The sequence below is a fragment of the Cheilinus undulatus genome, linkage group 18, assembly GCF_018320785.1.
Source record: "Cheilinus undulatus linkage group 18, ASM1832078v1, whole genome shotgun sequence".
NCBI classification, from domain to species: Eukaryota; Metazoa; Chordata; class Actinopteri; order Labriformes; family Labridae; genus Cheilinus; species Cheilinus undulatus.
In genome coordinates, this window is record NC_054882.1 from 10,628,082 (window position 1) to 10,870,881 (window position 242,800).

Consider the following 242,800-nt stretch of genomic DNA (forward strand, 5'->3'; position numbering starts at 1 on the left):
CTGTGTCAGCATCTCTTTTAAAAATACTTCTCAGGTCTGAATCAAAAATCAAACCAGTTACCACTCACATAACTAGCCAATCACAGTGACTCTGTAAGGCAGTTGGCGTTGACCTAACTGCAAGTTTTTTCTACAGCTGCTCAGAAATTCCATGCTTTTAGTAGTATTCTGAAATGTTGATTTCTTAATGGTGTGAACATATTTTCTAGAGAGGATCTGAGCTTTCAGGACATGCATTTAAAAATGTAGTCACTCATTCAGTTTAATCAAAATAAATCCTTTCAGTGGAACAAGGTGTAAACTTTGATAAAGACAGATGCTGGATTCACATGATCATGAAAGAATACTGACATTTTTAATAGATCAGGACTTTCTTTCAGTCATAGAAGGATTCCCCTTAAGTCACACACAGTTCACTGCCACTCATGTTATTCCACTCTTTGCCATTTGAGAGTCGTAGCTGCTCTCTCAGCATGATCCCGCTGAGCTGGGTGGCTCCGATGACTTTCAGGATGTGGTTCGCTTTCTGGATTCAAAGTGAAAAATAAAAACAACTCAGATCAGTGCATGTTTTGACAAAGGGTTTAACTAATCTTTATTTAAACAGGAAAACACCTGTGAAACTTCAGCTTCATGCCATATTCATACAAATGTACAGTACTTGTTCTTCAAAAACATTTGCAGCAATCTGTGTATTTCAGTTAAGAAACCAACATACTTCAGTTCAAGCTACAGGAAGTTTGCAAGATGTGCAGCAGTGGCCACAAACTGAACTACCAAAGGTATAAACCTTCCAAAAATAAAATATAAATTGAAATATGCAATGTTTTTGTTTCTTTAGATGCCCCTTTGGCTGCTTAAAACTTCCCCCATATACTAATGGCAATTAGTCTACATCTACTTCATCTGAAATTAACTATGTTTTGTCTAATTTCCTGCATAAACTGACATCATAACTCACTCAGAACTTCAAATACTTTTCATGTAACTCCTAGTTGACTGGGTAATAGACTGCATTTAAAAGTTGTGCAAACATTAATAAATAATTGGATAACTTCAAACAATCTTTAAAATGATGGTAAAATGGAGGCTGAAACAGAAGACACTGCACACAGATTACACTCAAAAGCTGGCTTCCAAAAGTAGCCATGATCACCTTCTGCAGGCTCTTCCTACCAAACCTGCATATTGAAGTCCAATCGCAATTAGAGAAAATAACAGATAAAAAGATCACTTATTAGTACTGGCTGTAAAAGCAAAAGGTCAATACTGGGTGTAAAGGTGCAGCCATGCTATCTTTGCATTCAGTGACGTAGGCATTTTGACACAATTTGATCTGAGTAATCTAATTTAATGATTAGTGGTAACAGACAGAATCTCCAGTTAGGAGCCCAAATACACAATAATGGACTAAATAAGGCAGGGGTCATAAACTCCATTTTCACAAGGGCAAGCTTTTTCTTGAGTGATGCTGTAGGGTTGGACATTGAAATAAACTGGAATAAAATTTATAGTTTTTGTCTAATTAAAATGTTCTTGTAAAAATATTATTTCGTTAAAAAAAATAATGGAACTTAAGCCTTTTAACAATGAGAGCAGTCCCTATCACCTTTACAGCAGCCAGCCACAAGGGGGCAATTAAGATATTTTAGTTACATATTTCTGGAGCCCTCTTAATGTCTATCACTGAGTTTGCTGCTCATATGCTGTGTTGTGATTGGCCAAAATCACATGCAGGAAACAGATCTGTGAAGATTCTCAGAGGAGGGAAATTGAGAGCCTTATGTGGAAAATTATTGCAAAAAAAGCAACTTTGATCAAAATAATAATAATGTGTTTAGTGTCAAATTAGAGAAAAACAAGTGTGCATCTTGTCTGATAAGCTGGGTTAAAGGTTTTCTTTATACTTCAAATAAAAAAATGGTAAACTATAACATGCCATATGTTTGCCCTCTCAAATTTTCTGAATTCAAGAATCCTCTAGCGGTGCTTTTTTGGCAGCTTTTCTCTCTCATGTGGTCACAAGTATGTTCTTAGAGGACACGGTGTCATGCTATTTGTGAGTTGTGATGTTAAAAGAACTGATGTTTTTGTGAAATACAGCAGCTAGTTTCAATTTGAGCGATGGTTTCCTTTTTACAATTTTTGTTGAGGTTTTATAGAAATAAAAAGGCAAAATGGAACCAAATGAAGAGCTGTTTGGAAGCCAAGCTCATAATATTATTAATGAAGGTACAGTTGTGTTTGTTTGTAACCGTTGTAAGAATGTAATGTCTGGCTGGTTGTGACACTACTTGGTCTGCTTTCTCTCATTGGTTGTTGTGGAAATACCATCCAGATTCATAAATATTGAATGTGTTTGAGATTTGCAAGTCAAGGTATCTGAGGCTACAAGATATGGGGCAATAAAATAATTGTGTTGACACCACACACTTGGGGATTATTCTGATAAATAATTGTTTGTAATGTGCCTCCTTTCAGGGGACACCCCTGCGATCATTGGGGGAGACAAATCTGGCCTAAAATCAGGCTTACAATCCTGTAGTGTGTGGCCAGGCTAAGCTGAGACGATTAATCTGGATCTTTAAAAAGGGCTTTAATTCCCATCACCAGAAGTAAGGTTGGATGAACATAAATAAAGCCATGCTTTCGTTTACAAGCAGAATACAGAAAGATCATGTCAGCTGACAGGGGGATCTTTGATGTGTGCCATTATTTGTTGTGTCGATGCAAAAATTCAGTATAAACAAAGGCATCCCAGACCACATCAGAATGCAGTCTGAGCTACAATATATTAAATCGTTGTTAGATGCGTGTACACAATGTTTTCAGGTCAATCCCTTGGATTTCAAATCCAATCCCTATCTGTACAGATAGGGTGATCATTGGTGGAAAAGGTCTAAAATTGGGCTTCAGATCGTCTACTGTGTTGTTATTTTAAATTTAACAATAATAATAAAATTTTTTAAATATTGCAATGGTTTATTTTATGACTGTTGCTTGTGTTTTATCCAGTGTGCAGGATCACAAATTGATCACAATGATTTTCTGTTGACAGAGTCGTCAGGATCAGTATTTTGACATTTCATTCATTGTCTTGTCCTGCTGCCTTCTTTTCTCTCTGGTAGCCATGTTTTTTATGTGGCCTGGATTTGAGTTTCAAAGCTGATTCACTCTTCTTTGACTCCCTTTTCCCAGACGGGAGCTCCACCCCTCCTGGCTTCCAGAGCAACAACTGAGCGTCTTCTCCTCCTGTGACCAGAGCCTCCCCTGCAGCGTCCCATAAGAAGCAGCGCACCGTGGAGGCATGGCCGCCCTTAAGGCTCCTGAGCAGACGAAGCCCCCCGTCGTCACACTCCATCAGGTGGAGATCCCCGCTGTTCATTCCTCCGACCACCAGCAACTTCTGAGCATCCTCCAGCCATCTTCCTCCCACCAGGTAATCCACGCCTCCGCCATCAGTGAGGAGAGTCAGACTGCGGGCATCAGAGGTGCTGAAAATAGTGAGAGGCTCCTCTGTGTCCAGCTGACCCAGGTCCCACAGGTGCAGGCCCTCATCATGGCTCAGACACAGCAGCTGGGTGTAGCTGGCCCCGGACCAACATACCGACCCAGCAGAGGAGTCGCTGTTACAGGTGGCCAGCAAAGCCTCCTCTTCTGCTCCCCGGCTCAGGTCGAAAACATTCACAAGGCCATCCGTGGAACCGGATGCAAGCCGGTCCTTGTCTTGAGGGTGAAACCGTACCTGTGTGACATCATCACTATGCGACTCAGAATACACCCCAAGAAGGCCGGCGCCTGGTTTCCTGACATCCCAGAAAACCAGGAAGCTGTCTTCATCATTAATCTGCTCGGTTCCGGCACTCAAGAGAGTGTCGCTGCAGTTCAGGTCAAAGCTGCAGAAGCTGTGTGAGGGGTCACTTTTAAACACCTGGGCAGCTGCTGTCCCGGGGCAGCGGATGTCCCAACCCCGAACTGTCCCATCAGCAGAGCCAGAGTAGAGGAAGTCAGAGGAGTTGTGGGAGAAAACAACCCCACAAAGAGGTTTGCTGTGACCTCGATACTCTCCCAGCAGGTTCAGAGTGTCCTTGTTGTGGAGGTGGACGGTGAAGTTGGAGCAGCAGACGGCAAGCAGGCCAGCCGGTTGCAGGGCAACATCCAGCAGGTAGGTGGGCTCTTCCGGGCAAGATCGCCGGACGATGGAGAGACTTTTGAGCTTCTCCTCCAAACCCTCCATGACGGCTGAGGTTGATGCAATTCAACCACTCTAAAAAGGATGAAAACAATAAGAATCAAACAACTGTAGCTGCATTTCATCGACAGAAAATGTCTGACTTTTCTGAACCTTAACTACATTCAATCCTCCAGCTATCTCACTAAAATAATGAATTACAGCCCATTTTATTTTTGTTCTGTAATATGTGCCTTTGTTTTAAAGTGCTTTTACAGTTTTGTTGTTGTTCCTGAGCATCACTAGGTTTTCATTCTATTTCACAACAAAAGGTGAATGTCCCAACCCTCTCATGAAAATCACAACATAAAGAAAGAAGAAGAACTATGAGAAACTGTTGCTAAATATAATTGCCTCATTTGTAAAAGCAAGACTCAGTTCAAGGTTGTTATTGTTAAATATTTCCTCTCGCTTTGTCCATGACTGTGCACACATCGGGACATATGAAGGTGCATTTAAAAAAATTAGAATTGTCGTGTTGTTTTTAACAAAAAAAAAATTAGATTATCATGACAAAGTTATTTTTTTCCCTGTGATTTAATTCAAGAAAAGAAATTTAAATGTTTTCTAGATTCATCTCATACAAAGGTGAAGTATTTCAAGACTGTTTTTGATCAAATGTTGATGATTATGGCTTTACAGATCGCCATCAACCATCACTGACTGTGAAACCTTCCCTCACCCTTCAAGCACCCTGGATTCTGTGCCTCTCCGATCTTCCTCCAAACTCTGGGAAAGTAGATGGTGTGTTTCCAAATGAAACACACCATCTACTTTAATCTGAAAATAGGACTTTGGACCACTGAGCAACAGTCCAGTTCTCGCCCAGGTGAAACGCTTATGACATCTGTGGTTCAGGAGTGGCTCTATACCAGGAACACGACATTTGAAGTCCATCTACCAGACACATTTGTGTGTGGCGGCTCTTGATCCACTGACTCTAGCTTTAGTCCACATCTCTGAAGCTCCCCTACATTCTTGAATCTTCTTTGTTTGACATTCCTCTGAAGGCTAGGGTCATCCCTGCTGCTTTTGCATTTTTTCTTACCACACTTTCCCCTTCCAGTCAACATCCATGAAAATGCTTCGACACAGCACTCTGAGAACAGCCTGCCATTTCAGCAGTGACCTTCTGTGGCTTACCCTCCTTGTAGAAGGAGTCAATGATTTTCCTTTGGGCATCTGTCAAGTCAGCAGTCTTCCCCATGATTGTTGTCGTTTGAATTGAACCAGAGTGAGAGATTAAAGGCCCAGGAAACCTTTCCAAATTGGACTTTGCCACAATATGCTAATATTTTGAGAATGGAATTTAGATTTTCATGAGCTGTAAGCCATAATCATCAAGGTTAAAACAAGAACAGTCTTGAAATATTTCACTTTGTTTGAGATTAATCCAGAATTTAACTTTCTCAAGTAAACCGCGGGGGGAAATTACCTTTTATATGAATTTCAGAATTTTTGTAGATGCACCTGTAAATATTAATTGTAAATCACATCGACATCATCATGCCTCAAAAATATTTAATATGGATATAAAATAATCATGTTTTCGCCCAGTATTTCCAAATCTTCTTGTATATAAATTCATACGTTGTTGGGTTCTACCACAAGATACGTGCTGAATGTATTGGCCAAACTATGCCCCAGACACTGCATATTAGTCTTTAATATGGTTATTAGTCCTTAATTCTAAAAGGAAATTCTTTTCAATGCAAAAATACAACCCTCTTCTTATAGTCAAATTGTGTAACAGCTACCATGCAAACGTGTTTTTCAGTTATGTGTTGCTAAACCGTGTTATTATGCCTTATTTGTGGTGTATTTCATCCCACCTGCTTGACAAAAACGTCCAGAAATCAACAGAAACCGACCGTTAACCTCGAAACGTCCGCCGCCATGTTGGATAAAACATCACGATACACTCTGACGGAAGAACCGTCTTAACATTACCGATATAATATAAAATTAGCATTGAAACATCTTCAAATTTGTTTTGCTAAATCCAAACACGCATGGAGAAAGTAGTATGCTGTGTGTCACATTATTTACAGCCGTGTAGGAACTCTTATTCGACGAAAGTGTCCGCGTTTTATCCGTTCCGCCTGTTAGGAAAACAATAATTAGGTATATTTATGCAACAAAATAATTTAACGAAAAATTATCGGCATTATTTTGCTTTTTAAAAATGATTTCATCAATCTGCTATTTTACATGTCCGGAGGAAACGCTGAAATACTCTTAACGTTTGCGATATACTCTGTGTTAAACAAATGTAGAGAACACACGAGCGTGCCCCTCCTGCCAAATTTATTTATTTTATCGGCTGTCAAAAAGGTTAAAAAAATATCATTTTATTCCGGTTCTCTCTTTCTGAGAACATTTATGTGTGCTTGAGAGTTGAGTGTGGGTGTAACTCCTCGGCTGTCCAGCAGGGGGAAGCAGCGGCTTTCAATGTTTTGTGTAAATAAGGATTAAAAACTGTCAGGACCGAGGCTTTCCAGTTGACCCAAATCTGAGGTGGCACAGTTCAGTCACACAGATACAAATTAACTAAATCCTCAGCCTTTCATGGCAGCTGGAGTGAGAAAACATCACTCTGGCTTCAAACAAAGAAACTGAAACCGTTACTTGCTACTTTAGAGGGTAATATCTACAAGTTTTGATGTACAGAAGACAACAAATGATTCAAAGACTTAGCCATGCTTTATTGCATTTTCCTGCTTATTTTGTTCTCTCACAGCCGTTTCCTTTGGAATGGTCCCATCAGCAGGTGTTTTCATCTTTACCTGTGACTCAAACATTTACAGAAGTTAAACTTCTGTCTTGTGCTCCTTAACGTCTCCAGACATGCCAACAGGGCAGACAAGAAGAAGAGATGGAAGAAACAACAAAGAAATGTCTGTAATGTTCAGGCCAACAGCTGCAGCATGTCTCCTCTGCTGCAGTCGGGCAGCTCTGGCTGAGCATGTGGAAAACTGTTCATTCTGTGACACACCACATCACCACATCACCATCTGTCCATGAAGAGCAGCTCTGCAGGAGCAGAAACAAAAACACAGAAGAGACATGTAAAATATCCTCATGATTTCATTTGAACAGATAAGCCACAAGAACCGTAACATGTACTCTGCAACACATTATGAGAGGTTAGCCAGGTTTTACTCAGGATCAGCGCCCAGAAGAGACTATTGAAATAAGTTTAATGTCGTCATGAGCTTTTCCAGATTGTTTCTTTGACGTCTGATTTATGTTTTTATAAATATATGCAGCTGCATGTTGGTCACAGATGGTTCAGAGGTCTTTCAGTTCTCCCATTATGCCCTCGTCAAAAAAAAACAAAAAAAAAAAACATAAAGCATGTAGCTACATGACTACTAGCCTGAGCTCATGGCCTTGTCATTTGCTGCTGTTGGTCCACTGTGAGACCAGGATGTTTGGAGCACTCCATGCTTCCATCTACTGAGAAGCTTTATGGAGATTCTGATTTCCTTTTTCCAACAGGATTTGGCACAGGGAAGCCAAAACTACTGGGCACAATGCTGACTCCATCCTGGCCGTGGCACAGTGGACCCACTCTTAATCCTCGCAGGGCTTCTTGGGCGAGCCATGGATGTTGCTAGTTCAGTCTAAATGTTATGGACTTGGGGAAGGCTTACATTCATTTACCTCAGGGGGCTCAAGTGGGCATATGGGGTCCTAGGGTCGTTAGTGACAGGATTTAGGCCTAAGCCCTTGAATGACCAGAGTGAGAGGTGTGGCCGCATTCTCAGCACAGTGACTGGTGTATGTTGGCCTCCACCTGGGAGGGGGGTGGTTTCAGGGTTAGGGACCTCAGAATTACACCTCTGCTTTTTGCAGATGTTGTGGTTGTGTTTGCTATTTCAGCTAGTGATCTCTAGCTGGCTCTGGGGAAGTTTGAAACTGAATGTTAAGTTGTACGGATGAGTGTCAGCGCCTTGAAGTCTGAGGCCATGCTTCTCTGCTGGAAAACAGCGCATTGTCTGTCTAGCTAAAGTAAAGGAGTTTGAGTATCTTGGGATGCCCCCTTGTCACCTCCCTGTGGAGGTCTTCTGGGCAGGTCCAACTGGGAAGAGACCTCAGTGCTAACCCAGAGCTCAGTGGAGGGATTACATATCCCATCTTGCATGGGAATGCCCCAGGATCCCTTGAGAGGTGCTGTAAAATGTTAGTGGGTAGAGGGATGTCGAGGTCAAGCTGCTTAGCCTGCTGGCACCATGACCCGGCCCTGGATGAGTAGAAGAAAATGGATGGAGCTTAGTATGCTATTGCTCATATGTTACTAATGGTATGGTAATGCAGTCAGTTACATCTGCTGTTAAATCCAAAAAAAGAGCAGTCAAACCTTTATTTCATCATCATTTTTAATTCAGTTAATTTCACACAATCAGACAGAAACATTCTCATTTTGAATCAAATCAGACAATCTGTGATCATATACATAAAAAATACTGTGAATATGCATAAAATGTCAACTGATGATCCCATGTATCACACCAGGACATGACTAAGAAGCGTGATGTGTTTTAGTTGAATATGGGGAAATGTGAAGTGATTAATTCCAAAATAACAATCTGAAACAAAAATGGTTACTGTCAGTGACATGAAAATGAAGTGTCCTTGAACGTTTTCTGATCATAACTTCTTAAAATAAAAACTGTAGTGAGAACTTGAACCAGTCAGATGTCAGTGTTTTATTTTGATTCATTCAAAAGTCTGTGAGTCATAAACACACTTTCCCCATGCAGACAGCCAGAAAAGAAAAAAAATCTGACCAAAGGTGAAAATGAAATACTGTTGAATTTAGTGTGAGCAGACATAAATTACAGTGACTCATGTTTGAGTGAAGGCATAAGAAGCAAGCAGCAGTGTGGGAAACTAAAAGCTTGTTTTAAAATCACTCATCATGGAAAAGCTCTTCCAGCTTCCCTCACATAAATGCAGCGAAAAAGTGCAAAAGGCAACACAACAGGAGAAAATAAAGAATAAAAACAAAATGAGGGCCATAGTTCCCACATGAATCATAACATCTTTTTCCTGAATGAGAAAAAAAGGCACTCGAGGGACACGTGGAGCAGCCAACTGAGCTACAGGCTACACATTTAACTTTACATTTGGTGAAAAAAAGAGAGTTTTGAAATATAAAAGTCTCTGAGATGCAGTTTTTTTAAAGACAGAAAATACTTCAAATATGTTCATATTTTTAGGGGCCACAAAAGAGTTGAAACATTACACTTCTAGAAGTTCCTATCTTTATTTTTTACAGTTACAGTTACACATCTATGTAAAAAATTCCCTGATATTCTTGTGAATTAAGAAGACATTTGGGTAAGAGGTGCTACATAAATATTTAAATTTCTTCTTGCATAACTAATAAAAACACAACTCATTAATTTCTTCCATTTCCAGTGTTTTCATAGTGGATATTATTGCAAAATTTTGGTTTAAAAACAAATACATTTAAGGGAAATTACAACACTGTAATTGAAGGATTTAGGATTTCAAGATACAAATATAAGAATTGAAAACAAAATATTCAAACAAAATGTGGAAACTCTTTATATAGAATAGGGATTTGAAGTCCTTTAATTTTTGGGCAGAAAAAGTGTTTTACTTTGAAGTTGTAAATTCAAGATCCTCCAAATGAAAGATCATGTGACTATGAAAGGAAAGGATTTTCAGATAACTGGTGATTCTACACAGATTAGCAAAACAACCAAACTCCCAATTTTCCAACTAACAACCTTTTAAAATTAACACATTTTGTAAGTGTTTCATCAAATTATGAGATAAAATTTTGGAACAGGACTGTACCTTATTTCTGGATAAGAAAATTTGCAATTTTTTTTGGAAATTAAAATCTAATCAGAGGATTCAACACTGCCAAAATTATTTCTTTCAGAGCTTGTAACATCTGCAAATGTAATGACTGCCCACAACTCCAGTACAAATCTGCAGCTTTTAATGTAATAGTCCCACAAACATAATAAATATCCCACAAACAGCAGTTGCCATTTGGGGATTTGTTACGTTTATGGGGAGGTAAAACTACTGTCTCAAAATTGTATTAACCTCCCACAAGTGTAACGTCAACATGAAAAATTTAAGTTGTGACCATTGTTGTTTTTGTAGCCTTTTTACAACTGCCAGTGGGATGAAGTCAGCTTAAGCTCAAGTCACATCAAAAAAGTCGTCAAAGCAATTTTTTGTTCACCATGAAGCAGGAAGTAGATTTTTCCGTCTTAAAACAGTGTTAGAGCCATAAATCTTAGCAAATGAGTCAGAATGGGTCGCCATGAAACAGGAAGTAGTTTTTTTTTTCCCCATCTTAAAACACTGGTAGAGCCATGGATCTTAGCAGAGTGGATTAGATGAGTCAGAACAGCACTTTGAGAAAATTATAAACTAAGTGAGGAAATACTGTTCACATAGCCAGATAGGGCCATTTTGTTGTGTTCGCCATGAAACAGGAAGCAGTTTTTCCAGCTTAAAACACTTGAGCCATAAATCTTAGCAGACTGGATTAAATGAGTCAGAACAGCACTTTGAGAAATTTATAAACAGCGTATGGAAATACTGTTCACCCTGCTAGATATGGATTTTTTGTTTCGCCATGAAACAGGAACCTTTTCCAGAGACTTAAAAACCCTTGCAGAGCCATGAATCTTAGTACCACATTTTTGAATGAGAAGAGGACTGACATCAATTTTGGAAAATTCTGCAAAATCCAGGTGATTCTTGAAGTGAGCCCTAAGAGGGGGTTCATCTAATCCAAATCTAAGTTATTCTACTGTTCATAGAGAGCTGACAAAAACATTAGCAGGCTAAGGCTGCACTGGCTCTCGGTATCAAAGAAAGTTTCTGTGTCTAAAGCCTACAGGGTTCAAACACTGAGACTAAAAACACATTTTAAGTGCAGTGGTGAACAGTATTTCTGTATGTTGTTTGATTTCCTCAGAGCACTGTTTTGACACTCCGCTAAGATTCATGGCTCTAACAAACAATGGCCAACAACACTTAAGTTTTCATGTTCATATCAAATTTGTGGGAAATTAATACAACTTTTACAAGTCCAGAAACGTCCTGAAAATTTACGTTTGTGGGAATCTTATTACATTTTCATTAGGCAACTTCTAAAACATTTGTGGGAAATTTATCACATTTGAGAGATTATTATGATAAAAACTGCAGATTTTTGTTACGTTTGTTGGCAGGTGTTAATGTTTGCAGGCTTTTTGCAGACACATAATTACAGTGGATGGCAAATGTGCCACACCTGAGCATTTAAGCTGATAATTATGTCCCTGTATTATTTGGGAACCATTTAGGTAGACACACACAGGTAAACTTTAATAAACAGGTTGTAATCAGATTCAGGAAGTTTGGTTTGATCTTGTTTACCAAGTTCATTACTCTGATCGTTTTTCCATCTGCAGAGGAAACCTTCTCCTGCTGGAATGTAAGATCCACCACTAACAGATGTTTAAACACTTAAAGCTCCTGCTGTTTCTCACCGATGTACTGATACTATAAGAGTCACTGCAGAACAATATAAGGAAATATTTTATCTTAAAGTATGTGCTGTGTGTTTTTAACAAAGGGGTAAGGTTTTAACAGTGATTCTACACATACTGTTCAAAACCAAATAACCATTCATTTTTCTTTTCCCTTCATACTTTGCAGACATGAAAAAAAATCATTTTCAGCCTGTTTTTAACTGATGAAAAAATGCTTTTCTTCTACTGAAACTTAGTGGAATTTATAGACATTTAGCCTGCACATGACTCCACCACAGATTTCACAAGAGTGAGATTATTTTTTGATGATGTGTCAATAATCAAAAGAGACACAGGACAAACTTCCTGTTTGACTGCTACAGAAAGGAAATCACATTCAGACTCAGACAAAGAACAAAGAAAAACACTACAACAGAAAATATGCTTGTGCTGAAGCAAAGCCATGGGAAGTGAAAGAAGACAGGATGGGGCCAGAATACCCATCCTCTTCTACACAGACAATCCCAGCCTGACAAACACACAGGCTGGTCTTCAGTTTAATTATATATGAGCATAGGTAGATTTAAATCTGTTTAATAAAGTGAAGAGACCCGGGCCCAATGTTCAAAAATATTGTGGCAGGATTAAAGACAGGATTAAATCCTGAAATCAGGTTGTTAAAAAATTCAAGAAGAATGATTTTTGAATAAATTGAGGGAATCCAATTCTGTTCATTAATTTGAATAAAACCTTCATTTTCTGTTCATCCATAAAGGATTTTTCTGATCTTACTGGATTTGATCTGGACTGGGGGGGGGGGGGTAAAATCCCACCTTTGTCAGTTAAAGCAGCCTTTTTATACAGAGGTTGATATTTTAAGATATTCTGATGCTTCCACATCCATAGTTAGTGTCCTTCCATCTGTTTGAGCAATTTATCAAACACAAGGCATGCATGATATGGGATTTTTGCAGATATTTACAAATTAATTTTAGCCAATACTGATATCATTTTAGACCTTAAACTTCAGTCCTTAAAACACAAAACTTAAGGTTTGAGGATAAACAACTGAACGCATTTTAGTCCTTAAAACACATTTTAAAGTGTAAGGAATAGTAATAAATAAGGAGAAAGACTTCAGCTGATGTAGGTCTGTTGGTCTAGCCTATAATTTCATTACATGTTCATAGGCCAACAGCTGATAAAGGCCGATTCTTATAACCAAACTATCTGTTGTAAATATCAGCAGAGATGTTCATATCATATTGTGCCTATTATACCGTGCATCCCTATTCAGCACAATATCTCAAGAGTCAATTCAGGGATTTTTCTAGAAAACTGCACAAATGTCCACTCTGACTCAAGAGTGTACTGATTTGATTTTGGAGGTTGGAATTCCAAGCTCATAGTTTTGGGGTTTCATGTTCATTCCTTGCACATGAACAACGTTTCAAGAACACTTTGAGGCATTTTCTTTCACCTTCATACAAATCAGATCAGATTTTTTGGAGGTACAAGGTCAAGGCTAAATACCACCCCAGCTCTTCTTTTTGAGGCACTTTACTTTTACTGGCCGACATTCATATCCTTCGCTTGGGCATGTAACTGCCGTCAGTACATCTTGTTGAACTTTTTTGTTAATGAGTATTGCAAACTGCTTGAGTGGCAAAACAGATGGGATTAAAATCTGGGTTGTAAACAATGTGGGATTTTGTCCTCATAAAATATTCACCAATAAGCAATGATATCAAGTACATAAAACTGTAAAAGAAACCAAAATGTTCCTTAGGGTTGGGTGGATTTTGGTTCTCCTTGTGGACACAGTATGCCTGTGAAATTCCCTTTAGTCTGGATTTGGTACTCTTTATAAATTTGGATCTGGATCAGGTTGATAAAAGTGATCCTGGGTAGAAAAAAGTGACTAAACAAATCCAGATCATTATCATCTGGACTGAACCTTTTAAACAACCAGGCCCTGTGGGTTTACAGCTTGGTCTGCATGCTGTTGTTGTAACCAATAAAAGACAAGAATTAGGTTAATAAAAATAAACTTATAAAGCAATAATCAAAGGGAATATTAGCTGCTGGGGTGGTTTAAAAGTAAAAGGAGCTTTTCTTCAGTAAAAGTAACATTACAGATTAACTTTTAGGACCAACTTCACCTTTTCTACTCAGCTTAGGGGGGCACAGTGCATTCTGGGAGCAGTGCATTTACATTAGGACACAGTACCATTTACATCAACAACATACAACAGGTAAGCTTTTTACACTCTGTTTACAGCTAAGAAAAATCAAAAAAAGCCTGAAATGTTTGTTTTTGACATTGTTGATCAGTTCAGAGGAGAAAGCTCACCAGCAGAAGGCAGCGCCACCTGAACGCCTCGCCAGCTGGTTAAACAGACAGCCCTCGAGCAAGGCACCTTACCCACAACTGCTGCAGGAATGTGTGATGAAACATCAGGTTGCTGTCCAGATGTTTAGTCATTATTGCCTCGAGGGGCGTAGTCTATGCCTGAGACATGTCATTCACATTTCTGAATAACATTCTGCCGAATGTCCGCTCTTACAGACGAGTGTTGGAGCCAAAAATAATACCACTTGGTCATATTGTCCTTGAGCTTTTACAGGACGTCCTGAACACAACAACCCAGTCATAGAAAATGTTTTCATTCCAGAAAATACAACAATGTGCAGAAATGTTTTTCTTTTCCCCCAAAAAGTTGAATGTTTCAGAGGTGATGTAATACACTTGAAGAGAACCAGAGAAGAAACAATCACCTCTTCATAAAATAGAAGCAGGCACAGTGGGAAACATAAATCAATAAATCTACACTCAAGGTTCAGGTGGTTTTTAGTGGTCTCACCGATTCAGTCACTACTGTGACTCAGTGCAGGAAGACGACAGGAGGAGGGAAGGAGGGAGTCCACAGCCACACTGGGAGGTCTTTTTGTTATTTTAGCCAAAGCCTAGTTTAAATTAAACAAATTATTCGGACAGATCTGCACTGTTTTGTTGAGCTGTTGTAGTATACAAAACATCTGAATTTGATCTTGTTAGTAAAGAAAATGACTCGTGTTTTGTTGTAGAAGGGTAAATCTTGTTCTCAGGTTAAGCGGGTTCACATCAGAAGCTACATTACTATCCCACTTTTTGAGTCTGCTCTGATACTTCAACTTTCAACAGAAGTAAAGCAATATGACATTTGGAAACTGGGTTTTGTAAGTGTATGAATTTGTTCAAATGCGGTGGTGTAGAAGCCATAATCATCACAATCAAGATTCCAACTTTTGAAGCTCAATCTTTAAACTTCTGACTTAGCAGGACTCATAAAAGCAAGGTACATGGCCTCTAATGTTATATGAGTATAACATGAGCATTTAAGATTTTTCAGCACAGTATTCTTTGGGGGGGAAAAGTGATTAAGTCTGGATGGGGAGCTAAATTAATGACACCTATAAACTAGATGTGCCAGTCTGATCTCTGTGTGAGACAATGGTCCGATTCAGACTACGCTAAGTAGTTAATCTGTGATAAGGGGTTGATCCTTGAGGATGATCTTTCTTGCTTGGTTCTATGCAGTTCTTATGCTACGTCACAGCCCTAAGTTCTTTGGCCAGTGCAATTTACCAGGCAGAGCCAATATGGTTAGGGGAAGCTAAAAACAAAGGCTAAGCAGTCTGGATATATGCACATCTAGTGATGGTTTGACGACATGTTTAAGACAACTGACAAAACAAAAATAAAGTCTGCTAACTTGGTCGGCTGCATAACAAAGGCAGGGGAACCACCCAGGTGATCGATTGACAGAAGTGCAGTGTTACAGTTTTTATTATGTAAATATTTCTCTGCCTGAACTCTAAAAGAATGCTTGAGAACATCTATTAGCAAAGCTTCAGCGCAGATACCTGGAGCTGTGCAGTGCTTCAGACTAAAAAAATTCAACAGATCACATACCAGTGACTCTGTTTGCTTTCTTAGCTTACCTAAGTGCATGACATTTGGAAAGAGACTATGCTTGCAATATGAGTCTCACAGCTTCAGCTGCTTTGCACATACAGAGCAGCTCAGCAAAAGGTTCACTGTGACAGCAGAAGGTGAGTGATAATATTAGAGTGGTATGTATTAAAGTTAAGGAGTTACAAAGTAAGGATTCCAATCTGATCATCACAGTGACAAGTATCCACCTTATTCCTGGGTTGGCTACTGTAGCTACGGATGTGGGTGGAACTTCCAGTACAATAATGGTAATAGCAAAAATGCATTTTCCGACCGCTTACTAAAGTGATTTAGCGTCAACGGCAGGTATTTTTGAAAGGAATAAATCTTCAATGTAGTGAGTACTGCTTCTGTTAAATCGCCTAGTACCTGTTGCTCTATTTGTGGTAATAATAATGGGACAAAGTTAAATATGTCTTTAATAGCTGTGTTTTAAACAAGCTGGTCACTGTCTGAATGCATCAAAGATGTGAATCTTGTAAAAAATATTTATTATTTATTTTCAATACAGAACTTGAGATTGACCGAACTGAAGAGTTAACTTAAATCATGGATATTAATATAGTTCACACTTTTCAAGAGGGACTAGTTAGTGACTTAAGAGATGATGTTTACATATTTTAATCCCTAAATTGCTCTAATAATCAGGACTAGCATCTCAGTTGTAGTCAGAGTATCATTCAGAAAAAAAGGACAGGAAGTAGCACCTACAATATTTCACACAAAGTATCATGGGAGCTGGGAATAAGGTGAATAGGTCATCAATTTAGCACTAGTATCCAATCCAGGTATCAGAGCTGCATTAGATTGGTGGCCTTCATCTTTTCACTACATCCTATCAAATCACATTTTCTCCCAATTTTAACGTGCTTTGTGTAGATTTTCAATTGAAAAAAGAGCCATAAAAACATAACTTTTCCATAAATTTAAACTTTTTATATATTTACCATGTCTTTCTTTAATCCCAGGCAAAACTATTTAAGTGTTAAAAATTAGCATTGTTTTTTGTTTCTTTTTTGCCTGAGCTGTGTCATCATCCTCTCCCCCTTATCTTTTTACCTCGCTCTGTCTCTCCATGCGTCTTCCCTCCTGAGAGCAGCGTTATCTCTGCAGCCTCCTGCTGGCACGTGCAGGTGTAACTATCCTCGCAGGACGTGGACAAGTGCCATCAAGATCAGCTCTAACAGGAAGCCAGTTTACAGTGTTTTAAAAAAAAATGCTGCACCAAGAAGACAGACTTCTGTCATCCTGGCAACCTTACAGACATTTAAAAAAAACCTTTTTAAATCCATTCTCTACATTTCCCAAACAAAATGGTTCCTTCCTTGTCTCTGTATCTTAAAGTATGTGCCAAGTCATTGCTTCCTTGCAGGAAAAACAATCAATCTCAGAGCAGGGAACAGACAGACATTTGTCTGAATAAAAGACAGGTAAAGTAAACAGAGCAGACAGAGTGGGAGAGCCCTTTTGGAAATGCATTTGTAATCAGACCCATCAAAATGATCTGATTCCTGAGAGCCGATAACAGAGTTTAGGAGCTGTAAATCACAGGGATTTCTACTCCACAGGGGTTCTAAGCGCAAAAGAAAACTCTCTTACTTCCCATCCATGACCTTTATCACAGGAATACCAAAGTTTAAAACCATAAAAATCGTATTGCTCTGAGATGTGAGAAGAACGGAGATCATAAATTGATATCAAGAAGATTCCTGACAAAGAACCACACAATGTTTTAACACTGAATGTGAGCTTAAATAACAAATTAATCATTCAAGTCAACAATAAAGTGTCAGAAGGAAGAATTCTGGATCCGTTTATGATCATTTTTTGTGCCATGTTAACTCTGCCATAAATACTATCTTTGGATTTTGGACTGTATAGAACATCTGACATTTCCTGATGTAACAAACTCATCAAGTTAATGGATGATGAAAATAATCGCTTAACACAGCTGATCAGATACCTTTAAATACTGCAAATTTCAGTCTTCCAAAAAGAAACTAGCATGGTTCTTTGTCTGAACTCTTACCAACATGAACAAAAACATAAATGCAGAGACACAGGTTTATCAGTAGCGCTCGGTGGCACTTTCAGTCTTTCAGAGGCCACTATTAAAAAAGGTTTTTTTTTGCATTTTATGTGAAGCTGGTAAAGGAGGAGTAGAAGTTTGGCTCTATCAAAGCATGTCCTTGCATAACAAGGTTTCTCCTGATTTCATTTATCAATCCAAAGAGCAAAAAAGAGCCATATAACTCACCACAGGTAGAATGATAACAGGCTAGGCTAATCTAGCATTTATCCTGGTTTTCAGGGCAAAGACAGAAGAAGCAGTCTGCTCCTCCTGGGTAATTTTTCTAATCCCAACCAGAACAAATAGGGAAGCTGAGAAACTGAGACCATGCCAGCATTCAGACAAAAGATAAGGTTTAATTCAAAAGGATCTGGAGGAGAAATCAGATCCAAAACCAGCTGATCAGGAGAGCTGAAGGTAGCTGAAGAGCAACGGGACCAGGAACAACACGTTAAATCCAACTGCCCCATAGACAATGTAGCGGTAGGGTAGCTCCACCTCCATGTGCTGCCTGGCTTTCCTCACATCATCACAGGGTACACTGAACACCCAGCACACCAGCGGGATGGTGACTGCCTTCATCAGCGCCCGTGTTGTCATGAGAACCAGCACACCCAAAAAGAGCCGCAACAAGGCTACACCCACCAGACTGGCGCTGAAGGCAGGCATAGCGAAAGGGAGCTGCTCTGGAGTCGGGTCAGACATTAGACCCAGTAGGTGGTTGACATGAGAGGCCAAAGCGATGCCGGCACCCACACCTAGGATCTGAGCAGTGTCGCTGCGAGATGTGCTCCAGGTGTCCAGGGTGAAGGAGAAGAGGCCGAGGCCCAGGGTGATGGAGATGATGATGAGCGGGGCGTAGCGGCAGTTTAGGTTGAAGCTGTCAATGGTGTCCAACACTGGCAGGGAGAAGAACAGGATCAGGGTGCTGTAGAGGAAGCCGACTATGACGTCCTGCAAGAAAAAAAGAACAGCACTGTTACTAAATCACACACAGATCATGCTGTGTAAAACTACTTACTAGGGAGCATGCATGTTAAGTTGACTGAACAGTTACACACCATATTCCTCATTAGTTGGCACAAGAATTACTAATCAAACAAATGTGTCATTTATGTAACATATATGCTGGCACTCAATGCTGCTCAAAGGCCACTAGACAGGGCTGTGGCCACAGACTGGTTACAGCTCTGGCTAATTCTCCTCTGGCTCTAACACCTGAATGTAAATAAGAACAATGAGCAGACAGCATCTTGATGAAGCAACACATCTGAAACTATTTTGATCTAGAAAATTGGATTAAAATTGTATTTAGGCTTTCAGGTTAAACTGGTACATCAACTCTAGCAATGCATCACCACATCCAGTACAAGGATGTGGATGTTTACCTGTAAGAAAGACCAAGGCTGTTGGTGGTAGTGCTGCTAGCATTAGTTACACTTGGCAATTAAATTACACAATTTATCAGCTGCTGTTTTTCTTGTCATAAGACTTGTTGATCAGCCTGACTTTAAATCTGTTTAACCTACTGGGATAATCATGTAATCTCTTTTGTTGCAAAAAAGGCAAAAGGTCTTGTAGTTTTACCAAATTCAACTGTAAATCCTTTGTAGACTACTAAAACCACACACTGGGCATTAAAAATTGGATTGCCCATTTATCAAAATTTCATGCTTTTCCAGAAAGTGAACAGTGATGTTCTCTGCATTTATTTGTTTATTTTTTGAAAGTTTTCTTTGACCTATTTGTGAAATATTTATACTTTAATCTTTCACTTAAAGTAGCAGACAGAAACATAAACATTACTAGCACATACATGCCAAGAGTAGTCACTGCAAAGTGTCTGCTCTACCTAGACTGAACACCGGCAGCTGATCAATACACATCCATAAAAGCTTAAAACTAGCAGCATAGGTCTGCCTCACAGCTGCTATAGTCTCAGCACCAGCAAGGTGAGGAGAGACGGCGATTGAGAGAGTGGTCAACATGTCATGTAGAAGGCAGCTGAGTTTCTGATTAGCTAGTTGTATGCTAGTTGCAACTATCCTGGGTAGGTGTTTGTTTCAGACTGGGTGATTTTGATATAAAAATAAATACAAAGTGCCAAAGACTCACAGACACAGATTTATCAAAAGAAAATGTTAAATGAAATGAAGTGAAGTGTATTAAGTGCACTTACTACAGACTTACAGTCAGAAACTGTATAGGCTGATCCATTTCAATAATTACCTCCATTCATCAGATAAGGACTTTTGAATGGAGATGCACTGTATTTTTATTGCTTTGTGTTCATAACAATACCCAGCCCTAGTGAACTCTGGACACAAATACAAAGGACATCATGGTCATTTGTTTATTTACCTGAACTGTAAACTGACATGTGGCTTCCTGCAGCAACATCTACTCTATGTGTGGATTCAACCGCCCATATCAGAATTAACTGTAACTATTGGCATAATATCCTAATGAGAACTAGTTTCTGATTGTACACTGAAAAAAAATTTGTTAAACATCTTTAAGATTCTTAGTGTTGCAATTTTTACTGACGTGAATTAACTGAGAAAACACCAAACAGTCAAAAACTTTCTGTTGTTATGCAATGCAATGTGAAACACTACTAATGTATTAGTTTAACTTGATTAAAAGGCTATTGATAGGAATTGATAGAAATCATAATGGTTTAGAAATTGATGGAAAATGGTTGAAAACACTTTGACACACTTTCTACCACTCTGAAAGAAATAAATCTGATTTTCCTAATATCAAGTTGCTTCTCTGTGTGTTAAATATCACAGTAAACTGGTTTCTTTGGCCTCATTACAGAGATTAATTGGCCAGACATTGTTACTCTACACTAAGCTTACTAGAGATCTGTTTGGCTCTGTTCATTGAGACCTGAGCTAATTCTGATGAATAGAACTAAAGCTGGTATAATAAAGCTTCCTGGTTCAGATATGTTCTGTTAAAAATCCCTGTAAAGTGAAATCCAAACTTTGTGTCTTAACACACCGGATATGTTGGAATAAGGTACACATCTGAAAACACTGAGATCTACATGTGGTTGAATTTTTAAATTGCAACCATTAGAAAATTGAAGCTGTATTTGAGCAGGGCAAATATAGGAGCTCATGTCATCACCAGTGTTGATGGGAAATTACCCCGCCCCTCCCTTAACGCTACAATGACATAAAATCACCAAGCTGTTCATCTGTTGTTAGCTGATATTACTGCCTTTATTTAAAGTTAACAGCCAGCTAAATGCTGTGTTTTTGTTCATTATGAGGTAAATACCCCAGATCTATCAGCTACATTAAATGCATCACAACAGAGGGATTTGTACCAGAAAACAGAACATTTAAGCCCCAACTTCTGTCTCTGCTCTGGCACAGAGCCAGGCAGCTGCACTTTGATCAGAAGAGTTTGAGATGATAATATATCTCCTGAGTGGGCGTGGCTTCAGCTAGTTCAACAGACATGCCCACACCATCCAAGAGGAGATTTACTGCCTAATTTTTCATGATTTTAAATCTTAATTTTATAAACTTTAGGATGTTTTATTTGACTGAAAATTAGCATGTTGGTTCATAACACAGTGGCCTGTCATACAAAAAGGCTAAAATATATATATATATATATATATATATATATATATATGGATTTTTAATCACTTTAATATACTGACTAACAGTATAGCCAGTGCAGCCTGGCATATACAGTAGCAGATTGTGCACATATGAAAGTGCACTCCAACACGAAGGGAGTGGAGACAGGGCAATGTGTGGTCGAGCACAGACCAAACAATAGTTCAATTTTTGCGCACTTTGTGCCCTCTACTTCACTGACCCGCTGGACAGGATGCATGACTGAATGACCCTTATACAGGCTGACTGCAAATCCTCCAATTAAATATAAAGTAACAAATGTTTAAGGAAACGTGCACAAATTCAGGTTCAAAAATCTGTGCTAACTGTCTGCAAAGGACTTCTTTATTTATAAGTATATTTAGAGAACTTGAGGTATATTTTAGAGACTGTGGTGTCATTTTGTGTTTTCACAGCAGTAGAGCGTAAATCATCCCTTAATAGTCCCTCATCAGGCTGACCTGGATGTTTTCAGTATTTGTTTTAGTTCTAGATAGCATGTCTTATCAGTGCCCACTTTCTCTGAAAGAGAAATCGATGAAGGTTACTGTAAATTCACCCCACTCCCCCTCTCTGCCAATTGCTGCAAACATTTCAGCGGTGCCTGACAGGTTAGCCTACTTGGAAAGCCACACTGTAATGAAACCAAGGTCCAGTTACAGTTTAAATATCTACTTGGCAGCTTAAATACATGTTTAGGTGAGTTTAGGCCTGATGTCAGTCGGTCATTAACCCTGCTGAACTATGAGAGCTTACGTCACAGACAAAAAGGAAGGACACACTTCACTTTCCCAGCATTTAAAAAGGACTCCGCTGCAGTAAGATAGCCTCTCAGAGTCACCATGATTCATCTCCTTACTGCTGCCACTGCAAACTGTTATCAGACTTCCCTCTCATAATGACACACACTCATAAACACCGTCAGCCGTCTGTAATATCTCCCTCCACAGAGACAAGAAGCAGCTCAGAAACAATGACCAGCCCAGCATTAGAAAGTCCAAAAAGAACAAAGAGGCTGAAAAGATGCACTAAGAGAAGTTTTGGCCAATGCTTTTACCTTAAGTGCTTTCCAATGAAAATAAATGATGGAATATATCGTCAACATGAGTGGCGTCAGTGGAAACTCATAGAACTACTATCCTTGAGAGAAAAGCCTGGCTGAAACTCATGTGGAATTCTTAATGGCTTAATGGGGCCTGCTACCAGCAGCCATTAAATGATTTTAGATAATCTGTTCTTCTCAAAGATGTAAACCACGTCAACATAAAGCAAGAGTGCTTGCTTTTGCAAAGCTATAACACTTGCTTTATGTAGCAGTTAACAGATATCAAACTCAGGAAAAAAAACTGTCTGCTCAGAACAGATGGGGACAGTAATGCTGACATGTCATGCACAAACTTTCCAGTGATCAGGAAGGTAGAAAAGCCACCTCTGACTTAAAATTGATGATCTGTAAATAAAATCAGAAAATGACATAATCATTACTTTAGTTAGGGGGTTAAACTGTCTGGAACCGTCAGCGGCTCCACCCTTCATCCACATGTGTGGAGACGGTCTAGAGCTGTAGTGCATGATAAGGATGAGTGTTGCTTGAACTGTTTGAAATGTCCCTCTTTCATTACAGGAGAAGGCATTGATATAACAGGTGAAAAAGGTATCTACCATGTGTACTACTTAATTTAGATGAAAACATTATTATAATCATAAATAATTATCCTTAACTGAATACAGTGTTTGTGACATGAATTATCATAATTTGTGCTGGTGCAGGCTGTAATGGATGATGGGCACTGAAGGATTGAGCATTAATGGTCAGAAAACCAGCAGGATTGTGCCTTGCACAGGGCTCTAGTGCACAGTGAGCGGTCGGGTGAAAGGTTTGTAGATGTCAACAGCATCAGTAGCAGGGCAGCTATTTGTTTCTAAGCTCTTCCTGCAGAACAAAGAAGCAGGAAGTAGTTTCATTGGGCGTGATGATTTCCAGAACACATTAAGTACCCTGAAGGCCTGGCAGAGCTGACCACTAATGGCTCACTGTGTGTTCATGCTCCACTATCTGAAACACAACAGATCCCACATGGCCTGACTGTGGAGGAGCGATCAGCCTTCAGACTGTGTTATCAGGTGGAATGAGCTGTCTGCATGAAGAGTCATCTCATGTAACCACTCTTCTCAGGTCCCGCCAAATATTTTGTTTCTCTAATCAATCGTGTAAATAAATTCAGTTTTTATGTTGCTTTAAGGAAACATGAAGCTGTTACCTATGGGAATCTACACTCTCCAAGGATACAGGTTTCTCAGGCAATTGCAAAATACATCAGTCATTACAACTATGCTAAGTTTAACTGAAGCATTTTGAGAAGCAGACATGGATTATGTGTAATTCAATGTTTCAGAGCTGACTTAAAGGGGAGATTTGAGTGAAGATCAGACCAGAGGGATTATTAAGATCTTACAGATAAAGTGACATCACTGCTTACTAATGGAAAGTGAACTAAAATGACTAAAATGCAACTGTTCCCTTGGTAACAGACATTATTTACATCCCTTTGAGATACAGTGTGAGGTGAAATAACCATGAAGAAAAGCAGCAGGACTTTTTTGGTTACAGGCAGATGATTTCGTCCAGACGGGACCATGAGTGGTCACAGTCATGCTCTGAGTGTTAGGCGGGAAGAGTAGGAGGAGGAGGAAAAGGACATGTGGTGTAGACACTTTAAAAGGACAGCAGAGTAAAAGTACTTCATTGGAAGGAAACAGGTGGTTAAAGAGGCCCACTGTTGTTGGTAAACAGACAAAGAGCGCACCCGAGGGGGCTTTATTTTTAGACAATGCTACATCCTCTGATAAGACAGGTCCACAAAAATAATCCTGCAGCTGAACCTGTAATTAATGAAGGTGAACAGTAGAGGTTAACAAATTGAAGCATTTGATAGAAGACTAACAAAAAATATATCAAGTGATTCACTGCTCTTGCTACTGAATTTATATAGCAATATTTTAAAAGAAAAATGCAGGTAAAACATGATCAAATACATTTAAAGCTTAAACTATATTAAATGACAACTCAAATTTCAGCAAAATTCCTAAAAATGAGTTTTGTACAGCATTTTGTACTTTAAACAATTGTGTGGAAAGTTTTTTTTTTTATCCTGAAAAAGTAAAGAAGAGATAAAAAAGAACTCTGTGACTTTGGGTCCAGACTAAATAGGAGTTAAATGGTAAAACGGAAAACTGGTGTGGTGTTCTTTCTGGCTTTGAGCCAGGAGCAAATGGGATCCAGAGGAGAGGCAGACAAAACTAACCAAGCTCACAAATGAAAAATACTAATCACAATAATCAAGTCCCTCTTAGATTATATTGTGGCTCATTCAAGAAAGTGAGGATTTCTGATGTCTGATTCTCTCCAATAGTTCCAGTGCGGTCAGTGCTGTGGGGCTCTAGAATCTGGTTAAATGCCAGGACAAATTAGGCGTGCCTGAAGTTGTTGCTCAGTTCACCAGGATGAGTCAAGTGACAATCTGTGTCCTATAATTAACTCACTATGTGTTATAAATCGAATGAACTGCTGAACAAATCAATTATTTTATGTCTTCTACATCAGGCGAGAAACAGGACCAATTTTTCTGTTGCTTACCTGCTGAAGCATGAGAATTTTGCTGTGATACAAAGTGGTGATGTGTCTGTAGACAGACAGATGTGTCTGTGGTAGCTGAGGTGGAGGCCTTAACCATGACACCACCAGCAGGCAGCCACAGAAAGCTTTTAAAGAACGCTTCTGATGTGGAATTAACCTCCTAAAGTTTGTCTGGGAGGGCGGCCAGCGTTCTGTAACGTCTGCTGCTCCCACAGCACCATCCATCTGACACAGCCATGACCGCTGAGACTGTTACCAAGGCAACAGACACTCCAGTCCCAACAGAGCATCAAGGCTGAGATCATTAACCAGTGAATGAAATTACCCCTAATGAGGGTTAATGTGACCCACCCAAGGGCAAAAAAAACCCACACATGTGGTGGAATCTGGTCAGAAAGTTCAGGTCACAAAAACCATATTTGAGCCAAAATAGTCTGGTTGAATAGAAGATCTTTAAGACACCATCAGACCAGCAACTCTTGTTGTATGTGTACAAATGGATTGTAAAAAAAATAAAAAAACAAACAGAGCTCTGTGTTATCAGCATCTATAAGTTTAAAAAAAGTAGTATCATGGAAATACATGGAGAAAAAAAATAAGGCTCCTGGTGTGTCAACTATTCTGTTATATTTGACCGTGAAATAAGATCAGAGTTTGTACAACAAGTCACTTTTTCTGCCCTCTAAAATTTTCTTGTTTGATTCAGAAGCTAGATATACAGGACACCACCATAAAATGGATTGGACATAACAGACATAGCTTCATGACATCAGGCAGAGTTCATTCCATGCCGGAGTATGAGTAATAAGGGAAGGGTTTGAGAAAGGCCCTACATGGGGAGCTCCTCATAAGCACACGTGGAGGCTGTCCAACTCCAATGGTAAAACAGTGGTCAAACAACTTCATCCTGCCATTCCACCTCCATGCTTTACACAAAGTGTATGGCAGTCTGCACACACCACAGGGTGTGTGATTCAGAACAAATAGGTGAGACACAAGGCATATGTGAGATACAGATATATTTAGATCATCCAACAGATGATCTAAATGTATCTGAACAAGCTGGACTGGTCACCAAAACTGAATCTATTCATCCTTGAGTCAAAGTTGGCATTTGTGTCAAATTGCAAAGAATTTTCCTGGAGCATTCTTGCATTATCTTGTGTACAAAAATTGACAGAAAATGTCAAGTGAAGCATTTTTCCAGGACAGTCTGGCCTGATCCCTATCTCCACCCCGAAGCCTAAGGAAAGAACTTCCACAGACTTTCATGGCCTCAGATTTGCAGTGCGTGGGTGCAGAAGTCTAGGAGGGCTCAAGTTGTTTTAAAAGCATAGTAAAGGGGCACACACTGACATCATACAGAGAATGCTACATGTTTGGGTGCTCAAACTACTAGAAAAGCACTATACAATACCACGACAGACTATGGAACAGCATCTTTCCTGAAGCTGTGACACTCATCAACAGAAGATTAAAAAAAAGACCCTTATTGTTCCTAAAATGACTCGTTCTTGAGACAAGGGCTGTAAACTGCACAGCCTGTAAATCCTTTTTGTCCATTTGTTTTTTGTTTTACACAGGTTTTAGTAATTCTTTTTAATAACTTTAATTTCCCTCATGATGGCAACAAGGAACTTTTTCTTTGTATGGCACTTTTTTCTTTATCATTTACTTCCAATGGAGTTGCAGCCTGGGCTTCTGAGAACTAGTGTTACTGCTGTAGGGCATCACAGGTTAACACTCCCTCTGAGAGGTGTAAGATTCTGCTTTTCATGACTCTACCTGTACTGTACAGAAGTGAGCCAAACCCCTGCTGTCAGCAATACTATCGGCTAACATGACATGAGCAGACAAAAAGTGTGAAGCAAGTTTTTGCAGGCTATGAGAACGCCTCAGCAGTTTTCCAGTAGAATGTGTGAGTTGCTGTTTACTTTCCTAACAACGTTAATCTGTAATGAATAGAAACAGGCCTGAGCAGGCTGAGGCCATGATGCACATTTCTGATTAGCCATGCATTACGGATAGTAGCTGGAGAGGCTTGACTGGAGATTAAAGTTCAAAAAATGCAAACATATTTGGCTGTACAGACACTTGATCTACTTAATACAGCAAGAATAGGTAAAGATTTCTTTTAATTCTTATTTGCTCCTCCAGAGAGAGGCACTGTAAACATCACATCTCTTCTTTACGTGAACTACAATCCCCAAAATAGAAAAAGTACTTGGAACACTGTACAGAAACCTACAGCAGTTATTATGCCTCAAATTATAATAACAACCCCAGCTTGTTGTACATGAGAAAACACCTTGTAGTTGTTTGTTAACCTGAGTTTTCCCTCTACATTATAATTCTAAGACAGGAAACCTATTGTTTGGAGGCTTTAGACCAGATTCCACCTTCCACTGAAAATCAATGGGTGGAAAAGGTTTCCTGGTTCACACCCTGCCTGCTAACCACAGCATACAAATACACAACAATTAAGTTTACTATCGCCATAATTTTCTGCTTTTTTCATATTTGTAGACACACAATATGCCATGATTTATTAAGATATTGTTGATGGGGTTTTTTTGTTTCTACAGCTCAACAGGTTGTAGACAAGCTATACAGACCAGGGCGTGATATTAGGCCAGCACTGGGGCTTAGGTGTCAACTAGTCAGATACTGTTCCTCACGTCAGCTATCAAGTTCAAATGATACCAAACGGGTAGCTCAGGTGGTGAACGCTGCTGTGTAAGAGTACGCGTGGGTGTGTTTGTGCAGGCTTACCAGGACAGAGTGCATACCCATGTAGATTCGGCTAACGCAGACCAACAGACACCAGCACAGAGCCAAGCTGAAGCCCAGAGAGAATGGATACTGTGGAGGAAAATGGAGATTATTTTCAGCTAAAGCTCACAAACAAAACTCTGAGATGTTACTAGTTAGGCACTCTTACAGTTTGCAGTATTTCAACAAACACAAAACATCATGAAAAAGAATCAGGTTCATATTATAAACCAGTGTCACTTAAACACTGCAATGTGTGCTTACATTGTCCAATACTGCAATGAGGCTAAGTAAATAAACAGTAAAGAGTGTGCTGGTTATAGAAAGACTTATTACTTGTGTTTGCTGAAAAATACATAAGATGAGGAATTTACTTGAACTCCAGTGGGCTGTTTCAAAACGGTGTGCAAGCAAGGCAAGCAATCATAACAGGCCTCCTTCAAAAAGGTAGTGTACTCATGTTGAGTAGATAATGTACATGGCTCAGAAGCATAACTTTCTTACATACATTTTTTTTTACAAAATGGGGCTGCAGCAAATTCCTTAAATCCCTTTGTTTTTTGAGGGAAAAGGAATTTAACTAGCACTGTCACTTTCCTGCCCTTCAGTTTGTCTCTCTCTCCTTCCCCTCTTTAGTGGGGATGCTGAGCATCCACACAATTGTTTTTCTGTCAAGATCCACTCCCGTGGTAGTCAAGTGGTTAAGGCGCGCACCATGTACATGGGCAGCCTGGGTTCGAATCCGGCCTGAGGCCCTTTGCCGCATGTCTCTCCCCCTCTCTCGTCTCTGTTTCTGAGTCTATCCACTGTCCTCCTCTATCCAATAAAGGCACGAAAAGGCCCTAAAACTTAAGAGAAAAAAAAAAAATCTACTCCCTTAACTCACAGCTTACGTGATGCATAGCAGTGGAAAATGTGTGTTCTCCAGCTTTTATTTCTGTCAGCCCTGTGATTGACCGGTAAGTGGTGACCACTTAGGGTGTACCCTGCCTCTGGCTCCTGGCCACTGCAACCCCAAACAGGATAGGCTCTAAAGATAATGGATAGATGGACAGTTGTGTGATAGATTAATTGGTCTATGTCTATAAAATGTTCAAAGTTTCATTGTTATCAATCTAAATTATATTAAGTTTCTGTATCATAACTATATTATCAACTAGCAGATGCAAAAATTTATTCTTTGACTAAACAGCACTCATTTACATATATACAAAGTTTTTTTTGCTTTGCAGTGTTTGATTTGCCCAGTATGACCTTTCACTTTACATTTTACAATGCCGTATAGCTGTATTTGTCAATAGGTCCCTACATCAATCGATATTTTGCACATTGTTTATTGCTGTGCTATAAAGATAAAAATGATAATAAAGTGATTGTACATAACATTTACTAACACTTGAAAACTCAGTGAACTCTTTATGGTAAGCCTTGATAAATGTTGATGTAAGGCCGTGGACATAATTATCTGTCAGCATGCCTTGGACTCTGAGGACCTGATAAATATTTCAGCAATTCTGCTGCTCTCTTATCAGAAGGACTTGGCCTGTAGCTAGAAGAATAGGGAGGGAAAGAAAGGCTGGGTTCATATGGCAGTTTAAAATGTCTTCAGTCAGATTATTCTCCTTCGTGTGTGTCAGATAGATTGTGTTCTAATAATTTTAAACAAAGCACTGCTCTGAACCTTCAGAATGCATAGTGTTAGATCAGATCCATATGCAACCTGTCTCAGCAGCACAGCAAACAAAGAAAAGAATACCAATGCTTAGCCTACATGTGTTCAAAACATGCATAAATGCTGCTTAGAGGTTTTCAGTAGACTTTAAAACCCCAAGGCTTGTCAATATCAGAAAGAGGAGGCAGAAGTCTAACAAAGCAGTGCACCAGAAGCTGTGGTTACTAAGATATGAGACTGTTTTGCTACAGTCAGTTTTCCTTTGAGTCTCCTTCAGGTGTCCCTCTCATCAGCAGGCTTTGCTCCAAAGTGTCAATTATAACTCTGTCAAAAATGAGGTCAGTGCAGAGGGAGGTTTTGGTTGAGAAACAGGCGTCTTTATGTGAGTGGATTAGCTTTGAAGCTAGGTCACACACAGACTGCCAAACACGCTCAGACTAACACTGTGTTTAGGGAAAGACTGTTTCATGTCTAAGAGACATGAGAGAGAAAGAAGAGGACTAAAGAAACCATCTGTGGACAAGTTGTCCAAACAGTGTCCTCTATCCGTGTCCAAACAGAGCCAGTGTCAGAGGCTCCCACGGCCATGTTTGCATGCTCGCTCTGGCCTCTCGCCCGTGACCGCTGTGGTGCTGCGGCAGTCGCCTCATGCAAAGTTTTACCGACATGGTGTTTTTTGTGTGGCGTGTGGTTCACTACACACTGCTTACTGTCAGCTTCAGTGTGTGGCTTCCTCTGTGCACTCTCACAAAAAATATGCTGTACATGCAAACACACACACATTTACACCACACTGCTCCCACGGTGTGCATGTTAACTGATTGAGCTTGAGGCTACACACAAACCAAAGCTGTGAAATACCAATAATCCTGAGATTTTATACCTAGAAAATACAATGTCATATATTTGCAGATTCATATGCCAACAAATAGGAATAATAAATGCTACAACAACTTCAATACTAAAGACATCCTGGTCTGAAACGTTCATAATAGTCAATATGACTGAGGTATCGTGGGTTAGAAAATGAGGAATGAGATAAAACCCTACAAATAAACCATGTAGTAAAGTTTGGCATGAACAATTCACAGCACATCTTCAGAAATTACATTCTCTAATTGCTGACTATGATTTGTAATAGTAATCTTACACTGAAAAATAGCTAAATAAGGCAGTAAATTATCTGTTGACAGATACAAGTACAATGCCACTGTTGGAAAAACAGTGGATCATGATTCATTAATCATGTATATTAACGTCTATCTAAGGCCTGAGATATAGTTGCTGTTTCACCTAGTGTTTGCATATGATTGCATACGAAGTGTTGCTGTTGTATGTAAATTTGCCTATGCATGATGCATATAATGGATGAAATCTCTAGAGGACATACGAGAGTGCTTAGGTCATATTTAACAATATGTGTGGGATGTAAACTACAAACATGGAGACACTCTAGGGGATTACAGTACTGTTAATTATGAAATCAGAATGATCAAAAAATTAACATCAATTATCAACTGTAACATCAAATCAGCTCAGATGGATGACTGGGAGTCAGAGCCCACGTCTGCTTTTTGTTTCTACAACATTTTCTTACATTTTCTTCATCAAAACAAAATAAACATTTTACGCATAGTGCAACACTCCCAGTGTATTGGTTTAATTAGTGACTGTGTTAAGTGGTATTTTTAAGCAGACTGAGTAATTTAATTTAGTCGTAACAAAAGACGGCCTTGTCCTTGCAAATAACCACTATTTAATTTTCTTATCAGGGATGCGTGTGGTTAAACGTTAAACTCATTCATCAAATTAGCTGGTGCGAGATTTACAAGTTGGTTAAACTAATTACCTTTCAACTTTATTGTCCCCTAAGGGAAATTTGCTTTGCAGGCAGGTAAAAACATAAAACATAGGAAACACAATCACACAAGTTTAGGTACAACACTAAAATGGGTTAGTACACCCATATCTTGAGGGACAGCTAAGGACAGAGCTATTAATACATTGATCACTCAGTAGAATGCATTATGACAATTCACTTTCAAGATTTAAATTCAGTTGTGTAATGGCTTGACTAATAAATGAATTCTTCATTCTGTTGGATTTAGCCTTAAGTAACCTGAATCTCCGGCCAGAGGGTAGGAGCTCAAATTCAGTATGAAGAGGATGATCAGGGCACTGTCTGCTGTCCTGAGCCTTAAAGTTTACCCTCCTATAAAAGGTTGTGGACAGGTCAGGTAATGTGATACCAATAATTTTACTTGCAACTTTAACGACATGTTCCAGCCTCTTTTTGTCTCCCAGTGAGAGGCTGCCAAACCAGGAGATAAGGGCAAATGTCAGGACAAATTCAACCACTGCATGATAAAACATTGATATTAGTTTGCTGCACATACCAAACCGGTTGAGCATCCCGAGGAAGTGCAGCCGCTGCTGTGATTTTTTGTAAACAATGTCCGTGTTTTTGTTAAAAGACAGCTTATTGTCGACAACCACACCAAGGTATTTAAAACTGGTGACACGCTCCACAATCTCTCCCTTGATCACTGTTAAAAGTGGTGGGTTGGAGTTCTTTCTAAAATCTATGCACATGTCCTTGGTTTTTGCCACGTTCAGGTTTAAAAATGAATTATCACACCAATGAATAAAGTCATCCACCACTGTGCCAGGAGCTGTGTCCTCCCCCTGTAGCAGACTCACTATGACTGTGTCATCCGCAAACTTCTGGATATGTCTTTCTGGGTGTAGACTTCTGCAGTCATCAGTGTACAGGATGTATAAAATGGGTGAGAGGACACAGCCCTGTGGAGAACCAGTGGAGGAGAGGAGGACGTCAGACAGAGCACTGTTCACTCTGACGCTCTGGGATCTGTCTGTTAAAAAATCTAAAATCCAGCCAACAATACTAGGACACAGGTTAAAATTTGATAGTAATTTAGAGGCTAAAATATGGGGCTGAACTGTGTTAAAAGCAGAGGTAAAATCTAAAAACAGCAAATGTGCACGGGTGGCCAGGCCTTCAAGGTGTTTAAAAACAAAGTTAAGAAGACCCCCTCTTTTGCTCCTATATGCAAATTGCAAAGGGTCTTAAACGTCATCCACAGCCTCCACCAGCTCTCGCTTGATTATTTTTTCAAAACTTTCATAACCAGTGAGGTTAGGGCTATAGGTCTGTAGTCGTTGATAGACTTAGGGGATTTTACCTTAGCCACAGGCACAACTGTCGACCTTTTACTGTTAAACTTCTGTTCGATTTTGTCTTTATAGTTGAGTTTAGCTTTCTTAATTTCTGCTCTGACTAGTCTTTTTGCCTCTCTGGTCTCCTCAACACTGCCCTTTTTGAACAAATCATGTTTCCTCTTTATCATTTCCTTTAAAGACTTGTTTATCCATGGCTTATTGTTTGGGTAGACTTTAGCCTGCCATGTGGAAATACAAGGCTTCAGCTTATGGCCGCTGCCTTCCTGTCTGAGCTCTCCCCAGGCACTTTGCTGGACATAAATATGAGAAGCTTAGCAGTTAGCGTGTAGTAGGAACAGCGCAGTATGGCAGCTTTTTTAAGTGGTAAATGGAAATAAAGTGGTATGTAGGCTGTCAAGGGTTGAACTCACATATAACTACTCAGTCGAAGTAAAAAAAGGCCATATATGAAAGCATGATATTAATCTGCAAAGAGGCACGTAGGCTGGCGGAGCTAGCTGCACTGTACAGAGTATATCAGGCTCACACCATGAATTTGACTGTTTTCCTCTTTACACTAGTCAGTTAAATGCAGTTTAAATCAGCATTTAGCTGAATGGGGAAACAGACACCTAGGAACATCTTTATTTCTTATTATGCCACAGCATCCTCATTAGATGTAATTGTAATGTAAGTGCAATGCAAAACTAAACTAAGACAAAAAGCCAGTCATTGCTTAGCACAGTCATTTTTTTGAATTGCAACATCAATCTTAGCTTCATTATTTCTTACAGGTTTAAACATCAATTTATGAAACAGAATTACCTGACCCAGCTAGTTTTAAGGATGTTTGACTCTGTTCAGTGAAAGATGTGTAGAATTGTGGACTTGGTAGCATACACCTTGTGAACATCAAGCTAGGAAGGCCAAACTATGTGTAGAAATCTGGGTGATTCAGAGAAATTTGTCCAAAACAAGAGGCCCTTCCCTCCTTGGCCAGGTTTGAAAGACGTATATGAAAACAACAACTGCACACTGATGTGGAAACAGGTGGGCAAGCCAAAATTGTCTAACAGAGGTGGTTTCAGCTTAATTCTAATTGAGCTCTGGAGCAGTTTTTTTGTGAGAACACAATTAACCAAGCAAGTGGAACAAATAACTGGTTGGGAAATCAGAGTCCTGTAACATAAGCAGTAGTAGCACTAGCCTAAGTCAGAAGTAGTGTAAGGCTTGAGACTCAAGTTATCCTGTCATCCTGGGGACAAAACCAAATTAAGTCTTTCCTGGGACGAAAGGGATTTTGGAAAGCACATCAGTGTCTTGCCAAATGTAGGTGTTTAAATTTGCTTGATCAAGCAGCCAAAGTATTAATATAAAGGGTAATTTGTGACAGAAGAGGCCATTTTAACCCTGTTCTATTGCTTGTTCTGCTGTATGAGCAGAGCCAAGCAACAAGTACAGTTACTTCTTGATTTCATCAATCATCTTTGTTTAATGTTCATATTTTTATTCATGTTGCAATGACTGTATTGCACATAAATTCAGTCATAAATAGCATCAACAAGGAACATATTTGAGGACTTCAAACTGCAAAAATACTATGCAAAAAGGAACAAGCAGCAAACATCTCTTTTCACATAGGAGCAGCCTAAAATGCAAACGTTTGCCTCCATCTGATCTGGCAGGGATTAATAGAGACTGACAAACATACTAGGAAAGATCCAGGTTAGTGTGATATTTCAAAAAATGTATTGTGATGAGGTTTGACTATTTAAATCCCTGCATAAGATAAATAATGAGGACTACAACTGCTAAAAGAAGAGGTAGCTTTTCCAGTTCTCTACAAATCGTGTCTTAATTTGATTTATGGCAAATGTATGACTGTAGAAAAACATATCTGCTGCTCTTACAAAAATAAACACTGTTTTCCATCTTTGGAATGCAACAGAAGGCATTTATGCTTGATATTAATCTGTAGCTTGAAAAAAGTGTAATGAAAAAGGCAGGGTTGGAGTGAGGAAATGCTATACTGTTTAACTCACTCAGAGTTGCAGGGAAAGCTGCACAGTTCCCACATGTTGGTCCCACTGGAGGAAGTCTCACACAAAGCCTGTTTGCCAAATGTTATCTGTTCTTCCTCTACTAGAGAACATAATGAAAAGTCATATCATGTGATCACATATCAATGCTTTTTTCTAGCTTGAAATTGTTCCACTCTTGTATCTTTACTCTGCTACCAATTCCTATTTTCTTAAGCTCCTATCTTATCTTCCCCCCAGCCCTCTGAATGCTCTTTAGTCTACTTTCTCCTGTTTTATCCTTCTTCTTTCATCACGTTTATGTATTAATCCCTTCTCTCCTCTGTACATCTTCCATTTCTGACCCTCTAGTCTCATCACATCTAATCTTTTATCTACCATCATCTTTAATCTTTTATCTACCTCTTCCTTTCTTCTTGCCCTTTCTCTTCTTCTTGAAATGCTCTCTTCTGTCTCTCATCCCCTCCCACCACTATCTTCCATACTGAGACATCTGGCTCTGGTTATTGTCTGGGGTGGAGGAGGGCTGGGTGGGCAAGAAGGAGGAGCATTTGAGTCAGGTCCATACAAACCCAAACAACCCTACTGTGCTCAGGAGAGTCAGCAGAGACTGACTTACGGCACGAACACTTGCAGGAAAGCTACGGCAAGCAGCAGGGGATGGATATCAGTATACAGAGTCAATCTCAAATTCATTTGGATGTGTTTTCTGCCTGTAGCTCAGAAAATTTTCCATATAAATTTACAGTCAGCTGATGAAAGGAGGAAGAAAATTCTCTGAGTGGTAGGGGGTGATGATGTTCCTATGCTGCAACTGGCAAACTTAACAGATAGTATCCACACTTCAATTGTCATTGTCCATGCTATAACTAAACAGTTTAAGTTTTCAGTAGGCCAGTCTTTGCTTGGTACTGGTGAATATGTCCAACTAAGTGTAGCATTGAGATAAGGGCAAAAAATTTTATCTAAGTGCTTTGTCCACTGCTTCTCTGTCTATCTTTCAACATAATTTTAGCCAAATTACAGGAACATTGACATCTGTAGTGGTATAACAAGTACTACCAAAACAGTTAGCTACACACTATAAAATGCTGGGTTATTTTTAGAACCCAGATACTAGGTTAAGGCTATTGGGTCACAGGTTGGGTAGGTTTGACCAGATGTTGGATAAGAAATAGTGGCCCAGCAAAAGGGGTTGCTCAATGGGGGGCACGGCCATTTCAAATTTGGTTGTTGAAGTTTTCCCATCATGCTTTGGTGGTGGTAGGTTTTTGGTGAATTGTTGTTTTTTCAATGTTAAACACTTCTGCACCACAAGTTTAGTCCCAGAACTCCCAGAAGGAGTTGGAATGTGTCTGGGTTGACTTTTTCAGCTTGCTACCACCTCGACCCAGCCCCTGATAAGTGGAAGAAGATGGATGGTTCTATTTAAAGAGGTAATGAACACTACAACTTTTTTTTTTTCATCTGTAGTTATCTGACTGAGCTATGATAAAACACATCAATGTTGGTGTTATAGCTAAAATTTGCATCAAACCGATAAAAATATGGATTTTACAGCTTTTAATTAGCTCAAATGGACATCTGGCTTGAAAAATCTTTTCTGAAAAGGTGGGGCTTTTTTGAAGAAGTCACAAACTCTATATAAAAGGTAGAATGTTGCCGCCTCTGAGTGGCTTTCCCATTCAGAAACCACTCCCATCCTGCTCCTGCACCTGCACTCCTTCGGCTCTGAGAGCTCCGGCTATAATAATACTGCCTCTGGAGCCAGTGGACCAAACAGGTAGAGCTCAGAACCACCACGGTCCCCCACCACTCCACAGCCTGCTTCAGGGAACTCCGGAGGGAAAAACTCCTCAGCTGGAAAATCCCATCCTTTTCTGCTCCCTCCTCTCAGTACCAAACTGCCCATTTTCTGTGCATTTTTGGAATTACGGAGGTGGGCGGAGTTAGCTCTGAGCTGGGGGGTTCACTTACACTTTGAGGAACAAAAACATCTGAAATGAAATCCTGCAACCCAGTTTTTGGTAGCGTTTACCCAACTACCTGGTAATCTTTACCCAATTATTTGGGGTCAGTAACATAACCAATCTCACTGGGTTAAGCCCATAACCCAACCTTGCTGAGTTGAAATAATTCAGGGTTGGATCGGTCCCTTTTGGACCTAACGCTGGCCTACCAAAATACCTCAATATCTCATGAACTACTAATAGTTGGTATCAGTGTTGGCCCTAAAAAAAAAATCTATATAGGTCAGTCAATCCCTAGTGCCCAGGCATGATTGCTTCCCTCTCCCTCACTGGCCTACTTTTACATAAGTAACAGTGTTCCATACACAGTCTGGTACAGTAGGTGGCAGTATGCTTGTAGTTGGCTTAAAAAAGTGTAAAAGAAACAACCATGGCAACCACTAAAGTCAACATTTGTTTATGCACTGTGTTGGGAATGGAGTCTATCCTGCAGACTGCTAGGGGTGTAAATCACCTTTTTCATCGCAATATGACGTCGATATTTTGGAAAACAGCATAATATTTTCCAATATCACACAATCTGCGCCAATTTTGATTCCTCTGATCAATATCAGATTATTATATTCACAAATTCAAACAGTAACAGAAAAAGTAGTTTGGGCAGTTTAAAAGTTTCTATATTTAATAAAAATCTTTTCAACAAAAAGAACAAAGAGCTGTGTTTCACCACAGTACCCTTTATTTTATTGCAAATGTTGTTTTTAATTACTAATAACTGAGGACCCAATGATTACCTTCAAATTAGGAACATAACCATGGACATGTTTGAAAAAGCATGTTGATTCTAAAAAACAGCAAACATTTTCAGTACAAAACATTTTTATTTCCTACTCTGATCACTCAAAGCACCAATGTGTACTTTTTTCTGCAACTCTTCAGTACCATGATCAGAATTTTTCTTACAGTGATGATTTTACAATATTTTTGATATACAGCTATCTTGGTTTTGATAAATGGAGGAGCTGGGACAAAGTTTTAGCCAATTTGAAAGGACGATCACTCATTATGAGCAGCCTCAAAACAAGAGAGAAGGGGAGGGGGCTGAGAGAGAGTAGCTGTCCTGCTTTAATCACGTAAAGGTGGACAATTTTTTTATTTTTGTTCTGAATACAAATGTGAGGCACCAGGCTTCAATCCCTGTATCAAAGGGGACATGCAGCAGCTGAGTTTTTCCTCTCCATTTGCAGTAGAGCCTGTATCAGACTCCACTCTGGCTACTTCAGTCATAGGGAGGAGGGAGCGCTTTTTATTCATCAACAATCCCATACGGCACTTGTATACGGGTAAAAATGCAGACGCAGTCCACAAATAAGGCAAGAGGCCCGTATTGCTGTAGTCTCTGACCAAAATATGTCAACACAGCCGAGAGAAGATAGGATACTCTGTTGGTCTCTGCAGCTAACTTTTAGCAACTGCTTAAAGGTGATGGAGTAGATTGATGTTTCGATGTTTCTATTTATCTGACTGGATAACAAATCAACCAATCCATGTATCAATTTACATCGATGGATCATTACACCCCCACAGGCTACTACTGATGTTTTATCTTTTTTAAGACCCCAACAACAAACCTCTTCCTACTTCCACATCTATTATGCTGCCCTGAGGATGAACTGGGCCTGTGCAGAACAGACACAATGTTTTTTAAGAGGCAAGAGATGTTTAGAATTACTTTTGCAATTCTACTTGCTGTCAAATACCCACAACTCAGATCCAGTTGCATTCACACTCCTGTGTACTGAGCCTTGCTCCACATGAATCCTTCCTGAGACCACCTCTAGAAGTAGACTCAGGCCCAGTGTTCAAGTGCTGTCAAATGGATCATGGGGTCAAGTTTACTCTGTTGTGTACCACCCTTCATTTTTGGAAATCAGAACATGCTGATGAACTTGACCAAAGTTCTTGTGTACCCCCAACCAGCAAGTTTTTAAGAAACTCTGGGCATGTTTCATGAGGACAAAATCTTTGCAAACCATGAGTTATTCTGCAGTTTAAGCCAAGCAGTCTTGATTCCAAGTTAAGTTAAACAAGTCACAGTGCACCAAACTTTATTTCATTATCAGTAGCCTTCAACTGTGCAGACCCCTTTCTCCCCTCCTCCTGTAAAGCAACTGGCTGCAGTCAGATTAGCTTGTATGATGTATGCACTGACATGCTCCCACATTGATAACAGCAGAGCATGTCTGAGATAAACAAGCACAAGTGGTTTCTATTTTAAGGCCCCTACTAGAGATTGTTTTGTTCAAAATGTTTGAATAAGTTGTATATTTTTTTTAAATAAATGGAGCATTATCTGAACCTTTGTTAATGAGTAAAGAAAGACTATTTGTGACACAAGAGAACAGAGACAATGAGACTCCTATCTTGGAGTCCCACGTCCCAGTGTAAGGGGGTCTGCTCTCTTATCATCTGCTATGGCAGACAGACAGGGAGGTAGAATGTTGTAAATCAGTTCCACTTCTGATCCTGCCTGCTGTGATTCAAGCAACAAATACAGGAATCCCACACTTTCTCTCTTCAAAGGCCTGTATTTGTTTTGTTCCCCCCACCCAAACTGCTGGGTGTTACGAATCAAACAACCTCTGGAAGAATATGAGAGGTAACTGTGGGGATTATAGCTGCAACAGGAGCATTTTTTCAGTGCAGGCCCCTTGAGCACTAAGCCTTATTCACAAAATCAGAAATAGCAGAGAAGAACTTACTGGCAAACAGAAAACATAATGACGCATGTCATTATTTGCACATATATAGCACTTGTCTTTGGCTAAACAGTAGTTGGGTACCAATGCAGGTTGTATAAACATCATCACTCTGCTCAGGTGATTATTCCTGAATAATTCCTGCTTCCTCTTTACAACTCGCACTTCAGGCTTTCAGGCTTCAAGCGGATAGGAAAAAATCTTGATAAAGTCTGGGTGTAAAATCTAGCTATTGCCATTCTCATATGCAGCTCACCCTGAACATTTCAGGACGTTTCAGGAGTTTTGTGCTCATGAAGAGGACTATAAAGACTTTCATCAGCTGAGAAGCATGTAAAGCATCACTTCATAGGGGTTTTCCAGGTTTTTCAGTTCTTTGAGAATCAAATGGACTTCCTGCAGTTTGTTGATTCCATCCCTCTCTGTGTGAATGCACAGAAAGACAATGGAGGTGGACTACACAGACTTTGTGTTGGTTTTTAAAGACTGGGACACAATGGAGTGTTGTTCCTCCAGACTGAATGGGAGGAGGTGAAGAAAGGAACAACTGAGAACAGCTTGTTAAAACAAAATTCCTGCATGTATGTTATTTCAGTGATTTGGGACACACCAGTAAGTTTTTATGAACTTTGACAATGCAGGAGAACAGAAGGTGAGATGTGAGATGGCATCATGTTACCAAAGTAAGAGAGGAAGTTGTGAGTTTTTTTGTAAACATTCTGAGAAGTTAATACGCTTTTAGGCCCACTGTTACACAACAAATATCAAAATTCACATCAAACACATGCTAGCGTGCTAGTAAGTAAGCATATACCACAGCACAACTGTTGCTGAAAATATCTCTCTGACCTGCTATCTTTCCTTTTAGCTGATCTACTTTTATATACTATCACTCTTATCACCAGTTACCCAAACATGATCAGGTTGCAGAATATTTACAGGTATTAGGAGACTAACACTGAATGTGGATGCTTTGCAGAAAAAGCCACACTTGTTTACTGACTGTTATGATTGTATCTGGATTTCCATTTGTTTTTTGTCCTAGGCTGTTTTATTAAAAACACAGCACAGTGGTAGCACTATATTTAATCCATTGAAGACTTTCAGTCTTGTTGTGCCCACAGTAAGCTTGATTTCACTCCACTACAAGCAGTAAACAAATGTGCTCATACAGCTGTACAGCTGCCATGTCTGCTGTTAGAGTATCCACTTTGTCAACCACACATTCATTGTTAATGACACTGCTTCAGAAGACTGACTTCACAGGGCAAAGTCTCAGTGATCCTGTATCACTAGTTGGCACTTATCAAATGATTGTTTGTGTAAATGTAGCACTGGGGGAAAGAGAAGATAGTAGTGTGTTCTGCAATAATGTGTACATTTACATCTCAATGAAAGCGTTTCAAAACCTTAATTAGCAGGAAGGAATGCAACCCATAGGTTAGTTGTACACGTGTATTTTTTAGTATTAACATGAGGTGTGTGTTCATCAGAGACCGATTTCAAGGACTGAAAAAGAAAGTCAGCATTATTGTGTGGACATATAAGCTGCAATGAAGACAGACCTTTTCTGCTTAAATGCATACTGATTTAGCAACAGTATAGCTATATTTTGTTACTTGGAAGGCTACTTTGTTAAACAAGTTGCTCAATTTAAGGATGTTTCGTAATTATACACTGGAAAACAATTCGAGTGCAGACAGCCCTTTAATCAGCTGAAATGATCCACTACTTGTGCTGCAGACAGAGCTGAGTGTTGCAAACTACAGTCTAGGCAGGATATGCTTGGCAGTTGATGTGATGATATCATATCTTAGTAAGCTGACTGTTTTCTGCATTTACACTTAGGCTTTTGCTACACTTTTTTAGCTATTTTTGAAAATGCAGATGAATGGGGACTTGTTGGTTCAAGCATTAATTCATATACATATCTGCTAAATTTAAATGATCAAAAAATGGGTAATAAAGAGTGGAACTGAAATAATCTACCACCTGATATGCTTCATTTTAAAGTGTAAGTTTTAGTACTTTTATGTTGTTGTATTTTCTTTTAATCTAGTTACAATCTATAGTCTGATTTCCAACATATTTGAGCACACAAGCAGACTTCCCCACACTGTGTTTCTTCCTAATCTCTTACTTCTGTGTTACTGTGCAGCTTCTGTTAAAATTTTTAAAGAGCACTGTGAACTATTGGCAGCTGCAGTTTTGGATGCTGTTGAAACAGACACTGAACGGAGCTGCTCCAGTGACTTCATGACTGAAATTAGCAACCCAGTGCTCCTAAATGCTGATGAAGTTTGTTGAATGTCTCTCAGTCTTTTTAAGCTGATATGTGGAGCGTTACACAGGTAAAGTATCATGTGTGCTCTGTGTCATAACTAGTGGTTGTGAAATAAATATCACATTGGACAACCCTTGTCAAAGGGAAAAGGTCAACAGTAGGTATATGTTTAGCTCTCAGGGATTGATTTCAGCTACTTGCTGCTGTTTCTAAACAGGCAAATGCAGGAACATGATGTAATGTAACAACACAAGGGAACTCTCAGTTTCCGTCAAAATAGGGAGGAAGAGGTATATGCCAACTTCCTCTCTCCTGCGCTGCTATTCAGACATTTTTTACATCATAAGTAAAATATTCACATGTTCTGAAACAATATATCTGTTATCATTGCAGTATTTGTGCAATTTTGAAAGAGTCCAGGCATCTGTCTGCTAGTTTTGGTCATTTAAAGTCCTAAATCAGACAGCACTGGATGTCTTTGACTTTTTTTGTTCAAATTTGTTCCTTTTCAGTTTCACCCACTTTTCCAACTTGTTTGTGCAACTTAGACAAAGTGTTGCAGGTGTTTACCTGTAATTATAGGTAAACAAATAAGACAAAGTAGGTGACACTGGATGTCAAAGGCTGTACAGTTTGTTTCCCTCACCTCTTGTTGGGTTCACCCACCTTCCTAAACGTTGGCAACTGATATGTGCAACAATGTGGAGATGTTTGCCACTCATTTTGGCAGCTTAAACAATCAATCTAGCAATATTGGATGTCTTGGACTTAAAAGTAATAATTAAAGATTATAAATGAAACATGAGATATATAGGAATTCTATTTTTGTTTCCCTCAGTGATTACCACTTTCACACACATTTCTAAAAGTTGCCAACTTTTTGTGCAGTGTAGACAGTGGGCGGGTTTTCATCTCCATTTTTTCAAATTCATTTTTTTCATAAATATAACAGTATGGGTTGTGTAGGCCTCTATTTTTTCTCTCTCGCTCCTTACCACATTCATACATTTTTCTAAATATTGCCAACTTATTTGTGCAACTGCTCTCTTTCTCTCTCTATGGCTTTTAGTTTACAATTAACTGCAGGTCTGCAGTTTTATCAATGCCCCCATTTTTAACAAGGTTTTAACATCTTCACTTCAATAAATGTTGCCAATTTTTATTGTTATTTATATGCGATTTAGACAGTGTGCAGGAGTTTCCCCTCATTTCTTTGTCAATGAGAACAATAAATTACCTAATATCGCGGGTTTTATGGCCTCTTATTGAGTAAATAAGAACTTAAAAGCACATAGGATGGTTATACTGTACCTCCCACATGCCGTAGGTGAGGAAGAAGAGTGAGAAGGGGACGGCAGTGCCCGACATGGCGTGCGTTGAGGGCATGCTGTACTCCGAGTTGTAAAACATCTCCACTTTAACCACAGGAGGTGAAGCAGGCCGGGACCACCCCAACAAATCCTTGGTGCACTGACCCAGGTACATGACCCAGACCCATATCAGGATCAACCTCCTGCCCACAAAGGCGTTCAGGTTCCACGCAATGAAGGGAAAGAATGTGATGTAAAAGAGCTCGTTGCCCAGCTCAGTTCCGAAAGTGAACATGTAGTAAAAGAACCGGTTCTCTATCAGGAACTCCTGCCCTGCTTCGCCCGTTAGAGAGTTTTTGCGCAGGGGCTTCAAAGTACTGCTCCCTGGGTGGGCTGGAACTTTGCTGCCTTTCTCAGTTTTCCCCCCTGACTCAGTTTTCCCTGAGAAGTCCGGATCGCTCCCGGCTAGGCTGCGAGCGTTACCCCCCATAGCAACCGTCTCTCCCGCGGCGGTCGTTGCGGACAAAACTGCCCCGTTCTGGACAGCACTTTCGCCCTCCTCTTCGTGGTTTTTCGCGGCGTTTGTGTCAATTATCCTCTTCCGCACACCCTCTGCTGCTGCTGGCACCGTTTCTCCTTCTCCAGCTCCCATGTCAGTCGTGTTTTCACCCTCGCTCTCCCCGGTGATGTGATGATGGCACGACCCGTTGTTGTGCGAGTGAGTCCGGTCTGCATCGTTGCTGCTGCCGACGGTTCCAGAAAAAGTCCCGCGTACCCCACAAATGTGCTGAAAGCGGGCGACAAGATGGGGGTCTTGGAGGTAGCGGGATAGTTCCACAAAACGGCTACTTTTCTCCATGTTTAACCCAATTCATTCGCCTCCAACACGGCTGAAACAACGAACACAGACTCCGCTATTTTCCCTTCACACAGTGGATGTTGAACGTTAGCACCAACGGCTAACGGCAGCTAGCTACCCCTTGCATCATGGCAGTGTGCTGCTGAAAAGTGAACACCGGACCGTTTTGAAACTTCAACAAGTTATAAAGACAGGTGGAAATGTATGATAACAAGATACAACGTTGTTTCCAGTCAAAAAATAGAGTATAGACCGAGCGGGTAGATCTTATTCGACCGAGTCCAGATGTGTTCAGTGCCCCGCTACATGAGCGCCGCTCTCAACTGACAGATCCAATAGGTAGTCCGGGGAGCGCGCCTTCTCTGCTGCCTTCATGTGTTGTGGGAAATTTCATAATTACTTCCATATCTGCTGGTGAAGTGCAAGAGCATACAACTTTAGCATTAATTATGTGAGCTGTTGTGAAAAAAAGAACCTCAGACATCACACCACCATGAGCAGGACTATCTGCACATTACAATGAAAACTAAAAAAATATTTATTATAGAGTTTCTACATTTTCAACCATAATTGTGCAGTTAAACCCAAATTAAAAACATTTTCTAATACTTATTATTATTATTATTATTATTATTATTATTATTATTATTCATTTTAACATTGCTTTGGCAATGAAACTGATAAAGTTTTCCATGCCAGTAAAGCCTATTGAATTGAAATAAATTGAATGCCCTCTACAGGTTGAAACAGAGCTACTGCAGATTATTTTTTTCTCTGGCTGATCTGGTGCCAAGTGACATCAAATGCTAGCATGTGACATCTCTTAAGAATTAAATCAACCATTTGTTTGAGTTCAACTGTTTACCTGTTTGATTTGAAGGCATTCTAAAGGTTTGAAACATTCCAAAGGTGTTGTAAAGGTATTTTCCAAAATCCAGGGTGGATGTCCTTACACCAAAACCCAGGGATTTATACATCCTCACAAATCCGACCTGGACTCCTCCAAGTATTCTTAACAACCACACCAGTAAAATGAAGACTGAAAGTTAAGACTGGACAGTTGTTGGCATCCAAAGAAAACATACACCAATGTATTGTTTTTATTTAAATTTATCATTTCAACATTTTGATTCATTTATGGTGCTCATTTAAGCTCTGTGTTTAAATCAGGAAATATTTAAGAAATATCACACAAGAGGGAGTGATGTTGGGCTTAATATAATCACTTCTGTGATTCGATATCAGAAGATAATCACAGGATTTTCAGCAGAACAGATAAAAAGACCAAGTTATTTTAAACTCTGTTAAATCAGTTAGGTCCAAAAGTAAAAGCATATTGAAATTTGTTTGATTTTAAACCTCCATCATGTACTTTGTTCCAAGAGGAAACTTTTTTTTTTTTAAACTAAAATCCTCAACTGGCCACTGAAGACAGTTAGGGCACGACTCTCAAAATTTTGACTTAGGAGGAAGCACTTGAAGGCAACAGAAGTTCCGGCGCGCACGAACAATGGGTGAGCACAAAACGTCACGACGTAACGTGACCGCGCTTACTCACAGGCTGATTAGATGATAGATAGATAGATAGATAGATAGATAGATAGATAGATAGATAGATAGATAGATAGATAGATAGATAGATTCGACTAGCATTACTGAACAAAGGCAACCAAACACATGAAAGCATTGTCACCTTACATACTTTATTGATAATCAATCACCCGAGAAAAGTTTGATGGCCCTTTTTCAAAATAGTATTTCTTAAATACGGAATATGCATTTTCATCAAAATATAAATTCTTGGTGTAAAATATCAAGCTTCTCTTTAATAGTTGCCTGTAGTATCTTGTTTTTGTTGGTTGCTTGTTTGTAACATTGTAGTGATTGTTATCAGGATGCAAAAAATATTCAAACCTGCTAAAACTCCTGGACACAGACCAACACGAAAAACACATCAAGAGACACTGAGAAAGGATGACTCATCAATAAACTTGTCATAAAGCAGGTTAGAAAGCTTTATAAGAAATAATTTGTCCCTGTGACAAAACAGCAAATGCTGTTATAAATGAGACTGGTCAAAATATGAAATAAATTATCAGTTCAGAAACAATCTGCGCGCTGAAACTCAGCTTCAAAACAACAGATGGCTTAAAAATATTCTCAAACAAATTATTTGGTTGCAGAAAAGAGTTTTCAGTAACGTGTGAGAGCAGAGAAAAATGACAGTTTTTCTTTTTGTAAACCACACAAAAAAGCAAAACATAATTTCTTTCATTAGTATCCAAAAAGGGAACACAAGAAATAAAGATTTTTACCCTTTTCAGTGAAACTTTATTTTAATCACCACTATTTGGCCTTATAGTAGCAAATAAATATAATTGAAAAAGTCTTAACTATGAGAGCTTTAAGAAAACATGCATCCTTGAATTAAATAAAACTCTGTTTTCCCATGATAATGAGTATATTTTCTTATTTTAAGCAATATTGACTCATTTATCTCATTATATTTGGACAACATTGCAGATGTTCCAATAAAATACCACAATAAATAAGTTTAGATCTTTGAAAATAGTCCAAATTTACTTGGGACATGGGAACATGGAGTCAAATCAAATTCATATGAAGGTCCTCTGATGTGATTCAGACGTATGAAAATCTAAGGACATATTGAATGAGTATCAATGTACAGTTTTTGTCAATCATCCCACTTTCTCCAATAAAAACTTGTTTTATATATATTTATCTCTGTACTGCCATACATTATGCTCTAGTCTCAGTTTTTCTTTTTGCGGGATGAGGCTTAGCTCTGAACAAATTCAGTCACAAACACTTGAAAATCTTGCAACAATTGCTTTAAATTGTGTGATAAACCATCTCTTAACTATTTGTATACAGCCTGTAAATGCTATACAGAGTGAAATAAAATCTTCATTCACCTGCATTGCATGACTATAATCCAAAATGAATTCTTTGACCAGCAGAGGGCAGCAAAGTGATGTAACATGAAATTGACAAACGGCATTTAAAATGAGAACAGGACGTCAAATACAGAGAGAGAAACAGTCTTCCAACAGGCAGTTAATAACCCTTGAGAATGAAAGATTTTGAGATAGATTGACAATTCACACGGTCCAGGGAACATTACACAGAATATTTCATAAATCACGCCATAGCATAAAAAGATAACAGAAGCTTATCAGCAAAAAATTCTCCACACAAGCCAAGGTGCATCAAAAAGTAGCCCGCAATCTGAAAATCCCTGAATATGCTCACATTTTAAATGAGCAACAAAAACAATAAAAATCATTAATACAACATCAACAGCAAAATTCCCTGCCTTCTTCAGGTCTCTAGATTTTTAATATACGGCAGTGATGCTGTGGCTGCAACAACAGTTTGCATTTGACATCAACATTAGAGGCCCTGCTGATCCTGAAGCAGAAGAAGAATCAGGGTTTTAAAGTATGTTGATTCCATCTTTGTCTCTTAGCCAGGTGGAACCGAACAAATCCCACAAGAAAAAACAGGGGAGAATGTCCACGTCTGCATGCCTGTAATGCGCAGACGTTTACTCCCCAACTGTAAAATGAGGCATGATTGTGAAGACAGGACAGTCACCCATTGTCGTCCAGGTTGTACAGAAGGACTTGGTGGTTAGGGGCAAGACCTGGGCATGTACCCAGGCTGTACAGGCATCCGGCCGATGGGTAACAGGGCACCAGCCGGTAATGCTGCAGCTCCTCCAGGCCAAACGCCGGGGAGCAGCAGTCCATCACTAGCACCTTCACCCTCTTCCTGTCCGGGTACAAGACTTGTCTCTGTCCCCTCTCCCCTACAATGTCCTCCTCCTCTTCTTCTTCCTCGTCTTCCATTTCTACGTCATCATCTTCGTCATCTTCTTCCTCCTCTTCGGCCTCCAGCTCCTCCTCCTCATGGTGGATCTTCCTCAGCAGGTTGTTGATGAGGACGGAGCGCCGCAGGTAGGCCTCCGGGTCCTCTAGGAACCTCAGCTTCTCCAGGGACAGCTTCAGGATGCAGCCCCGGTCTTCCTGCAGTATCAGGTGCTGAAACAAACAGACAGGGAATAAGTCTGAGGTTTTGTCTTTTGACACTTAAAAAAATGCAAGTATCCCTTGGGTGTAAAGTTGTGCATCACATACAAAAAGTTATAAGTCTAAGAGTCAAAGCTGTAGCACAATGGAGTGTCTTGTGTTTCACCCTTAAGTGTCACTGTGTTAATCTTTTGAAACCACTAACTGTTTTAGATTTAATTGATGCATGTCTGAATAGGACACAATAGGAAGAGAATATCTTTGACTTTAAGTGAACTCAAAGTTCACCACTCATGCTCTTAATCCTAAGTTTATAGGGGAAAAGTCAGCTTTATCCCAAAGAAGAGAGAGTAGAATAGATAAAGTAGAAACAGAATAGAATAGAATAGAATACCCTTTATTGTCATTGTACAATGTACAATGAAATTTGCGGTGCTACTCTTAAAAACAAAGAACAAAGAGGACATAAAAGAGAAATAATAATAAATAGAGCTATAAACAGATTTTAAAAAAGTTCTCAAAAAGTCCTTGTGCATTCGATGTAGTCTACAATGCAATAAAATATAATAATCTATAGTTAATAATATAAAAACACATTGGGTTAATTAAAGGTCACTTGGTTATTAGTGATCGTATTGCACATGGTAATTAATGATCATATTGCCCAGTACAGATAGTCATACTGCATCTTGTCCCGTGATGATTCCTTGAGAGTTCAGTTCGATAATGGCTATGGGATAAAAACTATTTCTGAACCTTGATGTGAAAGTTTTTAGAGTCTTTAGACAGCTTTTCATTTGAATTTGTCAAAGGCATTTAAAACTTAAAGTCTTACATCAAATAGAGTAAGTTCATTTTTGGCTTATCATCCATCTAATTTTGAAGGGCCTTAGACTGAAATTCCTAGATTTAATTGAGGCAAAAACACATTTTATTAACTACATACCAAAGAAATAAAGTCCGGTCTCGACTGACTTTTCTGAGTTGTAAGCAGGAAAACAGTCCCAGACTGGAGCGAGCTAGCTAGCCATGTTAGCTAAAATTTTGAAAGCTTCAATTTGGTTTCTCTGTGTTGCAATCAAATGTTTCTCATGCTGTTTTTTTATTTTATAAAGAATGTGCATTGACAGAATATTTCTCATATACTAACATGTAGGAGGTTATATTTTTTTGAACAGGGGCAAACTGTAGCTATAGCTGCTAGCATATTAGCCAGGGAGCAAATCGTAGCTAGTATGGCAAAGCTGTTTTTAGTTTTCTTTGTTAGTTTGTTTGTTAGTTTTTTAGTAGCATAACTCAAAAAGTTATGGACGGATTTGGATGAAATTTTCAGGAAATGTCAGAAATGGCATAAGGAAGAACTGATTAGATTTTGGGAGTGATCCGGAACACTGTCTGGATTTGGGAATTTTTTTAAAGGATTCTTTACTATTGGGAGATAGGGCTAATGGTGGAGGTCTGCGCTCTCCGAGGGCTTTTCCAGTTTATAGTGTTGCTTATACTTTATCATGAATTAATTCAGGCTAGCACATGGTATATGGTATATTCACCATTTCTACCACTCTGCTCAATATCAAGAATATAATGCTAGGTCTTGGGTGGCTTTTCTGAGTTTAAAGCAAGAAAACAGTCCCAGACTGGAGCGAGCTAACTAGCCATGTTAGTTAAAGTCTGGTATTTTTTTTTCTCTGTGTAGCGACTCAAATCTCTCATGCTGATTTTGTTATACAGAATATTATACAAAAATTTGTAGGAGGTAATTTATTTTTAATAGGAGCAAACTGTAGCTATAGTCTCTAGTATAGCTAGGGAGCCAATCTCAGCTAACGGGACGAAGCTGTTTTTGTTAATAGTCTTGCTAACAATACATTATGAATAAATTCTGGCTAACAAATTATAAATTCACAAATTTAACCACTCTTCTTAACACTAAGGAATTTAATAAATGTCCCAAATTACTTGTCTGAGTTGTAATCAAGAAAACAGTCTCAGGTTTGAGTGAGCTAACTACCCATGACAGCTAAAATTTGAAAACTTAATTTGTTTTTGTGTGTTGCAATTAAAAGGTTTCTCATGATGTTTTTTTTTTTTTAAATCTGTATTTAAAGAATATCCCCACCAAAACAGTAGGTCTTCTTTTCAAAAGAATCCAATTGTAGCTATAGTTGCTAGCATGTTATCTAAGGTGCAAATCTTACCTAGCATGATAAAGCTGTTTTTGTTAACAGTCTTGATAAAAAGACCTGGCCCTAAGGAAATTAAGCCAGATCCCGTGTGATTTTTCTGAGTCTTAAGGGGAAACAGCCCCCACTGAAGTGAGCTAGCTAGCTTCAGTTTGCCAGTGGTTTTGCTAATACTACATTATGGGCTAATTCAGGCTTACACATGATAAATTCACCAATTTCAGCTCTCTACCCACTTCATTTAAGAAAAAAAAATTTAAATTTGCTTTTTTTGATTCTCAAATGGGGGCAATGTTAAAACTACAATAACATGTTGAATTAGCAAAGTAGAAAACATTTTTAACAGTCATATTCTACCATTATACCATAATTCATACAATTTTAACAAATGGCTGACCTTTGATTTGGTATTTAAATGTGAATGCTGTTGAAAACAGTATGGTATCATCGGCATAAAGGTATACTAAGAATGGCCTGAAAGAAGCTTAAGGACACAAATAATGACAGAGAGAATAAAAAGTAAAAGGGTTTAATTAAGAAACAATCATTGACATAGAAGACAGGTCAAGAGGGACAAAAATGAGGCAGGAGCATGTTTAAGTAAACAAGATAACAACAAGATAAAAGAAAACAAACAATGAAGAATGAATCACAGACATATGTGGGGAATGATGAGAACAGTTTAGATGGACCAGGGGAAAAAAGAAAGGTTCATACTTTTTGAAAATATCCATGTAGGCCTCCGTGTAAATCCTCCTCCTCCGCATATTTCCTCTTGAAGTAAGCAACTTTCGACGTTGTTGAATGGTTTGGTCTCTCTCACAAGGAAGGAGCTACTGAAGAGAACAAAACAGAGGTAGTGTAAACAAAACATGGATTTTTACCCTGCAACACAAAGAACAAATGTGCTTTAAGTTTGTGTTCTACACTCTGAAAGGGCAGAGTTGAATGGTTTTAGTACTTAGTTTGACAGCATTGACTGCTATCATGGTGGTACTAAAAAAAAGTGCATATTATATCAAATCAAATAAATTGGGGGCTGAAACTGCATCAATATTTCTGAAATTAAATCCCTGAAGAACAAACCTTGTGTTTGCCAAGCTTTCACATTGACCTATACATCACATCTCAAAAACTGACCTTAATATAGCCCTCTATATGAATAAATCTACATTTTTAAGCAGGAAAATGAATTCTTGACCCTGGGATCCAGTTTTTTAAGAAGCCAGATTCAAGGTACACTCCCCTGCTTTATATGAAGCTTGAGGGTTAGAGCTAATGTTAATGAGCACCTGCAGTGAAACATGATTAATGAGGGTTTCTGAGGTTACCTATAAAGCCTCTATAATCCATATCAATCTATAATTAATCCATATCAGTCCCTAATTATGTAATCTGGCAGGTGTCAAATCCATAATGAATTACCACTCAGATTTTAAGATCACCTCAAATAGACATTGCATGTTTAGACTCACTGCTTCAGTTTTACAGTGTTGCAAATGTAAATTTTTACTTGGTATGTATTTATTTTCATAGCACCTTTGAATGTAAGGCAGTTTAACTTTCTCTGAATTACACTGAGAGGCAAAGTTTAAAGACAAAATCAGATAAAATAAGACAAATTACATGGGATACAGGGTAAATTTAACAAAAAGCCTAAGACACAAATTAGCCTTATGCCCCATTATGTGAGCCTTCAAAGTAGATTCAAATTTTTCCCTTTTAAATTTGTGAAGCATGGATATTGTAACCTGCATCCTGCCCTTGACTTTGGACTCAATGGAGAACAAGCAGATGTATCCTGGGAGGTCTGAGAGACATTGGTGATTTATAACTGAGCAACCAATCCACTTAAATGACTTATGTATACATACAGCAAATAAAAGCTCTGATTAATCTACATTATACTGCCTAACAATAAAAAACACAAGAACACAGTTGTAGATGCACTGGTGTAGAGGATGACACATTTAGCTTTTTAGCTATGGCATATTTAGCAATCTATTTCACACATTTATCTGCATTTAGCTGCTAAAACGTCAGATATTTTGCTGAGTAGAAGGTTGGCACCAAAACTGAGTTGTAAACAGATGTATACATTCTGAGTATCAGATAGAAGAATATATCTTATTAATCCCTAAAATGAAAATTGTATTTTTACACCATGATGTTGAACATGCAACACTCACACATGCCAAAGCATATGCCACATGCTGCTGTTAACAAAGCAGCCCTTCCTGAGTGCTTGGGGGATGCTCAAAGACATCATTCCAGACTTAACTGAAACTCTAACCTATGTCCTCACACAGGACCTTACAGACTGAGCTACTGCTGCCCCCATTCTCATGTTTCCCTGTGTTTTGGGGATATCTAAAAAGTTGTTTCTGAGTGTGTACACCATATCAGCCTTTTAGCTAATAGTGTGTAAATGTTGGTACTTCGTAGTGTTGACCCAAAGTAGATAAAATCTTATCCAAGCTTCCAATGGTGCCTTGAACTTTCATCCATTTATAAAAAATCCTGGAAAAAAACACTAGAGGGTAACTAGAAACTCCCAGTGTGAAGTCATTGGAGAAAACGATAGTAGTTGTGAATACCTGCTGCTGACAGTCCACAGTCGGCGCTCAGCTCTCTGACTGAAGGTTGAATCAGTGTGTCTGAGCTGATACGAGCCTCCACATCGCCCTCAGGCTCCTGCAGGGAAGACAGAGAGAGAGTGAGAGATGAGTGAGGAGGAGGAGGAGGAGGAGGTGGAGGACCAAAACATCTGAGCGTGAATTCAGAAACCAAACAAATCACTGAGAGAAGATGCGACTGATCTGTCAGAGCTGCAAGGCTCTGAATTGATGTTTTAGTTAGTTCATCTTCTTCTTCTACATGAATCAAAATGTTATCTTTGCAACCTTTATAACGTCATGCTCCTTTTTAATTGCAAAACATCAAATTATCTTCCAGTAGAGGGGAATCAGAAACACAATCTTCACATAAGCATATGGCCTTTGACATGTTGGCATGTTTTTTCGCGAAGCCATCATCAGACAGTTTACATGACAGTAGACAGCAGCTTGCTTTGTAATTAACACAGCAGGTCATCATGCAATCTGCAGGAAAGAAATGCTGTCTGTACACCTGCAAGCACTGTAAATATTAACAAAAAAGGTGATAATGATGGAGTAACTTAAATATTAAAAATAGATTCATAACATGGCATATTTGCAATAAAAATAGGGCTGATGCTTAAGAAAGAAACACTAAATATAGCGTTAATAAAAATAAATAAGACAGAATAAGGTGATGCAAATCATGATGTTTGTATGAAATGTAATTATTAATACATTTGACTTGTTTTGATGTGTGCACATCCATTTTTGTTTATATATATATTAAATCCACATAAAAGTACACACAAGCATGCAATGCTGTGCAATATCCTTATATGACCCTCTGATGCTGTTGCATTAAAGGGCAAGAGTCTCTTATGAATACATGAGGGAGGATGGATGAGAGGGCGGTTTATGTGCGTTTGTATCTTCCTGACCGCTTGCGTAGTTTGGACGTTATCTAAAATGCCATAAATCAATCAATCACTTCATCATAAACACAGAGTGGGAAGGTTTATTGTTGCGCAACATTCGCGCCGGCTCCCCTAAAGCTGCTGCAGTGACTCACACAGTTTTTTAACATCCAACTGCAGCCTGAATATTTCATCTGTGGGAGAATGATGCACGATGATGGATACATGAAGAGAGAGGGAGGCTGCGTGGGAAGAGAGTGAGTGTTTGGATGCAACACTTGCTATAAATGCTTTTCTACTGCAGAGATTTCCACTAAAAGCAAAAGTGTGTCTGGGTAGTAGGTCATGACTGAATAAACCTTAATTTCTTTGCTTATGATAGCATATTACTAAGCTTGGTTAAGGATGTGCATGAACTGGGGGACATTTTAGAAGCAAAACAACTGGGTTTTCACATGGGATAAATATTATCATCTATATTATATCACTATTGGAGTATTTGGCTAAAACGTGGTTTATTGTATCAGCAGATGTGAAAAATTTATTTGACATTTAAAACTGATATTTTGGCTATATCAGCTGTAAATACTGGCCATACAAACAAATAAGCATGTGGAGTTTTAGGCTGGACCAACAGACCTACATCAGCTGGAGTCTTTTCTTTATTTATCATTATTCCTTGCACTTCAAAATGTGTGTTTTAAGGACTGAAATTTTATTTCTAAAGTACTTTAAAATATCTGTATCTATATCAGTATTGATTAACATTATTTTATAAATTTCAGCATATCAGATAGGCCCTATCTGCAAAAATCCAACATTATGCATCCCTAGTTTTAAGTGCTGACATTTTCATGAACCATAGGTCTTTTGCAGTTGACATATGGTCACCAAATTGCCATGTATTTATGAGCTAAAAGTAAACAGCACTGATATTTGCAATGTGATGGCTTATTTTAAGATTGAAATGTTTTTGGGCATATTCATCCTAATCAACACATAAACATTTATCCAAGAATTTCACCTGCCAAAATCTTTAACGCACACTACTTACAGTAAAGATAATGCACGTTTCGCTGTTTCTAGAGCATTTTTTCGTAAATTATAGTTTTGTGTTGTGTCATTTGATTGTGTTTTAGATTTAATGTTTATTTTAACTGTATGTTTTCCTTGCAAATTCTGTCTAAGCATTTCCTCACCTCTTGCTTCCTTGTTTACACGCTTGAAATAAACTTGCTAATGCTAAGCTAAGAAGCAAACAGCTGCTGGTTTTAATGCTTCAAACTGGCACCAATAAATCCGTTAAATGCCTCTTAAAGCGTCTTACCTTTAAATAATTCTGTCCAGCGGCAGCAGCGGGTCAGTAAATCCCAGTTAAAGCCTCTTTTTTCTCCGTGCTTGTCCTCCGCTCCTTGGCGCGACATCTACCGTCCTCTCCCCGACTCAGCGACGCTCCAGCTCGGTGAAGAAGGCAGAGCTTTCCTCGGTTCCCGCAGACACGTACAACCCTCCGAGCTCCTCCTGGGGTGAGCCGCTCTCTGCTCTCCAGCCTCCTAAAATATCTCGTTCACGGCAACAAGACACAACACTCACCGCTCCGCGCGCGCCCTCATTGGTCCTCGCGGAGGCTGATGTTTCCTGTTGCTAGGAGACTGAGTAAGAGCGGCGATGACGCTGCAGCATCAATCCTCGTCTGCTTGCATTCATCTCTGCCTGCTGTGTGATTGTTTTACCTTTAACACACTAGCAGAATGAGAAACAGCTTAAATATTCAAGTGTTTTATCCTATGGTAAGATTCTGAACGCAAAAATATATTCAAACATAAAAACGCTGCAGTTTACCCACACAGGTTTCTACATATATTTGTACAATGTTAAAAAGTACATTCCATTTAAGAGTTTCCCCCTCAATGTACCATTCAACACCAGAAATCACTGCTTATATCATTATTTTTGGGAAATACTTATCTTTAACAGTTTAATTTTAACAATTATATTAGTCAAACATTTATTATTTAATAGATTTACTTAACTTTGCAGCTTTATTAGCCTATTAAGTATTGCTATACTACTATTACTGTGAAATAAGGACGAATGATGGTTTACAGATGGTTTAATGATGGTGTTACAGATGGAGGTAGTCTGTGACCTCCAGCACTCCTAACGAGCCTCTCACTCAGCTCACCTGTCCTCATTGCACTCAGCTGGTGCTCATCAGCCTGGGTAGTCTATAAAAGGAGGTTCTTTCCCTCAGTTTGGGGTGTGACACCAAAGAGCCAACACCTTCGGTTGGTTTCTTTTGGTTTGTGTGATGAGTGTTTTTGAGAGTGTGAGAGTGGTTATGTGTTTTGAGGGAAAGAGGGTAAATTCTAGAGTTTTTGTGAGGGTTGATCTCTAAGGAGATTTCTGCACTTAGTGTTTTCTCCCCAACAAGCGATTCTACCTCTGTTTGAGGCCTTTTTACTTTAGTTTGCCAACTTTTGGCAAAATTAGTGGGTGGCTGTGGAGAAGCATAACTCCACTCCATCTTTTAGACCCCAAAGGCCTTATTTTTGTTTTGTATAAAGGTGCAGATTTTCTTTTTGTTACTTTCCCTGTCCATGACCCCTGTCCTTCACGTCATGCGACTTGCAGAAACGTGACAGATGATTGTGAGGAAAGTAAACAGACACCTTCGGTCCTAGAAAAAGACTGTGATTTAAATGAACATTCAGTTAAATAAAATATGATTTGACGACCTTTCTCAATAATTTCAGGTAATCTATCATCCTGCAATAACCCTAGTATTTGTAGAACTGTCACTGGATTAGTACAGTGCTATTTAGAGCACTGGTTCCCAACCTGGGTTCGAGGCCCCCCTAAAGGTGTGCCAAAAATCTCAGAGGGGGCTTGAGGCCCTGTCTGCTCTGAAGCTGTCAAAATTTAAAAAAAAAAAAAAAAAAACATGATTAGAAAAATTATGTGTGATGTAGTGGTTCTCAACATGGGGGTTGGGACCCTATTGAGGGTCACGAGACACCGAGAGGGGGTCGCCAGATGTCTTCCAAAAAAAAAAAGATAATTTTAAAATGATTTCAAATTGTATATTTTACCCATTTATATATATATATATATATATATATATATATATATATATATGCAATTACTAAAAAGTAGACAAAACTTTTGGTGAGGTTTATGCTGAAGTCAAAGTAATGTTTAGAAAAATCCTTTAAACGTGAATCTGTGCATGACTGTTCTTGAATGTTCATGCCTGTGTTTACTATGCTTCAACCACCCTCAGGTACAGTGGGGGTCCCCAGTCCCAGGCAGCTTCATTTTTGGGGTCATGGGCTGAAATGTTTAAGAACTCCTGCCCTACAGGATTAAAAAAATTGAGGATGATCTGGTACATTTTGAGCAAAAAGTTGACATTGTTGAGAAAATAACTCAAATTTTAGAACTGATAAAGTCATATATTTACGGGAAACAAAACCTAGAATTTCTAAGTTTAAAAAGTCATATATTTTTACATCCTAAACTAAAAAAAGTCATTTTTGAGTAAAAGTTTTACAACAAACCAAACTGAGAAAAGTTGGATAGCCCCAGTTTACAGAAGTGTCTTCTCAGTCCAGGTGATATAAAGTGATGATTCTGGACTAAAATCACCAGTGCTTCTTAATTGCTCAGTCCCAGTAAGAATTCTTTTTTTCTGATTTATAATTTTGTGTATCATTGTAGTATCATTTGATGAGACTCTCAACTGCAGTACTTGTACAAAAAAGTGGATTCACCTAAAATGATTTTCTCCCACACAATCTGCTATTTTTGACTTTATAATCTCAAGTTCTGGTTCACATACATGTACGACTTTTCAAGTCAAGATTTTTTTCTTGTGAATTTCTGACTTTTTCTATATACTTTAAAATTATGTGTGTGTTGGGAGGGGGTATTTCTAAAAAATGAAGAGATATTCCTAATTTTTAAAATTTCTTTAGTGTGGCATGAATACACCATCCTAATAATGGACAGATTTTTGTCAGGAACAAGTGTTTGTGGGTATATTATGTTGGGACTGTGTCAATAAAAACAATTAAAATTGATGTTTAATTTTCCAGGTGTCTGAAGGGGTTTTATTTTTCTTGAAAGTCCTAGGAGGGCTAAGGAGAGGTTGGGAACCACTAATTTGGAGGGACCAGATTAAGAAAATAAGGAATGATACATAGAATATATGAAGGAAAATAAATTTTTTTGAAGGGATATAATGACTATTTTGTGGCTGTAATAGACAGTGGTGTTGTTTAGAGTATACATAGATATATGGACTGTACCCACGTATTTTCCTGTCTTCATAGAGTATATCCAAGGCTAAGTGGAGAAAAGGAGGTTAGCATACACACGGTCCATCTTTAATTTCAGCAACAATAACTTTTATTTCAAACCTTACACCTACTTTTACTTTGAAGCAACAGACATACAGATTCTATTTATTTTGCCTGCTATAAAAATGATGCATGCATTGACATCGTAAGCATTAACATTATTAGTTTTAATATTATCATATTGCATCTTAGGAGGACCTGTTTAATGTGCCTTTCAGGGACCCAGCTTGAGTCTACCCACTTCTAAACTGAGTGGTTGTTAATGCCAGACAGACTGATCTGATTATTTCATAAACTGCTGATCTGCTGGGATTTTCACACACAGCCATCTCTGAGTTTCAAAGAAAAGCGAAAGTATTGTGTGAGCGGCAGTTCTCTGGGTGAAAAAACCTTGGAAGAGGTCAGAGAAGAATGACCAGACTGATTGCTGACAGAAAGGAAATAATAACTCAAATAATTATTCAATTCCAGCAGCAGAAGACCATAACAGGTGCCCGAGTGTCAGCTAAGAACAAGAAAACTGAGGCTACAGTTCACACAGGTCATCAAAACTGGATAAAAGACTAGAAAAAGGTTGCCTGATCTGACAAGTCTTGATTTCTGCAAGGATGCTATAACGGCAGGGTCAGAATTTGGCGTAGAAGACATGAAAGCATGTCGGCACCAACAACCATGGCATGTTCAAAGTCCCTTAAATCACCTTTCAGATGTTCAGTTTGAGCTTCAACACACTGTCTTAACCATGTATTTATTCGTAAATAATTAGGTTGCTGCGATGTTATTAGCTGATTAGAGATTTGCATTAATGAGTAGTTGAATAGGTGTACCTAATATTGTGATCAGCTAGTGTACTGACAAAAATGGCAACACAAACAAGCAGCAGTTCCATGTTTATGGGTTAAAACTTCAACAAACGCCAGAGCATCTGTTACCAAAGACCTGGCTTAGCTCTCCAAAATAATTTCAAAACCCCCCTGAAATACTTCCCCTAATCTTTTATCCACTCTGTGATTTCCTGCTTGAAACTGGAAATCTCTACTACTAATCACAGGGGGATAAACTGTGTTTTTGTTTTTGTTGTTAAATATGGCCTGGTTCTCAGAATGAAGACATCTGAGCAGAGCAAAACTCAAGAAACAGATGGCAGACAGACGTTTCCACAGCAGGGATCTTCTGGGTTTTTATTGGCAACGACAAAAATTGGTACAAAAAGTGCTTTCTGGGTGCCGTTGGGGCTCAGCATGCACGGCCGGGACCAAGGCTGGAGTACAACAGTCTTCACAAGCAGCGAAATATCTGCAGTGTCCATTGGGATGGTGTCCAAAACTGGGCTGTAATGCTCACAAAATTTCCACTGATGAGCATCTCAGAAGATCGAAATGGGATGTTTTGATTTATGTCTTATGCAGTTCAACAAATTAAAGTCCAATGTCCTCTCGATATTTTATATGAAAATATGTGTGTATTTTTTTAAATTAATACCTTAACTAAATTGAAGACCTTGGTTTATAAAAATTAAAGGACTAGTTCCAAATTTGGGAAAATTATCAACACTTGGATATAAAATTAAAAACAGAGAATCCATAATTTCTTGAGGGAAAAAATTACTGGGAAAAGTCAAACATTTACAAAGAAATAAAACTCAGAATTTCTAAATTTGAAAGTCTTGACCTTAGAAACTGTAGAAACTGTGTTAACTTGGTGTAGTTTTATCTGAATGTGCTCTGACTTGGACTCCAGCCCAGGTCCTGGCCTTCACATTAGGAGGCCTGCCCTGTAGTCACCTTTCATGCATGCAGTCCTACAGCAGCATTCACAGGGAACAACAAGAAGGCTTCATGCAAATTTGGATGGTCTCTTTGCCGTGGCGGATATGTTTCATCTCAAAATGTTACAGGCACTTCATCAGAGTATTTACAACAGTATTACATCTGCAGCACAATCTGATTGTCTCACATCTGTAATACAACCAGGAATCTCCAACTGGGCATGCAGACGTGTCCTCTAAATAGAATAATAAAAATCCTGGGAAATACTTAATAACACATTTACTATTTTAAAAAATATAGAATAGATATTATAGATTCTGTACAACAACTCAACATGCATAAAATATATCTGTTTGTGCAGTTAATATAGTTCATGTCACTATTCACACTCACATGGATGAAGCCTGTAGAATAGGAGTGCTGATATTGAATTTTGGCATGGGTCTTTTGACTCATCTGCCAACTGAAAATATTGTGTAATAGCAGTAGGTCAAGACCAGCGCTTTGTGACAAAATAAGGCTTGTGTACTGAGAAAAAGGTGCAACATGCTTTATACGATGAAAGTGTAAGGGTTATACATGATAGTTATCCAACTGAAGGTGCACTTAAAGTAAAACTATGTGTCAGATTGTAATATACTAAAGATGCAACCATGAAATGGTTTTTGCGGCTTACATTAGCCAATTTTTTTTTTGTTGTTGAACTATCCTTGGCAATGTATTTTAATTGAGCTTACATCAGTTCTGCACAGAGCCAAAGAGAAAGGCTGTGTTTGAAACCACATACTTTCACACTTCTCATACTATATGTGATAAGTATGCAATCTGCACTCAGCGTAAAGAACAAGAATCAATTAAATTTTTTTGTCACCTACTACAACTTGCTCAAAAACATTCACCATACATCACTACGTTATAAAGATGTTCCAGTGCAATTTAAGTGTGTTTTCATTAATTTTCCTTGAAAGTTAGACAGTAAATTCATCTAAAAGTTTACCAAGAAAGTCTGGCTGCAGACTGTTCATCTCTAACGACCACTTTCACAGACCGTTCATCTGAGATGCCATATATCTCAGAATTGAAATACACACACAAAAAAATGAGATTACACTTCTGGAGGTTAAGGTAACGATTGGGATGCTGACAGTTAAAAAACCTGATTACAAAACATTTTATAAAGCAGAGTAAACAGTGTGCTTATAAGAAAAATGCTCATCCTCCATGAAAACATTGTAACGCAGCAAGCGTAGCTTATGTTGCGCAGTTAGCTGGTTAAGCTACCTAGGTGACGTAGCTACATAGCTAAAGCTAAGCTCACAAAGCAGCTACATAAGCTACGTATCTACATTGCTAAGCTAGCTTGAGATATGTTAGCTAAAACTCACATTGCTAAAGCTAACATAACTATAAATAACAGAGCTATGTAGTTAAAGTAGCAATGTAGCAAATATATCTAAAGCTAAGTTTACGTAGATATGTTCCATTTAGCAATGTTTGCTAAAGCTCATGTTGCTAAAGCTAATTCAGCAAGCCATTCATGTTGGCTTATGTAGTAGTGTTAATTACTTAGCTAGAAAAGCTATGCTAGCTTTAGCTAAAGCTAATGAAGCTAAAGTGAGCCACCGTTTATGTGTCTAATTCTAAAATGGGTCTATACATAATTTAATCTTAATTAATTTTAGACCTCTGACCTTTTTCTGTTTAATGTGATGTAGTTATTTTAATTGTTATTTCATGAATGAAACGGCCAGACTTTGAAAATTAAATTAATGAGCAAAATTAGCTTTACATATGTAGCTATCAACTAATCAAGCTAGCATTCTTTAGCTAGCTTGTGACAGCTAAAAAAAACATAGCGGTGCCAGTATTTAGTGACAGTTAAAAATATGTTTTATGTCTTGAAACCAAGACAGGGTGCTATGTTTTTAAAAAAAGAAACAAAAAATTGAATGTATACACAGTACTAGTACTTGGCATGCTAGGCGAGAGCAGCTATAGGGGTGAGTGGTTCGACATATGGTTAAATTCTGCTGTATTTTTGGTCAAAGAACCCTTTCACTAGCAAGTACAATATCTAGTTACCCATTAACTCAAGAATACCAATAAAAAACTGCGTATCATATCGGAAAAAAACAAGCTAACGAACAAAAGCTAACCTGTGAAATAAATATGTTTCACTCGCTAACTTGTGGTCTTTGACTCTGTGTAATTACCTTAAACTTGATTCCATTGTTTTGGTTTTTAAGGATTATTATTTACAAAAATAACAGTATAACAATAAAATAGAATATAAATAACTAAACCTTTGGAGGAAATACTAAAGTACTATATATACAAAACATTACGCCAGTTGCAGCACTCCTATTCATAGCTCCGTTTATACCTGAAGTAGTCATCTTTACATATCTGCAATTTAAACATAAAACATCCAGCATTTACAGCATATTTTCTTTTCAAAATAAATATAATAAATTCATTACATTGTGCCCTTCAACATACTGTATCATTCATCTTTGAATTAAAGACCTTGTTTTTGGTCTTCACTGCTGAAAGCTTCCCTGAATCAGTTCATGACATTGCAAATAATTGTGCTCTGAGTGAAAAAGCGAAAGGTGGATTATTTGTGGGTTCTTTACAAGCACTAGAACATGTTGATAATCTGCAATAAGCTGTTTCACAATGTGTATGTTTCTATTGTGAATCACACAGGACTTGGGTTTATCTGCATATGTTTTCATTTGACGGTTCATTTGTTGATTAGGTAGTTAAAATGTCTGCTTTAAGATGGCATGTCACAATAGTTTAAACAGAATGTCACAATTAAACCACAAGTAGGTACATCTCTTGTAAACGTGTCCTTGGTAAACTTTGCTCAAACCCACAGAACTCTATCTAAAAAATCCACACTGAAATCTTAAAGCTTCCATAGATAACAAGTATGACATCAAAAATTTAAGGGAAATAAGCTGAAAAAGCTGCAAGAGACCCTACAACATTCGCATTTGATGGAACAGGACAGCAACGAAAACAATACTTCCTGATAGTGAACATCCCACTCAAAACATCACAGATGCTATTCTCAAAACGGGAGAGAAAATTAGATAATTTACCAATTCCAGCATTTTCTTCCCAGAAAAATTCAGAGTAAAGACTACAGCATTGATCATGCAGGCCTGTAGCCAGCCTTGTCCTAAAAATTGGACTATTGAAAGAATGCAAGACGTAAATCTTGAGGGGGCGGTCTGTGTGGGTCCTGGATGGTTTTGGATAGCTACTCCTTGCAATGCTGGAACAGACAAGTGGTGTGAAAAGGGGGATTAATGTATGTTTTTACAACCTAAACACAGCAAGGCAAGTCTAAAATTCGGGTGAATTTCTTATTTCACAAAGTCGCTGACGACGATGTAGTAATACGTGTAAAAAAAGTTCTGGTATATGACAAACGCATATCTGGCACATCTAAGATGAGATGACACACCAACTCTGTTCCCTCTGATCAAAGTAAGCGCTCCCACAATAAAGCACTTCCTCCTATAAATAGGAAACAACTCACTGTAGAGAGATGTGTCACACTTTGCTGTTGGACATACTTTATGCAGCACTGTGCAAAACATTTAGGCATGTTAGGGCCAAAAAAAAAAAATTGAGGCTGAGGTAAGGCTTAGGCTGGCCACACACTAGATGATTTTTTAATATGAAACGATTTTGAAACCGTGGGAGACCACAGACTTCAGGAAAATTTCCAAAGATTTTTCATCTTTAGCCCTCTGAACGCACACACTAGACATCTCAGCCAGATTGTCAGATCACTGAAGACCACACACCTGCCGACCTGCCTACGTCCTTGCATGATCACATGACTTCAGGAAAAAAAACAAAAAAAAACATGGATGTCTGTCGAAAAGACTCAGGACCAAATCCTGGCTGGAATTATGGTACAGTTGTGTTTATTGTTGTGAGCGGTCAAAGTACATATGATCCGTCTGGTGATGCTACCCGGTGTGCTCGCTCTAATTGGTTGTTGTAGGTACTACATCAGCGGCACTACAACCTAGAGCCGTAAATATCAAACATGTTTGATATTTACGGTTCTGGGTCTGGGAGGCTACAACATGATTTGGAGCAGTAAATTAATTGTGTTGACACCACACACATGCAGACTTCTCAGACAAATAATCGTTTGCGACGAGGCTCCAGTCGGTATACGCTCCCATAACAGTCGGGGGAGGCAAATTTTGGCTAAAAGCGGACTTAAAATCCTGTAGTGTGTGGCTGGCCTTAGATGTGGCAAGTTATCCCCCCACTGCTGGAAGACTGACACAACTCCGGTCGGGTTGTGGATGTCTTTGCATATTACCGGGGGACTGGGGGGAAAAACAGAAGAAACAGAGTTTACATCTTTGAGGTGAAGTAAAGGGTGGATGTGGCGAGAAAGCATGGCCAAAGCCAGGGATCATCGACTAAATTTGTATATGGGTCTGCTTTTTCCGTGCCAGAAACTGTGGGGGGCTGACTTTCAAATAAACTAAACGGAATAAAGATTTTGGCCTGAGTAACATATTTTTGTTTAAATATTTTCCCTCCCCACCCCAACGTTGTGGCATTTCAGGCCTGTGATGAATCTTAAGCGCCCTACATGCCTAAAACTTATGCACTTATGTCTGAGTATGGCTGCGTGTCCATAGCCGGTTATTTTTGAGCTGGCAGCGCTCAGGACCTTAATTCCAGAGTGCTTCTCGCCATTGCTTATTGTTGATACATTACAAAAATGAATCCCAGTTTCCTTGGTAAAATCTGCAACATTGTTTTAAAATAGCTTTATGTGCCTTATGTTAACTTATTTCAGGGAAATGTGACACAGAAGACATGTAGACAAAAGGAATCCTGACAGAAGCAGCAGCTACAGACCTGAAAACTACCCTTGAAAAAAGACGAGTCAGAATGATTTCTCTTCTGCTATTGTCAGAAGTCCCACCCCTTCTTGATTTTGACTGGCGAGTGAGGGAGAAGTGACAATGACGAGCGCAGCCGTGTTCCAAAAGTCGAACTGTTTTCAACTTAGAGTGCTTTGAGTGTGGCAACAAATAGAGCTGATGCTGAGGGTGCTTTTTCCACCCTGGGCGCTGAGCACTCAGAACGCTGGGCTACATTGGTTTTGAATTAAAAACAAGCGCTGCCAGTACTTAAAAAAAACAGCTTTGGACACAGGCCCTTAATTGGCTGTAGGCAGCCAAAGGCAGCAATTTAGGGCCTGTTTCCACGGCGCTTATATTCAATACAAAACCAGCGTAGTCCAGTGTTTTCAGCCCTCAGCATCTCTCTGTGTCAGTTTTTTGTCACAGCACTCTCAGCAGAGAACAGTTCAACATTTGGTACAGCCTTCCTCATGTCAGAGTCCAAAAGGGGTGGGACTTAGGATACAGCCAGGTCAACAACAATGGTGGAGGAGAAACCGATATTACTCATCCTTTCCATGTCTACAGTTTCCTTTACATAATATTTGTTTTATCTATGTGATGCTTCCCTGAAGGAGAAAACTACTAAATGCACTGAGCTATTTAAAACAGTGTTTCAGATACTACAAAGGAAGTCAACTTTCACAACCAAGCAACAATTACTGTGGGTAAGAAGCACTCTGAAACTGAGACTGCGGGTGAAGAAAATGCAAAAACAGCAGCTGTGGACACAGGCTCTAATTTTGCTGAATTAATTTATAAATATTTGGGCTTTTTATTTAAAACAGGGACACATTTATTCATAAAAAAAAATCTTTAACTCTGAACCTTAGACTACAGACTTGTTTTGAGTTAAAACACCAACAGACAAAGTAGGCCTTCCTGTCATGCAATGTCTGAAAAATGACTGCTGTGACCACAACGAAAGGCTTGAAAAAAACTGGTATTGTTCCCGTGCCTCAACTAACAATGAGAAGGCCAATTAGGGAGGAGGCTAAAGGGCCTGAATTTGACACTTGGGACTGTTGTTAACCCACCTAAAGTCAACTATTATCTTTCCAAAACAAGAAACAAGGCTGCCTTAAAGAACAATAACCTTTGCAGAGACAGATCAAAGAACAAGAGTCATGTCTGTGCAGCTCTATAGCTAAAGATAGTCCAACCATATTGGATATTCTTAGCAGAGAGAGTCAAATGAGAAACAGTCACCAATGATGTCTGAGGATGTGTGATATTTTGTGCTTTAAGAAGTATAAAAGAAACTGTCCATGTATTTAAGTGTTTAAAAAACATACTCTTGAATGCTTAGTGCCTCTAAGAATGTGCATTTTTTGTGATTTGTGTGAACTGACTCTTTCATTCACAAAAAGAATTTGAATGTGAGCATAGGCAATTGGCTCATTTGTCATGCCTGACTTCTCAAAAGCCTCGTTGCATCCATAGAGCTCCCCTTTTTCCCATTTCCTCCACTAACAATGTTCAAAACGAGCTGCACTTCAACATTTCTAAAGAGGCTTAGTCGTCCCCTGCCTGCAGAAAAAACAACCAAAGTCAAACAAACGCTCAAATAAACACATCTCTGCTCTCGTTGTGTGAACCCCTGAGGGGTTTGCAGCTACAGTATCTGTCGACACAAACAAATATAATCCCCCCTCCGGGCTCAACTGCAGCCTTGTGACTCAATGATGCTCCGACCAGAAGAGGATGAGCTTTAGCAGTGGCATTACTGTCATCACACTGTATCTGCAGCTGTAACTACCAATTAACCAGAGAGAGAGCGGAGGGGAAAAAAAAAAACCACACACTTCCAGGGTAATTCATTGCATGTTATTAACAGCTGCAGCGAGATATTTAAAGCCTCTTTTCAGCTCAGCGTTGATGGGTGTTGAAATGAGCTTTGCCCTGTGAAGGAGATGGAGCGAGGGCCAAATAACATCATTCAGTGTCAAAGAGGCTGAAGAGAGGAGGAGGAGGAGGAGGGGGCTCTTATCCCAATGGGGTTAAGAGTCTCCAGCTGCTGGTTTTCCTGCCTGTAGTAGCACATGTGTCAGGAGAATATGAATGAGCGCTGAATATGAATGAGGCGCCTTCCTACTCCACTTGAATCATAAGATATCTTCACTTCTACTCTCATGTTTGTTTCTCTTCTCAGTCTTTAGTAACAGTGACATCATCATTTCTACATCCATTACCTCATGTTTTCATAAAAACTCTTTTTGTGGCATTAGCTGAAACTTTTTGTAACACTGACTGTTATTTTCAAGCTTGTAGCTATGGTTGCTTTCAATACGCAGGAATTTAAAGGCCTACTCCTGTATTTTTTTCTTATTAAAGATGATTTTTTTCATCTACTTATAGAGAGATAGGACAGGGGATAGAGTCAAAAGCAGGAGAAAGAGGTTGGGAATCAAGAGTGAATAGGGCTGAGGGCTGGATTTGAACTTGTGGATACCACACTGAGGCATGTATCCTCAGCTAAATGTATCCTCATGTATCCCCAGCTCCTCAGCTGGAGGCCACTCTGAGGAACATGGATCATCCACTTCATATCTCCCTAAATGACCGAAGAAACAACGGTGGTGGACGGCTCCTATCCCTGCGCTGCAGGACAGAAAGATTTAGAAAATCTTTTATTCCATCAGCAATTAGACTTTATAATTCTACCGTAAACAGATGAGAGAGACTCCAGACAATTGAATTTCCCTGCGGGGATAAATAAAGTTATTGTATTCCATTGTAAAGGTTAGATTTATGACCCGAGCCCAAGGCTAGCCAAAACAGCACATAGCTTGGAGCCAGCTGGTCCAGGATCCTTCCCTCCCTTTGGGATCAAACCAGGTGGTACTCAAAGGCAGTGAAAGACATCTCTTCAGACATAGCATTATAACTATATTTTACCCAAGATTGTGAGTTTTGTAGGGATGCACAATGTTTGCTTTTTACCTGATTCTGATATTTACATATTCCTTTAAGCTGATAATGACATCAACACCAATATTTATACTTGTAGCTCAGACCTAAACTTCAATCCCTAAAATACACTTGAAATTTTGAGGAATGAGGATGAACGAAGAAAATGATTTGAACTGACGTAGGTATGTTGGTCCTGCTTAAAATCCACAAAATCATTTTTAAAAATGGCCAATATTTACAGCCGATATAAATAAATTTTTAAAGCCAATATCTGCTGATACTGATATGCCGGTGATATTGTGCATCCCTATAGTTTCTGTCTTTTTTTCTTGTAGTAACTATACTTAAAGTCGTTTTTTTACTAAGACAATATATTACTTTTTTTCATTAATGTGTGTTTTTGACATATTGTCGGGGAAAAACTGTTAAAAAGTGGCACTGCCAGCCTGCCTCACTCTTTAAGCACAAAGTGAAATAGTGCAATAGGAAACAAGTTTGTTTCCTTGTTTATCTAGATCCCCATTAGCGTTAGGATCACAGCAAACTGGGGTCTATTCAGAGCTGCTGTGCTATTACACATGGGCAGAGGAAAAAGAAGCAATTTTTTTTCTTTTTAAAGATTTTCATTCACTTATTGAGAGACAGGACAGTGGAAAAAGTCAGAAGCAGGAGGGAGAGGTTGGGATTCAAGATTGAAAAGGACTGAGGGCTGGATTTAAACTTGTGGATACCGCAGCGAGGTATGCTTCCCCTGCTTAAGGTTAGATTTACTGCCTGAGACCAGCCAGACAAAGCTTAGAGCCTGGAGCCAGTTGGTCCGAGATCCCCTCTCCTCAGGCCTGAGTTGGTTCGGGCTTGGCTTCAGACATAGCATCATCACGTTTCACCAAAGATGCACATTATTCGATTTTTGTTGCTATCCGATGTAGATATTTAAATATTAATTTCAGCTGATACAGATATCAGTATGGATATTTATACATGTAGTTCAGACCTAAACCACACTTTAAGGAATGAGGATGAACAAAGAAAGTCTTCACCTCATGTCGGTATAGTGGTCCAGGTTAAAATTTTACAAACATATTTGTAAATACGGCCAACATTTACAGCTAATATAGATCGTTATTTACAGCCAATACCAATAATGAACTTTTATATCTAACATCTGCTGATACCGACAAACCAATAATATCTTGTGTCCCTAGTGTTTTCTATTTTTCTTGTGGTAAATACATTCCAAACAGTTTAACTAATTCCACATATCACTGTTCTCTTAAGTATATATTTTTGAGATAATGAGGGAGAAAAGCTGTTAAAAAGTAGCCAGCCTGCTTCACTGCATGAGCACATAGTGAACCAGTGCATTGGGGAGCAAGTTTGCTTCCTTGTTTACTTAGATCCCTGTTAGCTTTTGCATTGCAGCAGCTTTTATTCCTGGGGTCTACTCAGGGTGCAGTGTGCAATTGATCATCTGTTGCAATGCAATCTAGTTAACCAATGAAGCACAGGGAAGACTGTAGCTGTCTGTTAACAGACTGATGCTACCCAAAAAGCTCTGTGTTCAGTGCACAGTGACTTTTGTGCATCTGCTCTTCATCTTCACTGCCCTTTTCATCATAAACAATGACTGGGCCATGTCTGCAATACAAGCTTCAACGCTGCACTCATTAAGACCTCATCTGAATGGATATCTGTCATTAACACAACTCAGAATTGTAGTTTAAACTTTTACATAACTGCTGACTTATCAAAACTGTTGGTCTATGGCCCATAAATACAGTTAATGGGATGGGCTGGATTCGCACTGGTCATGCTGAAATTCACGGGGCATTAGTCTCTATGCAATGGGGATATGATTTAGGACCACCAGGGATTTCTATATACCTAAAACTACCAACAGGTAGAATTTACCAGTTATGTGACTGCATTGATGTTTAGAAAGAATGCTGAACAAGAGCTGCTATTTATGCTGAGCTTTGACCAAGAAGCTGAAACGCATAAATGCGTAGAACAAGGGATAGCAGGCATCTAATTTTGAAGAGGTAAAGCAAAGAGTGCATACTTTCTAATAACCATAATGTGACATTTCGGGGCAAATACAGGTGAGCAAGCTAAGCCCAGTAAAAGTGATTGTTTTTGTCTGTGGCTTACTGGGATTGTTATCCAAAGTTTCTGATACCATAACAAAAAGGATCCCGAGAATATTTATGTGGTAAGTAAGCTCTGACTCAAAAGTGAGGTGACTTTCTAGCAGGAAAAGGAGTGTCAAATGTAATGAGAAGTGTAATGTTCCTTGGTTGTCTGAGATAAGTAACAGCAAGATTGTGAAATAACAGGTCACAAAACACACCTTTAATTGGTGTGCGCTATTTAACACAGCATTACACCAGAAGAACAAAACTGCAGCTGCATCGTCTCACAACCACACTGCTTTCCTGATGAAAGCTGCGAGTGAAGGACATGGTCTCAGCTCCTCTTGGAGGCTGAAGGACGTTCTACAAAGCTTCTTATTGAAAAGGAGAAGTGAATTTCTGAACAAAACCTTCAAAATTTTAAGGTTTTACATGCCAATTAAATACTTCCTCTTTATCCACAATATTAGTGTGCTTGAAGGAATGAATGAGCCACATGAGTGAGTCCAAATTCAATGCCATCTTTTCACACAATCTTGCCAAAGTCTCTTTCCCCTTTTCATTTACTGACCTTCTACTTCATCCTCAAGCAACACATCTATATACATGTGTCAGCTTCTGAAAGTAGATTAATTTCATCCTCATATTTAGAGAAAATATTTAGGCAGATTCAATGCTTGTGCAGCTTTGGAGGGATGTAACAATAGTGGTGAGAAAGCTCAGTCCTTGAATCCATCGTTTCTGAAACCACATGCATCATCATGTGCAAAGATCAACTCAAGGCTTCTCATTCTCCTCTACTTTCAGAATAAACTTCCTTTCACCCTTAAAGAAAAAAAATCCTAGAACTTCAAAAGTTACGCCTCCAGCAAAACATGCCAGCGGCAGACCTGCTGTCCTCGACTCTCCTTCATGTCCTGCCAGTGGAGCTGCTCCTCTTCACCGCTGCTGTTCATGCCCAGAGCGATCCAGCCCACCATCTCCTTGCGCTTCATGCTGCGGCGGTTGTAGATGGAGACCAGCAGCGTGACGTCCGACAGCTGGAACAGCGCCACCTGGAAGACGAAGGTCTCCTTGTAGACGGGGTTGGGCTGGCCACGACGCACTGACGTCTTACAGCGAGAGATCTCCTGACCCACCGAGTTCAGCAGAGTTAAACGCCCGTAGGTGTCTGCATCAGAGGAAAGGAGAGGTGGATGAGAGGATGTTTAAAAAGTTTAGCAAGATTTAAGTTAACTTTTTAAAAACGTCGTACGTCACAGGATAATCTGTGAACTTAAAAAGGGCCTCGGGAGAAATTTCTTGAAAAGAAAGATGTTTTGAAATTCCAGTGTTTTGTAGGTTTTTACGTGGTTTCTTGTAAAGTTTGAAGTATAATAATTGCGTAAAATGGAAGTGTATTTCTTTTTACTTGATGACTGTAGCAGCTGGTTTCTATGACTGGGATTGCACTGGAGTGGCTCTCCTTCAAAAATACTTTTTCAAAGCCTCTCTTTGATCCCCAGGGTCATTTTGAGTTATTTAAAGATTCTGAAAGTATGGTTTCTAAGCTTTCCAAATATGTTTAACATATGGAAATCTAGAAATATTTGAAGATGCTGCCATTTGAATGTTGGCACTCCTGCTCTAACTAGTTTTGTCACCTTCCTGGGGAGCTAGGTGTGGGGCAGAAACTAAAGCTGGCAATTTGCATTACTTAGCATCATCCAACCCCCCACAAAAAGAAGCTTTTTCAGAAAAAAGTTTCCCTTTATTTATAGGACTTGTGCCAGGCCGACTTGTTGCTGGTTTTCTGGTGGCTTCTCACAAATACTTAAGATTCTATAAGATTAAAAAATCATAACATAGGAATGGTCACTTTTTAAATTCATATAGATATTTCAGTGCAGGAGTTCTTCATACTGTGTCCTTAAAGGACATAAAATGGGACAGTGAATGCTGGTTCACAGTATTAGTGCCTGATAGGCGTAAGCGGGACAGCACTAGAGTGGTTCCCCTCCTTATTTACAAAATTGACTTTTTTACTTTTTCAGGGAACTTTGTGCCAAACACTGCTCTTCTGTCATGTGGCTTCCTTTAGAGATCATTTTTTGGACCCATATTATTTTCCATACACAGGACAGTTTATCATAAGGCGTTCCCCAGGGAGCTGTCTTGGGACCTGTTTAATTTTTCATATATTGTGCATGCAGCCTTAAGGACAGAGAATCATTTTTTTAGCAACGTGTCATTTCTATGCAGAGGACATCTAGTTTTATCTTTCAGCTTTAGACAATCATTTGAATAGTACAAAGCGACAGGTGACAAGGGTAGACATGTGGCGTCTAACATCACTGTGTTTTTGGTCATAACCAGGTCTACCTTAAAGAGATTCTCCTACTTTTTAGTCAAAAAGGATTTTCTTTACTTTTTATAGGAATTGTTTTAATGACAGATACTTCCTTTTGGCAAGTGGGATTCCCCAAGGAACTGTCCTGGGATGTATTTTATTCCTCATTTCCAGTGTTTTCTGCCATGAGGACGGATAAGAATTCTTACAAACGTCTGCAGATATTTATACACAGACCATATCCAGCTGTATCCATCAGCTTCAAAATAAATTTCAGTGTTGTCAGGAGCTGGAAACATCACCATACATGTACGGGTAAAGAGAAGGACACAGTACTGTAATGTAATTGAGAGAGTCACTGAAATAACTTTTTAGGAAAAGAGGCATAACTATTTTAAAAAGTATGGTGAAGTCAATTCCTATACATTAATGTTTTAATTTGAATGTGTTAGATAATATTGAGTTTGTTTTTGTTTCATCTTAGTTTTCATGTTATTTCATATATATGATTGTGGAATGATCGTGGAATTATAATAAGCCTTAAAATGGCTCTTATTATACAAGAAATACACAAGTATGCAAATGACACTGAAAGATGTGGTATAAAAATAAACTATTGGCAGATCTGTACACAGATTATGAAACAAAGAGTAAAGATTTACACTTTCTCTTTTTCTCAGAAGACCCTGTGGGAGCTCTGTAGGATGCATCTTGAAACGTGTTATATAAAATACATCACCCAGTATGTATTATTCAGAATTTCTTAACTCAACACCTAATACTGAGTTATTAATATTCATGCGGTAGGTTCAGTCGGGCTATAATATCCATGTGTTTGAAATGTGTGTGAGTGCAGTGTTTGTAAGGCTCTCTGCACACCTGGTGGTCTGTTGAGAGCCAGGTTTCTGAAGTGGCTGCCCTTGATGAGCTCCACAGACATGCGACCTGTGGTGGCGTTGTAAGAGAGGCCCACCAGAAGCTCAGGGACACCGCCATGAGTCAGAGACTGAGTGGACGAAGCGCTGTCGCTCTGAGACACAGCAGACAGGCTAAGCTGGGAGTCCAAGCTCTGAGAAAAACACAGAAATAAACAAATTGAGCAGCAGTTACAACTATGATCCCCAAGTGAAATAAACAAATATAAATCTTATTTCTTGACAGAAATAAAGTCACCTTAAGGTTACTGCGAGGCTCCAGAACCAGCGTCGTCTCCATCGTTCCTCCATCAGGGTCAAGCCCGCCTAAACGCAGCACCTTCTCACCCATCATCCTCTCCCGGGACATCCTGCCTCCGAGTGCGTACAATCTGAACCTGATGGCCAGCATGTGCAGGTCGGATGGATCCACACGAGAAAAGCGATACGTCTCGTTGAAGTGCGGCAGTGAACCTCTTTGAATAGACGTCTTGTGCCGTTGTTTTTTGGAAGGAAGCAGTACCATGTGCACCTGCCAGGAGTCCATCCCACTGCGGGCCTTGTCAGGGATGTCCCGGGCAGCAATCACAGTGACCAGCAGCTTCTCTGTGTCAGGACGGTACTCCAGGGAGAGGACAAGGTCTCCACATTTAGAGATGGGAGGTCGAGGGGAGGAGCTGACTGGCTGGGACGAGACTTCATCAAGGGGAGGATGCTCTTGCTGAGAAGGAGAGCAGAAGAAGAAAAGCAAACTTTAACAGTGAGCATTTTAAACGGTTTGAACGGTAAGGGCCTGTGTCTGCTGACTATGCTTTTGCATTGGCAGTGCCAACATCCGACAAGTACTCACTGTTAAATTATAAATACCTCGAGGCACTTTGTCTTCCCTTGGAAGTGACCATACATTGTTTTAATATGCTCTATATGTTTAGTATTTTCATTGATTTAAGGAAATGATTCAAAGAAGGTGTGGAAAAAATTGAAATAAACAGCGTCATGGAGTTGGAAGCAGCTATAGACCAGAAAATTGTAGCTTTTAAAGAAGTCATTATGGATGTATAAGATAATAATGTATAAGGAAAAGGATTAACCATTGATGTTGACTAAAATGATATCAGAAATCCTGCCCATTCTTGGGTTTTGATTGGTTGTGATACTGCCATGTGGTGCTCCAAATGTTTGACTTATTTCAACTCTGAAGTCCAGAGAATCCTTGCTTCCATAAAAAAATGAAGACTACTGTTGCCATTGCCAGGTCAACAGTAGTCTGCCCTGCAGTGTCCTCCAAACAGCTCATTAAGGGGAAACAACAAGGTCTTCAACATGCAGTTTTCTTCTTAAAGTTCCTCTGCAATTATCATTTCATTTAAATATTTGTTTCACCAACTAGAACCAGTACTTGAGGGGATTGTGGAAAGGCCACATATTTTTGTTAGAAAAGCCTGAAAAAGTGATTTTTGCATAATATGTCCCCTTTAAACACATTTAATATCCTGATAAAACACTTAAGATCCTTCTGGTCATTACAGTCCATAACAGGACAGATTAATGTGTAAGGTTGGATCAGACACTCACATCTATGAAACATTTGATTTGACTATTTAGTTGGCTTTTGTCATGATGTTTCATCTGATTTTCTTCATTTAAAAAAACTGATTAAAACAAACGACTCTAAAAAAAAAAGCACTGATTCGAACATCAGCATGATTGTTTTTTGTGTATTTAACTTCATTGTTTGACTCCTGTTCCATCTACTAACATGGAGGAGGCATTTATAATGTTTACAGGGTTTGGCTTCACCACCAAGCAGGTGCTGCTCTGTCCATCTTAATATTCAAATGCTGGTTCTTTCTGTATCCATGCCTTCTCAACGAAGCATTTCTGATGTAAAAGGGTTAACTCTGGTTATAACTTTTGTAAAATGAATGGATGGATGGTATTTACAATATAGATAGATCAGAAAACTTCGCCTTTCCTGTTGGACATGAAACATATGAAATATTTATTATAAAGACAAATGTGCTCCGTTTCAAGGGATACGTTCAAGGAAACGCCATCAAAGACTGTTAACTGTCAATTTCTGATGATCTCTGTTTTTTCTCACTGTTAGTCCATCTATAAAGAGTAATAAACTAAAACAAACTATCAGCTGAGATATAAATAGAGAGACGAGAGAGAGGACAAACAAACAATCGTTTAGTCATTGATTCTTCCAGTCCTGCGGAGCATGACGTCTTTTCACCTGAATGAACAGACACACCAAGGATAAAATGAAAGATTTACAGTGAAATCTAACCACAAAACACTCCTTCAGTGGCCTTAAATTTAGGATTGGCATGAATGGTTTGATTTACACCTTCTCTATGCCACTTGAGTTATGATTATCATGCGAAAGTATATGCTGGTGTTGAAATGCATGAGGTGAAAGCTCTGCAATCAAATTTGCTAATTTCTAACCTCAAGATGTACATTTGTGCACCTAAGCTACACCTAGATGGATAATAGAAGCATTTCACAGATCTCCTTGAGACATCCAAGATCGTCAAAGCAATATTTGGCTCATTATGAAATCAAAATCAAACAAAGGAGACTATAAACTGTTAACTGTCTTACTTCCATCCATTGCTGAGCAAGAATGGGACAAAAAGTGCAAAATATATACTTTTATCTGAAGAAAGGGTTCTGCAAACTTGTATTTGAGTGTAGCATTTGAGTGGATCTACCTTTGTTTTTCTCCACTTTCAAATTCAGGCTCACTGTTACACACTGATTCTCCAGAGCTTTTTTTTCCCCAAACATTCATAGAAAGAAACTGAGCAGAAATCCTGTTATAAAAGAGGAATAAACATCCTCCTCCTCCTCTCCTCATAGCAGCCAATCTCAGCCTCCCATCCAGTGTGCAAACACAATACCGCTTGTTTCAAGTGTTGACAGAGCAGGGCTGAATGTCGCCGTCGACATGGTAACAGCAGAGGTGATAAGATAATGACGGAGCTGCTGCTCCAGTCTATTGAACGTGCAGGTCAAGAGGTCCACACGTGAAGAAGAAAACACAGAGGAACACGTCAGCAGAGTGGCAGCTCTGGATGTTTACTACCTTTTCCTACGCAGGCAGCAGAACAATTATCGACCATTACAGCCATGTACTCTAATTGCTTATCATATACACAGTCAGTGTGTAGATCATGTAGGTAAAGAATCTTTTCAGTCTACAGTCTCATGAACAATACTCAAACAATAAAGCATTCACCAATCAATAAATGTGATAAGCAGTAAATTAAAAAACCAACACATACAGTTTAACAGTGAAGTAACAGGAATCATATAAGCTGCATACTTGATTAAGTTAGTATATGTGACCAGTATGACATGACAGTATGACACAATGACAGCTGTACATCAGGTAGAGTATCATAGCATTAGAACAGAAGTTAAAAGTTATGTTGTTGATTTTTTTGTATTAATGCAACTGAGGCAGCTCAACAGCACTCAACATACCTGTGTAATGTCATGTCATGTTATAACCTCCGTCAAGGAGGTTATGTGATCTGGTGGGTTTGTCCGTTTGTTAGTTTGTTTGTTTGTTTGTTTGTTAGCAAAACAACTTAAAAAGTCATGGACAGATTTGGTGAAATTTTCAGGAAATGTCAACAATGGCATAAGGAAGAACTGATTAGATTTTGGGAGTGATCTGGATCACCGTCTGGATCCAGAAATTTTTTAAAGGATTCCGTACTATTGGGAGACAGGGCTAATGGCAGAGGTCTGCGCTCTCCGAGTGCTTTTCTATTTGTTTTGTTATGTTATGTTATGTTATGTGATTTCGTGGGATGTGATGTGATATGATGTGATGTGATGTTACGTTATGTTACGTTATGTTACGTTATGTTACGTTATGTTACGTTACGTGATGTGATGTGATGTTATGTTATGTTATGTCGTGTCATGTGATGTTATGTTATGTGATTTCATGGGATGTGATGTGATGTGATGTTATGTTATGTTATGTTATGTTATGTTATGTTATGTTACGTTATGTTATGTTATGTTATGTTACATTACGTGATTGGATATGATGTTATGTTATGGGATTGGATGTGATGTGACGTTAGTTTTGTTATGTTATGTTATGTTATGTTATATTATGGTATGTTATGTTATGTTATGTGACTGCATAGGACTGGATGGTATGGCATGGCATGGGATGTCATGTCGCGTCGCATTGTGTTATGTAATTATGTAATGGCATGTTATCGCATGTGACTGGACATTACATAACGTTAAGTTACGCTAAGTTATGGTACGGTACAGTACAGTATGGGATTGGATGGGACGGCTTGGCATGGGATGGGATGGTATGGGATCCAAACATGAAACAGCTACCAACATGTCTACTTCCTTGCTTCTCTCTCAGCCTCTTGACTTAGCTTCTCCTTGCACTGGACACACTGTGTCATTTTATAATGAAAATGATATGTATATATCGGTATCGACTAAAGGAGTTTGGTAATGTAAGCCTATAGGTATGGGCAAAAATCGAAGGTTCATGCATCCCTATTGTATGGTTTGGTAGGGGGTTATTGCATATTGAGTGGTGTCATACCATAACGTTTCATATCGCATGGCATGGCATCTTCCTGCACTATTCTGTATTGTAATATCTCTACCCTATTATGAGGTATTGTTTCCTATGGGACAGCATACAGGCACACTACATCTCACCGTATTGTATTGTAACATGATAAGGTATTATATGATACACAATGTTGTGGCATGGCATGTAATATTTCATAGTTCCCCTCCAGTTCCCCTGGAGAACACATTTTATTTGTAGAGTTGTGGTACAGCTTGTAGTGGTGTTAGTGTCAAAATGGATGTCTTATTTAAATAAAAGACATACTTGATAAGAAAGGCAATCTTTTTAGACATATTAGCCCTCCAAAAAAGATGGTGCAATTCATTATTTAACAAATAATGTAATAGAAAAGTAGTGTAGTAAAGGGGCCTGTGGGTATGTAAATGCTATGATAGTACAGAGATACCTTTTTTTTGTCATAGTATTTCACCTTAAAATCTGATATTTATCAACACTGAACCTTAAAACAGGGAGAACAAAGTTGGAGTCAACAAGTCTCTCAACCAAAATAATTTAATTTGCCCACATCCCTTTATCTCTTATGTAACTGTTCCTAAATTAGCATACATTCAACTCCATACTGCACACATCCATTAGGACTTCACTGATCAATTTCAATCCTCATCTTTAGTAGTAAAAAGGAAAGGCAATGTGAAGCTTGCTTGTAGTTACTAAATGTTATTTACCTCTCATTGATAATCATTTAATATCCTTACATTTTTATCATTGTTGTACAGATATGGTAAAAATCTGAATATAAAAATGCTAATTTTCTCAATGTGGGTCATGATTTGTGTCACAACACATGATAATGCTTGAGGGAGAGTAGCAGAGGTTGTGAATGGAGAATAATTCCTCAAAAGGCTGCATGTTGAGGTATTTCTTCTTAATACTAGCAGCACTAGAATATTAGCTGTAGCATTAGCAGTGGCACAACTGTTACATAACAGTAAATAAACTGCTACAACATGGCTCTCCCCTGATTTCTCCAGCTCCACTGATCCAAACTCATTTCTTATTTATGAAGCATTTCTGGCTTTCACTGTGCGTCTCCATGGACGTGAGTGTGTGCTTGTGTGTGGGAGGTGTTTACAGCACAGATTGCTCCAAATTTCAAAGTGTGATTCGCTGACTGAGAGGTTGTTAGATTCTACATTCCCACTCTCCTCCACACACAAAAACCACATACACCAAATCCACTCAGAAATACATGTTAAGTAGATTTATGCACACTGTTTACACACAGACACTCAGTGTGATTATTATTCATGAGCTTCTGTTTGTTAGCCAACGCAGCGTGGAGAGCGAAGGAAATATCGACTATTTATACAAAACCTCGAGGCCTCGGTGGGTTGTGTTTGTTTTTTTTTCTTCCAAATCGAACCTGAGAGGATAACAGCAGAGCGATAATCCTCTCACAGCCTAGTGATGATGATACCCCTGCCAAGCATGATGGGTAACAGCAGGGCCGTGACCACCTCGCTGACCCCGTTAAGTAATCCCTTCCTTTGATTTTGTTAAAAGTTTGGTCCAATAACAGAAAGCTGCAAAGTGGGACATGTTCAACTTTCCTCAAGGTTTTTTAAGGCTTAATGTGCAACATTCTCACTATTAAAGGGGACATATTTTACCCTTTTTAAGACAAGTTTATATTGGTCTCAGAGGTCCCCAAAACATGCCTGTGAGGTTTGTTGCTAAAAAAAAACCCACTCCAGTATAGGTTTTTTCATGTCTAAAAACCCCTCTGTTTCAGCCCTTCTCAGAGAGCTGTTTCTGTTTGTGGCTTTAAATAGTAATTAGCCATCTGACTCTGCCCCTGACCACACCCCTCTCAGGAAATGGATGTGGCACTCCTGATGTTACAATGTTAAAGACACTTTTATCCATAGTTTAGGACTTGACTTGGATTCGAACCATCAATGTCCCAGACAAAAGTCAGCAGGGTAACCCACTGAGCTATCCAGCAACTCAGCTGGCAGCTGAGAGGAAGAGCAGGACATGAGAGTGGACATCATGTGACACCATGTGACATCATGAGGGTAAAATCTGAGAAGGGCTTGTTTCAGCACACAGTTTCTGAAAGGTGGTGAAAGAGAGGGTGGAAGGGAATGGATTTTTCTGGTATTTGAGGGGATTGTGGACAGGCCAGGGCCACATATTTTTGTCGGAAAAGCCTGAAAAGGGGATTTTTGCATAATATGTCCCCTTTAATGCCGCAAAAAACTAACATTTAATGTACTGTGGACTTATGGCTCCCTGAAAGACAATGCAGTCAAACCCTCCTGGGTTTGTTGTTCTCAGCTCTGCGTTTAAACCAACACTTTCAGCCTGCTTACGTGTCAGTCAAAGGATCAAATATGGTTCATATATGTGTTGTGTTAGCATGAATGTCTCCCTCTCTCGGGGCGACTCTGGCCCAGTCATCTTTCAACCTGGAGTGTTGGTGGGTCAAATCCAAGCTCCTGCTCTCACATGTCCATGTGTCCTTGAGGAAGACACTTGACCCCAATTTTCTCCCTCTGCTGAAACAGTAGCATGCAACTGTGTATGTATGCATATACATGGGATTAGTTAATATTAGGGCTGACAGCATTAATTGCAATGTGATTAAAGTCCACAATTAGTGCATTCAAAAATGCCCCCAAAATAATTTTGAAATAAAAACTAATAATAATAAAAACACAATTTACCTCGAATGCTATAAAAGTGTATTTCTTAAGGGACAAAGTTGTTCCAATCAGTACTGTCAAATGATGCCTCATGTTTTTAGATTAATATATTCTTCTAATACCTATTAGGATAAAAAAAAGATAATCATGTCTAATAAAGGAGTGTGAAATTCCAATAGACAACCTGGATGTTACATGTTGAATGTAATTTGTTTAACCTACAAGTTCGTGAAGTTGCCTCTAATATTTCAGACTTGGAGAGTTTTATAAATCAGCTAAATCAGAGGTTCTCAACTGGTCTAGCCTCAGGACCTACCAATATCTTTGATGACCAATCGTGATCCAAATTTCCCAAAAAATTTCAACCATGCATGTTTAGTAAATAAAAATGTTTCACTTTAGATCTTGGATGGAACAGAATTTATGACAGGAACAAGAGACAGGGCAAAACTTACAAGTTGACACCCCTCTTTCCCCATGATAATGTGTAAATTTTAGCCAATTTTCCAGAGATCTTGAGAAATTACTTCATTAACATGGTAAAAGCAGCTCTTTTATTACAAGAAAAGGGGATAAATGAGTTGAAATATTAATAAAACATTTAAGTTCACCCATTATCACAATACAACAGAGTAAAATAAACAGTATGGTGGCTGCGACTCACTGAATACTGCTCGGCGACCAAGTTTCGGGTCCCGACCCACCAGTTGAGAACCACTGAGCTAAATCATAAATGTCTGGCTGCCATACCTCGGGGCTCCAGGTGGAGGAGCTGTCCGTCGCTTCGTTTTTCTCGTTGTCAGCAGCCTTCTCCGTCTCCTCGCTGCCGTCCGCCGCCTGTCGGCTCATACTCGGAGTGGGACTGTTCCTGATGTCCAACAGCTCGATCCCTGAAGGTTTTTCCAGAGCGAGCGAGGGCGTCCTCTCTTTCTCCTCTGCAGCTGCTTTCAGCGGGTCCTTAAAACTCTGGCGGGTCTGGGTCTGAGCCTCCATCTCTGTGTTTGGGAGGCAAAAGGAGGGGTAAGTCAGCGTTAGGCCCTCTGCTGGTCTGGTCTGAAACGCTGGGTTTTAGTAGGATGAGCGCTGTGCCATACTGTGGTTTAAAAAATCAAATCACATTTTGTATTTTCTTGTAGCATTTGAACAGTGCAGTAGGGTTTGTCGAAGTAGATCGTTGTTGATTTATACATTTGCAAGTAAGACAAAACATTAGACTTAATCTCAAAGCTGTCTGAGAAGTTAATCAACCAAAAACAACATTTCTCTTTGCCAACTTATTTTTCATTATCAAAATGCCCCAAATCTTGCAGCTGTGAGACAACACTGAGTCAAAGAGCTTCAAATATCAAAAGAACCAAGTAATACATATAGAACTATCTAGACTGAACTATCCAGAAAACAACCAAAACAGATTGTAGCCTTCACATAAGGGGCTAATACGGAAGTTGATTTTATCATACAGTTTGCTTAAGGTCATCTGAGTAAAATAAATTACTATACGCTATGCTGCCCTTCAAAACTGTCACGAAATTCAGACTTTCGAAGAGATTTGACAGTTTCAAAGCTCAGCAGATGAAGATTTCCTTCTAGAAAGCATCTAGGTTTAAAAGCTTAACATGCAAACATGAAACTGCATTTTTTAGTGTTTTTAATTTTGGTTTTAGTGTCCTGTAATATCATCCTTTTTCATGAACATCTCTATTTCGTGCAATCAACAATGCTTAGGAAAGCTGGCCATGTCTGTTCTCCATTTGTGCAATGCAATGACAATTAAGATCTATCTTTATCTGTTTAGGAAACTCAATCCTGGTCATAAGCATGCCATGTGAGCACAGTTATTGTGTTTGTGTGTTAGTAGAGCAGCTCTAGCCACCTTAATTACTTCTTGAGTTGATCAGATGTGTGATATGGGTGTCATTTAACATACGACATGCATGCTGTTCACTGAAATGTTTTCATCCTGAGCGTACTGATGACTTTAATGAAAGGAAATTAATACAAAGTAAACACTAAGAAACCCAAATAGCTCCTACTGACCTACATAAGACAGAAAGTCCTTCAATGGTCTCTGAAATCTGACACAGATATTGAGGTTAAGTAAATATTATGTTGACCTGATTTCTCTAACATATGTACAAACTCACATGGGCAGAGATATGGGTTCAGAAACATTACAGTGCTTCATTCAGACACGGTACACTGCACAAAAAATAACTGTAAATACAGAAGTATGCTTGACTAAAAGCAAGACTGATGAAAATTTACAGGACTGGCCAAGGCAAGGTGAAAAAAACTCAAGTCCAGTCATGGGAATTTGAGCTTTTTTAAGGATGACCCTAGCTGAGTTTAAAGACATTTTTGCTGCTTCCATTCCAAAGGATGTGAATACAGCTTTCATAGGATTAAGCGGGTCAGTGTGCTTTCTGGCAGATCCATTTCTTGCTTAAAACCAGAATAAAGAAAAAAAAAAAACTCTCGTTATTCCATTAAAACAGAAAAAAACAAGCCATTTTCTCATTTTTCATTTTGGTCATAAAAATGGAAAATAAAACAATAAAATTTTTTAAAAAGGATCCTCTTTTTTTCAAATGAGCCGTTTTCTTGTTTTTTTGTTTTCTGAACAAGTGGGAAAAACAGAAACACAAATATTTTTTAAAAGGGGTCCAATTATTATTATTATTATTGTTTTTAATCTCATTATTTTATTTTATTTTTTTTTTTGTTTAAATGAAATACATGGGGAAAAGGAAATCATGTGACCCACTGGGAAAGGGGAACATTTCAAAATAAAAGCCTCCCTGTAAAAATGTAAGCCACCTATCCAACATTTATCTGTTAGACTGATTTTGTTTGCTGTTTGTTTTGTTTTTGCTCTGATTAATCATTTATTTATTTACTTCCTTATTTAATGTGCACAGACACTAAGAAATAAACCTTTCCACCAAACTATACAACCGTAAATTGAAACTCTGACTCCTGCTGTGTACATAGATAAATATCTCAAGTAGTAAAGCCTTATTTATTCATATTTATTTATTTTCCTCCTAATATGAGTGCAGTCCAATAAATCACCAACACTTTAACCACTGACATTGTTTTTAATACATTGCATGGAGCAAACAGACCTATTATTATACTGTAAACCACAGTGGATGGCTACATGGTTTACATTTTGACATTAAGGCTTTTATTGTGAAATGTTCACCTTTCTCAATGAGTCACATGATTTCCCTTTCCCCAAGTATTTCATTTAAACAAGAAAACAAAATAATGAAATTGAAAAAAAACAATAATAACTGGACCCCTTTAAGTTAAAGTTTGTGTTTCTGTTTTTCCCACTTTTTCAGAAAATGAAAAAAACAAGAAAAAGGCTCATTCTTTTTCCATTTTTAAAAAAATAAGAGTTTCCTCCTGATTTTTGAGTCTGGTTTCAACCAGGAAATGGATCTGCCAGAAAATGACCCAAGCACCCACATTTGATACTCATTCTTCCCTGAATGAGAGGCAGAGACGTTAAACACTGAGCTATTCAGTCGCCTTATTTATTTCTATATAAATTGTGAGACTGACTTCTAATGAAAAGATCTTTTACTGAACTGAAGTAAAGAATAAAGGAGGGATTTCTGCTTCTAGATGTTGCTGCAATATTACACAGTAATCACATCAGAAAGTGTTGTTAGGTTCCAAGAGTGAAGGCTTTCACATTTATGGGAATTACAGCAGGTAAATTGTGATTTCCCTGCTTCAATAAAATCAATACTTTATATGTACAATAAACTGGATAAATATATCTAGTATTTCTATAGCAGGTATGTTTTTGGCCCAATATGAACATAAGTTGTCCATATTCTCCTTAAACAAAGCAGACTGTCTCTCTCTTTAATGTGATATTGATGATAAATCTCTTCACAGCAGAAGCAGGCATGTTATCTCCCTGTTTTAGCCTCTTGTCACGTATTCTTGGAGATCTAAAAGAAGTTACCTAAACCTCGTTACAGAGCAGCGAGAGTTAACAAAGGCAATATTGTGTAATCCATCAAACCTTGGCCTTTCCCAGAGACAGAAACACTCTCAGAACAGGCCGTACCTGAGTCCAATCAATAGCAATTATCTCCAATTCAGCATCATTAAGGTCGGTCTGACTGTTATATCAACGGCTGCATACAGTGCTGACCATGGCAACGCGCTGAGGCGAGTGAGTCATCCGCCCCTCTGTGTGTTTGTGAGCCTACATGTTGGTTAAAGAGGGAAAATAAATACCAGGTGAGACAAAGTGACCCTAACTGAATAATGTCACCACCCACCAACAAGCTGCTGCTCATGTAAACAGGCAGGTCATTTAAGTTGGTCTGCTTCTGTCTGCTGTAATGAAATTAAAGGAGCAGGCTGAAGGTTTTAACACACAAAAATGGCATGGAATTAAAAAAAGGATACATTTTAATGTTATTGTTAGTTTAATTGTTGTTCATTTAATTCTGAAACCTACAGTATTTAAATCTATAGATGGAAGCAGGTCTTCTGTAAAGGATGTCTATATATTATCATGTTACGACAGTGGCCCAGAAGGGCTCTTTGTTTTGTCAGGTTTTTTTTGTCTCTTTTTTACCTAAAAACTGAGAAGTCATTAAGGGCAACCAGTAACATGGTAGAGGTATTTCTCCCAGGGGTTGCACCACTTGAGAATTTTCAAAGTTGACTTTCGTGTGATAAAAGTCAACTCGACTTCAACTAGTCATTGATTAAATCATGAATGAATCTACAGGAGAAGTCAATAGTTTAAAATAACCAATTATATATATATATTTTTTTGCAAATCACAATCCATATACTCCTAACAACAGGCAGCTTACAAACATTTTGGTGAGTGCAAACAACAAAATGAGTATGGTTAGGGTTATATAACATAGAATTTACAAAAAAAAACCCTGATTGACTGTCACTAGATTTCTACAGTGGCACATTATCTGCCTTACCTGCCATCTTCTTGTTCTTTAAACATTTTTGGGAAGAACAAGAAGTTTATCATTAGTGTTTCAATCCTATTGCTGGTGGAAATTGGCAGTAAATCTGCAAATTCTCCAAAAGACGTTTTAAGATATTAATATATTGTGTTCACACAAAACCAATGGACGGACATAAGACAGACACAGAGCCACCTGCTGTGATTTCTTTTGCCAATTTAAGGCATAAAATTACAAAATTTCACCTCAAAAGTCAATTTGACTTATTTCTAAAGCTTTTACAGCCTTGGTCCTCCATGTATCAGTCTTTCTGTCATTTTATATGCCCACCTAGTCATTTAGTGTCTCTTGGATACATTTCTTTAAATTATGCCTCATGTGTCCTTCACCAGCCCTTTCCAATGCATTTACTGTTTCACTGCACTGATTTCTATTTTTGTGAACTATTTTATTACCCTTTTCCTTCTTGTTTAAGTCTTTGTATCATAGTCTTGTTTCTAATCTGCCATCTCAGGTGCAGTACCTTGCACTGCATTCATTTATGCATTAAAAGTGCTAGTTAAATAAAGCTGAGTTAAGCAGAAATGTTGCAGAGCAGAAAAGAAAATGGATCAGGGGGAAAGACTCAAGTTAGTATAAAAGCTTTAAGTCTGAATTTAGCTCCAGTGTTTTAGTAATGTGGTATTACTCTCCACTTTTGGTGTAATGTTGTGTTTCCAAGGACAAAGAGCGCACCTTCACAGTCCGAAGGCTCGGTGCTGCCCTCCTCCTGGTCTGACAGACGGGTGAACTTGTGTCGTCGGCCCAAGCTGAGCTGCGTCTGATGAGTCTGCTGCTCTCCGCCGTGCGTAGCCGCCGTACGAAAACTCTGCGAGCGCGACACAGAGATCTCAAACTGCTTCAGGACCTCGTCTTCACTGTCAGAGGAACTGATGTCGTCCTCATCATCGCCGTAGCTGTTCACTAGAGGGGGAGAAACACAGGGAGAGCAGGGAGGTGACAAAGAGGAAAAACTGGGAGAGTTAAGGAGCAACAGAGGAGAGGAAACAAGACAAAGAAGATTACAAAAACATAAAAAAATAGGAATAAAATGAAGATAAGACAAGAGAAGAGAGGAGAAGAAGTATCGAAATAAGGAGATTCAAAAACAATAATGGCAAAAGAGAGGAGGAGGAAAGAAGGACATGAGGAAAGGAGAAGAGAGTAGTAGTGGAAAAAAGGAAACAAGGAAGAGCAGAGATACAACCCAGTTTGAAAAACACAAACATTTAAGCTCCATAGATCAGTTTTGTACTGAAATTAAACGTAAAATTACAATTTTCATACAGCACTGAACATTTGACTCACTGCAACTCTCAACTTCCTCTCTAGCATCTTTCCTACAGTTAGTGAGCCATCCTCTCATAGAACAAATAATAGCTGACATAATATATGAATATTAATAAAAAAATTGATTCAAATTAAATAATATTGAATACTTTTTGCAGAAATTCATGTCTAATAACTTCTAATTTACACAGTGACAGAGACTGCTGCTATCAATGTCATAAGACAAGAAGTACGAGCCCCACGGTTTCATGGAACATAAGGAGAGTGGAAACACACCTAAATACCGGTGACTCGACTGAGCCCTTCCCACACTAGTTACTGTTGCTGTGTTTGTGAAACATTTCATTCTTACAGCACAAATTAAATACAAAATAAGAGCCTGTTTTAGCAAAGGCAGTGCTCATTTTCAGAGCAAAATCCCTCGCACTCTCAGCTAGAAATAGTTCCTCTTTTGGAACAATGCCACACTGATGAGCTCCACTTCTGCTTCACTGGCAAATTAGAGTCAACAAGTGGTTAAACTTTTGATAATGACACAAGAGACACTGATCTCATTCATCTTTCCAAGGGTGACGTTTCAAGGTCTACAACTATAACCTATGTCAGGACAGGATCTCTTTATGTTGTTTTCTGTTTCTATTTTGCACAAATAAATCCAGGATTAATTAGTCTAGGATTAATTAATCCAGGATGAATTTGGGACCAAAATGAGACTGTTGTCTTTGGTTCAGGGATTTATTGCAGCTATTTTAGTCCAAACCAAAGACTTTTCTGAAAGGAAACATGATAAAAGAGAAAACAAATAATTCAGCGCTCCCCTTACTGCCTGGCTGCAGAACTGACTGTAATCTCTGCCTCCTCCCTGTTAACAGATGGGCCATGTCTCATACTACAAAATCAGAATTTAAAACAAATAATTTTTTCTTTAACATGGTTTCTGTAATTGTTGTTCATTCTAATTAGATTTATTACTCTAGATCACAGGTTCTCAACAGGTCCAGCCTCAGTACCCACCAGTTTCTTTACTGAGAAATTGCAAACCAAATTTCCAAAAATATTCAACAATTTTTATTGTTGAATATTTTAGATATATGAATATAATATGTTTACTTTAATGAATAATGTTGCAGTTTGGATCTTGCCCATTTTCAGAAATCTTGCAAAATTACCTCACAAGAGAGTCGGAAAAGCATTCTTGTTATTGCACGATTATGAGATAAATCATTTGAATATATATACATTTACCCATAGTTAAACATAATGTATAAGTGTATGTCCACCAAAGACTTTTCACAGACTTTGTACCTCTTTTTTTCCAGACATGCATTCACAACAGCTGACGACAGCTCTTTAATGCCTTCATTAGACAGTGGATAGAGTCAGAAGAAGGGATGAGAAAGTTGGCTGGACTTAAACTGAGCCACCAAGGTACATGGGGCACACCTTAACCCCATCTGCACCCCCAAGGTTTTGTTTTAATGAGTTATTTGATGCCTTGATTGACAGCTCTGTTGACAAATAAGGCTCCTATAGTGTTTTGTTTACCAGATCAATGACTAAGATGAACACAAGAACAATTTAGCTTTCCTTAACTTTGAGTTTCTGCTTAATACAGACAGAAGAGTCTGTTCTGATTTTACCTGTACCAATCTAAATGGTCTTTGTTGAGCTTTTAGTATCCTAAATGTCTGTTTTGGTTTGGGGCTAACTCCAGTACCATGGTCCTTTATGAAAGACTCTCTGGCTCTAAATGCACAATATGTCAGTCCCTATCAGAAGAGGTTATTTGGTTTCTCTGGAAGATGCGTCATCTGCCTTTAAATATAGTCAACAGTCCGAACAAGAATGGACCGAAAAGTGAATCAGAGTCAAATGAAACAGAGGTTAGAAAACAGTCAAAAACAACCTTCTCCACCAGCTCCACAGTCTAATAACAGAGCCTTATGCTGAAAGAATTATAGCTCCTGTTAAGATTGAAATAAATATGTGAGAAGAAAACACATATAAAGGCTCCTTCTGCCGACCTCACAGCCTGTCATTCACTGCTAGGGAAAAAAAAACAATAAGAGCTGTTAGCGTTAGCGGGGTGCAGGGTCACTCCACTCACTTCATGATTTAACCATAATTAGATAGCAACAGCTGAATGAGTGATGCGTTGGTGGAGTGATCAGCACGTCCTTTAAAGTGCAGGTCACCTCCTCTACCTGAACCATCGCCATGGTTACCTACAGAAGTGGAAGCTGTTGCCTGAGTGGGCGAGCTGCATGATTGGTCTGTTAACTTCAGTTTTCTAAAGCTATTCATAGGCAGGAGACCTCAGAATGGAGTCAGTGATGCTCAGTGATTACACCCAATACGCTTTTAAGAAGCAGAACATACATGTGATGGTATACTGATGAGCTCGCAAAACAGAAGCCCTAAGAGGACATACAACCGCACATTAGTTTTCCTGTGATAATGAGTCTGTTGTTTTTTTAGATCTCCACTTATTTATCTTACCAACCTGGAGGGTGTTTAACATACCCAGGCTTACTTTGAGTAAGCTGGCTCAACAAAGCCTTAGACTGTAGTTAGAAATACTGAGTACCACCATGGCTGGCTATGGACTTTTCTGTTGACTCAGACTTTCTGTGTTTCAGCTGTGCACTCAGAGAAAAGTAGGCGTTTAGGATGTCATCTAGCACTTCTTCCCAGGGCTTCCATTGGCAAAAAAGAGGCCCTAAAGAGACGCTAGTGTGAGGCCCTCTATATGCAGCAGGTCAGTTGGAGGCATAGGAAATGAGAAGTGGACTCTGTGCAGATATTGACTGATCATGGTTGGCCCTGATCTCAGAAAATGAATCAGTATAACCTTTATGTATTGAAGTATAAAGCTCAGGTAAGGATCTGTTCTGATCAGGTCCAGAGACAGTTTTCATAATGATCTAGTTGGGTAAAAGAGAACCAGCTTTGTGACATGGCAAATTTGGACACTACTTGTGCAGACCATGATTAATTTCTAATCTGGCTTTGTGGTGCACCCCCTGGTAAAACAACTTATGTTGTACTAATGCATTGGTCTAACATCAGCATTAGCCGATAGTCATCCTGTTAATGGTCACTGGCACATCAGCAAAAAAATGCCACATGTGCCAATGATGGTTGCTGAGGGTTTATAAATGTGGAAACAGACAAATCTCAAGTGCATACTGATGTGAGAGACAATGCCAAAATATGACAAAAGCGAAGCCACTCGGCTGAAATCGCCCCTTACAAAGTCCGTTAAAGAAATGAAACACCAATCTAGTCTGCATTCACTTTAAACATTGTCAAGTAAAACCAGCTATTTTGACAGTTATATTTGTCTTTGTGAGATGACAGAGTTGAGCTGATGTGGATAATTGAGGGCCTGGTCCATCAGACTTTTATGACCTTACATATTTAGTTAGAAAATATAGACTTAAACTATAAATTGATTTGTTGAAAACTTCAAAGGCAGTGTACAGCAATAGATGCAATACTTTTTGCCGATTATAACCCTTTGGATAATTCTAGGATAATTAAGGATTATCTGGTAAAGACAATAGTAGTTGGCAAAGTTCCAGAATTGTTGAGATTGTTGATAAGCAAGTGTGCATTTTGTCATTTTATTTTACATTTTGTGAGATAAGACTTCAGTGATACATGCATTTTTTTAGTAAGAGGACCTATAGTGACTCAAGGCTAAAGCTTCCAGTTTAAAAGTAGATTTCAAAATGTTGTTAGGCTGACCTTATGGGTGAAATTTCATGCAATAAGAGCTCCTACCTTGTCCCGTGAAGCTCCAGAGGAGTCAGGGCTGTGAATATTACTGGGAGACTTCCAACAGGATGTTTAATTTGTTCAGGAAACCAACTGGAAATACCAGAGACTCCACCTGCTGCAGGTGAGGCTCAAACAAACCAACTCACTGTTTGCTTTCTGTTTGACTCCACCTGGAATTTCTCCATCCAGCCGGTGGGAATGGGACTTTGCAAGATATGTAAATAAACCTACGTTTTTAATTACTGGAAGACAGTCTGGCTAATACACTGATCATCACTGCTTTCGGCTTTACTTGTGGTGAAAATAAAACCGCAGATTGACTCTTGTTTAATTCATTTTCCACTTTAGAAAGTAAACTCATCAATGTGGGTGGGATTATGGGCTGTAAAGGAGATTACCTGCATTTTTTGTTTTTTAAACAAGAAATTACTCAATATTTGGGTAACCAGCCTTCTCACAAACATGAGACTGACATCAATCCTCTCATATCAGGTACAAAAAATGTGAATCCTTACATTTTTCATGATGATAAATCTTGTCTCCAGGTATGTTTAATTTAAGTTACAGAGGTAGAGAGCTAGAGGCACGCAAACAAAACCTCACTTTTAAATATTAAGGAAATTGCAGAGCCGTTAAAGCGTCGGCTGCTAACTAGTATATGACACAAACAGGCCTTGAGGTTATGTAACAGCACAAGTCTTTCTCAGTACTGGGTTCATTCTGTATCAGAACCAAATGGTTCAGAGAGACAAAAAAAGCTTTTTATCAAATTAGAGCAAAGTACAGACATGGTGAACCTTGGGCTTTTGACTGGTGCAAAGATAAAAGCAGCATTATGATGCTTTAATTCACATTTTTGAAGCTTTAGTGATCTTTGCTCTCAGAATATTTGACAAGTGGGAGGAAAGAAATAGTTTTGCTGCTTGATGAAGAGAAAACATGTGAGCTGAGTTTCCTTTTCTCCGTGTTCGTCTGTACTTTTCGATCTTTGCAGAGTTTTTCTTCAAGGTTGTATAATGTTAATATTTTTATTGTGCGCGGCTGCAGCGCTTTGTGGCAGTATGTGGCTGACTCACTCGACTCTTTCTCTCTTACATACATGCTCGCCCACCTAAACCACTGTACAAACACAAGCTCACCCACGCTCCCTCTCTCTGTTACTGAATAGTTTAATTGGAGTCGTAATGCACACAGGAGTCACATACTTTCTCCCTCTCTCCCACCGAGGTGTTTCAGCTTATATAACAGACAAACCTTGACAAGAAAGCAGCAGTGCTCACTTCTAAGAAAAATGGAAATGCAAAGACTTGTAGGATTTTTAGTTGTCATTAAAATGCCTTCTGATATAGAATGAAGCACTGCATTTACATGGGAGACTTTATCTCTTATCTGAGAAGTCCAAGTGCTTTATATCAAAAAGATGATGCCCTGTAATCTGGCTGTGATGAATAAAACAAGCTATAAGATAAATATTAATCATTGTACACCTTATTGATTAATCGTCAACAAAAACTACAATGTTAGGAGGAATACAGTCCATACTTCAAGGCCAAATAAAACAGTCGATATATTGTGAGCTTACATTAGCGCTCAAGCACTTCAAAGCTAACATTACAGTATGATAGACTGCCAAAGCGTCGTAACACAACATCAGTACTGTAGTAATATTGCCGTATTATTACCAGGCCTGGCCACGGAATTGGCTGGGCCCCTGAAAAACCCAGTGAATGGGCCCTGCCCAATTGTGATTTATTCACATCAGTGCATGTGTGCTGGATCAGTAGCATTAGTGCTGGCATCTTCGCAAACAGTTACCTTATTTTGGAGCTGAAAAGTTTGTAAAGCTATGACTCAGTCTGATGTTGAAATGTTTAATCATGCCACTTTTTAGCATCATTTCACGACTTTTCCACTGAATTTAGCCACTCATAACCTATTGTCACCACAGCCTTTTTGCTGAATTTAACACTTTTTTTGCCACTTTGCTGCTTTGCACTCTTTTAACCAATTTTCGGCACTTCACATTCTACCGTTAGCCCATTTTTTAATATTTTAATCAACTTTTTCCACCCTTTGTTGCCACTTTCAATTAATTCAAGCCACTTTTTGCCACCTTAAACCTCTTACTGCCACTTTTTAACACCTTTTCACTACTTTTTTCAGCCAGTTTTGCCACTTAAAAAGAGCAAAAACTTTGTCACCATGGATTTTTTTAGCAAATATAAAACTTTTTTTTGCCACTTTCAATAACTTTAACCTATTTTTACCACCCCCAGCCCACACATTTGCCCTTGCCATATCAAACCCAGCAAGGAAAGAGGTGAAAAATTTCTGATGGTCTAAATCCTAAATTCATTCACATGTGAAGCTCAGTGTTTTCACATGTTTACAGCAACCTTATTCCAACATATCTAGCGTGTTAAGACACAAATTTTGGATTTCACTTAACAGAGATTTAAACACATTTTTGTAGCTTTTTTTGCCACTCATAACAACTTTTTGCCACTTTCAACCTGATTTTGATCATTTTTATGCTACAATTAGTCCATTTTTGACACTTTATTAATAAACAAAGTCTAGCGGTTACATTCATGAAATAATCACACTGCAAACATTACAGACTAAACAACATTGCTCACACAACTATTTCCAAAATGGGTGTAGCGTTCGCAAAAATAGCATCATTTAACGTATCTAGCATAGCTTTGTTTGCTTAAGCTACGTTAGTTATGTAATGACATTACCTACGTAGCTTAGGTAGCTTTGTAAGCCTTACCTATAGCAAACACAGCTTTGTTAGCTACATAGGAGACATGACTACATATTCCATCGAAGGTATTTTAGCTTAAGCTAAAGCTAGCAAAGCTAAAGCAAGCCACCATTCACAAAACTACTTAAGCAAACGAGTCATGATCTAACATTGCTAACATAGCTTTGTTTGCTTTATCTTAAGCTCTGTTAGTTATGTAGTTAAGTTATCTACCTGGCTAACCTAGCCAACATAGCTTTGTTAACTTTAGATACTTTAGCTACATTAACTGTTATAGCTACATAGCTTATGTAGCTAATGTAACTTTGTTAGCTTTAGCCTTAGCTACATCAGCTGTGTTAAGAGTGTTTTCATGGAGGGCAATCTTTTAGACTGTTTACCCAGCTTTATTAAATGTTTTATAATTAGGCTTCACAGGTAAACTTTTTGACTTTAACTTTTGGTATCCTAAGTCTAACTTTAATTAATCTGATTTTATTTTGAAAGTTTTAGCATGTATTTCTGTTCTGACAGAGGCAGCATCTCACTGTAGTTATTCACAGCCAGACTGTCTTGCCTTGACCACTAACGTATAAAAAACTTCTTAGACATCATATCTGATACAATTATTTAAAAGAGGTTATTCCCATATCTTATTAAAGTCCATATCTGTCACTCACCGAGCCCTTGGCGTATTCCCACCCGTCCTTTCTTCCGGCGGCCATGTTGCTCCAGACAGGGCAGTCCACCGACACGAGAGAAACAGAGCTTCTTATTGATGAAGAGGAAGAGGACGGCCAACGCCACAATGAAGACGCCCACCGCCGACAGGAACCCGATGGCCTCTGGGGTGACTGGCAGGAGGAGGGAGAGGGAGAGGGGACACACAATGACACACTGATCAGACCACACAAACAGACAGTCTGGATACACACAGACACAGTACACATGGTACACGTGATACACACAGACAGAATGAGTGAAACTTTAGTATTTGAGTTACCCTTGGTTCCTCCATCAAAAGCAGTCAGTGTAAAAAGACATCATGTAGTTTCAAAACAGTTACAAGCCAATTTTATTTCCCCAAAACATCACTGATTAATCAGCAGGTTATAACATGTTTATTTAAAGGAACATTTTGGAGTTCCAGTGATCTCATGTGACCCTTCATGAAGTCTAAAGGCCATTTTATAATTTGGGATCACTAAGTCATACAGCATAGGTTTGTGCAGACCTGAACCTACGCAGAAAAGATGCTAATACTCTACTCCTGACCAGCCTTTGCGTGAGTTTTTAACTTATTTTTTTCTTACAAACTGGCTCAAGTAATACAGTAGTTGTATCACTTACTGTGGTGAGTTCACGCTGGAGCTGTGCAAGGCCCCAGGAATTACCTCAATAGCACCAACTTCCATGCTTTTACAGAACACTGTGAAAAGCATTTTAAAATACTTTTTTAAATTTGGTGCATAGATATCAGCTTGGGAAGATCTACAAAAAAAATCAGTGGGACCATGTTTCTATCTCTAGCAGGAAATCTGACATTTTGAATAAATTTGCAAAATTGGGGTGTTTGGGCCATATCTGATCTGACTAGGCTTTTTTTGTCAATATATCCACACAGTTATTTCATGACTTTGTTTTTCTTTATTTAAAAATCCCAGGCCTGGTTGAGTGTTATTTGTCCTTATTTCAGCTTTTTTGCTGAAAGTATGAAGATTTCACATTATTTCAAATTCATATCAAAATGGCAACAAAAAAACATAAAGAGGAGAAAGCAAAATAATAAGAAAAATAATAAACCTTGACATTTTCTGTCACCAAAAGAAACTGCTATGATCCGTGATAAATATAGCCATATGAATGTGTGTAGGTACGGACCTTTCATAAACACAGAATATTCCAGTCCAGTGGGACGATGCACTGCAGAGTTACAAACAATTTCCAGTTTCTCTAAAAATATTCAAATTTGAGGGCTCATAACAGCCAAGCCCTTCAACTAACAAAAAAAACGTTAATAACTTTTTATCATTATTGTCTTATCTAGCAGTACACTAAAGTATATGATGATCGAGTAAATTCACTAGGAGGAGTTTGGAAAGTTATGACCCCTGGAAATGGTCCAAAAATGACCCAGTATTGGCTAATCTATTAAAAATTATGGATTTCCAGGGCGTGCCGGTAGTCGAGTGGCTAAGGCGCATGCCATGTACGCAGGCGACCCGGGCTCGAATCCGGCCCGTGGCACCATCCTCTGCATGTCTCCCCCCGCTCTCCTCCCTGTTTCCGACCATATCCACTGTCCTATCAAAAAAAGGCCAAAAATAAATCTTAAAAAAAAAAAAAAACATTATGGATTTCCTGCTGGAGTTAGAGACATGGTCCCATATGTTTTTTGTAGATCTTACCAAGCATCTGCTTATAAAATTTCAGAAATCTATGACAAAGTTAAAGAAGGAAGCTTTAACTTTGAAAACTGTAGGGGGCGCGATTGAGGCAGTCTAGAATGGAAAACTGGAAACCTAAAAAAAATGTCACGTTTCACAAGAACCAAGGTACTTGAAAATTTTTACAAATCTTTGAACATGTTTAGGCCCTCATCTCTGTCTATGACCTGTGATAAATATGACCACGTGAATGTGTGAATGTATGCACCCTTCACTGTACCGTTAGCCTATGCACTGCTGAGTTACAAACAACTTCCTGTTTCTCAAAAAAAATTCAAATTTGAGGGCTCTCTATGGCCACGCCCTTCAACTAATGAAAAAATCCTGAATAATTTTTTATCATCATTGTCTAATCAAGCAGTACACCAAAGTACAAGATGATTGGATGAACACCCGAGGGGGAGTTTGAAAAGTTAGGACCTCTGGAAATGGCCCAAATGACCCACTATAGGCCAATATATTAAAAATGGCAGATTTCCTGTTGGAGTTACAGACATGGCCCAACTATATTTTTCATAGATCTTACCAAGATGCATCTGCTTACAAAATTTCAGAAATCTATGACGATTTAAACAGTCACAAACAGGTCCTTGCATCACACAGTGCTCTGGCCCTAATAGTAAACTAGACAGGGACAGGAGTGAGGAAAGAAGTCAGGAGAAAAACAGAGATTTCCACAATGAGGGGGTAATGAGGGGAGTAGAGATGAAAAAAGAGAGAAATCAAAGAAAATAGCTAGAAAAACATCTGGACCAGAATAGAAAGAAAAGAGCCAGGAAAGTTGAAGCCAGGAAATAGATGAATGAAAATGAAAATAGAGTTAAAGGCGAGAGTGGGGGGAATGAGAGGAGGAAGTGGGAGACTGATGCTGAGATGTGGATATGAAAAGAGAGTGAAGGTGCTACAAGACGTACTACTGTGCTCTCAATGAGCCGGCTGAGACTCCATACAGACGAACAGAAAACGCACAGCAGGGGGTTGCCGCCTCGTGTTTCCAGGGTAACATTTCAGAAAGCATAGCTAAATCAATGGGAGCAAACAGAGACGAGTACGCTTCCTGCAGAGAGCCGACACCAAAAAAAGGAGTCAACAGCGTAGGTGTGTGTATGTGAGTGAAGATGTAAAGCTGCTATATTTATTTCATACACCATCTTTTGCTTTTCTCCCCTTTTCTCTCTCTCTGGCAATTTTGGGAACAAAAATCCCCCAGCTTGTTCCGATGTAGTTTATTACTCCAGTTAAGAAGCCAAATGACAAAATAATGAGTGACAACTGCCACTAGTTCCTGCAGCAATGAAGCAATCTCTGCATAAACTACAGTTCATTCAACAGAATCTGATTATTTTAACTCCAGCTCCATTATTCATTGGCAGCATTCAAATCTTACATAACAGAAAGAGGAACATATATTACAAAGTGCAGACGAAACCCCACCTACACAAGCAAGAATAGACGCACAACGCCTCCTGAAACCTCTCTAAATAGAAGCAGTGACATCTCTTCCTTTTGAATAAGCTGAAACGGGCCAAACTCCATACATCAAAAATTCTGTGCAAAACACATAGGGCAAGAATCTTCACATACTGACAGCATGGTGAAGTTACTGTGGAGGTCTGGAAAGCTTTGCACTGGGTCATAGGGCTGTCATGGTACAAGAGTGTTTAGTCATTAATCTGTTTAGAACATGGAAGATTTCACGACTTCTGTCTCACTTGAAACTACTTTTTTTCTTCAGATTTACCAGTGTCTGGTTATAATGCCATACTTTTGCCAGGTAGTGGCTATAGACAATTTAAAAGCTATTTCCTGACTGCCATAAATAACAAAAGAAGAAGAAAATAGTATGTCCAATCACACACTTTCATCAGCTCTCACAGAAAGTAGGCTAATTTTTGTTCTTTTTATGCTGTGCTGTTACCGCTCTTATCATTACCTCCAATGTCCACATACAGTGATCACGCCGTGATCTGCCGGCGAATCGTACCGTGGAGCACACCACTCCCTCTCTAGTCTATCATAGCAGTTCCACAGTCAGCGCTCCAGTCTGGCAACAGCGCATCCCTGGAGCACCACTCTGCTCAGCTTCGTCAGAGATACGCTGCGGGTCCATTTTCAATGCTGGCTTCTGCCAAACCACATCAATCCCTGTCAATCAGAAAGCTCCAAACAGGAAGTCACAAGCGTAGAATATCCAGTTCTTTCAAAATACAACACAATGCACGGACTGCCGATCGCAAATCGTCACTACATCAACATACGTCTCATCCTGCAGCGAGAGACAAGGACAAGGAAAAGTTAACTTTTGAGGACATTTCGCCAAAGAATTTTACATAAAACCACAGATCCTTTAAGCAAACATTAACCTTATAACTTCCTGATGTTGCTGACTCACCCAATGGCAGAAGCAATAATATCATGAGCTTATACCTGCAAGGATGATAAATTTATCCCAACAGGTAAAATCGTCCGCTGTTGACATACTACTCCTGCATGAACTCGCAGTTCTCCTGTGATTTCAGCCTGCATCAGGGCTTTGCCCAATGGTGCAGCACTCTAGACACACTTCCAGTGGGCGAAGTCACTGAAGCAAACCCGCGGCGCTTCGGTGCACAGCGCAGTCATCCTATGTGGAAATTGCGGGTTAGATGTTTAAGGCCAATTTGCATAGAAAGGGGTGTTTTTCCCCAATTAACTGCATAATGGCTCAGTGTCTCTGCATGCTGGCACATATGTTGGCCAACAACACAATAAGAAGAGTTGCACCTTTTGACTTATTTACAAAGTTTTAATGCACAAACTTTTTTGTGGAGATTTAATGAAGCATCAAATCACCCACCTGCTGTGTGACATTTGCTACACAGAGACCAACCCATAGTCAAACATGTTTACGCAGCAATGGCTAGCTTCAGAGAGAGCTTACTTTAATCAGGGATCGTGGTGCAGGTCTATCACCTAATCCAAATATGCTTCCTTGTGGGTGTGTTTTAACAAAGTTTAGTTGTTCTCCAGCTCTGTCACTTACTCTTACATGCTCAAATGAAATGCATTCAACTTGCATGTGGCGTCAATCCTGGCTCTAACATGCAACTCCTGAGGTAAATGGAATGCAGTAGATGTCCCTAAAAGATGACTCCCTGCAGTATTTTGGGATTTTTTTGGGGAAATCTGTACACATTTTTGATTTTGTTTTGGCACCAGCGTTGAACCAGAACACCCAAGAAGTCTTCTGAGCGGTTTTAAGGACAACTGGAGCAACGTTATGGCATGCAAGTCGACACAGACAAACAGATAGATGGACCCCTCCCAATTATAGTAGCAAGATTGTTGAGAAGAGCGGTCGAATCAGTTAAACTATGTCTATGCTGCACACTCATACTGGTGCACATCCACAAGCAATCATTCTGTGAAGCACACGTCTTCCATCCATGACAAGTCAAGAAAGAGCTAACCTTGCAAAGTAGTGTAATACTGCAATGTGCATTTGCAATGTCTACCTAAAACATAAATGCAATCAGGAGTCTATTTGCTTGGCTATCGAGGAAAGTCCAGAGAATACTGATAGCTTTGAAGTCTGTAAGTTTTTCCTTTTTTGAAAATAAAGTTCATCCTACAAAGTGCAATGGTAGCCTTACTGTAAACTTCAAGCCTTTCTGCAAGTATTTTTGTAAAATTTTGGAGTACTATTCAACATAAATTTAATTGCATCAGCCTGGTATTGCGATTGTGAACCTCTAGTGAAAAGGGCTTTAATTTTGCTCAGTACCATTGCTTACCCTCAATTATTGCACCCTATATTAAAGTTTAGGGTTAGGGATGGGCACAGACCAAACAGTCTTACGTAACTTGTTGGGAGAGAGTTATTACATCACTTTAAAACTCTGATCATTCAGCCAGCAATCCGTTTACAAATCTAGGCCCAATAGATGCTTTCGTCCCATACGTGAAGGCTCAAAATCCCAGTTTATACCTCCTAAAAAATGTTTTCCTGGAAGTTTCTTCCTACTAAAACACATATAACTGACAGAATATTTGCTCAGACAGGCGACCCACTTTCTTCATGTTCAGCTGCCGATCACTCCCACATGCAGAGAAGTCTGGAAGTGCTAACACATGACAGATGCAGCATGGGAACACTTCTGTACTGGTTATAACCCTGTCCATGTTTCACTTAATAAAAAAACATCACCACCGCCTCCTCTTCATCACCTACACACTTGTGACAGCAGTGACAGAGAAACGCTCCAGCACAGACCTGAAGGATGTTCTTTTTTTATCACTTTTTACCCACACTAGCAGAATGACTCTAGGGATGTGTTGCCATGAATTTGGTAGATATCATTTATCCCCAGGGGATGGATTCAGTTGCATGTAGCACCACTGTCAGGTCAGATTTTCCACTTGACCAACACTTCTGTTCGTGTCAAAACACTTTGACAACATTTTGTCACCTCCAGCTAAGAGATTAAAGGTAAAACCACTTATAAACACGCAAACAGGCTGACTTTAGCATGTTATGGGGCAACAACCTCCCAAATATACCACAAATACAACAAGTATATTGTTATGTAAGGCTGTCTGTGGATGGAGTCTTACTAAAATTTTGGTTCTCAGTGCTGTTCTAATCTGATCCTGACATCCAGCTACAACAAAAGCGGAAGCTTACTCCATGCTAGATGTTGCCATTGTAGTGCATATTGATACCACCAGCTTATTCTGTACAAAACTGCTGGCATTTAATGTATGATACTGCTCTTGTGTGTCCCGCAGAATGCTGATACTTGAGTGTGCCACCCAGGTATATTTACTGACCATTTTTTATTCTTCTTCTCTGTTTTTTTTTCTTTTTAAATTGGTATAGTCATCTTTGTTTGTAGTAACCTGTGAGATAGACATCCATTTGTAACAGCATTTATCCATTACATGGAAGCATTTGGGAAGGACAAGACTTTTCAAAGAATTCTTAAAAGGTGGTTGGACAAATGTTCTGTCTGTCAAATTCATTAAGGGCCAATCAGAGCAACAAGACAAAATTAAGTAACAGACATGCAGAGTTCCAGTGCTAACCCAGGCTAGTGCTAGTGTAGTTTTTGAACAGCGAGGTTTATCAGTCATGCTGAAGGCTATCAGGAGACGTGCAAAAACATCTTCTCTGCTAAGAGAAACTATCAGTGTGGCTCTTTGCTCTTGTTTCAGTAAAGAAATGTGGCTGAGGTCTGATTAAACTGCTGCTTTTCTACAGCTACATCCAAGCTAAATGCTATTGCGGTATCCACTGAATACACCAGCTTACAGTACAACCAGGCGGCAACCTCCAGTCATGAAAAACAAAGCCAATGCGGAAGTGCAAAAAATTTCAATAAAGTGAGTGTCCACTTGAGGCTGGCTGCAGGAACACCGAAAGTCACTTCCGAACACCTGTAAAAGATGGTTTTCACACTAGAAATAAACTGGTTTACAGCGTGGTTCATGAAACCAAACATGCCTCATTAGCTAATGTCTTCATGTGCTTTCACTGTACGAGGGATGAGTTTTTTTGTACCACAATGGTTTAGATTATATTCAGGAAAAACCTCACAGTGGGCTGATTGGCGCATCTCATTTCATTGACAGATAGCTCGACAGGCAGAAGCTATGTTTCTATCAGCCAGAATGCTAGCTAGCTAGCTGACAGGGTTTAGGTTGATCCAAATTTCGGCTGAGACCGCGATTTCAATATGGAAGCCGCCACAGATTAGCTTCAAAAGTAGTTTGGAAGCAATTCTTTCTACAGTCTATGAGTACAATTCAACCCCACTCGTAACTATCATGAACTAATAACAAAGCAGGTTGGCAGAAGACCTAAAACATCTTTTCCGTCATAAAAATTTTTCAGTGTGGGTCATTACTCTTACTTTAGGTAAGAAATGTGGTCCAGTCCTGATAAAACTGACCTTATACTATAGTTTCATCCCACCACACTAGAGGCAGCCATTGCAAACAGCTCACAGTGGAACTTAATTCTGGCCCCAGCTTTCACCTCGTTCTTCTAAAATAATGCTTATTGGTCAAAACCGTTTTCGGTTTAGCACAATGTTGTTTGATCGGAGCTTTTGAAGCATTTAACCAACTTTGCAAGGTTAATCCATTCGTGCTTCTTTCCAGTTAATGTACCAATAGAGGTCTCATGTTAATTCTGTATTTCTCCATTCTGGGAGGATGGTTGTGATTAGGGATTTGCATGGTTAGCCAGCTAAATTGTTTAATTCCTTTACCAATTTATCTGGCACGATATTTACAAGTCAGTTAAACTAATTACTACTCATTTTTTACAAACACAGGCTTGAAATCCCGGTCTATAATGCTCTTTTAAACTGTAAATGCAACCTCCCACCACTAGTAGCTGCTGTAGCTTCAGTTAATGGCTGCTGCCTTCCTGTTAAGGATTTCTCTGGAACTTTGCCAGACATAAACATGAGAAGCGTAGCAGTTAGCATGTCATAAGAACAGCTTAATATGACAGGTTCTTTTTACTAGAAGATTGAAATCTAGTGATATGTTGGCTGCCAAGGATTACTCACATATGACTAATCAACCAAAGTGAAAAGGCCACATATCAGAGCACAATATTAATCTGCAAAGAGGAACGAAGGCTGGCTGAGCTAGCTGCTTAAATTGACCGTGCTCTACACAGCACATCAGGCTCACATTGTACCCCCTGACACAAGGACCCTGTGATAAATTAAACTGTTTTCTGGACATTTTATCCTCCTTAAAATAGTCAGTAAGGGTAGGGAAATAGACACCTGGGAACATTCTTAGTTGTGATAATTACCCTTTAAATACGCAGCCCACATGCCATGACTACAGGATATTGAGTGAAAAAATTCAAAAGGTGAGTGATGTTTTTTGAGCGTCTTTATACAGCCTACTGCTGATAAATAGCCTACTGTCAAAACAGCAGAAACAAAAAATCTAATAGAGGGACAAGGTGAAAGTCAGCTTAACCACCCCAGTACAATGTAATTCTGTGGAACATGCTGTCATGCATCTACTTTTCTTCCTTTCTATTACTTGACACTTTGCACATAATTTTGGGAGTCAAACGATTGTTTGCACTTCTGATAAGATGCTAAAATGCACTTATTTATTCAGTCCTTGCAGTTGTGCAGTGATAACAATGCTGAATGTAATATAATCTACTTTTATCTAGTATGCCAGTGGGCTAGCAATGAGTGACAAGTTTTTCATGTCTTTTATGCAGTCCACCATGTTGTAGATGTAATTTACTATTTCATTCACACTGCAGCTATTTTTAAGTAACTGTATTCTTGCAAGCCTTTCTCTTAGTGCTTTTAACACTTTTAAAATTAATGTAAGTGGTTGGCTACTGCAGAAGTTGTATCACACTTGTCAAGAGGTCTTACATTTCAAAGCACTTTTTACACCACAGGTCACACCCATTTACACCTCCATATTCACACACTGGTGGTGAAGGCTGATATGTAACCTGTCCATCAGTATTGGATAATCACATTCATTTAATTATCTACATATCCACATGCCTTTTAGGGGTTCAGTTCCAAGCCAAAGGCCACTTTGACATGTGGCTTCAAAGCTAGGGATCAAACCCCTGACCTTCCAATTGAGATGAGACCAACAGTAGCACTGATCCATTGCCATCTGTGGTAAACGGTATAATCCTAGTGTAGCTTACAAAGAAGCTTCTGATATAAATGAATCTGCAGAGGAGAAAGTGCCTGTTGAAATAAACACACATTGACAGTAAATGTTTGGATGATGTGTTGGGGTGAGGCTGTAAAGTGGAGTTTCCCTCTCAGCTGCTCTGACAGACACTGAGCTCAGTGTTGGAGACTCAGAGCCTCCTACTGTCTGCATGCAGATGGACAGGAAGAAACCCCGGGTCAAATGTCTGGCCTCACACCTGCTGCACACACAAACAAAATCCACACAGACATGCACACACAGACAGGACTCAAACATGGATGCACCTCATTCCTAATGCAGAGATACCCCTGTTGACTTGGCTGGCTCAAACACACCAAACACAAACTGCCCTCATTCTCCTTCATTAAGATGTACACAACACAAATGACCAAGGTGACAGGGTTTTTTTCTAACCAAAACTGTGTGTGCTGAAACTGCAAACATGGGAACTTTATTAGCTTCCACTACATCACTGATATGGTGTCTGTTGATTCCATAATGAATTCTTTGATTGTGCTGAGTGCACCAGTAGTACACCGCTTTTTTGTCAATTGCAGGGCAGCAAAGTACTCTCTAGCCACTAACAAAACTGCTCTATTTTGATGTCGACTATTATTCCCTTTTTGACAGTTTCCATTTGCATAATGGTAGTCAAACAGCAGAGAAGTTTGATTTTTATCCTCATTTGATCAGTTATTTTAATTCTCATGGCCAGTGATTATGATGTCAGGATCCATTAGCTGAATCTAAATCAGTTTCTCTGAGGGTGAATTGCATTTTTCAGCCAGCAGGGAATCAGCTGGAGAGAGAAAACCGAGGACAAATGGAGGTTATTGATGAAACAGTTTGTTTAACATGCAAACATATTAAAGGCAAACTGTACTGAATTAATGCACCAACAATGACTGGGGAGGCGATGTGTCCCAAGAGTCATCCAGGGGCATCAGATCAGGCTAATGAGATGGAGGGATCAAATCATAAACATTTCACAATCGCTAATCTGTGATGGGCTCGGCTGAGGAGGGTTTGGCGTGTGTGTCTCTGTGTGTGTGAATACTAAATCCTTATCCCCTGATTACTATGCAGCTGCTGACTTTTCCACCCCGGCTTTGAAGTGAGTAGCTCCAGAGGAGAAAAGAGAGCACTTTGATGTGAGCGTTAGATTAGTATGAGAAAAAAGGAGGAGAAGAAGACGACACAGCGGCAGCAGAGGACACGTTATTATCGCTCATTAACCAAAGATACAAGACAAACTGAAAAGAAAGAATATGGCGCTTTGTAGTTTCTTTCTTCCTTCTTTTTCTGAGATGAATAAAAGGAGCCCCTGCCGTCTCTCTCAGTTCGTTGTAAGGTCACTCATTAATGTTGGTAATTAGTTTCAGGCCTGTGTGTGTGCTGGATCTTTGCCTGCAGATTATAACTATAACACACAGCTGAATGCTCCATCCTCAGTCTTAGTGTAATGAAATCAAAAGCCTGTTCGATCCACGGAGATTATTCCTCTCAAGTAGTAATAAATCTGGAATCTAGTGAGATCACGTTCATGCTAATTTTGTTACATTTTGTCCCTTTCTGTTTAGGCCTATATCCTCTCTGTGCCAGGTTTTTATACCCACACAGAAAAATCTGCATAAAACAACTCTCCAGTGCAGCGGAAGACATCTGTTCAAACAGGATAAGATGAGGAAGACATTTTTCTGACGTCACGTTTCAGAATCACACGGTAACGATGCAAAGATGGACGGCACAATGTGGCCAAAGTTAGCAGTGCTAGCACCAGCGACTTTCGGTCGTCTTTGCAGGTTAATGTCAACATTCCTGAGCTGAATATTGTCATGCAATACTTTGGTTACATGTGAGTATAACATGACACACCTCTGGACAGCTTCATTCCCATTTTCTAAATCAAAATAGTACTAAACCACACTTTTCCTAAGAGATGCCACTGTTGCTAAAGTAGTCATCCACATAAATAGCATTGTGACTGCAAAGCAGTGGTCTTAAACGTAAAAAATGACGTAAAAAAATGTTTACAACTAGTAAAATGACTTGTAAGTCCAAGATTCACTACAAAGGGATCCCAATTCAACAATTTAGCCAGCTAATCTATCACACCCTTAAAAAAATCTTCCAAATTTCCCCAAATGGATTCACCCATTTCTGTGTTTCTCACTGGCGAATCCATCTTGCAAAGCTCCCGTCTGAACAGATTGTGCCCTGTAAGAAAGTGACAGGACCGATCAGGAGTAAGAGGCAGTACTTTCGAGAGTGGGGGAGTCGTGATGTAAGCAAGCAGCGACAAGAGGACGGTGCAATTATGGCAGAAGAGATTAGCGTGGAATGCTGCTATAGTGTCAGTTTTATCAGAACTTGACATTTCTTCATAAAAAGAAGAACAAAGAAGTTTACTCCTTGATAGCAGCGCACACCTACGAAGTCCCGCCTTTTGTTGCTCTGATTTGCCCAGGAAAGATGTGACAGACAGAACGTTCATCAAATCACCCTCCCCATTGGGGGTCGCGAGACACTGAGAGGAGGTTCCCAGATGCCTTAAAAAAACTAATGACATTTTTTTAATTACGCTGTTGCCCCTTTACACCAATTTTGCCTAATCTTCACCCGTTTGTATCACTTTTTCCCACTTATTTAGCCAGTTAACATATTTTTGCAACGTAAAACCCATTTTTTGTCCATTTTAAATCCTTTCCACCACTTTTTTTCTGCCTGTTTTGTCACCATTTCTTAACCAAATCATGCACCTTTCTGCCTATTGTTGGCTCTGTTGACACATTATTGCAACTATTAACTCCTTTTACCACTTTTAAGCCACATTTCACAATTTGATACGCCCATTTTTGCGAGTTTCTGACTATTTCTGCATCAGCTAACCCCTTTTTGCCAGTTTATATCAATTTTAATCCCATTTCACCAAATTTCCACCCATTTTAACACCATTTCAGCCACTTTTGAATCCCCTTTTACCACTTAATATGCCCCTTTTTGCTACTTTAACCAATTTTTGCCATTTTTTTATTACTTTTTTGCCACTTTTATCTAATTTTTGGCATTTCTAACCCATTTCTGTGATTTTTTAAAATCTCATTTCACCATCTTTCCCACCATTTTTTGACCATGGACCATGATTTTACTGGCCCCCAGGTTGGCTGGGCCCCAGAAAGCTCTCCCATTTCCCACCTAATGGGCAGCCTTGTCTGCACATGATTATTCTTGAATGTGCATGGCTCTGTTCAGCCACCTTAAGGTACAGTGGGGGTCCCTGGTCACTGGCACCTTTATTTTGGGGTCTCTAAGCGACAGTTTCAGGTATAATTTCTTGCTGCTTTTTCTTGCTGAAATATCTCTTAAGCATTCCTATTTACCATTTCACTATAACTTTTTTGTGAGCACGTGTGATACTGACTTCCTTATCAAAGAGAACAATTTTTTCTTACACGGCCACTGACCTTCTGTGCTAATATATATTTTAAAGTACTTGAATCTGTCAGTCACCTCACATTTCTATGAAAGACTTTAATAAAAACTTAACATGCAAGGCTTTTCTGTGAGTCTTGGAAAAATGGTTATGAATGGGCTCCATCTAGATGACATTCTGCTGATCTTACTCGTATGTATCAGGTCTGCACGGCCACTGATCTCTATTAAAAACCACCCTGAACCCCAGTGCCGACATGTGACATTCAGTGACCTCGCTGCTCTAGAAACAACACGAGCCGACCTGTTGTTGTTGTCGAATCATCCCAGAAACATCAGCACATCATGTTTTAGTCTGACTCAAACCCACTGACCGCAAGGCCAATGCTCAAGCACACACAAATACACACCTGAAAATCATAGTTTCCCTGGAAACAGCCCAGCGGCTCTATTAAGGTATAATGAGTGTGCCTTTTCCCTCCCACATGTAAGAAGGTCTCATGTTACCATGGCGCTGTCTGTCTGTGCGTCCTGATTGGTCAAGAGAAAAAGAGCATCTTGTGTTAGAGATAAGAGGAGACAAATCAGGGGAAAATATAACAACTCAGAGAAGCGTTCACTTTGAGAGAAGGTGGAAGTACAGAAACTGCAAGGTTATTTCCTTTCCACTAAATATACAGAACCAGTTCTACAAGATGAATCCATGCATGTATGCAGCCCAGAAAATTATTTTTGAATGCTACTACAAGAAAAAAAGGTATAAAATGTTGCAGACGAATTCCATTCATCAAATTTCTATACTACACAGAGATACAAAGCGTCTACTCACACCTACAGGTGATTAAGAGTCTCCACTTAACCTGATGAGTATGTCTTTGGACTGTGGAAGGAAAGTAGAGAGAACCCATGCACAGGAAAAGCATCTACACTCCTTAACTAAAGGCCTTGTGCAACTGGGGTTCAAACCAGAAACAGTTTCTGAGAGGCAACAGCACTAACCACTGTTCCATCATGCAGCCTTGCAGTTAAATCACATTATTAAGCACAGGTCACCGAGTCAACCTTAGTCCTACACTGACTGCTGTATACTGAGAAGTTGTCTCAAGAGTCCAGTTGGCACCTTTGGCCATCAGTCAGCATCCAGGCCTAACAGGAGAATAATAACCCTTCCTGTTTCAGAAGCTAACTACAGAATTTCTTATCTATTTCCCCACAAGCTCGCAATTCTAAATCAAAAGATCTCTTTTGTATTCGTTTATTATGTACAATCTTTGGTAATGCATATCACACAGTGTTGTATAGGGAGTATGTAGACATCAGCTGGGAAATCTTGAATTATTCCTAAACCAGGCTGAAAAAAACATTTCATCATCTGAAAACCCAAACTGTCTGGTGTATAAGCCCCAAGTCAGCCATTCAAACTGGCTTTTTGACAAAAATAGTTTTCCATTTAAGTCATAAAAAGTATATCAGTATTTTATCTGGATCAACAGTTTGGATTTTTGTTAGGTTAGCAGAGGTTGTTGTGGATTTGTACAATGTATGCTTCACTTAAGGATAAAGTTATATTTATCAATCTGAGACTTGTCAAAGCTGATGTAAGTGATCTCTATCTTGTCTTTTACTATATCAAAAACCATCAATTATTAAATGTTCAGAAGAATTTCAGCAGAGGATGAAGCTCAGTCTGTAGAAACTGAGTCTCACTATACTGAAGCTGAGCTGCCATCTGCTGGCTAAAGGCTGCATTTCGCCCACTCAACATGAAGCTGCTGCTAAACACCCACTGTGCCGTCACTCACAGAGATGAGAAAGAATTTGATTTTTATTGAGGTTGTTTGAGACTTGTAGGATTTCTTGACATGGCTTTTATCTTGTTTTGATGATAAATCAAAGCTTGATTAGGAAGAACGCAAGATAAGACTCTGATTTCTTCAGCTTTTTACAAATAGCAACCAGATTTCACAAAGATCATAAAAACAGAAGTGCTGCTTACTTGCACAGCATACTTTGCCCTTTTTTTCATGCAACACCAAACTGAAATTTAAGAACCAAGAGATGAGTCTGTGATTAAAGATAGAAAGTTTGGCTAATGTTTTTGGAGGCAAACTTTCCAAACTCTGTGAAAAATAAAAGTGGCATGAACAGATTTTTATCTGTGACCTATAATAAAGCTTGAGGTCATCATTCACACTGTACATGCTAACATTTCCATCTTACAGTGCTGATACGGATGCTGCTCAATCCATTTATTGATTTTTTTTTACTCTCACTGAATGAATGAAAGAATGAATGAAAACCGGAAGACCTCTGACATAAAATCCAATCCAGCGCCCACAGACTCTGTATTTTTTCCTGCACAGAGATGAACACTTCTCTAAAGGTTGATTCATATTTTTACTCTTTAACAGCGATATGTTGAATCAGAAATAGGGGGCAAAATCATGCTCAGCTGAAGGCCGACAATAATTGTGGTCAATCAAAAGAATGCAAAACAAAACATATATGAGAAACAGAATAGCAGCATCTACTAGTAATTCACACTGACTTATGTAACAATCTTTCACGTAACATTCAGGGTTTCAACAGATGGACACCATGACAACAAAGAGACTATTTTAACTACAGAAAAACACGCATTTCTCTGACTTCTACAACTACTAGTTTGACTATTAATTGGGGGTTTAAAGGAATATTTTAATATTTTTTTCCTTGAGTTGGATGAGGTGGGTAGCTGTAGTAGTGGCATTAGCCTCCATTGATTTCAGTGAGGATGGCTCCTTTAAGAAGGACTGGTGGTTGTAGGAAGTTAGGCTGTACAGCATAACAGATGGGTAGTTTTTCCCTGGAATAGAAAATGTTTTAACTCACATCACCTTTTAATCATTTATTTTGTTAGACTGTATGGAACCTGTGTTAAGGTTTAACTGGTCACTGTTAAAAATTCTATGCCACTTGCTCCCCAATTTTGATGCCTTCAGAGTCAAAAATGCTGCTAGGAAAGGTTTGCTGCATAACGTACATTTACAGAGTTGAATTATTAGAAAAGAAAATTCAGGTGACTTTCAAAACAAGTGGCTCATTAAATGTACTCTGTGACCTCACTAACACTTTCTAAGTAACATCAAAGTCTCTGAAAACCAAGCATTTACATTTTAATTATCCGTTTATAAGTAAAAACGTAACTGAAGTACTTTTAGTCTCATTATGGAAGAGGATTAGGGCCACTGAAAAAAAAATTGAGACACAATTTTTTGTTTAAGGCAGTATTCTGAGATTAAAGTCAGAATCCTGACATTTTTCAGGAGTCAGAATTCTGACTTGAATCTCAGAATTCTTGTTTTTTAAAGATTTATTTTGAGCATTTTTGTGCATTTATTTAATAGAGGAGGACAGTGGATAGAGTTGGAAACAGGGATGAGAGCAGGGGAGAGACATGCATTAAAGGGTTCGAACCCAGGCCGACCGCGTATGCGGGGCGTGTCTTAGACCACTAGGCCACCTAAACTCAGAACTGTGACTTTTTTCTCTGAATTCTGACTTTTCCCCCCACAAGTTAAAAAAAAAAAAAAGAAAAAAAAATTACGTCTCAGGTTTTTTTCAGTGCCTCTAGTCCTCTTCCGCACTCATTTCATGGTTGCTCAAGGATTTTTATGGACTCCAGAGGATATTCAGGTCTCAAATTGGGCCAGTTTACTGAAGTTTGAGCAAGGTGACCTAGATGCTTTAAATGTACTCTAAAAGGTCTTCGAAACCACTTAAAATGCCTTTACATGACACAAAGTGCAAATCAACAACTAGATCTATTTTACAGCAATCCCACATGCAAATGCCATGCAGACAGCTACACGTTAGCATTCAGTGCCTTGCCAAAAGACACTGAGGGGGCTGGGGGTCTCAACTTAGCCTTCCACTGGGTCAGAACTGCCCCAATTTCTAAGCTGATAACAGCATGTATCATTTTACCCAACACATCTGAGCACCAAAGCTTTGAAAGTCACAAACTAACAAACTGCTTGTTGGACCATAAGTGATGTTGAAGTCTTTGGGTGTTACAGTATCTGGACAAGGAAGTCCTCATTAACAGTCTGAGTTTTAACATTAAGTGAAAATAAAGATGAGAACTCAAGCCATTGCAGCATGAACTTCAGTAATCAAATCGTAAAATTCAAAGCTTACGCTCTCTACCGGTCGTCCTACTCCCCGTGTTTGCCGTCCAAGTCTCATTAGTCCCTCCTCTTCTGGCCATGTCTTCACCTCCTTTCTTTCTTTTCCCACCTCTTCACCTTAAACTCAACCTTCCACTCATGCAGAAAACAGACTTCACCACCCTCCTAAACTCTTAAAATTCATTCTTTTCCCCACGTCCTTCCAGTAGAGTCTACTCCCCTGGTCCGAGCTGCTCTGTGCGCTGTATGAACCGTCAATCATCGCAGCTTTCCTGCCTCCCACTGGGCGAGGCGGACAACTCTTCCTGGACACAGCCAAGACACAACAACACAGAGGAGGGCGGGAAAGTGACCTGCTATAATGTCCAGAGTAGGACTATGAGGAACGACTCCTGAAATAAGTCTCTGTTTGTCCTTAGTTTTTGATTGTCTGTGTCCAGTGTTGGTGCCAGGACGGTCGTGTACAGAAGCTTTACTAAGGCTGTTCCCAGAGCAGGTAACAACATAATAAGAGGCAGTGTTCAGGATCAGATTACATTTGTCTACAGAGCATTACTGTTGCTCCTTCACTAATCACATTAACATTACTAATCAAACAGTTATGTCTGTAGTGAGCCCATCAGTGATTTGGGCTCTTCTCAAGATTTTGCGACCACTCTGCTCAGCTGTTTTGGTGTTTTTTTGTAACCAACTTGTGGCCTCCTTTACTTGCATTTAAACTCCTTTGGCTGCCTGACTATTAAACCAACAGAGACCGTAATGACATTGTATTTAAATACATGTACTTTCATATGGAGTTGGTCCACTTTTGCAGCTATAATAGGCTTCACTCTTCTTGGATGACTTTCCACAAGATTTTGAAGTGTTTCTGTGTGAATTTGTGCCCATTCATTCTGTAGAGCATTTCTGAGGTCAGGCACTGATGTTGGACAAGAAGGTCTGGCTAGCATCCCAAAGGTGCTGGATGGGGTTGAGGTCAGGGCCTTGTGTGGGCCAGTCAAGTTCTTCTTCATTGAACTAGTCAAACCATTTCTTTATAATCCTTGCGTTGTGCTCTGGGGCAGTCATGTTGGAATAGAAAAGGGACTTCTCAGAACTGTTGCCACAAAGTTGGAAGCATAGCATTGTCCAAAATGTCTTGGTATGCTGATGCATCAAGATTAGCCTTGACTGGAGAAAAGGGGCCTAGCCCAAACCCTGAAAAACAGCCCCATAACATCCCTCCTCCACCAAACTTCACAGCTGGCACAGTGCAGTCAGGTAGGTAACGCTCTCCAGGGATCCACCAAACCAAGACTCTTCCATCTGACTGCCAACCAGAGAAGCATGTGTCGTCACTCCACATAACATTTCCACTGCTCCACAGTCCAGTCTCAGTGTGCTTTACAACACTGCATCTGACACTTGGCATTGGACTTGGTGATGCGAGGCTTGCATGCAGCTGCTCATCCATGGAAATCCATTCACGATGCTCCAGTTTCACAGTGTTTGTGCTGACATTAATGCTGGTGGAAAATCAAATCTGCTTTGGAATCAGCATAGTGTTGCTTTTACGCACTATGCCCTTTAGCAGCCGTTGACCCTGCTCTGTGATTTTACGGTGTCTTCTGCTTCATGGCTGAGTTGCTGTTGTTCCTAAATGCTTCCACTTTCTAATTCTATTACTTACAGCCGACTGTGGAATTTCCAGCTGGGATGAAATTTCACAAACCGTCTGATCTAAAAAAGTCAGCTTTTCTTCGTGAATGGTGCTGTAGTAGCTCTGTGATCCACTGACTGACCATTGACCTGTAGCTTACACCAAATTATGGGACATAATTTTGATATATAGTTGATCTGATGCTTTGCTCTTCTCCCTCCTCTTTTGGGTTGATGTGCTCTATGTAGATGTGCAAGTTTTGGCAGCAACCACCTCTGAAAACAGACCTGGTATATATCTTGAGCAGAAGAGGATCGTGCTTCTGGCACACTGTGTTGATTCTCTCTGCAGACATTTTCATGCAGACTGCTGTGCAGACAGAGCATGTGTAATTTGAGGGTTACTGTAAACAACCTTATACTGAGCATTAGGCCAAGGATATATAATGGAAATCAATTTAAACCTAAACTTTATCAATTGGTAATGTCGCCTACCCTATATCTCATTTATATTGAAATATTTAACGCCTACTCGTACTACAGAATCACATCAATATTCATCAGGTAGAAAAATGCATCAGCAAGTTAATGACCATGTGGCTGTGCTCTTGCATGTGTTTGCTGAAACAGAATGTATCAAGTTTGTTTTTTAGCTCCTTATAGTGTTGATGCCCCCTAGTGGACAATTTAACTGTGGCTGATTAACTTCACCTTCTGTTATTTCACCTCAACAAAGTTGAAAATCTTCCCCTTTGAGAAATCTTGACTCTAACCAGCCGTTAGAGCAAAATGAAAGTGAAGGAACATCTGAACATAAAGCAGCAAAGTTCCATCAATAAGGCCCCAGAGCTCATATAACAAACATGGACTTCATAGTGGTTTCAATTTCCTGATACACGCAAAAAGCATTAAATATTTCTCATGAGCCCTGATTGAGAGCGCCGTCCTCTCTCTGAGCCACAGAGGGGAGGAGAGAGAGTCATGAATTAGATATAAAACAGTCTTTAACTAGGCCATAATACGCAGAGAGAGCATCAAACACACAAACACGCACAAACACAGCTGACTGCTTCCTACTGTTTAACAGAGAACGAGGACGTCTTTGATGCCAGTTTACATCTTCGTCTTCACAACAACACACTAAATACACTGACAGGGGTATTATAATAATAGGTAATGTGAAAATGCTAAATCCAGCTGCATGTGACACTTGTCACGATCATGTTTGCTTTAGACATGAATTCGAACACAATTCCTATCAGTTAAAAAATAAACCACTTCATGCACATGGAATAAGCAACTTCCGCTATTTACAAATTACAGAAGTTGCAATATTTCTTTAACTTGAAACATGTCAAAATACCAGTTTAATGCATACATTTTGCAGCAGCAGAGGTTTTATGCACGTTATGAAAACATTCTGTGTTATTTTTTAACAGCGGTTTACAAAATCCTCCTTTTCATGTTATAATGAGTTTTTCTAAATGAAACAGAAATAGAAAAATGATAATCCTTTCAATAAAGAAATTGATAAAAAATTTGCAATATGAGCAAAAAAAAGCAATTAGATATTTTAAAAAAAAGTATTCTCATTTAGTCTAATGAAGCTTGGGGTTAATTCACAGAAGTCATACCCCCACCTGTGATCAGCTGATAACCAGCTGATACCAATTATCATCTCCCAGCACCCACAGCCAATCACAGCTCACACATCGGTGCATTTAAATATAACGTACTTCTCACTAATACCTTCTTGTATCAATGCTGATATACCACGCTGCTGCTGGCAAAGCTTTACCTCCCCCACCCCAGCCGCCTCCTTTATAGCTTAAAGCCTGTTACTCCCTCATATTCAGATTCATGCTACTATGGATTAATTGCTTCTGAAATAATTTCATTCTTTTTAATACACACTGTCATGACTGTATTTATGTTCTAGCTAGGCACTCCCTTGAAAGTCAAAATATGTTGCTTGACTAACCCAGGGAACATCTTTTGAGCGGAGCCTTCTCTGCCATGTAAAACTGTACATCCATTTTCAATCACAATCGCAATACTGGGAGAAAAAAATCAATCAGATCATTTTTGCAGATCGTTCAGCCCTATATGAGAGTAGGGCTCAACAGCTGTATAAACTGCTAACTTCGGATCCCTTTATTATTGGCACCAGAATAACAAGTCAGTTAAACTACTTATGAACATTTTATCATCTTAGGCCCATAATTTTGATCCAAATGTGACATCTAAACTGACAAAAATTGACAACTGTATTGCAGCCACAATACTCTTCTATCCAATATAAACAACTGCTTTAGCACCAGTAGCATCTCTTATGAACTGCATGGTTTGGCACTGTTTCACAGTGCAAAGCACAATGAGTCTCACAATCTCACGTAATCAGATTCAGGCCTGATTCATATTTGGTACTAAATCAGAAACATATCAGATCTTTTGGATTTGATCTGACCAGCCAGATCACATTAAATATGACTTTGATGTCATTCTGAAGAAACACATCACATTCTGCACCAGCAGGCAGCAGAACTGGTAGAAGTGGGAGTGTCACACTGAATGAAAACAAAATGGTATGACCTAAAATTAATATTGCAATATTCTTAGCCTATATATTGCAATATTTTGTAATCTCTTTTAAATTACTGCATATTCAATTCAGCCCTTTGATGCATAAAATGGCACCAGTATGAGGATTATAGTAGACCCTTCTTTATATTCTAGTCTTTTATGATGAATGGAAATGTCTGAAATGTTTTCTCTGTTATGTTTACTATTGTTGATTATAATTATTATGTTTAGTTTCCTCATTAAGGGGGAAGCAAACATACACAAAAACTCACCAATCAGAAGATGCAGCCGATGGCCAAAAAACTCATCTTATACATCTCAAGTGCCATAGCTGTGATGCATCGAGTACACTAGATATTCCAACCTCCCTAGGGTGACACTTTCATATAAACAAAACGTGAGGAGCAACCAAACTGTTTTTCAAACAGTTTTTAAAGAAATGGCCAAACATCGCCACAGAAGGACACAGCTGTAGCCTTAAATCAAAGTTTAAAGGGACTAAACACTCCAATCAGTGTTAATTTTGACAGCTATTTCTAATTTTAGTCTCAGTCTGAGTCTTTATATTGAATGCCTTTTAGTTTTGTTTTCATTTCAGTGATTTCTACCCTTTATAGTTGTAGTCTAGTTTTAGCCGACAAAACTTTTAGAAACATTTTAGTCTAGTTTTAGTCCATAAAATTCCTCTCGTTCTCTTTCCTGAATCTGGTACCAAATCATGGTAGTGTGTTTTATACACTCTGCCAAACCTGGAGTCCCTGCTTTCTACAGCTGAGAGGCAGAAGAGACATACATGCATTATATTTTGACAGATTTACCCACAGTGGAGAAATATCATGAATTTGAATGTCTGATGAAAACTAAATTATATTTCAGTCTTGTTTTAGTCATCTTGATAAAAACAAAACCTAATTTTAGTCCATCTTATTAATCAAGCATCTACTTTTTGGCAAGTCTTAGTCTCGTCTTTCTCATGGAAAAAGGCTGCCGATGAACATTTTTAATTGACGAAAAAAGCACTGACTCCATCAATGCTCAAATGTCTTTTATAAGCTGGACAGCTATCATTTAAGTTCAGCTGCTCAGGACTGTGATCTGTTCTCACAGTAGTCTGCATACAGCCCATATAAAAAATGTAATGTGAGCAGCCCAAAAAATACAACAACAACAACAAAAAAAAAAAAAACAGATCTGAGCATTTAGGCCTGCAGTGTTAACGTAGCCTGTGACACAGTGGTCTAAAAGTTGTGTCACAACATCCTCACATATTTCATAAAGTATTCTAAGACAATATTCAGCTCATGAATGGAAGTTCACCTGCAAAGAGTATGCAAGGCTGGCAGTACTAGCACTGCTAACATTAGCCACATTCTGCAAACCAGCATTGCATTGCTACGGTGTGACGTTGTTTTACCGTTGCAGCGTTAAGTTGGTTCAAAGAATGTGTTTCCTTGACTTTAGACTGGACGGCTAAATGCAGTTGGATTTGTATTTATTCAGATGGGAAATTATATTCCTTGGAACACAATTACTTGAGAGCTAATGATTAACTTCCAGTAACTGCTAGTAACACCTGAGCTGTTTGCTCAGAGTCTGTAAAATCTAGCCTCTAGTATTGACTCAACCTGCCACAAGCCCCTCTGGTTGTGTGACAACATAACAGTTCATAATTGTTATCACTTTGTTTACTTTATGGATTTTACATTCACACACTGTGCAATATGAACATCACCCCCATATTTAGCTTCAATATTTCAAATTTTGTTAAAATTAAAGATTAGTCAGTTTGGTTTTATGAATTCTCTAACTTCCTTAGAAGACCAGAAACATTTCAGATATTAATATAAAAATAGAGACAACTCAAAAATGTGTCAACAATTTCCACCAATAAAAATGCAAATAATGACGCCATTATAAAAAGGTGTCTGATACCTCGTTGGATAAAAGAGAGTAAATGAAACTTACTGATGGCCCCTTCAGAGGGCATCCATCCAGGAGAGACTTCAACAAAAAGATCAAACTGGTGCACGTTCAACAAGCTAAACAGAGGTGTCTTGTGTGTGAAGATTACATCCTGTAATTAAGCTGGAAGTTTCACATCCAGGCATCCACATACGAGTCTGACATCCAGCAGAACTGGCTGAGTCTGACGGTACAAACTGTTCATGTTTAGGTTGATAAACAAAGGGGAGGTGTTAACTGGTGTTTCAGGCTGTGACATCACTGGTCTACTGTGTGTTTTGTGATTGGTTAGGAAAGCTTGCTTATACACTGTATCCATGGTAACGATAACACAGAAACTGTCACTCATATTTCATCCATTTAATCCTATTGTGTTAACCAGAGTCTTAGTCAGCACAAACTTAAACACTAACATTTTCCTATTTACAGAGCTGTTTCTGGTCTGCCTCCTTCAACCTTTCACCAACATCAGAGGAGAAAAGGAACTTCTAATCTTCAGTCCCAGGAACTTCTCCGACCCTCTGTTTTAAAGGTCAGAGCTTACTGAGTGACAGGGCATTAGTCTTACCTGCCGTAGAAGAATATCATGGCTTCTGAATGTCTGGCAAAACCTGAATTACCTTTTAGTCTAGTTCTAGTCATTTTGATGAAAACTAAACTGACTTTTAGTCAGTTTTAGTCATCAAAGATCTTTTTTTGGCAAGTCTTAGTCTAGTCTCTCTCATCTCTCTTACTAAGGCCATTCTACCTCGATTGCTCAGTTTGGCTGGGCGACCAGTTCTTTGAAGAGTCCTGGTTGTTCCAAACTAATTCCATTTTAAGAATTATGGAGGCTACTGTACTCATGGGGCTTTAAGTGCAGCAGATTTTTTGTGGCCTTCCCCACATCTGTGCCTGTCAACAATCCTGTCTCTGAGCTCTGCAGGCAGTTCCTCTGACCTCATGGCTTGAGTTTTGCTCTAGCATGTATTGTCAGCTGTGAGGCCTTCTACAGAGATCATGTCCAATCAGTTTTATTTACCACAGGTGGACTCCAATCAAGGTGCAGAGACATCGCAGCAAAGATCCAGAGAAATGGGAGGAACCTGAGCTAAATTTCCAGTGTTTTTGCAAAGGATCTAATACTTATGTCAATGTGATATTTCAGATTATTATTTTTTTAACTTCCATTTATTTCTGTTTTCACTTTGATGGGGTACAGCATTTAGATTAATGAGAATAAAACTGACTTTATGAAATTAATGAAAAAGGTGATTAGGATCTGAATACTTTCTAAACGCCCTGTTTACCATTCCCCAATAAGAGAACTTTTTAACACATTTCATGATGATAACAATTCTTGCAGGGATATAAATTAGCACCATCACATAACTGGATATTTTTAACTATTCCTCCAGTTCAGCCTGAAGATTATGGCATATACCAAGATGTATGAAACCTTAAATTACTGTTAAATGTCTTCTGTTACTAAATGCAGCCCTCTGTGCCTCAGCATATACCGTCATATCTTTGCAAAAAGAGCAAAGTTGTCCTCAGAAAAGGACTAAAAAATGTCAGGCTGTAGTTTGGTATGCCTTTAAAATTCAACACTGCCTCCTCCATATAAGAACAAATGTTTCTAGTGAATAATAAATGTAAAAATTGAAAACACTTTGTTTTTTAATGATCAAAAAGTATATTTGGCAGCACTGGAGCTCAATTTGAAGCCTTAGCCTAACACCATTTTAATAATGACTAATGTAATTTCCAGCAGAAACTATTTTTTGCAGCAAAAATTTAAAAAATGGGTTTGAATGATTCCTAAGGATGTTTTAAACGCATCATGCCCTCAGTGGACCCATATTATGAAACAGCTCACTAAAAAAAGATGTTGTGTTATCATCACCACTGTGATGATTAGCATAAAACATCTATCCAATAAAGGAATATCATATAATTCAGTGCAGGAGATTTATAAATAGCCTTCATGAAGTGGCCATGATGAGGCAACAGCTCTCCAGTGACTACACAGTACAGTACACTCAAAGCAGGAATACTAAAGAAATATCATTATTATTTACTTAATCGGAGGCTAAACTAGGTCGTGAAATATCAGTTGAAAAAGACTGAATTGTTTCAAGCTGTAGAATTTGGTGAGAGGAGAATAAACTGGCCTACACATCCTGTCGCTTTCAGCCAACCAAACCTCCTAAAATAGGAAGCTAGTGCATCCATACCAAGCACTAACACAGGATAAATCAACAGTCACACGGTGAGTACACGGTCGTACTTACTGTCTGTGGCCATGGCTGCGACTGTTTCCTCACACGGACAGCGGGAGAGGCTCTTTAATCGGCGGAGCAGAGGTAGCAGCGTCCCCGCCGCTCCTCATCCTCCGGAACCGCAAATCTGCATCCACACAGCAGAGAACGATGGCCCCTTCGCGTGCTGTAGGAAAAATGTAAAATCTCTAGGATTACACGGCTCTCGTTGATCTCTTTTGCTTCGTTTCATCGCCTAAAATAACATCTGAATTTGCTTTTCCCCCCTAAAGTATCTAAATTATCAGCTAATTTTGATCAAATGTCAAAATAAACGGGTTAACATTTAAATTTATTTATGTAGCCGGCGGTCTTTGAACAACTGGCAAAAGCCACATTTTCTCAAGAAAGCTACTAGCTACAAAAATTGTTACCGATTGAAGCTAATTAAAAACTACTTAGACTGACATTTGAAGTATTTTTAGTCCCCTGTGTCTGTTTTAAAATATTGAATTTAAATATACAGTAAACAAGATACGCAAATGTAGCGTGAGCTCAGAAATAATGGGACGCACTCATAAACAATTTAAATGTAGGCTGGATTTCTATGAAAATGTATTACTCCAACTCAAACTGAACATATCTGGGTATTCCAGTTTATTTGAATTCATTTTCCTTAAGCATGGCTAAAAATGATAAATAAATGTACGTCAAACTTGAAGTTAAAACATGTATGCAAAACGGTTTGAGTTAGTCCAACTAAATCTTATTAAAATGTCTAAGACAAAACGGTTAGGTTAATAAAGCTCAAAAACCTATACACTTTTGGACAAATTTGGCCACCTTGAAATTATTGAATTCAGGTGTTTCAGTCAGACCTGTTGTTGCCACCGTTGTATAAAACAAAGCACCTAGCCATGCAGTCTACATCTGCAAACTTGTGTGATACAAAATGGGCCATTCTGAAGAGCTGAGTGACTTCAAGCATGGCACTGTGATGGATGCCACCTTTGCAATAAGATGGATCATAAAATTTATCCCTGTTGGAAATTCCACATTCAGCTGAAATTGATATTAGAAAGTGGAAGCATTTAGGAACAACAGCAGCTCAGCCAGGAAGCGGGATTTAAACTTGCGTATTCTTCGTCTACTTGTATTTTCTTATGTGGCGGACCTGTGTATATATGTACATCTATGTAGTGCATAATATTGTATATTATTGGGTGAATCTCATGTATTGTAATGTTTGTGTATGTTTGTATATGTTCCATAAAACAAAAAAAATTCTGGCTGACCTGCCTCTATCAATATGGTAGTGACACATGAAGAAAACAATGAGGGAGACTATCCATTTAAGGGACTTCTGGTACTAGAAGATGAGATATGGCAGCGCTTGTTTGACTTCTGGTATAAAGTTGAGGTCCTCAGCTGCATCCAGGACCTCTTGAATCTTGTTGAAAGACTGGAGGCTGATATCGCAGCAAAAGAGGGGCCAACTCCATAAAAGTACATGCCATGCCATTACAGGCTCTGTTGGTGTAATGGTCGGGCAGCCGCATACTTTTGTAGCTAGTATATCTCAGTTTACTTGTATCACAGAAACAAAATGATTTTGATCCTTTCAAAGGTATCCACCCACTGGATGTTTTACCTTTATATTGATTTCATTAATCAATCATGGTCAATATAATTTGACAAAAAACAAACAAACAAACAAAAAAAACAAGAAAAGCCTCTTTAATGTTGAAGTGAAAACAGATTTCTACAAATTAATGTCAAACAAAAATATGTACTGTAAAATAAGTGACTGCATAACGTAATTGGAAAGTTTGAGTCAAGCTGAAATCTGAGCAGGGCCCTTGCTTTCTTTGGGTTTGACAATCATCTAAAGGCTGCAGTTATCCCCGGTCTTGTGCACCTTTCCTTACCGCGCTTTCCCTTTCCAGTCATGTATATGCTTTCATACAGCGGTGACCTCCTGTGGCTTCCCCTCCTTATGAAGGATGCAAGTGATTGTCCTCTGGACAACTGGTGAGTCAGCAGTCTTCCCCATGATTGTGGTTGTTTGTACTGAGCCAGAGTGAGCAAATGAAGCTTCAGGAAAACGTTGCAGGAGTTCATTATCTGATTAGAGATCTTTTCAGAACTGAAATAACTGACAAGAAGTTGGAAGTTTCACTTTTTCAATTAATTAAGAGAAAAATATAAACTTGTTCATGCTGTTATAATTTTAGGAGATGGACCTGTTTATCTTTATATATAAACAGGACAATACGTAATAATCAGAAGATCATGGTCTTTGTATTGTGTTTGGTGCTACTGTGTTGTGCTAATCTGTAAGCATACATGTATTTGAACTGCAGTCCCCAGGAATGATACCCCATAGTTTATGCTGAAGCTAATAAGAATCCAAATAAACAAACACAAACACTTCGGCTCACCATTTTATTAAATACAATCGCATAACTATATGATTCACATTAATTCAGTAATACTGCTGAACTGATATACAGTATTCTTACAGCGCAGTGCTTCAGAGTTGAACTTTTGTGCGTTATGACTGAAGATTTTTGTGCGTTTCTGCTTCATGTATTTCATAGGTAGTTGTTTCATATGTATCATAATTGTCAACAAGTTGACTTCCTGGCAGCGCTATCAGGAGCTGACTTCCTCGAGTCTCTGGACTACAACAGATGCAACCTTCTTGTATGCCTCGGCCTGTGAAGTGAAACACACTGAGGTAAGTCAGAAGGCATCGCCTGAAAGTGATATTTAGTAAGAGTGACAAAAAATGTGTCTTGTGTATGGAACTATAACTACCAGCAACAGAACACAAAACATTTAACAACAGATCAGAACAGTATTACATTTGGTTAAAATAGCACAAAGAAAAAAATAAAAACCTCAGGGCTGTCTGGGGAGGAGACGACCACTGGTGTCCCTCTGTCTGACATCTCTCTGATGTTCAGATGAAGAGGAATGTCACCTGGAGAGAGACAGAGGTGAAAAAATCTCATGATAGAGAAAATCCATCAACATGATTTTGAACTGCTTCACTGTGTTCTGTGAAGTCAAACTGGAAATCACAATTCAATGATTTTTATTAGTATGCACAAAGTCCTTCAGTCTTTTTAACCAATGAGGCAGAAGACATGAGTAGCACAACTCCAGGCAGATCTCTACAGTTTGTATTAGGCTTGAATAGTGCTACTGGTTTAACTTCAACACAAAGTAAGACTGTAGCTAATATAAAATATTTGCTGCAGCTGATGTATTTGCTGGTATTTCTGCACCTACCTAGGAATTTAACTCCAAGAGTGTCTGCGAGCTGCCGGGCCCCATCAGAACCGAAGATGTGAGTCTGATGATTACACTTGGGGCACTGGAAGACGCTCATGTTCTGTACGAGACCAAGAACCTGCAGGAATACCAGTTACAGTTCATCTAAGCATATCTACAACATCAGAAATAGTTCTTGTGTGTCAGACACACTGACTGTATAAAACACAGACATAGTCTCCGTGACTTCAGAGATTTGAAACCCAACGACAGCAGACGACAGCCATAAAGGAAATGTGGACTCAAGTTAACCTTAAGGAAATCTGGCTGACAAGGTGAGCTTGTAGCTTCCTGCCAGAAAGCGACAATCCACCTCCCAGCCAGATCAGTCATGCCCCTGATTAGCACTTACCTCCAGCTAGCGCTAACTCTTACCTTTTGCTTTAATATAATCAAAATGAATGAGTAATAAATAATGAACCTCCTGTATGGTGTGACCCCATATAGACATAAGCTCATCAGACCAAAAAAATTTTTAGATCAAGCTGTATACATGTGTATTTCATTTTAATATGGGGGTTATAATGGGGCATCTGTGACTTTTGGAGCCAGCCTCAAGTGGATGCTAAATGAACTGCAGTTTTTTGCCCTTGCTCTATTTTTTAATGACCAAAGGTACTGCTGAACTGGAACCCCTAGAGATATAAAATCAGTGTTAATGTCTCCCTAAAAACAAACGAAGAACTTTAATAGTTATTTCTGGCACAACTTCACTAACCTCCAAGGTGCATAGTTTATATGACTACAATGCTGTGTGGATAAAACCAGTTTCTTGGGGTTTGTGTGGAGGGTAACCCCATCCAAAGAGATAAAATACAAGTTTTTCAGTGTGAAAAGTTTCCTCTATCCTTGTGGGGTCACCTTCACAAACTCGTCATCTCTGTGGGATTTTCATCAACAAATGCTCGTGCACAAATATTACCGGAACATGAACTTTCTTGAACATCTCAGCTCCTCTGCGAGCGTCGAGGAGAGCAATGTCCTGTGGCGTCGACACAATGACAGCACCTGCACATCAAGAAACAATGACAGATTTTGTTCTTTATCAAATATGCTTCCTTCTCACACATTGAAGTTCCTTCCCCTTGCTTTACTTAAGAATTTACTTTTGATGCAACATTTCATTTTTGTCAATGTCATCACTACATATGCCTGGCAGCTCTAGTTGCTGTTTAGATTTCAGATTTTCTTCCCATCCTGTGACCATTGAAATATGTTCTGCCTGCTTTTACAGTCTTGAATCTTTTCTGTTAAACTGACAGATACTTCTTTGCCAAAATTTAAAAAAAAAGTTTTAAATGCACTCTCTGCACAAGAGCTGAAAACAAGGCTGCCCCTTGAACTCACAAAAATGGAAAATCTTAGAAATGTGGCTCTCAAAGAAAAAAGTAAGAGAAAATATCGGATTGCATTTTGGCAGTTAAAAGCAGGCTGGTGGTTTTTTGAGACCTGCTACATTTACTCTATATTAGCATGAACATGTTTCCACCTCCTTCTATTAAATGCAAGTGAAGCCAAAATAGCCAACTGATGGGCGCTGACATACTGCACTGGTGATGTCATTTGGAGCCAAACCGCGTGAAGGTTAAAGACTGCCGGTGGCGCACCAGAACTGACTCCAACCCCTTTCTGTTAAGCAAAGCACATATTAAACTTAACAATAAAACTTTTAAGTAGGAACAGTTTACAGCAGAACTACTTGTTGTGTTGGTTTTAAGCAGACACTCATTTTTATAAAAATTCATCGACTGTATTGAATTGTGGCTGCTGCACTAGTAGCATACTAGCTGATCACTAGTGTTTTGGCTGCACTGGATTCAAGTTTCATATGGATGTAAAGTATTATCTGCATAATATCTGTAATGGCAGATATTAGCTTAAAATTTTACATGTCAGTATCAGCAGAATTTTTTTTTCCAAAATTTTTTTTTTTCTCTTTATTATAGATAGAACAGTGGAGAGAGTCAGAAACAGGGATGAGAGAGTGGGAAATGACATGCCATAAAAGAGCCACAGGCCGAACTTGAACCCGGGCTGCCCGCATACATGGCGCACAACCTCACCACTCTGTACCTCAAATATGAAAAATTCTTCCAATAATTATAGCTGTCATATATAGGCTGTGCATATCAACCTATATATCATATATAGTCACTGATGGTGTGTTGGGAGTAGGTAAGTGGGGGAGAGCCATAAAGAATGAATGTGAACGGATGAAAATTAGCACTTTAAAGCTCTAAACGGACCTGTGTGTTGCAATTTTCGTCGGAAAATTTGAGGAGAGGAATGCTGCACATTCAAGAAGGCCCACCAGGAACCCTGAGCATTTTGAATGAAGCCCCAAATGTAAAACAACAACCAGACTATCTACTTTCCAGCTCCTCTTGCAGACACTCTATCATCACGACAAATATTAGTATGAGTGTTTGACTTACCTGCTACTGGGATGTTCTGTGTGATTGATAGTTGGACATCTCCTGTTCCTGGAGGCATATCAACTACTAGATAGTCCAACGACCCCCAGTCCACCTGTCATCAAACACAACATAAACAGACACACTGGAAATGAGAACAATCTTTTGTCTATCCTCACACACTAGGGATGTAACAATACCTCACAATGCAATTTAAAAAAGGAAAAAAAAATATGGGCAATTCAAATTTTTTAGAGGAAAATAATATTTTGCATTGCTCTTTTTAAAAGCAATCACATATGCAGCTCACCCTGAAAAAATGTCTCTAGTTTTCAGGAGTATAGGTATATGTGAACAGAGTTTTTGAGAAGCTGCCTCACCTGTCTGAGCAGTTTTTCTATAGCTGACATCACCATCAGCCCCCTCCACACGATAGGCGCCACATCCTCCACTAGGAAGCCCATGGACATGCTGATAGAGAAGATGAGGGAAAAGTCACACAGCAGGCAGTGGCTGCAGTCATTTTGCTTTTAAATGTGAAGAGTGAATAGGTCAGATATAAGGATATAGTGTTGACTCACCAAGGAATCCCATAGTTAGTGAGTGGGACCATCAGGTTATCTGGGAGAGGGAGAAAACAGCTGAAGATGGTTAAATGATCAGAAACTCTCAGTACACCTAGGTAAACTAGACAAAATATGGCTCTGAAAGAAAACTACTTCTCATTTATTGGCAATGTAAGAATAAATAAGAGAAAAATATGTGTCATACTGTCACTGAGGTCTGGGTTTCCCTTCAGATTCATCAGTTTGGGAATTGAAGGACCGTAGACATCAGCATCCAACAGGCCAACTGACTTTGACTGAAGGAGGAAGAGAGGAGATAAACTGTTTTTTCCCACTAAATTTTCCAACTAAATGACTGAAAACTAACTGATGATTTGTAATTTTGAGAGACCAAAATGGATGAAAAAACAGATATCTTTCAAGTACTTGAGCATGTTGTCTGTTGTGTTAACTTAAGCTTCTTCTTTTTTTTTTTTTTTTTAACTTATCTTGCTTTTAAGGATTTCTCCACATCTACTCTGAAATTCCAACCCCAGCCAAGTTCCTTTAAAAATAGGCAAAACATGTCAGGAAAAAAAAGATTACTTACTGGATTGTTGGCCATTAATCCAAGTGCCAGATTCACTACAGGGATAAAACAGAAAGTACAAGCCAAAAGCCGTGGGTTTAAATAATCATTCAAAGGGAACAGTCCACCAGTCTTCATAAGGAAATGCTGTACCTGCAGTGGTGGACTTGCCCACACCTCCTTTTCCCGAAGCCACAACAATGACCTGTTTGACCCCTGTGATTGGTTTCTGTTTTGGAAGTCCTCTTGCCATCTGCTGTTTCTGTCTCTCCTGTAACGCCTTACTGTCTACAGAGCGCTGTGAGAAATAAGGACACAAGAGGAGCACAATAAATAACCTGTGGATAAGGACAATGTGAGTTTTAGATGCTGGAAGACTTTTAGTTTGTTTTCCAAAGGACTCAGAACACTGAAAATACACAATAAATTTTATTCTATATGTAAAAGATACAGAAAAAAATAAATAATGAGGGTTAAAGACAGCAGAAAGGGGATTGTTGTGATCACATCATTGTTTATAATCTCAACAAGTTTACTATCATTTTTAAAATGTTAATTATTTCAAGATAAAATATTTATGCTAAATGTAAAGGTGGTCTGAGATAGTTTTTAAAAAATGACAAAAATAATGTGGGAATTATAATGTGGGCTCTGGGAATATAACGTTTAATTTACAGAAGTTACCACAAAGTTTGGTTAGGAATTAAAGTGTTTTCGTTAAATTGGAGTTTTAATTTGTTTTGACTCATCATAACTGTCAGACAATATCAAAAGTGGTGTAAATAGTGTATATTCATGCTCATCCGAGGTTACATCATCTGATAATACTCTACTAAGGTCAGATTCTTACATTTTGCATAAGACAGTGATTTGGTTTAATTATTTACCTTTCAAAAAGACGGGTATTGTGAATAACTTTCGGGCTACCGTAATGCTTATACTATTTGAGAACTTAAAAATAACAAAAATAAAGCACATCTCAACATTGAACATCCGATTTCGAAAGAAATTTTGTGGGTAAAACAGCATTGCTGTGTCCAAGTCAAATCCAGACAAAAACAAATTACATTTCCGGCGTTATGTTCAAAATAATAGCTGTAGCTTTTTAAAGAACCTCTCCCTTCGCAGCGACGGTAAATGCGTTCAAATAGGAATATACAATGACAGAAAATATTAAAAACGAATGCATGACATCACTGCATTGTGTTTATTTAACATATATCAATCGTTTTTGCTAACCATATCGGCCTTTACTTTGAAAATTTCCGGTCTAGCACTCGCGTTTTTTCTACCTTTACGTAATCATGAAGCAGAGAGCTAGCTTAGCTCACACCTGGCTTAAATTTGATCACAGAAGCAGGTAATAATCTTACGTGGCAGCGGGTGAACTGTAGACAGCATGGAGCTCCGTGGTTTATTTCAGTCCCTTGTCGTATAAAAGTAGCTTTATTAGCAGATATTTTCAGAAAATGGGATAGTCTGCTGTAAGTGAACTGAGCCATGTTTAGCTGTTTAGAGCAAGAGCTTCACAGCCTGGTGAGGATCAAGCTTGCGCAAAGTGCGCATGCGTAAGTCGCATGTTTATTTTGTTAATAAGCGCTGTATGTTTACAGTTTTCATAAAACAGTTGTACTTGGGAAATAGCATCCATAAGGTCATAGGCAGAATCTAATTCTAATCATTTAATAATACTATCACTGGTATTGATTTTTTTGTTTGTTTGTTTGTTTGATTGTTTGTTTTATCTCAAACTCCTTTTTGGAAAGAAGACAAAGTATTTATGCCTGAAAGTGCTTTTTATTTAAATTTCTTATCTTAATTACATTACATTACATTACATTCTTAATTACATTACATTACATAAATCTTCTTTCTTGTGTGGTAAAGATGAGCTACTGTTAGAGAAAGCGGGGTGCATGCGAAAACGATGCGCAACTACGGGTACCTTTAAGCAACTTACATTGACGTTATTACGGAAGAGTTTTGCGTGTGTGCTATAGTGATCGGCCTTTGCCATTCAACAGAAATACTGTCAGTTTCTAATTCCATGGTCCTTTATTTTAGTTGTTAATATTTAACGATATTCTTGTCCATTAAAAAGGACAGCGTTCAGGGCAGTGGGAATCAGAGAATAAAGTTGGTGATGACAGAGAAAGGCACTGGTGCTCCTGTGGTGGCTCGGACGGTGCTGCAGCAGTGTCTGCAGGCCAGACTACAGGTGAAACCAGCAGATGAACACTCAGAGGCTGAGTTTGTACAGGTGAGACGTGAACATATTCATTGTTCATATTAATTGTCTACCATTCAATTTAATTATAGACAAAGAAATCATTGCAAGGACAAAAACGAGAAAAGAAAGACAGTAAATTTACTATATATCTGCAGCTACTTTACTGCAAATGATTGTCATGGTTCAAAGAGAGAGATCATCATTTGTGTTAGTTCATAAACTAAATCAGTAAGTCAGTTATTGGTGTAGTCTCCAAGGAACAACCTCCAACTACACTACATATTAGTTGATTTGACTGATAAGATTGTCAGTGTTGCTTATGATTGTTTTTCCTTAACAGATAGAGAGAGGAATGGTGATCTACGTCTGTTTCTTTAAAGGAGCTACAGATGACATCCTCCCAAAGATGGGTCAGTGATATTTTACCCCTTGATGTACATATTTTAACCCCTTCTTGCACTGCACTTCACTTTAAATCCCTCAATATAAGATGTATCACCTGTCCTCTCCATCCAGTGTCCACACTGTTAAATCTGCGTCTGTGTGAGTCCGACTCAGGGAAGTTGATGTCAGTGCTGGAGCTTCCTGGCAGCGTGCTGATCGTCCCTCAGGCCACACTGGGAGGGAAGGCCAAAGGCAGAGCCATGCAGTACCACAACAACATCAGCAAAGAGGACGGCCTGCGGCTCTATGGCACCTTTGTTTCACTTTGTGAGAAGGAACTGATGTCTGCTGCTGCTTCAGGTGAAGCTGGAGTGATGCTGAAACATGGGACGTATGGGAACAGACAAGTGCTGAAGCTTGACACCAACGGACCCTACACACATCTGATGGAGTTCTGAGCCGCAGAGAAAATTAAGGCGTCCTTGTGGTCATTCTGGATTTTGTAAATGTATCTGAATTAATGTGAATACCTACAAACGGAGAGATAAAATAACTTTGACAATATTTCTTTTATATTAAATAAAAAAGGAAACTTTGAATTGTGTTTTTGTGAGATTCCTAAAAGTAGACAACAAGAATTTGTAAAACCTTGGCTAGAATCTAATTCAAGAGGATTATGACACTAAAATTGGGTCAAACTGTAGCAGAGGGTTTATATACAATTTCAAAAATTGGTTGTTTTAAATTGTGTTTTGAAGATGTTCAAACAGCACCGAGCAGATTTTTTTGTTCCTCCAGGCCAGAAGGGGCGCCATGTTTTATTTTAAAAAACGGAAATAACTAGCACTCAGTAAGCTAGGGTTACAGCAGCGGTTGCAACCTGCGTCAAACTTCTCCTCGATCAAGTTAGAGGTAAGTAGCAGCAGTACAACTTCCGCTAAAGCAACGTCCACACTAAATAAAAGCAGTTACTCAGGGAAGAAAAGGGAAACAGTGTTCCTTGGCTTGATTTACTTATTTACATTTTTTTTTAGGTTGGTTGCATGAAAGCTCGTAGGCTGTGTAAAATAATGTATATGTCAATACAAAGCTACATACTTAAGTATGTAATTTTTTTTACCTATCATGTCTTTGTTTACCTTTAAATGACTTCTTTAATTAATTTAGCCCAAGTCTTTGCGAGTAAAAGTGTCGAATTAATAGCAGTGATAGTATTAAAGTAGAAAAACATAGTTTGTTATAATTCGGCTGTAACTATTAACTCACCTGAGCTGCATATGCTGCATTAATTCAATTGAACCTTTATTTTGAAAGTTTTACTGCCGGAATGTGTGAAGAAGCTGCTGCTAGCTTGAAAATGCACACCAACAAACGCTACAGTTAGCCAGCCGCTTGCTTCGAAATTTACCACTTTGTGGACTGCAAACTTAAACTTAGAAGAAGTAAAATGAATTAAATTGCTTTTGTGAACATTTCGATGTTAAAACGAATCACTGAAACAAGCGTTTTGGTTAAAAGTCGATGACGGTGTAACGAACATTTCGGTTTACCGGACGCAAGAGGTGCTAAGGTGGGCAATGGTTTTAGTTAACAAACTTTACCTCGCAATTTTTTATTATTGTTTTGTGCGATTAGTGTAACGGTTTGATGCATAAGAATCCATGTGCAGCTGTCTTTTACAGGTGATACGTCTAAATGTAGGGGTCAATTGCGTTTCCCGTTATAAATCAGTTAAACTAGCTGAATTTTCCGTTTTATTCCCTGTTCTACATTCCAACAGTCCAAAAACTATCATCCTCAAAGTGAAACTTAAAGAAGATTGCTGTGACTTCATTTCTGCGGCAAAGATAAGATTAGACTTGCTTTGTGACCAACAAACTTATCATGTGGTTTCCGTGGTATTGGTAAATATAAAGTACGATCATCATGCAGAAATTTGAAATAAGAAGAAAATATTTGCTGGCTAGAAGTTGCATTATAAGTCCAGTTTGGCACTGTTACTATTAATTGAAATGGGGCTAGAAATAATTCCAATATTAACTTTATTTTTGGCATTTTTAAAAAGAGTAATTGCCCATGGGTTAACTGATTTGTGCAGCTTTACTTTGTTAAGTCCACACAATAGAATGGAAAATCTGGCTTCCTTCAAGATATATCAGTTAGAGATATAAACCTTAGCCCATGAATCATCTGTTTTTTCTGGCATGTCTTTCCTTACAGATGCCTTCTTTTGAGTTTCTGGATAAGGTGGAGCTGTTCGTGCGAACAGGAACACATCCTGTAGATGCATCAAAGAGTTCAAAGAAAGTAACCAGAGCGGCAAGCAAAAAGTTTATTTATCAAGGTATTTTTACACTTACACTAAGAGTGATACTGTGATTGTTTTTCCCCTGTTCAGAGCTGTTGAAGCTTCAACATTAAATAGTCAGTCTGGTTTCCAGTAACTGTCCAGTGTGTAAACATTTGCCACAGTTACCACAGTTTTTCTTAATTTAAGTTGCTGCAAGCCAATAACTGCTAAATGTTGACTACTGCAAGATTATCCAGTCCTTAGAAAATGATGAGGGCATGTAGTGGCTATAAGAAGTCCACACATCCTTGTTCGAGGGACATATTTTTGTGGTGTAAAGATTGGCCAAGATATATCATTTCAGAACATTTTTCCATCTGTAACCTATAATAAGCAAAATTCAATCAAAACACAACCAAAATCTTTAAGGAAGCCTTAATAAAAAAATCTCATATGAATACGCACATTTCAAAAACTCTCAGAATCTATTAGTTGGGGGGAAATTTTGATACACAGCCCTCTTCAGATCACCCCACAGATTTTCAGCAGCATTCAGGGCTGGGCTCTAGCTGCAAAACTTGTAACTTCTACCTGTGATGCCATTCATTGTAGATTTGGATGTATGATGTGTCAAAGGGGTAATTCATCTTAAGCTTTCTAGTTGATACCTGAAACTGACTGGCATTTGGAACGGTTCATAATTCCCTCCACCTTAACTAAAGCCCCAGTTCCAGCTGAGTAAGTCAGCTCCAAAGTATGATGCTGCCCCCACTGTGCTTCCTCATGGCTATAGTGGCCTTTGTGGTGACGTGCAGTGTTGTTTTTGTATCAAATACACAATAGACTGATGCTCAAAAACTTCAATCTTTGTCCCATCAGCACATTTACCCACATGTTTTCAAGAGACTCGATTTAGGTTTTGTGTAAATCTTGCCAAGTTTGGATGTTTTTCTTCATAAAGTATAGAGAATGCAAGGACACAAAAAAGGAACACAACATCCATGGTGAAGCATTGTGGTGGCAGCTTTGTGCTTTGGAGTCGTTTTATTGAGCCAGAACTGGGGTTTTAGTTAAGGATTGGGAAATTGTAAACATTCAAAATACCGGCCAATTTTGTCACAAAACCTTATAGTACCTGCTAGAAAGCTGGTGAACAAGTGGAATTTTCCTTTCTGCATGACAGTGACCTAAAGCACACATCTAAATCTACATAAAATGGCTTCACTAAAAGAAAACACAAGTTTTGGGATGGTCCAGCTAGAGCCCAGATCTGAATCCTGCTAAATACTTGTGGAGTGACCTGAAGAGGGCTGTGCACAGGAAATGCCCTTGTTATCTGACAGTTTTTTTGCCCTTTAAAGAGAAAGATTAGTCATATTTTCTGAATTACTCTGATACACTCCTCTGTCAGTGTAGGGATATGGGTATTTATGTAACCAGTTCTTTGTGATTTTTCTTTTTTTTAATGAATTTCTTCTTAAAGATTTTGTTAGTTACTCATTAGAGGTTATATGAAAGGTTGAAAGGTTCTGAAATGACATATCATGCCATCAAGGATGTCATTCTTGCTGGCTGTATTGACTGTATTTCCCCCCTCTGTCCTCCAGATGGCCGTTTGTGGCGTACTTATCGAGGACGCCTGCTTCGGGTCGTCAGAAATAACGAGGAAATAAGAGAGATTTTGATCCGTTACCATGACAACAACAACCACGCTGGCCGGGTACGGACAGTAAAGGAGATTATGGTGAGTTTTGATATGAAATTTTTTAAACATCATTATAAGAAAACATACTATGATAGTTTAGTGGCAGAAATTAATCTTCTTCTGTCCATCCAGATGATGTATTACTGGGTTGGAGTGACAGAGTCGGTGAAGAACTGGATCAAAAATTGTACTGGTTGTCAGAGACAAGCTCCTGCCAAAAGAGCTGACCCACCCGTCCAGTTCTGCTTGGCCTATGGCTGCGATGCATCAAGCTACGTTTACCCTGAGCTCACATTTCACAGGTCATACAACACGCTTACAAAGATTATTATTAGATTGTTAGAGTTTTTCATTGTGAGATTGTTACTGATGAGATGTTTCACCTAACACCCACTTGAAAAAGCAGGAACAGTCAGGTTTACACTGAAATAACTGATCATGAAAAACTAAACCTGATCGTAGCTGTCTGTCATCAGATCTGTGGTTACCTAAACTGAGTGGTTCCAAGAAGGACTTTGAAAGCTGAACATGTGATGTACCTGCTCTAATTAACACAGATGTACAGATTTTGAAATCATTGCTATCATTTCATAAGTTGGATCTGGTTTAGATTCTTTAAAGTTCTTCCTTAGTTTTAAGCTTCACATAGTGGCATGCCTCCTGAAAATTGAACTTGTAGTTCTGTTGAAATCCTGCTGACAAACGTATATTACTTAAACCATAGCCTCGCACCCCAAGCATGCTAACAGAGCAGTAAAATTAGCTGTTGTGAAAATGCCAGAAGTTTTAAATGGACCTTAAGTAGTATGAAGTACCAGGTTTTAATCAAAGGTAAATTACAGTATCACCTGCAAACAGTTAGAGGATTTATATTTACTTTAAGCTTAACTTCAAGGATGCATATTTGTATAAGAATTCAGTGGGATCAAATATAGAGCCTCGTGGTTCTCCACTAGCAAATAAAATTGAAAACAGATCTGCTCTGACCTGCAGGTTTCCAAAAGAAGCCGAGCGACGACGAAGATGGCTGGCTGTGGCTCAGAGGGATGAAGGCTCACTTCGCTCAAGATCCTGTCTCTGCTCAAGACACTTTGAGCCATCGTGCTTCACCCTGAACGAAGAGGGTCAGATGATTCTGTCACCGGACGCTGTACCCACCATCATCCCTGTGACAGCGCAGGAGCAAGAGGTAAAACAGATGACAAACACAGCAGAATGAGCGCAACCGAGTAATGAATTAAACAGAGGAGGAGGGTAGGGAGATTGAAAAACATAAGAAAATAAATACTATTTTTACTAAATGATAAGGCCGCTTAGAAATGAGGCAGTCATAAAAGATGAAGGTGGGGAGGTAAATGTCTAGATTAGACAGCTAGATTATAAATGAACTTTTCATTCCACTTAACATGAGAAGAAAGAATGTGATATAATAAAAAAGTATCATAATGAAAAGGGATATCTATGCAAAAAATGTTGAATTTTCATGGAATTTCTTGATGGAATTTGTTTGCATGTGTTCCTGCTGTGCAGACTTTTTGAGAATTCAAACTGTGTCAACTGTTGTGACCTGATCTGATGGCCTTTCCTGGTTTTCAGGGTCCTGCAACTTCAGATGAGGACTTCCTTCATTCAAAAAGTCTTGAAGAAATCCTCCACACAGCTGCTACTGATGCTGCTGCTTCACGAAACACGAGTACTGACCTAGCCTTAGATCAATCCCCCACAGAGATGCAGGAACACCAGTACTCCCTCCCACCTCCTGATCAGGACTCCACATCAGTCCAGGCTTTGAAGGTGTACAAGAAAAGGCAGACTGTCATTGAGTCGAGTTTTGCCACTTACAACCAGATTGCCAGGTAGACACTGACTACTTTATTCACCTGTTAAAAGATTAAATTTTCATAAAGTTGAGCTTTTCTGTTTATGTTTTTGTTCTGCAGGTATCTAAGCCACAGGGTTTTACCGATGCAGAGCAAGATAAAAAGAGGCTCTCTAAAGAGGATGGCCAAGCGTTTTGCTCTAATAGGTGAGTAAAGAGTGATAAACAGTGCATCACCTGTCCTCTCTTATCTCTTAAAATGAAGCACACTATGGTTAAGTAACAATTCTAGCTGATATATCACTGGAAACACTTTCTTCTTTGTTCCAGATGGAGTTCTGATGTTCACACGAGTTTCTCCTCCTCTCAGAGTGCCGCGCAGCAGGGAGGAGGTTTGCACGATTTTCATAAATTGAAATAAATCTGATGGAAGTGTGGTGTTCTGAAAAAAATCATGGATTAGGAACATATGAAGCTACTAGAAAAAGGGCAAATTGCACTTGGAAAATACAAACCTGAGGCTGCCAACAATTCAGACCTTTTTATGAATGTGCAGAACAATTAAAATTAATGAACAAAGTTAAAATTTAGATTTATTTTTCAACAGTTTTATAGTTTTCCAAGTAAAAATTTGAAGGTGTAGCTACAAGAGAGATGAGGCAAAACCTTACTTTGGTTCCTTGTTATAAACTTTCTACCTAGCATTTCCCTCCAGCTTTGGCCTCTGCCATGGCTAGAATAACACATCATCATGTACAGCTGTCTTATTATCAAAAATGCATCTTATATTCGAGCACAGTAAGGTGCAAATAGAAAAAATAATTAACATAGTAACAAGTAGCTCAGAGTTAAAATGTTGGAAAAATCTTCCTAACACAAATTTAATTTTTGTATGCAAGTTCATTATTCTATTAAAATTCCATAGTTAGAGTTGAACTAGTACTTTGTAAAATTTGGGGAAAAAGAGATTGATTTAGGTGATTTTGGAGTGCTTTTTCTCTCAGACTTGCCTTTCTTACATTTTCCAGTGAACCCCTGAAAACTGAACTATCCGTGTTGCCTTTTTCCTCCAGGTAAACTCCATCCTGACACAGTTCCATGACAACCAGGGTCACTACAGCCAGGGAATCTGCCAGAAAGAGATCATGAAGCATTTCTACTGGGCCACCATGAGCCGAGACCTGGCCCGCTGGATCTCCAGTTGCAACACTTGCATCAACAGAACCAAGAGGAAGTGGCTCCGCTGCAGCATCCAAAACTGCACCAACTGCTGTGGCCCGGTGGAGAGAGGACTGGGCCTCACCTTTCATAAGTATGATAACGAGTTTTCTGGCTCAGTGGGTCCTAACCTTTTCCTTGGTGTGACCCTTTCTTGTATCTATCCATGCAGCCATCCTCCAAGACCGACGCTAAAAATGATACTATGCTTTTCAAATTAAGAGTCCATTTTATTTGTTCTCTTGAGAACATGAATTACTAAAGTGGCTGAAAAAACTATTTTTTGTGGTATTTCAGTTGTGATATGTTTGTTATTTTTCAAATATATTTAAACCTTCTCTGTCTTTAATTTACTCTTCCATCATTTACCTCCAGGTTCCCTCTCCACAACATGGCCCTGCTATCTCAGTGGCTCAAAGCTGTCGGTCGCTCTAACTGGCATCCTCGTCTCTGGTCCTCTGTCTGTTCGGTCCATTTCACCGAGGACTGTTTTGATCGCGGTGGGGACAAAGTCGTCCTCCATCCGGACGCTGTGCCCACCCTCCTGGTCCACAGTGACTCAGTGGTAAGGCACAGGAACTTCCTACTGTAAATCATCTCTTTTATGAAATAAACTGGCAGTAGCTTCACAGTCTGTTGAAAAAAGCAGAAGTGTGGTTCTGTTTGAAAATGTGGTCTTTCTTTCACAGGTGTCTTCTAACGGCCCAGTCCAGTCTGTTATGGACGAGGTTTGTTCTCAATTTTTTAAAGAGATTTATCACGAAAAAAATTAACAAATGATTCCTTGGCCTTGCAATTGAAAAACCAGTTGATTAGATTGACAAACTACTGGACAATTTAATCAGTTCTTATCCATTATCTGCTCTAGTGTGCCTATTTTGCCAAGTATGATGCGGTGGATCTCTACCTGCGCAGACACACATACCCTCCTGGACTGAGTTACGTGGAGAAAAACACCTTCAGGAGGTTCTGCAAACAGTTCGTAATCAAAGGTTTGTACCAGGCATTTTAAAAAGTCAATCACAGGTATCAGTAGATACCTGGCTCTTTTATAACATGACTGTCTTGTTTCCTTGTTCCTCAGATGACGAGCTCCACATAATGAGGGGAGATCGGGTGCGTTTGGTTCTAAGGAACAGACAGCAGGTAGAAAACGCCCTGGTAGATTATCACAATGAGCTGAACCACCTGGATGTCAACAAGTGTCTTAGACTGCTCAATGAAAGGTGAAGAGAAATCTGCCTTAGCACTAATTAATCAGTGCTTTAGGATTAGATGACAGTTTAATGATTCTGAAAAGACCCAAACAACTTTTATTCCCACTTCCAACTACAGAAATGTTACCTCAACCCAAAAATCAACCACTAGCAGAGGAGTTTCTGCATTTTCCATGTTTAAATATCAAAGTCAAAACAGATTGTGTATATTTAAGTCTTTTGTAGATGTGTATGTCCACGAGTGCTAAACAACACAAATAAGCAAAGTTTGTCATAATGTGATAATTGTAAGCATTTAAGTGATTGTTTGGGATTGAGATTATATGTAATGCAAGAGATGCAATCATTCTGGAGAGCAGTAGTAGCTCAGTCTGCAGGGATTTGGACTGAAAATCGAAAAGGGCCTGTTCAAGTTTTGTCATGTACTTAAGTATGGAGTTGGTCTATATGCTTGGGGGGTGCCAGTTAACCTCTTGAGCACAGCCAAGCTGCCCTTAAACTGCCTGTGTGTGCCATTTTTGAATGAACAGTGTAAAAACTAAACTTCCCCTTCAGGGATTGTCTTCTAAATATCAGGCTATTTCTATATTATCTCCCAACAGATACTTCTGGAAAACTATGAGGTCTGATGTGGTGAAGTGGATCAACAGCTGCTCACAGTGCAGCCTGAAAAAAAGGCCGAAACCGAACAACCGATCAGGAGGAGGATCGAGTCTGAAAGAGCTGAGATCACCACAGCTACACGATGATTTTGACAGGTGTGCTGGCTTCACCCTCCAGTAAAAATTATTAACAACTTTGGGGATGTAACTCATAAATGTTATCTTTTCATAGGTAAACTCTGAGAGGCAATAATGATAGTCAAAGTATTTTTTTGTATTAGTCATAGTTCATAGGATATGAACAATGTAGATGTAGGACTTGTACATAAATTAGCACTCTGCAGATTGAAGCTGTTATTTGGTAAAAAGTTTTTATGTTTTGAATTTTTATGATCTCTTATTCTCTCTTTTTAGTGGGAGGGATGATGATGATTACAGTCCTGATGAAGAGGATGTTGTTGGTAATGAAGAGAGGCAGCCAGCAACAAACTCAGATAACAGAGTGGTGGGTTTTTAGAGTTCTCTAATCATCAACAATGACAAAACTACAAAAACACTAGGAAATATGATTAATATGAAGATAAATTATCATAGAAATATATTTAAGTTTATTATAAACTGTAATGTTTATAAAAATGGGTTTACCCACTCATCCTACCCCTCACATAGTTTGTCCATGTATATGTGTTCCTGTAAGGCGTCCTTGGGTTTCTTGAAAGGCGCTATATAAATTCAAGATATTATTATTATTATTATTATTATTATTATAGTCAGAAATTCATGAATAAGTTGGGCCAGTGAATAATTATGATGTGACTGACTCTCTGACCCTCCTTTAAATCCTTGGTCTCTTTGTCGCAGCAGCCAGGAACTCCAGTCAGCACCAAGCCCAGAATCCCCATCCTGCTCCATCTAAAAGCTCCTGTCAACCTGCAGCCCAAACATCCTGTAATCTACCATCAGAAGAATAACAACACCCGCTATGTCACCAAAATCTGGTCTATCAAGAAAGCGACCCCTACTCAGCCTGAGGTCCAGACAGAGACAAACTCCTCTGAGAACAGTGACCAGGTTCCACCAGAGGGAGAGACACAAACCCAGGACCAGAACAAAACCAAAAGCTGTCAGGGCAGCGCCAGAACACATTACGTCCAAGTTCAGGTCATATCTGAACCCAACGCTGAGTCAGATGAGCTCCCAGCAACACCTGGTACTCCTGACAACATAAGCAATCAAACCTCACCTCCAAGTCAAAGCAAAAGGCTGAAAACGAAGTCCAAGGCTCAAATAGTGGCTCCAAAACAGACTCAAGGTGCTGTCCAGAGGGCAAAGAGAAAAGTTGACCTGGATGGAGGTTCTTCAGCTAAAAAGAGCTTTAGCGGTGGTGCAGAGCCAGTGAAGTCCCCCAACAGTGATCTGTGGCCCGTTTTCACCATCTCTGATTCCAAACTCCCTACTGACATGGACAGGTATTATACCAAGAACTGCTTCAGTATTTTTCTTTATCTCTCTTAGCAGTTGTAATGTCAATGAACATGTTTTGATGAATCTCTGTTTGCAGCCCCGCACCTACTCGGAGGCCTAGAAAACTTCGGGCTCGGATTATCATCCAGCAGTGCAGCCAGGCCAAAGTCAAGATCAAACCAGCTCTGGACGGGGCAGAAGCTCAGTGGGCAGAGGTACGTGGGTAATTTTTCTCATTATTCCCATGCTACATCATATTAAATATATTCTAAAGTTGGCTGTAAGATTCACATTTTTAGGTAGACACTGATGCTAAATTTGCTTCAGCTGTTTGAGCTCTACATGTAGTTCCTTTTCATACTTTTTCAAAAATGTTTATACTGAAACTAGCTGTAATACTCATTTCAATATTTAAATTAATACTCAACAATAAATGTAGCATCAGCGTCTCTACAGTAGAGATTAAAAGAGGATTTCTTTTGCTCTGTCTGCAGATCCAGGAGGGGATGGTTGTGTACGTGAGTTTCTTCCAAGGAGCCGCTGAGGACGTCATACATGAAATGGGTAAAGTATTAGATTTAAATGTTGACTATACTTCTCAAATAATTAACAAGCTTATCAATAATCTAAATCAGTGGTTCTCAGCTGGTGGGGCAGGACCCAAAAATGAGTTGTGGAGCTGTTTTCAGTGGGCCACAACTTTGTCTCTTCAGTGCTTTTGTTCCATCAGTAAAACTAAACCCCACTCTTAGCTACTGCCTCGTTTTCCTTAAATGACGGTGATGGGTCAGGTCTGTTTTGAGACGTGGCCAAACCGTCTACTTTGCAAGGTTACCAAATAGCACCCTATCTGATAAATAAATCTGATTGATATCAGGATTTGTCATTATGGGTTCTAAGGCTAGACCAGTTGAGAACCACTGATCTAAATGACAAATAATTGGAGGCAGAAGGACATAAGATGTAATTTGGTCAGGGGGAATTAGAGTTTTCGACGTACCCACAGGCATCATCTATCCTCATCCAGCCTCCTGTTTCTACCTGTATTTTTGCTTTAGTAAATCACTTTATCAGGTCTTTTATTAAAGCTCCTTAAAACACAAGTTGTTATTTTCCACCCACGATCTGAGTTTAAAGCAGCTGATCATGCACAACAGTTCAATGTTTACAACATCATGTTTGAATATGATCAAAAGCGGTGCAGTACAACCACAAATCAAGTGTGTAGTGTTAGTTCAGGCATGAAGAAAAGTGCTACCACATATCTGAGATCAGCTGATCTCACACAAGCCCTCATCAGCTGACGGCCAGCTGAAGCACACTACTGGCTTATCGCACTAATACTGCCATATTTAAACTGCTCTAGCCTGGCTAAGCTTCACTGTTCCCTCAGCAAGCCTCTTTTGCAACCCTCCTCCACCCCAGCTCCTCCTTTATTCGGCTAATCTGATTTAATCAATGTCATTCTGTTGCCAATGATACCTGCTCTGGGTTTTTGCTGCTTCCCTCCCTGCTTCAGGCAGAACAGCCACATCACCAAATATAAATAACTGCAATAAGAGCAAATTAAAATTTTATTTATATATCTATTTATATGCTGGTCCTAGCTGAAATATACATCTACCTCTTTATTTCTTTTGTCTCCTCCACAGCGAACACTCTGATGACCACCAAACTCTTCCGCAAAGACACTCGACACTTGGTTTCCATCCTGGATCTTCCAGGCAGCGTTTTATTCGTCCCCCAGGACTCCCTAGTTGGGGAGCCATCGTCCAAGAGGCGAATGCAGTACAAGGATGGGTGTGAACCGTGGTGGGGAGCCCAGCTCTTCTCAATCCTGGTGTCCACCTGCAGAGAGCTCATGTTGGGCTCAAATAAGAGCATGAACGCCAGTGTGAAACTGGAGCAAGGGATCTATGGACAGAAACAAGAGATTGTCCTGAACTCTATGGAGCCACTGACAGTCCTGCTGGAGTTCTGAGCTTGAAGATAAACATGCTGCTAGGAAAAAAACATTCAAGGCTTCTCTTTAGAAGGTCTTGAGAACATTTGTTAAGCATTTTGAGGTTCACCAAGTCCTTTGCCTGTTTCATGACACATCTACACTCCTTTCCACCCCTTTTTCTTTATGAAGCTTCTTGAGCTGAGAGATCCTCCTGCAGACACTTATACATGTAATCAAACTCATGAGAAAACCTCATAATCATACATGTTTTGACAAAAACTGGAACTAAGTGACCCAAGGAAGTGAATTCAGGAACTGCATCTAAAGAAGCTTGATGGTTGGACTGTTGAGACCAGTATCAGTGCATTTCAAATACTGTTTTCAACCAAAAAGAAACACTAGACTTCATCTTGATGTTCGCTGTATTCATTATTCTTTGATGGTAAGGTTCAATAAAATGAGTGAATAGAAGGAACATAAGCAGAGGTGGATAAGTCTGTTCAAGTTTCTTCCTCCTTGTCCATTTTATAAACTAATCTGGAAGCTGACAGCAATACCAACCTTTAATTTTGATGTTGGTCAACTAGAAAAAAACATCGTCCCCAAACAAAATACAGTAAATTAGTACTCCTTTGTTTTTTTAAGATTTATTTTTTGCCTTCATTCAGAGAGAACAGGAAAGTGGGTAGCATAGGAAATCAGGGAGAGAGAGTAAGGAATGACATGCAGTACAGGAGCCATGTGTCAGTTTTAAACCTCTAAGGCCTTCCTGGAAGACTGGCTTCCATACACGAGATATGACCTGACCACTAGGCCATCGGCACCACATTATTTCCCTGTTTGGTGAATGGAGTGTTACACAAGCTCAGGTTAAGCCGGGCAACCCGTTCCAGATGGATCTGAAATTCTGCCCTCAGTGAAGGAATTTCAGGGATTTTTTTTCACAATGGTAGTTAAATGAAATCTCTGGTTCCTCTACATAAGGAAAAGACCAAGTACCTGAGCCAACCAAAGTTTCTCAATACTAAGGAATCGTTCCTGCAGTTATAAAGTTCTTTTTGAGTTTTGAGTACTATTTTTCTTATTGTCTTCCTTCTACATACATATTTTCTGTTTTGTTAACAAGTTTCTGTCAAATGAAACTTTGCTGCTGGAATTTAATTTCTTCTTCTGTCCTGTTTTGGTGTTTTTTTGTCATTTAAATCTGCCTTTTTTTCAAAATATAAAATGTTACAGTATGCAAGTGTTCAGAAGTGTCTCCATTATAGTTATATGTTCAAACATACTCATATAGTGACGAGGATGTTCTCTCTGCTCATACTGTATTAAAACATATTTCTCCTTATATAAATGTATACATCACATTCATTATGGTCAGTTTTTACTTGTGAGAGACGGCAGTCCAAACCAAGGTGGTAATAGTTTGTCATTAGTTTTTATTTTTGTTCAGTTTTTACTTTGTTTTCAATTTCAGTTAGTTTTTACAGATTTTTCTGGTTGTTTGCTTAGTTTGGTTTAGATTTTGCAGAAATGCTTGGTTTTAGTTTACTTTTATTAGTTTCACTGTTACAGTTTTGTCTCTAATATGGGGTGCTAACCAGAAAAAGATTGCATCATACAGTTCAAAAAGCATATTCAAATAGGCTACTCTTCAATTTGAATTTTATTTATTCAAATTTGAATACAACTTAAGACCTTAAACTGTCATTCTGTTGGGTCTTGACCAATCAAATCAGGCAATTTTACAGCGCTAAGGCTTAGGTTGCTGGGGAAAGGTCATTTTTTGGGTTGTTTCAGCATGAAATGTGTAATTTCCCCCATTTAAGGCAGCTTTGAATAACTGAGAGAACAAAGATTAGATTTATTTGAATGTTTGCTTTAATGGAAATTAATTTGTTCAAAATTAAACACTGACTGTAAACGGTTACAGAACAATTAACGACAGGTCAAAGGTCAGGGCAAAGCAGACTGAAAATCAGCGGATTCTGGTCATCAGTCAGTCTACTGGCGGTGCCCATTAAAGCTGAATGTTCTTTAATTCTTTTCATGGCTTGTGTTTGACATTCAGCTAATCTCGATGATTATTAAACACAAATCGAGAACTTGCCAGTAAGCTGATATTTACAAATTCATTTTGGTTGATATTGATAAATGAACAGAGCTCAGACATAAAACTTAAGCCCTTAAAACGCACTTTAAGGTTTAAGGAATGAGACTTAAAGGTAGATCTGTTGGTCCTGCCCAAAACTCCACAAACTTATTTGTACGTACAGCTTATATTCATTGCCAATACATATATCGGGTCTAAACATTTACAGCCACTGTATTGGCTGTAAACATTAGCAGAGATGTTCATATCTGCCAGTACAACCAATCAACTTCATAAGCTAATATCTGCTGATACTCATATCTTGCCAGTGATCTTGTGCATCTCTTAAGATAAAATAACCTTCTCTTTAGAGACAACAGCCTTGGACTCCTAATGAGAGCAGTGCAGCTGCTAAAGGCGATACCTGAACTCTTTCTGTGACATAAAACCATCAGAAAACATCTCATGGTGAACTGCCAGCACTGAAACTAACCACCAAACTCTTCAGTTTGTCCTTGTCCGTGTTTTATCTGTTAACTTGTGCAACATCTGATGATACAACATATGAACAAACATGCAGAACTTGTTGAAACCTCGTTTTGATTCTCTAAAAGCTGCTCCATAACACCAGTTTTCTTCTTTACTGCAACAAGTGATTGATTCAATCATTGATTAATCGGACAATTATTTTCTTGATGTATCGGATGATTTTTTTCCCGAGGGGAGGGGCTAAAAAATTGGAGATGGATATTCCAAAGCTGATAAAATGTAAGAGTTTAAATGTCTAAAACTCTTCTTAAAACTAAAAGAAAATTAAAACTACATTTTAATGAGTTCTGTTAATCCCTAGAGCTCACATGGCACGGATCTGTGTCGCAGGAACACCCCTTTGTCCCTCCTTACAAATTTACATGAACACTTTAAGATCATACTAATGACAAAGCCTGGGGATATGGTTTGAAAGAAAGATTCTTATCGAGGGACACTGCTTTTATTACATCCTCTTGCAATTATTTTATCTAAGAGGAGCCACAGGTCAGCCTCAGCCTCTTAAAGTTATTGATGTCATAACATTTGTCAACAAAATGAAACGAGCTAACGTCAGTTCGTTAATGCTGTACTCAAGGACGGACACACAAACTCTCTCTCCTCTCTGTCACACACACACAACTGCCCCTGCCCCTGACTGCAGCTCATGCTTTTCCTCCCTCTCTCCTGTTAAAATTTTAGCGGACAGTTAGAACACGTGGCAAATATCATGGATTACATGAAAGCCCGATAGTCCATCGCTTTAGTTTTTATCCAGTCTCGTATGTAACAGAAACGAAATTAAAGTACCACCGGATTTTTTACAACAACAAGCTATTTTTAGATGCTAGCGTCTCATTGCCATCATGAGACACGGTTGATGATGAATATACCTACTCAGAAGTAGCCTACTAAACTAAGGGAAAGTAAAGTTTATCAGCCGCCTGTGATGACACAACGAATCAATAAATAAATTTGTTGCCAACATTTTTAAATACTGATTTTAGCAATTCATGGTTGCAGCCCTACTGTAACAATCTGTTTGTTAATTCAGATAAACAGCAGTATTTAATTATCTCCTTTAATACAGTACACTCCCATACTGTGCACAGCAAACAAAGTTGGCAGTTCTATCCTAAAATAACAGGTAAAAAAATAATTGGCTCAAAAATTAATTCTAAACAATTCAAATACCTCCAAATACTTCTTAAAATAAGTGCAAGTCTGAAAATAATAATTCATAATGAAAAAAAAGTAGAGGCAGATATTTGGGGCTGTCTGTACTGCACAGGAATTTATAGAGCTCTCAACATTCAAAGGGCAAATTATAAAGCTAAAAATAAAAAATTCAGCTATTTTGAATTGAACTTCACGATTATAACAGAGAACGGGAACAAAAAAACATCTGTCTGTTATCTGTTATCATTCAAGAGTGCTGTGGCCTCAAAGTCTACGCTTATTTCTTATAGACTGAAGTTTAACTAGTTCCTCTTCAAAATGCCACAATAACAGCACCAAGAACGGTGATTTAAACATTCATTTCATTATTCGTACATGACCTATTTTCCATGTAATGCTAGTGCTCAAGCTCATCAGTGTCAATTCTTTTCAATTAACTCAGAAACACCGTATCAATATTTAGTTAAGCAGTGCAACAATGCTCCACCGCTTTGGCGCACCCTGTTTTTCTATAATCCGAATTCTTTCAAGTATTTCAACACATTTTTTTGAAGTTAAAATAACATCAGACCACTCAACACATCATGCCGCAAAACAAAAGCCCCCTAAGCAAAGAAAGATAAAGATTAACAAAAAATGTTGCTCATTTGTGCCTTTGTTTGAGACTTTTCTTCAACAGCAAGCCGAGACTTAGTGTTTTTGTTTTGCAGCAATTAACCCCTTCCTATGCTGTTTCCAGGAGTTTTGTGTACAAGTCCACTTAAGTCTATTTTCCAGTTGGTTGGCGCAGAAAGCTAGCTTTAATCTTCAGTCCGTATTTGAGGGTCCTCCGCAGCCGTATCTATTCAGAGGAGAGTGTCTATGCTTGTTATATCAACAGCTTTTTTGCTTTCCTGTTTTTGTCCTGAAACTGGTACTGCCTTTATCTTCTTCTTTTGTCCAGGAGAGAAAATGTCTTCCACAGTTTACCTAAGGTGCCGTCTGTCATCGCCCTCACACACACAGTCACATTCCCGCAGGATGTCTCTCTCACGCATCTTAGTAACCACGTAAATCCTGTTACTGGATAGTTGTTGGAGCTGGTCGATCAGCTCCTGTAAACTTGGGCTTGGCCACGAGGGGCCTTTTAGGGATTCTCTGAAGATAAATGAGGCGTCCACCAGCAGCTCCAGCCACACCAGATTTCTCAGCTTATAGAGGCAAAGCAGATCCTTCTCTGGTTCTTTACGGACAAACCTGAAAGTAAAGAAACAAGATGTATACAAGTTTTACAGCCGAGTGAAACAACTTGATCTGAGGCACATTTACATTAAAGCTCCAGTAAGGATCTTAAAGTTTGTTCTCATTTTGGTACCACTCATTTCTCTGCTCTACATGCTAAAATGCTGATACACTCCTGGGTTTTAAGACTCATTGCTGCAGCACTGTATTGCATAGTATGATGATGACTTTTGTCAGGGATGTACACTCTTGACGTCAGGTTCTTGTTCACTCACTTGCTTCTCTTTTGCTCCCTCCATCACTGTCCTCTTCAGTCTCTTAGGGCGCACTCATACTAGGCCATCTGTTCCGTGCCGTATTGTAACCATGCTAAAGCCCACTTGACCCCCTCCCCTGTCCCCCCTTTGGCCCGCAATCACACTGCTCAATGCATCCAGGCCTGGGCACGGATACGTCACGCGCAGACGTCATCACACAAAGCATGCACTGTTGATGAACTTGTATGTGTTGATGACTCAGAATACATAAGTGTTGTTTTTAGGCTGTAAAATAGCAACAGATTTATACGATATCTGATCTGACACCAGAGTTATTTCAGCTGGCCTGGGATCAGTAGACTACGTTAACTATACAGAGCCCAGTGAGAAGAGAGAAAGCGGTTCATAGGGGAGAGTTAATGCTCACAGCATATAATCTGGAGCCTGATCAGAGTTCCTAGCACTTCTGCTGAATGAAACCTAGACTTTTTAACTCGTATGAGCCCCTACAGTCATTCCTCTGTGTGTCCGTGCACTACCTGAATCCCCCTGGCACTCCTATGCGCCATGATCTGTGCCGTCGCTCAGCGTAATTTTGGATGCCTTTCAGTGCTGCACCAAACAAATTCTCATGTCATAGGACACCCTGTGTCCAGAGCAGGACTAAATGTTCAGGTAAAAGTTTTTTTTTTTACTGTGACAAGAGCAATTTTAACCGTCTGATGAGAGCTGGAGGAGAATACGCCACAGAATGAATAAATGATGTTCCGTTTAAACGTCAGGAACCAAGACCACAATTTCACTTCTTGATAACATGAAATTGAATTAAAGGTAAATTAATTCAGTGGATTATAGTATGGCATTATAATTTTATAATAAGAGAGGTTACATCAGCCATGAGATTAACCCCGGCACACTCATGTCCACATATTTGGCAGACTTTACGCACGGAGGATGAAAGGTGTTTGTTATCCTGTGAGCTGCTGTTTGTGGCTCAATCAAGAAGAAGCTTTATTTCACAAACCAAAAAACCTCTTACAGTGGTTAAAGCCTGACTTTGCTAGAAACTGGTCAGAAATGTGGACTGGACTGGGATCCATTAGAACGAAGTTGTAGTGGAGCTGTGCCAAGTTAAATTCTTTGCTCTTATAAATTTTTTGTAACTGCGCTCTGAGGCAGGTCCTTTTGTTGTTACTTCACGTTACTTCACATTCCCACACTTGTGCTTCTTCATATGCATCTGTGCCGTGCTTAGGCCCACCTCGTCCTTCCGTGCTGGGGCCGCGAAGCGCGCCGCGCTGAAGAATGGAACGATTGCACTCACACCGGCCAAATGTACCAGACTTTAGGCTGTGCACTTCTTGAAAAGAGAACTCCAACCCACTGCCAGAGTTACATCGTACTGAAGGAAGGTGACCTGAGAACGTTGCGGATGTGGGATGGAAGCTAAGACAGTTACTTATTATCAACTTGGTTTTGAAAGCACCACTTGGAATAGCTGCACGTTGCACAGCACTGCTGCTGCTGGAGCTCTTTGGGAAGTGCAATATGATTAAGAGGACATTAGATCATAATCAAAATCAAAGCAGAAGAAATCAAATGAGGGTGCTCTTCTTTAAAACCCTGAATTTTTCTTCTGAGTCTCACCGTATTCTCAGCGTCTTGAGCTGAGGAAACAGCATGGGGATGCGTCTGCAGAGGCTGCCTGTGGAGCGATTCTGCTCAATGTCCAGGTGTTCCAGTCCCGGGACAGCAGGTGCAATCATGTCCATGTCTTTAAGAGTTATTGCGACACGCAGTGTCAGTCGGGTCACAGAGGGAGGGATGTAGGTCGTATATGTGGCGAGAGAATTATTACCTGAGAGGAGAACATCGACTGATTAATATAGGATTTTATAACATGTATAGCACACAAACACCCCCATTTATCAACTTAAAATCTATATTTGACAATGGAGGTCACTGATCAAAATCAAACTCTAAAACTCTTTAAGAAAACAACAAATGGTGAGCCGATGAGAGCAAACCACAATCATGTATTTTGGGTTGTTCGGAGATTGAGTTTATCAAACCACATAGAACAGATTTTAGGTAAGAAACACATTTAGCTGTTTTGCAATTCCCCTGGTTCTCTGCAGCACGAGTGTTACTCTTATGTCTTTTGTAAGTTTATTTTATGTTTATGTTTATTTTAATACATCACCATAAACTATACCAATATAAACAGTTTTTCCTTACATTTTATCTTGCTTGAAACTACACTGACATATCAATTAAGGCCATACTGAAACCACACATCAAATCCAGAACAAATCATTCAAGGTGGAAATCATAAGTGAAGAACCGTAAATTGCCCCATTTGTTAAGAACAAAATGTTGTAAAATGGTCAGTAGAAACCAGAATCAACAACACACTGAAGTCTGGATTCAAAATAACACCAGACATTGAAGTTAAAATCTAAAACCACAGGCTCATCCGACTTGTGTACATGTCATCACAGCAACTAAAAACTCAGTACTCAGTAAACTCAGTAGTGTGTATGGACCATACAAGCCTGTATGCATTCCTGACAAAATCTGGGCATGCTCCTGATGGGTTGGGGGATGTTGTCTCAGCCGGATCAAATCTCATTCTTTTCAGTAGTGCAGAAATATTTTAAGACCAACAACTTTAAGGAGAGGCAAGAAGAAGAAGAGAAAAGAGAAGTTTTTTAACCAAGCTGACTAACCGATGATGCTGAGCGTCTCCAGCTGCTGAAGAGGATTCAGCCAGGACTTGAGGCGACACCTGACGCCCTCTCTCATGAAGCTGTATCGGACCTTCAGGGACCTGAGCGAGGTCAGGCTCCTCAGGGCGTTCTCTGCCAGGATGGGCTCGGGGTAATCCAGCAGCTCCAGACTGGTCAGCGCAGGGCCGGCATACCTGGACTCTCCTGCAGGAACAAAGAGCGATATTTTATTCTTTTATTCGCAGCTGTTACTATGCTCATTATGACCAAAAAATGTTTTATTTTTTGCCCTCTATGTCTTAAAATAAAATCCTTGTCTGGTGGCAATTTTTCATGTTTTTTTGTTTTCCTCTTCTGAATTTGAGTTTTTTCAGTGTAGCTCAAGCAAATCAGTGACAAATTTCTGTCTATATGCAAAGTACAGTAAAGCATTCTGCAATTCTTTTCTACATCATCGTTGGTTTGACAGGGTCCCCTGGTGGGACAAATGGGAAATTGACAATTAGAGTAATGTAGGCAATTCAAGTTTTATGAACTTAAACCAGCAGAGGAGATGTTTGACTTGTTATCTGCTTTATGTGTAAAAAAGGATACTTTAAACAGAAATGTCAGTCTTCTGAAAAGTATTGATAAAAAAGCCAAGATGGCTTAGGAGTGCTGCTTTCACGTATTTGTAAATATCAAACACATGTGCTCTTAGGTCTCAAGGAAAAGTTCATGATACCTTCTGAAAAGTATGTTCATTTTTATGCCTTCAATACTCGGTCTGGCCTCCATTTGCATGAATTACTGCATCAATGCAGCGTGGCATGGAGGCGATCAGCCTGTGGCACTGCTCAGGTGTAATGGAAGCCCAGGTTGCTTTGATAGCAACCTTCAGGTCATCTGCATTACTGGATCTGGTGTCTCTCATCTTCCTCTTGACAATACCCCATAGATTCTCTATGGGGTTCAGGTCAGGCCAGTTTGCAGGCCAATCAAGCACAGTAACACCATGGTCATTGAACCAGATTTTGGTACCTTTGGCAGTGTGGGCAGGTGCCAAGTCCTGTTGGAAAATGAAATCAGCATCTCCATGGTGCTTGTCAGCAGAAGGAAGCATGAAGTGCTCTAAAATGTCCTGGTAGATGGCTGCGTTGACTGTGGACTTGAGAAAACACAGTGGACCAACACCAGCAGATGCCCAAAATTTGGCAGCCCAAATCATCACTGACTGCAGAAACTTCACATTGGACTTCAAGCAACATGGATTCTGGTCCTCTCCACTCTTCCTCCAGACTCTGGGACCTTGATTTCCAAATGACATACAAAATTTACTTTCACCTGAAAAGAGGACTTTGGACCACTGAGCAACAGTCCAGTTCTTTTTCTCCACAGCCCAGGTAAGACACTTCTGACGTTGTCTCTGGTTCAGGAGTGGCTTGACACAAGGAATACCACATTTGTAGCCCATGTCTATTGGTCTGTGCCCCAGTCCAGCCTCAGTCCACTCCTTGTGAAGCTCCCCCAAATTCTTGAATGGATTTTGCTTGACAATCCTCTCAAGGCTGCAGTTTTCCCTTATGCTGGTGCACCATTTCTTACCACATTTTTTCCTTCAACTCAACTTTCTATGAATATGCTATGATACAGCACTCTGTGAACAACCAGCTTCTTTAGCAATGACCTTCTGGGGCTTACCCTCCTTTTGGAGGGTGTCAGTGACTGTCTTATGGACATCTGTCAAGTTTGCAGTCTTCCCCATGATTGTATAACCTACTGACCCAGACTGAGAGACCATTTAAAGGCTCAGGAAACCTTTGCAGGTGTTTTGAGTTCATTAGCTGATTAGGGAGTGACACCATGACTTTCCAATATTGAACTTTTTCACAATATGCTAATTTTTTGAGAGACTGAAGTTGGGTTTTTCACATCTGTAAGCCATAATCAACAAAATTTCCAGAAATAAGGGCTTGAAATACTTCACTCTATGTGTAACAAGTCTATATAATATATGGGTTTCACTTTCAGAAAAGAGTGACAAAAAATTATTGAACTTTTTCATGATATTCTATTTTTTTAGATGTACCTGTACATGCAAAATTGTTTTTTTTAGTGGAATTGTCTGGGCACAGGAGTGTCAAAGATTGGTATCAACATTGGTTTTTAACAATTTTTACTATTTTCATAGTGCCCGATTGTATACAAAGTGAGACACCCAGGTCCCTAAGGGTAAAAAATACCCTCTGCCATAAAAGATACATGTATTAATGTATACTTCCAATGTTTTTTGTATAAATATCTTAAGTCACTTCAGTCATCACCATTTATAATGAATATTCATTCTATTTCCAAAATTTTAACCCCTTTAATGCCAGTTTTTGTGGTTAGTACTCCATTATTTTTCAACCCTCCTGTGTCCCTAAGGGTATTTTTTTACCCTTTTGGACTTATTTTGTGGATAACTTTGGTTGTGTTGATGCATATGGCAAAAATTTTGCTGAAGGTGTGTGTTTTGGTATTTCAGGGGAAAATTGTTTTTAAAGTCTTTAATTCACTGTGTAAAAAAATAGTCACCTGAGTCTCTAAGGGTATTTTTTCCCCATCCACTACCATTATAAACATATTTTTTAAATACAATGCCAATGCAGTTTGATTTGTTTTTTATTTTTATTCATTGCTTGGTGTTAAAATTCCTTCAAATCTTTATTTTTCATTGTTTTTTTACTAGGTGGTGATATTTTCTCATATGCTGTATAGCCACCATTGAGAAGCATTTTTACATTATCATATTACATCCAAACACTGCAGACTAAAAAAATAAATGTCTAGAACAAAACATATTTGGGTGTGTTCTAGGGATACCATAGTGTGGTGTGAAAGTGTGCATTGAGGAATTGATGTGTGGGTGTGTGTGAAGCCAAAACACAGCCACTGAAATCCTGGTCAGTACAATGTGAAATGATTAACCCTATTTTACCATATTTGCATAATTTTTCAGATGGGTGTGGTTTGTGTGTGCAGTTGTGTGTGTGTGTGTGTGTGTGTGTGTGCGTGTGGGGGGGGTGATGTTGGGGGGATTTGTGTGTGTGTAGGTATGTGTATACATGATGCTGTCAGGCTTTGAAATTTATAAACATGCATGCATGCAGCTGTCTACATACACACACACGCACAAACACACCCCCACACAACCCCCTTCCACACTGACACACATGCGCACACACACACAAACCTCATCTATCTGAAAAATCTTACAAAGATGGGGTAAAAAATACCCTTAGGGACACAGGTGTGATTTTTTTACAGTGAATTAAAGACTTTAATATTTTTTCCTGAAATACCAAAATCCATCCCAAAATACACACCCTCAGCAAAATGTATGCCATATGCATCAACACAACCAAAGTATCCACAAAATAAAGTCCAAAAGGGTAAAAAAAAATACCCTTAGGGACCTGGGAGGGTTAAATGAAGGATCACGTTTTCAATCTTCTTCTGTTGACATTTTTCCTGGCCTTATGGATGACAAAAGTAAAAACTGGCACTCCCCCTTACCATAAGGCTTCTTGCTGCATTCAGTCACATGTAACTGTCTGCCTTTCTTTTGTGGTAAAACCACCTGTGTATGTCTGACCTGGCTGTTCAGGGTCCACTGGACTGAAGAAGTCATCAGGTAGAGGTTTTGGTGGCTCCCCTCTCATCCCCCAGGACAAGTGCTTCAGCTTCTTCAGGTTGAGCAGCATGTGATGGAAGACACCACAGGGTACAGGTCTCACCCTGTCCGGCCAGTAACCCTCTCCCTGCTGGTGAAACAGCAGAAACCTCAGGTTACCCAGGTGAGCTACGGCGCTTATGAAGTGCACTGTGCAGGGCAGCCTGACGTTACAAACGCTCAGGTGAGTCAATCTGTCCCGTAGGTGTTGGCTCAGATTCTCCCCCAGTAATGCATGGTCCCAGGTGGCGTTCCGCACCCCCAAGTCCCTTAACTCCGGAAAATGTGTCAGATTTTCCAGGTACTTCTCCTTGTAAACCCGTTCTCCATTAATAAACACAATAGCAGTGAGGGAAGGCAGAAACGACACAAGCCGCCGCCACTCCTTACGCCGCAGATGTCGCACCGCCACCCGGGTGAGCTTACGGTTGTTCAGGGTGTCCCAGAAGCCGTACGTGTAGCGGCGGAGGTCGGACAGAACAACCGTGTAGTTCTTCCAGAGTGAATGGTGGTCGACCAGAATCTTCATGAACCTACAGACAATGCGGACCGTGTGCTTCTCCTCCGTGGTCAGGTAGCTGAACACATGGACCCAAACTTCAGGAGGGAGCCGCTCCAACTCCTCCATCAGTGAACCCCCCGTCCACACCGCTTCAGCAGGGCCAAAAGCGGGTGAAATAAACGTTCTTCATGTAAACGACAGCCTAGGTGATGCCTCCATGGTGAATTTTAAAGGCAAACATTGTAGACAGCGTCCATTTTATCACGGTTTAAGGACGAGAGAGGACCAGTTCGGGGACCACTAGCTGGATGTGATGAATCCGTTGTGGAAAGCGTCGCCATATGATGACGTCATACATTTTCAGAAGCGCTTTTGGCGGAAACCTCTAGAATACAAACTCTTCTAATACAAACTCCTCTAATCATTATGGCATTTTAATGATTTTTTTATATATAAGAAGAATAATTCGAGCTTTATATTGATAAAAGTCAACATATGTTGTTTTGGTTTATTATTATTATTATTTATCATAATTGTTTTTGTTGCCTATTATTGTTTTCTGCTCAGTGCTTTAGATGGAAAAATAAGTCCCCTTAATGACCTGCTGCCATTCTGTCACACAAATATGGGACGAAAACGGGGGTGATATCTATCTATCTATCTATCTATCTATCTATCTATCTGTCTGTCTGTCTGTCTGTCTGTCCATCTATCTATCATTTAGAGTTGCCGGTTTTAGCTTCAGGAAACTTTGCTCCTTATACCTGAAAAGGGCCTTTAATTTGTGAAATAGCATAGGGTTGGTCAAAACTGTACAGAAGAGTATTGGGACCACTGAAAAAAAAATTTGAGACGAAAATGTTTTTTTCACTTGTGAGAAAAAAGTCCGAATTCTGAGATTAAAGTCAGAATTCTGAGAAAAAAGAATTCTGAGATTAAAGTCAGAATTCTGAGATTAAAGTCAGAATTCTGAGAAAAAAGAATTCTGAGATTAAAGTCAGAATTCTGAGATTAAAGTCAGAATTCTGAGATAAAAGTCAGAATTTTGAGATTAAAGTCAGAATTCTGAGAAAAAAGTCAGAAAAAATTCTGAGATTAAAGTCAGGATTCTGATTTTATTCTTCAAATGAAAAAAAATTTGAGACTTTTTTCCCAGAATTCTGACTTTAATCTCAGAATTCTGACTTTAAACTCAGAATTCTGACTTTAATCTCAGAATTCTGACTTTTTTCTCACAAGTGAAAAAAAAAAATCGTCTCAATTTTTTTTTTTTTTCAGTGGCCCTGATACTCTTCTGTACCGTGGGGACTGAGTCTTCTAGGGGTGGAAGTTAGGGCCTCTGTTGACCTCAGAAGGCCCTGGAGGATGCAGGCTGCTTTCACAAAGACTTCTGTATGGGGATGTTGCTCCATCACCGGCCATCCAAAACCTGAAAACAAGGATCCCAAATGTGCACTCTACCCCAAGCAGAGCCCAAGAGAGATGGAAGTTGAATAATATATTCATATATAAAAAACACCTGCATGAGGTAACTTGTCGTGTGAGGTGAAATGCTGCCAGCTCCTGGCGCTGGTGCAAGACTGGCCTCATCCAGCAGGAAGAGACTCTCAGAGAGAAGCAGAGAACATATGAAGTCTGCAAATACTGTATGGCAGTGGTTTTCAAACTTTTTTCACCCAAGGCACACCTAAGGTTAAGCCAAAATCTCAAGGCACACCATATTCATATCAGTACAAAATAGACTTTTTAAATAATATAACAGTCAATGTGGTCCATAAGGGGGGGATAAAGGGGAGAGGTCTCTGGGGCCCAGCCAACTGGGGGTGGCAAAAGTGGGCAAAAGGTGGCAAAAATTGGTAAAAAGTGATGAAAAAAAATATGACAAAATTGTGAAAAACGTGGGAAGACAAAGTCAAAAATGGGTGACCATTTGCATAAGGGGCCAAAAAATGACAAACAAGCCTGTGTCCATGATCCCAAGGCCTTTAGATACAGATCATTTTTTCATCCTCACAACAAAGTAGAAATCTGGCATATCCCGCCGCAAAATGAAGAAGTAAAATTTGTCACTGAAGGCTGCCTTGGCAAGTCACTACAGACTCTTCAGCTGCTCCACAATGCTGCACTGACAAAAGCTAAAAGAGAGATCTTTATTTTATATATTGACTTCTCTGCACTGTCTCCATGTTAAATCTAGAATATACTGTACTTTAAATTTATTGTCCCTACTTACAAAGCTCTTAATAGTCAGGCATCAACCTCATAGTGCTGTGTTATCATCTACCTGTCAGGGTCACTCTCGTAACTTTTAGAGGAGGCCCAAAACGTACCTTTTTAAATAAGCTGTCCTTTAGCTAGCTAAGGCTTGAATCAGCCCTGGTTATTCTGCTATATGCTTAGGCTGCTGGGGATTTTGGCACTCTGAGCTACTGTCTCTCCTGCTATCTTTATGCCATCATGTTTTTTTAAATTCATACAGCTAACTTAAAATCTTCATATCTCATGAATTTTACAGAATATTTATCTCTCATATCTCATAGGTTCCTCTGGATTGTTGGTGTGGATGGCCTGCTGCCAACTCCAACACCTGCAACTATTAACATCAATCTGGTTTTACCATCATCAGTAATGCTAAAGCAATTTTCAGAGCTTCTGGACTCCCACTGCTGAAATAAAAGATACTATCAATCATCCCACCATCATTATAGTTAATAGACCTGATTATTTCAACTGTTGAAGGGGATCAGCTTGTTTTTATCCTAAATACTGTGCTAACTGTGCTAATATAGTCTGCTAACTTTTACCATTATGAAAGGCATCATAACAAGAAGTCTGGATTAGATGTTGGTGTTGTTGCACTGAGGTCTTACAGACCCGACACAGTCTCTGCTGATGGTAGTTCAACACAAGTCCAGTTCTGTTCAGAGTTTCTGCCTGTTAAAGGCAGTTTTCCTTGTAACTTTGCTGTGTTCGCAAATTGCTAATTGTGTGAACACTAAAAGTGGTCTTTAATGGTGGATTAATGCTGGGTGTCTACAAAGTACGGTCTAGACCAGCTCTTTGTGTGAAATGCCATGAGATTTAAAAAATTGTGAAGAATTTGCACAAAACAAATATTAAATATGATTAATTTATTGATGATATAAAGTTTTTGGGGTAAATTCCTTGATGTTTGTTCTATGACAAATGTTAATTTCTTCTTTAAATATGGGAACATCAAAACTGCTCATGCACCACACTGTTGTAAACCATCATAAGGTAATGAGCTGACCAGAAGCATGTTTTCTTTAAGTATGATTGACTTTGAGAACTGTTGTATAAGTTCAGTCCTACTGACACTCACTACCACAACCATCAGCCCCATGTCTTAAATGTGTGTCTCATTACTGAAACAGGTGCTGATAATAGGATTAATCCACTAATATAAAATATCAATTTGACTTTTAATTTAAGGTATAATTTTTGTTATTTCAGTTTAATACCATGACTTTTAAAAATACCAGGCTTTATGAAACAGCAGGGGAAAAATGGTCGCAGAGGCTGTTGTGGTAATGAGAAAAATCTGTAAATCAAGAAAATGTATTTATGTGAAAAAATATTTATAAAGATTTTTGTACTTTTGCATGAGTTGGTTGATACTTCATTGTCAAACCTGAAAATATTTTTTTTATAATTTTCCCATATTTTTTGGTGTTTTAGGATTGTTGCAGTGATGAGAATATTCATGGACCAATTTGGTGAAATGTAGATAACAGTGTGATAAATTAGATATATATGTTTTAAATGAAACCTGAAATTAATCTATGATGAGCACACAAAGTGTTACAAAAAAGTCAAAGGGATATTTCTTATGTATTTTTAGGCTCTTTATATGTATACTCTTAGACACACACTGACAGAGAGCTGTCTGTGACTTCATGGGATACTGCTGTGAAGATCTCCATCAATCAAAGATGTGAAGTCAGTCCAGGTCCAAGTAGATTTGCTTGTAGCCCCATCTTGTGGACTTAAATGGAACTACAGAAGAAGTGATGCTGAGATTGCAACAGCTTATTCTCAGTACATACTGTGTATATTGACGTGAATTATGTTTGAATGCATATGCATTATTATCCCCTTCATATGATGAAAAAATCAGAACGAGCGTGAACAGAGATTACAAGTCTAATTGTCTTTTTATATAATATCGAGAGCACGATTTCAATTTGTCTCCATGTGTATGAACTGTAGGCTTAAAACTTAACTTTTTAATAGGTTTTATAGTAATGGTTGGCTTGGACTTGAACCAGCTCTTAGTTCAAGCTTCTTTTTAATGTCATTCTGGATATTTGACATGAAAAGAAAAAGACCAGACTCAGAGCCAGCCAGTAAAGAACAAATGTTCAATTTGTTAAAAACTATCTTAAAGTCTTGTTTTAGATAGTTACGCTGATATAGACCTGGACTACAAGGGGAACTGGCACTAAGCTGGCTTACAGGTGTTTTATTGAAGCAGGTGAAAAGTGAGTTACGATCATTCAAACAGGAGGAAATGAATGCATGAATGATCATCTCCATCTGAGCCATGATAACAGATAGAAGTGATAACTTTGAGATTTTTTTAAAATGTATGCATATAAAATTAAAGCTGAACATTTTAGCCTTTACAGTTAAAGTTGCAATCTACAAGATTAAAAAATAGGCTAAAGCAGGCAATTGGGTTATTTTCATGGGCAATACGCAAATCCCATTATTATTTTTTCCCTGAATATCCCATGTTTGCATGCTTTATCTTTACCTGATAGCTCCAAGAGTCTGTTTACTTCAGTTGATGAGAACTGTGATTAGAAAAGGCCCGAATCAAAGACAATAGTCTCTGTGCTCATCTCATGTCAGATCTGATTATTTTTTACAGATATGCATCTGTATTTTCAGTTATCAGCTTTTACTTACCGGAACTCTGAATAGCATGGCAGGGAAATTTCATACAAACACAAAAATGCTTTGTGATATCGCTGAGAATGATTAATTTTCCACTGATAAATTCAGCTCCTACAGCCTTTAATTTCTTGTGTATTTTCTCATAAAACACAGCACTCCCTGCTTTTGAGCACAGCTGGAAGAACGACATTTCTATTTCTGTTGCTTAAAGTAAACTATGACCTTTACTGTCATTTGCAAACTCTGTCCCTGCTCTCAAAGACAACTACTGACCTTGCTCTAAACCCCCTACATCACACTTCTAAAAGACAAAAGAAAATGAACAGAGACAAGTTAATTCTAATAAATATAAGAGATGCTGCCAGGAGAAGTGTGTTAAATTTTGACAGAGGCACACTATTATAAATATAATATTTATATTTATTGGAAGAAGGGATGCTGCATATAAATAAACAATACTACTATTAGACTAGACTATGCAAACATGTCGGACTATAGCTGAATCATTGCAAATGATGCTAAAAAAAAATCAAGAAAACATACAAGTGGCTCCCCCTTGTGCAAAATGTCTCATCTTTGCTGTGCAAAAATGAATCTACTCCTGTTAATCCTATCCCTTCATTTCTGAAATCCTGCTCTAAATGAGAGACATAAATTTAGAAAGACTGTCAAATCATGCTGTACTGGCTTGCTCTCATTCTTAAGATAATTCCTTGTACCTCTCTTCTCTAATTTTCTGTCATTTGAGAATGAAATCAATAAAACAATAAAGAAACACTCATAAGCTACAAAAAAAGACAGACTAGAGCTCAGCAACAGTTGGACAGGTTGCTTTTCTTATTCAAAATGCACAAAAAAATCAAAAGAATGTAGTATAGTAATTAGTGGGACATTTTAGCGCTCAAGAACAACCTTAGGAACAGTTTCAGGTTTTAAAACAACCAAAGGAGACTAGGAAGAGATATAATAATAATTACATCTCTGGTACTTCAGACATTCATAGAGCATTTCTATATACAAGCCTATAGACTTTATTTATACACAGCTTGTAAACATATCTGGGAGACAAACTGGAAAAACAGGAAGTTATTCGTCAGCTTTTTAACTCTCCATCTGCAGCCAACCATCCCAAAGACGTCTCTGACTCTGAAAAAGAGCCATTTCTTCACCTGAAAGAGTTATACAGGAATTATTTTGGAGTCCATTGAGTCTTAATATGATATCAGACACCGAGAAACACCCAGAGTCATTTCAGTAGTCATTCATCTTGGTTCAAAGGCAGATACTGGTGTTTGTTTGAGTTCTGTCACTTGAAAAAAAAAAAAAAACCCTCTTGTCTGTCAGTCCACATCCATTCCTTTTTCTACTGCGATGGCGAGAACGTCAGGATCATCCAGCTGATCACGAAGTAGAAAAGGAACACGGGGTACACCACCAGAGCCTTACGGTTAGGCGGCTGGCTGTCAGCAAGGAAGGCTGTCGAGGCGAAGGTGGACCAGCCGAAGGACGCCGTCACCACCACGAGCCGCACTGCGAAGCTGACGGTCCCCGAGCCCCCGACCAGGACGATCCTGCACACAACCATGGCCGCTGTTAGAGGCATGATGCAGTATCCGAGCACGCACAGGCTCTGGAAGAAGGAGATGGTGCCGCCAAGGAGCTTGGAGTTGAGCGTGATGATGATGGAGCCGAACCACACGATGACGAAAACCTGGGAAACAAAGAAATACTTTTTAAACAAGCTTGGTGAGGTTAATCATTTAATAAGAGCAAATATTAGCTACATAAATATTACCAGCCACTGCTATAACTTCATACAGGATTTATACACGGATACAAGACAGTGACAGAGAGTAGTGAGGATTAATCAGATGATCAACTGAATAAATAATTACAGCAGTTATTTACCTAAGAAAGATAAAAAACTTCTCTAGCTTCCTAATTATGGAAATTTGCTTCTTTTGATTATTTTAACACAAACTTTCGTTACAAAACAATTAATTTTAAGATCTATTCAAGCTACAGGTGGAGCCGATTCCCTGATGAAATTTGCAATTCAGATTTTGTCTGCGTAGATGCACCAATTGTGAAAATTAGTAGAGATGCACGATGTTATCGGTCAGATATCGGTATCGGCAGATATTAGCAAAAAAAACAAACATCAGTATCGGCAGATATCAAAGTTTTTGCATTTTTGCCAATATTTACATCTGATGTTTTGGCCGTGCATATCAGCATATATCAACTGTAATATCTGGCCAAATATACTAATAAATTAGTGGAGTTTTAGGCTGAACCAACAGACCTATGTAATTTGAGAGCTTTTTCTTTATTCACTCTCATTCTTTAAACTTTAAAGTGTTTTAAGAACAGAAATTTTTTTTCTTTTTTCATCCTCAAACCAAAAATTGTGTTTAAAGGACTGAATTTTTAGTTATGTCAAACATATTTAAATATCAGTATCGATAACGGTGGTTAAAATGAATCTATAAATATTGGCATAACGGCAAAAATCCAATGTCGTGCATACCTAAAAATTTGGGTTGACACTGATGTTTAGAAATATCAATTTAGCTGATACTGATACAGATGGGTTGATCACTTCCTGGACTTCCTTTAGGCAAACATTTTCTCTCACTTTTTCCCCATGAGAACAGATCACAGTTTGTCCAATTGGTCCTTTCTTCTGACATGTAAAAATCTCTTATTTTATTCAGCAGCTAGATATACCAGATGCAAGCAGAAAATTGACTGGGCACAATGGATAAGCATTGGTAACTGATACCTGTTCATGCCACATTATTTGGCTGATACCAATGTTGAGCTGATGCATCTGTGCATCCTCAATTAGTACTATACTCTAAAAAAACTACATCTATACCATTGAACAGCCGTACAGGAGAGGAATAAATGCATCAGGAAGCTGCAGTTACTGGCAGTGTAACACACAGCTTCCTGCTTATTTATCTCTGTCTTACACACTGCCTGTCCAAAGAAAAAGTCACACACTCTAATATTTTGTTGGACTGTCTTTAGCTTTGATTACGACACGCATTTGCTCTGGAATCGCTTCAATACACTTCTGCAATGCCACTCACATCATTTATTTCTGTCCATAGTTGCATTCATTTTTCACCAAGATCTTGTACTGATGATGGGAGAGTCGGACCGATGTGCAAAGTCTTCTCCAGCACATTCCAAAGAGTCTCAGTGGGGTTAAAGCATGGACTCTGTGGTGTGTGAAAATGATGTCTCATGCTCCCTGAACCACTTTTCAACAATTTGAGCCCAATGAATCCTGACATTGTTGTCTTGGAATATACCCGTGCCATCAGGGAAGAAAACATCCACTGATGGAATAACCTGGTCAGTCAGTATATTCAGGTAGTCAGCTGACCTCATTCATGCTGAACCAAGACCTGACCGACTGCAGCAACCCCAGATCTATGCACTGCCCCCACAGGCTTGTACAGTAGGCACTAGGCATGATGGGTGTATCACATGACAAAAACTAGACTAAAACAAACAAAAATAGATCTGTGATGACTAAAACTGACAAAAACTAAGTTTAGTTTTCGTCAAGATGACTAAAATGTAATGTAGTTTTCGTCGGACATTCAAAATCTGTGATATTTCTCTACTGTGGGTAAATCTGTCAAAAAACAATGCCGCTGCAGCTATTCTGCCTCTCAGCTGTAGAAAGCAGGGGCTCCAGGTCTGGCAGTGTAGAGAACACACTACCATGATTTGGGACCAGATTTAAGCAAGAAAATAAATGCTTGGACTAAAAGTAAAAACTAAATTGTGATGAATTTTTATGGACTAAAACTAGACTAAAATGTTTTGAGTTTTTGTCAACTAAAACTAGACTCAAACTAAAAGGGATAGAAATTACTAAAATGTGAACAAAACTAAATGCATTTCATTTAAAGACTGAAAATAAGACTAAAATTAAAAATAGCTGGCAAAATTAACACTGGTGCATCACTTCATCTGCCTCTCTTCTTACCCTGATGCGCTCATCACTCTGGGACAGGGTAAATCTGGACTCATCAGACTACATGACCTTCTTCCATTGCTCCAGAGTCCAATCTTTATGCTCCCTAGCAAACTGAAGCTTTTTTTACAATTTGCCTCACTGATAAGTGTTTTTTTAAGGCTACACAGCTGGAACAAAGCTGGAACCGTAGAGTTCCTTTCACATTGTGCATGTGGAAATGCTCTTACTTTCACTATCAAACATAGCTATGAGTTCTACTAGTGTTTTTATTTACTATATAACCTCACCAAATGTTTAAGTGATCGCTGCTCACGATCATTGAAGAATTTTTAAATAGTAATAGTAATAATTTTAAATGCATTAAATAGGATTAAATAACTTGCTGCATGCTGACATCCATGCAGTCATTGTCCCATGAGAGGCTCTTACCTATTTGCTTAGTTAATTCCAGGTAGTGACTTTTTTTGGATGGACAGTGTATATCCCCAGTGCAATTCATTTACTTAGTGGTGTTTGGTTGCACTTGGTTGCACTTCTTCGTGCACTACTACTGCTCACTTGCACATCTTCACATTGCACTATTCTCATTATGTCTGACTTTTAGGCTTTTTAACTGGGTCTTATCTCACCGCGGATGTTGCCTTTGTATACCTCATCTTTTTGCTCACTCCTGCTGCAAACTAGTCCCCCCCGTGGGAAAATAAAGAGAATCTGAATCTGTTTATTATGGTAACAACATGTTGACATTAAATTTGTGTCATTATCCATTGCTCATGATATAAAATGGACTTGGTAAATGTATTTGAGCTTGTATAGTGCGTTTCTAGTCGTCTGACTACCCAATGCGCTCTTTGATATACTTGCCAATACTGTGTTTGGATTATGGGGTGGGGAAAGGGATGGGGTAGGGTGGAGGGATGTATTTTTCTTTTTTATTATTTTGTTTGTGTGTAATGCACTTTGTGCTACATTGTCTTGTATAAAAAGTGCTATACATATAAAGACTGATTGATTGATTGATTAAGACAGTGTGAAGAAGTTTGCTTTCAATTTTTATTTGATTAAATAAGAAACATTGCAATATTAGGCGCATGGGACTTCTATTATTATGGTTGTATTAAGAACGGCTTCAATTTTAATTTAATCTTTTTAAAAGTTGCAAGATTAAAAGCTGATATGACAACCGTTGTACTCAGAGTCAGCTGACATCCAAATAGTTGTCATGATAGCTAAATCTTTGGCACAGCTGTTTTGATTCCTCAGCAACACAAGTGAAAGTCCTAGACTCCCAAAAAAGGTAACTATTTGTTTTTAGTTATCAAAACTGCAGACATAATCCTACTAATTGCCTTCATTTCATAAATACATTATCAATGACAACGTTTAACCTGCGTGCCAATGCAATTTAGACTATGTGCAGGAGTTCACCTGCCAGTAAACTGGTCTGATCAGGTGCTTTTGTTGCTATACGGACTTTCTGTAAAAACACTTTGTAATTTATGGTAAAGTACCACAAAACAATCAAATTAGTACCTCAGCGAACTGTGGTCCTCCCTGGTCGTCGCTGTCCGCTGCACCGCCCTGAAGCAGCAGAGCCAGCGTGACGCAGAGCAGCAGCGGGCCCCACAGATCCCAGTCCCGTAGCAGAGCCGAGCTCCTCTTCGGGTACAGGACGTGGATAAACTTGTTCCCCACCGCCCTCAAATCCCGTAGGATGGTCTCTTTCACCGGCTCGTCCAGCGTGGAGAACTCATCGTCCCGCCTGGACGAGCTAATAGGTACAGAGATGTCCCCCTCCACGGGGATGTCCTCCGAGATAGAGACGTCTGACAGCCCGGCGAACGGTCTGCTGGCCTCCTCCGCTGACGCCATTTTACTTCACTGCGACGAGTTTAATAAGAACCGCGTGTTATTCAGAGAATTTAGACGACACCAGCGGAGCCCATTTAACAAATAAAAAAATAATAAAGCAACTTGAGCAACAAGTGTCGCTGTAAAATCAGTGAACTCTGCTCCAGCTGACCCAGTCCGTCTTGCTAGTTAAGAAAGGTTGCTCCACGTCAGCTGCGGATTGTTTACTTCCGTATTGCGTCACAGTAATCCGGGTGGTACGTTTACGTACATTACGGAATAAACGGCTTCCTTGATATGTAAAAATGCAGTCGATTTTTATTATGATTTTATTATGATTATACCCGCAACTCCTCTGCAAAACAGATAAGTTATTGGAAACCCTTTAACCACTGATTTTACAAAGATACACAAGGGAGGATGTCAGTGAAAATTAACATTATACCAGGAGCTAATGCACTTAATTGTATTTCTCCACAGACAGATGGTTGGTTCATTCACTGAAAGGACACCCTGCTCACTGGAGGAGCTGCATGGAGGGTACTATATCACTTATTGTACATTCAAAAGGCAACCTAAAGATACTGTCATATATTGTCCACTATTCTGAGGGCACATAAGAGCACTTTGTATCATTTTGTCCATTCAAAGGGCACTCATGAGAGCTCTTTGCCAAATTTGTCAATCTGAAGGACACTTAGGAGGGCACTTGTCAAGTTTTGTCCATGTAGAGGGCACTTTTGTGGTGATCTTTTAAACACCAGGGCACCAAGGAGGGCAATCTGAGTCCACCAGTGGTTTACGCTTGTTCCACACATGTTAATCTGTATTAACACATATATCCTTAAAAATTCTGACTTGATGCTATCAATATGCGTGTGTGAAATTTTCTAGATGCCAGTGAAGGCATCACCACAGCTTGGTTAAACGTCGGGGACTGATGACGCACTAAACCGTTGACAGCCGTTAGTGCGTTGTGTGTACAAATTCTGGACTTTCTTGGGCTCAGATGTTTTTAGCTGCGCACATACAGTTTTCTTATCGAAAATGGTTGTGTGTAATCGTTTGTAACAAATAGTAAACCAGTGACTTTACTCGTGAGAGATGAATAGATTTAGAAAACTGGTGGAGAAAGACTGCGAGGAGCTACTGACACGGTTCAAGCACACAGGCTCTGTCCGTTTTGAGATTTTTTCCAGGTTATGGAAGGAAATGAAGTTCTCCCAGATTTTCTAGTAGGTTATCACTTGTAATATTGCTCCGGTTTTAACTTTATATCTCTTTTTGCTTTATACATTTCATCTACAATCTAAACACATGCATTTGGCATAAATTATATATTTTCTGCTTCTATATTACTTTTAAAATTATAATTATAGAGATAAATATTAAACGGACAAGCGCCAATAATTTATTCCTTTTGTGCAGTTTTAATTAAATTATTTCATTTTTTCAGTGTTTTTATTGTCTAACAAAATGGGCCAGTTTTTACGGAGGCTAGGAGATGAAATTTCTCGAAATTGCTTGTATGTTAAAGTCATTTTAGGCTAATCAGACCTTGTATTAAACTAAACTCCAATAAAGTGTGAAACTTACAAAATCCCAAATTTTATATTTCACGGCATGAATGTTTCGCAAAACCACACCTCACAGAAGAACTAATGGTATTATGATACAATGAATTTTTCTCAAATTGCCAGCTTAGCTCAGTCTAAAAGAGCGTTTGGTTTACATTGGAGCAATCAAGTTTCTCTGTGAATTCATGAGTGAAGAGTGTGCTTGAATTCTAACAGTGAAATGTTTTTATTTTACAGCGGTGCGATGGGGCATGAGAAGCGAGAGTTCAGCCGTCTGATTTTGGATATAGCCTACAGCTTCCTCCTGCCTCCATTCAGCTTCCAGATCAGAGTTGGAGGACTTTACCTGGTCTACAGCTTGTACCGATGTCAGACTGCCATTCCCCCAGAACTGGTCAGCAAGACTTCAAGCATTATGTTTAAAGGTCACACATTCACTGCACAGCCAAAGGCCTATATAAAGATTTATGAGGATTTTTTCTGTCGCTTGTTGCAGATCCGTCTGTCATTGAAGGACTGGGATGATGTGAAGAAGTTTGAGAAGGACTCGCTGGATGCTAAGCATCTTGATGTTGTTTACATCCTCCAACAGCTGAGGTTCCTCAAAGCCTTTCAGTTTACTGCCATGCACACTGTGGTGAGTTGCCTACTGCATGCAGACACAAACACTTTGATATTTACTTAAAGCTTAGGCTGTCAGCATTATTGCATTAATTCAAATTAATTAAGGGTCCATAATTATTGCATTCATTTGGATTACAACTGTATACTTTGCATGCTTTATTGAGCCCCTCAGCACACTTTGGTTAAGCCCACATCATCATCTACCTGCTGCCACAGTGATGTAAAATAAGTCCATCACTGCTCCTTAAATTTCTCATTTTACTAAAATAAACTCACAGACAGCTTAGTAGAAAAATCAGAAGACATCTGCACCTTGTGGTTTCAAACATTTCAATTTGTACGGTTCCTGTATTTCCTTTTCAATCTATGACAAGTTCCTTTTCATGGTTAAGTTCGTGTCATAATCCTTGATCTACCTGTCCAATAGTCCAATATGTTTTTTCAATACAAAAGCAGGTTTGTATTCCAACTGGGATTCAATAAACCAGTATAAAACAGTTTTAAAAATCCTAAAATCAGACAAAAACAATTTTGAATGCAAAATTGTAGATTTTCAAAATGTAACAAAAATGTGAGATAAATTGCAAATAACTACAGAAATTCAAAGATTAATTATGATTAAAAATTTCATAGTTGACAGCTCTATTTAAACCCTAAATGCCATTTGTTGTACTTTACTATATATTTTTTACCACTTGGATTCGGCGGGATCAGTTCAATTTGGTACAGCACGTGATACTTATGTAGCTGATGCTGTTTTTAATCATGTAGTTAACACTGCTGCCTACCAAGTAAGGGTACAGTTAGCTGTTGAAACACAAGCAAGATCAGGGTTTACCATACCAAACCATCAGACTAGATTGTATTGATCCAAACCTGACCATCTGGTGGAAACTCGCCATACCCGGTCCTTTAAGGAAGTTTTACATTTCCACTTTATAATCTAAAAAAATCCTCAGTGCTAAAGACTGGCAAAATCCCATTCTTCATGGTTGCTTTTCTTGTCAAACCGTGTCAGAACACTTCATGTTGACATGAAATGGCCAAACCTATTTCAGAAATTACGTAAGTTTTTATACATAATGTATTGCACTTGCAAACTGACATTTCTCCTCTCTTTTTGGGAATCTCTGCTGTCTCTTCTTCTCTAACCAGCTTACCTTCAGGAGAAAGCAAAATAGAAAGAGGGATAATTCCCAGTCATATGTAGAGTTTATGGAGCGACCATCTCACCCACAGGAACTCATCAACACTGAGCTGCTGGAGGTGAGCAGTGACTCCACTATTGTCTGACACATGAAATAAACAGTAGATTTTCCCATACTGTAAAACTGAGCTGTCTATTATTGTGCAGGAATTGTCCCACATCCATGGCCTCTATGAGAAGCTGAAGACGTCCTCCTCTTTGACTTCAAGAGACGGAGTCACATCACTTGATCTTATCAAAAAAGATCTGGCCCCTAAACTACAGTGCACTGTGGTGAATTTCTACAATTGGCAGCAAAGGCAGGTGAGACAGGTGATCAAATTTTTTCAGTGATCAAAGACTTTTTTCACCTTGTAATCTATGGAAATTAACTGTTTTTAATGCATATTTATTTTACCTTTAGGCGTTGTTGTTATTGTCTTATTGTTTAATGGAGATAATGTTCACTGTTTCAGGACAGGACTGATGAAGAGGAAGACAGCGGTGAGGGAACATCATCGAAACAGGAAGTGAGTTTTACTTTGCAAGGAAATCAAAATCAATTTAGAGATTCTTAGCTTGGGTATTTTGTACTTTCTCTCCACTAAACCAACTATCACTTCACTACACTGACAGCTTTAGTGACTCTGAGAATACATTTTTTGCATTAAAACATAGCAAATTTAATATATAATCTTTTCTTCCTAACTAATTCTCCTGTTGCATGCCATTTTGTGTCGTATTAGTGAAGCCACTGCTGTATCACATTGCAGAATGTAAAAGAAGGACACCACTGTGGTTTTAAATGAGTCATTTCACTGGAAAAAACAGAGGGATCAGTTGACAAGTCAAAAGTGACATCAAAAACTTTCCCTTTTTTCAATTCTCTTAGCTACTTTTAAATCTGCAACATTTATGGTAATGTTCATGTCATAACCTTCGATTTCCTGTAAGTTTCTTATTTAAAGAAGTCTGTAAACAAATATACAAAATTAAAGCATTACAAGCACAATTTCAGAATTTGAAGGAATTTCAAACATTCACCAAATAATGCAATTAATCTCAATTAACTTGAGAAATTCCAAGATCATTTGCAACCAAAAACACTCTTTGACATCCCTTAAGACAAGCATTCTGCAGATCTCATTATGTTCTTTGCATAGTTGTGATCCAATGCTTACCTTTGTGTGAATGTTTAATGCCATATTTCCTCCTTCAGCAGAGTTACAGTTTGAGTTTATTGCTTGTCGTAGGATTTCACCTTAGAATGAATTGCATGAAGTCCTAAGGCTCTGCTTTGAATAAATGCTGGAAGTCTGAGTGTGGCATGTCCTGTTTTGTGCCTTCAGAGCTCCGAAAGAGCTGAGCGTCTCGCCTCCATCAAATCAAAGGCGTATGGACAGGCTACAGAGGTTTGTGTTCATCTATTTTTCTTTACATGAAAAAAAATACCTGTGATTTTCTCAAAAAAATGTTATTTTGTTTACTTTTTTCTTTTTGAAATTCTAAAACATTCTTGTATATAAATGTTCATCAGGCCTCAAAGTCCAGGCGCCATCGTCAGGTGGAGGTGAATTTCACAAGTAATGAAGCTGGACCCTCTGACTCGTCAGACAACCCCAAAACACTAAAACCATCACTCAAAACCAGAATCTCTGAGAATATGCACATCTCAGGTAAAAACCTCCAATCGTCCGTTTTACTCATAGAACTGAAAGTAAAGAAACTGATTAGTACTGTTAAAGGTGGTGCAGATTAATTAGTCATCAGCCACATTGGGAGATAATACGTCATAACTGTTTGCTTTAATTCTTTTCTAAATCAAAATTCAACAATTCACATTTCTTTGCTGTCAGGTGACGTGTGGAATGAAACCACTCGGGTCAGCTGTCTCACAACACTGGATTCTGCTCCTGAAGGGAAAGGTAAAAAAATTATCTAAAAATATCCCTCAGTTACTGCATTAAGCTGTGCACAGTTTGTTTCATTGCAGTTTCAGTGGGTTTTTTTAAAATGTATTTTCATGATTATTTTCTTGTTTTTAGAAAAACCAAAAAAGAAGTATGTGAAATTTCAGCTGAAGTGAAGAAAACCCAAGAGTCAACCTGCTTAGGATGGGAGCTGCTATTCAGATGATTTTAAAGTTTGGAGGAAAATATAGATACTCTTGTCTGAATTACATTTCTATAATCTTTAATGCTTTTACATCATAAGGCATACAATTATCAGACATTTTTGTGAGTACATTTGTATAAGCATACTACATTTTATGTTTAAACTATGTTTGTGACTCTGGTTTTGCACATAAATGTAAGATATGAATCAAAGCTAGAGAAGGTACCAGTTTTCTACGCTCTTGTTTACAGTCAAGGAATTGTAGGTTGTATATATTACACATTTTGATAAAATTTAGAAGTGTGAATAACTCTAAACATTTTCTATAAGAAAGTTTCTCTTTTTATATAAAATGGTTTATACCCAAACAAATTTGTGCGTCTTTTACTTCCAAGCTATATTATTTATATTGAATATGTGTTATATTGACTAGCCAGTAGAGCTTCATGCGTACATCTGTTGATGAGCCTTATGGAGATTATATTTTCCTTTTTCAGCTGTTCTGGCACCTGCCCACAGTGAAGCCAAAACTACCAGAAACTGGTTTGCTGACCATAGTATTACTGTGCCTAATTAGCCAGTCAACTGGCCTGACCTGAACCCCACAGAGTAGGGGTGTCCAAACTTTTTCCACAGAGGGCTGCATATGAAAAACTATAAGGATGGTGAGGCCACTTCTATATGCCTCACCCTGAGCTTAGACATGCTTAATGATTGGGTATGCTTAAGTGGCTAGTTAATGGCTGAAAAGGCAAATAGCCAATCATTTAAGGATTTCAGGGAGGCCAGTCAGATTTCAGGAGGCCCTGTCAGCCCTGACTACTACTTGTTCTGCCTCTAAAACACCATCGGTACTGCTATTAGCCTTTGTAATCCTTCAGGGCACTGTAAATCAAATTATTATTATTTTGGTTACCAGTATGTTTTCCATTTAAAGCAGTGTCTTCATTTAATCACAAAAACTCAAATTTATAAATTCTTCTTGTCATAATGTTTGTTTACACAATTAACATGGTAGCACCACGTTGTGCTGAAACCAGAAGTACAATACAGTCAGGCACAAGCTCCATGTTCAAATGTGGGCCATATTTCAATTAGTGTTTAGAATTTGCTGTGGGCCAATCAAAAATGGACCGCGGGCACATTTGTTCCCCGAGCTATATTTTGGACACCCCTGCCACACAGAAATCTCTGGGGAATTAAGAAAAGGATGATGAGAGACGCCAGACTCGACTGAAGGCTGCTATCAGAGCAACCTGGGCTTCATAACAACCCAGCAGTGTCCCAGACTGATTGATGATTTTCATGATGTTTACATTTTGTAAGTTGTACCCATACAGGTACATCTCAAAAATTAGAATATCATGAAAAAGTACAATATTTTTTTGTCACTCATGTCAGGAAGTGAAACCAATATATTATATAGACTTATTACACATGGAGTGAAAAATTTCAAGTGTTTATTTCTTGAAATTTTGATGATTATGGCTTACAGATAAAGAAACCCCCAAATTCAGTGTCTCAGAAAATTAGAATATTACATGAGATTAATAAAAAATGATATTTTAAACAGAAATCTCGGGCTTCTGAAAAGTATGTTCATTTCTATGCACTCAATACTTGGTTGGGCCTCCTTTTGCATGAATTACTGCATCAATGCGGCACTGGGAATGCAATATTTGTAGCCCATGTCTAGGATTCATCTGTGCGTAGTGGCTCTTGATGCGCTGACTCCAGCCTCAGTCCACTCCTTGTGAAGCTCCCCCAAATTCTTGAATGGATTTTGCTTGACAATCCTCTCAAGGCTGCGGTTATCCCTTATGCTGGTGCACCTTTTCTGACCACACTTTTTCCTTCCACTCAACTTTCTGTGAATATACTTGGATACAGCACTCTGTGAACAACCAGCTTCTTTAGCAATGACCTTTTGAGGCTTACCCTCCTTGTGGAGGGTGTTGATGACTCTCATGGACATCTGTCAAGTGTGCAGTCTTCCCCATGGCTGTGTACCCTGCTGACCCAGACTGAGAGACCATTTAAAGGCTCAGGAAACCTTTGCAGGTGTTTTGAGTTCATTAGCTGATTGGGGTGTGGCACCATGACTTTCCAATATTGAACTTTTTCACAATATTCAAATTTTCTGAGACACTGAATGTGGGGTTTTCATTATCTGTAAGCCATAATCATCAACATTTCAAGAAATAAAGGCTTGAAATATTTCACTCTATGTGTGATGAGTCTATATAATATATGGGTTTCACTTTTTGAAATGAGTGACAAAAAATATTGAACTTTTTCATGATATTCTAATTTTTTGAGATGTACCCTAGATAGGCCTATTCAAATGCAGTAGGTGGCGGTAATGCAGCACATATGGCTGTAAACCGTTATAAAATTCCCCCCAGAAGAAGTTACGAGTGTGTCAGCGCGCTCACCGGAAGTGGGCTGCTGTCTCGAGCAGATCAGACAGTCATGGCGTGTTTGCTAACGAGCAGCAGTTCACGTCTAACTATGTTTTCTCCAGCACAACGGATAAAACATCGCTCGTGGATATGCTGTTTACTTCTGATAATATGTCTAACATCATCGCCAGCTTCGGCAAAGCGGGACGGCCTCAGAGAAGTGACGGACGGCAACTGGGAGGACATCCTGACAGGAGAATGGATGATTGAATTGTCAGTTCACTGCTAACGGCTAACTAGCCAGCTACTCTGTCATTTAGCTTACGGAGCGTCTCTATAATCTGTCTCTAGAAACTGTGAATATTTTCGTATTGCTAGTCTGTTATAACCGACAATTTCCTGTTATTTTGTACGACTATAATATTGTCTTCCCTTCAGCAAAACTTGTTGAAACGTCAAAGCTACCATCTTTCGCTAACAAGCTCACATAACAGAGCTGTATACCTGCCAGTTTGCCAAGTAACGGGCTAATTAAGCACACCAACAGCTACTCACGCCAAAAGTATATGTAAGCTGCTGTCAGTGACCATGAATGCGATGCACAGTTTATCCGAAGCCTTATTTGTGAAATTTAATATCCCACAGCTACGCACCCTGGTGTCCAGCATGCCAGCAGCTGCAGCCCGTGTGGAAGGAGTTCTCGGACTGGGGGGAGGACATGGGGGTCAACATAGCCAAGGTGGACGTGACAGAGCAGCCCGGTAGGCCTGAATGACCTTTTCCTTTCCTTGGCTCATGCAGACTTAAAGCTTTCGAGCCAGAGCAGTAAATCCATACTGTACTGAGTCGACAATACGTGTGCGACCTTTTATTGCAGTGTAACTGATAAGTGTAGTAAAACAAGTGACTAGTATTATAAGAATATCTTGTACTTTTTTTTCCCCAGTGAACGCTGTTGGTGAACATAAACAATACAATGGAACCCCCCAATTGTTTTGACATAAATACATTAAACAGTTAAGCTTAACATGACATAAGCATGACTGCTTCCCCCTCCTCTCTCCTCCACTGGCCTGCTTTGACCCTGGTAACATACTTCCATGCCAGTGCATACTTACATATGTTCAGTCTAATACAGTGGGTGGTGATACATGCGTATGGTTTGCAAAACACCAAGAAGAAGAAAGAAGAACCTCCTGCGTCAGCATTTGCTCATGCTCTCTGTTGACAATAGAGTCCATCCTGCAGGCTACCATGAATGGTTATATTGTTTTTACAACACAAACGACCCTGTCGCTCAGAGGATGCAGACAGGAGACCTCAAAATTGCTTTAAGGCAGACATCAAAATTTCTGCCATTATTTATATCTGATATTTTCCCTGTATATTCCAGCATATTCTAACTGTAAATTCTGTCCTTATGTACTAATGAATTGGTGGAGTTATAGGCTGAACCAACAGACCTATATCAGTAGAGCCCTTTTCTTCATCCTCATTCTTTAAACTTTAGAGTGATTTTAAGAACTGAAGTTTATTTTCTTGGTCATCCTCAAAACTTAAAGTCTGTCCACACGGACTGAAATTTCTTGTCCAAAAAGCATATTTAAATATCGGTATTGGGCTACAATGACTCTGTTAATATCGGCAAAAATCCAATATCGTGCATCCCTGACAAAATGTCCTTAGTTTCAGTCTTTGACAGCAGGAGACTTGCCAACATGTAAAACTAAGCCTGGGGAGTGTAAATTGGCCTGAATTGGTCTTTAAATAAAAAGGGAAAAGCAAGTAAAAAGAAGCCTGTTTGAATATGTTTTTTTTTTATGTATGATGTCTACTTTTCAGGCCATTTTGGGTCTTACCCCTGACAAGAATCCCATATTGCTGATAAAAACTAAACTAAGCAACGCATTCTGTGCAGATAAAAACTAAACTAAACCAACAGACAAACAAGTAAAAACAAAAAGTAAAAACTAAATAAAATCTAAAGTTACGAAAACCTATTATAACCTTGATCCATATTATCCCAAACAACCAGAAACTTAAAGAGGGATAATAATTTATGTAGCAGCATGTAAAGCTAAACCTTTTAGGTTTGGGAAATGAAAAAAGCTACTGTGCCAAAATTTTACAGTTGCCGATATCAAGATGAGCAGTTGAGGCATGGGAAGCCATTTTATGGGTGTGTGGAGGAAGTGAATTTGGGTACAGAGCTGCAGTATTGTTGATAAACCTTTCGGTTGAAATGTCACATTCAAGTCAAATTATCGGAGAAATCCTGACAGCCTGATCAGCCGTTGAGACATTGCTCGCTTTGTTTAAACATTGTTGACGTAAAGACTTTAACATCAGTAAGGCTTTTTTTGTAATATTCTAAAAGGACTTATTTTTATTTATAGTTCTGTGTGATACATTTCTTCCAATGTCATAGAACGTTTGAATAAACCAGTTGTCTTCTGTAGCTGTTATCAGACATTCAGCCCTCTCTGCCAAGTCTGAATTACTTTCAGTTTAGTCATGAGTCAAAAGATCTCCTTCCTGCACACTAACAGCATTTGTCTCCTCTGTCTGCAAGGTCTGAGTGGGCGATTCATCATTACTTCACTTCCTACTATTTACCAGTAAGTTCTCAGTTATTCAGTGGTTTTGTTGCTTCCTCTTTTGATGGCTGGTTTGGTGGTTTTCTCCATATTGAACAGAACTTATTTTAAAAAGTCTTCTGTACCCTTATGTTATCTCCTTTTGCTGAAAGACTTTTTTGGTCGCTTAAATTGAAGAACTTTGTGGCATACATAATCACGAATGGGAGGGGAACCCTCAGTTGATATCTGTAAACATTTTAAAACGGTTGTGTTTTTTAAGTAGAGGGGCATACACATTATATAAATATAGCACAGTATCTACAGATTGCCAATACACTGACACTTTCCCACCTTGGATGGCTACTGGCATTTTTATTTATTCATCTATTTAATTAAAATAGCAGTTTCAGCAGAAGCATTTCTAGACTGGATACCAGAACTTTGATTTAAATATGAAATTAGAAGTCAAGTTTAACAGCAGCTCTGCTCCTAAAATAGATGAAAATGTTTGTATTTATTCCCCAGCTGTAAGGACGGCGTCTTCAGGAAGTATCAAGGAGCTCGCACTAAAGATGACTTCCTCAGCTTTGTCGATGAGCAGAAATGGAAAGCGATTGAACCCGTCTCCTCCTGGCTCGGCCCATCTTCATTTCTGTGAGTTTGCACAAACATGAAGTGTGTTGCTAGAGGACTGGTGTTTCAATTTTATCTCTCAAATTATAAATATTATATATTATTTGAAAAAGAAGCCCTTATGGTGGTCATATGCTGCCTTTTTAAATAAAATTTCACCAATTTTCCTGCATGAAATCTTTTTTTTTTCTTTTTTAGCTTTGTCATTGTGTCTCAGAAAAAAAGAAGAAATCATCAGACACTGTGCTTCTTTCTTCTATTCTTAGTGTGTCTGCTGATGTAAAATAAGAACAGCCACCCCTCCCCTCCCCCTCATGTCCTCTGCTTATGTGTTTGTGTTCAGGCTTTGTTATGATGTTTCAGTTTGATAAATGATAAATGTCACAATACATGATGTTTTTCCCTCTTGTTTGCAGAATGAACTCCATGTCTGCTTTGTTTAAGCTCTCCATGTTCATACGGGTAAGTGAGGATTTCTTTCTTTTAGACCCAAATAAATTTATTTTTTCATATTGATTAAGAAAAACATGCTTTTTGGGGTAAAGTGGCATAGGAAAATTAGACTTACGTTTACGATGCAAAATAGATCCAGCCTTACTTGATACATGACTGACACAAAAGGTTGAACATAATGTATGTGACCTTTTATGTAGTGCAAACAGGTTTAGGCTCAGAGAGAGATCACTTTACAGTAAACATAGACTTGTTCCACAGAATATTTTTTTTTAAAGCAGAATACAACCCTGACCCATACTTTTACTTTTTTCAAATAATTAAGATTAGTGATGCACGACAAGTATTTTTTTGAACTGATATGGATAATTGATAATTTCCTACTCCCGATGGCTGATAATCGATAAGAAACTATCTTTATTTTTCACTTTGTTTTAAAATAGAAGTTTATTCAATGTATTTATGCACATCTGGGGGCAAGAAGGGGTTACTATGTAGTGAGCAAAGATATTTATAACAAATTCTAACTGATATCACTCATGTTTACGTCAATTGTTATTTTTTTGTTACCTACTGTTTCAGAATGTGTAGTCTCGTGAGAAAGAAAACAAACACCTTTATTATCGGGTGACTGTATCGGTTAATATTTTATTATCAGTATAATAAAAATATGTAAAATACACGCAATATCGGCCGATAATTTATCAGTACCAATAATTAACGTGCATCCCTAATTAAGATTATGCTTATGCTAGCATTAGTTTATTCTTATTTTTCTCTCATCAAATCCCATGTAACTGTCAAAAGTAGCAGGATACTCTCTGATTTTCTCTCCTTAGAAAGTTATTCCTGTTATTTTTATGGTGATTAAGGATGTTTTCTGACAGTTTGCAAAGCTAAAAAATACCCCAAAGTTGAGGATTCTGCTCGGGGTTCTGCTCAGCAGTCAAATGACGCAAGATCTGACAGAAAGTCGGCGTGACTCAACATTTGTGTCTGAAGCAGATGAAATTCACAGTCTACGCTTAGCTTTACATCGAAATGGATACTGAAGTTAACTTTATTTTGTATGACTTCTTTGATGAAGTGATCTGCTTGTATTATATTTTTGTATTGACTCTGGATGTCTAGCAGTAAATAAACAGTTTTTCCTCTTTTTTTCCTAGCGTTGTCATAACTACATGACAGAGCAGCTGGGGATCCCTGTGTGGGGTTCTTATGTTATCTTTGGCCTGGCTACTCTGTTCTCCGGCCTTGCTCTGGGACTGGTAAGCAGTTGTTTTTGTTTTTTTATTTTAAACAAAAAAATATTAGTGACTGTGGTGACGACTCTACCAGTTTAACCAGCTTAACCAGTGAAATAATGGTTTTGATTGTACTGTTTTTGCAGTTGCTGGTATTCATCGCGGATTTTGTCTTCCCATCAAGACGATTTTCCTCTCAGGAGTACTACCAAAGTGAGTTTTATTTGAGAAAACACTAAAAAGAGACAGTTTTACTTCAGTGTTTTGTGCATAATTAACTGATGGAAAGAAGAATCTGAAATAATCTCCACTAGGTTTTTTTGTAAATGGTTTATGCCAAGCCCCTGACTGTTTTCCTTGATGTTGTTTTCTGCAGAAAAACAGACGATGGACCAGGCCAGGTTGATCCAACGACAAGAGGACGAACACGAGGCAGATGGCGAGGAAGATGACGATGAAGAGGAAGAAGAAGATGAAGACAGCGATGTCTGGAGGAGGAGGAGAGGGTCACCAGAGGGCCGCCCAGAGCCAAAGGGGCAAGGATTCTCTGATGAGGCTCTGAGGAAGAGGGTGGTGGGAAACCGTGAGGAAGAGGACGAGGAGGAGGACACCTAGAGAGTTCTCTGCTCCTTCTGAGCAAAGCAGCGAGGAGTTGGCAAAGTCAGAGGAGATTTGGTCCTAAGCAGCAGTGTTTACAGCAGGGAGCCCCTTTAACTTCCCCCTCTATTCCCTCCTTTATTTCCTTCTTCTCCCTCTCTGGGCCCCTAGAAACACCTCGCCTCTTTTCTTCTCCTTCTCTTGTTTTCTAACGGGAGCGCTTTGGACTCTCACACCGCTCTCTCTTCGCCTGAGCAGAAGGCTCCACCTGGAAAATCAAAAACACTCCTGACACGTGTTTTCACTTGTGGAAACAAAAGGCCTCGTTGAGGTTTGGGTATGAAGAGCGGCAGAGATGGGTTTTGCAATGTTGTTTATGCTATGCATTGTTTTTTAAAGATTTGTGTGTTTATTATATGTTTATTATTCTGATTAATTGTACCAGGCTTGGGTTACTTTGTAAAACTTTACTATTCTGCTCATGTATACATACAGTTTTATTATCTTGCACCTATTTTACAAATGCTGACAGTATACTTTAACACAACAATAGTCATACACCATTCCATATTCAGTGTTTAATGGATGAGAGAGAAATGGCACAGATATTTTAGTTATAATCCTTCAGATGTCTATGCTGCAGTGGAAACAAACGGTTTGGGACAACGTCTATAAAACAGTTGCTAATTGGCTGCCTGGTTAGTCCAAGTCTTAACAGCACAAGTGAGCACTTGCAACAAAAGCAGCTGGGCTCTTTTGTTCCTTTCATCAGTGTCCTAACAGCGTGTGAGTGCTGCATGGTAAAGAATTCCACTGCTACATGCTGTTTGCACCCTGATGGCTTGGCTGTAAAATCCTTTTGGTGCTCATGTAGGCATAGACGAGGAACAGGAAGGGAGATTTCCGAGTGAGATTACTGAGTGTTGGGAGTGTCCCACAGGAAAATTTTTCTTTTTTTTCCTCTTTTCCCACTCAACAAGCTTGATGGCTTAATCTTAGATAGAGATAGAGGTGATTCAATGATATCCTTGATTGAAATATTGTGCTTTCACTTGTGTTGACATGAAGGAATGGCTTTATTCTGCTCACAGCTGTCAAAAGCCCATCACTAGAAAGCACCACTTTTCCATTTATCCACCGTCATGTTGGAGATTTATTTTTGGGCTTTTTATGCCTTTAGTGCTAAAGCTAGGACAGCAGATAGTCAGAAACGGGGATGAAAGACGTGGAAAGGACTTAAATCCAGGCCGCCTGCTCACATGGGGTGTGACCTAACTGCTTGGCTATCTACAGTTGCATTTCTCCACCTTCAAAATAAAAGCTCCAGGTGTCTTACAGTTCTGATGGGGAAAGTGAACTCGGAGTAGAGAAGTAAAATGAGCACAGAGATGGCAAGTGTCTGATGTTGCATGATGCAACATGACATCTAACACTTGCATGCTGCAAGGTGGGGGTTCTCAAACTTTTCAGTGTGTGACCCCCAGAATGAAGGTGCCAGAGATCTGGGACCCCACTGTACCTGAAGGTGGTTGAAGCATAGTTACTCAGCAGTACACATTCAAGACTACTCGTGTGCCGACTTTAAACATTACTTTTATTTCTGCATAAATTTCACCAATTGGCCATGGTTTTATTTTACATTTGATTAATTTTATGCATATATTTTTTAATAAAATGGGTAAAATATACAGTTTGAAATCATTTAAAATATTCTTTTTTGGAAAGCATCTGGAGACCCCCTCTCTTGTGGCCTTGTCCACATGGAGGTGGAAACAGCATATTTTTGTTTCATTTAAAAAAAATATTCATAAACATTTCATTGTTTACGGTGATGTCAACATAGGCATGTAACCATTCAAAATGACTGAAAACGCCGTAGTTTGTATGCCGGGCATGTAAGTGGCGCTGTAGTGCTGCCACAGAAATACGTATTATGGAAGATTATGGAGCAGGTGCACCCAAAACTTTTCTCTTACCCAAAACTCTCCTGGCTGCCCTTCTGGTTGCACTTTGCGCCGGATCTAAGAACATGTGGCGTATGCAGTTCTCCATGTCTATTTTTTGCTCACGGTGGTGGTAGAGGAGCAGAAAATTTTTCCTGTCAGCGCCATAATAAGCTCAGTAGCTTCTGCAGCCTGAACACAATCCTGTAATCTGCATTTGTTGTTGGGGTTAGTGCATGCGGGTTAAAGGGGCAAAGTGGGCTATGATGCAGTTGCTTCAGGAAAGATGTGCTTGGTTGTATACATGGTTGGCATAAACAGATTTGCTCACTCAGCTTTCAAAAACTACAGTTTTTGGGCTGCAAAAATGCCAGTTCTGTGTGGATGGAACGCTGATGCGATAAACTTTCTCCATGTGGATGGCCCCCTCAGTGTCTCGCAGCCCCCAAGTTGAGAACCATTGCTTTAAGGGCACATGGAAAGAAACTAGCAGAGAATCAGCTGTTTATCTGTTTGATTTCTTGCCAAGGTAATTTATAAAGTCTTAATAAACTAAAGGCAATGAGTAATTCAGGCCTTATTCATGCCCCAAATAGGGCATGGCAAATTTGGCTTGTTTGCACCTTTTTGTCATCCTGTCCAGAAATCTAAAATCATATCAGAAATCAGGTTAGCAACAGTTTTCGATAGCTTCTGAATAAACACCCACGGATGTTGTTTGGATGCTTTTAATATGAATCAGCAGCTGCAGGACACATGCAATCAATAAGTGTTTGGAAAGGGCGCAGCAAACACATTCTGATCTCATTAAATCAACTCAAATCTTGATTCATACGTGCATTTTTATTGCCTGTGAAGGAGTATTAAGAATCAGCCGAGTTCGTTCTCTGAGAGTTAAAAAGGTGGATGCAGGAGGGCACACATGGTTGCAGAAAGAGCAATGCTTGTCCTAGTATTTTTTGCATTAGATCTCAGGCGCTGGTTTCATATATTCTTTAATACTGCATCAAAAGTAGGTCTTGGTGACAGAAAAAAACGTATTTTGCTTCAGGGCAAGATTAGCAAACTGGAGTCTTCAAATAGCAGCCACTAAACAATGTTTGCTTCTTCCACTTCTCATGCAGTCTTTGAGGCTGAGGCAGCTTGCTCCAGAGCTGCACAGCAAACTACAACAATGAATTTATAACTATAAATGATATCAAATAAGTCAGTGACATCTCAAGGATTATAACTTCAACACTTGACACAGAGGTTACAGTCTTTGAATCTTTAGTATGTGTGAGGTGTATGTTGTTTCTGCACAGGTATGTTTGGGGCAGGAACCCCTCTTAAATAATCTGTGCTTGGCTCAGTAACCACACCAAAATGTCCACTCTAAACGCTTTTAATCGTAACAGAAACATACTGTAAACTGTGCTAAGAAGGGGCTTGTTTTTATTCACTCCAAATAAAAAGCCTGGTGAATGTTGTTCTGTAGATACTGTATGACCCAGTGTTGCAAAATCAACTGGTGGGAGTTATGTTTTATTTACTGTTTCTAATGTTTACGTGTGATACTCTCATTATTAAATGACTTAAAAAGGCCCACGTGTTGAGTTGTGGCATATCCGTCCTAATGCCGCTCTGCTTTGCAGAACTGTACCAGGACTTCAATGTGTAAAGGGAGGAATCGTTTGTTCTTTTGCAATCTTTATTTTTTTAAAATTCAAAATAATGAGTTGAAGTAGGACATCTGAGATTAATCTCTCTTTATAAGGCTGGTTAGGTAATTAGGTTTTTAATTTTAGTAACAAACAGGCATTTCACTGCACATATTTCAAACATTAATGCACAGCCTGTAACCACGCCAGTCTAGTAAAGGAACTGGACTGTTTGTGAGAGAAACGCTGATATTTTCAATACATCGTGCTGATTCTATTATTGGACTGGAGTGTACATTGATTTTTCTGTTATTATGCTACTCTATCCACATAAAAGTGCATTACTAATTTCATTAATGGTTGAACTGGTTGTGTTTTTTTTTACCTGACCACTCCTAAAGGCTTGTAGCATTCACTCTGAGCTTTATTGTTTGAACATTTCTTTGAATAAAGGTTGAACTCTGAAAACAGCTGAAGATTGGCCAGTTTTTTTTCCCCAAAAGCTTACTGACTCTTCTGATCCTTCACAGTGATGCACAAAAGTATTGAAATCCTATTTGTAAAAGGGAAAGCTACAGAAACATCCTATACAAACAGACCTTTAAAAATATTGAAAAAAAAAAAAACGCGACAAGGACAGTCAGTCCAAAATAAAGGTACTGTATACAGGCCAGTGTAGCAGAAGTGGATTAATGATTTATCATCTCATAAAAGTCGCACCAATGAGCTGAAATTAAAATCCAACTCAAGTGAAAGCATAACTGATAGTCACTTCAACAATGTCAATAGGAAAGATCAACAAAATTCAATCTGACAGTTATTCAATGATGATGGTGAAGTTTAGGGGATCCACTATTCCTGGGCAAAGGGACCCTATTAAGCATCTAGTGATAGGGGGACAGTAAGCAACAGAAAACCAGAAATACCACCTGGTGGTTAAAGGCTACATATTATGCAAAATAAACTTTTTCAGACTTATTTAACAAAAATATGTGCTATTCCCTCCCCCCTTTCTTTCTCTACCTTTCAGGAAATGTGTGCTGAAACAAGCTGTTCTCAGATTTTCCCCCCATAATGTCATGTGGGGAGTTAGCTGCGCCCCCAGGTTCGGTTGGCCCTCCCCAGTTGGAAGAAAGTCCCACCCTCCTCTCCTGATCTTCCTTTCAGCTGGCAGCTGAGAAGAGGATCAGAGCAACATCCATTAAGCTACAATCATTTCCTGAGAGGGGCGGAGTCAGACAGCTCAGTAACATTTAAAGCCACAGACGCAGGAACGGCTTGTTATGAGCAGAGCTGAAACAGAGGGGTTTTTAGACATGCAAAAATTCAATACTGGAGTATTTTTCTTTTTTTTTCAGAAACAAACATCACATAGATGTTATGGGGACCTCTGAGACCAATATAAACTTGACTCAAAAGGGTAAAATATGTGACCTTTAAATACCTCTGATGAAGTTGCCCCTTGCTCGACAGTGAACGTACAACGGTAGGACAAAAAGGGCTGGGGTGTTTTCTGTCATCCTAAAGTTATGAAACGGGCTGGCCATGAACTCTTTATCTTCGACCTCCTGAATCTAAGTTCATTCTTGAGTGAGACTGAACATAAATGAAAAGTTTGAAGGAAATCCCTCAAAAATTCTTGAGATTTTATGTTCACAAACATGAGCACCATTCCCTGGACCTTTGACCTCCAAAATCTAATGGTTGGAGTATCACTCATGAAAAGTTTAAAGAAAATCCCTCAAAGCTTGTAAAGATATCAAGATTACAAGAATGGCCTGGACAGCAAGGAAAGAACATGAGGCCCAGTGACCTTTAACCTATGACCTAAAATCTGATCAGTTTTTCCTGTTGTCAGAGTGGAGATGGTTGATCAAGTGTAAATTATTCCTTAAAATACTTTGGAAATTTAAAATGAAAATATGCAATAAGAAGTTCTGGTGATTACCAGCAGATGTCACTGTTTCATTTATTTTAAATTATTTCTAACGCATGATGCAAAAAAGTTAAAGCAGCATGTTATTCAAAAAGGGTACTCACAACATTAACATAATAAAATCTTAAACTTGTTTACAAAAAATCAGATCCATTCTGATCCATTGAAATTAAAATGGAGGCCCAAGTATCTAATAGTGAGTAATACCTCAATTTAAATAGCAAATTAATGCAGGAAAACACGGGTACACTTGATTCTTTGCCACCAAACTTTAGTGGATGTGACTTTTTTTAAGTTTAGGTACTTCCAATTCTATGGATCATTAAAATAATAGATTAGTTATTGTTTTAAAACACAGGGTATTGAAAAGTTTAAACTAGAACTATTACCTGGCTGTTATATGTCTTCAAGAAGTTTACAACTGCTGGACAATGAAAGTATGATGGTGGGGCCAAAACAAGACAGGCTGGGGTGTTTTCTGTAGTACCAATGCAGTGAGCGAGGGCTGACCATGAGGCCTCATGACCTCTACCTTTGACCTCCAACAACTAATGAGTTCATCCTTGGTTGAGAGTGGAGATCTATGCAAAGTTTAAATAAAATCCCTCAAAGCATTCTTGAAATATCACATTCACGAGAAAGGGAAGCACTAAAGTCACGACCTTTAACTCCTGAGCTCCACAGTGTAAACGTACATTATCGTTTGATGTGTGCTGTTGCAAATGTAAAGCTACAGCTCAGATTTCCTCCCATTTGTCCTCCTATTTCCTTACTGTGCTACCTCCACTCTCGAGTGCTGTACTCCCCCTGGATTAAAAAGTGGGCCGGTTTCTTGAGTGGATCTCTAATCAGAGCTGTCGTTGCGGCTCGGGTAACCTTCTGCATGCGCTCTGTTAAGTTTAATTTGCCCTAGGCTGATGGAAGAGGAGGAGGAAGGTGCTGGTAGGGATTCCCCTGCTGTGTGCCTCCTCTGATGTGAACATGCAGCCAGATTGTAATGTGTTCACATGTAAAACACCTGGCAGATGCTTTATGAAAGATTCCACCACACTGAACCAAAGCCCCGTCTCTGGGCAGAGATTTATCGGCCACACTCTGCACTGGATGATCGGCCGTCTGTTTTATCATTGTGTAGAGTGAAGTGAACGCAGATGGCTCCTCTGCTGCTTTACGTTCTTGTTCATTTAGCTCACTCTGCTCCATATGGGCTTCTATTGTCTTTCTTTTCACTTTAACAGGAAAGTTTTCAAACAACTCTCACACTGAAGGAATGCTGGAGATCTGTACATCCACATGGATTAACTGTATCCTCATGGTTAGCTGAGAGCTTTTGGCTTTAGTGATGTAATGTTGGCAGAACTAAACAAAACATCCTATTAAGAATTTATACATGTAGGCTTTGGATACACATGAGGAACCAGGGTGGAAAGTTAATTTACTGGACTGTTAAAGTGTTGGCCGTCAGTCTGAAGATAATTTACAGCCAGCTGAAGAAAAAATCCTCTACAGAGCTGACTACAGAGGGTCTCAGTGAGAGTATCTGTTAAATTGGTAAGACGCAGAGGAGTTTTCTGATCTTTCACTGGAGTGAAAGTGGCAAAACCACAAAGGAAATGCTCTGTGAACTTACATAGGTCCTTGAATCTATCATGAAAAATCATATTTTATAAGGAAGAAACGGGGTTTGTTCTGTAACAGTTGAGTTCTCGTCCTTGCAGAACATTCTCAACTTTCACTTTAGCACCAGCATGCAGGCCCGCCCATAGGATTGTCTGGGCCCCTAAAAAACCCACAGAGTGAGCCCTCCCCATTTGTGTTTTAATGATGACATTAATGTATGTGTGTTGGATCAGTAGCAAACTTTTATTGGGTTCTGATAATGAAATCATTCATTCATTCATGCCATTTTTAACCGCTTTTCATCACTGTTTCCACCACATTTGTTTCCATATCAAACTAACTTTTGCCACTTTTAGACCCTTTTTTTCTCCATTTAAACCTTTCCACTATATTAGCCACCCATTTTGCACCTTTTTGCCACTTTTATCTGATTTTTGCCAATTTTTTAAAATACATTTTCACAAGTTTCTATACATTTTTGTTTTTTTGCCATTTTACCAAATTTTTGGCACTTTTAATGCATATTTTCCACTTTTTAACCGACATGTTCAATTTTTACCACCTATGTAAATACATTTGTACCACCTCAACACAAATTTGCCACTTTTTAACCACTTTTCCCCAAATTTCCCCCCAATTTTTGCCAGTCTTAGCACATTTTTGCCACTTTTAATATATATGTCTGCCAGTTTGTAACCGCTTTTCACCATTTCTAACCACTTTATGCCACTTTTTACCTTTGTAAACCCTTATTTGCCGCTTTATCCTTTACATCCATTTTTGCCACTCTTTAGCCACTTATTTAAACCCTTTCTTACCAGGTTTAGCCAAATTTTTGACTCTTTAAGCCATTTTTGCCACTTTTAACCCATTTTGCTTTTCTTTTGCAACTATTATATATTTTTTCCATCAAAGCTATCTCAGTTTCTCCTACCTTATTCTCTGGTATCCTGACATTTGTGCACACAATGGCTTAGCTATGAAGTCTGGCATAATGGTTTAGTTCAGCATGCCTATCCACATAACATCACCCAAAAAAAGTTAAACCTGTTTTAAGGAAGGTCATCACTCCTTTTGTTGTAAGACTCCCAAAACTAATATTTTCTTCCATGTTTGACAAAAATAACTGATCAGAGTTGTCCAATAAGTCACTGCTTCTGCCTGATAGAAATCCTCTTCTTGAGCAGTTTCTGTGTACTTGATGACAGCATTAAATTGATGCTGCATAACAGATTAAAGTCTACTAGTGACATCAGTTCATACCTGCTGCTGATGTCCATCAACAGGGCCAATATTGCTGGTACTGATGTTGAATCTCTCTGAAAGTGGTGTTTAATGCAGTAGCTGGATGAGAGTGCTAGCATATATTGAGACTGAGTACATTAAAGTTATGAATAAGGCTTTGTCTGTTTCACTGAGTAACTGTTTATGCCAGACAAAAGATGGGATGGTTGGTGTGTCCTGGAAGTTTCTCTTTATCTGCTGTCATGTCTTTAACCTGAGTCACTTTTTCCACCTCAGTGGTGAGCAGCCGACCACAAACACAAACAGAAACTCTAAAGGTCTGCTTTCCCACATGCTTCTGTTTCCTGCTTTTAGTCTTAAAATCCATCTGATTCCCCTCAAAAAACAATTAATTTCCATCCAAGCAACTACATTTTTTGTTTAATCTTGTATTAATAAATGAAATCAGCCTCTGACAGATGATAAATCATTTTGATGCAATTTCCAGTGTTAAAGTTTCAGTGTTTTTTTTTTTTTTGCGAAATCAAATGTCTGCTCAGCATGCAGGACAAGGCAGAGGGATTTCTGTACTGAGATCTTTTCTGAATTTAAATCCCCAGGCTGGCAGCCAGGAGGGAGTTTTTTTCTCTCAAACCACAAAAATCCACGTTGAAAACAAGGCAGTGTTATATGATCCTCCTGACTGGCTGAGCTGCTGGACGCCAGCGAGGTGCGAGAGTGAGCGCTCAACAAGGCCGCACTTGTTCTCCGAGCTGCCGTGTCCCCTCTGTGTCCTCCATGTGGTCTGGCCATTAAATCCTATAAAGAAGATGAAGAGATCGAGACTCCTCTGTTTGGACTCATAATGATGATTGATTCATTAATCTGGAATTCTGTAGATCATCAGCAGGCTGGAACAATGGGGCTGCTATTGTTATATGCTCTTATATCCCAACTGCAGGCCTTCTTTCTAAAACTGTCCCCTTATACACACAAAATTATCACACTTTACGACTGTTAGTCCTATGTAACGTCTCTGCAGATGTGGGGCCACTTCTTATGATCTTTGGTAACTAGCTCAAGTTTAGATCCATGTAAATCCTTCAGAAATAAAGATGCTTTTGATACAAAGTAAAAGTTAATCTGCAAGTCTTTAATCCACTGTCATCATAGATAATTCAATCAAGTACTCTTCATTAATAAACAAGCATGTATCAAATATTACAAAAAATAAAAATTCAAGGTTCGCATGATTTTTTTATGAAAAATGGTCACATTTTAATGATTTATTTAATCCATGGCTGTAAATCTGATGTCAAGACACTGAGTATGTTTTTGTTTTTCAGTTTGTAGGACATGATATAGTTCCACTATTTGAAACTGACTCGTTTAATTTAATGCACAGTACAGGTGCAGTTTAAAAAAGAACATCACATAAAAGTTATTTTTTGCTGTGATTTACTTTAAAATGTAAAACTTTTATAAATCTTAAATTCATTCTGATTCTGATACCAGTATTGAAAATACGTAGGATACTGCTTAAAATGCAGGTATTTGCATCAGCGAGTTCACGTGTTTATGCACCAATTTGATACCGTTTTCTTTATTTCATATTTTGCTTTTTTTTAGCCATGCTAAATGTTAGCGTTTTGAACCGGAAATGTATTCTTCTTCACTGCCGGAAAACACTGCATGCTCGAGCTACCGTTGTTAGCGCAGCAAAGAAGAACCAGAGTACCCACTGCCAAAGCAAAGCCTGGAGACTGTATGAAAGGTTTTCACTAAATGAATCATTAAAAAACCTTAGAAACTGGCATTGTTGTACACAACAAGAAATGACACAGTTAGTCAAAAGTTAAATAACTTTTGAACTACAAATTGTTGCCTCTTACTTGTTTTTCCTGTTGAAGCTAGTCATTGTGCCTTCCCATTGATGTCTTTGAATCCCATAAAGGGATGCTTCAACATTTTGGCAAATTCGCCCATTGCCATAATTCCTATAGTCTTAGTAATAGGTTTGTTTCCTTTAGTTGTCGGTGCAAGCTGTTCCTAGATCTGGGGGGACCGATATACCAGCTGCACAGCTAATGCTGTGGAAGCAGACGGTATTTTTTGCTTTTGCTCATCAAACTCATCAAATACACAATCCAACAACTCCAAAATGCTCTTGTGGACAAGTTGTGACCTGCACATTCACCACGCTATGAAATAATCATGGAACATTAGGAGACGGAGATGTTTTAAAGTTAAATGCAAAGCCGGAACTACACTCCAGACATGGCTGCTGCACTGTGTCACTCCGCCCAGTGGTTTACTCAAGAAGTAGTTCCGAGTATTTGCTTCATGTGTCGTAATGTTACATAATTATACGTTATTATTTGCCAAAATGTTGAAGTTTCCCTTTAAGGCAGCACTTTCAGACAGCCTGGAACTGGTCATTTTTTCCAAACTTTAGAGATGAAATCCACACCAGTAAACCCGATCTTTATCCATTTAATCCATTTTTTGATCATATATTACTGCTAACTTGAATGCTAACTGTCATTGTTTTCCCTTTGTGAGGGTCGGTCAGCCAATGGTTGGCTGTTCTGTCATCACGTGACGCTACCTGAATAGAGCATATTGGAGAGAGAGAGAGCATGCCTATAATGTAGCACCCTGTGTTATTGTTACTTTACAACTTACTACAACTTTAAGGTCACAGAAGGCTGAACAATATCTTTTTGGTGAGCCATATTCTGAATCATAGGTATAAATTATTTGCTAGCTTTCCACAACACAGTAAGTCCAGAAAGTTTACACCAGTATCAGATTGGTGCTCAGTATTGGTTGATACCCAACACCTTGGTATTGGAATCAGTATCAGGAAGGAAAAAATGGTATTGGAATATCTCTGATAATTACAGCTCGCCCAACTTTACTGTTGCTAATTCATGAAAGTTGACTTCTGCTATACTTAGTAGTATCATCCTGTTAGATCAGTGGTTCTCAAGTGGGTTGTGTAGCTGTTTTCAGAGGGTCACTGTGGCAAAGTATCTAGGATGTACAGAAGCCCTCGGTGGGCATCCACCGATATATTTTATTTTGCCGTCTTGCTTCATGTGTCCCCTTCTTGCTCCATTCTGGCTATTTTCTGCAGGCCTTGACTCCCTTCACCTGTCATCTTAGACAGAAATATCTTGACTATAGCTGTTGTTCAAGTGATAATGTCTAAATATCTTAAGATTTTTAAAAGAAAATAAATAAATGCATGTTAAAATGGATAAACAGAGTGAAATAAAAAGCTAACAAGCATGTCTTCCCAAAGTTTTTGTCAAGTCACCTAGTTCAGTTACATTTTGTACCATCTAGGCACCAGACATCAGCATGTTTCATGAAGCTAATTCAAGTTGAAGATTATTGGAATTCTGGGTGGTTATTTCAGATTAAGGAGGTCCTCTGTTTTAAAATAACTCTGTACTCTTAAATTTTTTACCTTTTTCAAGGAAATCTCACCTAGAAAATGGAAAACAATGCAAATGCATGTTGTCCCGGCTAAAGCAGCAGCTGTAGACGTATTATGGACATCAGCCACAGAAGATGCTGGTTAGTCTGGCCCCTGTAAGGAGAGACCAGCTGTAGTGTAAGCATGTAAGCTATAGGCTGCAAATAAAGGGCATTTGCTCCTTGTAATTTAACTAATTTCAAGAAAAACAAAGTCTATTGCAGAGCTCCAACTCCTTCTATGTAAGGCTATCTTAGAGACAAATTGTTTTGCCTCTGTGATTACTACTTGATTTTATTTTTCTACAAACACCACCCTCAGTCCACCAGCATTTACATGTAGAAGCCATGTGTCACTTCCTGTCAGGCCACATAATCACAAGCTGCTTTAAACAGAAAAAGGCATGAATAAAGGTTTGTTGTTGTGTCTCCCCTCAGTCTCCAGCAGGTATACTTTCAGGAAACCGCTGTGGACATGCCTGAGAAAAAACCCTGCAAAGGTCTTTTCTTTCTCTGTATGCACACAGCCTAAAATAGAAACACGCGCTCCCTGAGGTATAAACACAGGAAAATATACTGAGTGTTTGGGCGAAGAACGAGATGTTTCAGAATAAAGAATGAAGCAGAGAAAAGTCCCGAAAGGGCAAAGGGAAAAGAAACACTCTGAGGTCCATTTATAGAAATAATAAATGTAATTGACTCACAGATTTTTGACTCATGGAAGAAGGAAAGTCCTCTAAACCACTGCCCCTTAAACGAGTTTCCTCTGGTCTAATGAAACCCTCCATTAAAATCTACTAAGACCATTTACACAGAGAGGGAAATTTAGACAGACTTCACCTTTAAGTGTATCTAATTTAGGCTACTTTTAAAGTCAAAGAGCCAAATATTCCACCTAAATACTTTTTTAATCCCAGCATTCCCTGACGTTTATGTACAAAACATTCATATACTAAAATTGATGTACAACTCCAGTTCCAAAAAAGTTGGGACACATAAACTGTAAATAAGGACAAAATACAATGATTAAAAAACCCTCATAAACCCATTCTTATTTATTTAAGCTTTGACATTTTACCATTTAATGAAAATTATCAGCTCATTTAGAATATGATGGCAGCAACACATCTCAAAAAAATAGGGACAGGGACATGTTCACTATTGTGTAGCATCCCCTCTTCTTTAAACAGCATTCTGTAAACGCCTGGGAAGGGAGGAGACAGTAGCTGGAGTTTTTGGAGATGAATGTTGTCTCATTCCTGTCTGATGTAGGATTCCATCTACTCAACAGTCCTGGGTTTTCTTTACTGGATTTTTCATTTATGATGCGCCAAATGTTTTTTTATTGGTGAAAGGTCTGGACTGCAGACAGGCCAGTCCAGCACCCGGACTCTTCTATTGTGAAGCCATGCTGTTGTGATGGATGGTATGTGGTTTAGCATTATGTAAGGCCTTACCTGAAAGAGGCCATCTGGATGGGAACATATGTGAGCCAGACTGGTGAACCTCTGCCCATCTTTACTTCTGAGAGACTCTGCCTCTCTAAAATGCTCCTTTTATACCCTGTTGAGTTACTGACCTATTTCCAGGTAACCTAATTATTGCTCCTTCATCTGTTTTTTTATTGGTATCATTAACCTTTGCAGCCTTTGTTGCCCCGTCCCTACTTTTTTTGGGGTATGTTGCTGCCATAAAATTCAGAAGGAGCTCATATTTTTCATGAAATGGCAAAATGTCCCAGTTTTAACATCTCTTATGTTTTATTTTTGTTCCACGTGAATAAAATATGGGTTCATGAGATTTGAAATCATTGCATTCTATGTTTATTCACAATTTGCTTAGCACCCCAACTTTTTGGGAATTTTCATTGCATTCTTATAGGTACATATATTCTAATTAGGGCCACTTCTACAATATGTAAGGTAATCCACCCACTTAAAGGGATTGAAAAATACACCAAGAAAAAAGTATGCAAAAAAAAAACCCCATAAATTCCTTTGTATTAGATGGGAAATTTAAAATGGCAAGGTTTATCTGAGGGCAGAGGTTAAAGTTTTTCTTTATAAAATGTGTATTTTGTGTCGAGTGCAGGAATCCTTTGCTCTACAGGAGTTGTGTGTTCACTTTAAACTTTGATCCAAACTCAGCTAGCGGTGGTTTTCCACGGATCCTTTAATTTGTTTTGGAGCACATCACCTGAAGCGAACCTCACATCTGGTCCTCTCTGCTCACTCAAAAGTCCCGAAACTAACACGAGACACACCCCAGTTTGAATTTTACCTTAGGTCAGCAGAAAACGCAAAATCTGGAACTGAGTGTTTGTCTCCACGCCCATGTGAGAGGAAAAGATGAACATCTTAAATCTCTTCACAGGAGGAAGACAAGAGGAAGAGCCTTGACTGGTGCTGCTTCCTGTGTGTAAAATGTGACCAGTGATACCTTTATGCTCTAAGTTTGTCCAGTGAAGGAGGTACTGAGATCATTTGCCTAAGTAAACCTAGGCAACCTAGTAAAACGACTCAATGTCAAGAAAAAACACCGAAATATAACTGCACTTTCTTAAATGTTTAATCGGCATAATCAAGTTCATCAGGTGATTCATTCAAGGATAAATCAACAACTGAGCATGTTAATGCTGTAATAGAAGAACAGTTGGGAAAAATCAACATTTTCAACCTTCTTAGTAAAGTGTTGGGAAATTCAAAGAGTAACAAGCCATCCTCATTTATGACCGGCCGTCAGTGATTAGCTGACGGCCAGCTGATCCCTGCTCCCACAGCCAATCACAGCTCTTTCTCTCAACACAGCAGTCCATTTGAATATGATATGATTACTTCTCACTAATCCCTGCTTCATCAGTGCTGATGCACCATGCTGCATGCTGCATCACCTCCTCCACCCCAGCCTCCTCCTTTATAGCATAAAGCCATTGCACCCTCATGTTCAGATTCATGCCACTAAGGAATAGTTGCTTCTGAACTAATTTAATCGTAATTAGTTTTAATTGTCATACATGTATACATCCATGTTGGGGTTTCTAGCTATGTCCTCCCTGTAAGTCAAAGCATGCTGCTTGACAAACCCAGGGAGCCTCTTTTGAGCAGAGTCTTCTCCAGAAAGTAAAGCTGTATTTCCATTTTGCAATGAAATGTTTGACAACAGTGTTCCTGACTAAATAAATGTTGTGTGACAGCTGCAACAGTGTGAAAACTGAGCTGTAGCTCTAGCCAGGTTGGCAGGTGGTGTTGCCATCAGTTCAGTCCAGTATGTCACATCTGTTTGCAGTGTTTTTGGATGTTGCAAGCTGATAAAAGTGAAACAAGAAATGGAAGTCTTATTTAAAAAGGCTAAAAATGACATCTATCCTTTTATAGATAAACTTTTAACATAAAAAAATCACCACAATAACAAGCACTCCTGTCTTCCCTTATCAGCTGTGCACGTATGGATGTGCAGCACTATTTCAGCCAATGACGATGTTAAAAAATATATTTTCTGCATTTCTTAGTTCTATCAATAAAACATCATCTTCCCCAGTAGCAGGAGTGGGAGCTTTCAGAATATTTTGAAGTATCCAGTCACAAGCAATCATGAGTGAGTTATTAGTCTGAACACAGCTTTAAATCTATTGGCTGTTATTAATATGGACATTGCTACACTTTTGCTTTCAGTTGTACAAGAATGAAGCCAAAACACCCCAGAGAAAGCAACTCCCAAACCGAGACAGATTTTATTGGTTACAGAATTTTGAACCAATATACACACAGACAGAAGCTGGCTTGTGGACCTGAATAATTGACACCATATCAACTAAAGCATCCATCTACCTGACCACTAAACATAAAATAGGTTTTGACCATGACTGTATTGTTAGTTTTCACTATGTTTTCTTTTGCATTGCCTCCTCTTTTTTGCTAATTAGGTTGAGAACGTTGAAAGGGGTCTTTATGTCTACAGAGCTGCCAATTATTACATTACATCCCCTATTTCAGCTAGTAATCTCACATAGAAGTTTGTTTAACCATTTATTACGCAACATATTTTGTCTGGCGCCAGGCTCCGACTTAATCACTCCTCTCAGATTTTACATACAGAGTTTGAGGAGTGATAATATAACAGCTTTAACCCCCAGTCGGAGCCAACAGGTGGATACTGGGGTGGAAGAGGGTTGCAAGCAAGAGCACAGCGTTAATCCAGGTGCAGCCGACTAGTTAGGAGGATGTGGGTCATGTGATTTGATTAAGATGCATGTCAGGCTTCGTTTCATTTTTTGCATTAAAAGATTAAAGAATAAACACTTGGACATAAATCAGCGTGATAGTTTGACCTGTGTCCCATCTGTTAACATTGAGGAGGTTTTATGACGTGTACTGAAGCCAGCCAGCAGGGGGAGCTCTAAATCTTTTGGCTTCACTCCCTGGCAGCTATTGCTCCATCCATATTATCATATAAGCTATATCCAGGAACTTAAAGTCTCAGGTGCATGAGGTGCAGTATTACTTTAAAGGGATTTGCTTTGGGAGTGTGGCATATATAATGGAATCTAATGGAAATACACAAGTTAAGTTGAAGGTCCTGATACTGCACTAAAGCACAGCCTCAGAGTGCACCTCTGTAGTTATCTTATCACACTGCTGAGGTCCTCTTAGGTCTCTTAGGAGTTGATTTAGAGACTGACACAGAGCACATAAAGAGCTGAAAAGCTCCATGTCTGTCACATTAAAGCTCATATCTGAGGCTCTTGTATAAGCGCAGCTCAACTACAAACAGGCAGATAAGAGCCGGGTCAGAGCCTGGAGCAGCACGTCCATCATGTTCTTGTGAGGGTTAAGTCTTCGCTGTAGGGCAGCGTTAATATGTTTTTCCTCCCAGGTTGAGTTTATGTGTGTTCAGCTCACTTATGCAGCGCTACGGCCGACACACGGGAGCCCAAATAAACCTGCAGAAACCAAAATGTCACCATAAGGATATTTGTTATTCATGAACCCAAGTCTGAGAAAACCCTTCCTGACTGGTGAAGTAAAGCCTTCTGCAGCAGTCCATGTTCTCACTTTATACTGCGGTTATGTAATCAGGAGAATGGCGATGGCGATGCCTCCTGGCGTTTTGTGTAATCGGCATGCATGGTATTATAGTTGTACAGTCAGATGTGGAATCAGAGCGTTTCCTCTAACTCGTAGTGACAGGTTGTTTTGGTCACAGGCCAGTGATGTTACATTTACCTCTCAGTCTGAAGGAAACGTGTTCATTCAGGAAAATGACCTGGAACAACACAACCCTCAATCTAAGAACTTCAATGGCTTTTTAACCTCAAACAGGGAAAAAAGTCTGATATCTTACAGAAGAAGACAAATAAAGGCTACAGTTAAGATTCTCTATGCCGGGAAAACATTTAAGTATGAGATTTGATCCTCAGTCCTTGAACCAACCCAAAGAGTTGGACCTTTGTTACATTTAATATAAATCCTCATCAATTTAAGCACATATTGTGTTCTAATGGGGAATCAGTCCAGATCTGAAAGCCATGAGAAATCTGCTTTTTATTCTTAAATATTCTACTAATGCAACTCTACAGTGTCTTTGGTCATTAATACCTTGAAATTAGGTTTTTACCATTTCATTAGTGATGCCTTTCACCCCTGATAATATGCCCAGAGACAAATCGCTCGACATGGAACTTAAAATACAGAAAATCTATTAAGAACGCAAGGTATTAATGCAATGATAAAGACTGAATCAAAGGAACCTCACATGGGGTAACAGTAGGCAGGTTTAGGGACTTTTCTTTTAGTTTAAAAAACATCATAAGTTTGGTTTTCACTCACATAGAGTGTGCCGTCAACATCAAAAGCTTCCTGTAAGCAACAAAGAACCTTGTGCTGTTTGGGAGTGGAGCAATAACTTACACTGTCATCTTCATATAAATGAAAATTTGCACTTGGTACATTTTGACATACACAAATAAACTGTGAATCAGTAAAAATCAGAATTATTTAAAATTATTTTTAAACTTGGGTGTTAATTTGTTAATCTGCATGATGATGCAGTGATTAGCGCTGTTGCACCACAGCAGGAAGACTCCAGGCTTCAGTGTGGGATGGGTGCGAGTATTTAAGAGTGCAAGTACTCAATGTGGCCATCATTACTTTATAGCCCACTGTGCACATGTTTTATACTAGACTGAATTAGCATTACATGTGTACTGGAACCTTCCAGGTTTGTCTAACAATGGTTGTCACTATAGACTCATGGACAGATCTCTCCATGGACTCAGGTTCTGTTAGCTGTTATGTCTCCGTGCAGGAGTTGACCCAGTCTTTCATTTTCAATATCTGTAAATCCTGGGGAAAAGCACACTGACCTTAGAAGAACATTTTAGAGCCTGAGTTAAGCAAGCCGTATTTAACCACTGTAAAATTCAAGGCAGGAATCTTTTAATTTATTTAGTTCATCCTGCTGCTGCCTCAAACATCCACCAGACAGCTGCAGATACTTTTCTTTATTGGTTTCCATTTTTTCTGCAGCCGTCGTCTCATTACACGACATCTGCTGCAGAAAGAATGAAAGAGCATAACAACATCTCCATTACCCTCTTATACAGCATGTAGAACAGCCATCCTCTCCACATCAAGGTGACCACGGTGCTTCCTTAACCATTCACAACATACTTCCTGCCACAATGGCTACCATACAGCTCCAACTTCCTGTTTACATTTGAAACAAAGTGACAGGAAAAAAGGGCTCTGGCCTCAGAGAAGGATTATGACTCTGGGGTTTCTCTGGAGGCCTGCAGAGGAGAGAGAGGAGGAGGGACGGACTATTTCTGTAGTAGAAGATGCCTCCATCTCTTCGCTGTAATTACAAGGTTTACACGACAAGGGAACAATTACTGAACGCTGTCAGCAGCAGTCACTGTGTCGCAGAGCCACAGGCCTTTTAATTGCAGGCTTGTGCTGTTTGTCAACATGTATTTTTAGGGGACGGCTCAGATTTAATATGAGGGTTTAAAGAGTCTATAGGATCTGGAGAATCCATAACTTGTTGATCTCGTATGCATGAGAAGAGACTGTGTGCTCTCTCCTGTCACTTTGTGCCTTTAAACTGGTTATTAAAAAGATCGTCAGCAGATCTGAAGTCAAAATATTCATTATGTGTTGAGCTGCTCATGCATAAAGAGTCCTGAACCAGAGACTCCAGGGTGAAGGCTGACAGCAACACCACTTGCTTTCACATGACCAATAAAAAAATAAGGGTGCTAGATAACACCCTTACTTTGGAAAACACTGAGGTAGCAGAGTGTCACACAGTCTCTCTGGTTTCCAAGACTTCATTTGTTTAATACACTCCAGGCTTATTTATGACTAGAATATTACAGAGGTGGAGAGTTCAGCGGGCAATCTGAATATCATGGAGATTCCCATAGGACTTCATTGACTTCCAGCTGAATTGCCTCCATATATATACTATGTACGTAAGTAGAGGAGTGCTTTTGTGCACTGTTATTCTGGTTATACATGCAGCATATGGACAAAAGTATTTGGCCATACCTGTGGAATTCAGGTGTTTCAATCATACCTGTTGCCACAGGTGTATAAAATCAAACACCTAGCCACGTCGTCTCCATTTCAAACATTTGTGATACAAAGTGGGTTATTCTGAAGAGCTCAGTGACGCCAACCATGGCACTGTGATAGATGTCACCTTTGCAATAAGATGGTTCATGAAATCTCATCCCTGCTGGATATTTCACAGTCAACTGTAAGTGATATAATAAGAAAGTGGAAGCGTTCAGGAACAACAGCAATTCTCGTCTTCTCGTCCAACATCAGTGCCTGACCTCATAAAAGCTCTACAGCAGGGTTCATTAAGCACCTTTACACAAGGGCCAGATTTAGTCTTGACAGAGACTCTGGGGGGGCTATACATACAAACAACAATCAAATGTTTTGGTCTGATTAACAAATTATTGTATCAGTAATTGTATTTTCTTTCAAAATGCAGGACATTTTTAGGCATTACCAGTGAGATCTATCCTATTATCTTAAAATGCATTAGGCCTCAAGGAAACAGGTTACCCACAGAATTAGCTGGGCCACTGATATTCACAGAGAATGGGCCCTCCCAAATTGTTATTTAGCACCAATATGAACTCTAGCTCCTTTTAACTATGTATCTGCGACATTTTGAACCCATTTAGGATTATTTTTTACCACTTTTACACCAATTTTTGCCACTTTTCATCCATTTTTCCACTCTTTAACCCCTTTTTGCAACATCATTTAAAACAGTGGCAGAGTGTTACAGGGTGGTATCTGACAAAAACGACTCAAACTAAGACACAAAGTCAGTAAAGCTGCTGTCATTTGCTGCTCATTTCTCCATCGATAAGGCCAATCCATCCAGGACCCCCTCTGGCCTTTAGGGAAGGCCAGAGGAGGTCTTTAGGAATTTTAAAGTTAATTACTTACCAGGTGTGGTTGGTCACTCTCAAGTTTTCTCTATTTGTGGATAATGGCTCTCACCATGGTTCGCTGAAGTCCCAAAGCTTTAGAAATGGCTTGGTAGTGGTAGCCCTTTCCAGACTGATAGATGTCGATGACTTTGTTTCTCATCTGTTCTTGAACTTTCATATGTAGCTTTTTAAGACATTGCAGCCTGATTCACTTTGTCAGACATGTTCTATTTACTTGATTTCTTGATTCAACAGGTCTGGCAGCTGTCTGGCCTGAATGTGACTAGTGAAACTGAACCAAAAATTGTGGTTAATCACATTAAAATGATGGTGGGGATGAGGGATCAGAAAGGAGGAAAATACTTTTGCACAGCACTGTATGTTAGCAGTCTGAATCCAGTGGCCTTTGAGTAGCACCGCGTTAGGGAACGAGAGGAGATGTCTCTGATCTGCAACAACAACCGTCTACTGAAAAGGGGCCTGACAGTGGAGAGGTGGCTCATTCCTGTCATCCGCTGTAGGATAATGGTTTAAGTTTCACTCCAGGCCTCTAGAAAGCTCCTGACAGTGGAGATATGCAGCCAGAGTTCTCACCAAAATATAACACATTAGTGTCTTATCATGTTGCTGCAGCTGTTTTCTGATCTACAGTCTCTAGGTTTGTCTATTGTGCCTCCTCTGTGAGACTGTGCATCCTGCAAACTGTCATATTATAGCATGATGATGTCTCTGTGCCCAGGCCTGCTCAGGCTTGGAGGATTGTGAGTGCAGGCTAGCATGGGACGGGGGGGAAAGCAACAGGAAGCCTCAGCATAGCAACTGGTCAAACTGTGTATTTTTCCTTCCTTTGTCATGTCTTACAAGCGAGGTCATGACATTGCATGAGAGGACAAATGCATTGCAGTATATACTGGCAGATTGCAGCACTCATGACACCTTATGTGAGTATACAGTACAGTTCAGTGGTTTTGTGATGCCTGTTTATTCTTACTATTTACCGCAGAGCAACGACAAAGACTGTCTGTAATGTAAGAACACCAGAAACACTGCTCAAGAAGAATAAAATCGGAGAAAGAAACAGGCACTGTGGTGAGAGTTTAAAGCAGTTGTGGGGAGTCCGAGCATTCAGTGGCTTTTAACTTTAAGTCATAAATCAAGTGACAGGCATAACCCTCAGTTATGACGGTGAATTTAGAGGGAAGGACCAAACACAATCCCAAACAAGAGAAGGAAGCAAAAGTGTTTTTACAGTTGGCTCTAAACCAGCAAGTTTGAGTGTTTTATAAACTGATTCAGTCTTTGCAGACTTTTTCTTCCGCAAGAACACAGTGTCCTTACATTTCTGAGCTACAGCCCGTACTCTACCCTACTCTGTTATATAATTCATAATGTATGGCTGAAGTATCTCCCAGGAGCTTCACTCTGGCTTGTCACGACTTTGTGAAAACCATGGAATTTTTCTCTAATTTCCAGCTGAACATTGTTATCCTTCAAAGTACGCCGGGCTGCGTAGCTGGAGGCCGATTCGACACATTTAGCTCAGAGATTTAACAACCTTCAGGGGTCAAACATGACTGGAGAGATGAAAACAATAGGGTGATGTATTCTCATGTCCACGCAGGGTTCAATCCAGATTCAGTGATTGGAAAGTAATGAACATGTCAAAAGAGAGAATGAGTTCATTTTAATATTCATCAGCTGAGCACAGACTGTGAGCCGTTGAGATTGGACAACATGAAACACGAGCGCGGCCTCTGATAACTTCATCACAGAGGTGAGTTAAGGCTGCGTGCTCGTCCTCTGGATCCTGATTAATGGGACATACAATCTGGTCAGGGACAGGATGTTGTTGGATCTTTTTTTCTGTGTGGATCTTTGCAGCGTCAGACGGCCTTAGTCAGTCAGTCTGTGGACAAATTCACATTTAATCAGTTACTCTTAATTCTAAATTATCCTGCGTGGTCTGACGTCCGTGCAGCTGAAAATCCTGACAGTCAACTTAAATACAGTTGCAATGGCCTTCTGTGCCAATAGCATGTTCCTGTAAAAATCAGAGTACAAGTCTGCTAGTACAGTATTTTGGATGCAATCTGTTTTAAGGCATCTCCAAGAGGGGAAAAAAAGGTTTCAAATTCCTCCCTGTGTTACCATTTCAAAGCACACAAAGTGCAGTTACTTGTAGATCTTTTAATAAAATAAATTTTTCTCCATGTGCAGTTTGCCAGTTGGCCTGGAGAGAACGACCCCCAAGTGCTGGATCTTGAGCGCATTTGAGAGACTGACCAGGTCAGCCCAGGTGTAGTAGTGCCCTGCAAAGGTGTAGCGTAACCCCTCTCACTAGCATCTTGCAGAGATGCGTCATCATCCATACATCCATCTCCTTTCGCTTATTCCAGGTCATGGTGGCAGCAGGCTAAGCAAGTTAACCCAGATATCCCTCTCCCCAGTGACACTTCCAACTCCCAAGGTGCTCGGCAGGGTTCAGCCTGAAGAAGGTGCATGGAGCTGCCACCCTGTGGACTCACCACCTGCAGGGACAGACATGGTGGCCAGATGTAGTTTGCTTTGGCAGCAGGCAAAGGAAGTGGCCTTGGCGTGCCGACCCCCCCAGTGGCAAACACAGACTGTGGGTATGTGGAACATTACCTCTCTGGTGGGGAAGGAACCAGAGTTGGTGCAGGAGGTGGGGCGATAACAACTAGATGTAGTTGCACAGCTCTCTCCAGCCAGCAAGAGTGTTGGCCTCTCTGCGACTGATGGTGGCAGGGACGGACACCTAGCACTCTAGGCCAAAGATTTAAAGATCTGCATCTGTAGTCATGCACAGGTAAGTCTTGGCTTTCAAATGGTAGTTGCATGGGAGCACGGTTGCTTGGCAATGGCAGCTTGGACTCCAGAATAATGCTTTTTCTCTTCCTGGCTTTCTGTGTGGAAATGCTATTCAACAAGAAGACGACACTCCAAATTTAACACTGCAGGTAAAGACTAGACTGTTAGATATACATTAACCTTTCATCTGCATGACCAAAGAAAGAGTGTTAACTGTCTGCAGTGTAGACAACATTTTCAACAAAAATGCTACAAAATTAAGAACAAAACACAATGTCACAACACAATAAGAGGGAAGCGTTCACGTTGTCTTTTGTCATGAACACGGTGAACTGACCCCAGGAGAAGACAAAAAAGGGCAACAAACAAGAGCAGGCCCAGACTGACAGGAGGGCTGTCACATGCAACAAGCTGTAAACAATGGTAAATTATTGTCTTGTATTGTTATGTTGTCAAGTTAGCAAATAGTGGCTCTCCTTTTAGCTCTGTTTTTGGTCTCCACCTACTCCCAGTAGAAATGGTCTGACCTTTCAGTTGCTACATGATCGGCATGAAGTGGGTGCTAACTTTCTGTCTGCTATGGATTGCTAAGCATGCAGGTTTTACCTCAAAACTGTTTCCTGCTGTTGTTTTTGTCAGAAGTGCTAATGATATAGTCTATAGAAAAAAAAAATCCTTTAACTGAAGGATGCAAAACCAAGAAAGTTAGCTGAAAGTTTTTCAAAAATGCATGGGGCAACTCTTTATGTTGTTCCATGAGTGATTATTGGTGTTTATGTTGGTAAATGATCTCTTAGAATGGTGGTTCGTAATATTTGCTTTCGTTGTTTGACTGCAGGAACCCGAGGAGGCAGTTTACAAAAAAGCAGAACTATTTCATAAGTTGTAATAAAACTGCTGACCCAGGAAATAGAAACATTTCTAGCGCCCATTAAGACTCGTCCTCCTTTCTAAAAATGAAGAATAAAATAAAAATAGAAAAAATATGAACAGGAATAAAGATGTTGCCTTGTAAATTATGTATGAATTGGAAAAAGTACGCTGCCAGACCCCTGCATTACAAATCCCTCCTTGTTATAAGGAACTACTTTTTATGCCACTGTTAGCCCATTTTGACACTTTTACCACTTGTAACAAGGTCTAGCAGTTACATTCACTAAATAATCAAACTCAAAACATTAAAGACTAAACAACATTTCATAAATAAAACTTTGAAAAAGGTCTGATGTCTTATTCAGGATTAAATTATGTATAGAAGTAGTTTACCAAATGGTAGCTTCACCATAGCTTCACTAGCAGCATAGTTAAAGTGGGGGTATTATGCCTTTTTCAAGGCTTCACACCATCTCTCTGATACCCACGCAGTAGCATTACATGGTTTACAGCTCAAAAAACTCCTCATGTTTCTCACACTTGCGTCCTGAAAAACCCATATTTTAACCTCCGTCTGAAGTGCTTCGTTTTCGCTGCTGTCTCTCTAACACCCCCCGCTCCACGGACCTGCTTTCCTCCGATTGGCTGATTTTCCAGAGGCTGGCCGGCGGCAGGACTCAATGTTTTGTGCCCCCTTCAATGTGGCTAATGTTGATATGCTAGTAGTTGTAAACTTTGAATGAACCAGTCTGACTGAGTAAAATATGGTGAATTTTGATATACGTCCGTACGTGTTAGACCCGGAGTCTGATCCTGATAGTTTGGAGGGGGGGGAACCAGCAGCAGGAAAGGATAGAGCAGGACGAATCTGTTTGGTAAGTGTTTAATTACTGTGTTGCTATGGCTAAAAGGCTAAAAGGCCTTGTGGGGACGGTCTGTTCCGCTTTGGCGGCAGCACGGACGAACCACGAACCAGTCAGGAGATCCTATTGTGATGACCTCATCAGTTTGCTCCATCGAAATCTCGTCTCGGGAGAATCTCAGAGAGATTTTCAACGAACCATTTTCATCAGTTTACATGCTAATTCCAAGATTACTGCCGAATACGTTTATCTTGCGGTTTGAAAATTTGCATTTGTGGAGTATGGACACTCAACATTGTGACTTTATATTTATGTTTTAAAAACCGGACAAGTATAATACCCCCTCTTTAAGGTTACAATGTAAGCCAATGTAGTTATGTTAGCTCTAGCTAACAGAGCTAAAGTGAGCCACTGTTCACAAAACTAATTCAAAAATGGATCTAGTTTTAGCTAAAATAGCATAATTTAACATAGCTAGCATAGCTTTGTTTGATTTAGCTACGTTTGCTATGTAAATACATTACCTACGTATTACATAATGTAACTTAGAGCGTAATATAACTCTAATGTAACTCTGTAAGACTTAGCTATAGCAAACATAGCTTTGTTAGCTACAGAGTAAACATGACTATGTAAGCCATTGTAGGTACTTTAGCTTGAGCTAAAGCTAGCAAAGCTAAAGCAAGCCACCGTTCATGAAAACTACCTGTTTAGCATACTTAAATTATATAGCCTTAATTCTGCCAATGCTAATGTCCTGACCGTGGCTATTCTGCTTTGCATTTGCTGTGCACTGTAACAAAGAAAAACATAAAGAAAAACCAGGTGACAAACAGATTTATAATTTAAGACCAGAGCTACAGAAGAAACATCTGACTTTGTATTCTGACTTCAAAGTGACTGTAGGCCACATTTGATAAGCTCGTGATGAAAAAGTTTCTGCTCAGACTTTAGATTCTGTTTGTGTGAGAGAGCCATCAGCAGATTCTCAAAGACTTTATCTCTCTGTGTTGTCATTGAAGAGCTGCAGCCGTGCAGCTTCAAAGGTTTTCACACGCACAGATCATGAAATGTGACACCAACACGTTGTCTGGGCTGCAGGCATGGTCGACACTGATTCAACTGTGCAGCACATCAAAAGGGTCCAGTTTTGTCCTCCTGTGAAGTTCACAGTCTCTCCTCTTTAAATTCCAGCCACTGTTCCTGTGAAAAAGCTCCGTCAGAGGGTTATAAACGTCTGCCAGCAATGCCTCGTAAGAATGCTGTCTGAGGTGATTTATAAGGTGTCCCAAAAGGTCAAAGTGGACCACTTTGACCCTGTTTGTTATGTAAAAACGCCTGTCTTTTATGCAGTCGTACACCTCTTTCAGTCCAGCATCTTCCTCAGGACACAGGGACAGTGAATGACTTGAAACCTTTCCACACAAAGGCTCAGTCCTCCAGGGAAAACTTCATAGAGACGCTAAAATGAGTTCTATTCAGGAAGCTCAAAAACAGTCTGAATCAGATGAAATGGATTAGACTCTAGAATTTCATCACATTACTAGGTGTGCTGCATAAATAACGTTTCATTATTTGTGCTACATACTGTAAGACACTTCAAACAAGTTTATGGTCAATGCATTAACAGTTTACACAAGTTAGACACATCCTGTCTACTAATCATGGCATTTGCAAACGCAGATGTAGCCGGCAGCCCAGGGTTCACATGCAGCCCTCAAGTTAAACAAAAAAGAGAAATTGTAGGAAATATGATCAAATCTGCCATGAAAATATAGAAAATGATGTCATCTGGGGACAAATCAAGTTATTTTAAAATTTGAAATAGTAACATTTCTATATTCAGCTGTGATTTATGGTATACAGTTCATTCAGAAAGTATTCAGCCCCCCTTTACTATTTTTATTTTTCTTATGTTGCAGCCTCATGCAACAGTAGAAAAAAAAAACATTTTTATTCTCATTAATCTACACTCAAAACCCTATCATGACAATGTGAAAACAGAATTTTAGAAATTTTTGCAAATTTATTAAAAAGGAAAAACTGAAATATCACAATGACATAAGTATTCAGACCCTTTGCAAAAACACAAAAATTTAGCTCAGAGTTTCTCCTATTTTTCTCAATCTTTGCTGAGATGTTTCTGCAACTTAACTAAAGGTTGTCTGTGGTAAATTAAAATGATTTGGAAAGGCACACTCGTCTTTATAGAAGGCATGAATGCCTATCAGGGCAAAAGCCAAGCCATGAGGTCAAAGGAACTGCCTGCAGAGCGCAGAGACAGGATTGTTGCAAGGCACAGATCTGAGGAAATCTACTGCCCTGAACGTTCCCAAGAGCACAGCAGTCTCCATAATTCTCAAACGGAAGAAGTCAGACACAACTGGCCAAACTGAGAAATTGGGGGAGAAAGGTCTTAGCAAGAGAGGTGATCAAGAACCCAGATGGTCATTCTGGCTGAGCTGCAGCCCTCCATCTATCTGGGCTTTATGGCAGAGTAGCTAGGTGGAAGCCTCTCCTCTGTGCAAAAAACACGAAAGCCTGCTTGGCTTTTATTTTGAGTTTTTTGAAAACATAGAGCGGTAGTCTCTCAGAAGTACATATGGCTAGAGGTTCACCAGTCTGCGACAAACTGTAAAAAATGTGGAACAGTTTCAGAAAAAGGTTTCTGTGAAGACTTTGAATATCCCACAATTTACAGTACTTTATATCATCAAATGATTCAGAGAATCTGGAGAAATCTGTGTGTGAGGGACAAGCCTGAAGGTCAATATTGGATGCTCATGATCATGGGGCCTTAAGGCAGCACTGCATTAAAAACAGACACTGGAAATCACTGCATGTGCTCAGGATTACTTCCAGAAATCACTGTGTGTGAAAACAGTTCACCATGCCATCCACAAATGCAAGGTAAAACTGTGGCAGAAGCCATTTGTTAACAAGATCCTGAAACACAGTCGCCTTCTTTGGGCCAGAGCTCATTTGAAATGCACTGAAGAAAAATGGAAAACTGTTCTGTGGTCAGAAAAATCAAAATTTGCAATTCTCTTTGGTAACTATGGATGCAGTGTCCTGTGGACTAAAGAGAGGGACTATCTGGCTTGTTATCAGTTCAAAAGTCAGCATCTCTGATGGAATTGGTGCCTATGGCATTGACAGCTCATTTATTTAATTTATTTTTCTTTCATGTTTTCTGGCTAATATTTTATGGACAAAGAAAAATACTAAGCCCATAAACCTACTGAGTAAATTAGATGTCCACTTTTGTTACTTCACAAGAATAAGCGCTGGTGAGAAGCACGCTGAGCTGAGGCTGCCTGTGAACATGACTTAATTTTGATGGAAACACTGCTAGCATTGACAATGAAACTATAAATTTGAATAATTAGCATTTACTAACCCTTCATCCCTCTGGAATTTCCACCAACAGAAGACGACAAAGCAATCTTAAAATGGATGATTCAACTTTTTATATAAGCCATACTCAGATGTTTTCTCCTTTGGTTTAAAGTAATTCCTTTTCCTTTAATTCAGAAGGAAGAACTCTGACCATTCCCTGGTTTTTACGCCTGCAGATGCACTTAAAGAGGATTGATGCCCCCCTCCCCCTCCTGAAAAGACTTAAAGGGAATTTCACAGGTGCCTGAATTCTTGAACTCCCAGGAGGGATCTCCGGACCGTCTGGATCCTGACATTCCTCCTGCAGCATGTGGAAGATTCATTTCTCCGGACTGGAGGGGCTCGCCCGCAGACCTCTGTGGCGGCGGTGGACTCTGCAGCAGCTCAGTGAGGGTCGGTCAGGAGGTGAGAGGTCAAGTCTCAGGCAGCTGAGATCAGGAGGGTTCATGACACGATGATCGCTCCGTGTCTCCTGGAGGAATCCCTTCCTGTCTGATGGAGAGATCGGCACGGTGACTTCAACACTTCATTGTTTTCAGTCCCTCCAGGATTTTGCAGGCTCTTGTTGTGATTATTGTAGCTTAAATGCCTGAGTTTGCTGCTGTATGCACAAAAAATTTTAGTCAGAGCTGTGATTTGAAGAGGCTTTGTTTTTTCAGTGATATTACACTCCACATTAACCTCAGAATAAGGTGTTTGCAGGGCCACTACTTAATCATACATGAGCAGAACAGCAATTAAATGAGCCCTTATGTTACTGCTATGAGGGTACGAATCAAACCGCATGGTAAATATCAAACATGATAACGATGAATCAAGTCTTGGTAGGTTCAAATGTGACAGGGAGCAGTACAATAATAATTCTGTCAATGTATACAAGAGAATTATTTGGACAAATTCAACCCAACATCCATCCATCTGTTAAGCTAAGAATGTCCTAGACATCCCTCTACCCAGCAACATTTCCCAACTCTTCCTGGAGGATTTTGAGGCATTCCCAGGCCACATGAGATATATAATCCCTCCAGCAAGTCCTGGGTCTACCATGGGGTCTCCTCCTAGTTTGACGTGCTTGGAAGACCTCCACTGGAACCACCTCAACTGGCTCCTTCTGAGACGAAGGAGCAGCAGCTCCCCAGCCACCCTAAGTAACCTGTGACCTCACTCTCAAAGCTCATGGCCATGCTGAGGGCTGGAACGAAGAACAACAAATGGAATGAAAGCTATCCAACTCTGCTCCCTCTTCAACACAATGGTCCGGTACAACATCAATCCTGCAGTTTCTGAACTAATCGACTCAATATAATATTCAGTATTAATGAGCTGTAGTAGATGTGTAGATATGAAGAGAAATGTCACTGGCATCTTAAAAAGTGATTTTAAATCATCCATGGTGGCAGGATGGACTTTTTTGCCGGGTTAGGCCAGCCACACACTAGACGCTTTTCTAATCTGAAACGATTTTTAAACTGTGGGAGACCACAGACTTCAGGGCAATTTCCAAAGATTTTTCATCTTTAATCCTGTGATCCACCCTAGATGACTCAGCCAGACTGTCAGATCACTGGAGACCACACACCTGCCGACCTGCCTACGACCTACGACTACGGCCTACAAAATCATGGCTGATATTAAGTTAAAGTTGTGCTCATGGTTGTGAGTGGTAAAAGTATGATCTGGCTGTGATGCTACCCCATCTGCTCGCTCTCATTGGTGGTCGTGGGTACTCCGTCAGCGGCACTACGACCTAGAATCATAAATATCAAACGTGTTTGATATTAACGATTCGGGATTTTGGAGGCTATGATGAGATTTGGAGCAGTAAAACAATCATGTTGACACCACACACATGCAGACTACTGAGACTCCTCTTGGGATACGCCCCCACGATCGTCGGGGGAGGCCCAAATCAGGCTTAAAATCCTGTAGTGTGTGGCTGACCTTAAGACAAAAAACCGTCTTTGCTCAGGTCATGACCCGATTGGTTGCTATGGTAGCTTCTTCTTCTTCTTTTTCCTCCTTGGCAGGTTTGTTAACCAGCTACCTGCTGTATCAGACTGAGTTCAACACAAGTTGGCCCGGGCACTGATCTGTGTTGCAAGCAGGGGGAGGGGTTGGTTCGAAATAACCAGACCTAGTGTGAAAGCACCCTAAGAAACATCCAGGATTTTAACAAGGGTGGGCACAAACAATGAGTTTTTAAAAAGGGTAACATTACAAACCTACGCAATTAAAATATTTATTTTCACATGTAATAATTTCAAAGTCTAAAAAGTTTTTAGTGTGACCAACTTAACACTAACAGCAACATGTCTATGTTTTGTTTTTGTGCTCTAAAACTCTATCACAGTAATGCTCCCATATTAAAACCTACCTGTAATTAGCCACAGTCCTAATTGAGCTAACCTGCAGTTTAAACCGTAGCCTTCACGCCTCAAAGATCAAGACTTTGGTTAGTCTTTCAGGTCATCATTTTTGAGCATACAAAGGAGATTGAATTGCAGAGATTTTACGCTCTATATGGAGACACATTCCTGCATGTCAGCTCAGATCCAGCCCCTCTAAATGCAGGACAGGCCTTAACCTGTATGCAGCTCCTCTGACATGCTGCTCTCTCCTTCACATCGCTGTAACCCAATCCTTCAGCTCTGCTCTTGTTTTTAAGAGTCTCACTTAACCTTGTTCAGCCAAAAGAGAATAAATTACAATGCTTAAATCTTATTAGAGCTTCAGCCTGCTATTCTATCATAGAGATCACATTACTTTTATTTTTAACCTGCAAAAACATGATCTGTGATTGGACATATTAAAGTCTAAGGTGTTTTTAAAGCAGAAAAACAACAGTTAGAAAACCACAGACTAGTTTTCAGCTCTGTCAGAGCCTGAATATGTTGAAGCTGTTGTGTTCACTCAACATGTCCAGACATGTCGAACCGACACAGGTTAAACAGAGCATGCATTTAAAAGACACACTTGCAGAATAATGGAGTATTAGTAGGATAAATATGGCATCTATTGTGTCTGTGACACTGACTAATTGCTTTATTTAACCCTAAATGCCTTTGCACAAGCATTTACATATTAAGATGCAGTTTTTTTCTACATTATATTAGCATTTTAGTCTTTTTATAGTGCAAAACTCACTCCTGATTATATCTGATAATGAGCCAGATTTTCGTGGATCATGAAACATTGCATCATCAGCGTTTAAGGCAAAAAGAAAAAAAAAAGAAAAATAAAAGTCAATAATTCAATGTCCTTTTTGCCATCAGAATACAGAGTGTGGCACAAATTCCTCCAAGACAAGAGGAAATCTTGAGCCCATGTGCCGTTACCCTGATTTGTTTTCACTAATTATACGTTTATGTGCAGCATCCTCTCATGCCCACATTAAATGACGAGTGGGAAACTCCCATTTCTGCATCTCCTCGGCACAGTGCAAATTTAAACACATCATCTACTTTAACAGCCAGCTATTCTGAGAAAAAGAAATCTGGTTCTCTCTGCGGGCGATCCACAAACTATCAAAGCCTCAGCAGGAACGACAGATGCATGAGATGTTTGGGCGCCAAATGACTCGTGTTATTTTTGTTGCTCTGCGGTCTTTGCCAGCTCGGTGGAATGATAATGAAGGGTTAGTCCAAGGTCTCCTCGCCAACAAGTTTGGATTTTGGCTGAGGACAGAGCTTTATCAGGGTGATTTGTTCAAGGCTAATTACTTGGCATCAAATTTGCATTGTGGCAATCAGGCTCATGGCTGTCGACAGAAGTATTGGCTGTGGTGGGGAACAAACTTGTGACCCCTTTAGATGTGGGACATTGCAAACTTTATCAGGCCTGTTGCAGATACAAGATTTACGTTGAGGTTGTTTTTGAGGGTCGCCATTTATAGATGAGGGTAGAGCATGACAACGGCAAATGTAGGACAAGAAAGACCGCCAAGTGAGGCTCATAATACTGAATTGCCTTTTCCAGAACGACATCCAGTAGCCAGTAACAGTAACCAGGACAACACATTTGCATGGTCACTCAGCCAGACCCATCATATATTAACTAAATCTCTGTACATGACATAAATCTGGGTAACTCATTCTGCTTTAAGGGTTTTTAAGAAAAGATCAGCATAGCTAACTACTTAACATACTAAATGTTGCTACCAGAGCATCATAGCGATGCTGCATGCTATTTATAATTATGTTGGTCACTTAAAAGGGAAACAACCTCATCAAACCAACATTTTTGGTACATTGACACACGGTATGCTCTCCACAAACAGTATTGGAATTTGAATACTTCCTGTGACCGACCAATGAGCTGTAGATTAGATGTCAGTCAATTCAATCCCCAAAATAGTTCTGTGTTTGAGTCCTGAATAATGATCCAAAAATGTTGGGACGGTGCCCAAAACTCATGGAGCATTCCACAGGTAAATAGGTGACTATATAACATGCAATAGTACCATGATTGGGTATGAAAGAAGCACTTTGGAAAGGCTTAGTTTTTCACAATCAACATTGGTGCAAGGTTCTTCTCTTTGTTCAAGACTGCATTAGCAAACGGTCCAAAATGAGCAATATTCTTCCATGTGTATCTGCAAGGAATTTATAGATTTTATCATCTACAGTCCATAAGATCATCAAAAGTTTCAGAGATTGTAGAGGAATATCAAGGGGCACTGCATTGAAACATGGGCTCGGGAACATTTCAGTAAACAACAGTAAATAAACACAGTATGTCACTGCATCAACGAATGTGAGTTAAAGCTACCACGTAAAGAAAAAGTCATGTCAACCACATCCAGAAGTGCCATTGATTGAATCAGGCCAAGTTCATCTGTGATTGACTGACCTAAAGTGGAAAAATGTCATCGGATGAGTCCACCTTTCACCTTTCCTTTGTTTTCAGAAATAATGGTCATCGAGTCCTCAGGTTTAAGAGGAAAAGAACCATCCAGACTGTTATCAATGCAGAGTCCAAAAGCCAGCATCTGTGAAAATGTGGAGGTATATTAGTGCCTATTGCATGGGTCACTTGCACATCTGTGAAGGCCCCATTAATACTGAGAGGTACATACAGGATTTGGAGCAACATATGCTTCCATTCAAACATCTTTTTTAGGAACTTCCCTGCTTGTTTCAGTAGTCAGAGGCAAGCCAAATTCTGCACGAGTTAAAACAACATGGCTTCACGATAAAAAGAGCAAGTACAGGACAGAGGTGGCCTAGCGGTTGGATTGCGCACCATGGGATCAAGTCTGGCCTGTGGCTCTTTCACAGTGTCTGTTTCCGGCTCTATCCACTTACCAAAAAGAGCAGGTACTAGACTGGTCTAAAAGCAGTCAAGACCTGCCTCCCATTGAAAACATGCAGTGAATTATTATAACAATAAAGTACAAATTTGACAATGGCAACAATGAACTGGTGAGCGACAACTTCCTTTTTCAGCTTTAACATTTTGTCTTCAGTCCACAGATGCTTACAGAGTGTTGTTATAAGAAAGGTTATGTAGCAATAGTAATTAAACTTGTGTGCCACCTTTTTTGGAATTGGTTTCTTTCTTTTTTATCACTTACATTTACTCAAATATTTCTAACAGTTCTGAAGAAAAATCCTTAATCTTAAAATCGTGACCTGACATGTCTTGTCATGGCCTCCATGACAAACACTAATGCCCTCATTTATCAAACTCGCTCAATAAGCAAAGCAGATTTGGGCGTAGAAATCCTCCTCTGACAAGGTCCATTAGTGATTTATGAAGCCTGCATATCTGGCAGTGTACAACTGAGTGGCTGTTGATAAATACAGTGGCAGAAAACAATCATTCAAATAAAACACCCTAGATATTTGTGGTTCAGCCGGCCTCACCCTCAGACTTTATGACATGTAGGTACGTAATACAGCAATACAATCTTCTCCCTTTGTCATGGTATTCAGTTTCCAGGTCAGAGAAGTATAGAAAAATTAGATGTTTGTTTATTATTAATTCTCTGCACTTTGTTGTTCAAGCTCCATCCATAGCATGTGGCCCCACTAGACTTTTTTGTGCTGCATAGAGATGCACTGGTTAGCTCTGCCCACATCTGCTGCTTACTTCTTGTTTAAAATTGAGAGTCTCAGAATACTTCGCTGCTAGCTCAGCTCAATTAAGAACATAAAGTAAGAAGCACAGCTGGTCTCTACCAGTCATCTTTTGTCAGTGTTTTGACTGAAAGCCCCTTAGCATCAGAAGTTACGCACCCCCTACATGGCTGCCAACAAGTGGAGAATTCAGTTAATATCTTAACTAGCTTGCTGAGTTACTTACAAAATTCTAGCCTTTTTGATTAGCAGTAGCAACAGTTGGCTAATCAGCTGGCATGATAAATAATAGAGTCAGTTTCTTATGTCACATCTCCTCAAGTTGAAGTAAGGACAACACTTTTGTGTGTATGTGCTTAAGGGGGAAGTTTATGAGATTTCCATATTATAAAAAGAAGTCTGTGCTATATTAGGCAGATGAATGCCAGAGGTTTCTTTTATGCATTTGTGCCATGAATTTCCACAGACACTACCTCACAAACATGGCTGGTGCTGGTGTGCTGTCCATCCTAATACACAGTCTATGGCACAAACATGTAAACATACAAAACGAACATTTCAGACTCCTAGAGAGCAGAACATACGGTGTATGTTAATACTGTGTAGTCACATGTCCATTTGTGAGCCTGTGTAATAAGTTCCATCTTAACTGTATGAGTCACTACATTTGGCTTTTACCGAGATCCAGTTTTTCATCGTCAAATGTACCATGACAGGCTTTTTTTACTGTTAGAAAAGGAATTCTGTACCACAAGCACAAATGCACAGCTTAATTCTGACTTTAATAGATCGTCTGTGGGGTTTTGAGGCTGGGGTTTGACCTGGAGAAAGTGCTGCGTATGTAGTTAACATCAGCATGTGAGAATGTCGCTCTCAAACCCACCGGTTGTGTAACACGGCGCTGCGGCTCGTACGCTCAAACTGGAGGGAATGGAAGCGGTTTCCTCCCAGAGAACAAGGGTGGATCCAGGCAAGTCCCTACGAACTGGATGCTGACTTCATTTCAAAACTTCACCCTGGGAATAGAGAAAGAGTAACAAGCCAGATTCCACCCAGGAGGAAAATATTTGCATCATCTCTAACGCAGGCCTGAAACCATAATGCTTGTCAGATGAATAAATGATGCAGAGGAATGTTAAAATCTGTTGTTTTTAGTGAAAATATTTACAGACCACGGAGACTAATCCCACAAAGTTGTTGCCTCTCCAAACTCCCCCAGTCTGAGTTTAGAGTTACAACAAAAGCATCTTAGCCCTGCCAAGACAACCATTAAAGTTTTCGTCTCACAGTTTACCAATCATTAGAGTCTCAGGTTCACAGTCTGAGGGAATATCAGGGGCCGTGTTTTCTGGTTTTCACAATCAAATTTTCTGACCCCGTCTCTCAGGAAACATGTTTATATAAAACCACTTAATTTCAGAAATTACTGGTCCTATTTCAGCAGTTTATTCAAGTACTTCTCAACATCAAAACTGCTCCTCAGCCTGCTTTTAAACTGATTTCTCTTACCTGTCTTTGACCACTGGGTAAGTTCATCTCCCTTTATCAATCTTCATTTTTCCTTCATGTTTTCTAGCTTTCTTTGGCATAAGGCAGGTGCATGAGCTCTGAAGTAAAAGGGGAAATGTCCACAGCCAAGCAATCAGGTCCACATATGTTAACTGTTTTTATAGGAACAGAAAAGTCAATTATATAACTGTTTGGACTCCATATTTTAGTGATGGATAAGAAAGAAGATTTGTTCAGACATTCTTATGACCGCCTGTTGGGATTCCCTCAACCATGAAGCCAACATTTATTTCCAGTCAAAAGTGTCTATAACTTTTGGATCAATTGCAACAGATTAATGAAATCTTCAGGTCTTTATAGCAACTGATTGTAATGCAGTGGTGACACCATAATAATGCCTCTAGAGCTGAATAAGAAGCTCAAATTTGTTCTGATGTCCCTGTTTTTAAGAAGTCAAATTAGAGATACTCTAACCCAGAAAGCTGGAAACTGGTGTCCCGTGTGCCACATGCCTTCTTACTTACTGCAGGCCCGCAGGGCAATTTCAGATTTACAGGAAGTTGTGAACTTGAAGAAAATGGGACAAAAATCTGATTGGGATTCAAGCCCCACTCTCCTATGAAAACATCAGCAATGGAAACCACTGAGCTATCCACCAATTAAGCATTCCTGAGTTCAAAAATATGAATACTTGGTGTATATAACTTTGATAAAGCTTGTATATGTTTTCATTTAGCTAAATTCTGAGTTATCATAATTGTCTTACTATGGATGTCCTGCAATTTTTCACAATCTCAGTATTTCCAATAAATAACTCTTAGCTACATTTTAGTAATTTCTACCCTTCATAGTTTTAGTTGCCAAAAACTCAAAATATTTTAGTCTGGTTTTAGTCATTTCAAGTCCTCACATTCTAGGCCTTACTTTTAGTTCAAACATTTATTCTCTCTTGCCTGAGTTTCGTGCTGAATCTCGTTAGTGTGTTCTATGCTGCCTGCAAAACTTGGGATCCCTGCTTTCTACAGCTGAGAGGCAGAAAAGCTACAGATATGCCCAGTTTTATCAGATTTACCCACAGTGGAGAATTATCATGGATTTTGAAAACTAAATAACATTTAAGTCTCATTTAGTCATCTTGACTAAAACTAAACTTACTTTCCGTAAAAATGATAGTCATCAAAGATCATTTTTAGTTAATCTTAGTCCAGTATTTTTCTTGAAAAAAAGGTAGTCGATGAATGTTTCTGTCATACATTTAGTTGACGTAATCAACACTGGAGAATAAAATGAATGTGGCCCTCCTGATAACCTAAGTTGCCCATCCCTGCTCTGACCTTAATGATTGTTCCAACTGGCCAGCAGGGAGCACTTCTACTGGCTGTCAAGAATAAGGCAGATTATATCAAATCAGATGAAAGTCAGGCTGTCAGATGCTTACATTTTTAAGTGTGAATAGAGTCAGAATTTCTGACGTGATCACGATAATTTTCACCTGTATGTCGCATTTTGAACTTTCAATATTTTGCATTTAAAACTGTTCTAATGGTCTTAAACTAAGGGTAATTGTCTTCCTGTTTAGATATAGTTTGTTTTTTAAGAAAGGAAACTTCAGGTATATCAAAAATGGTGACATGAATTTAACCACAGAAAAAGGAGCTTGTTGTGGAAAATAAAAGAAGTAGTAAAAAAGAGAAATATTTGGATAACACAGGTGCAGACGACTTTGGGCTTGTCCACTGAGCCGTTCCTGGTTGTTTTAAGTGAAATGAGACATTAAGGTGAAGTGGTGGACTTATTGTACATCAGTGTGGCTGCAGGAAGATGCTTTAATGGCTTAAGAAACCTAAAAATCACAATAAAGCACAGGGTTATTAAATTACAATGTAACAATGTAAAAAACTAAAAACTTGGGGTGGAGATGGGGTGGTTAGGTTGCGGCCCATCTAACCACTGTCTTTTCTCTCCAGTAATAACACTAAAGCCCCAAAATGAATATTAAAGTTGATATTTTAAAGTTTTAAAATAAGGGGAACCAAAATGTAGAATTTCTAAGATTATAAAGTTGAAAATAGATGACTGCCTGGAAGAAATCAAACCAGATGAAGCCATTTTCCTTGCACAAGTACTGCAGTTGAGAGCTGATGATCTCTGATCATTTCTAAATAGCTTCCCATATGGAAAATATACTCCAGTTATGTCACATTACAATTTTCTACATCTACTGTACTTGGATCTTTAGAGTAAATTTAAGGGTATTTTAGAGTTTTGAGTTGATATTAGGAATGCTGGTTGAATTATATTCATAACAGTTTATGTTATTTGTCAGTTGTAATAAATAATGTCTGGGCCTTATCTACAAGCTCCATGGGGCTTCAGGGGAGTCCCATTTCACAAATTACTTTTTTATGAATCATGATGGATTGTATTGAATTTTCATTAATTTTGTGAATAAACTGGTTGATTTCTTGATTGATTGAAATTATACTTTCTACTGGGACTCCATCCACTTTTTTTCTGCTTGGATTCACATAAATTTAAAACCTTATAGTGTTATAAATGTATGACTTTAAAAACTTGACATTTTTTAGTCCATATGGTCAAAATGTATGAATTTTCAAACTCAATGAGTTTTTCTTGTTAACTGACTTTTAAAATTCCAAAATAGAAGTTTGGAGTCTTATAAATCTACATCCTTACAATCTCAAAAAATTGTAACTCCCCCCCAAATTTTGGCTTTTTCCGCAGAACTGAACCAATCTTCTTTATCATTAGCCCTAATACACTGTCACGGCTAAATTACCTTAACAATCTTTCCTTAAAATGTTTGTTTTGCTGTGCTGGTCTGACTTTTTACTGCTTCCAAAAATTTTCAGTGGTTATAGCAATGTCTGGTCCGTGTTCATAAGCGTAAAAACATGCAAAAATATGGTTGAAATGTTTGCAAAGTTACAGAAATAGAGAATAAATGAGCCTTAAGGGGTAAATGGGTGGTAAAAGGTACTGCTCCTTCAAATATTGGCAAATTGGTAAATGAACTTGAGCTTGTAGAGCACTTCTCTTGTCATCTGACTACTGAAAGCGCTTTAACACTGCAGGTCACATAGACATTAGCACCCATTCACACACTGATAATGAAGGCTGCTCTGCTGAGAGGCTATCAGTATTAGCTCATCCCATCTACACATTCATACAGCACAGGGGCAGCAGTGAGGGCCAAATGTTGATCAAGGAGACGTTGATATGTGACTCCAAGAGATCAATGACCAACTCTGCCTATTGAGCCCCACTGTGTGTTAGTCCGACTTGTGAAATTTGGCATTTTATTTCACTCAGACTAATATGTTTACAAGTGTTTTAAAAGCTGAGTGAAACCAACAGAATAAAATTACTTTTTTTGGCATCATGTAGGCGTATTACCTGTGATTAATACAGCTCCCTACACCACTTAAATCTCTGCAGAGTTTCTTCATTATTTCTCCAAATTTGACGCAGGATAATCCAAGTTTGTCATCCAGCAAATATGCAGGGCCGGGTCAAAAAAATACAATCTCCAGCAGAGCACCGACCACGTCAATGCAAGCTTCATTACGTACTTCTACGCAAGAAACAGGACCTCATAGTCCCCAGGTCCCTTCAAAGACACAACTATTCTCCAGATTAAATGCATACATTACATAATGAAGGGCCTCTGAGCAGGAATAGTTGCTCCTGTGAGGCACAGGAAGAGACCTGTTTTGCTAAAGGCCTAAAGCTGGAGCTGGTTTTCCTCCGTGACGCTGGGGATCAGCCCAACCCTGAGCGGGATCACAGCATTCTCCGATTCATAGCAGGAGGAACATCTGGTTCTGTTTAGGCGCTGTGTTTATTCCACGCGTCGTTCCAGGGGCTGTTTGTAATGCGTTCCTGCATCTGTGGAGTCAACGAGGTCCCAAAGACAAGAGTTCAGCCATGAGATAGGGAAGTTAATGCTCCCCTTGGTCTTTCAGATTGTCCCTGAGCTGGGCAGAATGGGTTCAATCTTTTCTATCCTCGACCGGCAGATAAGATCATGTCCCTTCTTTCCCCTGTTTTGTTCTCATTCTTTTGTAGCTGTGTTTAACGTAAAAGCAGGTGGTTTAACTCTGCATTTAGACTGGGAATTTCCTCATTCAGCCAAGCAATTTGAAGCACTAGCAGTTAACAACAGCATTTAAAAGCAGGCTTTTGTTTTAGGAGGAGAAAATTGCAGCGTTAGAGCCTTGAAATAGAAAACTGAGGGCATGACACATACTTGTTTCCTATCCTCAAGGCTGACTTTGTGTTGCTCCAAAAGCAAAACAATAAAGTTATAGAGCTGTATAGAGAGCTCCAACCTGTAAAGCTTATTTTAGGAGAAGCATTGTAAAGAAATTTGGCTAAAACCAGCAGAATCATTCCCTTTATTGTTCCAATTCCCAATGCACAAACCACAACACCCACTTCCAACTGGACCTCCAGGGCTAACCACATTCCAAGTCTCATTCCCACTCAACGCTCCAAGTCCACCAGTTTCCTGGCCCAGTTTATCACCTCTACCATGCTGATCTCACTGACAATTAGCAGGAAGTAGATGACCTCAGAGTTCTTCAGATCAGGCATTGTGACCTGTAGGCTGGTTATCAGCGCCAGCAGGGATACAATGGTTCATGTTTTCAGAGGAGAGAGTGTAAACATGTCAGCAAGGACTGTTTAGGGGAACCAAGCGGCCTCAAGATATGGTGCCAGACTGGCTGAAGAGAAAAAAAGCACACTTAGACCAAACTAGAGCAACGCTATTAACCATATGTTGACTTTATGACATGCATCTATCTATCTATCTATCTATCTATCTATCTATCTATCTATCTATCTATTTGCTTCACAATACTTTTTAGTACTTCTATAATTATAGGGAAAAAAAAAGCAACCCAAACCCAAGAAAAGGCTTTAGGCCAGTGGTTTTCTGTCCATGGTCTCTGTATAAAGACATTTGCATCTGACACCATAGTAGCTGCTTTTCTAAAATAGTTTTTTTGCAAGATAAAAGCAATATTTCTAAGATTCTGACTAAGTACAATTGCGCTTTGAATTTATTTCTGTTGAAGGGTGTTTTGGATGATGAGCCTAGTCATTCTCGTGAAATCTCATCTCGCAAGACTCTGCTGAAGATGGATGCTCAAAAGACGAAGGCAACAGATGATAGCTCAAAGGCAACGTCCGTATGTATGGCAAAAGCCACATGTAAGGGTTTAAGTATGATGTTAAGAAAAGTCTCGGCCTCCTCTTCTGTCCATATGTACCGCGCCATGTTGTCTCGGATTGAACTGGTCATACGTACATCACGTTCTGTAATGTGTAAATGTGGAAAAGGTGTTTCCATTGCACTTTTGTGATACATTTCTATTTTCAAAATTCTGAAAAACCACCTCATGAGAGCGTAAAAATTTTTTTGCGACATTTGCAACCTTTTTCAAAATTCAGGTGTTTCCATTACCAGTTTCTAATTGTGCTATTTAGATATCACGCATTTCAAAGGGTAATAGAAACACAGCTAATGTCTGTCCTGCTGCAGCCTTTACAGCTAAAGGGGCATGTAACTAACTGCCTACCAGTGCTAAAGAAGTAATCCTGTCTATATATTCCCTCCAGTAAATTATGGAGAGCATATTTTGTACTACGAAAGCTGAGAAAGCTTGCCAATATTAGATGCTTGCAAATAATTTCATGAAGTGTAAAGCCTTTTTTTTTTTTTAGCAGTGTCTCAACTGCAACCAAAGCTCTGGCTAGGCTAATGCTAGCAAGCTCTGCTGTTAAGGCCTTTGCACATTGGAGGCTCATTTAAGCTCTACATATGTAGTAAAACAGGTAAGTGCATTTTATATTTTACAACTATCCTTGTCCTCATACTTACATGTGTCTTTATGTTGGAGTTGACATTGAAATATTAATCCTCACTGTCTCTCACAGAGTTTCACACCTCCTTTGTTGCTGCTCCGTCCGTCCCATAGACTGTAGAAAAAATGGCCCTTCGTCTGCCCACCTGTGCTCTTGTAGATGTCTGTTTCTGTGCCCAGGTAAGCTAACATCATGTATTTGTGGTTTCTAACAATTCACTCAATATTTGGTGATATTTCCTCAGAAAACTACTAAGTTCTACCATTTTTCAAATGACTCTCCTTCATTGTTTTGGTGCTCTGGCTTAAACTGTTGGCTACATGGCTCAACGCTGCCCCCACGATCGGGGGCGGTATGGCAATGTTTGGTCCAACTTGTAAGCTCCATGAGAACAGACAAAAAATGGCCAAAATGAGAGTATGGATAGAACGCTCAGTCCTTATCCGTACAGGAGTCTGTTTTTTTGGTCTATAAATGCTGCACATTGAAAAAGAAAAAACAATCCTATATCGTGTTGATTATGCTTGCACATGACCTTGCAAAGCCAAGGTATTGGCCAGATTCCATGTCTGTCTTCAGCAGATCCATCTTGCAAAGCTTCAAGGTTCCAGGTATGAGAACAGACCCAACCAATCAGCGTCATCCTAAGAGACTGTGGTGGTAGCTATGGGCTGGGTTAAGTTTAACTCCAAGCTGGTAAACAATGGTGACCTGTGTAGTAGTTAGCTCAGATGTAGCTATAGTATACTGGACATTTTTTTTGAGAACTGATTAAAGTTAGGGGCCGTCCACACCGAGACGAGTGTAGGAGTATCTGAGAAAGTTTTTTATTGTATCGACATTTAATTCTCAAGGAACAGCTGTTTTGGGAGCCTGAAAACACTGCTTTATCAAGCAAGTATGGGCATATATACTACAGCTTTTTAAACGATGTTTACACAAAACTTTTAAAAACAATAAATAGATTGTTTTTGTCTTCATGCGGACACGGCCTTAGAAGGAAAAGGCTGAGGATGAAATGCAGACTTAGATGAAGATATAGTTGTGTTTGTGAGCCATAGAAGTACATGACATCTAATCGGTGACACTACCTTGCCTGCTTGCTCTCATTGGTCGATGTGGGTCTTTCATCAGAGGCAGCATAAGAATCATAAACATTAAACATGCTTGATTTTTACCATTTGAGGTTGGGAGGCTCCAATTGGAATTAGAGTGGGAAAATAATCGTGTCGACATCATATACCTGAGGATTATTCAGATAAATAATAGTTTATGAGGATCCTAGACTTGGGACACACCCCCAACCTGACTAAAATCAGGCTTAAAACTATGTACAAATTTACCTCTATGTTATTGGTGCCCCACTTATCTAAAATACATATCTTTTTCACTTCCATCTTTTTTTTGTTTGGATCATTTTGCTTTTTTTTTGCCTTATTTGATAGGATAGCTGAAGAGAGACAGAAAACATGGGAAAATTATGAGGGAATGCATGCACACAGGATTTCCATCTTTTCCAACTTTTCCTTTATTTTCCTCTTTATAGAGGTTTCAAAATTGCACAAAACTCCTGAAAACTTCACAGTAAACTGCACATGTGAATGCAAACAGCTGAATTTCCCCTCTGATTTTTCTTGTCAGCCCCGTGGTAAAAAATTCCCTCATGAAGTCAGAATGAGCTGATATGGGAATACAGCAGGAAATATTCAGGAGGGGGAGGTGATGTGTTTCTGCCAACCAGACTCTAACTCTGATTTTATAGCACAATACATTTTCATTGAAAATCTTTGTTTTATTATCACAGCATGCTCATTTTCAGTTTGCATTGAATAAATCAATCACTGTCACTAGTTATGAAATGCAAACTGGTTAAAAGCTTGTGGAAACTTGACATGTGTTTTTACACACCAAAAGCTTCATTAATACTCACTTTGAACGCTAGCTGAAAAAGTCCAGGTCTGGCAGCCAGCGAGAATCTGTTTTCAGATGGACAGAGGAGCTAATGCTGCAGAGAGGAGGCTGTACAGGTGCTTTGAAGTTGACTGTCAGGGTTCAGGGTTTGATCACTGGAGTATTACAGTCATGGTGAGACGACGGGGGGAGGCCGGGCTAAGCGCACAGCATGAGATCACACAGCGAGAGCCAGCCGGAGGTGAGGTCGCTCCCAGAGAGGAAACAAGGCACCAGTTAATCATTTGCTAATGTGTTTAAAGAGGACGCACTGAAACAGGCTCCTGGGTTTCTGTTTGAGAGTGAATGCGTTTGATGTTTGCTAAAAAGAGGGGCATTGAGAATGATGAATCATGAGTAAATATTGTCAGGTACTCCAGTCTGATGATAGGCTAGACAGGTGTTTACATTCTCTGTGCTTTCTATTTAAATTCATCCTGGGAAAACCTCCAAAAATCATGTTCTTAAACTGACAAATGAAGTGTGCGAAGATAAAAACCATATCAGTGTGGCCTACAAAAAAGCCATGAAAAAAGTGAAATAGTGTACAGTTCAAGTGGCTCAATTGCCATGTATTGACAGATTTTAAAACTTATGGTGAGGCACACGACTGAGTTGAAAAGCTTCCTATTTCAAAACAGTAAACACACTTGAAGGAACATTCCTCGTACGTGATAAAACATCATCCTGGCTCTGACTCAGCCCTGCAGGCTCATCAGGTGTTTCTTACCTGGCTGGGATCCTTGCTTTTGATTGGCTCTTCATGCATTTTGTCCTGATGACGCAGCTTTGAATGTCCTTCCTCTGACTTATCAACATGACGAGGCATGAGCCGACAACACAAATCTTCATTCAGTTACTTCACGGTGTTTTCTGGATTCTTCTAAAAGTTTGTGATTCAGCAGTAAAGACTGATAATGTTTGCCTCTGTAGGGAGGTTAACATGCCCTAATTCTGTTTATTCCTGCCAGCTGATTACTCATACTTCATATTAAAGCGCCTAATCTGTTGTTAGGAGTAGCCAGTATAATGTGTAATTACAGTCCTGGAAATTGTTTGTTTCGAGGCGTATTTTTTTACAGCTTTGCCCTCCGTCGTAAACATGCTTTACGGTATCTGGCAGGAGGGTTGTTGGTGGGATACAAAGCTATTAATCCCCTGCAGGTCGGCCTGTTTCTCTGTCATCCTGTAATGGGCTAATTAAGGAGAACAGTAAACCGTGAGAGAGCCACCCACCTCGAGCACTCCACGCCGTGAACCCAACCTGTTGTCTAAATCAGGAAATCTGCTTCAAAGACATTTTTTTGTTTTCATGTTAATGATGTGGAACAAATGGCTGGGACGGGTTTCCAGAAGAATCTTGATCAGCACGGGATCAGTTTAAACGTGTTCATATCTGTTGGAGCAGCTAAAGCAAGATGGTGACTGCGATCCGTTTTTATCCAGCCAGTAACAAAAGTGCCAATCGGTGTAACAATGCATTGCAAAGTCAGATTACAGTTATATACTACCACTGCTTATTTCAGTAATCATACGACCAGTATTGATCAGTTTTCTCGCTACTTGTGGCGTTCTCTCTTTCAAGCATAACAGGAGGACAGAAAAACAAGTAACAGCAAACAAACTAGACGCCCTTTTTGATCTGCGCTTACACAAAATTCGTCTGATTTTATTCCCATGATGCTGGCTGAAGTCCACTGAGGACACAAAACAATAGTTGAAAATCAAAACTCTTTTCAAACACCTGCAAAGGCAACATGTTCGACTCAGCTCAACTCTACTCATTTGCAGAAGTGTCAAAAGTATTCGCATTCATTCCTCAGGTAGAAGTATAGATACCAGGGTTTAAAAAGACTTCTGTAGAAGTTGAAATAGCAACTCAAGCTTTTTACTCAAGTAACAGTGTAAAAGTACTGGTTTCAAAACTTCTTAAAGTATAAAAGTAAAAGTAATGTAAGGGGGAAAAAATGCCATTAAGGACAAAAGTTTATGCCGTTCCACAGGGGCCTATAGTGCACTATCCTACCTCCCCCAAAAAAACATTTTTCTAAAGGCCATAGTGACTATAATGTTATATTAAAGTGGTAATGTTGAAAAATTTGGGACACATCTGTTTCAGCTGCATTTATGCCCATTGAAATTGAACATTTTTTAGTACAATGCAAATACATCCAAGAACCATATATGTGTACTACTGAGCAAAGGAGCAGAAGATATGACTAGTTGCCTAGAAGTATTGGTCTTTCTGGCTACCAGCCTCCTTGCTGGTGCTTGGTTGGGACATTTCACTCCAGTTCTTTGAGTCTCTGCCATGGACATCTTCGTACTAGGCTACATATGTCTGCTATTTCCTTGCTGGAGTGTGACGTGATTTGTGTTGTGCACAGGTGCAATGGATCACGTACAAACCAATAGGGTGTCGGAATGGTACTATGTATATACTTCTTATCCAACCACAATCAAGTTCACTCTATCTGGATGGTGCGATTTATCTAGATAGGTTTTTGTGGGTTTTTCTGTGATTTTTTGAACGATGACAAGCCGTAATGAAAACAAGCTGAAATGAAATAGGAGTAACGAGGCTATTTTTAAAATGTAAGGAGTAGAAAGTACAGATAATTGCTTGAAAATGTAAGGAGTAGAAGTAAAAAGTAGGCTAAAAATTATTACTCCAGTAAAGTATAGATACCCAAAATTTTTACTTTAGTAAGGTAACAAAGTATTTGTTCTTAGTTACTTGACACCTCTACTCATTTGGTACCAGGCACTTTTTTCCAAAATGTGTATACCCTGACAGCCCCTCCTTTATGTAGGTAGGGTTAGCTCAGCAAACGTGCTTAACTGCCAAGTGGCAACCTCCGGTCCTGAAAAATGAAGCCAACATGGAAATGTGAAACGTTGCAATACAGTGAGTATCCACTTAAGGCTGGCTGCAGAAAAACTGGAAGTCCCGTACACAACACATTTTAAAAAATCTGTTTTTTACACTAGAAATAAATGGGTTCACAGCCTGGTCCAAAAACCAAACGTGTCTCATTAGCTAATGTCTTCATGTCCTCACCTTGTACAGGCGGTGAAGTTTTTTTGTACCACAATCATTTAGAAAACATTTAAGAAAAACCTCACTGTGCACTGGTTGGCATGTCTCATTTGGTTTGACAGACAGACTCTATCACCAAAAGACTGGCTTTAGTGATAGCTTCCTTAGCTGACAGGAAGTCGAGCTCAGTGGGCAGGCTCTTGTCTGCAGTTAGATTGATCCAAAGTTTGGTTGAGACAGCGATTTCAATATGGAAGCCGCCACGGATTGGCTTCAAAAGCTGTTTGAGTCCACCTATTGTAATCAAACGGCTGACTTCACACAGGCTTTGTCCAATTCTTTTTACAGTCTGTGGTAACGGCCATGACACCCAACATGATTACAATGGAGGACATCAAGGCAGTGGTGCTGTCTGGAGTCTGGAGCTTTATGTTACAAAAAGGAGGCAAGTTTTGTTCCTGTTTTCATGTTTCCTTTGGTTTGGTTAGTTTTGGCTTCACACTGTGCATGTTGCAAACAGACTAACAGACTTTCCATGACATCATCGTCAAATACACGGGTTGCATGTTTCTATAGTCTATGTTGATTGGTCAGTTGGCCCACAGATGTCTGATGGTAGTATGTTGAATAATGTGTGTAGCTTGTATGTACAAAAAATAAATGAAGCAGTAATTTCCACCATCATGTTATTGTTGACTTACTACCACCATCACAAACTTGAAGAGCAGTATGTAAGGCTGAGCAGAGATTGCATTATGAGCACCCTCAACAGATGACAACTTTATCTTGTCGACAGGAAAGAAGAAGATAGCATGCAATCCTGTGAGCTATGGCAACACTGACTTGAGAGAGACGGTTAGTGGTGTGAAAATACTGCTTGGGCATGAACTGGACTATGGTTCAGATTGGTCCAGACTGAGACCACCTCTTTTGGTTGGACCAAGGCCCAGACCCTGATCAAGGGGGGTTTCACGCCTATCAATTTGGTTCGGATCAAATGGAATTGTCAGAAAGTCAAAACTACGTAGGTGTGAAAGCACCCTGACTGTATTTTGTTGGAGCTGAAGCTGTTAAATATTGAAAAGCAGAGGATTGTACAGCAGTAACTGCAAAAACAGGAAACATCGGAGGTGTCTGTGTAGGTTCTCATTTATCTAACCTGACACATCAAAAGAAGCTTTTATATATCAATTGAATGTATATATATATCACATTCATCTAGCAAACCTCCCATAGGACTTTTTGAATAATTTGCAGGAGGTCACTCAGGAATGTTCTGTCTGTCACATGCATAGCAGGCTATTCAGAGCATCACTAGACAAAAAGAGGTAGTCAGGCACGTGTAGCTCCAGTTGTCACCTGAGTGGGGCCAGCAGGTGCTGCCAAAGAATATGAACAATAGAGCTTGTTGGTAGATAAAACTCATGCTGAGGCCGGTCAGGACAAGTGCGAAAACATCTTTTATGTCAAGAGAAGCTTTCAGTGTGGCTCTTTGCTCATGTTTTAATAAAGAATAATATGGTCCAGTTTGGATTAAAACTGTCACTATATGAAAGCTACATCCAAGCTAACTGCTGTACTGGCTGCAGCCATCGTATACACCAGCTTACAGAACAACCAAACCTTTCCCTTAACAATCACAAACTCATGCAGAAGCAGGTTAAGAAAGAGGGAACACCTTTGCCTTGAAACTGCTATACTATAGCCACACCTGAGCTGAATGCTACACTGGCAGCAGCCATTGCTACCCTCTTCTAGTCCAGCTAAACCCTGCATGTAGCAACTGACTTATTCTCCTTTAAAAGACACTGGCACAGTCATTTCAGACTGGAGCTTTGCAAGATGGATTTGCCTGATGACAGACATGGAATCTGGCCAGTCTACCTGCTTTTCAAAGGCATCATTCAACCAAGTCAGGGTTATTCAAATCGTGGTCCAAAGAGGGGCAACCGGACTTGATTGATGCTCTTAAAGACGACCCTCCTCCAAGACTTCTTCAGCTCATCTGAGGAGGTGGAAAGTCCGGCGGCTGAATCAGTTGAATCAATTTAAACTGTTGCATTGTGATCTGCAGTTTTTTTTTCTGTTGTTAGGAGCACCCAGTGCTACCCAAAGGACCAATCACAGGGCTGGTGGTCTGTGTTGTTTCAATATGCACTTGCATTTTTGAGGAGCTACTTAGAGCACGTTTCAGTGCAGATTTAACACAGGAGTATGTCTCTGGACAACAGCTTCAATGCCACACTGAAAAACTGAAATAGGTTGTTAATGCAACAAAATTGGCCACCTTTTTACAACACTGTAGGCTGCTGCTTTGTTTGCATGAAAAATGACAGCTTTTCACAGCTGGTGCATGCTGAATATCAGCCTGTTTATTATCTGAATATGCAAATTATTCAACAGAAAGTCTGAGAGAAGCACTGCTTATTCCAGTAGTTGCTCAAAAGTTGGAGCTAATCTGTATGATAACAATCCGTCATCCTGATAGATTAGAAAACATAAGGCCTTTGTTGTTTATGTACAGTGTGTTATGGATGTTGTTTAGACATAAAGACAAGCAGCTGCTGTGCTGGGCAATCCTCCTGCTGGCTGACAGAGTGAAGCAGAGCACAACATGAGTCACATCACGCTCATTTCTGTCACATGGAGGACCATAATTCTTCGTTTTGCTCATTACCGCTGACAAACAGCCAGGAAACTTCCACTCATGAGTTCCTTAATCTTTCTCTGTTGTCATGAACGTCTCCTACTTCGTCTTCTGAAGCTTGTAACTCATTTGTATGATGAACAAAATGTTTCAGATCAAGTGGATCAATGTGAAGGTCTTCAGATTCAACCTGACATTGGCTTTCTTTCAAACAGGCCCTGTTGGGAAATCTGAGTAAACGGGGTAAAAATGAGGTTAAGATCTCAGGCAACGTCTTGGAAAGTGGAGTTATAGCTGGATGCATTTCAGAGGCACTTTAAACAAAAATCAGAAGTGCTTTACAAAGAACAAAGGCTGCAAATGAAGATCAAACCCACAGATAAAACCACAAGATGGAAGAGACACGTCGCCAAATCTTTAGAATAAAGACTCAGAGAGTGTGAGTGTGTGTGTGAGCGTTTAAATGAACCAGCAGCCATTTTTCTCAAATCATTAGCTCTGGTTTCTCTACTAAGAGATACACCCAGTGAAAGAAATGCAGATTAAAACAGAGTCCTATTTGTGAGGGTAATGACAAGTGAAATTACTGGCGGCAGCATCTTCCCCCGTCCAAACAAAGTCCATCTGGATAAAGAAAAGAGGGCTTTTGTGTGCTTTTCTCTCCAAAATGTCTCCTCTGTTTGTTATTTTCCAAAAGGCTTAAAAAGCTGGGTATTAATAATTAAAACGGCAGCTTCTTGACTCTGATAATTTCTTTGTTTGAGGACATTTACCGCCTCTGAACACAATTATCTGCCTTTAGTCAACTGTATAAAACAACTTTAAGCTACTAATACAGGATAAAAGACAGTTTTATTTTTAAGCTCATGCCAAATAACATCATTTCATAGGGAAACATGGTTCTAAAAGACAAAAGGTTTAATTTAAGGCCAGTATAATCAACAAATGCAACTCTAAAATATTCCCTTTTTGGAACAAAGCAGTGTAACTCCTCTCTGACTTCTCACATTTGACTTAAATTGCCTCTTAATGCAACATCCCGTAAAGCTGCAAGGTAAAGCTAACTTCTACAAGGTTTACGTTACTGGCAAAGTAAAAGTATTGTGGATGACCAAGAATAAGGGCTGGGGTGTTTTTCTATGGTACAAATGTTCTAAGGAAGCGATGAACAAGAGGCCAAATGACCATGCCTTTGAACCTCAAAATCCAGTCATTTCACCCTTAAATCCGAGTAAGCATTTGTGCAAAGTTTCAGGAAAATCCCTCTTAGCGTTCCTGAAATACTGTGTTCACTAGCAAAGGATGAACATGAGGCTTAACCAATTTGAAATTTGACCTGTGAAATTTAAGGAGTTCATCCTTGAATCTTTGTTAACATTTGTGCAAGGTTTAATGCAAATCCCTAAAAGCATTCTTGAGATATCCTGTTCCCTTGACCTTTGACCTCCAAAATGTGAGGTTAAAACCACTGGGCCTCATGTTCATCTCTTTCATTTCTGGCCAGTCTTTGAGCACAATATCTGCAAAATACTTTCAGGGATTTTCTTCAAACTTTACAAAAATGTCCATCATGTCTCAAGGATGAACAGATTAGATTTTGGAGGTCAAAGGACAAAGCCATGTTCATCCCTTGCGTGTGAACCAGATATCTCTTGACTGCTTTGAAAGTTGTTTGTTTTTTTCAAACTTTAAAAAAATGTCCAATCTGACTATCAAAATTGTCCCACTTCCTTGTGGGGATGAATTCAGCTTATGTAACATTCAACATGAGTGAAACTTCACCTGAAGGGTAAAAACAGACTTAAACTATGTGAGACACACGATCAAAGCTGAGCTACCGTGGCCACACTTGTATTTCAATGCCTCAGTCCATCAGATTACTGTCTGCTTTCAAGGCAGAGCCGGCAGCCGCAGAGAGGGACAGGCTGGTAACGTCAACTGAACTCTGCTGTAATGTCGAATTAAATCAGAGAGGAACTATATCAGTAAAAAAAGCTTTTCCCCTCTTTAGAATTTGTTCCATACATTTTTGCACATCAGTGCTTTTATAATACTGTTCATGAACCTTAAGCCTATTAACACAGCTGCCATTTTTTCTGAAGTCATGCTCATGTGTATTAAAATGCTTAACCTCTGTAGTCCATACCGGGGTTAAGACCAGTTGTATGGTTTTAGCTGGGAGTAAATGGTTTCAAGTTGGTCTTGCTAGAAAAGCTATTACCTCATAAACTAACAAAGCTATTATTCCAACTATATTGGTGTGTAATGAGCTTAAAAAGTTATGTTGGCCAGAAAGTGTGTAAATGCTAATATTTTGTGCTGTGACACTGGCTAACAAGTAACCTTATCAATATTTATATTACTGCTAGCTAGCCAACTTTTATCTTTTATTACTGTGTTGTGCTATGCTTTAAATAGTTGTGTTTGCTTGGAAGTGAGTGAAATGCTGTCTAACAGTAGCTAGCTTGTTACCTAACCTTTACCTCAATGCACTGCTAAAATGTTATCTTGGCTATCGTGTTGCTTAGTAGTCTGAAATACAGTCAGAAAGTATTCAGACCGCCCTCACAGTTTTGTTCTTTTGCAGCCTGATGCTGCAGTTTTTTAAATTGTTTTTCTAATTAATCCACAGTATCTACAATCAACAGTACCTTGTAACAGTGGTTTCTTAAGTGGGGGTCGGGACCCCAAGTGGGGTCACGAGACACCTAAGGGGGCGTCACAGGATGCTTTCCAAAGTAAAAAAAAAATTAAAGTGGTAAATTTTGTCCATTATTGTAAAACTGTTGATAAAGGAGTTTAATTAAACCCCTTAAAGCCTGTTGTATCATATTTTATACATATTTTTATGATACCTTTATCTTATTAAAATGATCATAAGTGACTAAAAAAAAAACCAAACTTCTGAATACAATCTGATAAATGATAAAAATGCCCTCAAGTGAATTATCAGTTTCCAAAAACACCTAATGTATCAAATGAGATTAAAAAAATATATGTTAAATTTTATGGAAATTTAGATTTTTGGGAATTTCATTAGAAAGTGAAATAAACATTTCAGTTCCAAAAAATTTGAATTTTCTGGCTATAATTTGTGTTTTCAGGCTTTAAAGGGTTAAATTAAGAATACAGTAAAGTACATTGTTGCCTAGATATAAGTAAAATGTCCAAAAAAAAAAAAAAAACCTAAAACGTAAAATTTGTACACAATGCTTTGTGCAACATCATATGCTTTAACCACGTCCAGGGAATGTGGGGTCCCCTGTCTCTAACACTGTTATGTTGTGGATCATGGGCTATAAAGTTTGGGAAGCCCTGCCTTATAATGACAAAGTGAAAACAGAATTTTAAAATTTTTGTAAATTTATTTAAAAGAAAAAACTGAAGAATCACATTAACATAAATATTCAGACCCTTTGCAAAAACACATGAAATTTAACTTAGGTTCCTTTCATTTCTCTGGATCATTGCTGAGAGGTTTCACATTAAGCTGCAATATAAAAATGAATGTAAAAGTGATGGGGGTCTGAGTACTTTCTGAATTGAGCGTAGTTGCGTTGGCTATGGGAAACTGTTAAATGCTAATGTTAGCAGCTGCCTAACAGAAGCTAATGATTTCTAGCTTATCTATAATACTATAATACAATTTAGTTAGCCACGAAGTGGTCAATGTTGGCTGCTGTCTAATACGACTGATGTTTAACAATCTTCCCTACATTATAGCAAGCTAACACAACTTTTAGTTTCTAAGCAGCTGATCATACTCTTAAATTATTTACTTATTTAGGAAGCACTTTTGTCAGCTTTGTCTATTAGTTGCAGATGATTTGTCAGACCTTGTTTAGTTCAAAATAGCACTTTGTAAAGGATAAGATATTATAGCAGCTATTTAACAGACCTCTTTGTTCAAAATTTAAACATTTGAGTTTGAAAGTAACAGGGAAAACTGGCAGTAATGTAAATCTGGTGAATAACGCCTTCAAATGACTCGAATAGAAACATGTGAGATGACAGCTGAGAGTGAGTTCTTACAATAGCCTCCCAGTTAAACCACCAGCGTCATAGACTGTGGTGTGGGACAGTACCACAATGCAAAGCTCCAATCATGAGGAGACGCTGGGACGGCTCTCCTCTCCGGTCAGAGATGATGTAATCTGATGATGATGTAATTGACGGGCTGCGAGTGGGACCCTGGGTGCAAACGTTAACCCCAGCACCACTCCCTGATGTCAGATATAACCCTGCGCTCTGTCCATGTCAGGCCGCCCGACAATTACTGACTGTAACAAACCATCACGTCTCTACCTCCTTACCTCACTGAGTCATTAGTGTTTTTCTGTAAATATGAGAGTCAGCAGGACTGCCTGATGTCTGTAACAAGCAGCAGCTGTCCACTAGAGTCATGTTGTTGTCAGTGGTATGAAGACTATTTAGTTTTCCTTTCAGTTTCAGTTACTCAACATTACATTACAGATGAATACAGTTCATTAAATTCTTATCATTTATTTCAGCATAAATTGACTATCAACCTGCAGATATATTGTTATTATAACTCCGAGCCGGTGATAGACGAGGCCAGAGACATTATGTTTTAGGGTTGCACATCCATTTATCTGTCTATTCGCTAGGCCCTTTTATGTGAACGCAACATCTCAAGAACTCTTTTAGAGATTTTCTGCTAAATTTCCGCTCTGATTCAAGAGTGAACTGATTTGATTTTGGATGGCGCACTTCAAATGTCAGGGCCATTAAGCCTCATGGATCTTAGCATTAATTCTTACCATGACTCAAAGATGAGCTGAAAGGCCAGGCATGGGCCTCATTTGCACCCCTTGTTTGTATTCACAGATCAACAAGAACTCATAGAGGGATTATCTTTAAACTTTGCACAACTTTTCTCTTTTTTAAGTTGTAATTATTCCGTTTGAGCTTCCTTGGACACAACAAAAAGCTTTTCATATATAGTTCCTGCTCATAATTGCATTTCTGTAGAATTAAAACATAAACAAATAAATCCTAATCATGTTTACTTTCATGAATGGTATCTAATAGTTTCAGGTTCAATTTTATGCCAAGCTTACACATTAGAGAGTATTTTATTTACAACCAGAAGACTATTTCCTGGTTGGCTGATTGTGTTAATTTACCGCCACAGTGAAGCTGTTCTGTTGTTTCCTGTCCTGTTATTCCCTACACAGTGTTCCTTGTAATATTGCTGTTACATGGTGGAATAAAGTACAAACCTTTAAACCTTTAACGGTGAGCGCACAGCGGGACCAATCTGCCTCTCTCGCACTTCCCAAGGGCCCTGAAACTTTTCATCCAGGCTGCTATTTTTAGCCCCTCTCCTGACAGTGTGGGACGCATTTAGAGTGATGCATAAGATGCAAACATTCAGCCTTTGTGTGAGCACATGATGCTCTGAGCTCTGGAGAGCAGGCTGGTCCCCTCACCCTACACACTTTTTACATCTGCCTCCCTCCCCAGTGCTACATCAATGTCTTAACAAAGAACAGAGGCACTTTCATTTTATTCACAGTACACTGAACTAAAGCTTTACACATTCTACCTTTTATATGTGAATTAGAGAAAATACAAGACAAGAGATCCACTGTGTTCAGTGGTCATTTAAATGCATGGTAAGTTAAGGAAGGCTTCCCAATGAAAGATTTCATATTTATTTTTGACCAGTTGAGTTCAATTAAAATAAAGATAACTGGAAATTTTCAGGAATGAGCTGGGATTTTTATCATGCACTTTCTTCAGGAATTTGTGTTTGAATTTGTTTCTCCAAGGGAACTTCTACAGAAAATTTCAGGACTTTTGCTGCGTTCCATGTACCTTGGAAGTCAGATGTCAGAACTGGGAATGACACCACGCCCAAGTTGAATGCATTCAACTTGCTATGAGCGTGTAACTGGGAGTAATGGGGGCTGCTCCGACTTACGGGTTGGAATTAGAGGGCATTTTTAATTATGTCAACTCTCAATTATCCCAGGTATTTTTTTTCTTTTTAAACTATCATCAAACATAGTTGTGAAAAATTTTCTCTCTTTTTTTTTAAACTTTAATATGAAATTTTCCCAAGAATTGTTGACAGCTCTCAGCTGAAAGTGGCAGTAATTTTCCAAGGAATTCTCAGGAACGTTTGTTCAAAATATTTGGGTAATTTTCAAGTAATTTTCAGAACCATCTGTCAGATATTTCACCAGAAATGTTTTCCTGGGGATATTGAGAATTTTTCTGAGAATTAATGTAAACTTTTATTAAAAAGTGTTATGAGTTTTTCATTTGTCATTGTCTAGAAATGCCTGGAATACAACCTGGGATTATTCACATTTTTCAGTACATTTTGGGATAATTTTCCAAAGACTGTATAGCAAGGTTTGGGAACTTTCCTGCTTATCCTCAGCCATCTTTAACAGAGCTTTGGAAAATGTTCCGTGGAACTGATTAAAACCTTAATCAAAAATTGTTGTGAGTATTTCATTGGCCATACGCTATTTCTCTGTTCTTTACTGACTCCAAAAGCTGTCAGTCGCTGTAATCTTTGTTCTCATGGATTCATCATGTATGAGATTCCTTGAACTCGCTCTGTCTTTGGTCAAAGAGCTTTTAATGTTTTTGCTCCGTCGTCTAGGTCAGATTTACAGGGTCATCTTAAACTCGAGCGTTGTGTTAGTTTAGGAGATTTCAAAACTAGAATTAGGGAACATTTGACCAATGTGTGCACATGTTTTTCTGCAGAAAGCTGCTGATTTGTTGATTGATGTAACCTTTGTTCTATGTCCTGTTCAATGTCATATATGTGAAACTTGTCATGCTGCTGTCTTGGCCAGGACTCCCTTGTAGGAGAGATTTTTGTATCTCAATGGGAATAAATCCTGGTTAAATAAAAAAAAATCAATAAATAGTTTAGAAATTGCTCAGGAATATTCCCTGGAATTTCTGAAATTTGTACCTACATTTTGTGAGACATTTCCTGAGATATTTCTAGAAACTAATGAAAAGCTTCCTTGGGATATTCAGACATCAGTAACAAAATGTGAAGGATTTTTTCCCAGGAATTATTTGAAACATTTGCTGAAAATGTTTGTGAGAATATATATTTCCAAGGAATATTCCATGGAAATACTAATATTTGTCTTTGCATGTTAGAAGAAATTATATTTTAAGACATAAATAACATCTTTTGGGAATTTTCCTGAGAATCTTCAGGAATTTTTAATGGAGTTTTGGAAAATGTCCCAAGGAATTATTTAAACCGTTGCCAAAATGTTCTGTTAGTTTTCCATCTGTAAATTTCTGTAAATTTCCCAGGAACATTAAGAAATGTAACTGAATTTGTCATTTAATTTTTTTTTTTTTTTTTTTTTTAGATTTTTGGGGTTAAATTTTTATAGAAACTTTTTGGAATTTTCCTGTGAAGTTTTAAACCTCATCTACAAAATTTTGAGAAATTTGTCTGGGAATTACTTGAAACCTTTGCCTAAAAGTTTCTGTAAAATTTCTATCCGTCAATATCTGGGAATTTCCCAGGAATAATTACTGGAATTATTGTATTTTGTCATTGATTTTAGGGGATATTTTTGGGAGAGATTTTAGAGAGATTTTTGGGAACAATTTTAAATTTGCTCAAAGGTTTTGTTATTATTTCAAAGGTCACTGCCTGGAAACTTCATATTCTGGAGAATTTCCTTTGATTTTTTTTTTTAGAAACTTTTGGGAAGTTTCCTGGGAAATTTAAGACATCATTAACAAAATCTGAAGGAAATTTTCTGGCAATAATTTGAAACATTTGCCAAAAAGAGTTCATAGAATTTTTAAGGGAATTTTCCAAAATCTTTAAGAGAATTTTTTGTGAAATTTCTGAGGAACTTTTACGTTAAATTTTGGGAAATTTTCCTCACAATTAGTCTGAAATTTTGTAGAAACTTTACTCTTTTTATTTCTAAATGATCATTGGTAATTCTGTGTAGTTCTCATTATCAACCGTATGTATGCAATGTGAGAATGAACAGATTGTCAGATATAGCAAAAGTGACGTGCTTATCCCTAAAAATGCTAAAAGGCCTAGAACTGTAAAACCAGTTAAGATGATATTAAATGTCTATGTGATGGACTCATAAATCCAGAATCTAAAAATAGCAGCGGTTGGAGGATTAAAAGCACAAATATTTCCTCTTAGGTGTCACATAAAAATGACAAGTAGAGCTGTTATATAAATACAGCGTGGTGGTAATAACATTAAGACTGCCTCTTATCACTAATTGTTCTGATTCATTGTCTAATCCTAACAGACTTCAAACACCCACCTAAAACCCATCACAGTGAAATTAATCCAGCATCCTTTTCAGCCCCCTCCCATCACTGGCACCGGCTCTATCTCTGCCTGTGGAGACACAACATGCAGGGAGTCGAACATGTGGGAGGACAGTGAGTTCGCCTCTATCAGAGTGAGTAGTATTTCTGACAGGCTTTCCCAGCCTTCACGGCAAGCATCAGCAAGATTTATAATCCTCCGTGCAGACACTGGGAGCATCATATCTTTCTATATTCTAGCAACAAACATGACACGCATGTAGGAATCCAAGGTCAAACTACACCTGTGGAGTCAGGCTTCTGTAATGGGATTTATATTTGGACTTCCTGCTGTTGGCCATTTTGGTTTTGACCTGCCGTTGGAGTTTGGGAAAGTTAAATGTGGAGTCTAGGGGCAAATTTTAGCTCATAGACTTTGAACGAGTCGCCCGAAACCCAAACACCTCTTTGATAAGGGTAAATATTTGCTTTTGCCCTTTTCCTTTTTCCTTCCCTATAACGCAGACCTCTCTCCTCAGCTCTTTTATCTGTTTACAACAGCAGCATGACCTCTATTTTATCCTGTTTTGTCTTGGTAGTGTTGTTATATTTAATGTTTGAGATAGGATACAATCAAGGACTCAGATTTGGACTCAGTATAGATAACAAAAGCATGGTTTGAAGGATTTTGTGCCCTTAAAAATCACTTGATATCCTCTGAGGCCAAAGCCAAGCCCCCGCATTATGACACGAAATTACACAGCAAGATTAAGCTTCTTTTTCCGGTATCACCTTATCTTTACTTAATCGTCCAATGTGGAAAGCATCAGTACAGGTGGAGGCAAACAGGAGGCATAAAGAGACAGATTCACACCAAAGCTGGAGGTCTCCCGTCAGATCTGATAGTTGTGGTGTAACATGAACAGAAAAAGTGCACACTCTGTTCTTTTCATCTTGGATCACACCGCATCCACATGTTTGTTGGATGAAGTCATCCCGGACTCTTTATTTTGACTAGGTGAGCACAGTGAAAGCTTTGAATGAATAGAGACAACCACTAAAAGCAAACACGTGGGATAGCTGAAGGATTACAGTCAAATGGACAGCTGTGGTGGCTGAAATAGCCTTTTTTTGAGAGGCACACTTCAATAGAGGTACAAATGTTACATGTAAATCAGTGAAAGTCTGTTTTAACTGATCTCAGATGTGAATGACAAGAAAACTAATACCTGATCCAATCAAAGGCCCACACTGAAGGATGGAAGCATGCCACAGATCAGATTTGAACCAGAATAACATTGTTTGGTTTGGTAGACAAAAGATTGTTGTTTTCAGGAGCATCAGGCAGGTTTTCTTCCCAGAGAATATAATGTGATTACAGCTGCTTGATACAGAAAGATGGACAAACTTGGCTGTCTGCTTTGAGGTTGCCAAAATTAGATTCACTCATACTAACTAAGATCACGATAAAACACTTAGGAGTAGTTCATGCAAAGGTCCCTTAATAAGAAAACCCTTTATGTGGGGCTATTTTATATAGATTTGAACAATGAAAACTTTCAAATTTTCAAGTAAGGGGTGCTTATAGGAAAAAAGGTTGGAAACCACTGAGATACACTACTACAGCTTTAAGGGAAATGGAGAACTAGACCTATACGTTTGTAATTTTATGTTCCCTTACCAATGAACTGAACCTGCTAAACCATGACCTAAAAACCAAGGAACGAACTGAATCGTGACCTCTGTGAACTGTTACACCCCTACCAGGAACAGCTTTACTTAATGTGAAAACACTCTAAAAGAGAGAACAGCATACCACTTCTTGTATCTCAGTGCTCATGTCTGCCTTAGGTACTTTTACCACTACTTCTGGAGCACAACTAGAGCAAAGACAGTAAACTTGTTTTAAAAGAAAATGGCGTCCAGTCCTGATTAAACTGCCACTACAACGAGCTAACAGCTATCGCAGCAGCAGCCACTGGACACAACGACAGACCCTACCGTAATGATTGCAAACCCATGCTGAAGATGACCGGGAAGTAGTGGAGAGCTCCAAAGACAAGGTTGGGAACCACCATTTAAGATTAACCAGTCACCTGCTAAACACATTCATCTCCCTCCCACCCTAACTTTGCACTCAACCCCCCACTCACATATTCAGGGAATGTTTTTATTGCAGTGAAGAGGAGGAGGGGGTCACACTTCAATAGCTACAGCAGCCACAGAGCTGCTACTCTGACATACCCATAACAGGCATGCAGCATCTCTATTTACCTCAACATTTATACAGTACAACAGATAAATACATTCATTCATGCATAATTGGTGCATTTACCAGGCACTGATAATGGGAAACAGGGTGAACATACGTGCACATTCCAGCTGATGGGGGTGGGAGAGGAGCTGAAGGAAAATCGGGGGGGGGGGGGGGTTTGTTTGTTTTGTTGCTCCTGGGCCTGCAGCCTTTCCACGGCCTCAGGCTCTGTGACCTCCACAGCCACTAAGGTTCAGCGATTACAATCAACACTAATCCCTGATAGACACCAACAGCAGATATTCTAATCCCTGCTGTGACAATCGTCCGTAAAAACCTGATCCTGAGATGTCGGATAAGGTGAGCCCAGGTGATTTATGACTCGGGAAGAAGCAGTGACCCTTGATGGGACAGACATAAAGCTGCTGACTGACAGCTGCTGTTAAGATTTCACCAAAAGGTAAACATCTTAATTCATGGTAATGGACTTCGGATGTGCTTAGGAAGAAACAATAAACTGGAGTCTTTTAGAGTGCACCAAATTGGCCGTAACTTTCATGAACGGTGGCTGATGAGAAAGCTTTTTTCAAGGTGTCATGTTTGTGCTTGCTCAGGAGCTTTTCATTGACACACTTTAACCTTGACTGCCAGAAAAAACACACACATTTAATATATGGCATGTATTAATAGCACAAGTCACAACCCAGCCTCAGGCAGTGAGGGCTCATTGTTGGGGTGTGTACTATTTTTATTCCACAGTTCAATATTTGTTTATATGCTGCAGAGACTCTTATTGACATGACTGAAAATTATTGTCAACCCAAGCAGAAGACAAATCAGGTTACTACAGAGGACAAAGCCTCTGTGAGCCTAAAGACATCAAACCATCCATGCATTACTCATCTCTAACCTTGCTCCAAGGCACCAAAACCAGCTGTGACTGACCAACTTCATGTCAGAGTCCTTGATTGCTTCCTCTGGCCCGTCATAGCGAACCAGCACTGACAGACAGGGGAAATCAATACTTGTTTACGATTCTTATAAAAGGGTCCATTAGGCATCTGTTTGAACCATCCGTTCAATAATGTCCTAACCTGATATGTAAGTGGTCAGAGACGCCACATGTGGGAAAACCACACATAAATTTTGCATCAAGGAATACCCAGAACTGAATTCAATACGGGCAATTAAATATGCAGCATGTGAAACAATCCAAGACTTTAAAAAAAAAAAAAAGTGATTCTTATTCCAGTCAGTGTTCCACAGTTTTAAAAGGAAATATCAACGCTTACAAGTAGGACACCTACTCTGACAAAATTAGCCCCCAAATAAACGTGGAAACATTTTTCAGTTGTAATTTTTGCTGACGTCACAGATTGTATAAGATGGACGTAGCAAACAGCTGCCTCAAAGTGAAGCCAGACCATTTGGAGCCTCCCTTGCAAACTTGCTGCAGAATATAGTTCATAAACCTCTTTCCTCATCTGTATGCATATTCAAAATGCAAATTAGCCAACTGCAACCAATAACAATACACGTTACAATTATCTACATCTTTCAGTGTAAGACTCCGTCTATGCAAACGTTTCTCTTTTGTTTGACAGTAAGATCAACAGATGACTGGTGTAAAATTTTATCTGATTAAAGGGGACATTTTTTACCCCTTTAAGACAAGTTTATGTTGATCTCAGAGGTCCCAGAAACATGCCTGTGAAGTTTGTTGCAGAAAAACAAGTAACCAAGTTACCCGAATGATTGATGATTGATCTGGCGAAAAAATGGCATTCAAACATGGAGAAAAAGGCCATGGTACAAGACTGTGCACATAATTCTGTACAAGGAGGAAGGAACTACGTATCTATTGTGATTCATTTTATTTGTTGTTAATGATAGCCATTTAAGCTTTTAAATAATATAACTGCCTTTTTTTCTACTCTTATCTTTATTGTGTGATTATACTTGAAACTATAATGTTATATAGGTTATATAGTTATAATGTAGTTTGAGCATTTATCACTGTTGTCATCAATAGTCGACAGTCTTTGTTTGTGGTCTTGGCAGACATCTCCATGGTAACCGGAGACCCAACCAATCAGAGACGTCACTGTGAAATGCTAAGATTGTGGGGATTGTAGTATTTTTTGGCCTAGATTGTGAATAAACTGTTTTTCTAAAAACGAGGTTGATATCTTTTGAGCTACAGGAACATATACCATTGTTTCACACTCATGGTAAGTCTAGCTTTGACACGTCTGATAATATGGCTAATAATTAAATCCACTATGGAGAAAATAAATGGGGTTTTAGCGTTCTGAAATCAGACTGTTGAGCCCTACATGTCTGACCCCTCACTGAGGTTTTCAGCTTCATGTTAGTACTAGGACAGAGACGGAGACATGTTGTCCTTATTTATATAAAGTCCCTAGGTGAAAAGGAAACTTCCTAAAAGGGTATTGTGGGGCCGAGGGGCTAGGTCACAACCCACGTGGCCCGGGTTCAAATCTGGCTTGTGGCTCCTTTCCTGCAAATAATTCCCACCCTCTCATCTCTGTTTTACATTCTATCCACCTTCCTATCTCTATAAAGAGGTATCGAAAGAAAATAAATATTTTAAAAACAAAATAAAAGAGTAAAATAATATCTGCAGAAATGTTCAATGAAAATATTCTTATAGAGATAAAAGAACTACCTTTTTTTGTTTGTTTAATGCATCTCTGAGATCTAACCAAAGTAACAATTTGAGAAGCCAGATTTTGAAAATATTTTAAATACTGTTTTATTTACACCAGTGATCATAAACTGCCAGCCCGAAGGCCCACATCAGGCCCCCACAACGTTATGACATTCAGGACATGTGCAGAGGAAAAACATATGTTGCGGTGTTTTTTTTTTTTTTTTTTGTAATAAACTCCCTAAAACAACTCAGAATAAACTACTGAGATATGAGTAGTTTCTTGAATTTTTTTTTTTTTATCAGGAATGACTTAATGTTTCATCCATTTTTCAGAAATCCACCTGTCAGCCATTACTAACAAATACGATGCATGTTAAACACGTATTTCTCATCAATTCTTGAAAAAACTTTTGTTTTCTGGGGCGACTTTTGGTTTCAGTCATGTTGGGAGAGCCATTTTCCTGCTTGGGTTTTACCATTCATAACTACATAGCATATTAGCGTCAAACCCAGTGACAAACATCAAGACAGTCACAGAAATTTTCAGCTAAAATATCTCAATCGCCCCCTTGTGGTCGGCTGCAATATAGGGACTGATCTCACTGTTAGAGCCTGAAAATTACATACATTTGAAAGAAAATATTTAAACAAAAACATTTTAATTAGACCATTTCAAAAATGTATTTAGTTTATTTGAATGCTTGACTCCCAAAGTGCCTGTATAGGAAAAAGCTGGCCCTTGTACAAATGTAATTGATGACCCCTGATTTACACCCATGTTTCAAAGTTTGCAGAATTATTTTTTATTACTGGGGCATTGGTCCAGTTCTTAATGCATTAACATCACATTTATATCATTTAAGAGGCTGAAACCATTAGATTAATTGCATATTACTTTACTGTACTTTTCTTTATGAGCATATCTTTCACTTTAACACAAGAATTATAGATTAAACTTTTATAGGGATAGCAGTGAATGAAGTAAAAGCATGGAGCTACAATAAGTGAGTGGCCAGTGCTGCCTATAGAAAATGCAGTGCAGCAATCACTGCATGCCAGTAAGGATCAGTCTTAAGCAGCGTTCAGAGTTGATTATTGTTTTCTCTAAAGAGCATGTCATTTTGTCAGTAATCTTCTTCCAAACAGACCTGACTAAACGAGTAACGTAGAGTCTTCTGGGCCATGAGGGCTGACAAAGTGCCAGGTGTGAGTGTGAAAGCACGGGGACAATGCCAGGTATGACAGCTGGTGCCTGTATTGACTCACAGCTACTAGTGCGACCTCATGTTGCTACATTAGCCAAAACAAAACAACCGTCCTCTGCACCCAAAACACACAGACACGCTGTTTACTTTATCTTGGCACTTACTTGTGACTGTGGTTCAGACTGAGGGCTCATTAAAATACGGGACCAACACATTGTATTTTTAAGCAGCATGAGAGACAGTAAAGTTTGGCTAACTCAACAAGCATGATAGTTTATTTAATGTATCTATCTGCTGTAGAGTTTTAGGTTTATCTGTGGGTCACCAGATGTAAAAAGAAAGACCACTGCAAGTAGTAGACACTAGAGCTCTTTTCACATATTCTCCCAGTGACTAAATCATCCTTGGTTATTGGGGGTGTCAAGCAGTGTCATTACTTGCACAAAAGTCACAGCAGTCACTCACCAGTAGCGTAATATAAACACCATTGACCCTACCTCCCCATCATCCATGCTGAGGGTGCTTTTTATTAATATATCCAGCCCTGTTCATGCATCACTTCAACGTGACTTCACGCCTAAATTTAACTAGGGTGGTGACAGGAAATAGTCTAGGGTAAAAATGTGGCTGTTTTCATTCAACATGCTGCTTGACCTGAAACTTACAGACATTTTTAGGAGCTTTGTGCATGTCTGAAAACAACAAAAGAGGAAAAGTCACTAAAATCTTTTTCGTTTAGTAGTTTAGTTGCACAGCAAGCAGATATGCAACGACAACTAGTTAGGAGAATAGTATGGATGTAGCTATAGCAGAACTTTTATCAGAAGTAATAAACCAAAGTTTAATTTGCCAAAAGTTTCAGCCCTTTCCAAACACCATCTATGGGCTGTTGCCCAGATGGATGTGAAACATCCCATGCAATGGATTTGTGAGACAATCCATCTGGCCTGTCAGCATCACACAGAAATTTTGGCAGGCTTGCAAGCTTGTAAGTCTAAGTAAAGTTGTGACGTGACTCAGTGGGTAGAGTTGGTCGTCTTTCAAACAGAAGGTCGTGGGTTTGATCCCCAGCTGCCACAGTCACATGTCGATGTGTCCAAGACACTTGACCCCAAGTTGCAGCCACTGGTGGCATGTGAATGGGATGCGTTTGAATGAGATAAGCTAATACTGATGGCCAATTCTCCATAGCTTCCTCTGCCATCAGAGTGTAAAAGCATTTCGATAGTCAGATAAATAGAAAAAGCGCTCTACAAGCTAAAGTCCATTTACAATCTACCCACCAAAAGTCACCTGTTTTCAAGTGTTACTGGTGAATACTGCCAAGGCTGCCCATAAGAGGGATAAAGGGAGAGCTCTCTGGGGCTCAGCTGCATGGGGGAGTCATCAAGGTCAGTACACACATGGTCTTGTTCAGCTGTGATAACCACATTTTATTTTCAACTGATATAGTCACCTTTCTTATCAGTGCTACAAAAATACAGCCCT

The 242,800-nt window shown here is 39.2% G+C and overlaps 10 protein-coding genes and 1 long non-coding RNA gene across 16 annotated transcripts; 4 read left to right on the forward strand and 7 right to left on the reverse strand.

The window, feature by feature from the left end:
• Positions 1 to 578: 578 nt before the first annotated feature.
• wdr89 (WD repeat domain 89) lies at positions 579 to 6,272 on the reverse strand. Its single transcript, XM_041813284.1, has 2 exons — positions 6,064 to 6,272; positions 579 to 4,267 (listed from the first exon to the last, which is right to left on the reverse strand). Exon 2 carries the CDS (start codon positions 4,235 to 4,237, stop codon positions 3,086 to 3,088), a length of 1,152 nt encoding a protein of 383 aa, XP_041669218.1. The 5' UTR covers positions 4,238 to 4,267; positions 6,064 to 6,272; the 3' UTR covers positions 579 to 3,085.
• Positions 6,273 to 8,622: 2,350 nt separating this feature from the next.
• sgpp1b (sphingosine-1-phosphate phosphatase 1b) lies at positions 8,623 to 44,258 on the reverse strand. Of its 2 annotated transcripts, XM_041812406.1 has the most exons (3): positions 43,079 to 44,258; positions 27,864 to 27,953; positions 8,623 to 18,767 (listed from the first exon to the last, which is right to left on the reverse strand). In XM_041812406.1, the coding sequence occupies exons 1-3, from the start codon at positions 43,934 to 43,936 to the stop codon at positions 18,216 to 18,218; spliced, it is 1,500 nt and encodes a 499-aa protein (XP_041668340.1). In that variant the 5' UTR covers positions 43,937 to 44,258; the 3' UTR covers positions 8,623 to 18,215. The 2 variants fall into 2 exon arrangements, with proteins under 2 accessions (XP_041668340.1, XP_041668341.1); XM_041812407.1 differs by lacking the exon at positions 27,864 to 27,953.
• A 1,376-nt stretch (positions 44,259 to 45,634) lies between these two features.
• On the reverse strand, positions 45,635 to 55,266 carry LOC121526466. Its single transcript, XR_005993317.1, has 4 exons — positions 55,013 to 55,266; positions 52,769 to 52,865; positions 50,889 to 51,007; positions 45,635 to 48,000 (listed from the first exon to the last, which is right to left on the reverse strand). It is a non-coding gene; the product is annotated as an uncharacterized LOC121526466 (long non-coding RNA).
• A 12,215-nt stretch (positions 55,267 to 67,481) lies between these two features.
• Positions 67,482 to 119,504, reverse strand: syt16 (synaptotagmin XVI). Its single transcript, XM_041812915.1, has 7 exons — positions 119,394 to 119,504; positions 93,866 to 94,108; positions 86,060 to 86,287; positions 81,114 to 81,358; positions 73,318 to 73,779; positions 73,024 to 73,213; positions 67,482 to 70,986 (listed from the first exon to the last, which is right to left on the reverse strand). Exons 1-7 carry the CDS (start codon positions 119,404 to 119,406, stop codon positions 70,673 to 70,675), a joined length of 1,695 nt encoding a protein of 564 aa, XP_041668849.1. The 5' UTR covers positions 119,407 to 119,504; the 3' UTR covers positions 67,482 to 70,672.
• A 2,287-nt stretch (positions 119,505 to 121,791) lies between these two features.
• nubpl (nucleotide binding protein-like) lies at positions 121,792 to 127,750 on the reverse strand. Its single transcript, XM_041811877.1, has 11 exons — positions 127,621 to 127,750; positions 126,401 to 126,545; positions 126,269 to 126,303; positions 125,885 to 125,975; positions 125,695 to 125,734; positions 125,494 to 125,584; positions 125,135 to 125,228; positions 123,622 to 123,707; positions 122,658 to 122,778; positions 122,264 to 122,346; positions 121,792 to 122,078 (listed from the first exon to the last, which is right to left on the reverse strand). Exons 1-11 carry the CDS (start codon positions 127,747 to 127,749, stop codon positions 122,016 to 122,018), a joined length of 978 nt encoding a protein of 325 aa, XP_041667811.1. The 5' UTR covers position 127,750; the 3' UTR covers positions 121,792 to 122,015.
• Positions 127,554 to 129,460, forward strand: dtd2 (D-aminoacyl-tRNA deacylase 2). Of its 3 annotated transcripts, none has more exons than XM_041811879.1 (4): positions 127,554 to 127,607; positions 128,349 to 128,507; positions 128,818 to 128,887; positions 128,994 to 129,460. In XM_041811879.1, the coding sequence occupies exons 2-4, from the start codon at positions 128,391 to 128,393 to the stop codon at positions 129,317 to 129,319; spliced, it is 513 nt and encodes a 170-aa protein (XP_041667813.1). In that variant the 5' UTR covers positions 127,554 to 127,607; positions 128,349 to 128,390; the 3' UTR covers positions 129,320 to 129,460. The 3 variants fall into 3 exon arrangements, with proteins under 3 accessions (XP_041667813.1, XP_041667812.1, XP_041667814.1); XM_041811878.1 differs by lacking the exon at positions 127,554 to 127,607 and adding an exon at positions 127,665 to 127,783; XM_041811880.1 differs by lacking the exon at positions 127,554 to 127,607 and adding an exon at positions 127,735 to 127,815.
• Positions 129,461 to 129,733: 273 nt separating this feature from the next.
• LOC121526129 lies at positions 129,734 to 141,157 on the forward strand. Its single transcript, XM_041812517.1, has 19 exons — positions 129,734 to 129,773; positions 131,082 to 131,205; positions 132,759 to 132,895; positions 132,989 to 133,158; positions 133,850 to 134,045; positions 134,453 to 134,712; positions 134,797 to 134,882; positions 135,006 to 135,067; positions 135,749 to 135,987; positions 136,269 to 136,458; positions 136,583 to 136,621; positions 136,762 to 136,885; positions 136,978 to 137,119; positions 137,713 to 137,868; positions 138,127 to 138,217; positions 138,574 to 139,181; positions 139,274 to 139,391; positions 139,671 to 139,740; positions 140,829 to 141,157. Exons 2-19 carry the CDS (start codon positions 131,082 to 131,084, stop codon positions 141,155 to 141,157), a joined length of 3,141 nt encoding a protein of 1,046 aa, XP_041668451.1. The 5' UTR covers positions 129,734 to 129,773.
• A 4,719-nt stretch (positions 141,158 to 145,876) lies between these two features.
• LOC121526130 lies at positions 145,877 to 153,646 on the reverse strand. The gene is made up of 4 exons (XM_041812518.1): positions 152,741 to 153,646; positions 149,125 to 149,328; positions 148,043 to 148,253; positions 145,877 to 146,153 (listed from the first exon to the last, which is right to left on the reverse strand). Exons 1-4 carry the CDS (start codon positions 153,444 to 153,446, stop codon positions 145,883 to 145,885), a joined length of 1,392 nt encoding a protein of 463 aa, XP_041668452.1. The 5' UTR covers positions 153,447 to 153,646; the 3' UTR covers positions 145,877 to 145,882.
• A 5,408-nt stretch (positions 153,647 to 159,054) lies between these two features.
• yipf6 (Yip1 domain family, member 6) lies at positions 159,055 to 164,329 on the reverse strand. Its single transcript, XM_041813426.1, has 2 exons — positions 163,774 to 164,329; positions 159,055 to 159,951 (listed from the first exon to the last, which is right to left on the reverse strand). The coding sequence occupies exons 1-2, from the start codon at positions 164,110 to 164,112 to the stop codon at positions 159,604 to 159,606; spliced, it is 687 nt and encodes a 228-aa protein (XP_041669360.1). The 5' UTR covers positions 164,113 to 164,329; the 3' UTR covers positions 159,055 to 159,603.
• On the forward strand, positions 163,884 to 169,955 carry snapc1b (small nuclear RNA activating complex, polypeptide 1b). Of its 3 annotated transcripts, none has more exons than XM_041813424.1 (10): positions 163,884 to 164,018; positions 165,906 to 166,062; positions 166,165 to 166,305; positions 167,448 to 167,558; positions 167,647 to 167,811; positions 167,955 to 168,008; positions 168,828 to 168,890; positions 169,016 to 169,154; positions 169,335 to 169,403; positions 169,524 to 169,955. In XM_041813424.1, exons 2-10 carry the CDS (start codon positions 165,913 to 165,915, stop codon positions 169,562 to 169,564), a joined length of 933 nt encoding a protein of 310 aa, XP_041669358.1. In that variant the 5' UTR covers positions 163,884 to 164,018; positions 165,906 to 165,912; the 3' UTR covers positions 169,565 to 169,955. The 3 variants fall into 3 exon arrangements, with proteins under 3 accessions (XP_041669358.1, XP_041669356.1, XP_041669357.1); XM_041813422.1 differs by lacking the exon at positions 163,884 to 164,018 and adding an exon at positions 165,044 to 165,326; XM_041813423.1 differs by lacking the exon at positions 163,884 to 164,018 and adding an exon at positions 165,044 to 165,326 and having other exon boundaries at positions 167,647 to 167,802.
• Positions 169,956 to 172,023: 2,068 nt separating this feature from the next.
• tmx1 (thioredoxin-related transmembrane protein 1) lies at positions 172,024 to 181,556 on the forward strand. The gene is made up of 8 exons (XM_041812630.1): positions 172,024 to 172,268; positions 172,641 to 172,756; positions 174,568 to 174,613; positions 175,100 to 175,228; positions 175,624 to 175,669; positions 176,827 to 176,928; positions 177,051 to 177,117; positions 177,281 to 181,556. The coding sequence occupies exons 1-8, from the start codon at positions 172,066 to 172,068 to the stop codon at positions 177,517 to 177,519; spliced, it is 948 nt and encodes a 315-aa protein (XP_041668564.1). The 5' UTR covers positions 172,024 to 172,065; the 3' UTR covers positions 177,520 to 181,556.
• Positions 181,557 to 242,800: the final 61,244 nt, after the last annotated feature.

Coding starts and splice junctions, on each gene's coding strand:
- wdr89 (XM_041813284.1), bottom strand. CDS start 4,237: ATGGAGGGTTTGGAGGAGAAGCTCAAAAGTCTCTCCATCGTCCGGCGA.
- yipf6 (XM_041813426.1), bottom strand. CDS start 164,112: ATGGCGTCAGCGGAGGAGGCCAGCAGACCGTTCGCCGGGCTGTCAGAC. Junction 159,952..163,773: donor GAGGACCACAGTTCGCTGAG/GTACTAATTTGA, acceptor TTTGTTTCCCAG/GTTTTCGTCATCGTGTGGTT.
- nubpl (XM_041811877.1), bottom strand. CDS start 127,749: ATGGCTCAGTTCACTTACAGCAGACTATCCCATTTTCTGAAAATATCT. Junction 125,229..125,493: donor TAGAAAAACTGCTCAGACAG/GTGAGGCAGCTT, acceptor GTTTGATGACAG/GTGGACTGGGGGTCGTTGGA. Junction 122,079..122,263: donor CCTCCCCAGACAGCCCTGAG/GTTTTTATTTTT, acceptor TTCACTTCACAG/GCCGAGGCATACAAGAAGGT.
- LOC121526130 (XM_041812518.1), bottom strand. CDS start 153,446: ATGGAGGAGTTGGAGCGGCTCCCTCCTGAAGTTTGGGTCCATGTGTTC. Junction 149,329..152,740: donor AGTGGACCCTGAACAGCCAG/GTCAGACATACA, acceptor TTGTTCCTGCAG/GAGAGTCCAGGTATGCCGGC. Junction 146,154..148,042: donor CTCAAGACGCTGAGAATACG/GTGAGACTCAGA, acceptor CTTTACTTTCAG/GTTTGTCCGTAAAGAACCAG.
- tmx1 (XM_041812630.1), top strand. CDS start 172,066: ATGGCGTGTTTGCTAACGAGCAGCAGTTCACGTCTAACTATGTTTTCT. Junction 172,269..172,640: donor GGAGAATGGATGATTGAATT/GTCAGTTCACTG, acceptor AATATCCCACAG/CTACGCACCCTGGTGTCCAG. Junction 175,229..175,623: donor CTCGGCCCATCTTCATTTCT/GTGAGTTTGCAC, acceptor TCTTGTTTGCAG/AATGAACTCCATGTCTGCTT.
- dtd2 (XM_041811878.1), top strand. CDS start 127,748: ATGTTTAGCTGTTTAGAGCAAGAGCTTCACAGCCTG. Junction 127,784..128,348: donor AGCAAGAGCTTCACAGCCTG/GTGAGGATCAAG, acceptor TCCATTAAAAAG/GACAGCGTTCAGGGCAGTGG. Junction 128,888..128,993: donor TGACATCCTCCCAAAGATGG/GTCAGTGATATT, acceptor CTCTCCATCCAG/TGTCCACACTGTTAAATCTG.
- syt16 (XM_041812915.1), bottom strand. Junction 86,288..93,865: donor GGGAATACGCCAAGGGCTCG/GTGAGTGACAGA, acceptor CTCCCCCTCTAG/TGAACAGCTACGGCGATGAT. Junction 73,214..73,317: donor AGCCTCGCAGTAACCTTAAG/GTGACTTTATTT, acceptor TGTTTTTCTCAG/AGCTTGGACTCCCAGCTTAG.
- snapc1b (XM_041813422.1), top strand. CDS start 165,196: ATGAATAGATTTAGAAAACTGGTGGAGAAAGACTGCGAGGAGCTACTG. Junction 165,327..165,905: donor AAGTTCTCCCAGATTTTCTA/GTAGGTTATCAC, acceptor TTTATTTTACAG/CGGTGCGATGGGGCATGAGA. Junction 169,155..169,334: donor TGAGAATATGCACATCTCAG/GTAAAAACCTCC, acceptor CTTTGCTGTCAG/GTGACGTGTGGAATGAAACC.
- sgpp1b (XM_041812406.1), bottom strand. CDS start 43,936: ATGGAGAAAAGTAGCCGTTTTGTGGAACTATCCCGCTACCTCCAAGAC. Junction 27,954..43,078: donor TCACCTACGGCATGTGGGAG/GTACAGTATAAC, acceptor TTTCCTCCACAG/TATCCATTCTCTCTGGGCTT. Junction 18,768..27,863: donor TGGGTATGCACTCTGTCCTG/GTAAGCCTGCAC, acceptor TTTTTCTTGCAG/GACGTCATAGTCGGCTTCCT.
- LOC121526129 (XM_041812517.1), top strand. CDS start 131,082: ATGCCTTCTTTTGAGTTTCTGGATAAGGTGGAGCTGTTCGTGCGAACA. Junction 135,988..136,268: donor CTGGGCCTCACCTTTCATAA/GTATGATAACGA, acceptor ATTTACCTCCAG/GTTCCCTCTCCACAACATGG. Junction 138,218..138,573: donor CAAACTCAGATAACAGAGTG/GTGGGTTTTTAG, acceptor TCTTTGTCGCAG/CAGCCAGGAACTCCAGTCAG.